Consider the following 287,691-nt stretch of genomic DNA (forward strand, 5'->3'; position numbering starts at 1 on the left):
TCTTATTTAACACTCCCCTTCTTAAAGAAGAAGAATCAAGATACTTTATATTAGGAAGCAACTAGAATCCAGTGAGAGGCTTGGGTAGAAGCCTCTTGACCAAACCAGATGGCAGGAAGGCAGGTTACAGAGATTATTACAACACATTCAGAGTTGGTGGAAAAACTGCAGCGAGAGGAGATATTTGAATGATTCCCAGTGCATCTCCATTACAGCAAAAAAATAAGAAAGAGCCCTGAATACAAATCCTCTCATAGTCTCAATTTGGCGGCCACATGTAGGAGAACCCTATCTTCAGGAGAGTACAGATAGCATCCCAGCACATCTGGAGAGTTTGCAAGATGCAAACTCATATCCTAATAGCATTAGGCAAATGAACAGAACTGATCGCTTTAATTAGCTCTTCAAACATCAGTATTTACCAACAGTGACTGCACAGCCAATCCGAAATCCTAGTTTTCCCCTTACTTATAATCAGAAAAAACCTGGCACACACTCTAAACTACCTCTGAATTTGGGATTACCTGAGAATAATATCAATTAATTCTTACATAGCATTTTATATCTTCAATGCAGCATCCAAACATTCATTCTTCTGTACCAGTCTCTGGTCAGGTAGGTATGTAAGTAGCATGAATCCTATTTACCAGGTGCAGGAACTGTGATGGGATATAAGCTTGTGATTTGCCCAAGACCATATAGTAAAGCAGTAGCAGAACTGAGATTATTATTCAGGAGTCCTTGGCTCCAAGTCCTAACTCATAGTGCTTCCTTCCATAAGGCTAGAATGTTTTCTTCTGCTTGGTAGAAACAGCCCAGTGATCACAATTATGTCCCATGTTAACCTAGATTTTTACATTTCTATTTTATTCACCATCTACAAAGGTATTTACTGAGGCAAGTTCAATTGCTGAGCTAAGGCATTCACCTACTCTCATCTGTATCTGTAGAACTTCACACTGTGATGGTAGCAGTCAGCTACTGCCAAGAGCCCATGCTTGGTCACCGAAAGCCCACGAGGGCCCTCTAGATCTTGAGTTACTACTAAAGCAATCAGTGATGCATCGGGGTTAAACATCACTATACAGTTCTGTCCTTCATCTGCAACAAACAAGTTCTCATTTGAATCTACACAGACTCCAGAGGGATTCACAAAGGTGAATTTGTTGCCATAGTCTGGTCCAATTGCTTTCTTCAGAATTCTTTCACTGTCCATAATCTTGAGGCAGCAGCCTTGGTATTTTCCAAAGAGCTGCCCTTCAGTAACCAGTATCTCTTCACTCTGCCAGGGGGAAAAAAAGTGATAGTACCCTATTTAGAGCTGCTAGAATTCCAACGGGCTTGGCTTTACTGCTGGTACTAAATAACCCAGAAATCTATTCCAGACTTTGGATGCTAAAGGCGTATCAGAGTCACAAAGAAAATTTATTAACAACAAAAAGAACATTCTTTGAATTCTACTACTACTTAGCTTGTCTACAGCCTGGTGGGTTTGTGAAGAAACTGTGAATGGATCTTACCCTGATCTCGCAAGAAAACCAGTGTCTCTCATTCAACAGAATCATCAGGACTCTACAGAACAAAACCACTCATCATACACTTTGCTCAAACATTCTTCTTACTCTGTGCACTGTTTCAGCCAATCAGTACAAGAGAGGAAGGATCGTTTGCGGTTAAGGCAATGGACAGAGACCAAGAGATCTGGGGTCAATTTTTGGCTTTGCTATAGTAATTCTGGCTGATCAGGGAGGCATGTTAGCCTGGCAGTAGGGGGGATTGTTACAGGGCTGTGACACAGAGGGAAATAGCAGAGCCTCAGCATGGAGTACTAGCCTTACAGAATGTTGAATAAAGCTCTGTTTCTTACAATTCTGCCACCTTGTTCCGTAACTTATGGCTAACGAAAGAGTCATCATTAAAATTATTGCTCATCCTAAATTGCAAGCTCATGGGGGCAGAGACTGTGTTTAGAAAGCACTTTGTGGCAGTTCCCAAAATGCACTATGTAAATAATTGTGTTAGTAGTTTGTGCTATACTGTACCTTATTGACTGTGATGTGCTCTGGTCTATGAAAGCCATCTATCACGTTCATCTTCAGGATGGCATTCATTCTCCAGTCCACCTCAATGATGTGAACTTTTCCCCCATCTGTCCAGTCTGTCACTGCAATATCATTGCACTTCAGGACTGCCATCCTGTAGGAATGATTCCAGTCCATTTTGGGAGACTTCAGCTGGTGGATCATCTCACCATCTTTAGAGAAGACCTTGATGGCTTTGGATCCATCAGTGACAAGCAACAAGCCATCCTGGGTGCATGCTACATCTCCCAGACCTTTTCTTGGTTCAGATCCATAGGAAAACCTATGCTTATAGCAACCATCAGGGCTGAAGAGCTGGATCTTTTTGTTTCCACTATCTTTCACAACCAGATCTCCATCCAGAGTCATGGTCACACTGGTTGGCCAGATGAACTTGCCAGGCTCTGTCCCAAACCCTCCCAGTTCTTTGACCAGATTGTTGTAAAATATCCTTTGGATTCCAGAGAACTTCCAGTCTTTATTACATTCAAACATGTCTTTCTAAAAGAAAGAGGGGAATGAGCTTTTAACACTCATTTTCCAGGGTTTCCACACTAGATAAAGCACAGCAGTTCTTGTTGTGGGTTTAAATCATATATGATCAAAGCAACTTCTCTGCAAAATAGCTTTATTTGTTGATGGTATTTCTTTTTAATTTTCTCTGTGTGAGATGGGGTATTCTTTTGAAGGGGTTAAGGTGGCCAGGTAGGCCAATTAACTCCACAGGCTGCACTTGGAGGGAGAGCCAGGGAGCAGGGTTGATTGTGAATAGGCTCAGCTGTGCAGGAGAGGCCAGATAGGCAGCTGGCAATAGACAGGGGGCTTCCGGGAAAGGCTGCACTGCAGAAAGGTAGCAGGCTGTAGTCATTCCCTGGGAAGAGAAGGGAGTCGGTTTGGTGCTGGTACTCCTAGGGGAGGACTAGGAAGGAGCATTGAGTGCTGAGTGGCTAGAGCACAGAACTGCTGAGCCGAGGGTCACTGGACTGAAACCTGGAGTAGAGGATGGTTCCTATGCTAGGAAGGGGCACCATCAGGGCAGCACAGGTGAAGACTGCCTGGGAATCTTTGCACAGAAGGACTTTGGGTAACCTCAGAAGGGGGAGACATGGATCGTGGCCCAGCCAGAGGGCCGAGTCATGAAGAGGATACCGGGATTCCTGTAGTGAGGTGGGTCTGCAGGGTGAGAAGACAATGGGAGAGGCACCATCTAGCAGTGCTAATCCCCAGGGTGGCCAGCAGGAGGTGCCACTGTGGTGAGTGGACCCCTTGACAATGTGAATGCAGTGCTCTTGGAACTGACACTTATAACAGCACAACAGTAACCTACATCAAGCATCACAGTGGACAGGTGTGTAAATTTCACCCTAAGGCATAGATCAGCCCATGTACATAAATCCTGACTTGTGACATCCATGTTACCGATTTCTTGGGTCCCTCTTGAACAGAGGCTGCCATTCACACATCATAATATGGTGGTTTTGTGTTGTGGACACATGGGATGAGACTGCTGTTCTCATTTTCAATTAGGATCAAAGTTGTCCATTGAACAATTTCTATTTGTGAAAGTCTGGGCTCAGATCTTCCAAAGAGCTCAACAGCAACCAGAGTTCCCAGCAAGGACAGAGTGTGGGGAATCTCCCTTGTTCGCAGTGGAAAGCTGCAGCATTCTAGTGTGAAGTAGCCAGATTTATTCAGATGTTTCTAGGGGAGCTGCTGGACACTGAGCATTTTTGAAAATGTGGCCATTTAGGTTTATTTGTTCTCAAACTCTGAGTAGCAGACAGGGGCGGCTCTAGGCACCAGCAAAACAAGCTGGTGCCTAGGGCGGCAACATCTAGGGGGCGTCCCCTGCTGCCGGGGGGGGGCGGCAGGCTGGGCCGGCGGACCTGCCGCAGACACGACTGCGGTGGAGGTGCTCGTCCCGCGGCTCAGCTGGACCTCCCGCAGGCATGACTGCGGCAGCTCAAGCGGTGCCGCCGGAGACCCGCGAGCCGTCCGCAGCCACAGGTCCAGCCAAGCCACGCGGGACCAGCGGTCCCTCTGCAGTCGTGCCCGCGGGAGGTCCGCTGCTCCCGCGGCTCCGGGGCGCCTCCCGCGCATGACTGCTTGGGGCGGCCAAAAAGCTAGAGCCGCCCCTGGTAGCAGAGCATTAGCCCAGGGCATTGTAGCGCTGCCAGAAATACAGTATTGGCAGGGAACTTAAAAAAAGAAAAAAACTTTGAAAGCAAAATCAAATATCACTCAAATTATAGATATGAATGATCCATGACTTTCCAAGTCATGAGGTTTATTAGTGTGAAGCTGCCTGACCAGAAAAGCAGCTAACCATTCAAACGGAAAAAAATGATTTGACTGCTTGATATTCATAACTCTGCCCATTCTCCAGCTCATGCCAGGCTGCCCATGCCAATTTGGACCCTGTTGGAGGCCCCAATTCAGCAGAACCCATGCCCAACATTAAATACTTATATAGCCCAATCAATTTTAGTGGGATTATGCATGTGGTTAAAGTTAAGCTCCTGCTTACGTACTTTGTTGGACCAGGGCCTGAAAATGCATTGCATGTTTAATCTGACCTAAGAGCTAGAAGTTCTGTGGAATCTGAAGGATAATTCACAGTTATGTATGCAAGGCATTTGAGCTTCAGTTCAACAAAGTATTTAAGCATGTGCGTAACTTTAAGCACATGAGTAGTCCTGGCAGCTTGTGCTTAAATCCCATTGAAGTTATGCTTTGTTGAATCAGGGCTTAGAGGTGCCAAGGAGAAAGAGATCTTGCCCTAGTGCTGAGATACAGAGTAGGTACCAGGAACTTTTGCACTGTAATCCTGCTTTGACACTGAACTGCCTCTGTGGCCTTGATCCAGTCACTTTACCTCTCTGCTGCAATGTCCTCATCTTTTCAAATGAGAACGATAGTGTTTACCTGACTGGTGCTGTGAGGGGGTTTCAGTAGTGCTTGTACAGCACTTTGCAGAAGGAAAGAACTATTGAAGTACTAAGCAGTCTCCTATTGAAGTACTAAGCAGCTTGAAAATCCCTACACATTTACAGAAGGGCCTGATCCTGAGAAATGCTGACTTAGAACATAAGAACATAAGAAAGACCGTACCGGGTCAGACCAAAGGTCCATCTAGCCCAGTATCTGTCTACCGACAGTGGCCAATGCCAGGTGCCCCTGAGGGAGTGAACCTAACAGGCAATGATCAAGTGATCTCTCTCCTGCCATCCATCTCCATCCTCTGACGAATAGAGGCTAGGGACACCATTCTTACCCATCCTGGCTAATAGCCATTTATGGACTTAGCCACCATGAATTTATCCAGTCCCTTTTAAACATTGTTATAGTCCTAGCCTTCACAACCTCCTCAGGTAAGGAGTTCCACAAGTTGACTGTGCGCTGCGTGAAGAAGAACTTCCTTATTTGTTTTAAACCTGCTGCCTATTAATTTCATTTGGTGACCCCTAGTTCTTGTATTATGGGAATAAGTAAATAACTTTTCCTTATCCACTTTCTCAACATCACTCATGATTTTATATACCTCTATCATGTCCCCCCTTAGTCTTCTCTTTTCCAAGCTGAAGAGTCCTAGGCTCTTTAATCCTTCCTCGTATGGGACCCTCTCTAAACCCCTAATCATTTTAGTTGCTTTTTTCTGAACCTTTTCTAGTGCTAGAATATCTTTTTTGAGGTGAGGAGACCACATCTGTACACAGTATTCGAGATGTGGGCGTACCATGGATTTATATAAGGGCAATAATATATTCTCAGTCTTATTCTCTATCCCCTTTTAATGATTCCTAACATCCTGTTTGCTTTTTGACCGCCTCTGCACACTGCGTGACATCTTCAGAGAACTATCCACGATAACTCCAAGATCTTTTTCCTGACTCGTTGTAGCTAAATTAGCCCCCATCATGTTGTATGTATAGTTGGGGTTATTTTTTCCAATGTGCATTACTTTACATTTATCCACATTAAATTTCATTTGCCATTTTGTTGCCCAATCACTTAGTTTTGTGAGATCTTTTTGAAGTTCTTCACAATCTGCTTTGGTCTTAACTATCTTGAGTAGTTTAGTATCATCTGCAAACTTAGCCACCTCACTGTTTACCTCTTGCTCCAGATCATTTATGAATAAATTGAATAGGATTGGTCCCAGGACTGACCCTTGGGGAACACCACTAGTTACCCTCTCCATTCTGAGAATTTACCATTAATTCCTACCCTTTGTTCCCTGTCCTTTAACCAGTTCTCAATCCATGAAAGGACCTTTCCTTTTATCCCATGACAGCTTAATTTACGTAAGAGCCTTTGGTGAGGACCTTGTCAAAGGCTTTCTGGAAATCTAAGTACACTATATCCACGGATCCCCTGTCCACATGTTTGTTGACCCTTCAAAGAACTCTAATAGATTAGTAAGACACGATTTCCCTTTACAGAAACCATGTTGACTATTGCTCAAGAGTTTATGTTTTTCTATGTGTCTGACAATTTTATTCTTTACTATTGTTTCAACTAATTTGCCCGGTACCGACCGACGTTAGACTTACCGGTCTGTAATTGCCAGGATCACCCCTAGAGCCCTTTTTAAATATTGGCGTTACATTAGCTAACTTCCAGTCATTGGGTACGGCCGATTTAAAGGACAGATTACAAACCTTAGTTAATAGTTCCGCAACTTCACATTTGAGTTCTTTCAGAACTCTTGGGTGAATGCCATCTGGTCCCGGTGACTTGTTAATGTTGAGTTTATCAATTAATTCCAAAACCTCCTCTAGTGACACTTCAATCTGTGACAGTTCCTCAGATTTGTCACCTACAAAAGCCAGCTCAGGTTTGGGAATCTCCCTAATATCCTCAGCCGTGAAGACTGAAGCAAAGAATCCATTTAGTTTCTCCGCAATGACTTTATCATCTTTAAGCGCTCCTTTTGTATTTTCATCGTCAAGGGGCCCCACTGGTTGTTTAGCAGGCTTCCTGCTTCTGATGTACTTAAAAAACATTTTATTACCACCTTTGGAGTTTTTGGCTGGCCATTCTTCAAACTCCTCTTTGGCTTTTCTTATTACACTCTTGCACTTAAGTTGGCAGTGTTTGTGCTCCTTTCTATTTGCCTCACTGGGATTTGACTTCCACTTTTTAAAGGAAGTCTTTTTATCCCTCACTGCTTCTTTTACATGGTTGTTAAGCCACGGTGGCTCTTTTTTAGTTCTTTTACTGTTTTTCTTAATTTGGGGTATACATTGAAGTTGGGCCTCTATTATGGTGTCTTTAAAAAGGGCCCACGCAACTTGCAGGGATTTCACTTTAGTCACTGTACCTTTTAACTTTTGTCTAACTAACCCCCTCATTTTTGTATAGTTCCCCCTTTTGAAATTAAAGGCCACAGTGTTGGGCAGTTGAGATGTTCTTCCCACCACAGGGATGTTGAATGCTATTGTATTATGGTCACTATTTCCAAGCGGTTCTGCTATCTGCAACTGCCACTGAAATCACTGGGGATTCTGGGTGCTCAGCAGCTTGTAAGGCCAGGCCCTTAATTTAATGTCACAGGATGCAATGTGGATGCAAAATTTGAAAGGGGAACTGTCTAGAGCCCAAGGCAGGCTCCAGAGCCCAATGAAGTCTATGGGAGTGTAACGGGTCGACTCACCACTGCGGCGCCTCCTACTGGTTGCTCTCTGAAGTTAGCTCAGTCCAGCCCTGGAGCACCCCCTGCAGGCTGGTGATCCACCTGTTCTTAGGCCCCCCGTGGCCCTCCCTGAACCCAGTGCCCTTTTACATGGGGGTGCTGCCCCCTAGCAGTAACCCCTTTCTCTCTGGGTCTCCCCTTCTGTCTCAGGGAACCCCCACCCTCTATCCCTACCTTGCCTCAGTATATGGCTACTGCCAGTCATTGTCTAGCCCCACCCTCTGGGGCAGACTGCAGTATCAGCCTACTCATCACAGGCAAAGTTGGGTTTGGACCTGCTGCCTTAGCCTACCCCTAGGTTGCCCTCTGCAACCCACAGTACCTGTTGGCCCACTGCTAGGCTGCAGCCTGGGGCTTTCAAGGTGGAGCTCCTCAGCCTTCCCCAGCCCTGCTGTACTCAGGTATCCAGTCTCAAGCTCCTAAGCAACCAGGCTCATCTCTCTCTATAGCCAGAGAGAGGCTGCCTGGGCTCCTGGCTCATAGCCTTTTATAGGGGCCAGCTGTGGCCTGATTGGGGTGTGGCCCAGCTGCAGCTACTTCCCCAATCAGCCCAGCTTCAGAGTAGCAGCTCTCAAGCCCTGCCAAGCCGCTTTCAAACGCCTTAAAACCCCGGAGCAGGGAATCCACCCTGCTACAGGGAGTTTTTCCATTGACTTTGGTGGGCTTTGATTCAGGCAATAAATTCCCCCATCCCAGTCTCAGATACGTCACCTGTTTGTCATCTAGCTCCTTCAGAAAATATGAATCTAATGTGCTCTTCATGCAAACTGATGTCCCTGTGGAGAGCCTAATATAGGAGGAAAAACAGTGTGTTAAACTCACACCAGTTATCAAGGATATGCTGCATTGTTTGTGATTTTTTTCCAACAGAAAAGACTCCTGAGGGGACCTGTCACAGTGAGGCTAGCCCTTTAAAGGGAGACAGGGCTCAGCCCCAGCTGTGACACAGTCAATTCCTCTCCCCAGATGGGGAATATGAAGGTAATTTGACCCACTCAGACAGTGGGGGTAGAAAAGGGAGAGACTTTACGAGCTGTAGCAAACAGCAGAGGGTACCTGTAGGAGGTACTGAATTAGGATAAAACGCTCTCTGCCCGCACATGGAGGGGTACTAGAGAGGGACTGTTTGTCAGTGGACTGGCAATCTTGGGAGGGAAAGGGGTGATCTGAAGTCCCCTCCCCAGGCTGTGGAAGAGGGATGGAAACCCTGAGAAAAAGTGGGAGGAAGGACATTTACCCTCAAGGTTTTGTGTTTGAGGTAACAGGGCCTGCTGAGAGAGAGAGAGTGGCTCAGGGTGGTGAACCTGCCATAAGTATATTGTCCTCTGGTAGATGCTCTTTATTTCAGATTGAAAATGCCTTGTGTAGGTATCCTGCCATGCTATATATCTGTAAAGTGCCATGCGCACCACAGCTGGCTCTAGGTTTTTTGCCACCCCAAGCGAAAAAAACTTTGGCTGCCCCCCACCCCAGCCCTGGCCTCTCACCCTCCCTACCAGTGCCCTCCCCCACCTGCACCCCCTGCTGCCCCAGCCCTGGGCTCCCCCGCACCAATGCTGACTCTGCCCGCTCCCCCCTCACCTCCAGCCAGTATGGGCTGGCCGGGACGGGGTAAGCAGCAGGGCTCCCAGGCCGCGCCTCAGCCCAGGGTCCCTCCAGCTGGGGCTCCCGCCTCCAGGACCAGCTGGGACCCAGGAGGGCAGAGCCGGGGGACCGCCCTGGCAGGAGGCTGAGGAGCCAGGGCAGGGTAGCCCCAGAGGGAGTGGAGCACCGGAGAGTGAGATGCAGGCCCCACACGGCAGTGCTCTGCCCTCTATGGCCCCGCTGCTGCTGCTGCTTCTGGCCGCCCTGCCGCAGTCCCTGAGTGACTCGGGCCACTTTGCCCAGCCCCGGCTGCGGAGCTGGGGAGCGGCTGCCCTGTGGCATCTGCAGGTGGCCGCCAGCCCGAGTGTCCCCCGCTCGATGCCTGCCCGGCCCTGCTACAAGGTGCGGGCGCTGCTCCCCCACAGCGTGACCACAGTGGCCCCAAGGTGCCCCGCGCCCACCACACTCTGCTGCTGCCAGGGCCAGCTCTAAGCTTTTCCTGCCTGAAGCAATAAATAAATTAATAATAATTTAACAAAAAAAAAGATGGCCGGAATGCCGTCCTTGAAAATGTGCTGCCCCAAGCACATGGTTGGTTTGCTGGTGCCTAAAGCCAGCCCTGATGCGCGCACATGATACTATGCAAAGTACAGATCCAGGAAGGCACGCCAGTGTTTAGAATTTAGAGTGCGTAAGGGAGGTTGGAGCATGAGTCCCATTGTGCTTTTGAAAAGCAACTCTTTGTTTTCTTTTGAAAATCTCATCCCTGAGCAACAAGGCCCATTGCGTTGAATTGGACTGTTCATGTGCTTAAAGTTAAGCATGTTCTTTGCTGGAGCTGAGCCTGAAGAATTCGTCTCCACAGTTTTGCACAACATGATCTTGCATCTTTTCCATAACTTGGAGAAAGCTGTAAATTGGCTTTGAAAACATTCAGTCTTCTGAATGAAACTGTGCATGACTTGCAGTGTAACCCGATGCGCTCAAACATAGGCTCATCTTCATAGAGCCCAGAGTGCATATTTTTCACAAAGTGGGCACATTTTGAATTTGTGGCAAAATGCACAAATGTGCTTGTAATCCGAGCCATGAAAATCTAGGTAATCATAGCATTTAAGGGCAGAAGGGACCACCAGAGAGACTGCCCTCTTGTATAGCACAGGCCCTGAGGTATGTCTACACTCTAATTAAAAACCTTCAGCTAGCCCATGCCAGCTAGGGTTGCCAGGTGTCTGGCTTTTTATTGGAATGCCTGGCGAAAAGGGATCCTGGTGGCTCTGGTCAGCACTGCTGACCGGCCCATTAAAAGTCTGGTTGGCTGCACAGTGGGGCTGGCTGCACAGTGGGGCTGCCTGCTGCAGCTCTGCGTGGCTGCTGGAAGCAGCGATATGTCCCTCCCCTGGCTCCTATGCGTAGAGGCAGACAGGGGGCTCCATGCAGTGCCCCCGCCCCAAATGCCGATTCCGCAGCTTCCATTGGCTGGGAACTGCGGCCAATGGGAGCTGCAGGATGGGGCAGTGTGCAGAACTGCCTGGCCACACCTCTGCTTAGGAGCCAGAGGGGGAATATGCCACTGCTTCCGGGTGCTGCTTGAGATAAGTGCCGCCTGGAGCCTGTACCCCACCCCCATGCCTCAACCTCTTTCCCCAGCCCTGATTCCCCACCGAACCTCTCGGTCCCAGCCCAGAGCACCCTCCTGCATCCCAAACCCCCAGTCCCACCCTAGAGCCCACCCCCCCAGCTGGAGCCCCCACCCCCTCACTCCCAGCCTGGAGCCCCCTCCTGCACCCCAAACCCCTCATCCCCAGCCCCACCCCAGAGCCCTCACGCCCCCATGCCCAACCCCCTGCCCAACCTGGATCCCCCTCATGCACCCCATCCCCAGAGCCCACACCCCTAGCAGGAGCCCTCAGCCCCTCCGACACCCCAATCCCCTGAGCCAGCCCAGTGAATATGAGTGAGGGTGGGGAGAGCGAACGACAGAGGGAGGGGGAATGGAGTGAGAAGGGGTGGGGCCTCGGAGAAGGCACTGGGGAGGAGTGGGGCAGAGGTGTTCGGTTTTGTGTGAGTAGAAAGTTGGCAGCCCTAATGCCAGCTGACTCAGGCTCACAGGGCTCGGGCTAAGGGGCTGTTTAAATTGTGTAGATGTTGGGCCTTGGGTGGAAGCTAGGGTGCTAGGACCCTGTAAGGTTGGAGGGTCCCAGAGCTCAGGCTGCTACCTGAGCCTGAAACTCTATCTCAGCAATTAGACAGCTCCTGAGTCCCAGGGGGGCAGCCATGGGTGTCTGACTGCAGTGTAGACACACCCGCACACCAAGCCAACAGCCTGAAGTAAATCCAAGTATTACAGCCCCCAGAGATGAACCTACAGTGTGCCACAGGCAGACAATAGGAGGGACTGAGAGGTCCCCCCTGCCAAGGCAGCTGCAATGGCAGGGAGTTGGTAATTCAGTTATTTTGGTTATATATTGAACATTCATCCACCACTCTTATTAGTGAATGACAATACCTGTAGCTGGGAGAACTTGTTGAATGTTCTGTTGAGGTTTCTTGGCTAGCAATGCTACATTATTTATATTATTGTAATGCATAGAAGCCACAGTGATAGGTGTCTTACAAATGCACAAATACTTATTTAATTTTAATGGGAAGAAATATAAAATGATGGAAAATGAACTGCTTTGCAGGACATTTGCTTCTAGAGCAAGAATACTGGCCAGTCAGGCTTATGCTCTAGGTTTTCCCTGTCACTTGTCATCACTGTAACAGATGATTTAAAGCGCACACAAGCCGCTAGTAGTTTCCTGATTCTGTAACAAGCCCCCAATCTTGCAGAGCAAAAGGAAAGGATCTCTATAGAAAGCTCAATAAAGGAGAAAACTGCTGTACTCACCAGCATCTGGATGCAATATGCTCTTATCTGTAAACCAGCAGCAGTTACCATGGTATTATACCTGAGAGACTGAGCAGTCTCAAGTGCTGCTCCACAACAGGAGACCTAATCTGCTCAGCTCAGATCTTTTTGTTAGTTTGTTTGTTTGTTTTCTGTAACCCTTCTGTCCATCTGAGTTGGCAGCAACAAGGACCGGGTTCAGTATCTAAGAGTTCCATTTCAATAACACAAGGCAAAACTGGCTCGAGCCCCCACCCAGGGACCTGGGACAATTACATACCACCCCCCAGGGACCTCTAGGAGGCAATACTTCCCCTCTTGCAAGCACAAAGTCTGAGTGAAGCAAAATCCTTTTAATAAAGGAGGAGAAACAATGTGGCATTATGTTGGGGAAACACCACAAACAGGATTCATAACACAAACCATGAGCAAAAGACCCACCCTCGGGGTCTTAAGTCCAGCAACCCAAAAGATCACCCAATGTCCCAAAAGTCTAACACCCCCAAAGTCTCTTGAGTCCAGCAACCCAAAAGTCCCTCAAAAGTCCAACAACCCAAAAGTCTCTGTCCCTGGTCAGTGCAGCCCCAGAGTTCAAAAGTTTATCTGCAGAGTTCTACCTCCCAGCTGGGGGAGAGTAGGCACAGTGGTGTTAAGGGGCACCTTACATAGTTCAAGTCTGACTGCCCTGCCTCTCCATGGGGTTCTGCTGCAGCCTTTGCCATGAGCCACTCCAGCCATTCCACAAACTGATCCACTCTACCAGCTATCCCACAAACTGATCCACTCTACTAGCTGCTCAGCAACTTCAGGCCCCCCCTACAGCCCTCACTGATTTTAGCTCTTCATATAGAAGCCTCAGTGCCAGTGCACCATTGGCCCAACATGAATTCAGCTCAGCAGCCTGTAACTAGACTTCCAATAGAATTAAAATTAGTTCTGATATTGCACAGTAGAGATAGAAGAAGGTACAATTGGCATGACAGGCCCATACCATCAGGAGGACAGACAGACATCCCTCTCAATTCACAAAGTTTGGAACCCATGTCCCTTGTCTAGCAAGTGCTACTTAGTTGATGGCGAGTCTCTCTGTCATCAAACAGTTTCATTGTCCTTGATTCATATAATCAGGGTAACAACACTTTATTCTTCCTGCCCCAATAACAGAGAAACTGGGGTTCCCACAGCAGCCAAAGTGACCATTTGGGCTGCTGTGGGTTCATGCTAGGCGGGGTGGGTGTGCCTGTGCAAACAAAATCAGCCCCTGAAGTTCTTTTCCACAACTCGCCACAATTCACCACCAGATGTCGGGACAGAGCTCATCCTGACTGCTTACATTTCATCAACTTCAGCTCCTGTTTTCTGCAGAGGATCCTTTATCATATTGAAGGGCCTACAGAAACCTAGCAGTATTCACTGCCTCTAAACTCCATATTGATTCACATGTCTGTCCTCCTCACAGTGCCCAATTGGAGGTGAAATGTACTTAATCAGTGTGCCTCACTTGTCCCTGACTTGGGCCCACTCTTCCAAGAGATGAGTCAGAAGTGAAAGAGGCTGGAGGGCTGTGGAGGGATAGACCAGTATCTATCAGTGGGAGTGGAGAGTAGGAGTGGACTGTGAACCTTGGGAAGGCCAGGGGAGCTTTGGAAAGGACCCAGAGAGCCATAACAATCATCAACACTTGGGCTGGGCTTTTCCAATGTTCTCAACATTGGCTAAATTCTGTTCCCAGTTAGCACAATGGACAGTTAACAGAGTTAGAACAACACTGAGCACCCTTTAAATTCCCACTCCTTAAGACACCCCCCCCCAGCCTCAACTTAGACCTGAAAGCTGTGAAATGGATGTGGGGCTCTTCCCTTCTGGAAGGCTTATAGGTAGTCATTTCAGGGCGGTGGATAGCTCAGGGGTGTGAGCATTGACCTGCTTAAACCCAGGGTTGTGAGTTCAATCCTTGAGAGAGCCATTTAGGGATCTGGGGCAAAAATCTGTCTGGGGATTGGTCCTGCTTTGAGCAATAACCTCCTGAGGTCTCTTCCAACCCTGATATTCTATGACACACTAAGTATCAAGACAGTTGTTATATGCCAGAGAGAAGGCACAGACATGAAGAGAATACACATATGTATTGCTGTCTTTGACAGGGACATGGATTTAAAAACCCAACATCCAGTCAGATATACACACACAACCATCTTTTTCTGGGTGAGAATCAAAATCCAGGGTTTGTTGGGCACCCTTCTTAGCAAAGAGGAATCCACCTAAATTCTCATATAGGTATACGTAGAATAAGAAGGTGGAATCTAGCCCTCAGCTTTCAGCATAATGTATCAATTACAGTACAAATAGAGTGCAATGCAAGCTGGTTTGGAAGCCTTTGTCCTTCTAATTCAGTCCTTTCTGTAATGTCTCTTTGTAACTCCTCACTGTTCTAAATGGACGGTCTGGGCTGCCTGCTGACTAGCTGTTCCATTGTAACAATCTCTAGCACAGGGGTGGGCAAACTACAGCCCACGGGCCACATCTGTCCCATCAGACCATTTAATTTGGCCCTCAGCTCCCACTAGGGAGCTAGGTCAGGCACTTGCCCCACTCTGCACAGCTCCCAGGAAGCAGCCGGCATGACGTCCCCTCTGGCTCGCCCGCCCCCCCAGCTCCTATGTAGTATACAGAGGCACAGCCAGGCAGCTCTGCATGCTGCCCCAGTCTCAGGGTACGTCTACACTACGGGACTATTCCGAATTTGCATAAACCGGTTTTGTAAAACAGATTTTATAAAATCGAGTGCGCGCGGCCACACTAAACACATTAAATCGGTGGTGTGCGTCCATGGTCCGAGGATAGCGTCGATTTCTGGAGCGTTGCACTGTGGGTAGCTATCCCGTAGCTATCCCATAGTTCCCGCAGCCTCCCCCTTGGCATTTCCGGGTTGAGATCCCAGTGCCTGATGGGGCAATAATCATTGTCGCGGGTGGTTCTGGGTAAATGTCGTCAGTCACTCCTTCCTCTGGGAAAGCAACGGCAGACAAGCATTTCGTGGCTTTTTTCCCTGGATTGCCCTGGCAGATGCCATAGCATGGCAATCATGGAGCCTGTTTTGCTTTTTGTGACTGTCACCGTATGTGTACTAGATGCCGCTGACAGAGGCGATTCAGCAGCGCTACACAGCAGCATGCTTTTGCATGACAGCAGAGATGGTTACCAGCCATACTGCACCATCTACCATACCATAAATTGATAATAAGATGGGCATGGCTACCAGTCCTTTTGTACTGTTCCATTTGCTGCTGTCATAAGTGCCCCTGGCTGCTCTTAGCCAGGGGTGCAAAAGCCAAAATTAGGAATGACTCCCTGAGTCAATCCCTCCTTTTTGGTATCTAAAAATAGAATCAGTCCTGCCAAGAATATGGGCAAGTGTACTAGAGAACCGCTGTATCAGAGAACCAGAGAGCACAGCTGCTCTGTGTCAGATCCTGCAGAAATTATGAGCTGTATGCTATTCACAGGGGGTGCTCCTGCAACAACCCCACCTGTTGATTCTGTTCTTCCCTCAGCCTTCCTGGGCTACCGTAGCATTGTCCCCCCACTTGTGTGATGAAGTAATAAAGAATGCAGGAATAGACACAGTGACTTGTTAGTGAGATATGAGTGGAAGGCAGCCTCCAGCTGCTATGATAGTCCAGACAGGACAGTAAGGAGTGTGTAGGAGAGGAGCCCAGCATCTCTCTGCTAGTTCAGGGGCACTTGAATCTTTTCTTTACACATGAAGGGTGGGGGCTGATGGAGTTCAGCCCCCTGTTGCTATGACAACAATGGTTATCAGCCATACTGTACCATCTACCAGGAAAAATTAGGACCAGGCGACCTTGATTGACCAGTCCCAAGCAAGTTGGTATGGTTACCAGTCCTTTTGCACTGCCCCATGTGCCAACAGGCTGATGATGAGGATTGGTATCAGTCGTATTGTACCATCAGCCAGCCATAGCGTGGGGAGAGCAAGGATGTTGGTGTTGAGTGCTGCACCATCACATCTATCTGCAGCATTCAGTAAAGATAGGGTGACATGTAAAAGAGTCAGAGGATTGTTTTCCCTTTCGCTTCTGGGGGTGTGTGGGGGGGGTGAGTAGATTGCCAAGCTATGCCCTGACCCACCGCAGACACTGTGTTTGACCCTAGAAGCATTTGGAGCTCAGCCAAGAATGCAAATACTTTTCGGAGGCTGCAGGAACTGTGGGATAGCTTCAGTCCTCCAGTCCATGAGCGTCCATTTGATTCTTTGGCTTTCCGTTACGCTTGTCACGCTGCAGTGCGCTGAGTCCCTGCTATGGCGTCTGTCTGGAGATTTTTAAAAAAGGATTCTGAATTTCATCTTCTGTAACGGAGCGCTGATAGAACGGATTTGCCTGCCCTTACAGCGATCACATCTGCATGGTCCGTGCTGGAGCTCTTTTTTTATTTTGATTTCGGACTGCATCGCCACCCGTGCTGATCGGAGCTCCACGCTGGGCAAACAGGAAATATTCAAAAGTTCGCGGGGCTTTTCCTGTCTACCTGACCACTGCATCCGAGTTCAGATTGCGGTCCAGAGCGGTCACTGGTGCACTGTGGGATAGCTCCCGGAGACCAATGCCGTCGATCAGCGTCCACACTAACCCTAATCTGATATGTTAATACCGATACTAGCGTTACTCCTCTCGTTAGGGAGGAGTACAGAAACCGGTTTAAAGAGCCATTAAAATCGATATAAGGTGCCTCCTAGTGTGGACGGTTGTGGCGTTAAATCGGTTTTACGCTCCTAAAACCGGTTTAAACGCCTAGTGTAGACCAGGCTTCAGACGTCGGCCCAGCAGCTCCCATTGGCCATGGTTTCTGGCCACTGGGAGCTGCAGGGATGGTGCCTGTGGATGGGGCAGCACGCAGTCGCCTGGCCACACCTCGGAGCCAGAGTGGGGATATGCTTCTAGGAGCTGCTTGTGGTAAGCACCAAGCGGAGCCTGTACCGCTGAGCCCTGCCCATGCCCCAATCCCCTGCCATAGCCCTGATCCCTCCCCGCCCTCTGAACCCCTCAATTGCAGCTTGGAGCACCCTCCTGCACCCCAAACCCCTCATCCCCAGCCCCACCCTGAGCCTGTACCCCCAGCCAGAGCCCTCACACCCCTCCCCTGTACTCCAACCCCCTGCCCTAGACCTGATCCCCCTCCTGCCCTCTGAACCCGTGGGTCCCAGCCTGGAGCCCCCTCCTACACCCCAAATCCCTCATCCCCCCTGCATCCCAACCCAGAGCCTCCTCCCACACCCTGAACTCCTCATTTCTGGCCCCACCCCAGAGCCCACACCCCAAGCTGGAGCCCTCACCTCCTCCCGCATCCCTACCCCCAATTTCGTGAGCATTCATGACCCACCATACAATTTCCATACCCCGATGTGGCCCTCAGGCCAAAAAGTTTGCCCACCCCTGCTCTAGTGGTGTCTGTATAGCAGTTACTGTATAAGTATCTGGCAGCAACATGTCCCACTGGCTCCCTAACTGCCCTTCGCAGTGAAGAATGGAAGGTGCCCAAATGTGCTGAAATCTGTGTGAGAAGCTGCATCGCAGCACGCCATCAGATACAGAGATTTGATTGTTCTCCCTTGTTCTCTCCAGCCAGTTTCTTGAAAAGGCACTGGGGAAATGAGGGACTATCGTAAGGGAAAACGCATAGTGCTTGGCGGGTCTAATACAGGATGATTCATTGTTGTACTGTGTAATTTCAGTACAATAAAGGATACGTCTGCACTACAGGATTATTCCGATTTTACAGAAATCGGTTTTTTAAAACAGATTGTATAAAGTCGAGTGCACGCGGCCACACAACGCACATTAATTCGGCGGTGTGTGTACATGTACCGAGGCTAGCGTCGATTTCCGGAGCGTTGCACTGTGGGTAGCTATCCCATAGCTATCCCATAGTTCCCGCAGTCTCCCCCGCCCATTGGAATTCTGGGTTGAGATCCCAGTGCCTGATGGGGCAAAAAACATTGTTGCGGGTGGTTCTGGGTACAGCCTCACCCCTCCCTCCATGAAAGCAGCAGCAGCCAACCGTTTCGCGCCTTTTTTCCTGGGTGAACTGTGCAGACGCCATAGCACAGCAAGCATGGAGCCTGCTCAGCTCAAGACAGCAATCATGGACGTTTTAAAAACCTCACGCATTCTCGTGCACTCAATGCTGAACCGGGACCTGCAAAGCCAGGCGAGGAGGTGGCGGCTACGGCAGCGCGGCGACGAGAGTGATGAGGACATGGACACAGAATTCTGTCAAACTGTGGACCCCTGTGCTTTGGAGATCCTGCTGGTAATGGGGCAGGTTCTAGCCACTGAACGCCGATTTTGGGCCCGGGAAACATGCACAGACTGGTGGGACCGCATAGTGTTGCAGGTGTGGGACGATTCGCAGTGGCTGCGAAACTTTCGCATGTGGAAAGGCACTTTCATGGAACATTGTGACTTGCTTTCCCCTGCCCTGAAGCACCAGAATACAAAGATGAGAGCAGCCCTCACAGTTGAGAAGCGAGTGGCAATAGCCCTCTGGAAGCTTGCAATGCCAGACAGCTACCGGTCAGTCGGGAATCAATTTGGAGTGGGCAAATCTACTGTGGGGGCTGCTGTGATGCAAGTAGCCAAAGCAATCACTAAGCAGCTGCTGCTACGAAAGGTAGTGACTCTGGGAAATGTGCAGGTCATAGTGGATGGCTTTGCTGCAATGGGATTCCCTAACTGTGGTGGGGCGATAGATGGAACCCATATCCCTATCTTGGCACCAGAGCACCAGGGCACCCACTACGTAAACCGCAAGGGGTACTTTTCAATGGTGCTGCAAGCACTGGTGGATCACAAGGGATGTTTCACCGACATCCACGTGGGATGGCCAGGAAGGGTTCATGATGCTCGCGTCTTCAGGAACACTACTCTGTTTAAACGGCTGCAGCAAGGGAATTACTTCCCAAACCAGAAAATAACAGTTGGGGATGTTGAAATGCCTGTTGTTATCCTGGGGGCCCCAGCCTACCCCTTGATGCCATGGCTCATGAAGCCATACACAGGCAGCCTGGACAGTAGTCAGGAGCTGTTCAACTACATGCTGAGCAAGTGCAGAATGGTGGTAGAATGTGCATTTGGATGTTTAAAGGCTCGCTGGCGCACATTACTGACTCGCTCAGACCTCAGCCAAACCAATATCCCCATTGTTATTGCTGCTTGCTATGTGCTCCACAATCTCTGTGAGAGTAAGGGGGAGACCTTTATGGCGGGGTGGGAGGTTGAGGCAAATCATCTGGCCGCTGATTACGCACAGCCAGACACCAGGGCGATTAGAAGAGCACACCAGGAAGCGGTGCGCATCAGAGAAGCTTTGAAAACCAGTTCCATCACTGGCCAGGGTACAGTCTGACTGTTGTGTTTCTTTCTCCTTGATGAAACCCTCCCCTCCTTGATTGACTCATTCACTGTAAGCCACCCACCCCTCCTTCGATCACAGCTTGCTTTCTAAGGAAATAAAGTCACTCTCGTTTAAAAATCATGTATTCTTTATTACTTAATTATAAAAAGAGGGAGAGAACTGACAAGGTAGCCTGGGTGGGGTTTCGGAGGAGAATAGTAGGGAAGTAAAAGGACACTATAAAAATTTCATAATTTCATAATAATGAGAGCCTTTTGGTTGGGCTGTCCACTGGGGTGGAGTGGGCGGGTGCACGGAGCCTACCCCCACGAGTTCTTACTCGTCTGGCGGGTGAGGAGGCTAAGGAACATGGTGAGGGGGGAGGGTGGTTATACAGGGGCTGCAGCGGCACTCTGTGACCCTGCTGCCATTCCTGAAGCTCCACAAGACGCCGGAGCATGTCAGTTTGATCACGCAGCAGCCCCAGAGTTGCATCCCGCCACCGCTGATCTTCCTGCCGCCACCTCTCATCTTGAGCATCTCTCCTCTCATCTTGAGCGTCTCTCCTGTCCTCACGTTCATCCCTCCTATCCTCACCTTGGTCCCTCCTGTCCTCACGGTCACTGGCATCTTTCCTGTACTTTGCTACCATGTCCTTCCACTCATTCAGATGAGCTCTTTCATTGCGGGTCACTTCCATGATTTCCAAAAACATTTCTTCTCGCATCTTTTTTTCCGCCGCCTTATCTGAGATAGCCTTCGGGACGAAGGAGGGATGCTTGAAAAATTTGCAGCTGCATGAGGGAAGGAAAAAAGGGAGAGAAGTATTTAAAAAAATACATTTTAGAGAACAATGGTTATACTCTTTCACGGTGAACAACATTATTCACCACATAGCACATGTGTTTTCACTACAAGGTCGCATTTTGCTTCTTAATATTGAGTGCCTGCGGCTTTGGTGTTACAGATCACAGACGCAGGTCCAGGCATCAGAATTCTGCTTGCATGCGGCCATGGTAAGCCATTGTCTTTCGTCTTCTGCAGCCTTCATCTATCCAGCGCCCTCCTTTCCCAAATAGCGAGCAAAGCCCATCGAGTGCTGCTTCTTTCCTGTTAACGTGCAGCAGCAGAAACCACCCTGTGGCTGGTATCATGGAGGATCACTGCTATCCAAACACGGAAAAAAGCAGCGCCAATCGCACCCCTCCCCTTCCCCCCGCTTGGCTACCTGCAGGGAAGGATTTCTTTTAAGCAACAGACAATCAGCCCAGTAGGAATGGCCATCTCTGTCCCCTTACTTAAATTCCTGAATTTCAACCAGGTTACCATGAACAACATCACTCTCCTGAGGATAACACTGCGAGATAAAGAACGGATGTTGCTTGAATGCCAGCAATCACCGGGACCATACGCAGCTAGGCTTTGTCATGCAATGATACCAGATTACTTGCTACATGCATGGCATGGTCAAGTGTCCTACCATGGAGGACGGAATAAAGCAGCGCTGCCCAGTGTCAAAGTTAGACTCAGGACTCACAGTTTGTCAGACCACTCTGTTTTATTAGCACAGCGCTCTGCTAATAACACCCAGATAATGTGAGCCCCATGCAAGACACAAACTATCTTATTTATACAGATAAAAGGATGAGAACTTAACAAGATAACAAAGGGAGCAGAATCAGATAAGTTTACCTGGGCTAGGCATGCATATCTTATTTCCTTACTAACTACTACCCATCTTCTGTTAATGTTTTGCCATTAGCACCATTGTTTATGCCTAATGTTTCTTTTCCTGGCACCTGTATTTCAACATTTCTTATTTCTGCTTAAAGGTACATACAACATTTCTTTAATCCATTCTTATTTTTACAATATAATTCATTCTACTTTCACAATCCCTCCTTTTGGTCAAGCTTACGCCATGACCAAAATTTTACTGGGTTCCACATATTAACCGTTCTTTATCTCTTTGTTCATCAGCAATATTCAAAATCATCATATTAGCACTCTGTTCTGGGGCAGTCACCTGAGTAGCATGCCTTACACAATTTTGGGTACAACAGGAGACTAACTGAAAACATACAAAAATTATTAGGATTCCAAACAGGATAGTCAGGGCTCCCTGAAACAACCAGTTTCCTATACCACAGAATACTTAGCCACTTCCATAAAGAACTTGGCTCTTCATGGGGAATATATGCGATTTGTTCTAAGTGGCTAGCGTGATCTATTACCTCATTGGTATCGTCAGGTATAAACACACAACATTGTTTTCCAATGAGAGCACAGGTCCCTCCTTTGGCCACCAGCACTATGTACAATGCCTGACGTTTTTGGAGGGCCACCTGTCGGACCGCCCCTGTTTCTTTGGCCAGGGCTCTTAAAACTTTCTCCAGTTTTATTTGCCATTATTTTAACTACTTCTTTTAACCTCAGGAGCCTTTTTGCCCGGTGTATTACTCCCCCAAGTGGGTTAAAGGAACTGCCAATAGTCTCTTCCCAGGTGTCATTACTGTTCCATATTGTATTAAACGGACAAGGTCCTCCAGTGGGTCTGGGGAATTGAGTGGAATAGCCAGGACAGGAACATCAGTTTGACAGTGGGCTGGGATGTGGCTGCAGACCCAGCATTTAGAAATATTAAGGGTCTGAGCTATCCACACTTGCTGCTGGATAAAAGAATTGTCATTGTGGACTCCCCAGACCTTCAGACACCAACAGCCGAGGAACAGGCACCACATGTTGGAGGCAGGGCCCTTCTGGTTCTGACAACCTCAACTGAGGGAACTGTAGTCACAGTTTTATGTCCACCAGGCAGCAGGCGCTAGGCTCACTACTGCTTTTTCTTGGGCCTTGCTTTAGGTAGTCGTCTGCTTCTGGCAACCCTTTCGAGAACGTAGATTGTAAGGTATTGCAGGCTGTTCCTCTACGTCATCTTCTGGAGTCAAAATTGACTCTGCGTGGTCCTGAGGTGATGATTGGTTCGCTGGGGTGGTGCATTCTTACACGGCAAAGCATGTATTCATGCTGCGAATGCCAGACAGTTTAACAGCCATCTGGGTAGTAAGCAGTGCCTGATGATTCTTTGATACTCTTTAAGTCTTTTTGCTTCTTTCCTTGACTCTGGCTATAACAATGGCCTTCACACCTTATCTTTTCCTGATGCATTCATTCCTCATTCACACAAACAGATTGAGAATACAAACAGTAGTATTTTATATCGAGCAAAAAGGCATGGCAAATTAAACCTTGCTAAGTTTTACAATGAATAACCAAGACAATTTACATTGAGACACAGGCCTTCAATGTTTCTCTAATTTACTTAACATAGACACAATAGAGAATCCTGTAAATTTGTAAGTGTAGCCAAGCCCTTAGAGAGGGCCCAATTTGTAATGCATATGGGAAAACAGAATCTTATAGTCCCAGAGGGTCATTTCTTTCTGCTATTCAAAAAGGGTGGCTAGCAGGATGAACTCAAATTATACATTATAAAGTCCAGCTCCTACATATCCCCCTTTTGACACTAAGATTATCAATCGCCAGTGTCACTTCTTATGTAGTAAAATACTGGGAGGTGATTTGGGCCTGTGGCTCTAGCTTTGCATACATTTGTTTTATCCACCAGCATATTTTAAACATTTCAATTAAACACATACAATTTAAAACCAAAAACAATTAGGGGTAGTAACATTAGTATGCCAATAGTTGTGGGAGACCATCCAGATAATATGAATGGTTCTGTTTCCCACATTGTTTTGTTTGTTTGTTTTTAGGAACTATGTTACCTTTTTAAACAGATAATGGGTAACTGTTTGCCATTCAATGCCAAGACTGATAGAGAACTCAGCTAAATCAGTGCTTACAGTAAGCTGAGACTTTTTGGTTGTGGCAAATAGTAAATGTGATTATTGGTAAACACAGTACTTACATTACATGTACATTTGTCTACTGGTGGGTTGCTAACACTTTTATCCTTTTAAAACACTTCTTTCCAAGAATTAACACACACATTGCCCGTTATACAATACTTTGGTCTAATTATTAATTTTATCCCACATACAGGATCCTAGTGAGATGTCTTTACAACAGGCATGGATAAGCATACCCACTTTTGAGGAGTCCACTTGGTACAACCTCTAGTGTCCAATAGTTTTCCTTCCTCCCAGCCCACTTGCTTGAGGTCTGAGGTAGCCAGAAGGATCCCAGGTGCAATCTGTGGAGTGGGCTAACTTTCCATATCTTTGCTTCCAGAGCCTGTTGGTGTGCAATTTTAACAACAATTTCTTCACTTAACAAATTTTGTCTTACCGTACTGGAGACATACTGCATCCAGTTATATTGATAGGTATTAAACAATAATCTTTTCCTTTGATTTAACAGATGCATTAAAACCTTAATATTTTCTGATATTACCCAAAACATCTTATGTTCTAAATATCTGCATTTCAGTACATTCCATAGCTATCACAGGATGTTTTTTTTTTCTTTCCCTTGTTCTGTAGCTGGTATTAGCTTTTTATGATTTTCTGAAAGACAAAAATAACATTTTTCTACCCCTTTTGGGGTGGCATTGATTATTGCTTAAAGATCCCGTTCTTTTACAAATACCCTTGCTGATTGCCGGCAAAACAGAGGAATTACCCCCATATTTTCCTGTGTTTTTTTGTTCTATAGGCAGGCCAGGTTTTAATGGGTTCTACTTTTTAAGAGTTATGGGAAAAGTATTCCACTGTTTAGTTATTAAATCCATGAGGTGGTGGACCTCAAGTTTTTCCTCTTATATAGCAGACCAAGTTTGTAATGTTTTTCCTGCTGTGTTAAGTTTTAAGTTTATTCACAGGTAATAGCTGAGAAGCATCATTACCATATTACCTTAAAGGATTTTTCCAAAAATCATACATACTATACGTTGTTACAGGGGTACTTACTAATATTACATTTATTTCAATGTTTAATATTAAACAATAACATTAGCATCAAATCTATTAAAGATATCTTGTTATACCATGTTTTTTTGTTGTTGTTGTTGTTTTTGGATTCAAAGCCATCAGCAGAGCTCAGACACTCTGCCTTAAAAGGGACACAATCAACTTTCACCAGAGTTTTGATTTCTTTCCACTTTCAACTCCTGCTTACAAAACACACAGAGATCTGAAAAAGAAAACAGTCTATTGCGCTCTTTTTGGAGCCCTAATAGGATTTAAATTCAGTAGCATATTTCATCTGTATTTCTTTTACCCCTTTTTACAATATACACTGCACATGTCCTAGGGAAAAAGCACATTCCTTCTATATTACAACTTTTTTTTTTAAACATTAGCCATATCAATTTTTACATACGATGTAACTGTTTCTTTTTTCTTACAGAGTTTTCATGTACCCTTATCAAAAGTGACAGCCTGATTACACAGAGCCATTTTAAGGCTCAGTGTTTTTAACATTGCTTCTTTTTGTTTTGTGCACCTCACTTCTGCTGTTGCTTCAGAGGGGCACTGTTAAAATATTTTTTTTTTATTCTTTCACTACAGCTCTTATCTGCTATTGTTACCAAAAAAAAAAAACAACCAACCAAACAAAAAGACTCCAGAATCTCTCCCTATTCTCCTGATTTTGACTGCCCTATTGCAGCCATGACGTGGTTTTTATTTAAAAAAACATTTTAAATTTTATAAAGAATCAAGTTACCCCTTAAGGGTTAAATGCTAAATCCCAAAGCCAAACAACACTAATTACCTGTGTCTTGCAAAAAGGTCTGTCAGTTTTGCAACTTTGAATTAAGAGTCAAATGAATTTTTAGTGGCATTAAAAACAAAAACAAAACTAATTTATCTTACACCTACAAAACAGGAGTTTTACAAACCAGATGTGCTGGTTTAGATTCTTAGAACTTTACATATTTTCACAGACAAATAGATACATACACATTTTCACAAAATTTAACTGCTTAATTCTCTCCAGCCTTTGTAGAGTTAACTTTTCACTCTCTTTCCTTAAATCACTTGTTTTTCTCCCAAAATAACACCTTTATCACCTCAGATTTCACCATTTTAAGTATTGTTCCAGGGGTTCATGCCTGCACTTACTGCTTTTCTTACTCCTTACACTATGCCCTTAGGGCTTCCAACCTGTTTTTCAGTTTCTTTATCTGTTGCTTGCCTGCTTTTCTGGGCCCGATCCTGCTTTTTGTCCTTTTTACAATGAGATGGGAGTATTAAGGGGGTTGGATCGATCCGGGGTGGGTTTTTGAGAATGGGGTAAAGGGGAGCACTCGGTCTGGTGGTGGGAGAGGAGGCTTTTAATAAAGCTTTTAACTTATTATTTGAATATTTGAGAGAGGCGAGTTTTTGATTTTGTCCAGCTACGATTTGCCTCTTCCCACCACTGAATGAAACAATTAACCTCTTCTTTAGCCAATTTAGTTTTAGGTTGGCCGAGTTTGTCCTTTAAGATGTCCACTCGGTCTTTGTTCCAAGATTTTAACAGTGGCCACTGAGTTTTGGGATCCCCCTGAGTTAGCCTAGACCATTTTTCCAGAAATTTACAGGAGTCCGGACCCATCCTAAATACATAAAATGAGCCGGCGTTCGTTTAGGGAACTGTTCCGACTTAGACGTCTGGTTACCAGTACAGGAGGACTTCACACACCAATCGCACAAGAAGGAAATTCGGGTTCGTCAGAGCAACACACAAAAGGAGCCCACAGGCTACTGCCTCAATTGCCCTTGCTTTCACACTAGGGGTTTTACCCAAAGTGTGGTGCGGCTGCAATTGTGCAGATTCCACTCACTCAGACCGCAGGGACAGGAACCCCTTGGTCGGCCGATCCCTGGACAGAGATGGCACCCAGACTCAAACACTCCACAGTTAGACAGATAGACACAGAGACAGGACAGTCCTCAGTCCGGACAAAACACAGAAATAATTACCTGACCAGATTCCTGATGTCAGATCCCGGGATCCCTACCAGAACAGAGTGGGAACCAACAGGTTCAATGGCGTAGACTTCACTGTGGTCGTGCACCTTTCCGTTCTGGTGGAGGACCGCTCGGGCCAAATGACCAGGTGCCGGCTTCCACGGTCGTCCTACAAAAACAGTCAGGAATCACACAGCCCCAGTGAAGACGGTTGCCATCTCAGTGGAACCTCCAAATTGTCAAAGTTAGACTCAGGACTCACAGTTTGTCAGACCACTCTGTTTTATTAGCACAGCGCTCTGCTAATAACACCCAGATAATGTGAGCCCCATGCAAGACACAAACTATCTTATTTATACAGATAAAAGGATGAGAACTTAACAAGATAACAAAGGGAGCAGAATCAGATAAGTTTACCTGGGCTAGGCATGCATATCTTATTTCCTTACTAACTACTACCCATCTTCTGTTAATGTTTTGCCATTAGCACCATTGTTTATGCCTAATGTTTCTTTTCCTGGCACCTGTATTTCAACATTTCTTATTTCTGCTTAAAGGTACATACAACATTTCTTTAATCCATTCTTATTTTTACAATATAATTCATTCTACTTTCACACCAGAAACCTTCTGCAAAGGCTTTTGGAGTACCTCCAGGAGAGCTTCATGGAGATGTCCCTGGAGGATTTCCGCTCCATTCCCAGACATGTTAACAGACCTTTCCAGTAACTGTACTGGCCGCGAATGCATCCCAAGTCCTCAGGCCAAATTAATCATTAAAAAACGCTTGCTTTTAAACCATGTCTTATATTTACAAGGTACACTCACCAGAGGTCCCTTCCATGGCTTCATTGTCTGGGATAGTGGCTTGGGAGGGCTGGGAGGGTAATTCCGTCAGGGTGAGAAAAAGCTCCTGGCTGTTGGGGAGAACGGAGTGCTGTGTGGTCTCTGCAAGCTCGTCCTCCTATTCCTCCTAAACTTCCCCATCCGCAGAATCCTCAGCCATGGCTGCGATTACCACCCCCACCTCGGAATCCACGGACAGGGGTGGGATAGTGGTGGCGGATCCCCCTAGAATTGCATGCAGCTCAGTGTAGAAGCGGCATGTTTTCGGCCCCACCCCAGACCTTCCGTTTGCTTCTTTGGTTTTCTGGTAGGCTTGTCTGAGCTCCTTAACTTTCACACGGCACTGTACTGAGTCCCTGGTGTGGCCTCTCTGCATCATGGCCTCGGAAATTTTTTCAAATGTTTTTTCATTTCGTCTTTTGGAACGGAGTTCTGTTAGCATGGAATCCTCTCCCCATACAGCGATCAGATCCAGTACCTCCCGTGCGGTCCATGCTGGAGCTCTTTTTCGATTCTCAGGAGACTGCATTGTTACCTGTGCTGATGAGCTCTGCGTGGTCACCTGTGCTGATGAGCTCTCCACGCTGGCCAAACAGGAAATGAAATTCAAAAGTTCGCGGGGCTTTTCCTGTCTATCTGGCCAGTGCATCTGAGTTCAGATGGCTTTCCAGAGCGGTCACAATGGTGCACTGTGGGATAGCTCCCGGAGGCCAATACCGTCGATTTGCGGCCACACTAACCCTAATCCGACATGGCAATACCGATTTCAGCGCTACTCCTCTCGTCGGGGAGGAGTACAGAAACTGGTTTAAAGAGCCCTTTATATCGATATAAAGGGCCTCATTGTGTGGATGGATGCAGGGTTAAATCGGTTTAACGCTGCTAAATTAGGTTTAAAAGTGTAGTGTAGACCAGGTCAGAGAAACAGCACAGGACAATTCTACCGTACCTGCTGCCCAAAGCGAGTGCTAGCTAGATCCATGCATATTAATCAACGATGCTCTTACCAGATCATCAAGAATTCCTGCCTTAAGTGGGAGATTCTGCTACAGCCAAAGCCCTCAGAGCCACAGCCACATTTGCCAGTTGTAGATTCATGGAGTTTAAGTGTGGAAGGGACAATGATGATCATCTTGTCTGACCTCCTGCATCTCACAGGCCAGAGAATCTCACCCAGTGGCCCTGCATCAAGCCCATTAACTTCTGGGTGCAGCCCCTGTTTCTCTCATGCACCTGGTATCACCAGAGGGTTTGGTGGTGTGGATACAGTGGGAAGGACCGACCGTGCTGGCAAAGTAACTGTGTGTGATCCAGCGAGCGGATTGGAAGTTAGTACTTGAGAGAGGAGCCCTGACTTGCATTGGACATTTGCACAGCAGGACCATCTGTTTGCAACCTCTTTATACATTGATCACTTCCTATCGGGTGCCTTGTTCTGCTTTTGGGCATACGAAACTACCCCCTCTCCCACTATGGGGCTGGGACCCCTATTGTGCCAAATGGGCATGGATATTCATTTGAAACCTCCTAGCAAGTAGCCTGTGGCTCCTGCAGCAGACATTTGCAGAGCTTGCACAGCCTAAAGTATGTGCTGTCACTGGAGCTATTTGACATTCATTTATCCTGCTGTATGCTAGACAACTTGAACTTACAGGTGGTTTCTTATTTAGTACTGCTTATGATAGAATGCATCTAACAGGCTCTCGGACAGTGTAACATTTAAACATAATAAGGGCTGTTGATTAATCGCAGTTAACTCACGTGATTAACTCAAAAAATTAATCGCAATTAATGGGCAGTTTTAATCACACTATTAAACAATAGAATACCATTGAAATGTATTAAATATTTTGGATGCCTTTCTACATTTTCATATGTGTGTTGTTATTGAAATCAAAGTATATATTATTTTTATTACAAATATTTGCACAGTAAAAAAGATAAACAAAATAAATAGTATTTTTAAATTCATCTCATACAAGTTCTGTAGTGCAATATCTTTATTATGAAAGTGTAACTTACAAATGTAGATTATTTTTTAATTACATAACTGCACTCAAAACCAAAACAATGTAAAGCTTCAGCGCCTACAAGTCCACTCAGTCCTACTTCTTGTTCAGCCAATTGCTAAGACAAACAAGCTAGTTTACATTTACGGGAGATAATGCTGCCTGCTTCTTATTTACAACGTCTCCTGAAAGTGAGAACAGGCGTTTGCATGGCACTTTTGTAGCTGGCATTGCAAGGTATTTACGTGCCAGATATGCTAAATATTCATATGCCCCTTCATGCTTTGGCCACCATTCCAGAGGACATGCTTCCATGCTGATGATGCTAGTTAAAAAAATAGTGCATTAATTAAATTTCTCTCCTTGGGGGAGAACTGTATGTCTCTGCTCTGTTTTACTCGCATTCTGCCATATATTTCATGTTATAGCAGTCTCAGATGCAGGGCCAGTGCAACCATTTAGGCAACCTAGGCAGTCGCCTAGGGTGCTGGGATTTGGAGGGTGCCATTTTCTTGGTCAGCGACCACGGTGGCCGGATCTTCGGCCACCCTGGTCACCGCCAGCATTTAGGCAGAGGGAGCTGGGGGAGGGGAGCGCAGGGAGGGCTGCCTGCAGCAAGTGGGGGGTGGGGGTTGCATGCAGGGGAACATCCAAAATATTTAAATAAATGGTATTCTATTATTATTTAACAGCGTAATTAATTGTGATTATATTTTTTAATCACATGATTAATCGGGATTAATTTTTTTAATCGCTTGACAGCGCTATGCATAATGTACCTAAGAAAGGTAAAGAAACCTCACTCGAGATGCATAGATTTTGCAAAGTTAATGTCTGTATCCAGTGTCTCCTCACTTATTTATAATGTTCTGACAAAGGAATAGAGCTGGCAAAGGAGCGGGGACCCAAAGCTGTATTCATATGTCCCCTGTAGAGCAACATGTGTGAAGATCAGTCCTGTAAGCCCTTACATAGTTAAGGCAATCCTAATCAGGAAAGTAATTCCAAGAAACTACTTGTCAGAGTTCAGACTAGCTGCAAAAATTAGGATGTGAAGGATCAGGCTCCTAATCTGGAGACACATCACCAAGTACCTTTTCTCTCAGTTATTTTTGTTTATTTCCTGGGTCAGGTGCTCAGGCTCTTTGTCAAGAAGTGCACAGAAATCCGGGGGCTAAGCAAGGGTCTTTCCTCAATGCCTTAGTTTAGATGAAAAATGTGAGATTAAATGATGCATTATTAATTTTCTTATTACAGCTATTAGATTTATAATAATAATAATACCTAGCTCTTATTTAGTTCTTTTCATAAGTTGATCTCAAAGTGCTTTACAAAAGATGCAAGTTATCATTACCCCCATTTTATAGATGGGGAAACTGAGGCACAGAGAAGGGAAGCAACTTGTCCAAGGTCACCCAGCAGGCCAGTGGCAGAGCTGGGAATAAAATCCAGGTCTCCTGCATCCCAGTCCAGTGCACTATCAATTTATACACAAAGTAAAAAAAGGCTATTAGTTTTTCTACTAATAGTTTAACTTCAAACCAGTGATCCATGGGGCCTGACAAGTTAGCAAAACTCCCATTGATTTCAGGCTCTGCAGTTCAGGCTCTGCAGTTCTCAAATGTTATGCATGGAGCAGCTTCAGATTTGATTTTATGGCCAGGATTCAGCAAATTGACTTTAAGCATGTGTTTAAGCACCCTTGACTTCAATGGGATTTAAAGCAAAGCACTTTCCTAAGTGCTCTGCAGAACCAGGGCCTATGTAAATTATTTGAATGCTTACTTAAAGGGAGATACAACTAGTGATCTTTTTTTTAAATTATTTTGGATCATTCATAGCATCGTTCTCCTGCTGATTATGATGGTGGCTTTTCTCTTGGGTAGCTGGAATAGGCACCTACCCCACATAGGAGAGGAGGCAGACCTTGTCAGCATGGCGGCATTCTCAGCTCTGACATAAAGACTGCACGCACATAGCAAAGTGAATCACACAAGGCTCACAACCTCTTCCATTCTGCTATTCAGTAAAACACAGGGGCTTACTGGCTAATAGCTATCACAGCAACTAGCAGTAAATATTCTTCATGCCCAAGCATGTTTTTAATATAGCTCTAATCCTTTGCCAACAGAGACTCAGTTGGGGGATAGCTTAAAATACTGGAACAGATCACAGTATCTACAAACCCTGACCGAATCATTGTGTCCCTCCAGGATTGTCATTGCATCTAGCACCATCCTGCCCAACTACCTGACAGCCAACTAATTATAGTTGTAACTGGAGACAGGGCCATGAAGTTTTGTAACTGACATCTCTGCAGTAAACTGTGTTGTTGTAGCCACTAATCTTTTATTGGAGCAACTTCTCTTGATGAGAGAGACAAGCTTTCGAGCTTACACAGAGCTCTGCTTCAGGTCTGGGTGTCACAGCTAAATACAAGGTGTAACAGATTGTTTAGTATAAGTACTTAACACATATTTCAAGGGACCATTCAAGGTGAAGCAGAACATTAACACCCCTCCAGTCACAGGGAGGAAGGAGGGGAGAAGCAGCTGGGGGCAGGAGGGGGTTGTTAATGGGTTATAGATTGTTGTAATAAGCCATAAATCCAGTGTTTCTGTTCAGTCCCTGATTTTTAGTGTCTAGCAGAGTAATGAATTTAAGCTCTCAGGCTTGTCTTTCGAAAGTGTTGTGCAGGTTTACTTTGAGGATGAGGACTGAGAGGTCAGATATAGAGTGATCACTTTGTAAGAAGTGTTTCCCCACAGGTGATGTGGTGGTTTTGTCTTTTATAATTTTCCTGTGTGAGTTCATTCGAGAGCGTAATGATTGTCTGGTTTCACTCACATAGTTGTTGTTTGGGGCATTTAGTGAACTGGATGAGGTACCCCGCATGTTGTGATAGGCATGTGTAGAACCCATGGATTTCGAAAGGTGTGTTGAGGTGTGAGTGGGGAGTTCTGATCATTGTAGTGGTGGAGGTGTCTGCAGGTTTTGCATCTGTTGTTCTGGCAGGGTCTGGTGCTGCTTTGAGTTGGTGTGTTCTGCTCTGTGAGGAGTTTGCTTCTGTTGATGAGGTTGGGGTGTTGTCTGAATGCCAGAAGAGGGGGTTCAGGAAAGATTTATTTCAGGATGGGATCCCATCAAGTATGAGTTGTAGTTGTTTGATGATACCCTATATCATACAGATTCCAGTGTGGGGTGGTAGGTGACAACTAGGGGTGTGTGGTCAGAGGGGATTATAATTCTGTATTGAAGCAGGTTCTCTCAGGGAATTTGGGTGGCCCATTCCATGATGCGATTTACTTCTCTGGTGGAGTGTCCTTGTTTGAAAGTGGTTTTGAATGTGTTAAGGTGCATCCTGGACTTCCTCCTCGGAGCATATTCTGTTGTATCTGAGTGCCTGTGTGTAGATAACAGATTTCTTGATGTGTTTGGCATGGTTACTGGATCTGTGAAAGTGGGCGTTGCGATCTGTGGATTTCTTGTGTATAGCTGTCTGCTGGGTTCCATTGTTGAAGCTGATCCTGGTGTCCTGGAAGTTGATGCTGGTGTGTGAGTGTTCCAGGGAGTTTATTGGACAAGTGGTGGTGGTTGAAGTTGTGGTGGAAATCTGTGAGTCATCTGGCCAAAGGATGAAAATATCATCAATGTATCTCAGATGTATCATTGCTTTCATGGTGCATTTATCTCTGCAGTAGGGATGTAAATATATATTTTTAAAAGTTAACCATTTAAATGATGGGAGTGTGATGAGTTGGGTCACAGAGACCCCCTTGGGACTGTCACCTGATGTGCTGAGACTACCTCTGAGCCCATTTTCTCTGCCAGTTTGGGACTTCAGAACCCTGCCTTGTTGAGCCAGACCTGCTAATCTGCTGCAACACAGACCCAGGGTCTGACCCACCCCCCAAAACTGCAGACTTAACTGAAAATGGCTTAGAAAGTGCTCCTGTCTCTAGTACCCAGATACCCAATTCCCAATGGAATCCAAACCCCAAATAAATCTGTTTTACTCTGTATAAAGCTTATACAGGGTAAACTCATACATTGTCCACCCTCTATAACACCGATAGAGAGATATGCACAGCTGTTTTCTCCCCCAGGTATTAATTACTTACTCTGGGTCAATTAATAAGCAAAAATCATAGAATCATAGAATCTCAGGGTTGGAAAGGACCTCAGGAGGTCATCTAGTCCAACCCCCTGCTCAAAGCAGGACCAAACCCAACTAAATCATCCCAGCCAGGGCTTTGTCAAGCCTGACCTTAAAAACCTCTAAGGAAGGAGATTCCACCACCTCCCTAGGTAACCCATTCCAGTTCTTCACCACCCTACTAGTGAAAAAGGTTTTCCTAATATCCAACCTAAACCTCCCCCTCTGCAACTTGAGACCATTACTCCTTGTTCTGTCATCTACCATTGAGAACAGTCTAGATCCATCCTCTTTGGAACCCCCTTTCAGGTAGTTGAAAGCAGCTATCAAATCCCCCCTCATTCTTCTATTCTGCAGGCTAAACAATCCCAGTTCCCTCAGCCTCTCCTCATAAGTCATGTGTTCCAGCCCCCTAATCATTTTTGTTGCCCTCCGCTGGACTCTCTCCAATTTATCCACATCCTTCTTGTAGTGTGGGGCCCAAAACTGGACACAGTACTCCAGATGAGGCCTCACCAGTGCTGAATAGAGGGGAATGATCACATCCCTCGATCTGCTGGAAATGCCCCTACTTATACAACCCAAAATGCCATTAGCCTTCTTGGCAACAAGGGCACACTGTTGACTCATATCCAACTTTTCATCCACCATAACCCCTAGGTCCTTTTCTGCAGAACTGCTGCCCAGCCATTCGGTCCCTAGTCTGCAACAGTGCATGGGATTCTTCCGTCCCAAGTGCAGGACTCTGCACTTGTCCTTGTTGAACCTCATCAGGTTTCTTTTGGCCCAATCCTCTAATTTGTCTAGGTCCCTCTGTATCCTATCCCTACCCTCCAGCGTATCAACCACTCCTCCCAGTTTAGTGTCATCTGCAAACTTGCTAAGGGTGCAGTCCACACCATCCTCCAGATTGTTAATGAAGATATTGAATAAAACCGGCCCCAGCACCAACCCTTGGGGCACTCCACTTGATACCGGCTGCCAACTAGACATGGAACCATTGATCACTACCCGTTGAGCCCGACCATCTAGCCAGTTTTCTATCCACCTTACCGTCCATTCATCCAACCCATACTTCTTTAACTTGCTGGCAAGAATACTGTGGGAGACTGTATCAAAAGCTTTGCTAAAGTCCAGAAATAGCACATCCACTGCTTTCCCCTCATCCACAGAGCCGGTTATCTCATCATAGAAGGCAATTAGGTTAGTCAGGCATGACTTGCCCTTGGTGAATCCATGCTGACTGTTCCTGATCACTTTCCCCTCCTTTAAGTGGTTCAGAATTGATTCCTTGAGGACCTGTTCCATGATTTTTCCAGGGACTGAGGTGAGACTGACTGGCCTGTAGTTCCCTGGATCTTCCTTCTTCCCTTTTTTAAAGATGGGCACTACATTAGCGTTTTTCCAGTCATCCGGAACCTTCCCCGATCGCCATGATTTTTCAAAGATAATGGCCAATGGCTCTGCAATCTCATCGGCCAACTCCTTTAGCACCCTCGGATGCAGCGCATCCGGCCCCATGGACTTGTGCTCGTCCAGCTTTTCTAAATAGTCCTGAACTACTTCTTTCCGCACAGAGAGCTGGTCACCTTCTCCCCATACCGTGCTGCAGAGTGCAACTGTCTGGGAGCTGACCTTGTCTGTGAAGACAGAGGCAAAAAAAGCATTGAGTACACTAGCTTTCTCCACATCCTCTGAGCTTTCTCCACATCCTCTGATAATGATTTTATTAAGTATAAAAAGTAGGATTTAAGTGGGCCCAAGTAATAACAGACAGAACAAAGTAAATTACCAAGCAAAATAAAACAAAAACATGCAAGTCTAAGCCTAATACATTAAGAAACTGATTACAGATAATATCTCACCCTCAGAGATGTTCCAATGAGCTTCTTTCACACACTAGACTCCTTTCTAGTCTGGGCCCAATCCTTTCCCCGGGTACGGTCCTTATTCCAGCTCAGGTGGTAACTAGGGGATTTCTCATGACTGCTGCCTCCTTTGTTCTATTCCACCCCCTTATATACCTTTGGCACAAGGTGGGAATCTTTTGTCTCTCTGGGTCCCCACCCCTCCTTCTAAATGGAAAAGCACCAGGTTTAAGATGGATTCCAGTACCAGGTGACATGGTGTCATGTCCTGTGAGATCCCAGCCTCCATTCCTCCCAGGCCAGCCTGACTCACAGGAAGGCCTGCAAGCAAACAGAGCCATCTACAGCCAATTGTCCTAGTTGATGGGCGCCATCAAGATTCTAAACCACCATAAATATCCCACACTTTGCGTAACTACAATAGGACCTCAGAGTTATATTTTATATTCCTAGTTTCAGATACAAGAATGATACATTCATACAAATTGGATGACCACACTCAGTAGATTATAAGATTTGTAATGATACCTTATAAGAGACCTTTTACATGAAGCATATTCCAGTTACATTATATTCACACTCATTGGAATATTTTCATAAAAATCATATGGAGTGCAACGTCACACATACTACCTATCTTCAAATCATTAGAAGTAGCATTCTCTTTGGGATTTTGTTTAGTATGAAATTTGTTCTCCCAGTGCTGTCTGTACTCCACCTCCGTGTGGGGAATAACGTACAGCGCTGGGAGCCGTGCTCCCAGCGCTGGAGCTTTGACCACACTGGCGCTTTGCAGCATCGCAATTTGCAGCGCTGGAGAGGGTGTGTTTTCACACCCTGCTGCAGCGCTGCAAATTTGTAAGTGTAGCCAAGCCCTTAGTTTGATAGCATCCTGTCTGGCAAGAACTCACTTATCAATAGCTGGGATGTGAAACCCTCATTTCTGTATTGTTCTATCACTGTAGTCTCCACTTCCCTATTGTTTGTCTGTATAATCTCTGTCTGGTTCTGTGATTGTTTCTGTCTGCTGTATAATTAATTTTGTTGGGTGTAAACCAATTAAGGTGGTGGGATATAATTGGTTAAATAACCATGTTACAATATGTTAGGATTGGTTAGTTAAATTTCAGTAAAATGATTGGTTGAGGTATAGCTAAGCAGAACTCAAGTTTTACTACATAGGCTGCAGTCAATCAGGAAGTAAGGGGGGGAATGGGAACAGGAAATGGGGGTGGGGGAATTGGAATCATGTTTCACTAAAGACGGGGAATGGGAACAGGGAATGGGAACAGGGACACAGGCAAGGCTCTGTGGTGTCAGAGCTGGGAAGGGAGACACTGGGGAAGGAAACTGGAATCATGCTTGCTGGAAGTTCACCCTAATAAATATCAAATTGTTTGCACCTTCGGACTTTGGGTATTGTTGCTCTCTGTTCATGTGAGAAGGACCAGGGAAGTGAGAGGGTGAAGGAATAAGCCCCCTAACAAGGGGGGAGGGATAGTTCAGTGGTTTGAGCATTGGCCTGCTAAACTCAGGGTTGTGAGTTCAATCCTTGAGGGGGCCATTTGGGGATTGGTCCTGCTTTGAGCAGGGGGTTAGACTAGATGACCTCCTGAGGTCCCTTCTAACCCTGATATTCTATTATTCAAATGGGCTTCCTTCCTTAGCATTCAATCCAACGTAAAGTCTTTCCATTGACTTCAGTGGTTGTGGGTTGTCCCTGAAATGGAAAGCTACTGAATGCTGTTATGAGCTGGGGAAACCTTGTTGGGGGTTGAGTTAATGCCTCCTGGAGATTGATAGATATGAACTCACCCTTCAATTAACCTGTCTTTAAGAATAAGCCCCACCTAAGACAAAAGGTATATGTGGCCAAGGAGCATGGGCAGCATGTGACCTGCCAGCTGGGGGAGGCTAGCCCCCAGCCCCACCCCTTCCGCCAGAGCGCCAGGAAGGAAGGCAGCATACAGCCCCAGCCTGCCGAGCTCTGGAGAACCAGAAAGGCGAGCAGCGCACAGCCACATCTCCGGAGCACTGGGGGGCTGCTGGACTTGGAGTCGGGAGGACTGGAGCCACAGCCACACGCAGGGAGCATCATGGCAGAGGGTGGGGTCACACCTGCCTGTCAACAACTCCTTTTGCCTATGCAACCTGCCGCTCATGCCCAGGAACTTTTGGCTGTGTTGTTTTGGGTGTGGGGAGAGATCTTACAGAAACGGAAGTCAGACCAGAACAGACAGCCTGAAGGAGCACCTGAAAGCAAGGTGGCTGACCCTAGAAGAAACCTGAGAAGAGGTTTTGAGGTCAGGGGTGAAGGCTAAGAGTGTGCTTGCTTCTGTGAGCAAAAGAAACTGTTTCCTTCTTCTTGATTCCTTCTGTGTTCAGAAACAGAAACTTTGTAAATAAACAAAACTGTATCAAAGAACATACCAGACTCCATCAATTTCTACTCCTGCCTACACCCCGAGGGCCCCAAACTTTGACTGGCTGCTCAGGTTGAAAAGGGCCAACAATACCATTCTGGCCATGCCTGCGGTAAAAAAAGGGCCAGGGAATCTTCAGTAGGATGCCTTTTCTATCATTTGCATTGGCAATCACATTTAGTCTGTAAATGGGATTACCCATTAATAGGTGTGCAGTGATCACTTGATTGGGTCGTCAGTATAGATTGACCTTGGGACCATAGCTCTGAAATCCAGGCAGGGCTGTACCATTTGAGCTAAAGGATGGAATTTGCAAAAGAACCTACAGACTTAGGAGCACTGTTGAAAGCCAATGGAACTTGTGCTCCTAACTTCCTACGGCTCTTTTGAAAATCCCCCTTGCGGCCCCTTACATTGGGAATAGTAGCAGGTGCCTATCCCCCGGCTCAGCCTCAAAGCAGGAAACCTAACACACTCTGCAGTTGTGCTACAGAGCTATTCATATTTTCCTTTCAAACCTTCGGGGGGGGGCTTTCTTTAACAGCACCTGGCCCAGGTGTTTTCATCATGGTCGCCCCCAGCACCACCAGCTGTTGATGTGAACTCCTTTGAGTGAACGGCAGACCACTAAAGCCAGCTGAGCTCTGCCATGCTTCCTCAGCAATGTACCTCAAGCTTGTGCCAGGTAACAGCCCTGGCTTAGAAAGTGGTTTAGCATCCTCATCAATTCATCCTGTGGGGAGTATATTATTATTAATTGTGTTAGTCACAAAAGCATGAAACTAGGAGGACTGGCTGGAACCAGGCATAGCCTAACATGCACTGTGCAAGCTTCCTCTGTGTACCTCATTCCTCACCTGCAGCCCCCTGACTATTACTGTTCCAGCTCTGGGTTGCTGAGATGTATTAGTCTGATATGGAAAATGGAACAAAGGTGTGATTATCCCAGCAAAGTTGTGTGGGTTATTTATTGAGCCATCTACAGCTGATTGTTGAGACACAAACAAAAGCTCTAGACCAACAAACATTTTCTTTGTCAAAAGATACTTTGTGCCATATCCTGCCAGCTTTGGACTTGAGATGCAATCTTAGTCCCTCTTGGATAACTTGAAACCGCCCATTCCAGGTAAAAAGCAAAATCACACCCAGACTCTTTGCAATAGAATATCACCATGCCAATACCCCAGCACAGGGCATATAGCAGAAAGAGGGGCTATTTGTGGTACACAATGCAACAACATATGAGCCCCTTTAGATCAGTGGTTCTCAACCAGGGGTCTGGGGCCCCCTGGGGGGGCCATGAGCAGGTGTCGGGGGGGCCACCAAGCAGGTCAAGCAGAGTAGAAAGCCAAAGCTCCATTGCATGGGGCTGAAGCCCAGGGCCCTGAGCCTTGCCACCCAAGGCTGAGGCTGAAGCCTGAACAATGTAGCTGTGGCTTCAAGAAAAGCCCCTGGTGACCGCATTTAAGCAATGCTGCTCTAGAGACATCTGTTTTGCCCAGTTTGCTTAACACCCTGCTATTGTTGCTTTTGTGGCCTTTCCTGTAACCTATAGCCCATTGCAACAGGCTAACATTCTTTGCCTGAAACACACACCGTAGCAGGTGTTGATCCTGCAGGGAAAGGTTCAGTGGCTTTACCCTCACTGGTGCACCTGGTTAGTTACGTCCCTCAGATATAAGAGAGGCACAGGAAGGCCTTAGAATATATGCCCTGGGATAGACAGGTCCAGAGGGAAAGAATCGCCAAGCCTGAGGAGAAGGCTCCGGCACTGTTTTCTTGGAAGATTACAGTAACTCCTCACTTAAAGTCATCCTGGTTAATGTTGTTACCGTTGCTGATCAATTAGGGAACGTGCTCGTTTAAAGTTGTGCAATGCTCCCTTATAACGTTGTTTGGCAGCCACCTGCTTTGTCCACTGCTTGCAGGAAGAGCAGCCCATTAGAGCTAGCTGGTGGGGGCTTGGAACCAGGATGGTCCGGCAGCCCCCCATCAGTTCCCCTAAGTTCTCTGTGCCACAGCTGCCCAGCAGGCTACCAATTGTCGGCAGTTCAGCTGTCCCTCCCACCACTGCCATGTGCTGCTTCTGTCCTCTGCCTTGGAGCTGCTCCAGGGAGCCTCCTGCTTGCTGTGAAAGGGGACGAAGAGGTATGCTAATGTCAGGGTGTCCCCCTCACCCCCGGTTCTGCCCCCCTCTCACTCCTTTACCCCATTGGGCCATCTCCACAGAACAGTGGGGGACACGACAGGGCTCAGGACGGAGGGAGCTTGCTGGCAGCAGCTGCTGTCTCAACTTGCAGATCAACTTAAAAAGGCAATGTATTTACAGTGGAGTCAGCGTTCTTAAAGGGGCAATGCGCATCTCTCTCACACAGGGTGTGTGTCTCTGTTTGCCATGCTGTCTCCCCTCCCTGCATTCGTGCTGCCTTGTAGAGTGTGAGGTTACATTAACAACGTGTTACCCCTTGAGGGCTCAGCTGAGTGCTAGTTCATCATTTAGCACTAAGGCATTCCCTGGGAAATATCCCACCCTCTTCCAGCCTCTGATTCCACCACCTCAACCAAGCTTCACAATCATTGAAGGACATAAATCCATACTGTGTAGAGGTCAAGCATAGGAGTTTATTACAGACAGCACTGGCGGAGTGTTACCTTGCTTATTAGGCTCAGAGACACTCTTAATTAATTGATTACAATAAAATATATAGATTTTCCCTGGGCGAGGGAAAGTGACGGGGTAGGCAGTTCCACACCCCAGGATAGGTTTTGCAGCAAGACAAGATAGCACAGTAGCCAATGGTTAACAGGTTATATAATGTCTCCGCCCATGGTTTTAAGTTAGCAAGTTTAACATTTAATTAATACTTTGATAAAATGTTATTAGTATAAAATATATAAGTTGAATTCTGATTTGGGGTCCATAGGAATGGAGTAGCTCCTCTGATTGTCCAACAGGCACATTCCAAGGGGTTAAAGCAAAGAAACGGTGAAAGTATATGGTAATAAAGATTGTTTTTTGGAAAGGGAGGTGAGAGGATGCCATATTTTATATTAACGTGCTAACTTTTTATAAACTCAAGGTTGGATCTGTGGGAAGAACATCTCCCTACAGAAGAAACTAACACAATAGGGATAGGGATTCTTTGTTTAGTTTGCAATTTTGAATAAGACACAATTATTTAGTTCTTCGCCCCACACCTCGCAATTTGCTGACTAGTCTTATTTTAGCAAAATACGATTATTTGTTTACCTTAGCTTTTTTACAGTTGATTACTATTTGCTAGGCCTCTGGTCTCTTGCCAGGGGTGAGCTGGAGCCGGTTCGCACCAGTTCGCAGGAACTGGTTGTTAAATTTAGAAGCGGTTTTAGAACCGCTTGTTAACTGGCTTCCCTGCGAGGGAAGCTTTGATGGGCTCTGGCTGGGAAGGGTGTAATTCCTCCTCCCGGCCACCAGGGGGCACGGCACTGTGGGAGGCATGTGAGCTGCCTCCTGGCCCTGTTGCTGCTGCTCCTTGGACCGCTGGCCCTGGGGCTCCTGCTGCTGCCTGGTGGGTCCCCGGCTGCGTCCTGCTGCTCGGGCTGCTCCCAGCCGCTCCCCCCGTGGGAGTGTCTGCACCCCTCCCCCGCTCCCCATGTCTGCACCTCTGCCCCCAGCCAGCTCCTGCCTGCACCCCCCCTGCCGCAGCCAGCCCGTCACCCTGCCCCAGCCCCCCGTCTGCACCCCCTGCCACAGCCACCCCCATTGCACCCCCTACCCACAGCCAGCCCCTGTCTGCACCCCCTGCCTGCTCCCCCTGCCCTGCCACCCCCATTGCACCCCTGCCCTGCCACACCCCATTGCACCCCTGCCTGCAGCCAGCCCCTGTCTGCACCCCTGCCCTGCCACACCCCATTGCACCCCTGCCCGCAGCCAGCCCCTGTCTGCACCCCTGCCTGCTCCCCTGCCCTGCCACCCCATTGCACCCCTGCCCACAGCCAGCCCCTGTCTGCACCCCCTGCCACAGCCACCCCCCATTGCACCCCCTGCCTGCAGCCAGCCCCTGTCTGCACCCCCTGCCACAGCCACCCCCCCATTGCACCCCTGCCCGCAGCCAGCCCATCACCCTGCCCCAGCCCCGTCTGCACCCCTGCCACAGCCACCCCCATTGCACCCCTGCCTGCAGCCAACCCGTCTGCACCCCTGCCTGTTCCCCTGCCCTGCCACCCCCATTGCACCCCTGCCTGCAGCCAGCCCCTGTCACCCAGCCCCTGTCTGCACCTCTGCCACAGCCACCCCCATTGCACCCCTGCCTGCAGCCAGCCCCGTCTGCACCCCTGCCACAGCCACCCCCATTGCACCCCTGCCTGCAGCCAGCCCCTGCTGCACCTCCTGCCCTGCCACCCCCCATTGCACCCCCCACCTGCAGCCAGCCCTGCCGCACCTCCTGCCCCTGCCCACAGCCAGCCCCTGCCCCAGCCCCTGCCCCCGCCACAGCCCCTGCCACCCCTGCCACAGCCCCTGCCATCCCCTGTCCCCTGCTCACAGCCTCTGCTACCCCCCTGCCACAGCCCCTGCCATCCGTCCTGCCCCCTGCCACCCCCCTGCCCACAGCCAACAGCCCCTGCCACCTCCCTGCCCACAGCCCCTGACCACAGCCAGCCCCTGCCCACAGCCCCTGCCACCCCCCCCGACCCCTGCCACAGCCCTTTCCCCGCCACAGCCTGTCTGCACCACCTGCCCACAGCCAGCTCCTGTTGCAGCCAGCCCATGTCACACTCCCTGCCTCCAGCTAGCCCTGCCCCACGCCCCTGTCTGCAGCCAGCCCCATGTCCACTGATGCCCTGCACACCTGCTACAATGAGGGGGGCAGGGAGCAGCTGGGACCCACACATGTGCACACCCTAGGGTGACCAGACAGCAAGTGTGAAAAATCAGGACGGGGGGGTGGGGGGGTAATAGGATCCTATATAAGAAAAAGACCCAAAAATTGAGACTGTCCCTATAAAATTGGGACATCTGGTCACCCTAGCACACCCCAAGGGAGTGGGGGGACCCACACATGTGAAATGGAGCTCATTTCTAGTTCAGGCCCAGCTTTTTAAAAAAGAACTTTAGGTAGGGTTAACATACATCTGTATTTTCCCAGAGATGTCAGGCTTTTAGGTTCTTAAATCACTGTCTGGGTGGTAAATTTTAAAAATTCCTCCCGGGAAAATACGGACGTATGGTAACCCTACTGGTACAAAAAATACATACTGTGGCACATCCCTTAAATCAGAACTTTTTATAGGGAACCGGTTGTTAAGATTTTAGCAGCTCATCACTGACTCTCGACTTTGGGTGTGGGAAAGAGCTGGCACAATCCAGTTGTTATATAAAATGCACATGGATTTTAACCCTTTAATCATCATCGCTGTGTAGTTTTAAATTGTTAGTTTAAAACTCTGTATGTCTGGCGAAAAAAATTTCCCTGGAACCTAACCCCCCCTCCCCATTTACATTAATTTTTATGGGGAAATTGGATTCACTTAACATGGTTTCATTTAAAGTAGCGTTTTTCAGGACGATAACTACAGTGTTAAGCGAGGAGATACTGTATTTTGAAATTGGCTTTTGTTTAACAAACTAGCCACTAGAAGGCAGAGGCCTGTATGTGGCTGTGCATTGCACTAGCACTTTCAGTTAGACTCTCTTTCTGCAGAAACCAAGCTAGTCGCAGAGTGACATTTCTAGCTCTTATGGTTGCAGAGAAAAAAATGCCTCTCCCAGTGCCAGAGCCTTCAGCACATGTCAGAGGAATCACACTTCAGTTTAAGTCTGCAATTTAAGTATCGCTGGTAAAAAGACTCTTTCGATCATTGTAAAGCAGGCACCAACTGCTCTGAGCAGAGCATTCCTACTTCCTGAAATATGAGGCCAGAGCCTCAGCTGGTGGAAACTTATATAGTTACATGAACGTCAATAGTGCTAAGCTGATTTACATCAGCTGAGGATCTGTCCCACGGCTCCCAAGACTGCTGCCTGGAATTGGTCTACTGATGCAGTTAATTTCAGAAGTCCTTGTACTGTTCAGATGGTGACAGTAAGGCCATTTAAGATGCCATGAGCCCCAGGGACATCAGCCCCAGGAGGCAAGTTAACCATCAAGGTTTTTGAAGCTGTTGACATTTCATATGCGCGGGGGAGGTGCGGGGTGGGGAAGTCATGTTTTAATACCAGTTCAGAGTCAAATCAGAGTGACTAAGTCAATGGAATCTGTCTGTTCTGCATCTGGAGTGTTGGTCAGGGATGGCAAACTTGAGAATTACTAGCTCAATGGCTCTTTAGCTCAGTTATTTGGCAGCTTACTTTGCCTGTCCATGGGTCTTTCTGGAGTTCCAGTCCCTTGGGAGACACCATCATATTCCGCTAGGTGGCAAGACTGGTTGGCCAGTCCATTAATTCCACTTGGCAGCATCAGCCTCTTTAGCAAGAGATGCCTTGCATGATAGCTGCAGCAGAAATAATACAATAATATACTGTAATAATACTCTCAGCTAGTGGCCAAAAAAACAGAACTCCAGCACAGTTCTTAGGCCAGTTCCCTCCAGTGGCTTGGAGCAGGACGCAGAGGTGTCTTGGCTTCCCAGACTTGGCCAGGACTTGGGGACTTCCACAGCTGACAAAGCCCCCTGCCAGCTGGCCCTGTCTCTTGCCTGGGGAAGATTTAAAGGGCACTCTAAAGAACTCAGACATGTTAGCATTGGCCTCCCTAGAGCAACAAGGATGGAAATGAGGAGAGTGCAGGAGTCCATGGAGAAGGGGACCAGGATGGGGCTCCCCAAAAATAAAAGGGAATGGGGCTGATGGGATCCTGGCTTCAGGCAGGTGGCCTGCAACCCTGTCAGCAGAGGACACATTTTTCTGGGATACCCTCTGGGTTATTTGCGCTGTAGATTCCTCTCCTAAGGCAGGAGGCAAGGATTTTGGCATAACTGTACCCAGGAGAGTGTAGGGTTGAGGTTTCATTAGTGGTGGCCACTAGAGGGCTCTGGTTCAGGCTGGAACAAACCCAGACTGCATCCACTAGCCTAGCTGCTGAGGCAGAGGCCTTGTGCAGAGTCAATTCTCTCCCCAAATGGCACCAGACCTTCTCACCTGCTGTGAATGCTTCCGCAGCATGGCACTGAGCCAGGCACTGAATGCAGCATGGCTGCAGTGGGATCTGCACCAGGAACCAGCCACATGGGGAAGCAGGTTGGGAGGGGTTGCTGTGACTGACCAGGGATGAGCCCCAGAGGGGTGTAGTCAGGAAAGGAAGACGAGTGTTTTCTGCTAATCTTGCCTGCTAATTCCTTATTGAGATCACATATAGAGGGATGCTCCTTAATGCTCAGCATGACTTTGCTGGAATGTTTGTGCTTCCCAGAAGTCTTTACAAAAAATCAGCAACTTGAGCCTGCTTTTCAGAGGTGCAGCACTCCCCTCACCCTCAGCTGCAGTTGTGAGTACCCAGCCCTTTTCAGATGCAGGTGCGGCAAATCAGGCACCCAAACCCAGCTGTCATTCAGGACAACTTGGCCAGCTATGCTTAGTGAGCGGCTAGAGGAGCCTATTTCATAGCAACACCAAAACCTTAACTCTGAGCCAGTGTGAACATCTGTCTAATGATCTTGCTCCATATTTAATAGGCATCAAATCCAGGAGCTAACCCCTCCTTGTACATAGAATTTAAGACCAGAAGAGACCACTATGATCATACCTTGTTTGGCCTCCTGTATAACACAGGCCAAAGAACTTCAGTGATTCCTGCAATGCAGGGAATTCTTCCCTGCTATGTAAGTGGACAACACTGTGCCCAGCAACCTGTGGTTGAACTAGAGCATCTCTCTTAGAAAGACATCCGATCCAGTCTCGACTGACAGACCCCATGTGCTGGAGGATCCACCTCAGGCCGTGGTAAGATTAGCCAGTTGTTCATTACCCTCCATGTAAAAAAGTTGCATCTTATTTAAAAATACATTTTGTTCTAATTTCAATTGCCAGCCATTCCATTTGCTGGCTAGATTAAAAAGCTGCTTCTATAATTTATCTCCTCCTCACATAGACATTTGCAGACCACCATCAAGTCACGGCTTAACCTTCTCTGTTATAATGATTCTCTCATAATAAACAATGTTTTCCAGATCTGGAATAATGTTTGTAGTTCTTTTCTGAATCCATTCCAGTTTCTCATTATCCTTTGAAGTGTGGACACCCAAAGTGAACCCAGCATTCCAAGAATGGTCTCATCAAAGCCATGCGCTGCGGGAACACCATCTTCCCATGCCTACTTGACATTCCCCTGCTTCTACACCGAGGATCACATTATTCCTTTCTGCCATAGCAGCTCACTGGTGACTCGTGTGCAGTTGCTTATCTACCATAGCACTTAAGTCCTTTTACAGAGTCATTGCTTTTCAGAATACAGCCCTCCCACCCCGTAAAAGCACCCTACATTCTTCATTTCCTTTTGGGGATAAAGGTAACTGCTAATCGGATAGCCCCTAACTGACTGACTTACACCCCAGACTGGGCAGGTGAGGATGTCACTCCCATGAAGGGGACTGGTGGGTCTCTGCTATACCCTCCCTGATAGTACTTGGGGTGACTGCAAAGTCTTACAAACTCCTTGGTTAACAGGTGCTATGAGGTGCTGAGCTCTTCTGAATATCTGGACTCAGCTATGTGTGCTGAGAAAGGAGACATCAGCAGGTGACTGTGACAGACTGGCGTGTTATGCTCAGTGGTTTGGTATTTTTGTGGTGTTTATAAGGTGAAACTTAAGTCCCACTTTTTCTTCCCAGACATACATATTGGTATTTTTTAAGGGTTTTAAGAGTTGGCTAGTATTTTTATTATATTATTTTATGAGGATTAGTGAATTATGATTGGTTGGCGGGGAGTGAATTATTCCTTAAATATTGGCTTGTAAGGAGGGCTATATATTTTTTTTTTTATGATCGCTTTAATTCTCTGGGCACTAAAAGTTCCCAGAAGCAGGTAAAGCCAGACCTTACATTGGAGTTTCGTTTTCTGTGGATTAAGATTGTGGTAGTTAAGCAGCACCTTGTGCTTAGGTTTTGGGATGGCCTTTTCTGTCTCCCTTTTTCTCTTTTGGTTTGACTTTTTTGTGCTGCCATTTATGGACAGGTTTGGGTTTTTTTGTTTGTTTTTTTTTTAATTAGTTAGGTAATTTGCATTAACAGATGCTTTCTGGCTTGCTTTTGGATCCAAAGCCATTAGCAGCTTAGAGACTTTGTCTTAAAAGGGATACAATCAACTTTCACCAGAGTTTTGATTACTTTTCACTTTTGCTTCCAAAACACACAGCTGAGCTGAAAAAGAAAACACAATCTATTGTGGCTACATTTGGAGCCCTGATAGGATTTTAATTAAGTAGTATGGTATGTTTTGGAACTTTTACCTCTTCTACAACATACACTGCACATATTCTGGGGAAAATGCACATTTCTTCTATACTTTAACTTTTATAACATTAGCCATATTAATTTTTACATAAGGTGTAACTGTTTTTATGTACCCTTGTTTTGTATGTTTTGTGTTTTTATGTACCCTTATTAAAGTGACAGTTTGATAACACAGAGCCACCTTAATGCTCAGTGTGGGGCACTGTCTTTTTTTGTCATTGTTTACTACAGCTTTTATTTGCTGTTTTGTTACCAAAAAACAAATCCAGAATTTGTTCCCATTTTTTTTTTTTTTTGGTTTTAATTGCTTTGCTGAAGCTATGACTTTGGTCTTTTAAAAAGATATTGAACTTATAGAGCATTAAGGTACCTTAAGAGTTAAATGCTAAATACCAAAGCCAAACAACACTAGTTATTTGTGTCTGGCAAAAAGTGTTTTTTGGTTTTGCAACTTTGAATGGAAGATTCAAATGGATTTTAGTGGTATTATTTAAAAATAAAACCAATTTATTTTAAACCTACAAAACAAGAGTGTTACAAACCATGAGTGTTGGTTTAGGTCCTAATCACTCCACATATTTACACAATATATTTATACACACATTTTTTTTTAATATCCCTTACACTGCTTAAATTTTTACACAGTTGTACATAGATTATATGTGTATAGATTTGGGGGCAGTTAAGTTTCAATAGAAACCCTATATGTTCTTTTAGCAAATTTGACTAAATTGTTCATAGTGAAATGATTTAAATCAGATTTTTTTTTGCCTGGCTTATTTACAGACTTTTTTTGGAAAAGGGCCCGTTTTCCCTTCAGAATGGCTGCAAAGAAACCAAGAATTTTTTTTATAACACAACACTTTTACAACTTTTAACTGCTTAATTTTTTTAGCTTTTGCAGTTAACTTTTTTTTTAATTATTTGCTTATTTTTTAAAATGACACCTTTATTAATTTAGATTTTACCATTTTAAGTATTGTTCCAGGGATTTGAAATCCCCATGCCTGTACTTACTTTTTTTTTATTTTTGCCACTATGCCCTCAGGGCTTCCAATCTGTTCTTTAATTTTTTTATTTGTTGCCTGCCTGCTTGTCTGGTACCAATTTTGCTTTTTTTGCTGAACCGTATCTTTTTATGGCTTTGTTTCACTACCAATTTAGCAAGGAGGGTGGGCTTTTTAACTAGCCCCCACCCATTTTGGTCCCTTTTCTTAAACATTTCTTTTAAAATTGTAAAATCACCACAATATTACTTACAAAAAATACTACACTGCCCAAACACCTATGTCCTTCAGAGTTTGGTTTAACAGAGCAAGATCTGTTTAAAAGGAGGAATCGCTTGAACAAAGTATCCTCTTTGGAGTGCTTCCTTTTAAACATTTCCTACAAAGGTGCCACCACTATTTGCCCACACTCCTCTATCCTTCAGAGTTGGGTTTTACATAGAAAAATACCACCTGAACATATTTCTTTATGAATTTTTTTTACCTTTACATCTTTTCTGTGCCCACACTTGTGCTGGGACTTATGCAACACAAAAGTCTATACCCACTAAAAAACTTTGCCTGACAGAGCAAGAAGGGGAAACTCTAAGCCCCCAACCTTTTGGGCTCGATTTTGCTATGACCGAGGGTATATTGACCTATGCAGTTTTCCCCCTACAGACGGGTAGGAGCGAGGACTCTAACCCTCCCCATTATGGCTCGGCACCTCTACGACCGGGAGTGTATATACCTGGACAATTTGTATATATCTTATTTGTATAATTTTCCACGACAGACGGGTTGGAGCAAGGACTCTAATACTCCCACTATTGCCCAGCAGTTCTACGACTGGGGGTGTGCACACCTGACTGATAGATCATATTATATGGATGGTATATATACCTTTTAGCAATAGTTAGCAGTATTTTTAACAATCACAGTGCAAGTCTTCCCCCTTTCACAATTCTCCATCAAAAATGTTATACTTATAAGAAGCATGTGGGATCTTTTACAGGGGAAAAGGCAATATGCCGCATTTTTTTGAAGATACAACAATTAGTATATGTATTCAATCTCACACACACTCTCTCTCTCTCTCCCGCCAGTCGATGTTATAGTTTCCAATCCAGAGTCCGGATCAACCTAGTGGCCAGCTAGGTTATTCACCGGTAGGCAGTTGCCGGGTTCCATCGGTTGCGATGCGATGTGATGCTCTGGGGAAGTCTTGGCAGGATGAACCCAAAGTTTCCTGGCAAGGTCCCCTATTTATATAGTAATCTTCCTTTATTGGGACTAATGAGTTTTGCACCGTTATGCTGTAATCAATTGTTGTTTGATGAGTGCTTGTTTTTTTTAAATTGTCCTTATTTTTTATCACAGCTATTTTATCTCCATTGATAGGTGCCTGTTTTATATTTAGAGTTGTTAATCTGCCCTCCTCTGACATTTCAATAGGGTCATGTTGCAGCCTTCTGGCGCCCTGTGTCTGTTTCTGGTTCCTCCCTCGTACATCTAGCTCAGCAATGGCCTTCACACTTCTCTCTTTACACACACATTCCTTAGTCACACACAACAGAATTAATTTACACAGAACATTTTGAACAGGAATATCAAATTGCAATGCACAAGAAAAAGCAATCATGGCATTCTTTTACTTATTTTAAAATGCTAAACCTACAACAAAATAGTGACCTTAAAACATCTGTTACTGCCTTGAAATCAGCCCAGACACAGATTCTGGCTGATGCATCTTTACCAAATGGCCCATTAACCCATTCCTTTCTGCTATTCAAAAAGGGTGGCTGGCAGGATATGATCAAATCATACACCAATACATGCTACATTATTATCTCATTTTTTATTCTTTATTCTAAATCATACAAAATACAAACATAAAATCCTACTACTACAAGGGTTCAGTCCAGACTAATGAGCAGTTATGTCACCCCTCCCCTGCCTTGGGTGCCTTACAATGCCTTGCTGAAGTAGCTCCCACCTGACCTGCTCACAAACAGCCTTCCAGCATGCAAGCCACACCCTGAGTGACGGTGTGTAACTGCAGCCTCCCAGTCACATTGAGCTCTCACCAGCATGGGTTATACCATAGGGTGACCCCAACCCACCCCAAGTCTTAGCTATTCCCCCAGAAATGTACATCCTGTACTGCCCAGCCCTCTCCTGGACAACACAAGTTTATAAAGTCCATTCTTTCTTTAATAGAAATAATATGCACACAACTTGCCACCCCAAATGGAGTTTCCCAGACACTTCAGTTTAAACACACTGGATTAGATAAAACAAGTTTATTAACTACAAAGATAGATTTTAAGGGAGTACAAGTAATGAGCCAAAAACAGTCAGCAAATAGGTACGAGAAAAATAAAGATAAAACACTAGTGGAGCCTAACTTAGCAAACTATGTCAAATGCAAAACAGTTTTCTCACCACATACTTTCAGCAGTCTTACTGTGCAAGCCTTTGAGGTCCGGACCCTTTCCGCCAGAGTCCAACAAAGGCTTCCTTTGTTGCTTCATTTTCAGCTGGGTACCAGGTGACAAAAAGTCTGTGTGATGCAGGCAGCAGAAAACGGAGAATCCCCCGTGAGTCCTTTTCATAGTCACTGGATTTCAGGATTCTGTAAATATGGCCAACATTCTTTGTTCCTAGTGTATGATCTTGCATTTGGCTGTGTTAAAACACATCATTTGAATGAGTCCAAAGTACCAAGTGATTCAGAGTGCTCTGGAAAAGCAACCTGTCCTCACCATTACTTATCACCCTACTCATATTTGTCATCAGCAGCTATTAGCAACAAAGATTTTATATTTTCTTCTAGATCTTTGATATAAATATTGAATAGCTTTGGATGGAGAACCAATCCTCAGGGAATCTTGCTAGAAACATCCCCATGAACTCATGATGACCCACTCACAACTATGTTTTGAGATCTATGTTTCAGTGGAATCAATCCAAGGTCTCCATGGGACAGGGAGGGTGATGATCTTTCATGTAACCAGATCCCCAAACATTTAGGTCTTTGCAGGTTACAAACATCACCTCAGATTCTGTAAGGACTGTCCTGGCAATCAGTGCTGATCCTGAAGCACTAGGAGTCACATTCTCATGGCTTGACACTCCACAAGCAGATAGCCCCATACTTTAGTAACCTCTGTTCCTGAATGGCCTCAGATGTAGCCTCCTTGCAGAGCACATTCCAGTAATTTAAACCTGAAGGAGCAAAGGCCTGACTAGCTGAGGCAAGGTCTGCACCGCAGAAGGGAAAGGTCCCGCTCTTCTTAGTGGGTGTAGATCCACAACTGCTCCCTGGCCACCAAGGGCCTACTACCATGCCTAAGCTGTGCACCTGTGTTACAAATGGCAGCTGCCTGCAGGGAGCAAAATCACTTATGGGAACTCTTCCAGTTACTTCCTACCACCCACCAGGCTATTTTGGTCCAATCTGGGCCAGGTGCCTTTCTCTAAGCCCAGTGTCCTGGGTTATTTGTTCCACTGCCCTAGCTGGGTCAGACAGGGGAAGAAGGTGGAGCCGGGTGCCATCCGCACAGTGAATACCTCCCAGCATGTGTGCACTCACTAACCCCGGGTCTTCTTACACAGGAATGGAGCTACTCAAGCAAATCTGTCCCTTGTCTTTGGGATTAATGGTGTGCATCGATTCCGGACAGACGGTAAGGGGGCAGGTTCCTCGACTGCTGACCCTGGCACACCAATGGGTACAATTTATGCAACAAGGCTGAGAAAAGAATATAGGTACAAGGTGATGCTTCCTCTGCCAGGGTGTGTTGGCTCTTTAAGGGCAGGTGCAGCCCAACACTCCTCTTCCTGGGTCTCAGCCTGTTTAAAGCCAGGCATTCTGGAGGCTGTGATGCAAAGGAAGCAAGGGAGGGGAGCAGGTTAAACAGCAGGTCCCGTGGCTTTGTGAGAAGGGAGATGTGGAAAGATCTGTAGAGAAGCAGAGTGGCTGCAGAAGTTGCAGGGGAAGTAGTCTGAGATGGGGTAGGATCCCTGAAAAAGAGGTAACTTGCTCACAGCCTGGCCCAGGAGATGGAAGACCTGGGTTGAAGCCTGTGCAGGGTCCTGGTAGGTGTTCTAAGAGGCTGTGAACAGCTTGGGGGGAAAGAAGAGAGAGAGATTGGTTCTGGGGCTGGAAGAATTGCCTCCCCAAGGAAACCTGCCCAAGATAGATGATCCCATACACCAAAAATCACAACAATATTCAGGTTACTCCCAGTCCCACAGGACCAGTCACTTACCCCAGGTCAGTTTTATGCAGATCTCAAACCAAAGACAATGCTAGCAGCCAACCCTGTAACAAAGAATCGAAAGGTTTATTAACTAGGAAAAAGAAATGAGGGTTATTTACAAGGTTAAAGCAAGTACCGGTAAACACACACAAATGAGGTACAATCTTCAGTTCAAAAGGTAACGGAAGCTTCTATAAGAAGCAAAGTTTTATGTCCTTTGGGGCTAACCCAAGCCAAGCAGCTGGGGGATCTCCTTCTTGGGTTTAGGAATCTTTGCCCCTCAGAGTCCAGGCAGCACAAAGATCCCAAGTTCACCTTAACAGGCACTTTTATTCTCGTCCCCCAGTGTTCAAGCTGTCATGGGACATGAGCTTGTGCATGCAGCCTCTTCGGGGTGGGGTGGAGGGGGGAGAAGCAATCAACAATGTCTTTTGCCCACAATGGTTTATCTGATGGCTGCAGACCTTCTTTTGTTGGAGAGAACATAACACCTCTCGTGGTGAACTAGCATTTCACACTTGGCAATGCTTCTCCCCTGACTGGGGGGGATTTACACTCTTAGCCAATGTTTTTAGAGTTACCAAGGAAATGTTACCTTACAACATGGGATACAGATATTTATAAGTAGGATTAATACATGCAGCATCCTACAAGCATTCCATAAAGTCTAAAGCTGTTCTTATGACTCTAGTATCTATTTTAATAATACTTACGCACAGGTGTGCCAGCCTGGTTTCCAGCTAGGCATCTGTCACTGTTCAGCGCTGCCTTGGCATGAGCTGGCACCTGGTCTGCATCACTGCGCCTTCTCAGACATAAACCTGATCAAGCTCAAACTATAAACCGGTGCTGACTCAACCCTGAAGTAAACTTTCTTGCTAGAACCTATGGTACTGCCAACTTCAAAAACTGGTACCACTGAAACACACTGCTGATAACTGTTTAAGTTTCATGAACTGAAAATCAAGTGAAATATCACAAAAATACAAGGGAGAAAATATTGAGTAAGTTAACTGAAAACAACTTAATTCACTAGCCTATCATCACTATTAGTCACAGCATGAGCCCCAGCAGTGAACTTTTTGAGTCCCATGAAAAGAGGGGTTCTCAGGACAAACTTTTTGGTGGCCTCAGAGTGCGGCCACCAACTCTTGCTGGTGGCTGTGCTCACACTTTTCCCTAAGATACTTATCACGGAGTATAGGGGAGTCAGGCCCTGCACCCCCGGGCTCCCTGCTGATTCACCAGGACTCTCAGCCAGCCAGTAAAGCAGAAGGTTTATTTAGACGACAGGAATACAGTCCAACACAGGTCTTGCAGGCACAGATAACCGGATCCCCCCTGTTAGGTCCTCTCTGCTCAGCTTCTTTCCCAGGCTATGAGGTCACCTGACCCCTTTGTCTCCAACACCTTTAGCCAGCACCTTTGCAGGGAGGGGCCCGGCCATCAGTTGCTAGGAGACAGAACTTCAGGCATTTGGCTGCATGGACTTTTGCTGCTAGATACTTAGGATCTGTACCCAGCCTCCAGTACGAACAGTCCCACTTCATCACAATACTTAATTAGCTTTAGAAAAAACAAATAAATATGCACATCCAAATTATTGTAATTTATTTATTGCTAGCTAGTAAGTTCCTTGTGAAAAGTGATATTAACAAACATACAAATACCACTTTTCACAGCAGATTTAATCAGCACTGGAAAGCAGGGGGGAAAATTAAGCCCTGGATGGTGGGGCCAAGGGAGGCAGTGGGGCGCTAGAGCCTGAAGCCCTGAGGCCGGAGCCCAGGGCCTGCTGCTGAGCAGCTGGAGCCTGGGACTGGAGCCCAAAGCCCTGTGGCCAGAGCCTGCCACCCCACCACCCCAGGCTGAAACCCAAAGCCTGAGCCTCACCACCCCTGGGAAGGTGAACTCATTGGGTGCCTGCTCTTCCAGCGTTGGGCCTCAGGTGTCTCCCGAGGGGGGCAGGGCGCAAACACTGCTGGCAGCCCCAGTAATCAACACCAAGGTGGGGCATCCAGGAGCAACAGGGAGAGGGAGGACTGACGGGTTCAGTAACAGAGACCCCATTGGGACTGATGCCTCATGTGCTGAAATTACCTCCGAGTCCGTTTTCCTTGCCAGCTTGGGACTCCAGAACCCTGCCTTGTTGAGCCAGACACACTAGCCTGCTGCAACACAGACCCAGGTCTGGTCCACACCCCCAAAGCTGCAGACTTTAACTAAAAACAGCTCAGCAGGTTACCTATCTCCAGCACCCAGCACCCAAACCCCAAATAAATCTGTTTTACTCTGTATATAGCTTATACAGGGTAACTTTGTAAATTGTCTGCCCTCTATAACACTGATAGAGAGATATGCACAGCTGTTTTCTACCCCAGGTATTAAGTATTATTAAGTATAAAAGTAGGGGGATTTAAGTGGTTTTAAGTAATAACAAACAGAACAAAGTCCCAAAGCAAAATAAAACAAAACACACAAGTCTAAGCCTAATACATTAAGAAACTGATTACAGGTAATATCTCACCCTCAGAGATGTTCCAATAAGCTTCTTTCACAGACTAGACTCTTTCCTAGTCTGGGCATAATCCTTTCCCCTGGTACAGTCTTTGTTAAATCCAGCAGACATCTTAGGTGGTAAGCAGGGTGTTTTTCATGACTGGCTGCCCTCTGTCCTGCTCCACCCCCTTTTATAGCTTTGGCACAAGGCGGGAATCTTTTGTCTCTCTGTATCTCCACCCCTCCTTTTAAATGGAAAAGTATCAGATTTAAGATGGATTTCATTATCCGGTGACATGGTCACATGTCACTGTAAGACCCCATGGGCTGGCCCACACGTACACAGGGAGGCTTTCAAGTAACTAAGGCTATTTACAACTGATTGTTTCTGGAGCACCCTTTATGGCCTCCACATAATATGTTTACATCAGTGATACAAGTTTATATCTTATTCTCCTAACTCCAGATATAGAAATAATACATGGAAACAAATAGGATGAACACACTTACTAGATTACGAGCTGCCTAATGACACCATACACAGGGTATTTAGTGTAAAGCATATTCCAGTTATGTCATATTCATAAGCATATTTCCATAAAGCATATAAAGTGCAACACCACAGAAGGGGCCAGTACTTTGCCCCCATCCCAGGAGGCTGTGGCCACAAGAAAAGTCCCTGGTAGCCACATTTGAGAAACACTGCATTAAAACAATATGTACTTGAGTGCACGGAAATAATGGACAAATGCAATCAAATTAATGCCCTGCTTAATCTGGATTGGCAACTACAGCCATTGTAGCCACCTCCTGTGAGACTCATGATACTTGTTTTTCTCAAAGCTCCAGCTCCTGGAAGCCCATGATTATATAAGAATCTCAACTTTCATTTAAAAACAAGTTTCTGCACCTCATGGTTACAGAGAAATCGTGACATTTTAAGCATGTATTATTTTGGGTGGAGTTTTAAAAAAAAACACCTAAGGGGTTTAGGGGCATAAATCAGTGGCACTTGTACTCCTAAACCCCTTAGATGCATGTGAAAAGCCTCTCACTTTAAATGCCATATGCTACAGGCACACACCCAATCCCTGTATTTTTAATCCTGGTGCTTCCTGTAATCCTCAAATTCCTTATTGCACAGCAGGGGGTATATGTGCTTCTTCCTCCTGGGTTGCTGCTGCTTTATCTACTTCTGGAAGATTGCACAGCTCGCTCTTGGGAGCCCCGGCTGCAGGCGGCCTCAGTACAGCCACGGGACAGAGCATCCGTCTCCCGGCAGCTGAGGAGCCCGGGCCTGCGGCTCGGACTGTGCGCAAACCCCACAGCGGGACGCACCGACGGGCGGCTCAGCCCTGCTCCAGCAGCGCTCGGCCTGGCCCCGCGCGAGCCCTGCAGCGGGTGGCCCCACGCGCCCGCCACCCCCTGCCCGGCAGCCAGGAGCAGCTCCGTCGGCGCATGCGCGCAGGGGGGCCGCGGCGGCAGGCTCGCACATGCCCAGAGGCCGGGGGACGGCTCCGTTCCTGGCTCCGAGCCGGCTCGCGGGGAAGTTCGGCGGCCGCCGGCGGCAGCAGCAGCAGCCCCGCTGGGCGGGGGGAGGCGCGGCCGCGGCCGCTCCTGGGGCTGGCGATGGGCGATGGAGGCGGGCGATGGCGCGGTAAGGGAGCGCGGCGCGGCGCGGCTCGGCGCGCCCCCAGCCCCGGCCGGGCTGCCCGGAGCGCGGCCCGCGGGCGAGTCCCCTGCCCGGGCTCGGCGGCAGCAGCAGCAGCAGCCCCAGGGCGGGGCCCCGCCCGGGGGGAGGCTCGGGCAGGGGCCCGCGAAGCGGGGCGGGTGTGTAAGGCGGCGCGCCGAGCTGCGCGGGGGAGCCCGGGCCCGCACCCCGCCGGAGTTCGCATTCACCCAGTCCCCGGCAGTTCCGCGGGACTTGCCGGGTTTGCCGCCCCCGCCCCCGCCGGGACCCTTGTCTCTCGGGGCTGCCAGGGATGCACACCAGGCGTCAGCTGCTCTCTGGAAAGTGGTGTGCACAAAATGAAGTTGATCTCTGCAGAAGGTTTCTTCAGCCTGTAATCGCGCTCTCTTTTGAGTATTGCAAACGAAAATATCTGTTATGCTGCGCGTGAAGATCAGGTTTTAAGGGCAGGTATTGCCACCAGTACCATCTTCTAGAGTCTTTTACTTTCAGATGCAATGCTGGTAATGAAACAATAACACGCCAGAGACCCTGTCTTGTTGTTAGTGCCCAGGCAACATTCCCCGGAGTTCCAGGGGTTTTAGATGAGGCAGGAAAGTGGGATCAGGCTCACGGTACCAATCTGTGTTCCGCATGTCAGTGTCTTGCCAAAAGAAAAGAAACAACCTCCCTATTTTCATTTGATCATCTTGAGTTTAGCTAGCAGGGAAGTTAGTGTGTGCTAGACGTTGAAACTTCCCGGACTTCCTCTGTGTTGTGCTGCTACTGTCACGTCAGGTGTCTTCATCTACCACTCTGACTACATAGCAGGCGGTGTACTCTGCTGCATTGACAGGTTTTATTTGTTCATAATTCCACTGTCTAGCATTACGTCTATTGTTGGGGGCAAGGCAGAGACTTGGGCTGAATCAACAACTTGTTCCTCCGTGTCTCCTAGCCGCAAAAGGATGCATGTCACTGTAAACAGTTAGCATAACCCCACAGGATGCCCCTGGACAGGGGGGGCTTTATCTGAGATAAAACCTCACTGAAACGGTGTGGGAGAGCAACTGATAACTGGAAATGTTATTGCTCTTGGGCCATAGCCTAATGGTCCTTTATGCAAAGTAGATAACAATGGAATCCCTATTTTATTAACTAATTGGGGATTAAGGGTTTCATAAAATCAAAAAGTTCATAAAAGTGACCACTTCAAAATGACAGTAGGTACGGTGCATACGTTGCAGTATGGTGCACTGCATTGCTTGTTTTTCTTCTTGTCCTTCAGACTGCTGAAAAGTGATTTCCAGTGCACTGAAGGCATCAGAATGTGCAGGGATGTCAACTTGTTCTTCATCAACATCACTTCCATTATGTGACTTTTTTCCCTGTCAAGGAAACATGGTCCATATAACTAGTTGTTTATAAGGTTGGTGTTTGTAAAATTAAGATTCTACTGCAAAATGTAGAGAAAAATGTAAAACGGTGTATTAACAAAGTTGTCATTCACAAACCTGTACAAATCACCTCTTTCTCAGTAGCTGATTATGATCACTTCAGTCATTTGAGCTATATTTGTTTAGCTAGTGTTGTGGAAAGAAACTGCTTCCTTGAAATGCTATTTCATCAGTTAGTGAAACTATGGGGCAGATCCTGAGATGGTGTATTTCAGTGGAGCTGTGCTAGTTTGCACCAGCTAAGAACCTGTCCTAGTTTCACTGAAATACACCATTGATTAACAGCATCTGACGATCTGGCTACATATAGGCAGTAGCACTTTGTTGGGGCTTCTTTCTTTCTGGCATCACTTGGCTTCTGAATCTATATGAAAAGGTATGTCTCCTGCATTATTCATATGGCCCAAATCCTTTCCCCTATGCAGTGCTTGAGGAAATGGGCTCTATTAGTATTTCTAATGGGTCTGTCACCATAAGGTTAAGGGCTTGGTGCTAGGTAGTCCCATGAAAATTGGGAAAGAGGGAATCGAAATCCTATGGAGTGGCTTGCTACTGCAGTCGATGGCTCTGCAGTGGCTGGGCCATCTCTGTGTATGTCTGGTGGATTTGCATGACAGGACTTCAATTTCCAGTCTTGATATAAGAATTTTTTTGATAGATTTGTGGGAATTAGCATCACACGACTTCAGTAACTGTAGCTAAGGGACCCAGTTGTTCCATTTGCATGTGCGTAAACTGGGTTGTTACCAGGCACTTACCACTAATATCTGGGTGCCTGCAAATTGGAGACAATAGAGCAAGGAGTCCAGCAAGTAAACTAGATTTCTCCTTCCTTTCCAAGAGGTTGCTGGGCGAGGGAAGAGTGCAAGCTTTTCTTCTGTTGCTCTTGTGGCTAAAAAAGTGGGTTTGCACCTAAGAATGACCACACACCTCAGCACTCAGAGCTATCTCCTCTGGAAAGGAGTGCTATACTTTTGGGGTAGTTGCTAGGAAAGCAGCTCTTGAGGAATAAGGATGCAATACCTGAGTAAGAGGGGCTCTTTTACATAGCCTGGGCCAGTGCAATGTAGGGTCTTCAAGATGAGTGCTCTTGATAGCCCATATTATGAAAAGTGCAATGGAGTGATGTGCTGTTGGCAGCTAGGGTTGTTGCTTCCATGGTCTAGAGCTTTAAGGTCAATGTGCTTATTCCCAAGCACGGGGAGTTGCAGTGATCAGCCTGGAAGCCACAAACGTGTGAATCACAGTGGCCAAGCCAGGTCTGATGGTGCAAGATGCAGCTGCCCTTTCACCAAGGAAGGGAAGGCACTTTGGCAGCCATGGCTGATAAGGTGAGATCAGCACAGGTTACTGTTTGAATGCGGAAAAGCTTCAAGCTCTGTAAAAGGGTACAGGACCGGAGAGCCAGTGATGGGTTTTAAGCTGAATGTGCGTGGTTGTGGAGTAGTGTTGATGGTAGAGGGAGTTAAAGGCCATCCCATACATAACTGACTATATGTTAGGGCCCTGACTGGAGGGGTACCTGAGTGGCTTCCAGCTCTGGAGGCTGCGTGCTGCTAGTTTGCTGAACCGAGGATCAGTGGGAGGTAGTGGAGTGGTATCTAGCTGTTCTCTAAAAGCTCAAAAGACCCAACCCTTAGTCTGAAAAGAGACTATCCAGGTCTTGAGTTGACATTGCCTCACGAGTCCATCAGCAGCAGATTTATACAAGTTAAGAGCGAAGATGCTATTTGTACTCTGCTAATATGTGGCTACAAAACCAAGTAATCAGAATGTATAAACAACATCTGATTAGAGGATTAAATGATCAGGTATGCATATCCGGTCTCTGGGACATTTGACCTGGTTTCTCTGGAAAGTTACATTGATTAATCAGATATCTAACAGAAAATCTAATCTGATCTGGTAATGAACATGGTTCTCTACTTCCTTTTTTACTATCAAATGCACAGCTGAAGTGTTGACTTATCTTCAAATAACAGCAGCTCATACAGTTATTACCTCAATGACACATTTATCTCTACACACTGAGCAACAAATGTCAGGATTAATAGCAAGAGTCTCTTAGGCTCAGGATATGGCTTTATTCTAGTTAACAGGAAGAACCTTCAGGTTTTTATACTCCAGTGACTTCTTCCAAAACCAACCAGGACACTGCTGTGGAAACTCTTTTTTAGAGTCACAAAATATCATGTTAGTTTCAGATCTGTTTTCCACTAGCCCCTGTTGATTGGCATTGATTAGATTACCAAGTTGCATGGTCTTTCACTGGCTGCCATGAACCTGGCCTTCCCAAGCTGCACAGAGGCCCCTGGGGAGTGAGGATTATCAGAGCCATGGAGACAGGTGGACTCTAGCTGAAAGGGACTGCGCTACTGTGATCTTTCCAAATGTTACACTGTGATGCTGGCTGTTCCACCACTGACCACAATAACTTCTCTTGGGGTGCTGGAAACTCTCTTGTATCTGACCGGTCTGTTGTGCACAGGGTTATACTAGTCTCCGGGGCTCTGCTTTTGCTCCTTACATGGGCAGTCCACATAGAGGAAGACTCAACTGCTCTGCTACCTCCTCAGATGCTAGTGGTTGCTGAGGCCCAAGCTCTGCCCTGGGGTATTATGCTCATGACCCTTCTGCGTTCTCTGTTTGTCTGGAATTCACTTGCTGGCCCCTGCCCCCAAGAAGAAAAGGAAGATGTTCAAAAAGGACAAAAAATACCTTCTTCCTTCATGGGGGAAGCGGCATTCTCAAGGGGGAAGACTTCCTCCCCAGGGTCAGATTAACACCTAGGCAGCCTAGGCACATGCCGAGGGCCCAGGGTTTTTTTGGTTTTTGTTTTGGGCGGGGGGACCGAGCAGGGATGCAACACCCGTACACTAGGTTGCAATGCCACTCACTGAAATTTGGCCTCGTCCCGATCGTGAAGGAGGGGTGGCAGGGCCCAAACTGAGTGGGCAGTGGGGTGGCCAGTGCTGCTTCTCCACTCTGCTGCTGTGGGGCCAGCTCCTGCACCAGACCACCAGCCAGAGCTTCGCCGCCCCAGGCACAGAATGGGGAGCTGCAATTGTGCCTGCACAGGGAAGCTGGCCAGGAGAGCCCTGAGGATGGGCATGAGGGGGGCAGTATACGTGCAGTGGGAGCCAGTTGCTGACTGATCTGGGGAGGTGGGAGGGTTAACTAAGCAACAACTGTGTATGTGTGCTTAGGGCCCAGTGATGGGCTGATCTGGCCCTGTTCCTTACCCTTGGATAGCTCTCTGTGTGAATCTGGCTGGAATAGTCTGATTTAATGGCTGAGTCTGATTTAAACAAGCCCCTTATTACAGTTAAACATGCCCCTCCAGAAATCAGTATGCGCCAGAAGGGACACTGTCTAATGTTCAATAACTCAGCATCAGTCTGATTAACGTCCTTTTGAAGGTGGTTGCACACAGGTGGCTTTCATTGCGAATACTAGACCAGTGTGTTCTGGCCAAGGTAGTCAAATGTGGGGCTTTAAGTCTGTGGGTTGATGTCTAAATAAGTGGCCTGACTCTTAAAAGTGCACACACAGGAGCTTCCACTGGGGGACCTGGTGAGGGTTTGGCACTCTGGGAAATCAGGCTATCATCCACTTAGATACCTAAAGACTGATTCAGCAACCTAGCTTCAGATTTAAACAAAATAAATAAATCTTGGCCTTAGACACCTTAAAGGCCTCTGTGTCTTTTAAAAATGTACTGCTCTGCCATTAAGGGTAAACATCAGGGTAAACCACATACAGGTGCACTGCACTAGAGTATCACTAAGGACCAACTGTAAGGGCCTAATGCACCACTGAAGCCTTAGTGAGAATGCTTTGCGTTGGAGTAAATTTTAATGGACATGAACTGCATACACAAATGCCTAGGGAACTTTCATGTGAAACTTCACTGAGAGACATATAATTTGCTACTTTTTTTTTTTGTTACTTCATGCAGCCCTCAAGCTGCTAAATGAGAATAGCGGGTCTGTGTGACATGGGAGAGAGCCATGTGTGCTGTGCAGTTTCAAATAGCTTTATGTATTTAGCAAGCCCAAGCATGACATGCCGCAGAAATGGAGTTGTTGAGTAGGGTGGAACCTCGCTGCCACAAGGCTTAATATGATTTAAAGAGTGTTATAACTTGCTTGTGAGGCATGTTTCTTCCTAACCTCCAGCTGAGGGAGTTGGCTTATGCCCTGAAGTATGAGGGTTTATATCACTTCCAAACTTACATTTTATTTTTTAATCCTTACTAATGCAGCTCGGAATGTTCCCTGTAAATGTCCAGGCTTTTTCTGAATGCTGCTAAGCTCTTGGCTTCTGAGATCTTGTGACTTCAATGGGCTTTGGATCAGCCCCAAAGTTAGTGGCAAAATTGGGAACAGAAATCAGGAATCATAACTCCCAGCATTGTGCTTGATCCAACAATTCCAGCCGGGCCCTTTACTGCAGCACAGTCTTCAGAGACAGACTTAATGGCGTATGTCTCTCCATGATGTTAAAACTGCACGACTTCTGGCCAAGATCTTTAAAAATGGGTGCCTAAAGTTAAAGTCCTAAGGGTCTGAACCTCATTTACAGTAAGGCGCCTTTATAATGCCAAAGCAGTATAAAAGAGGTCTGAAAGTCAGAATATATTCCAGTGTAAATAATAGGTCTGTCAAGCAATTAAAAAAATGAAGCGCAATGAAATAACAATAGAATACCATTTATTTAAATATCTTTGGATGTTTTCTACATTTTCAAATATATTGATTTCAGTTACAACACAGAATACAAACTGTACAGTGCTCACTTTATATTTATTTTTTATTACAAATATTTTCACAGTAAAAAACAAAATAAATAGTATTTTTCAATTCACCTAATACAAGTACTGTAGTGCAATCTCTTTATCATGAAAGTTGAACTTAAAAATGTAGAATTATATACAAAAAAACCTGCATTCAGAAATAAAACAATGTAAAACTTTAGAGCCTACAAGTCCACTCAATCCTACTTCAGCCAATCTCTCAGACAAACAAGGTTGGTTACAATTTGCAGGAGATAGTGCTACCTGCTTCTTGTTTACAGTGTCACCTGAAAGTGAGAACAGGAGTTCGCATGGCACTGATGTAGCCAACGTCACAAGATATTTACGTGCCAGATGTGCTAAAGATTCATATGTCCCTTCATGTTTCAACCACTATTTCAGAGGACATGCCTCCATGCTGATAATGGATTTTGTCCGATAACGATCCAAAGCCGAATGGACCAACGTTTGTTCATTTTCATCATCTGAGTCAGATGCCACCAGCAGGTTGATTTTCTTTTTTTGATGGTTTGGGTTCTGTAGTTTCTGTATCTGAGTGTTGCTCTTTTAGGACTTCTGTAAGCATGCCCCACACCCCGTTTTGATCAGATTTTTGGACGGCACTTCAGATTCTTAAACCTTGGGTCGAGTGCTGTAGCTATTTTTAGAAATCTCACATTGGTACCTTCTTTGCCTTTCTTCAGATCTGTTGTGAAAGTGTTCTTAAAATGAACAACATATGCAGGGTGATCATCCAAAACTGCTATCACATGAAACATATGGCAGAATGCGGGTAAAACAGAGCAGAGACATACAATTCTCCCCCAAGGAGAGAAATTTAATTAATGCACCATTTTTTTAACGAGCATCATCAGCATGGAAGGATGTCCTCTGGAATGGTGGCCAAAGCATGAAGGGGCATATGAATGTTTAGCATATCTGGCATGTAAATACCTTGCAAAGCCAGCTACAAAAGTGCCATGCAAACGCCTGTTCTCACTTTCAGGTGACGTTGTAAATAAGAAGTAGGCAGCAGTATCTCCCATAAATGTAAGCTAGCTTGTTTGTCGTAGCGATTGGCTGAACAAGAAGTAGGACTGAGTGGACTTGTAGGCTCTGAAGTTTACATTGTTTTGTTTTTGAGTGCAGTTACGTAATAAAAAAAATTTACATTTGTAAGTTACACTTCCATAATAAAGATATTGCACTACAGTAGCTGTATGAGGTGAATTGAAAAATACTATTTCTTTTATCATTTTTATAGTGCAAATATTTGTAATAAAAATAATACTATAAAGTGAGCACTATACACTTTGTGTTCTGTGTTGTAACAGAAATCAATATATTTGAAATTGTAGAAAAACATCCACAAATATTTAATACATTTTAATTGGTATTCTATTGTTTAACATTGCGATTAATTGTGATTTTTTTTGAGTTAATTGCGTGAGTTAACTGTGACTAATCGACAGCCCTAGCAAATAAGATTTTTTTTTCTAATTGGAGATATACCAATCTCCTAGAAGTGGAAGGGACCTTGAAAGGTCATTGAGTCCAGCCCCCTGCCTTCACTAGCAGGACCAATTTTTGCCCCAGATCCCTAAGTGGCCCACTCAAGGATTGAACTCTCAACCCTGGGTTTAGCAGGCCAATGCTCAAACCACTGAGCTATCCCTCCCCCCAACTCTATACTTAGACACCTGAATATGTGGCCATATTGTTTCCAAGAATGTTGAGCACTCTGCTGTTTTTTTTTTAGGTATCTGAAGGAAGATCTTAGTCTAATTTTAGGCACCTATTTTTATAAATCTTAGCCTATGAATTAAAATGACAGGAATTTCTGGCTCTTGTTGGATGATGCTGTAGTGAACTGGAACAAGAATTTCTTTCCTGAGACTATGGCACAATTTGATACTGGTCCTGTATGGGTAGGATCCCATCTAACTCCTTAGGGTAGTGAAGAGCGAATATGCTGGTTTAAAGACTTTGACTTTCATCACCTATTGATCTACTGGCACCTGTTGCACTTTTAGAAAGTCAAACCAGGTACATGCAGTTTTTCTCTACACATAAAGAGGCCTCATTTGTGTGCATGCCACAACTGTACAGTGAGAAGCATGTCTAATCCAAGTAGCTTCCTTATGAAGAATGCATAGCTTGTTTAATCATTTGGACAAATCTTTTGTTATACATTTTTGTAGCTGGGTGTAGTATGCAGCTGACTTGATCGGGCACCTTCAGGAGGTTCACTGTTAATAACTATTCTGATGGATCAGGTCTCCTAAAATGCTTCCCTCTTGAGACTCTTGTTCTTTTTACTGTCCAAATACTCATGACTCTGTGTAGAATTTTATACACCAATCATCAAAATGCTGAGCCAAATTCAGCAAAGCTGTCTCAGAAAAAGAAAGTTAGGGGTGGGGGAGGAGAGGAGGGGCCAGAAAAGACTGCAGCAGCTGTTTTGGAATGTGGGGTGAGGTGCTCATCTGCCCATCTATCCATTGCAGAAAACATAATGGGTGAAATCCTGAACCTGCTGAAGTCAGCTGCAAAACTTCCATTGACTTCAGCAGGGCCAGGATTCCATTTGAAAGGTCATCCCCATCTCTAGATTCTGTGATTAAATAGCCCCATCAATATAGATCCTTATAATGAAGTTTGTGTTTCTAAGGCCTGGTCTACACTACGAGTTTAGGTCGAATTTAGCAGTGTAGTGCTGGGGAGGAGCTGGTGGTCGTGGTACATGTAGGTACCAATGACATAGGGAAGGGTAGGAGAGATGTCCTGGAAGCCAAATTTAGGCTGCTAGGGAAGAGACTGAAATCCAGGACCTCTATGGTGGCATTCTCAGAAATGCTCCCAGTTCCACGCGCAGGGCCAGGTAGGCAGGCAGAGCTTCAGAGTCTCAATGCGTGGATGAGACGATGGTGTAGAGAGGAGGGGTTCACGTTCATTAGGAACTGGGGAAACTTCTGGGATGGGAGGAGCCTATACAGGAGAGATGGGCTCCACCTAAACCAAAGTAGAACCAGACTGCTGGCACTAAACATTAAAAAGGTTGTAGAGCAGTTTTTAAACTAGGAGATGGGGGAAAGCCGACTGCTGCAGAGATGCGTGTGGATCGGACACAGACTTCTCTTAGGGGAGAGTCTGATGATAGAGAATCTCCAGGTTATAGTCAGGAGCAGAGGACTGAAGAGTATAATGTAAGGGCCGGATCAGATGATAAACAGTCATATAAAAAAGAATCTGGCACATCAGAAAAAGGCAGGCTAATAAACAGGGACAAGTTTTTAAAGTGCTTGTACACAAATGCCAGAAGTCTAAATAATAAGATGGGTGAACTAGAGTGCCTTGTGATAAAGGAGGATATTGATATAATAGGCATCACAGAAACCTGGTGGACTGAGATCAATCAATGGGACACAATCATTCCGGGGTACAAAATATATCGGAAGGACAGAACAGGCCGTGCAGGGGGAGGAGTGGCACTATATGTGAAAGAAAGTGTAGATTCAAATGAAGTAAAAATCTTAAGCGAATCCACATGTTCCATAGAATCTCTATAGATATATTTTTACTAGAGCATGAAATTTCTAACATTAGGGATCTATTATCGACCGCCTGACCAGGACAGTAATAGTGATGATGAAATGCTAAGGGAAATTAGAGAGGCTATCAAAATTAAGAACCCAATAATAGTGGGGGATTTCAATTATCCCCATATTGACTGGGAACATTTCACTTCAGGACGAAATGCAGAGATAAAATTTCTCGATACTTTAAATGACTGCTTCATGAAGCAGCTGGTACGGGAACCCACAAGGGGAGAGGCAACTCTAGATTTAATCCTGAGTGGAGCGCAGGAGCTGGTCCAAGAGGTAACTATAGCAGGACCGCTTGGGAATAGTGACCATAATACAATAGCATTCAACATCCCTGTGGTGGGAAGAACACCTCAACTCCCCAACACTGTGGCATTTAATTTCAAAAGGGGGAACTATACAAAAATGAGGGGGTTAGTTAGACAAAAGTTACAAGGTACAGTGACTAAAGTGAAATCCCTGCAAGTTGCATGGGCCCTTTTTAAAGACACCATAATAGAGGCCCAACTTCAATGTATACCCCAAATTAAGAAAAACAGTAAAAGAACTAAAAAAGAGCCACCGTGGCTTACCAACCATGTAAAAGAAGCAGTGAGAGATAAAAAGACTTCCTTTAAAAAGTGGAAGTCAAATCCTAGTGAGGCAAATAGAAAGGAGCACAAACACTGCCAACTTAAGAGCAAGAGTGTAATAAGAAAAGCCAAAGAGGAGTTTGAAGAACGGCTAGCCAAAAACTCTAAAGGTAATAACAAAATGTTTTTTAAGTACATCAGAAGCAGGAAGCCTGCTAAACAACCAGTGGGGCCCCTGGATGACCGAAATACAAAAGGAGCGCTTAAAGACGATAAAGTCATTGCGGAGAAACTAAATGGATTCTTTGCTTCAGTCTTCACGGCTGAGGATGTTAGGGAGATTCCCAAACCTGAGCTGGCTTTTGTAGGTGACAGATCTGAGGAACTGTCACAGATTGAAGTGTCACTAGAGGAGGTTTTGGAATTAATTGATAAACTCAACATTAACAAGTCACCGGGACCAGATGGCATTCACCCAAGAGTTCTGAAAGAACTCAAATGTGAAGTTATGAACTATTAACTAAGGTTTGTAACCTGTCCTTTAAATCGGCTTTGGTACCCAATGACTGGAAGTTAGCTAATGTAACGCCAATATTTAAAAAGGGCTCTAGGGGTGATCCCGGCAGTTACAGACCGGTAAGTCTAACGTCGGTACCGGGCAAATTAGTTGAAACAATAGTTAAGAATAAAATTGTCAGACACATAGAAAAACATAAACTGTTGAGCAATAGTCAACATGGTTTCTGTAAAGGGAAATCGTGTCTTACTAATCTATTATAGTTCTTTGAAGGGGTCAACAAACATGTGGACAAGGGGGATCCGGTGGACATAGTGTACTTAGATTTCCAGAAAGCCTTTGACAAGGTCCCTCACCAAAGGCTCTTACGTAAATTAAGCTGTCATGGGATAAAAGGGAAGGTCCTTTCATGGATTGAGAACTGGGTAAAGGACAGGGAACAAAGGGTAGGAATTAATGGTAAATTCTCAGAATGGAGAGGGGTAACTAGTGGTGTTCCCCAAGGGTCAGTCCTCGGACCAATCCTATTCAATTTATTCATAAATGATCTGGAGAAAGGGGTAAACAGTGAGGTGGCAAAGTTTGCAGATGATACTAAACTACTCAAGATAGTTAAGACCAAAGCAGATTATGAAGAACTTCAAAAAGATCTCACAAAACTAAGTGATTGGGCAACAAAATGGCAAATGAAATTTAATGTGGATAAATGTAAAGTAACGCACATTGGAAAAAATAACCCCAACTATACATACAACATGATGGGGGCTAATTTAGCTACAACGAGTCAGGAAAAAGATCTTGGAGTCATCATGGATAGTTCTCTGAAGATGTCCACGCAGTGTGCAGAGGCGGTCAAAAAAGCAAACAGGATGTTAGGAATCATTAAAAAGGGGATAGAAAATAAGACTGAGAATATATTATTGCCCTTATATAAATCCATGGGATGCCCACATCTCGAATACTGTGTACAGATGTGGTCTCCTCACCTCAAAAAAGATATTCTAGCACTAGAAAAGGTTCAGAAAAGGGCAACTAAAATGATTAGGGGTTTGGAGAGGGTTCCATATGAGGAAAGATTAAAGAGGCTAGGACTCTTCAGCTTAGAAAAGAGGAGACTAAGGGGGGATATGATAGAGGTATATAAAATCATGAGTGATGTTGAGAAAGTGGATAAGGAAAAGTTATTTACTTATTCCCATAATACAAGAACTAGGGGTCACCAAATGAAATTAATAGGCAGCAGGTTTAAAACAAATAAAAGGAAGTTCTTCTTCACGCAGCGCACAGTCAACTTGTGGAACTCCTTACCTGAGGAGGTTGTGAAGGCTAGGACTATAGCAATGTTTAAAAGGGGATTGGATAAATTCATGGTGGCTAAGTCCATAAATGGCAATTAGCTAGGATGGGTAAGAATGGTGTCCCTAGCCTCTGTTCGTCAGAGGATGGAGATGGATGGCAGGAGGGAGATCACTTGATCATTGCCTGTTAGGTTCACTCCCTCTGGGGCACCTGGTATTGGCCACTGTCGGTAGACAGATACTGGGCTAGATGGACCTTTGGTCTGACCCGGTACGGCCATTCTTATGTTCTTATGTTCTTAACCCTGCACCTGTCCACACAACGAAGCCATTTACTTCGACATAAAGGGCTTTTAAAATTGATTTCTGTACTCCTCCCCGACAAGTGGAGTAGTGCTGAAGTCGACATTGCTGGTTTGAATTAGGGTTAGTGTGGACGCAATTCAACGGTATTGGCCTCCGGGAGCTATCCCACAGTGCACCATTCTGACCGCTCTGGACAGCAATCTGAACTCGGATGCACTGGCCAGGTAGACAGAAAAAGCCCCGCAAACTTTTGAATTTCATTTCCTGTTTGCCCAGCGTGGAGAGCTGATCAGCACAGGTGACCATGCAGAGCTCATCAGCATAGGTAACTGTTAAGTTCTATGGAGGCCGTAGGCCCTCCCAAGGTGCTCTGCAAGAACGAGGCCCACACACACTGTGAGTTATTGGCTTTAATGAAGGTAAAGTAACACACCTGCAACGGGGACTCCAAGCGTTGCTGTCACGGAGGCGGGGAACCCAGCGCCCCAGAGCTCGGCCTGGTACGGCGTCCAAAAGCAAGCACAGATCATGCTCATATTTATATAAACAGCAGCAAAGCAGCTCATGCATAATGCAATAGGGACTTTCCACCCTCCAGGGCCGCCCCCTTGGCCAACAGCCTAGGGGCTTTCCATACAGCGGTTCCGACCGGTTATGGCAGGTTGGAACTAGCATGCTGTGCCCTACAATAACCGGGCGCTGAGAAAGCGGAACTGCCTAAGCTAGGCCGTAACAAAATCTTCCGTGAGTCCCTGTCCTCCTACAGTAACCATGCGGTCTGAGAAACGAACAAGTATCTCCTGTACAGTCTATGCTGGAGCTCTTTATCTGATCGCTGTATGGGGAGAGGATTCCATGCTAGCAGAACTATGTTCCAAAAGACTGAATGCCAAAACATTTGAAAAAGTCTCCAAGGGCATGATGGAGAGAGGACACAATAGGGACTCACTACAGTGCCGTGTGAAAGTTAAGGAGCTCAGACAAGCCTACCAGAAAACCAGAAGCAAATGGACGGTCTGGTGCAGAGCCACAGACATGCCACTTCTACGCTGAGCTGCATGCAATTCTAGGGGGGGCTGCCACCACTGCCCCACCCCTGACCATGGATTCCGAGGAGGGGGTACTCTCAGCCATGTCTAAGGATTTTGCGGACGGGGAAGATGATGAGGAGGAGGACGAGCTTGCGGAGAGCACACAGCACACTGTTCTCCCCAACAGCCAGGATCTTTTTCTCAGCCTGACTGAAGTAGCCTCCCAAGGCAGTATCCTGTACCATGAAGGGACCTCTGGTGAGTGTACCTTTGTTAATATAAAACATGGTTTAAAAGCAAATGTTTTTTAATGATTAATTTGCCCTGAGGACTTGGGATGCATTCGCAGCCAGTACAGCAACTGGAAAAGTCTGTTAATGTGTCTGGGGATGGAGCAGAAATCCTCCAGGGAAATCTCCATGAAGCTCTCCTGGAGGTACTCCAAAAACCTTTGCAGAAGGTTTCTGGGCAGCGCAGCCTTATTCCGTCCTCCATGGTAGGACACTTTACCATGCCATGCATGTAGCAAGTAATCTGGTATCATTGCATGACAAAGCGTGGCAGCGTATGGTCCCGGTGTTTCCTGGCATTCAAGCAACATCCGTTCTTTATCTCGCTGTGTTATCCTCAGGAAAGTGATATTGTTCATGGTAACCTGGTTGAAATACGGGAATTTAATTAAGGGGATAGAGGTGGCCGTTCCTATGGGGCTGTTTGCCTGTGGCTGAAAAGAAATCCTTCCCTGCAGTTAGCCAAGCCAAGCCAGGGGCGGGCATTGGCACTGAGCTGTTTGCGTTTGGCTAGCAGGGATCTTCCCTGATACCAGCCATGCGGTGGGGGGAAGGGTAAAGTGATCATCCCAGAGAATTGGATGGGGGAGGGGGTTAATTTGGTTTCTACTGCTGCATGTTAACACACAAACCGCAGCACTCAACTGGCTTTACTTGGTATGGGAAAGGAGGGCGCTGCTTTTATGAAGGTTGCAGAAACCGAAAGACAATAGCTTACCATGGCCGCATCGCATGCAAGCCGAATTCTGTTGCCTGGCCCTGCATCTGTGATCTCTAACACCAAAGCCACAGGCAGTCAATATTAAGATGCAAAATGTGACCTTGTGCTATGTGATGTGAATAGTGTTGTTCACCGTGAAAGAGTATACTCATTGTTCTGTAAACTGTATCTTTTTAAATAGCTCTCTCCCTTTTTTCCTTCCCTCCCACAGCTGCAAATTTTTCAAGCATACCTCCTCCGTCCTGAAGGCTATCTCAGATAAGGCGACGAAAAAAACACATGCAAGATGAAATATTCTGTGAGATCATGCAGTCGACCCACAGTGAAAGAGCTCATTTGAATGAGTGGAAGAACACAGTATCGCAATACAGGAAAGCGGCCAATGAACGTGAGGACAGGAAGGACGAATGTGAGGACAGGAGAGATGCTCGAGATGAGAGGTGGCAGCAGGAAGATCAGAGGAGGCAGGATGCAACGCTGGAGCTACTGCGGGATCAAACGGACATGCTCTGGCATCTGGTGGAGCTTCAGGAATGGCAGCAGGATCACAGAGTGCCGCTGCAGCCCCTGTTTAACCGCCCTCCCCATGTTCCATAGCCTCCGCACCCAGATGCCCAAGAACGCAGAGGGGGAGGCTCCATGCACGCTGCCACTCCACTCCAGTGGACAGCCCAAGCAAAAGGCTGTCATTCAACAAGTTTTGAAGTGGCCTTTTCCTTCCTTCCCTCCTCTCCTCCTCCCACACCCCACCTGGGCTACCTTGTCAGTTCTCTCCCTATTTTTATAATCAATTAATAAAGAATACATGGTTTTTAAGCAATAGTGACTTTATTTCCTTTGAAAGCAAACTGTGATCGAAGGGGGGAGGGTGGGTTGCTTACAAGGAATGAGTCAATCAAAGAGGCAGGTTTTCATCAAGGAGAAACAAACACAACAGTCACACCGTACCCTGGCCAGTCATGAAATTGGTTTTCAAAGCTTCTCTGATGCGCACCGCTTCCTGGTGTGCTCCTCTAATCGCCCTGGTGTCTGGCTGCATGTAATCAGCGGCCAGGCGATTTGCCTCAGCCTCCCACCCCGCCGTAAATGTGTCCCCCTTACTCTCACAGAGATTGTGGAGCACACAGCAAGCAGCAATAACAATGGGGACATTGGTTTGGCTGAGGTCTGAGTGAGTCAGTAATGTGCGCCAGCGCGCCTTTAAACGTCCAAATGCACATTCTACCACCATTCTGCACTTGCTCAGCCTGTAGTTGAACAGCTCCTGACTACTGTCCAGGCTGCCTGTGTATGGCTTCATGAGACAGGGCATTAAGGGGTAGGCTGGGTCCCCCAAGATAACTACAGGCATTTCAACATCCCCAACAGTTATTTTCTGGTCTGGGAAGTAAATCCTTTCCTGCAGCCGTTTAAACAGACCAGAGTTCCTGAAGACGCGAGCGTCATGAACCCTTCCTGGCCATCCCACGTTGATGTTGGTGAAACGTCCCTTGTGATCCACCAGTGCTTGCAGCACCATTGAAAAGTACCCCTTGGGGTTTACGTACTGGGTGGCCTGGTGCTCCGGTGCCAAGATAGGGATATGGGTTCCATCTATCGCCCCACCACAGTTAGGGAATCCCATTGCAGCAAAGCCATCCACTATGATCTGCACATGTCCCAGAGTCACAACGTTTCGTAGCAGCAGCTCAGTGATTGCTTTGGCTACTTGCATCACAGCAGCCCCCACAGTAGATTTGTCCACTCCAAATTGATTCCTGACTGACCAGTAGCTGTCTGGCGTTGCAAGCTTCCACAGGGCTATTGCCACTCGCTTCTCAACTGTGAGGGCTGCTCTCATCTTTGTATTCTGGCACTTCAGGGCAGGGGAAAGCAAGTCACAAAGTTCCATAAAAGTGGCCCTATGCATACGAAAGTTTTGCAGCCACTGAGAATCGTCCCACACCTGCAACACTATGCGGTCCTACCAGTCTGTGGTTGTTTCCCAGGCCCAGGATCAGCGTTCCACGGCATGAACCTGCCCCATTAACACCATGATCTCCTAAGTACCGGGGCCTGCGGTTTGAGAGAATTCTGTGTCCATGTCCTCATCACTATTGTCGCCGCGCTGCTGCTGCTGCCTCTTCACCTGGTTTTGCAGGTTCTGGTTCAGCATAAACTGCATGATAATGCACGGGGTGTTTACAATGTTCATGACTGCTGCGTTGAGCTGAGCGGGCTCCATGCTTGCCGTGGTATGGTGTCTGCACAGGTAACCTAGGAAAAAAGGCACGAAACAGTTGTCTGCCATTGCTTTCAGGGAGGGAGAGAGGGAGGGAGGGGGGGACTGATGACATGTACCCAGAACCACCTGCGACAATGTTTTTGCCCCATCAGGCATTGGGATCTCAACCCAGAATTCCAATGGGCGGGGGAGACTGCAAGAACTATGGGATAGCTACCCACAGTGCAACGCTCCGGAAGTCGACGCTAGTCTCGGTACTATGGACGCACACCGTCGAATTAATGTGCTTAGTGTGGCTGCATGCACTCGACTTTATACAGTCTGTTTCCAAAATTCGAATTCTGTAAAATCAATGTAATCCCGTAGTGTAGACATACCCTATGTCTTTCATGAGCCTTAGTGGGTACCCACATTTAGCAAGCTGTAATCCTGCATATTCAGTAGATTGCAACACTAATTTCTCCACAGAACAAGGCCTTATTTAATATGGAGTAAATTTTGAACTCTCTTAGTCATACCTTTTCTTAGTGTGCACCTTTTATGCCCAAGTCTTCCAGGCTGTAATGCTCCCAAAGTGGAAAGATGAATTGGGAGCAAAACTCACTAATCAGTAATCTTTATAGTTGATCATTTCTCTCTTCCCCCATTGCTTATAATTCTGTTACATGCACAGTCACACATGACAGAAGAAATCCAGTGCCCAAAACTTACTACAAAGAAATATCACCTGGTACAGAAGGTACTATTTATTCAGTGTTGCAGAATTCATCTTGAAAAACGTATGCGTCCTCCTCAATTGGGAGAATGGTAATTTTTAAAGAAGATTTTAATGTCCCTTTCAATATTTGTTCCTACAGTGACTTGGGGTCCAGTTTTCAAACCTGGGTGCCTAAAGCTATATGCATAGGCCAAGGTCCTTTGAAAGTGGTCACTGACTTTGAGTACCCACCCTCTGTTAACTAAGCCCCTTTAAGGTGCTGTAAGTTGGGGCCCCATAATCACTGCTCACTGCTGAAAATCTTGGCTGTAAGACTTAGAGATGGACTTCTCAAAAGTCCCTTGGCTTGACTCTCCTCCCGTTGACTTCCGAGGCGGAAGGGTTTGCTTCGTGCGAAGTGATTTTGAAAATCCCTAGTCTGATGACATGCGGAATGATTCCGTATTAACATTCCATGTTTTAAGTGAAAGACTAACCCTGTTTTTGTTTTGACTCTACAGGCAGAAGCGTTTGTTTGGGTTAATGATGCATTGGCTCATTCCCAGAGTGTTGCCAAGGCCAAATATGAATTTCAGTTTGGTGGGTCAGAAACACAGAAACCTTCAGAAACAGGTAAGTGCTTTTTCCACTGCTCGAAGGACATACAGAGCGCGATTCTCAGTTACATTAAAGCTAGCTTACAGTGTACTGGTGTAAAGGCGCTTAAAAGTGCATGTTGATGTAATTTGCAGTGTAAAGGAGCCTTGCTCTAAATGAGAATTGGACCCCTTGTGTCAGCACTGATGTGACTGCAGCCCTGTAGCATGTAGCACTGCCTTCCTCTCTGTTTAAATGGGGACACTGTCATGTGACTGTAAAAGTTGTGTGCCAGACACGTTCAGTATTTCTCCAGGAGTCTGTACAGTAAGTCTCTCAGCTGCTATTTCTGCCAGCTGCACAATGTGAGTAATTTTAACCACACTTTCTAACACTGTATGAATCAAATCATTGCCAATTCTTTCGATATTCACTGCATGTACACTTAAAGTGTTTCTGGATGATTCTATATCTGTAGCTACAGTTACCTAAGATTTAATTTAGATATTCTAGGCTAAACACTCAAGCTAAACTTTCTTGTCTGTTTGTATTGGAAAAACTCCACTCACCATTTTATTTTCTGGATGCAGCAGCAAGAAGTAATATCTAGGGGTCAGCCTCCAGTTCGGTAGTAAGGACATTCGAGTCCTCCCCCAGCTAGTCCTTGGTTAAGCGGAGTAAAGAACTGCAGTGGAGATGCTCATTCCTCTCAGTTCTTGTTTGGGGTACTACAAATCCTTGCCTTTATTTCAGATCCTTCCAGATCATGGGCTGTCTTTAGGATGCCATTTTTAGTTAAAAGGAGGAGTCTTTTATCACCAAAATTGTGCAAGAATCTGTTCAGAAGCAGATTCTGAAGTGGGCAGAAAACCTAAATGAACAGAATTCAAGTCCAGATGATGAGCAATTTCTCCAAGGCTCTTGCTGAGTTTTATCTTTGTTTTTATCAGGAAATCCAACACGCCTAATTTTTTAACTTGTTTCTTTAGGAAATGTAAACAACTTTACAGATCATCACCAAACATGTTACCAAAGTACAACATGATTCATTATGAACTCATCTCTTGTTTAGAGTGTCATTAGGCAACAACACAGTTGTCATGCATGTTCAGTGTTTCTGGGAACATCTTAAAACTGAGAATTGTCTTTACTAACTAACAAACCAAAGCAAGTCCTCATACGTGCTGCCATTCAGAGAAATTTGTCAAATGCAATGGCTTTTGTGGGCAAACGTTTTGAATAAATACTTACTACCTACCTACCTATCTATTAGTCCTCTGTCTGCTGGGCTGTGTACATAACATCACCATTTCCAGTATTTCTCAGAGCTATTCCTCATCCCTGCTAACCCTGTTACCAGTGAGAAATTACCAATAGTCTAGGAGCTATTAATAAATGAAAGATTTGTTCTTGGTAATCTGCTTAAGGGCTCCCTAGAGGGAGTGGTTTAAAAGGAATATGTGGTAATAAATGTTCAACAATTGTAATACTTGGTTTCAATTGCACCCTAATACTATTTAATAATTGAACATGTCCACCATATAGGCCAGTGGTCCCCAACGTGGTGCCCGCGGGCGCCATGGCGCCCGCCGGGGCATTTATGTGTGCCTGCCTAGTGCTCAGCAGGGGACCTGCCGGGGACAGAGAATTCAGGCTGCGGGCACGGTGTTCTCTGTTCCCGGCAGGTGCGGGGCTCGCCTGGTGCCCAGCAGGGGAGAGAAGCCGCGGCCCCACGCCTGCCAGGGACAGAGAACTCCGGGGCTGCAGGCTGCGGGTGCAGGTGTTCCCGGTCCCTGGCATGTGCGGGGCCACGGGTTAAGCCGGAGAGAAGCTGCGGCCCCACGCCTGCCAGGGACAGAGAACTCCGGGGCTGCAGGCTGCGGGTGCCGGTGTTCCCGGTCCCTGGCAGGTGCGGGGCCACGGGTTAAGCCGGAGAGAAGCCGCGGCCCCACGCCTGCCAGGGACAGAGAACTCCGGGGCTGCAGGCTGCGGGTGCCGGTGTTCCCGGTCCCTGGCAGGTGCGGGGCCACGGGTTAAGCCGGAGAGAAGCCGCGGCCCCACGCCTGCTAGGGACAGAGAACTCCGGGGCTGCAGGCTGCGGGTGCCGGTGTTCCCGGTCCCTGGCAGGTGTGGGGCCACGGGTTAAGCCGGAGAAGCCGCGCCCCACGCCTGCTAGGGACAGAGAACTCCGGGCTGCAGGCTGCGGGTGCCGGTGTTCCCGGTCCCTGGCAGGTGTGGGGCCACGGGTTAAGCCGAGAGAAGCCGCGCCCCACGCCTGCTAGGGACAGAGAACTCCGGGGCTGCAGGCTGCGGGTGCCGGTGTTCCCGGTCCCTGGCAGGTGTGGGGCCACGGGTTAAGCCGAGAGAAGCCGCGCCCCACGCCTGCCAGGGACAGAGAACTCCGGGGCTGCAGGCTGCGGGTGCCGGTGTTCCCGGTCCCTGGCAGGTGTGGGGCCACGGGTTAAGCCGGAGAGAAGCCGCGGCCCCACGCCTGCTAGGGACAGAGAACTCCGGGGCTGCAGGCTGCGGGTGCCGGTGTTCCCGGTCCCTGGCAGGTTTGGGGCCACGGGTTAAGCCGGAGAGAAGCGGCGGCCCCACGCCTGCGCGGGACAGAGAACTCCGGGGCTGCAGGCTGCGGGTGCCGGTGTTCCCGGTCCCTGGCAGGTGTGGGGCCACGGGTTAAGCCGGAGAGAAGCCGCGGCCCCACGCCTGCCAGGGACAGAGAACTCCGGGGCTGCAGGCTGCGGGTGCCGGTGTTCCCGGTCCCTGGCAGGTGTGGGGCCACGGGTTAAGCCGGAGAGAAGCTGCGGCCCCACGCCTGCCAGGGACAGAGAACTCCGGGGCTGCAGGCTGCGGGTGACGGTGTTCCCGGTCCCTGGCAGGTTTGGGGCCACGGGTTAAGCTGGAGAGAAGCCGCGGCCCCACGCCTGCCAGGGACAGAGAACTCCGGGGCTGCAGGCGCTGGTGTTCTCTGTCCCCGGCAGGTGCGGGGCCCGTCTAGTGCCCAGCAGAGAAAAGAATCTGGGCCCCCGCGCCTGCTTGGGACAGAGCACTCCAGGGCTGTGGGCAGCAGTGTTCTCTGTCCTCGTGGCGTTTCTCCGGCTCCTCTCTTCTCTCTGGATTCATATATTATGTAATATTAAATATGTTTTTTGTATTATTTAATGTACAAATACAAAATAAGCCTTGTAAAATTGTTGGCGCCCGCCACGCTCTTCTGAAAACATGAATGTGCTTCTGGTCACAAAAAGGTTGGGGACCACTGATATAGGCACTACCCCCCCCCCCCCCATAATTTTACCCACCCTGTGTGTATGTCTGTATTTTAACCTTTCTGGTTTAAGGTACCATTCAAACAGTAGCTCAAATAAACTCTTATTTTAGTACAAATTGGGGTTGCCTGTCCACACCTCAGTCCAAAGCCCAAACCCACTCCTCTGGAGGAAAGAATACCCAAATCTGTTCCCTCTTGTTATACATGGACTCATTCTTCTTAGCAAAGTTGTTTGCAAAAGCCAAGTATAAACTAGTTAATTCTTTGTTTCCTTTTAGTCCAGAAGCCATCTCTCCTATTCAGTTTTACTGCCTTTCTTATAAATCAAATTCTCTAAAAATGTTGCAAGACCACACTGTCTGACCTGAAGGTACTAGTACTGTGGGAAAGTGGACCAGCTGTGTTAAGAAAAAGATGCCAGTAAACAATTGGCTAATTTCATGTATTCTATGGCTCTCCCAATCTTTATCCTGGGAGAAAAATGGACCAGAGTGCTCCTTAGTTGAAGTGTGTGTGTGGGGGGTGTGTGTGACGGATGGAAAATAATTTTCTTTAGCTCTCTCAGTCTCAAATACAGCCTTGCCAAAGCATGGATATGAACTTACAGAGGCCACTGACTAACTGGGAAGGCAGCATTTGTCTGGCATTTCTGTTTAACCAAGCACCACTTTTGGGGTTGGTTGGGAAGAGGCTGTGAGCCTGGAAGATCCTCTCCGCTACCATATTGAAAGCCTTTTAAAAATCACAGGATAAACTTGCATGCCGTTTCTTCAGCTTTTGAAAATGTGGACATGCCAGACTACTATGAAATTACACACAAGCAAGGGTTGATGTACTAAGAAAGGGGGGGAAAAAAGCAGATGTTATTAAAGTAAACTAAGACAGCTTCTTAGCTATATGCTGCTAATAACTTTCAGAAACAAAGCCAAACTTAGTTTGACTTGAGATGGGCATTCCATTCGTTCATCTTTTGCTTGTCTTGTTAAAATGTGGGAAAATGTTTGTGTTGCTGTATGGCTCAATCACTTCAGCACCCAATTCCAGGTTGTCTCCCCCAGGGACTTCACAGAATACATGTGAAGTCTCTCAACCACTCCAAGTCTGTTTTTTTGTTGGGTGGTAAAAAGCAGCCCCTTATTCCTGAGCCAATCAGAAAAGGGCGATTGCCCTGAAAAGGAGGGAGGGGTTGAGGTGATTAGCTGTGAGAAAGAGGTGCGTTTGTCCAGAAGGTTAACAAAATGGTGAATTCTGTTTAAAGAAATTGACAGTAAGTGGAATAAGTTTCAGCATGTTTTGCCACAACTGTGAAAATGGGCACTAGTTGAAGGCCAGAAGGATAAAGCAGATTGCAGGCAAATGGTATCTTCCCCAGTCCTGTTGAAGCACGCAAACGTGCACTTATAAAGTTGTCAGGGAAAAAACCAAAATTTCTCCTCCTTGTCTTGTTTAAAGCTAATAAAGTCTGAGTCTTGTCAGAGGGCTCTTTCCAAGAGGCTTTAAAAACAGACGTTGAAAAAAAGGTCACCAGAGCTCAATACCTGCCCAAGGCTGTCCCCTCCCCCTCACCCCCCATGTATTTCGCAGAGCAGGAAGCTGTCTGGGAACTAGGGAGTGAGCAGATAGACCTGCTGTAGGGAGCAGAAAGGAGTTCCCCCCCAGGATATCCTGCAGGAGGCAATTCCACGTCTCCTCCTGCTACCTTAGTGCTTTCCTTAGCCAAATCCCATCCCTTCAGCTTCTCAAAACTTTTCAAAAGCAAAACTAGACATGACACGACACTTCCTGAGTCTACTCGCTAATTGACAAGTCACTTATTCAGGCGGATTTGGAAACCTGGAGTATGTAAGTATTTATGGAAATCAGATAGCTATTGGTTAAATATTCTTCTCTCTTACATTTAGGCACACCCCTTTGTAGTTTCAATGTATTTTTTTAAAAGAAAATTAAAAAAAGAAAAAAAATCCAGATAACTCCATGTGAAGGTAGAAGGTTACATCTCAGCAACTTGAGGGTAAAAAAAAAAATCCCTACAAAATGTTTGTTTTTAAAAGAAATGAGAAAGCCAGGAAATTCATCATTACAGTGAATTTGGAAAAGAAACCAAAATGTTTGGTATGGAAATACAGTTAGGGCACCTGAATAACCTTTATTCGGACCCTGTATTAATTCTTTGAGGGCGGTAACTGACATCTGTATCCCAATGAACAGTCTAATCTTACCAGTCATCAAACATCTTAGAATGCTTTCCTCTTAACTGTACAGTTGTCATGCAAATTCTGGCTGCCTTTACAGCCACAGGAAAAGACTTGCTTTACAAATTCCTGATGAGCCAGTTCACAGTTCAAAGGGCCATTATCCTCTGGGCTACATTAAGATGCCTTGTGTTACCAATTACCTATGAATCAGAGCCTGTATTTCTACATCTACAAATCTCCCGAGCCTCAATCATGGCAATGATCGCGCTTATGTTCACTTATGCTCATGTTATGTGACAGAGCACCGCACTACAGCTATTGTTTGTACAAGCTCAGTCCCTTCTGTCGCCTGAGACTGTCAACTGGAAGCGAAAGATTCTGGTCGCCTTATGTAAAGAAAATATCAGAATACTTTTCTCTCACACTTGACTAAGCACTGTGCTTGTTTCACTAATCTTTTTGCCTCCCTCTGCTCTCTTCCTCTCCCCCACTTGCCTCACTGCCCTTCTCCACATCATTTCCTCATTGCCTCCACTCCTCTCAACAGATAAACCTCCCCTTCCCATCCCCACCTTCTGCATCCTCCTTCCATCAGGTAATGTTTCCCTGAACCTTTGTTCTCCCTATATCCCTTCCTTATCGCCAGATTCCCTGCCATTCTGTCCCTTAGGCCTTGGCTACCCTTGAGAGTTGCAGCGCTGGTGGTGGCTTTATAGCGCTGTAACTCACTCCCCGTCCACAGTGGCAAGGCACATACAGCGCTGTATCTCCCAGGCTACAGCGCTGCTTGTACTCCACCTTCACGAGAGGAATAAAGAGTATAGCGCTGCTGCTGCTGCAGCGCTGGGGTGCCAGTGTAAACAGGGAATAATCTTACTACGCTGTAACTGACCTCCGGAAGCTTCCCATAATGCTTTTAAGTAAAGATAACTCTCTTTGTTTTGTTGTGATGCCTCTGTTTGTTTTGTTGTGAACTCGGGGCTCCCGGAGCTGCTTATCAAAAAAACAAACACAGCTCCTGTTTGCTGTGAATGAGCCCCCTTTGGAACACCCACAGCTAGTGTTTGCTTGAAGGGGGGGGGGTCCGTTTCGGGGAGGCTGCTTATCTGGTCTGTGAGGAAAAAAACAAAGAGGGCTATTTGCTTTCAGTGAGCGAGAGAGGGGTGGGGGAGGGGGTCGGAACTTGCAAGGCAGCTGCTGACAGAGTGTTGGCTCCAAAAATCCACTCTCTCTTTCCCCCACGCTCCCTGTCACACTCCACCCCACCCCCCCTTTTGAAAAGCACATTGCAGCCACTTGAACACTGGGATAGCTGCCTATAATGCACCGCTCCCAATGCCGCTGCAGATGCTGCAAATGTGGCCACGACAGTGCGCTGGTAGCTGTCAGTGTGGCCTCACTGCAGCGCTTTCCCTACTCAGCTGTACGAAGACAGGTTTAACTCCCAACGCTGTACAGCTGCAAGTGTAGCCATACCCTTAGGTTCCACATGTTCCCTCACGTACATTCCTACCCTGGCTCCTCTCTCCCTACCTTTCTCCTTTTTCCTCTGGAGTGCCCCCCTCATCTAAAAACCCAATCAGCCATGACCTCTTCATCTCTCACTCTTTCCACTCCCAAGGCAATTCCGAACACCTGGATTTCTTTCTCTGAGGTTTCCCTCTGCAGCTGTGCTCTCTTGGTGAGCCCCCAAACTACTACTTCTAAGAGGCCAAAGCAGAGATTATTCTTTATGTATAAGTGGTTATTTGGAATGGACAGAAAACACAAGGAGAAATATATGGAATGTGGAATTAGGATTACAGACCTGCACAAATTAAATGGGATTCAAATGCAAAATTTTTAAAATGGTGAAATTCAAGCCTCCATCTGTAAATTCATCACTTTGTTAGATGTATTTGAATCCACAGGTTGTGAATGGATTTTCAGCTAGTTATCACACTGCAATACCAGATATATTAAAGAGTAGCAAGAGTTCTGAAACGTTAGTGTGGGACTGTGTTGTTACATTGTCTCATGGTTAACCCATGGAACTCATTGTCACAAGATGCAGTGTGGCAAAGAGCTTAGTAAGGAAGAGGATCTTCATCGCTACATTTGACAGGATTAAACTTTTTTTTATTAAATGAAGGATATAAACACCATAATGGTTCAGGCCATTAGACAGTGCCTAACTGATGGGGATTTAGGAAGAACCATCCTTTGAGGCAGATTATTTAATGCTTTTTCACTATGCAGTCACTTGCACCTTCCTCTGAAACATCTGGTACTGGCCACAGTCAGATGAACCATGGGTCTGATCAAGTGTGGCAGCTCCCATTTTGTTGTTCCTCCCTTTGGCATGCTCCATGGCCAGTCAAGGATTGAATGCTGCAGATGTGAGGCTAGCCCCAGAATCAGCACTGACGGACTAGAACTCCAGACTTCAATAATGATCTGAGGAAACAAAATAAAAGGCTCTGAGGCATTATACTAACAACTATATTGTTTTGTAAGAGGGCTCTGGAAACAACCTGACCTAAAAATGAAAACAGGGTGGTTAAAGTTGTTATAATAACCGGCAGCTGCTTTCTGTGAAGGAGATAACCACATCTTAGACTCAATAAACACTGCAGCTCAGGGTCAAGGATATCACAGCAAACCAGTTAAAGAAAAGAAGTTGAAAGTATATTATTAAGGTTATAGAATCAAGTGCTCGGGAGTCAGGAAGCGCCAGTATTAAGGTAGCAGTATCTTCATACTACAGACTGGGAACTGAGACACAGAGATCAAGGGCAAAATTTGCAAAAGAGTCCATTCATTTTGGATACCTGTTTTGAGCCACTTGGGGCCTGACTTTTTCAAAGGCACTGAGCATCCGTGATTCCCCATGTGAGCACTCAGCGCTTCTGAAATTCAGGCCCCAGGTGCCTTGCATTGGACACCCAGAAAATGAGGAACCGTAATTAGTGACCACCTGTGAAAAGTTTGCTTTAAGTAACTTGCCCAGCCTCACAAGGGAACTCTGGCAGAGGCAGGATAGAATCTGATTCCCCCAGGACAGCATTCAGCTGCCTTAACCACAAAACTGTCCTTCATCATCCTGTAATCCCCTTCCTCCTTCACTGTACACCTGGCAGCTTTGCAACAAATAAGGTAGGGGCACAACAATCTTCTTCACTGCACAACCCTGACTGAGCCCCAGAGTATGCCGTGGAAAAAAATAGTACGTGCTCATACTATTAAACAGTGTCTTATAATGGATGTGCACAGTGGGGGGTTGACATAACATGGACATTTGTGGCATAGCCAGGAATAGAACAAACATTTCCTGGGTCACAAGCCAATGCCTTAACCACAAGGCTATCTTTCCCCTGCTGTAACTCTCTTCTTTTTACATTGTCCAACCTCCTATGGGGAAACTCCTTGTTCACTGTAGAACCCTGCTGAAAAGTGTCTGCTTAATATCCGGCTCCACCTTTACCAGCAACATCTCCTCTTGGTTTAAGTCCCAAAAATATAGGTAGCCTTTGTGCCTGTCTGCCTCAATAGTCAGTGTCTGTAATGTTTTGTGGGGTGGCTGATTGATCCCAAGTCTGAAAATAAAATACATCTGAACATTTTTGTGTGTGAATTCTTTTGGGGTGGCTGCAAAGATCCATAGTTTGTCACTAGATGCCGATATGGGGACTATGATCATTTCCTTTAGACCCTCATTGCCAATAAAAACCCTCCTTGGAAGTCTGCAGATTCTCTGTGTGTAAGTTTGGTCTCCTTCAAGCATTTAAAAAAAACATGAGTATCTCAAGTAGTGGTGCATTAAGAAATGCAGTACAGTCCTTATTCCTGACACTCACTCGCCCCTCAGATGCCCTGAGAACCTCAGCAATTAGGGCTGTTGATTAATTGCAGTTAGCTCATGCGATTAACTAAAAAAATTAATCGCGATTAAAAATTAATTGTGATTAATCACAGTTTTAATTGCACTGTGAAACAATGAAATGCAACTGAAATTTATTAAATATTTTTGGATTTTTTCTATATTTTCAAATATATTAATTTCAATTGCAACACAGAATACAAAGTGTACACTGCTCACTTTTTTTCCACTACAGATATTTGCACTGTAAAAATGATAAAAGATAGTATTTTTCAATTTGCCTCATATAGGCTCTGTAGTGCAATCTCTTTATCATGAAAGTGCAACTTACAAATGTAGATTTTTTTTGCTGTTGTTACATAACTGCACTCAAAACCAAAACAATGTAAAACTTTAGAGCCTACAGGTCCGCTCAGTCCTACTTGTTCAGCCAATCCCTATGACAAACAAGCTAGTTTACGTTTTGGGAGATGCTGTCTGCTTCTTATTTACAGTGTCACCTGAAAGTGAGAACAGGAGTTACGTGCCAGATGTGCTAAACATTCATATGCCCCTTCATGTTTTGGCCACCATTCTAGAGGACATGCTTCCATGCTGATGACACTCGTTAAAAAAATGTGTTAATTAAATTTGTGACTGAACTCTTTGGGGAGTCCTGCTCTTTTTTACCCACATTCTGCCATATACTTTATGTTATAGCAGTCTCGGATGATGACTCAGCAAGTTTGTTTTAAGGACACTTTAATTGCAGATTTGACAAAACGCAAAGAAGGTACCAATGTGAGATTTCTAAAGATAGCTACAGCACTGTACCCAAGAATCTGAAGTGCTTTCCAAAATCTGAGAGGAACGAGGTGTGGAGCATGCGTTCAGAAGTCTTAAAAGAGCAGCACTCCAATGTGGAAACTACAGAACCCGAACCGCCAAAAAAGAAAATCAGTATTTGATTGGTGGCATCTGACTCAGATGATAAAAATTAATATGCATCAGTCCGCACTGCTTTGGATTGTTATCGAGCAGAACCTGTCATCAGTATGGACTCATGTAGTCTGAAATAGTGGTTGAAACATGAAGGGACGTATGAATCTTTAGCGTATCTGGCACGTAAATATCTTGCAGCACTGGCTACATCAGTGCCATGCGAATGCCTGTTCTCACTTTCAGGTGACGTAAACAAGAAGCAGGCAGCATTATCTCCTGCAAATGTAAACAACCCTGTTTGTCTGAGCGATTGGCTGAACAAGAAGTAGGACTGAGTGATCTTGTAGGCTCTAAAGTTTTACATTGTTTTATTTTTGAATGCAGTTAATTTTTCGTACATAATTCTACATTTGTAAGGTCAACTTTCATGATAAAGAGATTGCACTACAGTACTTGTATTAGGTAAATTGAAAAATACTATTCCTTTTTTTTTACAGTGCAAATATTTGTAATAAAAATAAATATAAAGCGAGCACTTTGTATTCTCTGTTGTAATTGAAATCAATATATTTGAAAATGTAGAAAATATCAAAAATATTTAAATAAATGGTATTCTACTATTGTTTAACAGCATGATTAATTGCATGATTAAGCATGATTAACTTTTTTAATCGCTTGACAGCCCTATCAGCAATTACATGTTGTTGGTTTTCCAAAAATTCAATATTATAGCTAAAGACTGGGTTTTTAAAAAACTTTTCCCAAGCCCAACTATTTTAAAAAGCATAAGTCAGATCCCACGCAAATAATGAGATTTAAAAATAATTACTTTGGGGTTTTTTAATGTGCTTTGTGTTTTTTGAGCTGTTGGGGGTCACATTTTTACTGCAACCATGAGGCTATTAACTCTTTTAAAAAAAAAAAGGGTGGGGGTGGGGGAAAGCTGAGAGTCTCGTTTAATTACTTGAATCCAGGAGCTGGGGCTTTACTAAGTATGAAAGTAGAATGAATTAGATTATCCTGATTGGAATCTTAATAATTTTTGTATGTTTTCAGTTAATCTCCTGTTGTATCCAAAATTGTGTAAAACATGCCACGCAAATAGCTGCCCCAAACCAGAGTGCTAATATAATAATTTTAAATATCGGTAATAAACAAAAAAACAAAAAACGGTTAATATGTGAAACCCAGTAATTGTTGGTCATTGCGTAGCTTGACCAAAAGGAGGGATTGTGAAAGTAGAATGAATTAGATTGTAAAAGTAGAATGGATTAAAGGGTATGGCTACACTTACGGTTTGCAGCGCTGGTCATCCAGCTGTGTAGGAGCAGCGCTGGTGTGTGGCCACACTCACAGCTACCAGCGCTGGTGTGTGGCCACATTTGCAGCATTAGCAGCGCTGCTGGGAGTGATGCATTATGGGCAGCTATCCCAGCATTCAAGTGGCCGCAACGTGCTTTTCAAAAGAGGGGGGTGGAGAGGGGTCTAGTGTGACAGGGAGCGGGGGGAGAGAGAGAGGGGATTTTTGGAGCCAACACTGTGTGTTTAGCTTCCTGCCTTGAAAAATCAGAACATGTTTCCAAACCCTTAGTCTTAACTCTTAATTGCAAACAGCCTGCAGCCAACACGACTCCCCGCTGTTTCACTCCCTCCCTGCCTGCCTCTCATTTGATTGTTTACAGCCAGGTACAGATGATCACAGCAAACAGGAGCTCTGTTTGTTTTTTAGATAAGCAGCAGCGGCAACGGCAACGGAGCTCGTTCACAACAAAACAAAGAGAGGCTGCATAACAAAACAAAGAGAGTAATTTATAAAAGCATTCTGGGATACATCCTTATACCCTGGAGGCCAATCACAGCGCTGGTGTGTGGCCACACTTGATGACCAGTGCTGCAGCCCCAGCGCTGGAATCCTTATTCCCCATGCTGAGTGAGGTGTACGGCCAGCGCTGCAGCCAGGGAGTTGCAGCGCTGGAAGTGCCCTGCAGGTGTGGCCACTTACTAATTGCAGCGCTGGTGGAGGCTTTCCAGCGCTGCAACTCGCCAGTGTAGCCATACCCAAAGAAATGCTGTATGTTCCTTTAAGCAGGAATGAGAAATGTTAAAATAAAGTTGTCAGAAATAGAAACATTAAGGTATGGAACAATGGGTCCACTTAAGCTAATGGTGGGACATTAGCAGGAGATCGGTAAGAGTTAATAAGGAAATAAGATGTGTGTCTAGGCCCAGGTAAACTTATCAGTTCTGTTCCCTTTGTTATCTTGTTAAGTTTCCGCCCTTTTTATCTGTATAAATAAAGTAGTTTAAGCCTTGCATGGCACTCACACATTATCTGGATGTATTAGCAGAGCGCTTTGCTAATAAAACAGAGTGGTCTGACAAATTGTGAGTCCTGAATCTAACTTTGACAGAAGAAACACCAAATATTATGAGACTGGCAATACATTGTGAGAATTGGTAATGCTGGTTGTTTTTTTCAGTTGTTTTTCCATCCATCCTTGTTCATTTCAGCCTGTGTTAGCAGCTGCTCTGTTCTTCTATTGTAACTTTCAAGGTAATGACCCTAGGGATTGAGCCATCTCATTGGCCATCTGTGGCCACTACAGCAGTTTGTAATTAATAATCCTTTGTGCTGAATTCTCCCAGGACATGCTAGATGTTATTCTCAAACTTTGTCTTGTTCCAAGGGTATTGTTACGTGCAGGCCTCTTGAGTTGGTGCAGAATGATGGCGTCTTCTCTCCAGCCTGCTACCACTGGATTTTTAGTTTTTATGCATTTTCAGTTGCACTGTAGACTTCACAACACTCCTAACCATTTGGAGGAGTTGGCAGTGTTTTGAAAAGATGACATTTAGGGTTGAGTTACACAGTATTGCCAACCCGAAGTATTGAAGGAAGGACCCAAAATATCATGAGACTTAAAGAATAAATCTTGTGTTCTTTTCAGTTGCTGTCTGATCTTTGGGCGCTTGTTAGAGTTTACATTTTTTTTTTTAAAGGGAGGTTGGGATTCTGACATAACCACAGGACTCCAGGCGCTGGGAGTTCAAAAAGAATACTGTTGGGAGTTCGTGATAACACTGTAATACTTGGTCACAATGGAGATAGCAGGAACTTCTGACCCCCACTTCTTTCCTTTTGGCTGTCTCTCTCCACCTCCTCATGTAAAACAATTTCCCTTTCATAGGTCTTCCAGCCCTTTCTCCCCTTTCTTTCATGTACATTCTGGAGGTTTCCTGGTTTCAGCTAAAGGGCATGTGAAGCTCAGGCAATATCTTTGTTGCTAGCAGACAGCTTGAAAATCCTGAGGAGAGGTGCCAGGCAGAGCAGGAAGATCAATGTAGCCAATCAAAACACAGAGATTTGGATATTTGCTGTACCATTATAGAAGAGTTGTACTATGATTGTGCAAATCCTTCTCTTTTGGCTAATACAGTCCATCCACCAATCAGAACCAATCAAGGCACAGGGAGTTGCATCATTTAGAAACTAAAGAACTGCAGAAAAAAAACTATTTGTAAGTGTACAGTATCCGTGCTGTCTGATTGGCTGAGCCAGTTCCATTTCTGTATGATACGATATACTCTTGATAAAACCAAATAGTTTGTTCCAGTATTGTTAGAGGGGCTTTAAGATGACACTTTAGGGGGTTCTGTGCCTTTGAGATGGTTAAGTTAGTAAGAAAATTCCATGACTCCTGCAATTTGTTGTTCAGTGACATACACTAATATTCTGTATCACCAATGGTACTTTCCCCCCCTGAAACAGATTTTGTTTTTGCTTAAATTTGAAAAAGAAAAAAGAAAAAAAAGGAAAGCATAATTAGTATAAATTCGTCAATCTTTTACATTTAAAATATAGCTTATGACCAGTGCACGGGCTTGGAGGCAATTAAAATATAAGAAGCCTGTCTGTGTGTGTGTGTGCAGTCATTCTTGCATCAGAGAAGATGCGCCATTGTGCCTCTGTTACTACAAGGCCAGTATTATACTCTCAGAAGTGCCTTTGTACACTTGAGTCTTTTTGTGTGGATGAATCTGATTATAATAAAACAAACTTCTGTTAATCATAAATATCTCTCCAGAAATAATCTTCTCAACTACAGAAAATCCCGACTGGAGCTATTTTCTATAAGCTGCCAAGTTGGACTCCTTAGCTTCTGTGGTAGAGTGAATGAGACTGCAGTTCCCTCATCAGTTTCATAATGCTCAGAATGCTTCCATTTACATCTCCGTGTGCAATGCAGGGCAGCGGGCTGCCAGGAAATTTGAAACTATTTTGATTCCAGTTGACTAGAACAGCAGCAATTGAATTAGCTTGTATCATTATAGATAAACTGGTGATCTATGCATATTCATTGACCAATGGGTAACTGCTGGAGCTACAGTAACCTCTGTGAGTAGGAGACTTTGTTCAAATAAATATATATTTAGCTAGCTAGCTAACAGAGAGAGAGAGCAAGAGAGACATTTTTGTAAAATGTTTCTGTGAAAATGTCTTTCTATATTTGTAATGTTTGATTTTTTTTTTGCTTCCTAGCCTTTCCTGTATTATGCCATGACCAAGCTCCTGTGTTAGACTGAAATTTGATGGTTGATTATTTACATATGAAATATCATATTTATGCCAGAGCAGATTAAGTAATGGATTCTTTAAATCTCTAGGCATCAAAAAAGTGCCAGCTGCTCTCAGGCTATGTTTTTCCCGTGTCTCAGCTTTCCTTCCGTACACCTCTCTTGCTATTTTAGCTTAGAGCCTTTTTATTGTTTATTTTACTTTATCGAAAGAAGCAACCTTAAATGGAAAGTAGAAATTGGTGTTACCTGAAAGAGTGTATCCTCTCATCATTTATTGTTCTGCTTATCTTCAGCGGAGCACCTGATTTTGCTGTTCCTTTTCTAGCCTTGTTTGTAATGCAGTCATGTTGGGGGATGGGGGCTAGATAGGATATGCTGGGAGCTGCATCAAGACATGATGCTGTGGTGGTGGATGGGAAGAGGGGAGGGGTTTCCCTTAAAGAACTCGAGCTCCTTTAAACACTGCTACCTGAAATAAGGCATGTGCTCCACTACCATTGTAGTGAGCCTTTTTTAAGAACAGGTGGTTGCTGGTTGACCTTCCAGAATGTGTTCCTGCAAAGAATAGAGACCATGGTAAAGTTGACCATGGAAGTTAGTCCTGTATGTCATATCAGAAAAGGTTATTGCTTTGATTGCTTATTTCACGTTTTCTTTAGGAGCATTTTAGATTGAAACTAGTTTGAGATAATCAATTTGCTGTTTCTCCCTGGGACTCCAATAAAGGGCCAGATTCTTATTTACAGTAGGGCTCTTTCACAACACTGGCAGTGTAAAGAGACCTTGAAGTGGGCTTTATTGGAAGATCAGTATAATGGGGGAATGTAGTGTAAATGAGAATAAGACTCTAAACCTCTACTGCAAACTCATAGTTTTTGCTTTAGCCCAGTGAGTTTTTTAAATAGCACTCCTCTATTCTTTGGATGCACCGTAGAGCTTTGGCCATGGGTTTGCTAGGGATTAGGTTACTTATGGAGTTAATGAAAAAAATGAAAACATCAGAAACTTGCTGTGAGTTGTTTACTGCTTTACCAAGCAGCTGCCTTGTCACATAGGGTGTGTGGGGAAGCTCACAGCTGTGCCCTATAGTCATTGCCTGAAAACTAAGCTCTGCACTGTTTGTCTTGGATTGCTTCAGAAGCAAAGATGGCCTTTAAGACTGACAAATCCCTTGCAAGGGTTTTAGGTTTAAAACATGGTCACTGATTGTCCTTGTAGCTTACCTGCTACATTCAGCATGCAGCTGGCTTGTGAAAGTCACGTAGGCAAAGCTGAATGCATGTTGGAAGCATTCTGGCTGCTTCTAGAAATGCATTTTCTAAGCAGTTCTTCAGCATATGAGAGGAAGTCATGGCCGTTTAGATGTGTTTAGGCAAAAATATTTAAGCAAGGGACTTCTTATAAGTAGAGCCCTGCAAACCTGTGGATATCTGCTTTATATCAGATGCGGATATCCGCCGACCATTTTTGCGAATTGGATGCAGATACAAATACAAATAATTCAGCCTATCTGTGTGCTTAGGTAGTGGTTAATAACTATTACTGCTTAGAAACTGTTCAGCCACTGCTTAATGGGGAATTGGGCCTTCTTTCACGCGCCTATACATTTGAAAACCTTTGCTGAAGAACTAGTAGGTTAAAAAACTGGTTCAGCATCTGCCTATTCCTCTTTTAAAAACTCCATTTGATCTATCTTTGGAGATAGGGCCACAAACTGTATTGCCACAATGCACTGCTAAGGACATGGTAGGACTATCTGAAAGAGTTGGGTGCCATTAATAACTTCCCTATGAATTTTTATCTCGGAGAGATGAACTAAACAGAATCTAGCTATTCACAGTTATCGGAGAGCCTTTGACTTCATTACTTTGGGGCTACATGGCGATTAGGCATGGGCTGTGAAATGGGATCTAAATCCAAAACCCTCAAGTTTATGAAATGTAGGTCCATGTCCAATTCCCGATATATTCCCCAGGCCCACGTCAGAGTAGCGGTGGGGTATGAAGCCAGGAGATGGTTTCGATTTGGATCTCAGCCCACCTCGGTATTGTAATAATAATAATTGATACAACTGAGATCTAAAACATGCTTTTAGTTTTCTTCTGAATGACAAAGTAAGTATTCGAGGCCAGATTTTTCCAAAAGTGCTCAGCCTAACTGGCACCTAACTGAAGTGGCCAGAGATTCATAAGTGTAGCCTCCAGCAGCTCCCATTGAGAATAGTTGAATTAGTGTTGACAGAGAACAATGGGAGCTGCTGGGTGCTTAGCTCCTTTGAAAATCTGGCCATCAGTTTTCTCAGTTGCTTTATTTTCATCATCTTGAAATACAAGACTGAAAACCCCCAGCCTTCATGTGTGACACTGGATTTAATCTTTTGCTAGAAAGTTGTAAAATGTGCTGATGAATGTCCATGCGTCACTGCAGTTTGGTCTTCACTTATACAAGTTCTGAAAAGACGAGGGTGTAGTTCTAGAGAGTGTCATAGTTTATTAATTACCTTATAATCAGCTAATTGGAATCTTGCTAGCATTTCCCGTTTTGTTTGTCTGTACTCGTGGGATATGTGGGATCTGACCAGTTGCTTTCCATACCATTGCTCTTTAGAACAGCTAAAAAGAGAAAATGATAACATTAATGTATAAAACACAAGGTAATGCACACATCGTGGAGGGATGTTAAACCTCCAGATACCTGCTTTCTTCAGTTCTCTCATCTGGCATGCGTCCCATGCTATTCACAGGCCACTGGGACCCTGTGAAGCTCAGCAAATATTTTTGGCATTCTTAACTTGGCAGTGCTAACTTCCAAAAATACGCTCCCCCAAAAGTCAAATGTAAAAAGCCCAATTTTGAATAAATACAGTACAGTAGCATTCAAAAAGAGCTAAATTCAATAGCATTTCTCTGCAGTGGGCTTGCAGAAACAATGCAGCTAATCTGTTAGCAGAACACTGGGAATGGAGCTAATACCCTTAACAAGTAGATGGATGTACTCAATAGACAAATACACTCTCTTTCTTTTGTGTAGGTGGACAAGGAGATAGCACTCTGCTCCCACATAACGTCTCCAATGAATTTTCAGAATATGGCACAATGGAGCAAGGTGCAGAAGCACTGAAGAGTTCATCTGAGTTTCTAGCAGAGGCTATAACATGCAGTCCAGAAAGGAGGGAGGATGACCAGTTGCCTACTCTTCTTGCAAGTGGCACTTACGCAGATGAGCCAATATCTTGCATTGAGGCATCACTGCTACCATCGAAAGAAGAAACTTTGCCAAGTGCTGATAGACAGACCGAGATTATGAAAATTTCTCAAGAGCTAGAAGCTGCAAAAGTACAGAAGGGAGCAAATGCTTCTCTTTGTTCAGAGCTGCAAATGGAAAAAGAAAGGAATATTGGCAGCCAAGGCATACAGGCAGCCAGAGAATTGTTTCCAGCAGGCCAAGAAAAACCCTCAGACGAGCCTCTTCCATCTGAAATAAGAGCTGAGGAGAAATTGTATTTGATCATAGAAAAAGATCTGGCTGCAATAGTAACTGGAGAAATGCAGTTAGAGTCCTTGCAAGCCATCAATAATAAAACTGAGGAGGTCCCCAAAGTGAAGGAGACAAGCTGTCACAGACCATCTGTACCAGCCCTGGAGGCAGACAGCGAAGTTGGGGGCGTTATCAGTATTCGGGGGGAGGGATGGTCAGATTTTGAGAAGGAATTTTCAGTGTACAATCCAGGCGAGATGCAAACGGGTCCTGGGAGGAGGATATCGAAAGAGGCAGCTGTGAGCAAACATGTAGAATTTCAAGGAGTGGAGATTTTATGGATACAGAAAGCAGAGGAGCAGAAAGGAGTGAAGCATTCAGTGCTAGAGGCCAATGCACACTTACAAAGGGCCGTGTCTGTAGAAAAGAAGTTCTCCAAAGCATCAAGCCACCCCATTCCAGCCTCCGTCTCCTCAGGGTTAGTCACTTTGTCTGAGAGTGTTTGGAACGAAGCCCAGGCAGATTTCAAACCAGGAGTTGGCTCGGAGTCCTTTTCTCTAGCTTTGCTAGCTGAAGGTGGGGAGGATGAAGTCTTTGTGAAAGATAAACTTGCAGAAGAAAAGAACCACGTGCTAAACACAGACAGTGAAAGGTAAGAACATTCTTTGGGGCAGGGACTGAATTCCCATGTGTGAGCGAATCCTAACATACTGTGGGAGTTGCTGCTATGCAAATGACTGATTATATTATTTGCCTCCTGTATAGAATGTTATGGAGATGTCTGTAGTGATGGCAAAGTTAATGTGGAGTTGAGGGTTGTGCTGAAGCAGGATTAAAATCCCTCTGTTCCACACTTCTAATGTTTGAATTTAGTCTCCAAATTGGGCACAATAACTCTGAAGAGGAATTCTGTGGTTTGCTCTTTACACAACAAAGACAACATGAAAGCTCCAAATCCCAGAGCCACGTGAATATGTGAGAATTTCAGCGGTTATTTTAAAACAAAAAGTTTTGAGCCCTCCTGGTTGTGGAGAAAAGCTTAAAAATGTGATCCGAGTGCACCCTGAAGGCTCAGAAACCAGAAGACAAAAAACCCTCAAATGTATTGTATTATGTTTTTAAAATCTCATGATTTTTAAGCCATCTCATGATTTTGGGGGCCCTGGCTTTTGATTTTTCAGTACTTGGAGTTGGTTCCCTGATGAGAGGCAAAATACCAGTGGGGAAAAAGGAACACTTGAAAGATGTTCAAACCTTTCTTTTTGTTAAAGTTTCCTGAGCTCAGGGTTGTAGGCTCAGGGTTGTAGGCAGGCTGCACAGCATGGAATGTGAGGGTGGGCACTGGGGCAGGGATGTGGCTTGAGGGATTATGTAGGGCTTTGGCAAAATGGGGGGGAGCTGTGTAGTGCTGGAGCCCAGAATTTGAGGGGAACAGGGTTGTATAAAGCGAGGGTTGGTATGGTGGAGGGCAGGTCTGTGTCTCTATGCAGAGGCATTGGCTTTAGAAAGGCTCTGCTAGTTGCTCCATCAGCTCTCTGGCACACCAGGCCACAGCTCCAGGGGAGCCATTATTTCTGTACAGCATGATCAGTGTGTCAGGGCTGATTCCCCACTCTGGAACTTTGAGTGCAGAAGGTGAGGGCCCGCAAGGATTCTAAAAATTAATACAGGCCACTCCAGGCTGGTATTAAAATCCTAAGGTCACAGCTTCTACCTATCCAAGGTCAGAGAGATGCTGCCATCACCCAAGTGCAAAAAACACCCCCCTTTTGGGAACCCAGGAAGGCACACTTGGGAATTCTTTCCTGTGGGGTACCCTTAAGCCCTTTCACCCTCCTCCGGGGAAGGGCTAAGAAAGAAAACAAAGGAAATCAGCTGTTGCCACTAGCTAATTAAACAACATATGTACAAACCTCTTAGGACACCAGAAATCCAATCCTGTTCTTAAAAAAGGTAAATATTATTAAAAACAAAAAGAAAGAAAATACATCTGGAACTTAGGCTTTTGCTAGATTTTAAAAACCCACTTACAAAAATTAAACATCAAGAATAACCTTTTTGAGGTCCAGATTAAAGTTTACAAGCAAATCAAAAGCATTTGGGGTTAGCATAGAGGAGTCCACAAGCCATAAGAAATAAACACAATAAACCCAACTGCATCTTCCTACACATTTTCTGATCTACTTACGTAACTAGGTTTCCAAATAAGCAATTTCTAGGTATGGTTCTGATGATTTTCATACCTGGACTTCAGCTTCTCAGAGCATAACTGCTGCCCTGTTCCTCTCTTTCCCAGAGAACTGGGGGAGGGATAGCTCAGGGTTGTGAGTTCAGTCCCTGAGGGGGCCACTTAGGGATCTGGGGCAAAAATCTGTCTGGGGATTGGTCCTGCTTTGAGCAGCAGGTGGGACTAGATGACCTCCTGAGGTCCCTTCCAACCCTGATATTATATGAACCACAGACAAAGGGAAGTTTTCCCCCAAGTTTAAAAAGTTCTAGCCCTCCCGTTGACTCTTTTGGTCAGGTGCCCACTCACTTCCCTTTACCTATGCATAGCAGTCCGACTTTTTAACCCTTTAGAGGTAAAGCAAGTAGAGAACAGCTATCAAGAGGGATTCTGTAGCTAACTGGCTGGCTGTATGTGCACAAAAGCGAGCTGCCCCCCCTCTCCTTTATCACACAGTGCATCAAGAGCACCCCATCGTGCTGCTGTCTCCGTGCACCAGGGAGTATAGGTGGCAGCTTCAAGCAAGCCTTCCAAGTGCTGATTTGGTGCTGAGGCACCAATCTCCGTCTCCTCCTTCCAGAGTGTCCACATAGCATTGTTCCCTGTCTGCCACCAACCAAACCCACTTTATCAATTGCCTGGTTCCTCTGACTTCCCCGATACCAGGAGAGCCATTTCAGGAGCTACTTGGACACCTGAAAACTCTAGGTTTTTGCAGATGATAACTTAGAAATTATCAGAGGGGTAGTCATGTTAGTCTGTAGCCACAAAAACAACGAGGAGTCCGGTGGCACCTTAAATACTAACATTTATTTGGGCATAAGCTTTCGTGGGGTATGTATTTGGGCATAAGCATCTGAAGAAGTCGGATTTTTTACCCACGAAAGCTTATGCCCAATTTAGAAATTAGCTGACAACAGCACTATATTTATAAAGAAAGAAAAAAATATATATATACAAACATCAAATAAAGACATGTGATGGGGTGTACCTACCTCGCACTAGCCCCAAAAGGGCTAACTCTACTTTGCAGGCTGAGGAAGCTCCACCCGTGCTGGGCATGCTCACCCTGGAGGCAGCATATAAAAGGTAGCAGCCCAGCTCCGTCTGGGGAGGCTGCTGATGGAGAAGGATACAGGCTGCAAGATCATTGCAGGGAGTTGCTAGAAACCGCAACTATGGGACTATGGTTCACAGAGTTCCTGACTGGAGACGCCAGGCTACCCGATGAGCCCAGAGAAAGGACAGTACCAGTGGGAGCCTGGCCATTTGGGGACCCGGGGAGTTTCGACAAGGGGGAAAGGGTAAGCAGCAGCCCAAGGGTCTTGAACTCTTTGCCGGTGAGTAAATCGGGGATTGGTCAGCATGTTTTGGGAGAATCCCTGCTGACTCGGTGGTGAGCACCCCCACCACCACCAGGGCCCTGGGCTGGGGCTTGGAGGAGCAGGGAGAGCATGAGTCCCCTTACCCAGAGTGCCACACCCACCCCGAGTGGCACCCCACTCTCCCAACGGGCCAACCGGTCGCGCAGTCTCACAGAGGAAGGCTACTTCACTGACTCTGGCCATTGGGCCACACTGCCCGGATGGGAAGAGCTGCTCACTGACTCTGGTTGCTAAGTAATACTACCCCATGTTACAGTAAGGATCATTGGTGTAGGACCTGACCGGCTGCAAAATTGCCTCCGCCCTTCCAGCTAACCCTACGTGACATGGCACCCCCTGATGAGGTGTACCTACCCCTCTACAACATATTTTAAATGTATATGTAAATTTAGAACAATCGGGAGTTAATACAGCAGGATGTTCCCAATGCCAAGCCTTGAGGTACCAGTTTTGGAGCCTTAACACAGATATCAGAAACACAAGTTACTCATTCTCAGATTAAATTTGATCAATTACCCAGTAACTAGGAAGATTTTTTTAATTCCTGACCTGGCTTAACCTTGAAAGCCAAATTAGGTTATTTCGGCTTCTTTCATCTTCACCAGTAATGCAGTTCACAATTCTGTTGATGTATGAGGCCAAACAGAAGACAGCTGCTTTCCTTGACTGATATTGGTTCCTGCACCATTAAGAGTAAAAACATGTTTGTAGCCATAAAATAAAGGGATTTGACTTGAAATAGAAAGTAGAAGTATTTGATTGTGGTGACGTTTTTACAGGGCCACTTTTCTGACCACAACTGGACTTTAAAGAAGAAAACAACATTTATTATTGTCAGGCTGGACATACAAGATGTGCCAATGAACAACCTTATGTGCCAATGAACATCATCTAAGTCATTAGCTAGGAGAGTGTGCGGTTTTGAGGGTAGAGTAGCAGAATGGGGATCAGGGCTGAGATACATTTCCAGCTCTTGTCCTGTCTACGTTACACTTACTTCAGTATAACGTATATCGCTCAGGGTGTGAATAAGCCACCCCCCTGAGCGACGTAAGTTACACTGACCTAAGTGCCGGTGTGGACAGTGCTATGTTGGCGGAAGAGCTTCTCCTAATGACATAGCTACCACCGCTCGTGGAGTGGAGTTGTTATGCCGAGGGGAGAAAGGCATAAAGCGTCTTCACCAGATGTGCTACAGTGGCGCAACTGATGTAGTGCTTCTAGTGTAGACTAGCCCTAACATCTTCCAACATTTTGTGGCAAGTCAGGTAAGGGACACTGGTTAGGTTTAAAATTTTAATGTATATTCCTACTTTGTTACAGTTGAAATAATTGTAGAAAAATCTAATTTAATATGGAAAAATCATTAAAATTTTAATATATATTCCTACTTTGTTACAATTGAAATAATTGTAGAAAAATCTAGACTACTTTCTATCAGATAGGCTATTTACTTTTTGCAGTTCACCAAACTTCAAATAGATTATTTAACTTTTGGAAACATCCTACTAGGGCAAGACCCTATGAGTTTATACTGCACCTGCCTGGGGCTCTGGGGGTGTTACCCTAGTACAAATAATAATAGACTAGAAACTGACTTTAAACAGGAGCGAAACTGATACTTTAAAGTCGCTTTCACTTCTGGCTAAAGGCTAGTTGCTTTCCAGAATGCTCTTAAACACAACACTATGGTGATTGAGCTGCAGTTCTCCCTGGAGAATATCTAAAACCAAGCACCAAGAAAATTCCACATTTTAAAGTTGAGAAAAAATTGAGTCTTGTTAATTATTTAGTGTGTGTGTGTGTGTGTGTGTGTGTGTGTGTGTATATATAGCATACCATTCTGTTTGGACACTGTGCCTTAGTTCCCATTGCTGTAAAATGGGAATAACAATACATGTCTGCCTGCCATATGGAATTAAAAGGGTTAGGTTGAGATCTGTGAGGCAGGAACTGGGCCTTCTTAATGGTTTGTATGGTGCTTAGCACAATGGGAGACTTCTACTGATTAAGGTCTTTGGGCGCTACTGTAACATTAGTCAGCTGTTGAGATGCCCGCTGGTGGTAGCTGAAGGGGACTTACCTGGTGGGTGGGATGTCGGTGGAATACAGGTCGATCTCTGTATTGGCCAGCAGCACGGCCTTCATCCCCCGCCAGCTCAGCATCTGCTGGCACAATTTGCAGCACAGTCTGGGGGGACACCTGTCCTTGAAGCGGCAACCACTAGTGGACATGAGGGCTCTGAAGCAGAAGGGCCTGTGCCCGGTCTCTTAGGGAGTGGAGAGGTTGCTTCCTGCTTCTCTGAGGGCAAACGGACCTCCACACCCACTTAACTGCTCTTAGCCCCCCCTTCTTCACCTCCCCCTCCCTCAGGATCCTTGCCCCAGGGACTGCTCCCCCTCAGCTGCCCCTCCCACACTTCCTGCTCCCTATGCCCTCATCTCTTTCTTCCCCTGGATGTTGATTTCCCTTTCCTACTCCACTGGACCTCTCCCCCCCAGGCTTCAACACCCCCCGACACTGTGGGCCCTGTGCTCCCCCTCTCCTTCCCACTACCACCACATCTGGGGACTGTCTCCTTCTCTCCCCGCCCCCCCCATCACCACTCAGGACCCTGTGCTCCCCTCTGACCCCGACTGACCCCTTCCTTGCCTGCCCCACCCTCAGAGGCAGACGATTGGTGGAGGCAGACGAGGGGACGGGTGGGAGAGCTAGCACAGCGGGAGACGTAGTGGAGAACTCTTTCTCCTGGAGGAGGAGACCTGGCTGTGCGACGCTGCAGGTCAGAGCTCCACCTGGGGCTAGGGCGAGCACTGCGAGATATGAAATGGGGGGGATGGGACAGGTGCCTCCCCCTGCTCTCCCTAAATGGGGAGGCACTTGCCCGATACCACCACCTGGCCCACCAAGCAACAGCGCCTTGGGGGCTGAGGAGAGGTGCGCAGCTAATTTGAGAGGGAATGGGAATGGCAGGGATGAGGGAGAGCAGGATTCTGTGAGGGGAGCACGAGGGAGCATGTGGCTTGAGTTTGGCGGGGCCTGGAGTCGGAGAAGCAGAGAGGAGAGGCGCTGTGCGCTGACAAACCACCTGTGATTTGTTGTCAGAGCTCCCCTTGCCACTCCTCCCAGCTCCATCTTTACTCTGTTCCTGGGCCCCTCACATGCTCTCACAGCCCAGCTCTGCAGCCCCAGGCGCTCCCCTGGATTCCCCCCAATTTATACATCAGGGACCATGTCCAAAAGCTGCATGTGATAGGGAATGAGTGGGTGAGGAGCACATTTTGGGGTGTGGTGTGTCTGGGAGTGTAGTAGGGCTGTAGGGTCAGGAAGATGGTGGCAATCTAAGCATTGTGATGGGGAATAGGACTTCATAGGGGATGGGTGGCTGGGAATTCAGTTCTGCAGGGAGCTGGAGCACTGCATGGGTCCTGCTACGTGATGGACAGCTCTCAGTGCCAGTACCTACTTACTAAAATAGCTGGGGGATTTCCCCACAAACCTGGCAGACTGAGCAATAGAGCCCATAAAAAAAACCAAGGAAATAAGTAGTTATGTCTTTCAGTACTTCATCTACATCCACTCATCAGTTCCTCTTATTAACCACAACAAATCTCTCTTCCTCCCCCCTCCACACACATTTCTCTTCCCTCACCCTGCGCAGTTGAAACACAGCCTAAACTCCACTACAAACAATGCACTGGTTTCAGTGCTGTCATTTCTGCATGAAAACCACTGTCCAGTTTAGCAAAGTTGCTAACATCCCATTCTGTAAACAGTGCAGAAAGTCACAGCTCTCAGCTGCCACCCTTCCCGCGCTTCCATTAGAAACCCAGCTACAGAAGAATGGATCAAGTCCTTTCTGAGTGCCAAACCCAACTCATGTTAATCCTCAGAACGCATTAGCATGTAAGTTATAAACAAGCTTGGTCATGGGCTTTGGGAAGAAGGACTGGGACACAGTAATGACAAGGAGTGCTCTGGTGCAGCTGCAAATCTGCATCTGAGGCTGCTGTTTCAGAGGGTGAAGTTGCAGAAGAAGATGATCCCTGCCTAGATTTGGGTTGCCTCCTGGAGGACCAAGGGTAACATTTTCATTAGCACCTAAGTTCCATTTTCAAAAGTGACTTACCCTAAGCCCTATTGACTTTCAATGAGATGCAGGCTCCTAAATCACAAAGGCCAGTTTGAAAACATTAACCTAGAACTGCTGAGGGTATGCCCCTAACCAGAGCATGTCTGAGGACCAGGGAAGGAAGACTGCTTGTTAGAAGTCTGACAAAGACCAAACAACCTCACTTGGTTGTCTTCAGTTTCTCGAGTATCTCATCCTTCTTTGACTTAAAGAGATCAGAGTTCTCCAAGGGGAGGTTTAGAATCTGCAGAAAGGCCGAACAGTGCTGCACATTCCACTTAAGTTTTGATACTACCTATGCTGGGTGTTTACGTTGCATTAGTGAATTAGGTTGCATTTAATAGAGGTTTGTATTTTTCCTCTGAGGCCCTGACACCTCACTGGGATTGTGTGAGGCTGAGTTGCTCCCTCCCTCCCCCACCCCCCCACTGGACTGGGACCTAAGCTCCTGGTAAAACATCTTATCTACTGTAATTCCTTTTGTGTTGCAATCAGTAGAGGTGCTGTGAGAGGGGGGAGCTAGATGTCTGTATTTGTGACTAGTACTCTTGCTCAGAAAAGCAGACTGTATCTTTCACTGAACACAGCAAGCTGATGTTGTTTCTTAGTAAACATCATGTTTTTTTTTCTCCTGAACATTATTTCCTCCCTTCTCAGAACTGTAGCACACCAGGGAGGAAGACTGTGTCAGTTCTGTACTTCAGCACGACACTGGAACCAAAGTATCAGTTCTGCGTTGTATTTGAATAACTAGAACTCAGGACTGTTGAGTTCCTTTTTATATGTGTGACTCACAGGAAAAATAAGCAGATTTACTCAACAGTTCTAATCGAACAAAAGTTAAACTGACTCTTTTTGGTTTATTCCTAGGATCATGGAGGAGGAAGAAGCAGCCACGGGAGGATATGAAGATGTCCTTGGACAAAGGCACGCAGAAGTCTCCATTGATGTGTATAGCTCACAGTTTGAAAACATTCTAGACAATGCTTCTTTATATTATAGTGCGGAATCCCTGGAGACTTTATACTCGGAACCCGATAGCTACTTTAGTTTTGAAATGCCACTCACCCCGATGATCCAGCAACGTATCAAGGAAGGTAGTCAGTTCTTAGAAAGGACTTCTGCTTCAGGACAGCAAGATGTCTGTAAGCTTCCCACAAATGGTGAGATCAAGAGTCAATGCGGAGAGATCTCCAGTGGACTAAGGGATGTAAGTGACACCCTCTTCAGAAGAGACGTCACAGAGGTTACTCATTTGGACAGGTAAATTTTATTTATTTATTTATTTATTTTACGGGCATTTGCTTCTGCAGCATATCTCAGAATTCATTTTGGAATTCTTAATGATGAACATTTTTAATCAGGGTGTATAACTGTGTCCAGTGAAACAAATGTCACAGGGAAAGAGAGAAGCCAGACAGACTTGCTTTTTTGCAGAAATGGACAGATTTCACACTACCAACTACTTGTGGACTTAGCTGTGATATCTGTGTAACTACCAGTAGATGGACCGTAATGGTCCCCAAGAAGGTGGGGTTTGCCAGAAGGCTGTCAGTGTGCCAACAACCCAGGCATCTCAGATCATCCCCAGTTGTGCCTGATTTCGGAAGCAGTAATTTTATGAAAGACTTATAAAACCCCCTTGATCTGAATGGTAAAGGCATGTGTGGACAATTAAATATCTGGCACGAAATCCTGGCCTCCTTGAAGTCAATGGGAGGTTTGCCATTGTGTTCAGACGAGTCAGGATTTCATTCCCTTGTACCCATGGATTCAGAAGTACTCAATTTCCCACAGGTTGTCCAATGCTATTTACTTCTATATGTTAGAAGCTGTACAAGAGAGAGTTAGAGGAGTATTTAATAATTTATTACAAAGTACAAAAATACTACACGCTGCCGGCTATGCAAGGAGAATGACAAGGAAGACAAACTAGAGAAGAGTGATAGGGAAAATGCAAGAGGATGCAGTATATTTGTAGGCAGTTTCTTGTTTTTTGGAACACTTGTCTGGTCAGCTAGACATCACGCTCTGCGCTGGGTTGGAGGCTGAAGAGTGCAAGGTGGGGATGGAGAGAGGAAAGAGAGGCAAGTCAGACACAGAAGCAATAAAGTCAAATTGTTTTCAATCTGCCAGCCTATCAATAGCAGTAGGAAGCCCTAGTGCTTAGAGTGGTGCACCTAATGCTACAGTCATACAAATTACAACAGCCCCGGTTTACAGATGACGCGACAAATGACTCTTGATGGGGGGAGGGGCTCAGATTGCTGAATGAGCCCCTCAAGAAGGGTTTTAAAGGCTTTGCTGCACAAAGAGGAGAGATGGAACCAAAAGTAGACTGATGCCAACTGGGCTGAGTAGGGCGGGGTGTTGTCACAAAGGTAGGCTCGAGAAAGCAGTACACACATTGTGCATTTTGTTCCTTGGGGAATAGAGAGACCAGGAAGGACTGGACTGGTATGATCTTGCCAGGCTGCATATGCTAGGATACAGCGTGTGCATTGACTTCACTTCTTTTTTTCCTTTTGTGCTAGGCTCGCAAAGTTAACCCTTAGAAATAGAATAGAAATACTGTCTGCTAATGAATAAAAGTTATTAAAAGGTCAAGCTACCTGTACAGGGACACTCTCAGTAGTTTAGACCCATCATTTAGTTATTTCTCCCCCCCCTTTCCCATTTTTTTTTAACAAGCCTTGGACCATGTTGTACTATTTGAAGTAAACAGGCACAAAGCAATTGCAGACATGCTGCAAACAGCATGAGTCCAGAAACCTGTATAGATCCCAACACTGGCAGCCCTGAATTCCACAGAAATGCTGCTCAGTGGAATTGCCCCTAGACATGACAGCAGAAAGGCAAGGTAAATGGGCAAATCCCCATGAGCAGTTGTTACATTACTGCAGCTCCTAACAGCCAATGAATAGAAAGGATCTGTCTGGAAAGTGTCCAAACTGGCCCTTCAGGATATGTTTACACTGCAAGGAAAGACCAGGATTAGTAGAACTCAGGTTAGCAAACCCTGGGTATTATTGCCTGGGGCTTGAGCATCTACCCTCGTGTGTAACCTAGGCAATTATTGAACCTTGGGTCCCAACCTAAGTTCCGTCTAAGCTGCACGGCCACGCAGCTGTCGATTAAGCTCTGCACAGGGGCTCAGGGCTGTGGCAGGAAGAGATGCCTCTCCCCCAGCATGGAGCTGGCACTGCGGGGAGAGGCACTCCTCCTCGCTGGCCCCAGCTTGGACCTGCCGTGGACTTGCTGCGGCCAGGGGAGAGGAGCCCCTCCTTCGGCCTAGCCCCGCCAGAGCTACTGCAGGCGCCTGTCCCCCAGCCGCGAGCTGCTGAGGCGAGAGAGGGCTGGGGGGAGTCCTCTCTCTCCCCACTGCAGCCCCTGGGCAGCCTGCACCCCAAGCCCCTCATCCCTGGCCCTACCCCAGAGCCCGCACTCTCCCGCACCCCAATCCTCTTCCCCAGTCCTGAGCCCCCTCCCACACCCCCACCCCAGAGCCTTCATCCCTAGCTGGAGCCCTCACCCTCTGCATCCTACCCACTGCCCCAGCCCTGAGCCCCTCATCCCCAGCCCCACCCTAGAGCCCTCACACCCAGCCAGAGCCCTCACCCCTGCACCCTACCTTCTGCCCCAGGCCTGAGCCCCGGCCCACGCTCCGAACTCCTTGGCCCCACCCCCACCACATGAATTTTGTTATGTGCACCAATAAGAAGGTCATGTGTCACACATCTCATATTGGTGCACATAACAAAATTCATTCTGAACATGGATGTAAAAAACTAGAGGGAATACTGGTCCCAACCTGGGGCTCCAGCATCTATGCTACGTTATGTGGGCCTGAGTCTAGCCACCCATATCCTAGACTTCCTGGAAGCGTCTCCTATAGATAAGGTTGCCCAACACTTCCCATTATAAGACCTTGTTTGGGGTTACTGATTACTTCATCAATTTCCCATGCCGGGTGTCTACCTCAGGTTGAATTTTATGGGAAATTTTCAGTTAAAATGGTTTGACCATGAGGTTATGAAAAAATACATCATTTTCGCCAGGGTTTGAGTTTCCCTAACTGGGTTCCCTGGCCATCTCCTCTCCTGAGATTTTTCACTAGTCTGTGTGTTCCCTGCTTTAAACCAGTGTTCTCAGCCTGGGGTACTTGGACCCCTGGGGGTATGCAGAGGTCTTCCAGGGGGTACACCAACTCATCTTGATATTTGCCTAATTTTACAACAGACTATATAAAAAGCACTAGTGAAGTTAGTACAAACTTTCATACAGACAATGACTTGTTTATATTGCTGTATATACTGTACACTGAAATGTAAGTACAACATTTATATTCCAGTTGATTTATTTTATAAGTACATGGTAAAAATTAGAAAGTCAGCCATTTGTCATAGCATGCTGTGACACTTTTTTTTTTATGTCTGATTTTGTAAGCAAAGTAGTTTTTAAGTGAGGTGAAACTTGGGGGTACACAAGACAAATCAGACTCCTGAAAGGGGTACAGTTGTCTAGAAAGGTTGAGAGCCATGGCTTTAAATGCTAGGTAGGCATTGTAATGAGAAATTTGCATGCAGTATAGCATGCAGTCACTAGAGGCCATTGTGTGCTGTATATTGTTCCAGATAAAGGGTGAAATCCAGGCCCAGTTGAATTTAATGGGATCGTTACCATTGACTTCAGTGGGCCCAGGACTGCTGTCATGGTGTGATCCCCAGGTGGCTCCAGTGGGGCTCTCCGCAGCCTGAGGGGTTGGTTGCTGGATGGAGGGTACACCCAGCTGTTCTGGTCCAGTCAGAGAGCTGGCTGAGGCCCAATCCTGTGAAGATTTACACATGGGCTTTGGTGTTCAGCATGTGAGCAGTTCCACTGCATTCAATCCCATGCTTAAAGCCACATATTCCTGTTGCATCCGAAGAAGTGGGTATTCACCCACGAAAGCTCATGCTGCAAAACGTCTGTTAGTCTATAAGGTGCCACAGGATTCTTTGCTGCTTTTACAGATCCAGACTAACACGGCTACCCCTCTGATACATATTCCTGTTTGAATTTTCAGGGCTGATGCATAAAAATTGAAATTCGGGGATCAAATTCTGACTGAAATGGGGTCGAGGGCAGGCATTCTCACCCTTTTTCTTTCTGAGGCCCCCCTCAGCATGCTATAAAAACGCTGGGGCCCAGCTGTGGGGGAGGAGGGACCCTGGGGCGTAGGCGTAGTTTGACTTCTATTGGGGTTGGGGGCCCAAGGGCCGGCAGGACTCAGGCCAACTCTGCACAGCAGGGTCCAGGAAGGGAGTGCCATCTCTAGCCCCTGACTGCCTGGGGCTGTGTGCCAGGGTAGGGCCTGAGGGTGGCTGAGGGAGAAGAGGAGGTGGGAGGAGGGGGGAGCTGCCCCCAGGACTACCCCACTCTGGGTAAGGTGCTGCAGTTTGGGGGGCAAGACCCTCGTGCCCCCTCAACTTTGCCCATGGGCTCAAGGCTTCTGCCCGTGGTGGTGGTGCTTCAGCCCCGCCACTCCTGGCTTCAGGGGGACAGAGGGGGCTCAGGATTTTAGCCCCGCACGGCTCCCGGCTGCAGGGGGGTTGGGGGCTCAGGGTTTTAGCCCCGCACGGCTCCCGGCTGCAGGGGGGTTGGGGGCTCGGGGTTTTAGCCCCGCACGGCTCCCGGCTGCAGGGGGGTTGGGGGCTCGGGGTTTTAGCCCCGCACGGCTCCCGGCTGCAGGGGGGTTGGGGGGCTCAGGGTTTTAGCCCCGCACGGCTCCCGGCTGCAGGGGGGTTGGGGGCTCAGGGTTTTAGCCCCGCACGGCTGCAGGGGGGTTGGGGGCTCGGGGTTTTAGCCCCGCACGGCTCCCGGCTGCAGGGGGGTTGGGGGCTCAGGGTTTTAGCCCCGCACGGCTCCCGGCTGCAGGGGGGTTGGGGGCTCAGGGTTTTAGCCCCGCACGGCTCCCGGCTGCAGGGGGTGTGGGCTCGGGGTTTTAGCCCCGCACGGCTCCCGGCTGCAGGGGGTTGTGGGGCTCGGGGTTTTAGCCCCGCACAGCTCCTGGCTGCAGGGGGGGTTGGGGGGCTCAGGATTTTAGCCCCGCACGGCTCCCGGCTGCAGGGGGGTTGGGGGCTCAGGGTTTTAGCCCCGCAGGGCTTCAGGCTGCAGGGGGGTTGGGGGCTCAGGGTTTTAGCCCCGCACGGCTCCTGGCTGCAGGGGGGTTGGGGGCTCGGGGTTTTAGCCCGCCACGCTCCTGGCTGCAGGGGTTGGGGGCTCAGGGTTTTAGCCCCCTTGCGGCTCCGGCTGCAGGGGGGTGGGGGGCTCGGGGTTTTAGCCCCGCAGGGCTCCTGGCTGCAGGGGTTGGGGCTCAGGGTTTTTCCCCCCCACGCACCCCTTCAGGCTGCAGCCTGCGGGGGGGGGGCTCAGGCAGCCTCCCCCCTCCCTCCCAGCCCCAGCCAGGGCCCCCTGCTTCAGCCCTGCAGGGGTTGGGCCTGACTGGCGGTTTCAGCCAAACCACACCACCCAGGACAGTTTACTGTCTCCTCAGATTCAGTGACACACAATTTGGGGGGGGGAAAGTGCAAGAAAAACCTGCCCAGCTGCTGATTCTGGTTTCTGGAGTGACATATGACGAAAGACAGCTGGTTCTTTAAATCCAATATCTATGCAAAAGATACAGGCTTGACAGGGAAGGGTTAATGACTTCCATGTTAAAATCAAAAATAGCTTTTTTTTTTTTTTTTTAAAGAAAGGAGAAGCAGCCACTTGACATTCCCTCAGTCCTCACGAACTCGGAATGAAATCATCCCAAGTGCTTAGACAGACGCGAAAGGCCTGGTTTCATGTACTCCTAGATTCCCTTTTATGCAGTGCTGGCTGAATAAAGGGGCCATAGTGCGGCTGAGAATCAGGCCCTAGATGTTGATCAGTCTGGGTGTAATGCAAGGCAATAATGCAACTCAATCTTTTAGTGAATGTGCAGAAGAGCAGCATCCCTGTCTGCAGTACAGCTCTTAGGAGCGCTCTCTCTCGGGGAGAAACACTGCTCTGTGAAGGCCAGTCACATGGCTCTGAAATAAATAAATAAATACAAAATCATTAGAGACTTCCAGGCTACAAGGTCCTATGGGCTCCTTTGTGTCTGGGTGTTTCTCCCCTGCCAGCCTATCAGCTGCTGACCTTGACTACATTCCGTAAGTCCTAACACAAACTATGCATGACAAAAAAACAGGATCACTATGACAATGGCCTGCAGAATCCTGAATGGGGGCAGGGAGAGGGGCACTGCCTTCCTTTGCTGAAATCAGCCAGCTTGCAGGTTCTTAGGCGGGAGCTTTGCTGAGTCTCTCTGAAGTACAGGTTTGCTTGTTTTTAAAAGGAATCATCTCCTCGTATGTACAGTTCAGTTATCCAGCTATTTTTGCTGATGGTGCTTAGAGCTTAACGGAGGAGGGGAGAAATGGGGATGAATGAGACCTGGGTGCTGCTTATATTCCTGGGGAAAGATTTTCAATCTTCTATTTCCTGTGGGATTTACTAGCTGGAGATCTCTCTCTTTCTCTCCTTCTAGAGCCGGTCTGTCTGTGTAACTGTCATTTCCCTGCGACGTGCAGGTTTTCTATAGTCAAGATGGAGGGTTTCATTTAGTCAGAACATCAGAGAATTGGGAGGTTGTACTTTGTCTTCCTGTCATTCCCTTGTGGCAGGGTGTACAACCTTTAAGACCGGTTAGCTTAGAAGGGGTGTGTCCCTTTACAACTACACTGCAGCACCCAGAAATTAGGCCTCCATCCCCATTGCCCTGCCATTGTGTAGTGATTTATACCAGTGCAAAGTGGGGGCAAAATGCAATCATTCTGATTTGGTAGCATTTTGCATCCACTTTGCATTCATTGGGTATAAATGCTTACCCAGAATGCAGGACAACTGAGCACCAGTATGCCCAGCTAGTGCATTTGCAAACTTCTCTGCTCAGTTCTTGTGATTCCGCTATACTTCTTGTATCTGGGGCCACTGGTTTTCTCTTAGATACTGTTTCTTTAATTGTCCTGTCTTTGTTCTCACTAGCTTTACCCTTGGGGTGAGAAGGAAAACATGACAGGTTTCAGAGTAGCAGCCGTGTTAGTCTGTATCTGCAAAAAAAACAGGAGTACTTGTGGCACCTTAGAGACTAACAAATTTATTTTAGCATGAGCTTTCGTGAGCTAAAGCTCACTTCTTCGGATGCATAGAATGGAACACACAGACAGGAGATATTTATACATACAGAGAACATGAAAAGGTGGAAGTATGCATACCAAAAACATGGTATTTCCTCTGCCTGGGTCTTCTCAAAGTTTTCAAAGGGGGCAGGCTGATCTCAGAACGTGAAGATTTGGGCCACGATTTCCTGACGTTAGGCTCTTAAATCCATATTTAGGCACCTAAATAAGAGACCTGATTTTTGAAAGTGCTGAGCAACCAGCAGCTGCCATTGTCTTCAAGGGATTCAGGTGCTCAGGCTTGCAGAAAATCAGGCCACTTTTATCTAGGTGCCCTGAATTTAGACAACACAGATTTAAAAATATTGGTATCACCCCATTTTATAAAAAAGCAACCCTGAAGGTTCTCAGCAACAATCCACAACAAAACTTCCAGCGTGCTGCAGGGTTCTCCTTAGCATGACTTCGGTTATGTGATTTTTTTGGGGGGCCTAGAGTTTCACAGTAATGGTTGTAGGTCTTAAACTGAAAGGGGAAATGCGTCTTAACAGTTTTGAAGACTCCACCAAATGTAACTTCTTTGCTTGTTTGCTTGCTTTTTAAAATAGCTGTTTATTTAGGAAGCATGAACAGTTTTTCGAATCTTTACTGTAAAATCACCAACGGTGCACTATCAGCAATTAAGAAATGAGCTCATCATATTTTGTTTAGAGAAGCATCATGCAACAGTACAATTAATGGGCCAGAATCTTGGCCTCAATCCACTTCCTTTGCAATGCTCAGGTGGCAGAAAGGGAGCAGAAATCACCCATAAGTCACCATAAGTCACCCTCCACTTGAATGGGAGAGCCCCCAGAAGGTGTGGAGTTGGGCTCCTAACTCAGGTAGTGCTCCTTTGAAAATTTAATGTAGGTGCTAGGCTGCTGGTAGCAAAAGAAAAAAATTGCCCAGAATGGTTCCAAGAAATACATGAAGTTACGGTTATGGAAAATTAATGCATCAAATGCCTGTACAGCCAAATAGAGAGGACAAATAGATATTAAGGGCAAGTCTACGCTACAGAATTAAGTCGACCTCAGGTACATCCACGTACACCCACTGCAGTAATGGAATCGGTTTTATATGTCCACACTATGCTCCTTGTGTTGGCGGTGCACATCCTCACCAGGAGCACTTGCACCGATTTAACTGTCAGCGTGGGTTGTTGTGGGATGGTTTCTGAGAGGCAGCAACAGTTGATGCAAGCAATGTCTACACTCACGCTGCTCGACCTAAGCGCTATGTCTCTCACGTAGGTGGAGTTATTAAGTCGGTATAGTGAGCGAGTTACATCAGTGGGAGCAACATTTCAGTGTACACGCTTACAGACTTAGGTTGATGTAAGCTGCCTCATGTAGACCTAACTTTAGTGTACACCAGGCCTTAGAGAGACAAGGTGGGTGAGGTAATATCTTTTATTGGAACAACTTCTGTTGGTGAGAGAGACATTTCTTTTGAGTTAAGAAAACATGCTTGGGTTGTGTCAGAAGCTTCATCCTCTAACTTCATAGATTATAAGGCCAGGAGGAACCATTATGAACATCTTGGAAATACTTTGCTTAGCAGAAAAACTTGACAATGGTATCATTGCATATAATGTTTCTCTAAACAAAAAAGGGCTGAGTTGACTTTTGTACTGGTTAATACTGTATTTCTCACGCATGTTTGTTGAGGATTTGTAAAACTGCGTATACTTCCCAAATAAGCAGTTATTGGAAAAAAACAAACAAACAAAAAAGAAACAGGCTGCTGATACCACTTCTGTTCCCAGCCCCCTCCCAAAGCAAAACAAAAAAATCCAGGAGCTGACCAACCCCCACCCAACACACCAGCAGCTGATCAGAAAACTGCACACACCTATTCAGTACAAAGCATCAGTGGTCAGGTGCTCAGCTGGCATGTGTTGACATAGCCCCGTTAAAGTCAATGCTTTTTGGGTAAGTAACCTACACTTTTCATACATCCATTCACTGAGATCCATGGAATTATAGCGTTTTATGCCCTGCTGATGGCCTGGCCCAAAGTGCAATCTGTCCTCTTCTCCATTGGTCATGTCTGTCTGTCAGTCAAGAGCCCTTCTGCATTCTTGCTGGTGAACTCTGCTTTTCTCAGCTGCCTGCTTGAAGAAGAGGCAGAAGCAAACAATTGTAGGGAGCTGTGTGTGAATGGTGACTTGTTTTTGCTACAAGGAGAACTATGGATAGCCAAAACAATGCAATTAACATTGAAACTACTTGGCAAAGCAGTTGGCTGTTCTATCAGTTGTGAAAAGGAGGAAAGTTTGTTTCACTGCAGAATTATGAAATAAAACTCCTGTGGAAAATGAGTGGCCTGCTACACACCATCTGTATGTTTGTTCTTTAAAAAGAACAGACTCTAAAGAAAGGAACAAACGCTGTATTTTTGAGCATCAGTTTTCCAAGTTGCCTGCAAAAGAATTAAGCTGCAACAGCTGCACATTTCACATGAGCTTTCTGGGCCAGTCTCCAAACAGTTAAACTTTAATGCTAGTGTGAGATCATGTGTGACTTCATTGTATTGTGGGCATTTGAAGCAGGTCTGGTGGAGGGAAGTTGTTGTGGGGAACCAGGAAGAGCAGAGGAAGTATTTCAATGTCTTTCAAGTTTTCATTCTTGCTCCTGAGGAAGCTATATTAAAGTGTTGCGGGGAAATACCAGGCAGAGCCAGTGCACTGTATTTGTACTGCCCTCAAAAGCTGCAACGCATGCAAGAAACTCCAAGGGAGAGGAATGTTTGCTGAACAGATGGGATAGAAAACTATCCCATGCATGGAACAGTTACTGACTGAGCATGTTCTAACAGAGGTAACTGGGATTTAATGTTTTTTTTGTTTTGGTTTTTGGGTTTGTTTGGTCTGTTTCTGATCTCAATGAAAGGCAGACTGGCCAGATCCCACTGAAGACCCTGGAGCTATGCCAGTTTACATCAGAAGAGTATCTGGCCCTCTGTGGGTACAAATCCAGTTTGTATAAATATGTGAGTTTTTAAAAAAAAATCTTATTAATATTTGAAAACGACTTCAGAAGAGTACTACCACAGAGCAACCGAATCAGAAAGGGTCTGATTTTCATGTACAATAAATTCCCCTTATGCTGCCCTAGCAGTTCAAAGGGGCCTTAAAGTGGGCATACATTTACACCCACTTTCAGGTCTCTTTACATTGCCACAGCAGTGTGAAAGGGTCTTGGGTTACATTTAAGAATCAGGTCCACAGTATTTTCAGCAAAACGTTTGATTGCTGCTTGTACTTGAGACTACAGTCAGCCGTAATATCAGTGTAATGTTGGGGCATGCTGGCTGTTGGGAGACTCTAGGTGCATGGTCTTGATGTTGTAATACTACGATCCTATCAGGAGAGGGTTTGTACTTGCTCCATTACATGCCTCCTAGAAATGGAATTTTCTGACATTTTAGATGTTTACTCGTATTTACGATTAGTGAGTTTTTTGTTAATGGAAGCAAAAGGAGAGCGATGAGGATAATTACATACAGTTGGTGGTTTTGTTAAGCAGCTGGGCCTGTTCTAATTCCTAAAAACTACTTTGAATATGAAATCTTCTTAGTAAAGAATGAGAAGTGATAGATCATAGTGGATATGTAGATACATATTACTTTGTTCCTTTCTTTGGAGTGTGACACGTCTGAGCACTTGGTATTTTTTAATGGCTTCTTGGCAGCTGGTCACAGAGACATTGATCCTCCATTCATATACTGCATTCATATACTCATTGATACTGTACTAAGGAGCCACAAGGTAAGCTTGAGTTGCAAGCGAGGGCCGCTGTGCGGCTCAGAGAAGACTGATCCACTTTAAAGCATGTCTTTGAAGAGAGTTCATCTGTGAGACTTCAAAGCATATTAAACCATTTAAAGCAAAATAGCACTGTGAATCACCTACCAAGAAAGGGAAATTTTCCTTGGGAGAGCCTGTAATAGAAGCTAATTGACAAGACCAATCATTGTTTGACATGAGTTTCTAATGAGCTGCAGGACTGGCAGAACAACCTAATAATCAGTCTTGAGATCTATTAGAATTGGTTTGGAAGCCCTCTGGCTCTCTCTGCTGCCAGTCATTTATCGCAAACAGTGACTTGTCATGTTCTAAAGCTGGCTAGAAGCCTTCATCCCCAGGGGATGTTTCTTCCACAGTGATTCCCCTCTCGCACCCCTGATTTCAGCTTGCTTAAAGCAATGGAAGAAAGAAATTCTTGTAGCACAACAAAATGTCTGGAGGGTTCCAGGTATCTGTCCCCAGTTTAATATTAACTTTCCTTAAATTATACACTTGTTAAGGCAGGGATTGCCTCTTTCAATAAGTGATTATATGTACAGGGTGGGAGTTTCTCAGCAGCCAGCAGTGTTAGCCTAATTCTGCTCCCATGGAGGTCAGCGCTGACTTCAGTGAGAGCAGAGTTCAGTGCTCAGCATTGGAAGATCCTGCCCGCAATGCCTAGTAGAACAGGTCGCCAGTCCCTGCTTGCAGCCTTTAGGTGCTGTTACAGGACAGATAAATTAACGATGGATAGGACTGTTTACAGTCAGAGATGCTGTATATTGGTTTGGGAAACTGTTCTTCGTAAAAAATGTAAAAAAGACTGAAACTGAAGGCATGTTAAAAAAAAACCCTTTAGTTTCATAACATCAGATCGACACATGTTAGGCACCTGGGAGCAATCCTGCTCTGATTGAATTTGATGGAAGTTTTGCCATTGACTTCATTGGGTCAGGATGTTCACCCTTTTATTTCTATTCATCACGCTCTTTGCTGGAATGGGCTTTCCTGACAGATGCTGCCTTATCTTGGCTTTAAATAAAGCTGCTATCACAGTAACGTATAGCTCTTTAAGAAAAGAGAAAACAGCTGTAATTACCCCCCACCCCCACCCCCAACCACCACATAACTCTTATAAAAACCTCAGCCCCATCTTCCCCCAAGTCTCCCTGAATTCTGTGCACTCTCTCTTCTGGATGCAACATTCCTGGGGGAAGGGCTCCAGGTGTAGCTCAAAGGCATCTGCCTTAATGCACATATTAAACTGATCACGGCTAGGCAAGTGACAGGTGGTGGTTACTGTTACTGCTTGGTAAAGAAATGCGCACATAGGGTATGGCTACACTTACAAGTTGCAGCGCTGGGAGTTACAGCGCTGGTCATGCAGCTGTGTAGGGGCCAGCGCTGGAGTGTGGCCACACTGACAGCTACCAGCGCTGCAGTGTGGCCACACTTGCAGCACTTTCCAGCGCTGTATTGAGAGGTGCATTGTGGGCAGCTATCCCACAGAACACCTCGTCCCGTTTTGGCGCCGTTTTGGCGCTGAGTATTGTGGGAAGGGGAAGGAAGTGTGTGGGTCATTCCGCTTCCTGTTCCAACGCCCCGTGGTGCATCGCTTCACATCCCAGCATTCTGTCTTTCCGGCAACGTTTGGCGCCATTGTGAGTGTCTTTCTGTTTTACTCTGTGGGAAATGGAGCCCGAGCTGCTGAGGACTGTGCTGATGAGTGTCGCCAGCACAACACGTTTGGCAGTCGAGCTATTCCTTCAGCTCCAAAGTGACAGCGAGGAGTCTGACGATGATATCGATATCGATTCTCCTGCCACGTGTGACACCAAAGTGCTTGTGGCATTCACAGAAATGCTCAGCACCGTTGAACGCCGCTTTTGGGCTCGGGAAACAAGCACTGAGTGGTGGGATCACATCGTCATGGAAGTCTGGGATGACGAGCAGTGGCTGCAGAACTTTCGTATGAGAAAAGCCACTTTCATGGGACTGTGTGCTGAGCTCGCCCCCACTCTGCGGCGCAAGGACACAAGATTGAGAGCTGCCCTGACGGTGGAAAAGCGGGTGGCTATTGCAATCTGGAAGCTGGCAAATCCAGACAGCTACCGGTCGGTCGGGAACCAATTTGGAGTGGGAAAGTCGACCGTTGGAATCGTTTTGATGCAAGTTTGCAAGGCAATTAATCGCATCCTGCTAAGAAAGACTGTGACTCTGGGCTGCGTGCAGGACATGGTGGATGGCTTTGCACAAATGGGTTTCCCTAACTGTGGAGGGGCAATAGATGGGACGCATATTCCTATTCTGGCCCCCCCCACCTGGCATCAGAGTACGTTAATCGAAAGGGGTATTTCTCTATGGTTCTCCAGGCGCTTGTGGATCACCGCGGGCGTTTCATTGACATTTACACAGGCTGGCCTGGAAAGGTGCATGATGCACGCATCTTTCAGAACAGTGGCCTGTTCAGGAAGATGCAGGCAGGGACTTTTTTCCCAGACAGGAAGATCACAGTAGGGGACGTCGAAATGCCCATTGTGATCCTTGGAGACCCCGCTTACCCGTTACTGCCTTGGCTCATGAAACCCTATACAGGGAAGCTTGACAGGAGCAAGGACCGGTTCAACTACAGGCTGAGCCGGTGCCGAATGACTGTGGAGTGTGCTTTTGGCCGTTTAAAGGCACGCTGGCGTTGCTTGTATGGGAAGCTAGACTTGGGGAAAGCAGCATCCCGCGGTTATATCCGCTTGCTGTACCCTCCATAATATTTGTGAAGGGAAGGGTGAAACATTCAGTGAGGCATGGACCACCGAGGTTCAAGTCCTGGAGGCTGAATATGCACAGCCAGAGAGCAGGGCTAATAGAGAGGCCCAGCACAGGGCTTCAAGGATTAGGGATGCCTTGAGGGAAGAATTTGAGGCTGAAAGCCAACAGTAATGTTTGCTGACTTGCATGGGAGTGAATTGCACTGTTTACACTGTTATTCTATTATCCCTAAAATGATTTGCAGTGCCTCTTTCTTTACTGGGCTAAGGTATCTTTCACTATCTGCTATAATAAAGACTGTTTTCAAAGCCAAGAATTGTTTTATTGTAAAGAAAAAAAATTCCTTGACAGACAGACAGACACACAACATTTCATGAACACAAGAGGGAAGGGGTGTGGGTTGGTGAACTGTACAGTCACAAGTTTGCATGTGTCCTGTCTGGAGTGCTGTTTAACGATTCCTGCACTTCAGGGTGCATATACTGCATGGTTATGGGGGTTGAGTGCAGAGGGTAAGGGTGGTAGGTATCAGGGCTGGTTGGTGAAAGAACAGGTGTTGGAGGCAGCTGGTGGTGGTAAGAAACTGAATGCTGGGGAAAGGCGGTTTGAGCTGACATTGGGGCACAAGGAAAAAAGCTTTGGGACAGGGGGGGGCTGTGGGGCAGCACGGGACTGCTCTGCCTGCATGGCTAAGATTGCCTTGAGAGAGTCCGCTTGGCTCGACAGGATCTCTAGCAGCTGGTTTGTGCTTTTCTTCTTTGCCACAGCGTTTCTACGCCAATGTCTCTGGCGGATCATGCTTTCCTTCTCTGGCCACTCCTTCAGTTCCTTTCTCTCTGCAGCAGAGTGCTGAAGAACAGTCTTCAGCATGTCCTCTTTGCTCTTTCGGGGATTTCTTCTCAAATTTTGTAGCCTCTGTGCTGTGGAACATCTGCCCACTCCAGGAGTCAAGGTCACTGTAGAAATGAAACATTTAACAGGGGCAGCATTGTATCCACTATCTCCAGACATGAATTGTTACACTGAGGGAGTTTGCACTTTAACATTCTTTTCCCACACGCATAACACGACAGAAGCCACGAAATGGTGAGTGAGGGTGCTTATAGAAGGAGAAGTGGGGCTTGATTGATAGAGGGGGCTGGTTGCTTGGGTAATCTGGAGTGATAGAGGTTGAGTGAAGATGCAGCTGCAGGGTGATCTTCACTATCTACCTATCTCTTCACTAAAGAGTCTCCCAACATTTTTCACAGGAGTTAATCCTGCAAGATATCTCCCTGCTGCGAGTCACTAGGGGACAGCGGGAGGCTCTTTTACAGCAATGTGGATTCCGCCCGGGACCCTACGCGGCTTCCCTGTGTTCAGAAATGATCCCCCCCCCACTCGCGGAACAGTGGCGCGGACGCGTCAGCGTGACTGGGACAAGAAACACAGTGGCTCACACTATAAACCTGCCAAGGCCTATTGCCCACGATCTGGCTGAAACTTTTGCTGAGATAACTGAAGCAGATTACCGCGACGTGATAGACCACATCAACGGGCTATTCCACATCTAGAGGCTGGCATGCATGCAGCCATTACCCCCCTTCCTCTCCAGAAACATTTCCACCCAGAAAATAAAAGCCGCTTACCGTTAACCCGCTCCTCTGCTTGTCCTTCTGCAACTGCTGGCTGCTGCGATTGGGTACTTTCCTCCTGGCTTGAGAAGAGATCCTGGCTGCATGCCCACTCTGGGGTGTCTTCCCCCATCCCAGTAGCTTCACTCGTGGTTTCCTCCCCCCCCCGCCTCCTCCTCCGCCGCCGCCGCCTCCGCCTCCTCCTCCTGTCCCCCAGCCTGCTCAGAAGTGTCCATCGTTATCCTGGGATTGGCAGTGGGGTCACCCCCAAGTATCTCGTCCATCTCCCTGTAAAAACGGCAGGTCGTGGGGGCAGCTCCGGATCGGCGATTACCCTCGCGGGCTTTGTAATAGGCACTCCGCAGCTCCTTAACTTTCACCCTGCATTGCAGTGCGTCCCGATCATGGCCCCTATCCAGCAAGGACCTTGATATCTGTTCAAAGATATCGTAATTCCTACGGCCGGAGCGCAGCTGTGCCTGCACTGATTCCTCCCCCCAAACACTGATGAGGTCCAACAGCTCGCCATTGCTCCATGCTGGGGCTCGTTTGCCACGTGGAGGCATGGTCACCTGGAAAGATTAACTGATTGCACTCCACACCTGGCTGCAGCAAACAGGAAGGAGATTTTTAAAATTCCCGGGGCATTTAAAGGGCTGGTCACCTGAGGCAAGAGCAGTAGAGTGCAAACTGATGAGCAGAGTGGCTGAACAGGAATTCTGGGATAGCTCCTTATTCCCTGGAGGACAGGTAAAGCGCTGGTGAGTGTCCACACCTGCTGAGCAGCGCTGGATCCACCAGCGCTGCACTCCTTATACCCCTGCCGGGATGGGTTTTCAGCCAGCGCTGCAACCAGGGAGTTGCAGCGCTGGTTGTGCCCTGCAAGTGTGGACGGGGTGTAATTGCAGCGCTGGAAAGCCTCCACCAGCGCTGCAACTTGTAAGTGTAGCCAAGCCCATAGCTAAACTGTGCTAAAACACCCTCTGACGTTTGTCCCTCCACCCTCCTCTTGCCTCCTCCTCCTGCTTGTGTGTCTCACCCACTTTGTGTGTTGTCTTTTAGACTGTAAACCAGGGGTTGGCAACCTCTGGCACGCGGCGCGCCAGAGTAAGCACCCTGGCGGGCCGGGCCAGTTTGTTTACCTGCTGCGTCGGCAGGTTTGGCCAATCACGGCTCCTACTGGCCGCAGTTCGCCATCCCAGGCCAATGGGGGTGGCGGGAAGCAGCGCGGGCCAAGGGATGTGCTGGCTGCTGCTTCCCGCCACCCCCATTGGCCTGGGATGGTGAACCGCGGCCAGTGGGAGCTGCGGTCCGCCGAACCTGCCGACGCGGCAGGTAAACAAACTGGCCCGGCCCGCCAGGGTGCTTACCCTGACGAGCCGCATGCCAGAGGTTGCCAACCCCTGCTATAAACTGTTTAGGCCCAGGAATGTCGATTACTATATGTGTGTGTAGGATTTAGCACAATGACTTGTTTGGTCTCTAGGTGCTAGCACAATGTGTGATTAATAATAATAAAAGTGGGATAACCATTATAGATTGTTTTAGGACTCCTGCCCAGTTATGTCCCATCGTGGTGATATTTTAAATCTGTATTTATTGGTGGAGAGACCATCAGGGATCTGGTCACTGTTGGTGCCATGCACTGAATTTAAGGCTGCAGCTATTTATCATATTATTTTAATTTTTGATTGGATACTATGAAACACCGCGTTAGAGTTTTCAGATAAGAATATGAGAATGCTGGGACAGAAAGGGCAGAAGAGGCTGTAAAAATTCACCAGGAGATAGAAATAGTTAGCTCAAACTCCACTGGTAGCACTGGGAGTGTTGTGCTGGTCTGCGACCCCAATGACCAGGAGTTCAAGTTCCCTCCTTGCTTGATCCCTGTGATTATTTTAGCCAGAATCACTGGATCAAATTCTGTGGCCTGTTATACACAGGAGGTCACATTAGATTATCATTATGGTCCCTCCTGGCCTTAAACTCTAGGCATTGATTAAATAAACTCCATTATACACCCATCTAGCTTATCCCATATGGCAGGTTTTCATTTTTATCACATAAACACCGGAGTTGGCGGGCACAGGAGCTTTCACATCTATGTAATAGATCTGAATCCCTACCCGAGGTCATCTTGGTCTATTTCTTAATGAATAGGTGTCCACATAAACCACCATCACAGTTGGCCCTAATTGGCTACTAGCATCATTGTCAACAGAGATCTAGGAACTAATTAAATAAACCTCATTACACATCTAGAGAACAAGTTTTGCAAAAGATGTTGTATATGTTGGGGCTTCATATTTTCAAACTGCTTAAGTGATTTGGACATGCATTAATTTCTAATGAGAACTGAGCCTTAAAATCTCACCCTCAATCTCTAGTATTGTCAAGCTGGCCTCTTCCATATGAATGCTAAATTTAGGTGTTGAATAAGTCCAAACACCACTTTTACCCCATTCCTACTAGTAGGCTATTGCTTAGTTGTAAGAAAAACTCAAACATGGAATCAAATAGTCAGCTGCTTTGAGATGACGCTTTTGTGAGTGAAACACCTGACTTGGACTGCATTTTATATCTGGGAAGTTAGACTTGTGAATTCCCTCTAAGACCATTCCTTTGGCAAGCTGCCAACAGCAAAAGAAACAAGCTCTCTTCGCCTTTTCTATTCCCACTTCATTTATAAAGTGCTGTGCCGGAAGTTGCTGTGGAATATAGGTCACTGTATGGTAGTTGCTGGCATTTCCATATAACCAATCGGTCATAGTTTGCGGTCGTGTTCATTCTTGTATTTGACTTCAGGATGCAGATGTTTTCTGTCAGTGCTGGCCACCTTCCAGGGTTATAAATATTGCCTGTAATAAGGAGTAGAGGGGGAAACAGGGCTGTGTTTTATTGATGGTAGTTAAGGCTATGATTTTGGCACAGAAATATTTAGTAAACTTCACGGTGGAGATGCAGGAAGAAGATAAGTCACGAAAGTTCACCCAATAATGTAGTTTGCATTACATCAACATAAGAGTATAGTGGGGGTGCTGAAAGATGGGGCCTAGGAAGGGGGTTTTGGAGAGCAAGTCCATCCTGCACTCACCCACAGCAGCGGCTCTTGGTGTTGTGATCTAGCTAGAGTGACCAGACAGCAAGTGTGAAGAATCAGGACACGGAGTGCGGGGTAATAGGAGCCTATATAAGAAAAAGACCCCAAAATGGGGACTGTCCCTATAAAATCAGGACATCTGGTCACCCTAGATCTAGCTCACAAGGTCACAGCGCCACTCCCATTTGGCTTATTCACCCCTCTCCATCAGCGGAGGGGTGAATAGGCCAAACTTGAGTGGCGTTGCGACCTAGTGCACAGGTGCACTATGCCACTCATTGTGGTGGACTAATCAAATGCGTTTTTACAAAACATTTCCAATGTTTCTCAGACTTTATTAAAATTAACAATTTCTGTGACCACCGTGATCTCTCTGACAAAATCAGAGGTTGTGCGTAGGTTGACATGACATGGCTTTTGAAGGCTGTGTGTGTGTGTGTGGCACTGTAAGCATATTGGGTGTATAGCAGTAGTTTGCATTGTAGCTGTTTACCCTTTGTATTGTTCAGCATTAAAGCTGAGATTTTTAAAATATGTCTAAGGGAGTCAGATGTCCAGTATGAAGAGAGAGGAGGCTGCTGGCAGGGTATTTTCTGTGGGAGCTATGGGGCTCTAGCAGGGTGGATTTCATTTAAATCAAATTGATTTAAATCACTAGTCAGAAGACTGGATTTAATCATGGATTTCTACATAAAAGTGCATTCTGGTTGGTTGTTATAACCTTAATACATATTCTTCACAACTCAGAGATGGATGTAGGTTTCATTTTTAGAAGGTACACACTATACATTTTTAAAGTGATTTATTTTAAAAACTTTTCAGATTAGTTTTACAGCTATATCAGAAAATGAATGATTGGTTATTTCATTTACCAAAGGTAATTGAAGCAGATTTTTATGAAGTCATTGGGAGGTGAACTATCTCCAATTCAACAGGTTAATCATTAATATTTGGAGGATTTTCTTGCCATGCTATATTAGGAGGAGAACATCACCAGACAGACATTTAAATTGTTTTATTTAACTAAAACAACATTATTATGTATTCTGAATTTTTTTGCCAACAGCAAACATATAATATTTTAACAAAACAAGGATATGAATGTTTGAATTTAGTTAAACATTCAGGTTTTATAAAATCAGGTTTGTTTTTGTTAAAATAGTTTTTAACTAAAATAGTTAAATGAAATATTTAAAAAACAAAAATTAAATCGACTATGTCAGCCAGGTCAACATGACAAACTTAAAATAATGGCTTCTGCAGCTAACTCAGTCATCTTCACTTTCATTTTTCTGTTTGTTCATAATCTGGAAAAGAAAAACAAGCTTTCCTGCTTTTTCAGGTCCAAAACGATTTTTCAGTTTGGAATGAATTAGTCCAAAGGAAGAAAATATTCTCTCTACACGGGCAGAAAAGGCTACTGCTATTAAAAGCTCTGAAGTTTATTATAGTTGGCATTATGGGGGGATGGTTGCTGGATGTCGATGTCATAGCCAACTTCACTTCTTCAGCAGTTAAGGTTTGACCCTGGCACCAAGTATTGAGAATATTTGCAAGAAAATGAGCTGGAGATAGTGCTTGTCCCATTCATTTTTCTAATGCTTATAATTTAACTCTGTCATTGCATATTTCTCTTTTTAAGATCTCACTCAGTTCCTTCCAAATTTCAACAGCGTCAGCAATAAAACAGCTATTTCCCTGCTTTTTGTTCAAGGCTACAGAAACAGGTTTCGGGGTACTTAAGCCCAATGTTGAGAACTTTGGCTGTGACAGTGCCATCTATTTTTTCACCATTTTGTTGACAAACTGTCATCAGATTAGGCCAGTTGTTGATGTAGTGCTCAAAATAGTCCACTACTGAGTTCCATTGCACGTCTTGTGGGAGCGTTAGCTTGGTTCCTTCCACTTTTTTCAGAGCAGCTGCTGCAAAGTGGTTGTTACGGAATTATTTTGCAATTTCAACAGCCTTAGCCTTTATTACTGGAACACTGAAGTCTTTGGCTAGGAGGTGCATCAAATAAGCACTGCAACCATGTGTTAGCTTGGGACTCTCTTCTAGATAATTTCTTCTCATCTTGGATACATTTGCAGCATTGTCTGTGACCAAGCTGCATACTAGACATTTTAATTTGTTTTTTTCAGTTTGTTATAGCTTTTACTGCTACTTCTTGTAAGTGTTCTGCTGTGTGTGCATTTCCTGATATATCAGTTGTTTCGGTAAGGAAGACATTCCCTTCTTCAGTTGTCACACAAGCACATACAACAGGATCATTGTGGATATTGCTCCACCTATCAAGACTCAGGTTAACAATTTTAACCTCTAGACCTTTTGCACACTGTTCAATTTCTCTTTCATACACTTTATCCAGCATTTTGCCTGTGACATCTGTTCTGTTGGGTGGACTGTATCCTGGTCTTAATGACTGGACCCTGTTAATGAAGTGTGGGTTCTCAGTCTTACGGAAAGGAGAGCTTGTTGCATAAAGAAACCAGGCAATTTTTTCATCTTTTTGTAATCTGCTGGTTCTTAGCACAAACTTATCTATGGTTGTTTCTGGATGATGATTTTTTTTCTCTTTTTGCTACAGGTGATATACTGTGGTCATGTGACATACATGATGCGACTGAAACACTATCATTGGCAGATAACTCTGAAACTATAGAAAATGATGGTGTTGTTCTTCGAGTGATTGCTCCTATCCATTCCAGTTAGGTGTGCGCGTGCCGCGTGCACGCTCGTCAGAAGATTTTTACCCTAGCAACACTCGGTGGGTCGGCTGGGCGCCCCCTGGACTGGCGCAGCTATAGCGCTAGATATATACCCCAGCCGACCCGTCCGCTCCTCAGTTCCTTCTTACCGCCCGTGACGGTCGTTGGAACAGTGGAGTGCTTAGTTGACCACCACAGCCCTAGCTTCTCACTGCTTTTCTTCTCATACTTGTTGTATATAGTTAGTTAGATTAGTTTAAATAGTTTGTTGTACTTAGTGTTAGTTAGTTAGGGGAAATCGGGGGGCCTAGCCCTTCTTTTTCCCAACCCGGTGCGGGCTCATGCCCAAGGCACCGGGATTTAAGCCGTGCTCGGCCTGCCAGCAGCCCATGCCGATTGGAGACCCTCACGACTCCTGCCTGTGGTGCTTAGGAGAGTCTCATCTTACAGATAAGTGCCGCATTTGCAAGTCCTTTAAGCCAAGGACAAAGAAGGAGCGGGACTTTCACTTGAAGCAGCTCCTGATGGAATCGGCACTTAGCCCTGCGGTGCCGACACCAGCCGCTCCACAGACCTCTTCGGTGCGGAGCGCTCCAGCGGTGCCTGGCCGTTCCGGTACCGAGGCCATGAAGAAGAAGCAGCCGGCACCTGGCACTGTTCCCTCTCTCCCTCGAGGAAACGTAAGCCAGCGCAAGGTCTCTGCACCAGGACCTCTCGCCCAACCACCGGCGCCGGCGCCCCCGGCACTGACTCCAACAGCGCATAAACCGTGCGCTGTACCGTTGACTCCGGCACCGCAAGGGCCGTCGAGTCCGGTACCTCCTTGCTCCCCGGTGCATACCGCGGTCGAGCTCGCTCTCCCGTCGACACCTGAAACCTTTTCGACGGCAAGAGAACTCATTGCGTTGACAGAGCCAATGCATACTCAACCCCCGGCACCGCCGGTGCGGGTTGTTAAGTCAGCGGGCAAGCCGGCTATCATGCGGCCTCCTTCCCCTGACAGACAGGAGAGACGGTACTCCAGGTCCCGGTCCTGATCCAGGAGACGTTCACGTTCATGCCGCTCCAGATCTCGGCACCGCTCGCAGTCCCGGTACCGCTCTCCATCGTGATACCGGTCGTACTCGCGGAGAAGATCCCGGTCCCGCTCTCCTGACCGGCGCTATTGGCACCGATCCGGCTCTCGGTACCGTTCCCGGTACCGGTCCTCCCGCAGCCGCTCCCACCGTCGGGACTCGAGATCCTGATTGACCTCCCGGCACTGGCACGGTAGATGGTCCCGGTCTCATTCCCGGCACCGTCCAGGGACAGACCGGCGGCGTCGACGGCGCAGTCACACAGTCTCTCCGCCCTGCCGTGGCCTTCGAGACAGCCGTCCGTCTCCTCTCAGGCAGACAGCGCAGTTGATCAGCGCACCGAGCCTCAAGGACAAGACCAGGGTCCTCCTCAGTGGGGCTTCTGGACTCCATGGGCCTACCATGAGACTCAAGGAGTGCCCTTTTCCACTAAGCGCTCCAGGACATCCGACCACAGGGCGCCTGAGGCTACGGTCAGCAGACCTCCTCCCACAGCCGTGGTAGAGGAGCCGCTGACATCCACGGATGCGGAGCATCCCCCTGTCGCTGAGGCCCCGCAGCAGCTTGATGAACCCCCGCCGGACACGCTGCTCCCGGGCCTGTCAGCCTCTTCCTCACCGGATGAGGCCGTGGCTGGGGCATCCTCCTCGGGCCCTCCTCCGATCGACCTTCGGGCCCATCAGGACTTGTTACGACGGATGGCCCAAAACATAAACCTGCCAGTTGAGGAGGTGGCAGAGGACGATGACCCCGTCATCAGCATAATTGGAGCAGATGCGCCTCTTTGCGTGGCCCTGCCCTTTATCCGCACAATCCAGCGGAATGCGGACACTGTCTGGCAGTCACCAGCTTCCATCCCTCCCACCGCTGGGGGGGTGGAAAGAAAATACTCGGTCCCATCTAAGGGATACGAGTATCTGTACACGCACCCAGCTCCATGCTCATTGGTGGTCCAGTCGGTTAATGACCGTGAGCGACATGGCCAGCCGGCGCCAGCGCCCAAATCCAAAGAAGCGAGGCATATGGACCTTTTGGGCTGTAAGGTCTATTCGGCCGGTGGCCTCCAGTTGAGAGTCGCCAACCAGCTGGCTCTCCTCAGCAGGTACACCTATAACACCTTGGTGTCCCTCTCGAAGTTCTCTGAGCTTGTGCCATCCGACTCCCGGCCTGAGTTCACAGCCCTTGTTGAGGAGGGTAAGAAGGCATCCCGGTCGGCCCTCCAAGCCTCTCTGGACTCTGCAGATTCGGGAGCCAGGACTTTGGCCTCTGGAGTGACCATGAGGAGAATTTCATGGCTTCAGGCCTCCACGCTGCCGCCGGAGGTCCAGCACACCATCCAGGACTTGCCGTTTGATGGCCAGGGTCTCTTTTCTGAAAAGACAGACTCACGGCTGCAGACCCTCAAGGATGGTCGAATCACGATACGCTCCCTGGGCATGCACACTCCCACTACCCAGCGGAGATCCTTCCGGCCACAGCCATACCGCCCGTTCAACCAGCCCAGACCGCGCCCCGATAATAGGCGCAGGGGCAGAGTGAACCGGCGCAGGCAATTGGGCAATCAGGGAGACCAGTCCCAACCGCCCTCGAAGCCTTCCTCAGGACCCAAGCAAAACTTTTGATGGGACGCCCGAGGACGGCCCACCAGTTTCTTTACCGGATCCTTCCCCGTTGTTTTTCAACCGTCTTTCCCACTTCCTACTGGTGTGGTCCCAGATAACAACAGACAACTGGGTACTTCGCACGGTGGAGTCTGGTTACCGCCTTCAGTTTGTTTTGCCCCCTCCCTCCCACCCACCCTACCTGTCCCTCTTCAGGGACCCCTCTCACGAGCAATTCCTCTTGCAAGAGGTCGAGACTGTGTTGAGTTTGGGTGCCATAGAAGAGGTGCCGGAAGGAATGTGAGGCAGGGGATTTTATTCCCGATATTTCCTAATCCCCAAGGCGAAGGGAGGTCTGCGACCAATCCTCGACCTCCGAGAGCTCAACAGATTTCTGGTCAAGCTCAAGTTTCGCATGGTAACCCTGGGGACCATTATTCCCTCCCTGGATCCGGGAGACTGGTTTGCCGCCCTCGACATGAAGGACGCGTATTTCCATATTACGATTTACCCTCCTCATCGACGCTACCTGCGCTTTGTCGTCAACCACCAGCACTACCAGTTTACGGTGCTCCCCTTCGGCCTCTCCACGGCACCGAGGGTCTTCACCAAGTGCATGGCGGTGGTCGCCGCGGCCCTTCGCCTTCGCCGGATACATGTTTACCCGTATCTCGACGACTGGCTGGTCCGCGGAACGTCCCAGCAGCTCGTAGCACAGCAAATGGCCGAGATCCTAGGCCTGTTTCAACACCTAGGCCTTATGATCAACGCCAAGAAGTCTACCTTGACTCCAACGCAGAGGATAGAATTCATCGGCGCGGTCCTGGACTCCAATCTAGCCAGAGCCTGCCTCCCTCTGCCTCGACACCAGGCCATGGCTTCCATCACCCGAAGCCTGCAGTCCTTCCCAACGTCAACGGTGCGCACCTGTCTCAGCCTCCTAGGCCACATGGCAGCGTGCACTTTTGTGACCCCATACGTGAAGCTCCACCTTCGCACCTTTCAAATGTGGTTGGCGTCCGTTTACCGCCCGCACAGGGACTCCATAGACACGGTGGTCACGATCCCGCCGTCAGTCCTCGTCTCGCTCAACTGGTGGTTGGACCCAGGGGTGGTGTGTGCCGAGGTTCCGTTCCAACCCCCTCACCCCTCCATCACTTTAACTACGGACGCCTCGGCCATGGGGTGGGGTGCGCACCTCGGCAGCCTACACACCCAGGGCCTTTGGTCACCCCGCGAGCTGACCCTCCATATCAACGTCAGGGAACTGTGAGCAGTTCGCTTGGCATGCCAGACTTTTCGCTCCCAACTCCAAGGTCGCTGCGTGTCTGTCCTCACCGACAACACGACAGCGATGTTCTACATCAACAAGCAGGGCGGAGCACATTCCTCCCGGCTTTGCACGGAAGCGATGCAGCTGTGGGACTTTTGCATAGCCCACTCCATTCATATGGTGGCGTCGTTTCTCCCGGGAGTGCAGAACACACTGGCAGACCGCCTCAGCAGGTCTTTCCTCTCCCACGAGTGGTCGCTTCGTCCCGATGTGGTGCACACAATTTTCCAGAGGTGGGGTTTTCCCCGGATAGACCTTTTTGCCTCCAGAGAGAACAGGAAATGCCATCTGTTCTGCTCTTACCAGGGCGGCTCCCAGGGCTCCCTCTCGGATGCATTCCTCCTCCCCTGGAAGGATCGCCTACTGTATGCCTTCCCTCCGTTCCCCCTCGTACACCGGGTGCTGCTCAAGCTCCGGAGGGACAGGGCCCGCCTCATTCTCATTGCTCCGGCGTGGCCGAGACAGCACTGGTACACCCTGCTGTTCGACCTCTCAGTAGCGGATCCTATTCCCCTCCCGCTATGGCCGGACCTCATAACGCAGGACTTTGGCAGGCTTCGCCACCCGGACCTGCAGTCCCTCCACCTGACGGCTTGGCTCCTGCATGGCTAACCCGAGCAGAGCGGGACTGTTCTGCTGCAGTGCAGCAGGTGCTGCTAGAGAGCAGAAAGCCTTCCACTCGGTCGACCTACCTTGCTAAGTGGAAGCGTTTCGCGCTCTGGTGCAATCAGAAAGGTCTCAACCCTCTCCTGATACCTATTCCCAAGATCCTGGACTATCTCTGGTCCCTCAAGGAGCAAGGCCTCGCTATCTCCTCCTTGAAGGTGCACCTGGCGGCAATTTCTGCCTTTAGGCCCAGCATAGGGGAACGTTCCATCTTCTCCAATCACATGGTTTCCCGTTTTCTAAAGGGGCTAGAACGATTATACCCTCCGGTATGACGCCCAACTCCTACCTGGGATTTGAACTTGGTCTTAGCCAAGCTTATGGGAGCCCCCTTTGAGCCCTTGGCCACATGTTCCCTTCTCTACTTGTCCTGGAAAACGGCCTTCCTCGTTGCAATTACTTCGGCGCGACGGGTCTCTGAGCTTCGTGCCCTAACGGCTGACCCGCCGTACACTATCTTCCATAAGGACAAGATGCAGCTTCGGCCACACCCCGCCTTCCTACCTAAGGTGGTGTCGGCTTTCCATGTGAACCAGGACATCTTCCTCCCGGTCTTCTTCCCGAAGCCGCACGCATCTCGTAGGGAGCAGCAGCTTCATAGCCTCGACGTGCGTAAGGCCCTCGCTTTTTACATAGAGCGAACGAAGCATTTCCGCCGTTCGCCTCAGCTCTTTGTGGCGGTAGCAGATCGCATGAAGGGCATGCCAGTCTCTTCCCAGCGGATTTCGGCCTGGGTGACGTCATGTATCAAGACATGCTACGAGCTCGCTCAGGTTCCAGCTGGTCATCTCTCCGCTCACTCTACAAGAGCACAAGCCTCTTCTGCCGCCTTCCTGGCCCATGTCCCCATTCAGGACATCTGTCGAGCGGCGACCTGGTCGTCAATTCACACCTTTGCTTCCTGCTACGCACTGGTGCAACAGTCCAGAGATGATGCAGCCTTTGGCTCAGCAGTCTTACACTCTGCCACATCTCACTCCGACCCCACCGCCTAGGTAAGGCTTGGGAATCACCTAACTGGAATGCATAGGAGCAATCACTCGAAGAAGAAAAGACGGTTACTCACCGTTGTAACTGTTGTTCTTCGAGATGTGTTGCTCCTATCCATTCCAGACCCGCCCTCCTTCCCCACTGTCGGAGTAGCCGGCAAGAAGGAACTGAGGAGCGGACGGGTCGGCTGGGGTATATATCTAGCGCTATAGCGACGCCACTCCAGGGGGCGCCCAGCCGACCCACCGAGTGTTGCTAGGGTAAAAATCTTCCGACGAGCATGCACGCAGCGCGCGCACACCTAACTGGAATGGATAGGAGCAACACATCTCGAAGAACAACAGTTACAACGGTGAGTAACCGTCTTATCTTGAAGGTGGATAGTCTTCAGAATCCTGTATGTTGAGGTTGAAGTCTTCTAAACAAAATAAGTCAATGCAGTTATTTAATTATTATTACCGTACTGCTCATTTAGTATTACTCATTGCATTCACTGACAGTACTACTTTAAAGGTGAAATTGTAAAAGGAAGATCTACCTGTTTCAGCTATTTATTTTTTATCACAACTGCATATAAAATGCTAGTACCATAGAGTAACAACTATATTTTTTGCTCAAACGTGAAAATTCAAGAATAGTCCAGAAGGAAGACAGGCAGTCCTTAAGAAAAAAGTATGAAATAAAAAAGTTTACCGACTTGAAGATCCTGCATGTTCAGACATGTTCCTTTCATCATCTTCAGCGCAGCTTCCTCCTGAGAAGGAACACTTCTCATGATATTGTTTCATATCGGCAACCAGGCCTTGCATTCCTTTATTGCACTGTTTGCATTTTGCACGCATGCCTGTCTTACCCACAGGTAGAGGGACTTCATTAAAATATTCCCAAACTGGGTCTCTTTTATGGCCTTCTGCCATTATAGGTTTTCCCTTCTAGTGAGAGAATGGTATGGTAGATCTCAAATCAATGAAGGCTACACTCAGAAAGACCTCAAGACTTCTGGAATATGCTGCTCAAACAGTTTCACTTTTGTTTCTACTGCCTGTCCCTCCCTTCTCACATTTATCTCCAGACTTCTTCTCCTTGTCCAGATCTATTCCGCCCCAACAATCTTCTATTCCAGGGGTCAGCAACCTTTCAGAAGTGGTGTGCTGAGTCTTCATTTATTCACTCTAATTTAAGGTTTTGCGTGCCAGTAATGCATGTTAATGTTTTTAGAAGGTCTCTTTCTACAAGTCTATAATGTATAACTAAACTATTGTTGTATGTAAGGAAATAAGCTTTTAAAAAATGTTTAAGAAGCTTCATTTAAAATTAAATTAAAATGCAGAGCCCCCGGACTGGTGGCCAGGACCTGGACAGTGTGAGTGCTGCTGAAAATCAGCTTGCGTACCGCCTTCGGTTGCCTACCCCTGTTCTATTCACTGAACTTTTTGAAACTTTGCACTTTTAGAGAAAGATAAGGGATCAACTCTGAGTACACATTTGCAGAGGCAAATAGGGTTGAGGTCTGTTATTTCTCACCTCTGTACGTTATTTATTTATTTTAAAACATTTTTGCGTTAATAAGCATGTAATGAGATAACTAGCACTGCAATGGACAATACAGAGTCTGTTTGGGCAATGGTCACATTGGGGAAGAAAACTACCAGAGCCTCACCCGGGATAGTGATTGGGGTGTGCTATAGACCGCCGGATCTTAGCGAGACGGATAGAGAGCTCTTTAATGTTTTTTTTAGGAAAACAAACACTAATAGGAACTGCTTGATCATGGGACTTTAACCCGATATATATATATAAAAACATGCTAGTAATAATATAATAATAAGCTTTTTTTTCCTAGATGATAGCTATGAATTTCCTCCATCAAGTGGGTTTTGCTGAACCGATGGGGGGATTTTTTTTTTGATTTGATTTTGGTGATTGAGTTGTGTTGTGGACATTGTGTTGTGAGGACAACCTTGGCTCGATGAGCTATGAGCTATATTAAAAAAAAATAAAATGAGGATAAATCAATAGTGCATCTAGACTAGGGGGTTATTTCAAAAAAAAGCTAATTTTTAAAAATTAGGAGACTAGTAGTTAGGGACTGGGACTGGGCTAATAGGGATCTATAGGGCAGGGCAGATTGGGGGGGGAGGTTGAAGTTGTTTGAGGTTGAGGTAGGCATGTATAGTAGAAAGGGGGGGGAAGCTAGCTTTTAGAGGCAGCAGAGGAGAGCAAGCTGGATGAGGAGAGGGAGGGAAAAAACAAAAAAAAGAAAGCGAAAAAAGGAGGGAAAAGGGAGAGGGGAGGGATCAGAAGGCCAGGGAAAGGAGGGAGGAGAGCAGGTGAGGGAGAGGAAGAAAGGAGCGAGTAAAGGAGGAGGTGGGAAATTAAAAGCAATAAAAAACAAACCAATAAATTTTTTAGCCATAAAGAAAAAAAAGAAAAGAAGAAAGAGAGAAGAAAGATTAAAGAAATAATATTAATGGCACAACGATAATAGATATATTTGGGCTTTGGTAATATCTGAGATACTTGAAATGCTTGAAAAGGAAATAGGGAGGAGGGAGGAAGAAGGAGATAGAATAGAGAAGGGATGGGAGAAGGAAGATGGAACAAGAAGGTAACATTAAAACAAGAAAGAAAATCTTAACGGATAATAATCGGGGCCGGATAATCTTCATCCTAGATATATTAGGGAATATTAAGGTTATTGATAATCTTTAATAAATAATCAATTATTTAGCTATTGTAATTCGACTGTTCATTAAGATTAGAAAATTATGTAGGAAAAAAGTGATAAAAGAAAAAGAAAAAAAAGGTCTGTGAAAAAAAAAAGTCAAGTCTCTAAAAAAAAAAAAAAAATGAAAAAAGAGTAAAAAAAGTGGAAAAAAGGGAGGCATGGGAACAGGGATAGATGGATTGGGATGGAGATTGGAATCAGATTGATTACAGATGAGTGAGCCACTTTGAGAGAGTATCTAAATTTTTTTTAGGAATTTTTTTTAATACAAAGGAATTTGGATCTAATATATAATATCTAAAGTCTAAGAATTAAAAAAAAAATTGTTAAATCTGGTGGATAAGGAAAAAAAAAAAAGATGGAGATCGAAATGAATGGGAACTGGGGGAAGGGGAGGGGGGAGTGGGAGGGAGACTGGGGGGGTAGAGTTGTGGGTTTATCGTGTTTTTGTTTTTTGTGGTTGTTTTTTTCCAAAAGTTTTGGTTTGGGTTTGATTTTTTCTGTTTCTTTATTGGGGAGAGGGGAATAAAAGTTGTGGATGACACTGAGTTGTGGTGAGGACCACAAGGATATTCTCATATGCAATTTTGAGATGATGATGATATATTATTTATTAAGAGTAGTAGATGAAAAACTGGAGTAGTAGTAACAGGATGAAATTGATAAGTGATAAAGGATGTTAGACAAGAGTGATAAGGGAAAGCTGGAGGAAGTTAGTTGGAGGAGAGAGGGAGAGGGAGGAGAGTAAAGGAGGAGAGAGGATGAGATAAGGCAGGGATGAGTGTGTGGATGAGTAAAAAAGGGTATGCGTCTGGTAGTTGCAAAAGCTAATTAGAGGTATTTAAGGAGGTAGGAGAGGCTTTGTCTAGTGATAGTAGCATTTGGGAGATGTGTGTGCATGGTTGGTTGTGTTTAAGAAGGTTTATGAAGTGAAGAAGAAAGGGGAGAAGAGGAGAGGGAAGAAGGGAAGAAGGAATGGAAAGGAAGAAGGAAGAAGGAAAGGAGGAAGATATGAAAGAGGAGCTTTTAGAGTTTATTTAAGAAAGAAAGATAAGATAGGAGGAGATAAAATATATTAAAGAGAAGATATTAGGAAGGATAAGGATTATAGAGAAGGAATTCATCAGCTCAGTAATGTGGACAGGAGAAATTTAGGCAAGAAACAATAACCAGACAGGAAGAGAGAAAAGGATACAGAAAGGGGTAGCAAATCAGGAAGACAGGACGAGTGCAAAGTTGGAAGGAGGGAACAGTGACTGAGGAGGAGCCTGATGGGGGAGATTATGAGTTAGAATAAAAGGGAGGGAAGTGGATGGATCAATGAGTATGATAGAATAACGGTGAGGATCAATTTGGTGCGGGTGGGGTTTATGTAATAATGGTCATGGGTATGATTCCACTGGTGTCATATTTGGGGTCAGAGTCTTGCCCGCATGCTCGTTGAATCCATATGGAGTGTTGTGAAAGATTTTGGGAGTTTTCAGGGGTTTTTGGGCCAGAGAGCCTTGGGGGCCTCAGAGGTGGGCTTCGCATGGGGCAGAAGTCTGGGAGTGTCAGAGCATGGGGATGGGTCACTGTGGCCTGATCTTGATGGATCTGATTCTGAGATGATCATCTTGATCTGATCTGATCTTCTATTCTATGATTCTATGATCTCTGGAGAGACAAATCCTCAGTTTGAAAACTGCAAAACTAAGCATCTCTGATGGTATCTTCTAGACCAGGGGAGGGCAAACTTTTTGGCCTGAGGGCTGCATCGTGTTTCGGAAATTGTACGGAGGGCTGCCCCCCCCCGAAGCCCCCCCCCCGGAGACTCTTGTCCCATCCAACCCACCCTGTCCCCTGACCACCCCCAGAACCCTTGCCCCTGACTGGCCCCCGCCGCCCCATCCAACCCTCCCTCTCCTTCCTGACTGCCCCCCCGGGACCCGGGACCCCATTCAACCCCCCTGTTCCCCGCCCTCTGACCTCCCCCGCCCCCAGACCACCACCCCAAACTCCCCTGCCCTCTATCCAACCCCCCCTGCTCCCTGCTCCCTGCCCCCTTACCACGCTGCCTGAAGCACTGGTGGCTGGCGGTGCTACAGCCACGCTGTGCAGCACAGAGCACCAGGTCAGGCCGGACTCTGCAGCTGCACTGTCCCAGGAGCTTGCAGCCCCGATGCCCAGAGCATTGCGCTGGCGGCAGGGCGAGCTGAGGCTGCAGGGGAGGGGGAACAGCAGGGTAGGGGCCGGGGGCAGCCTCCTGGGGCAGGAGCTCAGGCAGGAGGGTCCCGCGGGCCTGATGTGGCCCACAGGACGTAGTTTGCCCACCTCTGTTCTAGACTGAGCACTGAGTCCCATTGGGTAGATAGAAAGATTAACCTAAATAATCTATACAGAAGCTCCTGGATCCCCATAAAATTGGGTCCCTAATCCATGAACTATTGGAACTCATTTACAAAACTTTTCTTAAACATTACATGAATACACTGTTTCATTCTATAGAATTAGAATTTATAATCCCTATTCCATGATGAGATATCTTTGAGCTATAATGTATCTTAATTAAAACTATCTTTAGATAGGTTTTTTCCTCAAAAAGCATTTTATCAAAAAAATCCAATTTAAATTAAAAAAAAAGTTTTTTTTTTAATTAAAAAAAAATCATTGATTTTTATCCACTCTGGGCTCTAGAATTTACTCCCTGCACTTAGTCTGAAATAGCCCAGGTTTGATAACCTGAAAGGCACGCTGCAGAAGATGGATAAGGCTTTTGGGGAGAGCTGAGGGTCTACTTCCCACAATAATGAAGGAGTAGAAAGGAGTGTTTTTGTTGCATGTGGCTGTCAGGTGGAGTTCCTGCAGGAGCCATTGTTTCAGTGCCGCTGGGGCTACGTTGCACTATTAATTGTGCAGTGAGGCATCTGGAGCCTTTTATAGGTGTCTTTTTATTATTTAAATCAAAATAAATAAATTCCCAGTAACTGCAATGGCAATTGGGTGTTCAATTCCCTTAGATGCTTTGAAAATCTCAGTTTGAGAGGATTACTGAAAATGTCACTCTCAAAATATGTGTTTAAGTGATTCTTCTGTAACAGAGCTGGAAGGAAGTGAGTACAGATGGAGTTGATAAAAAATACCCCTGAGGAGCACCATTGCCCTTTTTTGCTTTGAGTGCAATGGATACTGTAACATGGGACGAAAGCTGCAGTTCTCACCCCTTCTTCTGATGTGCGTGTTTCCACGGCAGAAAGCCGGTGGTGATTTGTGTGGTGGGGAACTCCAGCTTAGCAAAGTTTTTTGGGTCACACTTTATATTAAGGATCCATTTATAAAGAGTTAATGAATGATTATCAGACATTTTAATAAACAGCTGCTGTGTTGTTATAGAGTCCAACAGATCAGTTAGTGGTTTATAACTATGTGTTCTAGGCTGCTATAACACCTTCTGCTATAGCAGGGGTCGGCAACCTTTCAGAAGTGGTGTGCTGAGTCTTCATTTATTCATTCTAATTTAAGATTTCGCATGCCGATAATACATTTTAATGTTTTTAGAAGGTCTCTCTATAAGTCTAAACTATTGTATGTAAAGTAAAAATTTTTTTTTAAATGTTGAAGAAGCTTCATTTAAAATTAAATTAAAATGCAGATCTTATCAGTTTAGTGCAGTGGTTCTTAATCTGGAGTGCACGCAAGGATATTTTGTCACCTAGGCGAAACTTCCACCTTGCCCATCGGTTCATTGAGGAGCAAATCCCCAATGAGCCTTTTATAGACCCCAGGGGCCAGCCGTGCCCAGGGGCTGCTTCCCAGACCAGGCTCTCCCCTCCCTGCCCCCTGAACTCCCCTGGAGGGTGCACAGCCCCCCTGCGAGCCCTCCCAACCCCACCCAGGTGGCCCCCGCCCCGAGTCCACTCACTGACTTTGCTGGGCTTGGACCGCTGAAGCAGCTCGGCAGGGAGGAGCCGCCTTCCTGAGGCACCAGAGAGCCAAAGCGTCCCGCTTGCGGCAGCAGCGAGCCCCAGCCATGGAGGAGCGGTTGCGGTGCAGGGGGCAGCAGCCTTGCAAAGGCGGTGGGGGCACTGCTAGCGGGGAGCAGCTGCGCCCCCCTGCCCCTCTTGCCCAGGCTGCGGCCTGGCGCCCCCTGGGGGCGCCTGTAGGCTGCAGTGGATGTATGTGGGCACCAGCCCCCATGCGCCCCCTGGCTCCCCCCTCGCCTAGGGTTACCATATTTCAACAATCCAAAAAGAGGGGAGAGCCCTGCCCTAGCCCCCATCCACTCCCTCCCACTTCCCACCCCGATTGCCCCGGTCAGAACCCCCAACCCCACTCCTTGCTCCTTGTCCCCTGACTGCCCCCTCCTGGGACTCCTGCCCCCAACCGCCCCCCAGAACCCCCCCCCCCACCCAACCCTCCCTGCTCCTTGTCTCCTGACTGCCCCCTCCTGGAACCCCTGCCCCTAACTGCCCCCCAGAACCCCACCCCCTACCTAAGCCTCCCTGCTCCTTGTCCCCTGACTGTCCCCTCCTGAAACCCTCCCACCCTAACTGCCCCCCTAGGACTCTACCCCCTACCTGTCCCCTGACTGCCCCAAGCCTTATGAACACCCCTGCCCCCAGACAGACCCCCGGGGACTCCCATGCCCCATTCAACCACTCCCCACCCCCTGACCGGACCCCCAGAACTCCCGACCCATCCAACCCTCCCCCTGCTCCCTGACTGCCCCCTGGGACTCCCCTTACCAGGCCCATGCTGGTGAGACGCTGGCTCCACGTGGAGGCAAAACTCCACTGGAGTGCTGAGGCAGTAGGAGTGGGGAGCTGTGGGAGGGGCAGTGGCGGCGGCGGCTCACACTTCCGGGAGCCGCAGAACCCGAGTGTGGTGAGGGGGGAGCCTGCCCGGGCTGCGGCCTGGTGCCCCCACCCCCCTCTCCACGCTCGGGCTCTGCAGCTCCCAGGAGTGTGGGCTGCCGCTGCCACCCCTCCTGCAGCTGGCTCAGGGCCCCGCGCCCCAGCGGCTCACGCTCCCGGGAGCCGCAGAACCCGAGCGCGATGAGGGGGGAGCCAGGGGGTGCGCCTGCCCGGGCTGTGGCCCGGTGCCCCCCCCAAGGGGGCTCCTGAAGTGGATACATGCTGGCGGCGGGCCTCATGCACCCCCCGGCTCCCCCCTTGCCATGCTCGGGCTCTGCAGCTCCCGGGAGTGTGAGCTGCCGCTGCCGCTCCTCCCGCAGCAGGCTCAGGGCCCGTGCCCCGTTGGCTCACACTCCCAGGAGCCGCAGAACGAGCGTGGTGGTGGGGGGGCATGCCTGCCGCCAGTCTGGGGTCCCAGCCGCCGGCCCCGCTTCAGTTGTATGGAGGTGTCAAGAGATCATGGTGAGGCATCAGAGTACAGACTCTCAGCTCCCCACCAACCCTGTCTAGTCTTCCATATGTCAGCTCCCTTGTACACACCTGCTTCCATCGTGCATTTCAGTGCGCCCCTGGTACTGAGGCAGGGCACAGCTGTGTAAGGGCCCTGTTATAGCGTAGAGGTGCCAGTCCCGTTTTGCTCAGGAGCTCTAGCATGCAGGGACTCCTGCCAGGGTGGGCTCCCACCCCGTGCATAGGGGATGGCAGTGTAGGCAGCTGCATGGCCCCTGGTTCCCCCCAGGTTCCCATTTTTTCTCCCTCCTCCTTCCTGTGTTCTCTCATATAGCACACCCTGCCCTCCATTTCTCCAGCCTCCTTCTGCAGATCTGTTGTCCCCATCCTGCAGTTACCCTGCCTCCCCTTCCCCATACTCTTACCTCCACAGCTCATCTTGCCTGCTTCTATATGCCCCCCCCCACCCAGGCATTCTCCCCCATTTCTCCACTAAAGGAGTCCCCAGTCACACTCAAGCTTGGAATCTCCTGGGGGTGGCCAGCTGGCCTGCCCCCCCGCCATCTTCACGGGGTCCCTATGGCCCCCAATCCAAGGACAGGAAATGTTGTGGGAAGGACTGCTGCCTTCTCCCCCCAGGTGGTACCTGAGCCTGGCAGGTACATCCCCTGGCTGAGCTCTGGCCTATACTGATCAGGGTTCTCTGGCGCTGAGGATTCCAAGCCATCAATGGGCCTGGATTGTCCATAGAACCCGCCAGCCCGATGCTGGTCCAGAGCCCAGGGTTTCGATGGGGAAGAAGGCCATGGAGGAGATTTTGGTTCCAGGCCTTGAGACAGAGACGAACAGCGAGCCCCCTCCTCTTGATTCCCCAAAGAGCAAAATTTGGGGGAGGCGTACCTGCCAGCCCTCCACAGGACAGTGGGAGGGAAGGATGAACAATGGCCGCCTGGTCCTCCCCCAGGAGACGTCAAGGGTCCGTTCTCCTCATGTTGTTTGGGTGGCCCCTGGGATTGTGGGGCAGAGTGAAAGGAGCTGTGGGTATTGGTGAAGGGGGGTGGGACCTCTGGCGGGGGGGAAGGACTGCATGGAGGGGCAATGCTGGGGGTGTAGCTGCTGGGGAGGAAGGGGTAAAATTAGTGGGAAGGATGTCTGAGGTTAATGGAGCTGTGCCGTGGTGGGAGGAGCCGGATCTCTGTAGGGACTTATGCACATGGGGAGCTTGGGAGCGCTATCTGGAGCCATGCAGGTGCCAGGGGAGCCGTGGGGGCAACTGGAGTTGTGCTAACGATGGTTGGAATGTTGGGGCAGGCTCGGCGGGTATTGGGGAGCAGTGGGAAGAATCCCAGTTGTGGGGGAAGTGGAGCACTGTTGGGGGAGGGGAGCTGGAGGGTTCAGAGCAGGTGGAAAGGGGTCTTTTGAGGGCAGGGTTGCTGTGGAGAATCACAGCTGAGGCTGTCTGGCTGAGCTGAGGCTGGCTCCCTTGAGTTGGGAGTGTCTCTGAGCTGTGTGTGAGTGTCAGAGCTAAGGGGGAACTGGAGCTTTGTGGGGGTTGGAAATAGAGAGGGAGGAGAACGGTGAGGGGAGTCAGCTGTGAGGGATGTGGGGAGGATGAGAGCTAGTTTGAGGGGGAAGAATTCAGATGTCTGGGGGACTATAGGGTGAGGCAAGGGGGCAGTGGAGGGCTCATCTGTGAGAATTGCAGGCTCTTTCAGGGGCATGATGGGGAAAGTGGGACTTTGGGGGTGAGGTGTGGGGAGCTAGGCCTGTATCCAGCACCTACCATCCTGCATCCAGGCTACCGGCAACAGACCCACTGGCTGGGTAGGCTGTTTGTACAGACACCCAGCCCCATGCACTTGGTCTCCACATGGATCTGATCAGATTTCCCACTGGCTGTCCCAGTGTGACAAGCCTGTGGTGGCCAGTCGCATTGGGGCTCTCTCTGCTAAAGCACAGGAGTTTTGACACAAGGGAAAAGCCATCTCTGAGTTCTGAGTTTGTTGACTGAAAAGTGCAGCTAATTGTTTGACTACAATCATGGTTCGGTCTTAAAAAATGTTCAAGAGACCAAATAACTGAATGTAGCCAAATTGATTGTCTAAAGACAAAGCAGTACGATATGAAAAGGGGACATACGAACCGTTCTTCCAAGAAGCAATTCTTGTCTCGCAGCGTGTTCCCCTTACACCAAAGGTATGCTTCAAAGATCTGCATTTCAGCTATGTAGTATGACTTTACAAGTTACACAGCTCTTTATATGTCACTGCATCCAGCCCACTGGTTGTAACAGTTCCTTAACTTCTTGTTCTGGGCTGTACTTTTCTTAGCTCTGTTTTGCATACTACATTCCAAACCAATTGGGTGGAATGGTACCTGTACTAGGACCCAGAACAAATGTACTTTGATTTTGACAGATTTTGAATTTGCTAGTGCCAAAGTTGACTTCAGCTTTGCAAAGCATTATGGGATACTTAGCATGCGTGAACAAGAGTAAGCATAATACCATTCAACTTTAAAGCTTTGTGCTAACATTTAGATAGACTATAACACGCATTACATATTAGTATGGTGTGCAGTATGTATAAGTATAATTAGCTAACGGGCTGTTGGCTGCATGTCTGAGGGGAGATTCAGGAAAGGCAGGGGCAGCATAAGCAGTGGATCCCCTAAACTTCACAAGGTGCTTGGACCCACTGGTGCAGAGCCCTGGAGCCACAAAGTATCAAGAGCAGGGAAAGCTGTAGAATGTAGATGCTCCACATGGTCCCTGCTTCTTGCAGTCTCCAGGCAGCCTTTGTGAGTCAGCCCCCCACTTCAGTGCAGCTTCCTCTGCACCTCAGACCCCTTATCTTGATTCCTGCTCCCCTTCCCACTTTTACCTCCCTCTGCACCTTCTAAAATTCACAGGAACTGCTGTAGCACTTGCTAGCACAGCAGGGGCTATGGAGCCTGTATGAACAGTGCTGAGATCTGCAGCAGCTCCTGGGCACTGGGAGGCCAGTCTGGGTCTGGGAGCAGAACCAAGGTCTGGTACATAGGGCAGCCTGGGAAGGATGGAGTAGATAACTTGAGTGAGCCATTGTAAATCCCAATTTGCTCACTGTAGGATTGCAGATGAGTTACTGTGAGATAATGGTCCACAATTTACAAGTAGCTCATTTTGGCAGCTCTTTTTGATGCATCAGTTCAATCACAATGTCAAGCACCTGCTATGCACAGTTACATGTGTTATGAAAAGTCAGTACAAACAAGAAAACACGGGATTTTACTAAACAAATATGTCAATTCTCAACAGTTCTTTAGTTGAGTAGAGTTTATCGTATCTTGCAGTCTTGCCAATTAATCACCTCCCTGCCAGTTGGAAAGTAAATCTTTCTTGAAAATGTTCATGAGGTCTTTATTCTTTTTTCTCCCCTTTACATTCCTTTTATCACATAGCAATGCTGGACTGAAAAACTCGCTGTTCGACTCCGCAGCTGCCATGGGTAGCAATGAGCTCCTGGAGAAAGATAGCACTGAAAACCATAGTAAGGATCTCAGCAATGGCACCGACAGCAATTTGGAAGCAGCCAGGAGGCTGGCTAAGCGCCTCTACCAACTGGACCGATTCAAGCGTTCTGATGTGGCAAAGCACCTGGGTAAAAAGTATGTGTTGACACAGGGCTTTTCATGAATAGTCATTCATATGGTCGATTCTGTACAATAATAAGAGCAGCTTGAAGTTTGCTTTTTAATAATAAACTTTTTGGGTTTTGTTTTTTTTAAGCAATGAGTTCAGCAAACTTGTGGCTGAAGAATACCTGAAGTTTTTTGATTTCACGGGTATGACGCTGGATCACTCCCTCAGGTATGTGCTCATGTCCAAACCTCGTGTTCTTTTCACATTGTCTCAATAGATATAATTATCCCTAGAGAATCTAAGGAATTGAAGATGGAGTCCAAGGGGAGGTTAGCTCCTGTTCTTTCAGTTTGCAGTTCGAGTGTATAAAAACATAAGAACAACCATCCCAGGTCAGACCAATGGTCCATCTAGCCCGGTATCCTGTTTCCGACAGTACCAGACAAGTAGCAGACAAGTCTTGTCTCCTTCACTACCAGAGCTTCAGAGGCAGTGTACAGAACATGGCAGTTGGAGTGATCCACCTCTGTCTTCCTCTCCTGGCTTCTGGCAGTCAGAGGTTTAGGAACAGTTGCAGCTGGAGTTGCATCTCTGACTATCTTGGCTAACAGCCATAAACTTACCTAGTTCTTTTTTGGACCCATTTATACTTTTGGCCATCACAACATCCCATGGCAATGAGTTCCGCAGGTTAATTGTGTGCGGTGTGAAAAAGTACTTCCTCTTGTTTGTATTAAACCTGCTGTCTAATAATTTCATTGGATGACCCTAGTTTTTGGGTTATATGAAGGGGTAATTATTATTATCCAGGGCTGTCAATTAATCTCAGTTAACTCACGTGATTAACGCAAAAAAATTAATTGTGATTTAAAAAATTAATCGTGATTAAACGCACTTATAACAATAGAATACCAATTAAAATTTAGTAAATCTTTTTGGATGATTTTCTACATTTTCAATATTGATTTCAATTACAACACAGAATACAAAGTGCACAATGCTCACTTTATATTATTATTTTTTATTACAAATATAGGCACTGTAAAATGATAAAAGAAATAGTATCTTTCAATTCACCTCATACAAGTACTGAAGAACAGTCTCTTTATCGGGAAAGTGTAACTTCCAAATGCAGATTTTTTTTGGTTACATAACTACACTCAAAAACAAAACAGTGTAAAACTTTAGAGCCTACATGTTCACTCAGTCCTACTTATTCTGCCAATCGCTAAGACACAAAGTTTGTTTACCTTGACGAGAGATACTGCTGCCTGTTTCTTATTTACAATGTCACCTGAAAGTGAGAATAGGCGTTCACATGGCACTTTTGTAGCTGGCGTTGCAAGGTATTTACATGCCAGATATGCTAAACATTTGTATGCCCCTTCATGCTTCGACCACCATTCCAGAGGACATGCTTCCATACTGATGATGCACATTAAAAAAATAATGAGTCAATTAAATCTGTGACTTACTCCTTGGGGGAAGAATTGTATGTCTCCTGCTCTGTTTTACCCATATCTGCATATATTTCATGTTGTTATAGCAGTCTTGGATGATGACCCAGCACATGTTCGTTTTAAGAACACGTTCACAGCAGATTTGACAAAACGCAAAGAAGGTACCGATGTGAGATTTCTAAAAATAACTACAGCACTTGACCCAAGGTTTAAGAATCTGACGTGCCATCCAAAATCTGATAGGGACGAGATGTGGAGCATGCTTTCAGAAGTCTTAAAGAGCAACACTCTGATGTGGAAACTACAGAACCCAAAACACCAAAAAAGAAAATCAACCTTCTGTTGGTGGCATCTGACTCAGATGATGAAGATGAACATGCATCGGTCCGCACTGCTTTGGAGCATTGAAACCATCAGCATGGAGGCATGTCGTCTGGAATGGTGTTTGAAGCATGAAGGGACATATGAATCTTTACTGCATCTGGCACGTAAAAATCTTGTGACGCTGGCTACAACCGGGCCATGCGAATGCCTGTTCTCACTTTCAGGTGACATTGCAAACAAGAAGCAAGCAGCATTATCTCCTGCAAATTGTAACTAACCTTGTTTGTCTGAGTGATTGTCTGACCAAGGAGTAGGACTGAGTGGACTTTGTTTTATTTTTGAACGCAGTTTTTTTTATACATAATTCTACATTTGTAAGTCCCCTTTCATGATAAAGAGATTGCACTTCAGTACTTGCATAAGATGAATTGAAAAATAATTTTTTTTGTTTTTTACAGTGCAAATATTTGTACTAAAAATAAATATAAAGTGAGCACTGTACACTTAGTATTCTGTGTTGTAATTGAAATTAATATATTTGAAAATACACCTCTACCCTGATATAACTTGACCCGATATAACACGAATTCGATAGAACGCAGTAAAGCAGTGCTCCGGGGGGGTGGGGCTGCGCACTCCAGTGGATCAAAGCAAGTTCGATATAATGTGGTTTCACCTATAACACAGTAAGATTTTTTGGCTCCCGAGGACAGCATTATATCGAGGTAGAGGTGTATAGTAAACATCCAAAATATTTAAAATAAATGGTATTCTATTGTTGTTTAACAGCGCGATTAATTACTGTAATCACTTGACAGCCCTAATATTATCATAACATTACTAAAGAAACTAAAAATTGGTAACATTCCCTAGAGGGAAACCCTTTTTTTGAATTGTTAAAATTCTTGATGTGACATTACCCAGGGTGCAGTCTGGACTGCTGAACAGCTGTGTCCCATCCATTCTCCAACTTGGGGTGCTTTTTACACTGCTTCGCTGTGAAAGCAACCATTCCTGATCTGCTGTCACCCACCCTCCAGCATGTACATTAGTCCCAGCTATACCGTATGAGTGGTACTGGCAGCCACTCTTGAATTACACTGAACGGCAACACCAGGCAATTCCCAGTCCCAGACTTTCCCTCAGAAATGTGCGTCTTGTACTGCCCAGCTCCCTCCTGGGCAACACAAGCTCATATAAAGGCCGTCATTTTATTAATAGAACATAAAATGCACAAATCCTGTTATCTCACATGGAGTTTCCCAAACACTTCAGTCCAAGCACACACTGGCTGAGATAAAACAATAAAACAAGTTTATTAACTACAAGAAGATAAATTTTAAATGGTTACAAGTAATGAGGCATAAAAGTCGGAGTTGGTTACAAGAAAATAAAAATAAACGCTACTAATACCTAACTTAACGAGTTAGAGTGAATTCAAAGCAAAGGTCTCTCTCACCGTGTTTTAGCAGTCTTACCGCCTGAATTCCATTCTGCCAGGATCCCTCCCCAATCCAGTGATGCTTCCTTTGTCCTTCAAGTGTTGTCAATGCCGTGAGTAGAGATGAAAGGAGAAATTTGGGGCCTTTGTTCCCCATTCTTGCACGTTTTCCTTTTCTTTGAGAATCATCTCCAGCTGGGGGTCAGGAGACAGAAAGTCTGTGGGGATGGGAACCTCCAGCTGTTTCTTTGCCAAGATGTAAATTTCTTGTTCATACCCTTTTCCTGCCAAAAGAACGGCCACTTAACCAGGTGCAGGTCCATTTGATTTAGTTAACACCTAGTTGACACCAGTTTGCCTTTTGTCTCTGAGGAACTGGTTTGTTTCTGCTTTTCTAAACTTAGAACATCTCAGGAATGTTATACAGTAGACCAGGGGTAGGCAACCTATGGCACGTGTACTGAAGGCAGCACGCGAGCTGATTTTCAGTGGCACTCACAGTGCCCGGGTCCTGGCCACTGGTCCAGGGGGCTCTGCATTTTAATTTAATTTTAAATGAAGCTTCTTAAAATATTTTAAAACCCTTATTTACTTTACATACAACAATAGTTTAGTTATATATTAAAGACTTATAGAAAGAGACCTTCTAAAAAGGTTAAAATGTATTATTGACACACGAAACCTTAAATTAGAGTGAATAAATGAAGATGCGGCACACAACTTCTGAAAGGTTGCCGACCCCTGCAGTAGACATTTATGACTTTGCATACAATGCTACCACACATATTTCACCAGGACAATAACGATCAGCAAATTATGAGTTTTCAAATGATCCCTCACAGAGCATACTTTGTACAAAATGTAATATAGTCTTGTAAAAGGGCTGAACATAGTGGTATATACTGTCACACTTGGTGATCTTCTTGCCTGTTCTGGTGATAGAGGGGAACAAATAGTAACACTGTGGCCTAGCTGTGGCGCATTAAAAGTTAATAGGAAAGACATGATTGAGCCAGTGCAGAAGTGCTCTAAATCAGAAGAATGAGGGAATGTGACAGCAGAATCATGATATGCGCCCAGCTTTTTTGACTAGCCAGCTTTGGAATTCAGGCTCTCCAGTTGCACTGCACACTCGAGTTGCTCAGCTGTTCTGAAATCTTGTAAGCACCGAAGAACATCTAGAACAATGGGAGCTGCTGGGTGCAGAACCCTTTTGAATATGGGTGCTCAGTACCCTTCTGAAACTCTGGCCCTAGCATTTTAACTTCCTAGTTTTTTAAAAAAAATCAGAATTGGGCCTCTCCCTTTAATATTTGTTCGTTGTTTTTAGGAGTGGAAATATCATCTATCCCTTACTGTGAAATATGCTATATTATAAGGGCAATGCCAAGCCAGTAGAGATCTGTGTTTTTAATTTCAGTTTTCTTTAAACTTCTTTTAGGAGTTTCTTTAAAGCCTTTTCACTTATTGGAGAAACTCAGGAAAGAGAGAGAGTATTAATCCACTTCTCCAACAGATACTATCAGTGTAACCCAAACACCATTTCTACTCAAGGTAATTTTGCTTCTGATTTCTACGTCATGGGCATTCCTCTTTGTTCTTTCACTTTTGGCTATAGCCTGTATATTTCCTGCTAGAAATATTCTCCTGCCTGAGACAAAACAAGTATATGCATGAAAATGGACTGTTTGTGGCAGGCGAGAGATTGACAACAGTGAGAATGGTAGTCCTCTAATTTATCCTTGCCAGAAGAACGGTATGGACAGAGGCAGGGCAACCTTATTTATATTGGCCTCAGTTCAACACGGTATTTAAACATGCCTAAGTACTTGAGTAGTTCCTCAGCATGGCTATGTACATACTTAAAATTGGGCATGTCCTCCCTGGCCTCGTTTCATGTAGGCCAGCTAACATCAATTAGTAGGCAACTTCCTCTTCAGCACACTCAGTCATTTTTAAAATTTGGAAAGAAAAAAACAAAGCCAAGAAAAAAAACATTCCTGAATAAGAGAACAAACTATCTGCTGACATAACTCCATTGAATTTGATAGAGTTACACCAACAGAGAATTTGACCTAAAAATTCCAACTACGTCACATCATACACAAGTCTAAAATCAAGATAGCAGGAAAAGAAAGAAAGAGGAAAACTGTATTTCAGGCCCCCCTTAATCCCAGCTACCTAGATGATTTTAGCTACTAATACATTAAAATTGAGGTAGAAGAAGATGAATAACCAACTGTGCACAACACAGATGAAATAAGACATTGTTTGGAGTCAGAGTCCAGAACTGGGTATAGAGGGAGTTAGAATTAAATCTACTGTAGCTGACTCCATACTAAATTGATATGTTCCTCCGTGACACTCCTGGGAAATGAATTGTTGAATCTAAAATAAATGTTTAGCTTCACCCAGATCCAAGGGGTTGATTGTGTCTTTTGGCTCAGCCCTCTATGGGGAAGTGTGGTTAGCTGCTGCATCCCAGGAGGGGACCACCGAAGGGTGCATGATGCCTGTTCCGGAACACCACAAATCGAAACCCCGGGTGAATGGGAGTTGCCATTGCTGGTGATGGTGGCTGCTGTTGTTTTATTTAATACTACTGTAGTACCCAGATATACCACTCTGGATTGTACTCTGCAGTACAAACACCTAGGGAAATATGGTTCCTGCCTCAAAGAACTTACTCTCTTAAGGTGTGTCTACACAGCAGGATTCTTTCAGCTACAGGTAGTTTACGTACATGCATAGCCCCCCAGCATGGGTATAAACAGCAGTGTGGACGTGATGCACAGATTAAGCCGGTAGGGTGAAGGTGCACAAGAAGGGTGTGGTTGTGTACTAAGTATGTATCATACACGACATATATTGGCCCAAGCTATGAGCTAAGATCAAGTGTAGTATCCTGCTGCCTCCCTCTGCTGGAGCCTTTCCTTGCTGCAGTGAAAGGCTCTGGCAGTGGGGAGCAGCTGAACCCTTTCCGGATCGCCTCCACTCTGCCAGAGCCTTTTACCGACACCCGTAGCTACCCACATCAGTGTGGACTCAGCCTGCTTCTCATCGGGGTACATAACTACAGGTACACTACACCCCACTGAAAGACCTAGGGCCTGATCCTGCAACGAGCTCAGCACATACATAGTCCCACTGGTTTCAAGATTCGATCACATACTATTTATTTCTGTTCAGTACACAGGATGGACAGTGCATACGGCCCAATGCCTTACTCACTGCACATCATGCAGATCTCCCACTGAACAGGAAATGGTTAATTTCCTCACTTTTTCTTTTTTTGGTGCTCATCAGTGTAATAGTTGAATGCTTCATAGAGAGGGATGAATGTGTCTTCACCCATCCCCGGTGAGGTGATACTATGACCCTCACTTTACAGATGAGGGTACTGAGGCGCAGAGAGCTGAAGATCGATATTTTCAAGTGTTCGCTAGTTTGGGGTGACCAATGCGAGATGCCTAGGGCTTGATTTTCACAGATGGTCAGCTCCCATCAATTTCAGCTGGATTAGTGGGCCATCAGCACTTTGGAAAGCTGGCTCCAGATGTCTCAAAATGAGGCCTCAGGAAAATGAGGAACACACAGTCAGTGGCTGCTTCTGCAAATGTTGGCCTACATGACTTTCCCAATGCCACATAATCAGCCAATGGCAAAGCCTGAAAGAGAACCCATTTCTTCCAGCTTCTAATCCAGTGCTGTCACCTCAAGAGCCTCGTCCTATGGATCCCTGCCACACTGACAACACAACAGGCAGCTTCTGCTGCATATGAGGCTGGGGTCCTGTGAGCACCAGCAGCCTCTTTCATTGTACAGCCCTGCCTCGTTCAGAGTCTAAGACAAGCAGTGCAGGAGTCAGGGCCCTGTGGGGAGAAATAGTATGTGCTCATGTTTTCCAGGGCTATGTTTCTGGAAGACCAGACATACCGACTGAGAGAGGCTATAACATCTCCTTGCTGGAAGGTCAGTGGTGTCCCAGGCAAGGAGACAGGGAGTTTATTCTTTCTGTTCTGGCCCTAACGAGCAAAAAAAGAAAAAAAAACTGATTCCATTTGGTGTACTGATACCAGCAGAGTAGCCGTGAGAGTGTGGTTTCATATCTACTTTATCTTATCAGTCGATGCTGCAAGACAGTTTTGTCAAGTGACAAAAGACGAAAGAAAGTATGAGATGAACTGATTGTCGTTAAATGACATTAGATTGATTTTCCTGCATTTTTCTGTGTGCTACTTGATGACCAGATTCCCCTTAAAAGCAGAGGCAGACTCAGTTGGTGAGCAAGGTCCTAGTGCAATCTGAGCTGATCTTAAATACATTGTCCTGGGTAGTGTGAGTTTATGTGTAGTATGACCAGACATCTCAATGTTATTGGGACCTTCCTGATATAAGGGGCTTTGTCTTATATATGTAACTATATCCCCACTCCAAAAAAAAAAAAAAATGTCCCAATTTTTCACACTGCTATCTGGTCACCCTATTTGTGTGTGATATTTGCTCTGTTTCTTTTCCCAGATGGAGTCCATTGTCTTACCTGTGCAGTGATGCTGCTGAACACTGACCTACATGGCCATGTGAGTACACGTGCTAAGAACATGCTCTGCCCTTGTTTTCAGGAAGCGCTTCCCTGTCAAAGTTGAGCTTTCAGGAAGTGGTGCTGGTTGCAGATCAGCCCTCTCAGGCACTCCTTGTTTTGCATGGTGCTCCTCCTTGGGAGCAGGACTGCAACTGGCCACTCTGCTAGAGGCACAAGGCGCATAGGCATCCTCGCCACCCGTGTGTTTGGATACAGTTGCAGTCCTTATGCTCCCCAGAGCACAGATACTGCTTCCTCCATGGGGTATTTTAAAGGCGGTCATCTGACAACTAGCCAACAGATCCTGTTGGGGGGAAAGCTGCACCCCCAGAAGGGGCGTGAGAGTGGGTGTGGTTCCCTGCAAGCCCCTCCTGACCTCCAGGAGGGTTGTGCCCACTACCCCAGTTGCAGCATTGCCCATCCCTTGGATGGGGGAACTGAACGCACTCCTCCTCCTGATGCTCATCCTCCTTTGTGTTGCTCTTCCTGGGGACAGCAGCCTGTTCTGGCCTGGCAGCAGCAGTGTCTGTTGGCTTCTACCTTCCCTGGGGCTTTGCTATCCTGGGGAGGAGGAGAAAGAACCTTGGGGGAAATGGGGATGTTTGGGCAGCCAGTTATGAACTGAGAGCCTCTTGGATGAAGTGACCACAGTTAACGTCCATTCAGTATCTTCTGCAGCTGATGTGAAAACACACATGAGCCAAATAAGGCAAAGGGTGTGTCCAGTGCACTTGATGCAGTAGGAGACCACATAACGTATATTTCAGTGCTCTAAGCACCCTGTTGTATGTGCTCATGGTGAGATATGACTGCTCTGAATTTTAACCTTTTGCTGCACATTTTTGGGGGGGTCTCCACTACACATCTAGAGTCTAATTCTGCACCCCTTAAGTTACGTGGAATAGCACTTACCCTCAGGAGTATTGGCGTCAGCCGGCTGGCTTGCATGAATAAGAACTACTCAGCATATGATGTTTCCAGAAAACACTTGCATTTCCACAAAAAGCAAATGCTACCCAACAACAGCTTGACCTTGTAGTCTGTCATGCAGGTGAAACCCCACTGAAGTTAGTAGGAGCTTTGCCTGTGTGAATGACTACAGCATCAGGCCCAGAGTAATTTACTCTCCAAGATAATGGTATTGGCAATGCAGAGAGTAGAGTGAGATTCTTATGGAAATCTGGATTCCATGCCAATTTCCATTGGGAAGTGGAGTTTCTTCTTGTTGGACAGAGCCGGAAAAGGTTTAACGCAGTGACGCTTTAACTGGAGACGTAATACAGGGCTCTACTGTGCCTGCTAGACATGCTTGTTGGGTGCAGTGCAGAACTCCCTCTCCTGAATGAGTGTCAGGAGGGATTCTGCCCTCAGGGAAGCAAGAAGCCCCCAGGGGGAGAAACATCCCTACAATGGGTGCAGCGAACTCCCTCCCTAACTTAGCCCTGGTCTACACTAAGGTCGGGGGTCGAACTAGGGTACGCGAATTCAGCTACGTGAATAACGTAGCTGAATTCGAACTACCCTAGTTCGACTCACTTACCCGTCCAGACGCCGCGGAAGCGAACTCCGCGGCTCCAAGGTCGACTCCGGCAACTCCTCCTGCCGCGGTGGAGTACCGGAGTTCGAACTAGCGCTTCCGGAGTTCGAACTATCGCGTCTAGATCAGACGCGATAGTTCGAACTCCGAGCAGTCGAACTTGCCGCGTCGACCCAGCAGGTAAGTGTAAACGTGGCCTTAGTGGTCTCACTTTGTGGCCACACACCCTCCCTGCCTCTTGGGGGCGTATGTCTTCTTGTGTCCCATTGGCGCACAGAAGGAACTAGGGTGACCAGATGTCCCAATTTTATAGGGACAGTCCTGATTTTGGGGGCTTTGTCTTATATAGGCGCCTATATAAGGGGGAGTTGCGTTGTATGTAGGAGAACAGTATGACTGCTCAGAGCTCCAGTATGAAACTGCAGAAAAACCTGAGTGTCTCTGGATTAAATTTAGAAGTATGAACAACAAGGGTAATGTCGTGGTGGGAGTCTGCTACAGACCACCGGACCAGGGGGATGAGGTGGACGAGGCTTTTTTCCAGCAACTAACAGAAGTTGCTAGATCACAGGCCCTGGTTCTCATGGGTGACTTTAATCACCCCGATATCTGCTGGGAGAGCAATACAGCAGTGCACAGACAATCTAGGAAGTTTCTGGAAAGTGTAGGGGACAATTTCCTGGTGCAAGTGCTGGAGGAACCAACTAGGGGAAAAGCTCTTCTTGACCTGCTGCTCACAAACAGGGAAGAAATAGTAGAGGAAGCAATAGTGGATGGGAACCTGGGAGGCAGTGACCATGAGATGGTCGAGTTCAGGATCCTGACACAAGGAAGAAAGGCGAGCAGTAGAACAGAGACCCTGGACTTCAGAAAAGCAGACTTTGACTCCCTCAGGGAACTGATGGGCAAGGTCCCCTGGGAGAATAACATGACGGGGAAAGGAGTCGAGGAAAGCTGGCTGTATTTTAAAGAATCCTTATTGAGGTTGCAGGAACAAACCATCCCGATGTGTAGGAAGAAAAGTAAATATGGCAGGCGACCAGCTTGGCTCAACAGTGAAATCCTTGCTCGTCTTAAACACAAAAACACAGCTTATAAGAAGTGGAAGATTGGACAAATAACCAGGGAGGAGTATAAAAGTATTGCTCAGGCATGCAGGAGTGAAATTAGGAAGGCCAAATCACACTTGGAGTTGCAGCTAGCCGGAGATGTTAGGAGTAACAAGAAGGGTTTCTTCAGGTATGTTAGCAACAAGAAGAAAGTCAAGGAAAGTGTGGACCCCTTGCTGAATGAGGGAGGGAACCTAGTGACAGAGGATGTGGAGAAAGCTAGTGTACTCAATGCTTTTTTTGCCTCTGTCTTCACAGACAAGGTCAGCTCCCAGACAGCTGCACTCTGCAGCACGGTATGGGGAGGAGGTGACCAGCTCTCTGTGGGGAAAGAAGTAGTTCGGGACTATTTAGAAAAGCTGGACGAGCACAAGTCCATGGGGCCGGATGCGCTGCATCCGAGGGTGCTAAAGGAGTTGGCAGATGTGGTTGCAGAGGCATTGGCCATTATCTTTGAAAAATCATGGTGATCGGGGGAGGTCCCGGATGACTGGAAAAAGGCTAATGTAGTGCCCATCTTTAAAAAAGGGAAGAAGGAAGATCCAGGGAACTACAGGCCAGTCAGTCTCACCTCAGTCCCTGGAAAAATCATGGAACAGGTCCTCAAGGAATCAATTCTGAACCACTTAAAGGAGGGGAAAGTGATCAGGAACAGTCAGCATGGATTCACCAAGGGCAAGTCATGCCTGACTAATCTAATTGCCTTCTATGATGTGATAACCGGCTCTGTGGATGAGGGGAAAGCAGTGGATGTGCTATTTCTGGACTTCAGCAAAGCTTTTGATACAGTCTCCCACAGTATTCTTGCCAGCAAGTTAAAGAATTCTGGGCTGGATGAATGGACGGTAAGGTGGATAGAAAACTGGCTAGATGGTCGGGCTCAACGGGTAGTGATCAATGGTTCCATGTCTAGTTGGCAGCCGGTATCAAGTGGAGTGCCCCAAGGGTCGGTGCTGGGGCTGGTTTTATTCAATATCTTCATTAACGATCTGGAGGATGGTGTGGACTCCACCCTTAGCAAGTTTGCAGATGACACTAAACTGGGAGGAGTGGTTGATACGCTGGAGGGTAGGGATAGGATACAGAGGGACCTAGACAAATTAGAGGATTGGGCCAAAAGAAATATGATGCGGTTCAACAAGGACAAGTGCAGAGTCCTGCACTTAGGATGGAAGAATCCCATGCACTGCTACAGACTAGGGACCGAATGGCTGGGCAGCAGTTCTGCAGAAAGGGACCTAGGGGTTACGGTGGACGAAAAGCTGAATATGAGTCAACAGTGTGCCCTTGTTGCCAAGAAGGCTAATGGCATTTTGGGTTGTATAAGTAGGGGCATTTCCAGCAGATCGAGGGATGTGATCATTCCCCTCTACTCAGCACTGGTGAGGCCTCATTTGGAGTACTGTGTCCAGTTTTGGGCCCCACACTACAAGAAGGATGTGGATAAATTGGAGAGAGTCCAGCGGAGGGCAACAAAAATGATTAGGGGGCTGGAACACATGACTTATGAGGAGAGGCTGAGGGAACTGGGATTGTTTAGTCTGCAGAAGAGAAGAATGAAGGGGGATTTGATAGCTGCTTTCAACTACCTGAAAGGGGGTTCCAAAGAGGATGGATCTAGACTGTTCTCAGTGGTAGAAGATGACAGAACAAGGAGTAATGATCTCAAGTTGCAGAGGGGGAGGTTTAGGTTGGACATTAGGAAAACCTTTTTCACTAGTAGGGTGGTGAAGAACTGGAATGGGTTACCTAGGGAGGTTGTGGAATCTCCTTCCTTAGAGGTTTTTAAAGTCAGGCTTGACAAAGCCCCGGCTGGGATGATTTAGTTGGGTTTGGTCCTGCTTTGAGCAGGGGGTTGGACTATATGACCTTCTGAGGTCCCTTCCAACCCTGAGATTCTATGATTCTATGATACCCCCCATCCCCTGTCCCAATTTTTCACACTTACTGTCTGGTCACCCTAAAAGGAACAAGTCTGACAGGCACTTCTTCAAGGGAGGGCAAGACTCCTTGACACAGTGTATGAGCCTGGGAGAATCTAACCACAATTTCTAGCCACAATTTCATTCAGTGCCATTTTACTCATAACCACTAGGTGGCAGAGAAGGACTGGCATTTGCCTGAGACCATTCCAGATGGCCTCTCTGTGCCCTGCAGGTTAAAATTAATGCAAGGACACAAACTGTATCTCAGCCGCCCTATTGCCATCCGAGGAGAGGGGAGGGGAACGGAGCTATGTGATCGGATGCTGAGATGTGGGGGTAGGGTGGGACAAATACAAACTTAAATTGGTTTGATGTGTCTGTTTAATTTGTATTTCAGAAAATTTATTTACAATGCATGGAGACCTGCCTTAAAGCACCCCAGGGACCGACACAGACTGGGTTCTTAATGGGGAGGGGTATTCTAACCGAAGCAAGGCAGAGCTGTCCTTGCTGTCCTTCAAACATTTGGGAACTTTGGGGGTGGCTCTTACAAGAAAGGAGGTTGCCCCTTGTACAGACTTCAGAGCAACTCCAAGGAACTTATAAAAGTTACAACTAAGACTTTCAAAGTTGTCTAAGGGACTTAAACATCTGTTTCCCATTAGTTTGAATGGGGAGTGGGAGTCCAAAGCCCCTAAGTGGCTTTGCAGATCTCAGCCTCCAGGTTTTATAAGGGAAAAGAAGTTACAAGCAAACTCTACTCCCAGAAAGGCACAATCCGCTACCCTCTCATGTTGAGCACAGTGCCTTTCTCCTCCGGGAGTCCCATTGAAATCGATGGCACATCTCATGAGTAAAAATAAAGATACAGGAATGTGCCCCAGAGATTGCTCCGTTGTTTAGCTGGAGACTATCCCTTTACACTGCTGCTGAGGCTAAGCTGATTCTGTTTGTCGTAAGACCGTGTAACCCTGCAGATTTCTGTGACTGGTGGTTATTACCATGTTGTCTTAAGTATGGAGAACGCAGAGCAGCTGCCATAACAAGTAACAGAATCCTGCATGTATTTCTCTTGTCCTTTTCTTCCTTGGATCACCTATAATCTTTTTATTCTTTTGCTTTTCTCTTATAGGTGGTAAGTTGGGTGTTTATAACTTTGAATGCAGCCTCTTCTGCACATATCGTAACTCCTGTTTTCTAACTCCAGTATAGTGCTCCAGGCTGTTAGCATGTCTCTGTTATGCAGTGAAGCCTACCAAAGTAGTAAATGAACGGATCTAATGAACCCCCTTTATTCCTCCCTGTCTTGCTGCAGTTCATCCTCTTTCCATGTACTGGAGTAAGCCACTTCAGTTACCATGTGCTGGAAAAGAAGATCTAAGAAGGAACCTATTAATAATGGTAGCAACCCACTTCAGGTGGGGAAATGAATTGTAATTTTAGGGTCTGACTGTAGCAGCAAAAGCCTAAATCTGAAATTAAAACCTCACTCGTTCAGAGCTGTTTCTTGAAGCTTAATAAAAGCAGGAGTTAGGGCCAGGTTGGGGGCTGGTGTGTACTGCTCCAGGAGAGAGTGTAGGTCAGACACCCTTCTGACGGCACAGTTCCTTCCTGGTTGCTCTGTGAGAAGGGGGAGTGATTTATTGCTGGCTTATACAGTAGCAAAGTGCAGCATCTCCTTGATGAATCAGCATTGCTGGGTGATGTGGTGGGGGTGGAATCCTGGCTCCTCACCTCTCCCTGCCGTGTGCTCTGGTGAGGAGTAGCAGGCACAAAGAACAAGGGATGATGTAGCCCTAAAAGCCCATAACTTGTATAACAGATGGAGCTCCTTCAGCCTGTCAGGGCCTGTCTGCACAGCAGAGTGAACCCAGGCTCTTCCTCACGTGTTGTCCCTAAGCCAGCTCCTGTCGCACATGGAGCCTTCTCATCAGAGTTTTGTGGTGCTTTCAACCCAGCTAGGGCATAAGCTAGCGCTGCTTTAACTCAGGGTGGTAACCTGCCCACTTTGTAGTGAGTGATTCACTGTCTTCCCACAATTCCCCCATGTGCCCAGATGGACAGACAAGTTCTCCCAAAGTTCACTGGGAAAGAATCATAAAGTGGCTCAGCTTATTGCAGTGCTAAGACCCATGGGATATGCCCCCCGGAAGTCCTAGTGACACACACGGGGGAGCGCAGCACCAGTGAGGTCACAGTGACTTGGGTAGGCCTTTGCAGTGTGGCTGCTCACAGCCAGGCCAGGGTAACCTGGGTGCTCTGACCCTGCTGCTGATCACCTGAGTGCAAGTGAGACTATAAACCAGGGGTGGGCAAACTACGGCCTGCAGGCCGGATCCGGCCTCTCAGGGCTTTGGATCTGGCCCGCGGGATTGCCCCCCATGGCACTGTGGGCCCCGCACTGACCTCAGAAGCGACTGGCACCACGTCTCTGCGGCCCGTGGGCGGGGGAGAGGGCAGAGGGCTCCATGCGTTACCCTTGCCTCCAGGCACTGCTCCCTCCCCACCCCCTGCAGCTCCCATTGGCCAGGAACAGGGAACCGCAGCTAATGGGAGCTTTGGGGGAGGTACCTGGAGGCATGGCAAGGGCAGCACACGTGGAGCTCTCTGCCCCCTCTCCCCCAGGGGCTGCAGCGCTTCCGGGAGCGGCGCGGGGCCAGGGACAGGGCAGGCAGGCAGGGAGCCTGTCCCAGCCCCGGTGTGCGCCGCTGCCACCCTGGAGCCGCTTTAGGTAAGCGGCGCCAGGCTGGAGTCCGAACCCCTCCTGCACCCCGCCCCCCAACTCCCTGCCCTAAGCCCCCTGCCTGCACCTCGCACCCCTCCTACACTCCAACTCCCTGCCGCACCCTGTACCGCTGTGCACTCCAACCCCCTGCCCTGAGCCCCCTCTTCAGTCCACACCCCTCCTGCACCGCTGCCCTGAGCCCCCTCCTGTACTCCGCACTCCTCCTGCATCCCAACCCCCTGCCCTGAGCCCCCTCATACAGCTCGCACCCCTCCTCTGCCCCAATCCCTTGCCCTGAGCCCCTTCCTGCACCCCTTCCGCAGTCCCTGCCACACCCCAACCCTCTGCCCCAGCCCTGCATACAATTTCCCCACTCAGATGTGCCCCTCAGCCCAAAAAGTTTGCCCACTCCAGCTATACACTAAAAAAGGCCCTTTGGATTGGAAATGCCAGTGCAGCCCCAACCTCAGGGAGTCACTGAAAGTTAGGGTTAGAAATACGGAGTTTAATTCAGAGCTTTATTTTCCAGTTCAAGTTTCAGTTTGTAACCCTGGTGAAAGAAGTTCTTTCTAGCTTCTGGACAGCAGCTTTGGCAACATGGCTCCAGCTTTCTGTGAATTCAGACCTTAAAGTTCTATGAACATAACTCCACCCTTTGTTAAGTGCTTGGAGATCTGTGGATGAAAAGCACAGGGCAAGTGCTAGGAAACACCACCACCACCTCCATCCTCATTATGATGTTTGTGTACTACTTAACATCCATTGTTTGAACGGGAGGCTGGGTTATTAACACACACTGCTTGTGCGTTTTCCTGCTGGGTTCCTGAAGACGTGTGTGCACCGATGTCTGTATAATTCTGAGAATGCTTCTCTGCACGGCCTGCCTTGGGCTTAGACTAAAGCAAGGAGATGCCATCCATCCAGACGTGGTTTTCTTAGGCCTAACTGTTGTTGGACAACAGCACCAATCTGACTATGTTTCTGTAATGTATCTTTTGGTGACTTCCAGAACATTGGGAAAAAGATGACCTGCCACGAATTCATTGCCAACCTTCAGGGGATGAACGAAGGCAAAGATTTCCCTAGGGGGTTGCTGAAGGTAAGGGATGAATTTAACGGCTGGTTTTAAAATAAGAGATTTGGTTGTGCCTTCACTGACTGGTTCCTGAGTCACAGTTAAAATAGACCATGCAGTTTATTGAATTCCTGTTTGTCAGTCACGATGGTGAATGGGCTTTTCTCTGCTCCCAAAGTACATAAAAAAATTCACTCCTACAAAGTCAATTAGTAGTCCCAATGCGGGTACTTGCAGTGCATAAAGGTAAGTCTGTGCATTAGTCTTTGCAGGTTTGAGGCCAGAGTTTTTAATAAAAGGAAACAAAGGTGTGGCACAATCTACGAGTGCTATGTAATGATAAGAGCAGGAACAAAGCCAGCCAGTTATTGCAACTGAATATTTAAGAGGGGCCCTTGAATTGTGTATTCTATAAGTTTTATATAGAGCTTGGGAAGAGGCGCATAGGGGCTTTCACATCAAAATGAGAGAGATAATTTCAGATTAGAATGCATTGTACTGCTTTTCTTCAGGGTTTGTTTGTATAATTTTTGTGAGTCTTCAGATGTGAATAACTGCAGAGAGCCTGAGCGGGCTTAATCTCGTTTTAGTAGCAATAATAGGGGAAATATTTATTTTCCTTTGTTTGGTTGTTGGCATGAAACATCAGGCTGTTTGAAGGGAGACAAGAGTTTACACTAGAGTTCATGAATTGTTCAGTAATGGGAAAATACGAAATATTGTTACACCTGGCACCTGACCCAAAATCTACTGAAGTCAGTGGAAAGATTCCCATTGCCTTCAATGGGCTTTGGATCAGGCCCCTAATGAAATGCAAGACACAGTATATAGATCAGGGTCGTTTTTTAATTTTTAAAAGCAGCAAAGAGTCCTGTGGCACCTTATAGACTAACAGACATATTGGAGCATGAGCTTTCGTGGGTGAATACCCACTTCGTCGGCATCCGACGAAGTGGGCATTCACCCACGAAAGCTCATGCTCCAATACGTCTGTTAGTCTAATAGATGCCACAGGACTCTTTGCTGCTTTTACAGATCCAGACTAACACGGCTACTTCTCTGATTTTTAATTTTTGTGGTTTCTCCTGGGCTCTGTTTCCTAAATTTAAGCCCCTATTTGGAAAAAAATAAAAGCCTTGGCCGGGATGGTTAATAATCAAAGTGTCACTGAAAGGACACTCACAGGTAAACTCATTTCTACCATTGCCTTGGAGAGGCATAGTGGGATTACTTGGCAGACTAATTAAAGGCTCTTATTGACTAGCTAGATCTCCAATACTGTCTTTAAATAGCCCGTGTAGTGTACAAAAGGAAGATTTCCATTGGGCTGACCTGCTGTTTATTTTTCCACTGTTGGAAGAATAATGATCATTATCCTGGCCTGTGCTATTAAGGACCTTTAGCACTGACCTTAAAGCTATCCTAAATGGGTAGCTATAAACCTGGGATAGCTGGCTCTGTGCTAGCCCATCCCATCCCAGCATAGGGAGTGGGATGGGACTTGGAGGGGTTGTTTTGGGGGCTAAAGAGGGTCTGGCAGGAACGCAGTACTCTCCATCAGTCCCTGCCCTTGTCCTGCAGATACTCTCATCTGTGTGGGAGGCTGATTTGACCCCCGTCCAGCCCCAGGATCAGAGGGGGAGGAGGCAGAAACATGGCTTTTAGAGCCACTGTTGCCTGTCCCCCGATTCTGCTGAGATGTGCTCTGGCACAACTGAGGGTTTGCCTCTCATTGTTTTTTCTTAGTAAATCAGAATGTACTGAAAAGCAGTAGCCTTGTTTTTCAATAGCTCTTACTGGCAGTCTGCAGCGGATATCTTAGCAGCCGATACAGGCTTTATGTTTAGAAATAAAAATCAGTCACATAGGCCTTTATTCAGCAAGGTGCTTCAGCAAAATGCTTTTAATTTAACTGTTCCATTAGGAACACTATGGATGAAAGCAAATTCAGTGTCTGACTCAGAACCCCTAAAAACAGTGCCTCTCTAGTGTCCTTGCTCTTGACTTCGCAATTCCTGTTAGATCTATGCAGAGTCCACAAGGTGGCATGATGTCACAGCTGAAAACGTAACAGCGAACAAGAGTTTGAGAATACCAGACGCCCACCTCTCATCAATACAGCAGGGGTCAGGGAGAGAACTGGACCTCTGCGAGTCACAATTCTTTCTCCATTCTCCTCTCACTGGCAAGCTAGGCATTTACCATTATATGGAGCTGGGCTTAAAGGTATATTTTCCAAATTTAGTGGATGCAGGGAAAATTAATTTTTATTTTTGTAGGCTCAGGGCTAAGCAGCAGTTCTGCAGAAAAGGACCTGGGGATTACAGTGGACGAGAAGCTGGATATGTGTCAGCAGTGTGCCCTTGTTGCCAAGAAGGCCAACAGCATATTGGGCTGTATTAGGAGGAGCATTGCCACCAGATTGAGCGGAGTGATTATTCCCCTGTATTTGGCACTGGTGAGGCCACACCTGTAGTATTGCGTCCAGTTTTGGGCCCCCCACTACAGAAGGGATGAGGACAAATTGGAGAGAGTCCAGCAGAGGGCAACAAAAATGATTAGGGGCTGGGGCACATGAGTTACGAGAAGAGGCTGAGGGAACTGGGATTGTTTAGTCTGCAGAAGAGAAGAATGAGGGGGGATTTGATAGCAGCCTTCAACTACCTGAAGGGGGGTTCCAAAGAGGATGGAGCTTGGCTGTTCTCAGTGGTGGCAGATGACAGAACAAGGAGTAATGGTCTCAAGTTGCAGTGGGGGAGATCTAGGTTGGATATTAGGAAAATCTATTTCACTAGGAGGGTGGTGAAGCACTGGAATGGGTTACCTAGGGAGGTGGTGGAATCTCCTTCCTTAGAGATTTTTAAGGTCAGGCTTGACAAAGCCCTGGCTGGGATGATTTAGTGGGTGTTGGTCCTGCTTTGAGCGGGGGGTTGGACTAGATGACCTCCTGAGGTCTCTTCCAACCCAGATTTTCTATGATTCTAAGGGAAAAGAAAATAACTGAAAGCCTCAGGAACCATCTAGCTAATTCTCCAGGAAGCTGGCCCTGGTGTATGCCACAAGTGGAGTCTGAATTGCCATGGCAAGGAAGAGCCATATTTAGCTAAAAGCTGCAGATATTGCTCTCCTGCATGGTATCTAAAACAACCAAAGATCAAGTAAAAATTAACTCTTGCCTCTAATTATACTCAGTCAGTCCCATTAACCTTCAGTGCCACTGAGAGCAGAATCTGGCTCAGTGTGTTTATTTTGTTTTTCATCTGCAAATTTGACACCATCAGCTCAGGATTAAACAAAGACTGTGAATGGCTTGCCAATTACAGAACCAGTTTCTCCTCCCTTGGTTTTCACACCTCAACTGCTAGAATAGGGCCTCATCCTCCCTGATTGAACTAAAACCTCTCATCTTAGCTTGCTTCTTGCTATATATTATAAACCTGCCCCTGGAAATTTCTGCCACTTGCATCCAAGAGTAAGGTATTCACCCACAGCTAAAAAAAAAAACATCTGTTAGTCTACTTATAAGCAGGATGTTTTTATTTTGTATGCCTTTGAAATAGCAACATTTTGGTTTGCTGACATCAAGCTTGCTGCGTCCTGTGAAGTAGAATGATGAGACTGCTGGGAGCTAGGTAATACTCTCTTCATTATCAGCTTGAGAAGCTCTCTGATGTGAGATCTGATTCCCCCTCTCCCCCAAGAGAGGTCTCTTTGTTTTACTAAGGTTTCTTGTACAATATCAACATTTGGATATACAGCACAGAGCTTTAGAGTTAGGCTGCAGAGTCTTTGATATTGCTTCAGGAGCTAAGATTTGATTCTTGCTGGAATTTTAAATGAGAAATCCAGATCCAATCTTCAGCACCTTGTGTCTTCCTGCAGATCTGCTCATTAACACTGAATAGAGCTTTACTCTGATATCTCAGTCTGTGATCCATTCCCCCCCCCCCCCCGCCCTTTGTCAGATCTGAGGTTAGTTTTTTTTTAATGTTGAAAACCGTAGAGGCATAGAAGCATAAGTAACTGAGATTAAAAGCTTGGTTCCCCTGAGATCTGATTGCAGTATTTATCCAATCAATACTTTACCAGGCAGGGAGAGATGTTTGGCTTGCATTTCATTCCACCCTAGCTGCAGTAAAACTGTCTGTCACTGCCATCAGTTATTAATGGACAATATAAATGGAGATATTGGACCTGAGTCTTGTTTACACTAAGGCCCCTTTATGGTGCTCTGGCAGTGCAGGAGTCTCTAAGTGGGTGCCAGTTGTTACTACACTCACTCAGAGGCCTCTCCATGTCATCAGACTGATGTAAAGAGTCTTGGGGTAAATGAGAATCAGGCCCCCAGGCTGTGATTCTCCCCTCCCTTGCACAGGTGTAAATCAGGAAGAACTTCATTGACATCTATGGTGTTAACTGGCGTAAGAGAGGGAGAATCAGGCCCGTTAAATCTAGGCAGAGTTAGATTTTTGGGCGAAATGTTTCAAAGGCACTGAGGCTTTTTTTAAAATCCCACCCTTTGATTCTGAGTTTACATATGCCAGCCACACCAGGGATTTTGCATCATATCGGCCTGTGATCTGTCAGAGAAGTTGACCCTGACTTCATAGTAGTGTTTCCCTTTCAGCCCATTGAAATAGTACACTTTTCTAGTAACAATTCCTTGATCTTTGGAAGTCTAATAAAACCCTGCAAGGAATATGAAATGTCAGTGATGACGGTATCTATATAGCCTTATGTAGTTGTGTTGCTCACTCCTAAAGCAAATCTGGAATCACACAGCTACATACATTTACAACTGGGGACCAGCGGCAGATTTGCAATAAATGGAAGAACCCAGGGTAGCAAGCTGAACTCAAAGCTCTTCAGAGCAAACATACCTGAAATTCTGGTTAGTTACTGTAAAGTCGGGGAGGGGGGGGATCTAATAATAAAACTTAGAAATTGGGCAACACAGAGGCAGATGAAATTCACCAGAGGCCAGTGAAAATGAATGAGCAGTGTCGTGAGAAAGGTCATGGCTACATCCTGGCTAAATGTGATGGGGGCAGGGTGGTCTCAGTGTGGAAAAGGTTGAGAACTCCTGGACTAGATAATAGATGGACTTTATCTAGGGGTCCTTTTCTCCTCTAGCCCATAACACCTCTACTCTGGTATAACTCCATTGACTTTGCTGGAGTTCTTGTGGATTTACACTGGCATGAGTGAGGCCCTTGGAAGGGTGCAGGGTGTTCACAAAGTTAATAAGATATCCAGTTGTACGCAGTGAGATGAGATCAGGAGAATAACCCAGCAAATACTTCAGTCTTCACTAAATCAGTGATACTCTGCATCCTCACCTTGGATACAACATTCAGCTTGGTCACCAGCACTCCAGAAAGGCATACCAGGTCTGTCAAAGGGTTCCTGAAGGCCCATGAGGGTGATCTGTGGTGTGGAATGAGGGGGTTTTAGCCTGAGAGCCAAACAATTAGCGCCCTTTTAGTTTAGAAAGGAGATGAGTAAGAGGAAATGGAATCAAAGGGCATGAATTAACCCTTTCTCATCCTGGCAAATAGCTCTAATTTCAAAAGGGCACAATCCAGAGCAGAGCTGATCTGTCAAATTCAAGGGCAATAAACCAATAACATTTTAAAAGGAAAAGTTGCATGTGTAAGATATTGGGCTTGATATGGGACCTGCTGGGTGGAAGTCACTGGCTTGTTGCTCAGGAGTTCTGGCCTGACGGCTGTGAAGAACAGTATCTGCAGATTCAACTCGTGTACAATTATGGCAGCACATAAGCTAGTCAACAGTCCTGGGGCCATGTAGAAATTTCACCCATGGCATAATCATGGGTGAAATAAGGGAAATGGGGGAATTTTGCAATTTCCTTTGAAGCATCTTTGAAGAATTACACCTTCCAGCTGCTGCGTAGACACCCTCAAAGGCAATGTTTAGGCTATGGGAGGGTCTCTATAGTTTTAGGGAAGAACGCTGTGTTATTGAGCTCTGAGCCAAGGTGATCCCTGCCTGTAGGGCCCAAGGCGGTACTTGGTTTTCTTTGGACTCAGAGTGATTGGTATAGTGTCCCTAGAGAACCAAGATCATTTGTTGTGAGTTACCCCCTTGGACTGATGATGGAGGAAGCTGGAATGAGACAAGGTTTTATTCCATAGCTATAGCTGTCTGTCTCATGTGAGTCCTGTAGCTGGCTGGTCCCCAGCAGGATGTCTGTGGCTGCCCCATTTCCCCATAACACGTGAAATGGAAATGGGCCAGTTATGTAATTGCTACCTGCTTGCTGTGTTGATGGAAGGTGTTGGCTATTCATAAAGCTGACGGGAGGTTAGAGAGCTGTGCACTAGGGTAACTGTACCAAAAGGAGAAGAGACAGGAGTACAGTGTACAATAATACAGACTAGCTGGTTATAACTGTTGTCAGGAAATGTCTGATGGGGGTAGGATTCAAATCCAGCTTGAAGACTTGGACATTTAAGGCCCGATTTTTCAAAGCCATTTTGAGCGCCAGCTCATCTCCCATAGAGGCACCTCAATGCAGTGGCCACATTTTTAAGTGGGAGCTACTAGGTGCTGAGCTCTTGAAAAATCTGGCCAGTAGTTTCTGAAATCATATGAATACTTGATCTGTTTCCTGGGCTGTGCAATTTCCTATGGAAGCTGCGAGGCAGTGTGTCTCTCAATTTGCTGTCAGTTTCTTGCACTTAAGGTTTTGTTTCAGTTTGTCTCTTGCCTTTCTGTCTAGCATGAGTTTTTTTCCCCCTTAAACCCTCCAAAGGAAACACTTGATTAGAAAAGGATTCCTGGCATTCTATTTGGTCCAGTCCAGTCATTTCAGATGCCTAATGGAGAAAAGGGGCAAGCTTAAAGTAGCTTAGTTGTTCCTCTCATATTTACCCGGAGAAAATCATAGTGATCACGCTGCTGTATGCACATTAATTGCTTTCCTTTGTATCCTCTGCACGCCTTTACATTTGTGTACATCATGGGTTCTGCACTAAGGGGTCGTAACCCCCTGCTGCTGCAAAATGCAAAGGGGAGGCCAGCTACTTCACAGCTAGAAGAGAAGAGAGTCCTGGGGAAGTGTCAGCAGGGAAAGGCTGAGGACCACTGGTTGACAGCATTAATTCCTAGAGTGTTTTTATTGGTATAGTATTGCAAATGAGGACAGCAAGAAGTATAGACAGCAAAAAAAAAAATAGAATTCTATTCAATATGGGATCAAGAATTTAGAGAACATTTCACCAAAAGAACTCAAAACAACACACACACCCCCCCAAAAAATGAAGGCATTTGATCTTCTTCAGTCTGTTTTAGTTTTTACCCCAGAAAGGACAAAATTTACAGGCTGTTTTCTGTAGCCCATTGTAATACATTTAAATATGAAAAATCACTTGTCCAAAAACCATTCGGGTTGCTAAGAAGTAATAATGCCATCCTGAAAAACACAAAGCTGAGAAAATGCAGAGTAAAACCATCTGCTTACATGCAGATATCATCCTAAACAGACATGTACTGCCCATTCCCCTAACAAATTAACACTGCTCAACCCGTCATCAAGGTCACACCCACATCACCTTAATCCTGCCCACTGTTTGCTGCCAGTGCTCCTGTGGGCTTAATCTTTCTTTCCTGTAGCTAGTGGTTTCGAGTGTTGTGGATTATAACTTGTTAGGTACCTTAGCCAGTTAAAGCAAACCCGTTTGTTTATCATGCAGAACTGTGAACTATGATATGTTGCAGATAGTTGTTATAATTAGCATCTATTGCTAATTAGCTTCTCTAACCAGTGAGATTCTGATACCCTTACATTGAATAGTACCTTACTCTATGAATAGCCTTATTGGAATACAGATGTGAGAAGGGGTATTGGAATCTGTCCCTAAGAGGTATATTAGCATGATAAGTGTTGTGTTGTTGTTAAGGCAGATGATTGCTAGATAATGAAAAGTTACTACAATACTTTATTTCCAGATTCCAGGATTTTGAGTCAAACCACGTAAGCAGAAAAATCTAATATCTGTATTCTTCTCTAAAGGCAGATAAGCCCTAGTGTTTTGTCTGGGAAATCAACACAAGCTAGCAGCAAAAAATTCTGTATGCCAGCTTTGTGCCTCTGAATAGAGGAAGATAAAACTTTTTGAACAGTGACGAACAGCTCAAGAGACAAAAGCTTTAATAGCTGTTTAGAAATACATATTCTCTTCTTATAGACTTCAGGGATTGCCCGGTGAACAGAGCATTGGGCTGGGAGTTGGAACACCTGGGTTGTGTTCCTGATTGTGCCACTGATGGATTGAGTGACCTTCACCTCTCTGTGCTGCTCTTACTCTTTAGCTATTTGCGCTGTAAACTCTTTGGGGAAGAAACTCTCTCTCCCTATACGTTTATAGGGCAGCTAGCACAATGGGGCTCGACTCTTTGTGCAGACCTGTAGGGGGCAGGGAATGAGGGAGAGTCAGCTCAGAGTCGCCAGTGTTAGCAGCAGCAACTATGTAGTTTAGTACCAGTTTCTGAGTGATTGTTTGAGGGGTTTGTTTTCATCCAAGAAGGCAAAGTCTCACTGATGTATTGTCTGTGGATGGATCATTTAAAAATGGACTCTTCCAGGTGGGAACAATCAGTTTCTTCATCCTGTTAAATAATAAAAGCTGTCAGTTACAGTCTGACTTGTTAACTGAAATGTTTAGCAGTTCTAGAAGATGACATGCAAATTCTGAGCTTTCTATCTAGCCCTCTAAATTGTCAAGATTGTCAGTTCAGAAAATACATACAGTACTATTCAGAAATGACTGTCCCTTTAAAATCAGAAGCCTTGGATCCTTCTGAGTTGGGAAATCTCTAATATAATGTCACGCACACATTTTGGTCCTTCTGACATATTACTCCCACCTCCATGTGGGTAGAAAACAAATTCTGAAAAACATTCTTTGATCTTCCACCCACTGATCTGCTAGAAATTTAAGTTCTGTACTGCAACTCGGGGGAAGGGGAAGTAGAAATACAATTTATACCATTTTTTTAAATGCCATTTCCATTGGTTTTGGTATGACTGCTGTATAAACCCTCTGTGTTCTTGCATTCTGTTAGTCATCACACCTTGAGAATGACATTGGGCTACTCTCCGTGACCTACTTCAACTATTATCCCTTCAAACAAGAACATTGGGTTGCAGCTTGAATGTTGATGTTTTTCTTTGATGCCTGGTGTTAAATAGAGCACTTAGTTTTCTTTCAAGGTCATGTTACCTGATGATGACCTGTGTAAGGTATTAATAAGATCATAGTAAACGCTAAGGGTACGTCTACACTGCATTGTAAGCCCAAGTCTGTGGGACTGGGCTTGTGGACTCAGGGTTCCCCAACTCGCACTCGAGTGTCTGCGCTGTATTGCAATTGCTGGACCCAGGTCTCAGCTGTGGTCACGTGTACATGCTGCACTATGCCGACCTGCTGACTTGAGTGTGTAGCTTGAACTGAGTCCACACTGCAAAATGACAGGCTCTGGCTCTGGCTCTGACGCCCCCCAAAGTAGGGTCCTAGGACTTGGGTCGTGAATGCTGGCTGACCCGAGTCAAACTGATCCGTGTGTGGATGGAAGTGGAGCTTGGGCTCAAGCTGAGTCAGAGAGTGGGCTTAGCATGCAGTACAGTCAGACCCTAAGGGGCTGGTTCTGGTCTCGCTGGTGTGTAGGAGCCACACAGGAGCTACAGGGGCTGGGGCAGAGTTCTCCTGGCACGGGAGCAGCATAGACCTGACTTCATTGCCCCTGTGCTATTCCCTTCCACAGGCCCAGGCCTTGGGGGCATGCTGGAGGTGGGGCTAGGAACAGGAAGGAGCATGTCAGAGGGCTGTGTCCATAGCAAGGAGCTCCACAGGGAGTGCTGTGCAGCCTGTAGGCAGCCCAGGAGAGCAACCTCTAATTTAAACCACAGGCCAGCTTTGCCCCCTGGCCTTTGCCTTCCATGCTCCATCTCTTAGAAGGCATTGCACCAAATGCCAGACAGGACACCTGTGTAAAGCCCCCGCCGTTGTTAAAGTAGCCTTCATTTTGTGGATTGTGCTCGGCTGTATGAATCAGGGGATGGCATGAGCGTTCGTACGTACGGTTCTGAGAGAAGGCCGTATGAAGAGCATCTAAGCTGGGCAATTTAGGCTTCAGCACTGTTGGGAGTGTTTATTGCAGGGGCAGAGTCGAGGCTGTCAATGAACTAGCCAGAGATTTTTTTTCTGTGTTTACGCATATGTGTGATTCAGCAGTTGCTTCTGAAACCAGCCCTTCTTTAACCTCAGTTGTGATGTCTAGGTTTTTACTAGATGGGCTTTTTTTTTTTTTTATGGCTGTATTCAATGGTACATCTTCTGTTGCGACTTTAACTTAATGACTTTTTTATATTAACTAATATGCTGATAATTTTTAAATGGAAGTCTCAATTAACGTATTATCCTATTTGTCTTTGCAAGCAGAGGACGTAATTAGAATATAGTTATTAAAACAAGTAATGTAATAACAGGACCTGATTCCCTTGCAGGTTATTCCTGTTTTGATATAAATAAAAAATAGTATGGCCTACAATATTGTGTTATTGTGGGCTGAGGGAAGGGTCTAGCTGGGGAGTGAAGTTTCTTCATTCTCCTGCTATATTTCTAGCAGTTGTAAAGGGAATGTTCAGAGTGATTTTTGCAGCATTTGTGTGGTATCCGTTAAATCCCAATTGTTGCAGAGGAGTTTGTTTTCATTATCATAGCAGTCCCCATGGTTAGTAACATGACACTTTATTTCAGCAACGAAAGAGTTAGGAGAGTTTCCCCTTCTCCTACTTCTTCCCCTACCCCCACCACCAGCAAAAAAGGGAAAAAAAAGGAAATTGAAGGGTGAGGCCTGATTCTGATCTCACACCAATACTGTGTTGGTGTTACTCTGCTGACTTGAATCAATTTACTGATGCAAAGCATAGGGTGAGATCAGAATCAGCTCCATGGACATATGGGACTCTTCATTGTGTTCAAACACAGAATACATACATGTACATAGTACATTTTACCTCAGAAGAACACAGCAGGCTTGATCCTCCTGTGTGGAAGTCAATGGAAGTTTTGCTCTAGACTTCCATGGGGGCAGGATCAGACCCAGCATTTCTGTAAAGGTCTTGTCTTGTATAGTGTATTGCGGTCAGCGAGGATAGATGGCTAGCATGAAGGCAGCATAGCTAGATAACATCAGAAAGCTACATCGATATCCATCCTCCTCCGACCATGCATGAAACATGCTGTTATCCTATTACAGCATCTCCTCATTTTTGCCTTTACCTGACTACTTGTGCGTGTAGAAGACAAAAGTAGTTGTGGTCAGGTATCAGTGACTGCTGTATACACGGTCAATTGAGGCATTAAGATTTAATTTGTGTTGTCAACCTATGGTCAACAGACCTCAGAAATCATATTAAATATCATCTCCCCAGAGACAGCTGACTGCCGATCACCTTTTGGTGGCTATGTTTAAGAAGATCTATATTCTATACGCTTCACTCATGCAACGGAACCTATTTGCATTGTGTGTGTGGGGTTGGCTTTTTTAAACAGAGGGAAATCTTCCTCTGGCGAATACACAGATTCACTTAATATTGTTGTCTTTCCTGTGTCCTAATAACTATGCTGCACAAATATGTCATTTGGTCTCAGGAGTGGGTTGGGATTTTTTTAAACGAATATTTATTTTTTGTCATTAGGCTCAGGCTTGAGTGGTACTAATGGATTCTTGTCTCTTTGTAGATAGCAAAGCTCTTCTTTCAGTACAATAGTGGGAGTTACTTTGGGCAAGTCTACATTCTAAAATGAAGTTGACTTAAGTTACATTGACATACAGCCACTGCAGTAAATAAATCGTTTTGGCATGTCCACACTAGCTCCTTCTGTCAGGGTACATGCCCTCACCAGGAGAACTTGCACCGATTTAACTGTCAGTATGGGGCCTTGTTGGGTGCTGACAGCCAGAGCCCCGCCACGGCTCCAGGTATCAGCTGCTTTAAGTCAACCTAACTGTCGTGTAGACCAGGCCTTTGATTGTGCTCCACAAAGCCCATATCGAATTTCTCTTCCCATATCACAATGTAGGTCTTTCGCATTCATATCACCGTCTAATATTTTGAACTAAAATAAATTCCATCAACTGAATCTCTCCAAACTGTCCAGCCAAATATTCGCTAATTTCTTCCTGCTGCTGTTTATTATTTATACAGCAGTAGCACCTGGCAGCACCAATCAGGAATCAGGGCCCAGTTGTGCAAGGTGCTGTACAGATGTGCAGGGAGATGATACTCCCTCCCCCTAGGAGCTCACAGTCTAGGTCAGGGGTCGGCAACCTTTCAGAAGTGGTGTGCCAAGTTCACTGTAATTTAAGGTTTCACATGCCAGTAATACATTTTAACGTTTGTAGAAGGGCTCTCTCTATTTCTATATTATATAACTAAACTATTGTTGTATGTAAAGTAAATAAGGTTTTTTAAATATTTAAGAAGCTTCATTTAAAATAAAATTAAAATGCAGCTCTTATCGATTTAGTGTGACCCTTCCCTGGGATCCTTGTCTGGGGTTCCATTCACTCAGCCGGCAGCGGGCTGAGCAAGTCGGTGGCAGGCTGAGCGGGGCCAGCTGGGGGCCGAGTGGCTCAGTCTGCTGCCAGTCTGGGGTTCCGGCAGCACTCAGTCTGCTGCCGGTCTGGGGTTCCAGCTGCCAGCCCCTTGCCAGTTGGGGTCCCAGCTGCTGGCCCCACTCAGCTCCTGCCGGTCTGGTGAGCAGAACCCCAGGCTGGTAGCGGCTGAGGGGGGCCGGCGGCCAGGATCCCAGCTGGCAGGAGCTGGCGGACAGAGCCCCAGACCGGCAGCAGGCTGAGCCGCTCAGCCCGCTGTCAGTCTGGGGTCCTGGCCACCGGTCCCGCTCAGCCTGCTGCCATCTGAGTGAATGAAACCCCAGACAAGGAGCCCAGGCCCTGCTCAGCCCGCTGCCGGTCTGGGCTGAGCGGGGCCGGTGGCCGGGACCCCAGACCGGCAGCGGGCTGAGCCGCTCAGTCCACCGCTGCATGCCATCAAAAATCACCTTTGCATGTGTGCCGTAGGTTGCCGACCCCTGATCTAGGTGATGATAAAAGCGAGAGGAGAAAGTAGCAGTAAAGGAAGCAAATCCCTGTACAATAAGCCAATAACTCAGTTTGCCCACTGCCTAGGCTTTGCAGCAAGCCGGAGCTCTGTAGGCATCATGGCAGAGGCAACACCTTCCCCCCCCCCAGCTAGAGACAGCAAGGGCCTGATTTTTAGAGGTGCTGATTTATAGCTTCCAGAAATAGGATCGGAGCCTTTGTGTAGCTCCACTGACCCCAGGGGAGTGCTGCTGATTTTATACCAGGATCTGGCCCACTGACTTTTATTTCCTTGAAGTATCTTTTTATTGACCCAAGTTCCATTTTTCTGACCTGCTTGGAGCAGTTCTAGGGCAAGTTCAGTATGGTTTCTTGCTGCATTACACACATGGATCTTCCATGACAGAGACTTTTATGCAATCAATCCACGATGGAGTCAGATGACAATAAATAATCTGAAATGCTATTTTAATCCCTAAATTACTAGGCTGTTGCTAGTGGTGGTGGTGTGGGGGGAAGGCCATTGTCCTCATGGCCTGATACAATGGGTATGCCTGTGGAGAGTCTAAGGAAAGTTACATGCTCTTCCTGCTGTGAGCCAGGGGATGCAGAATACAATGGATGTGACTTACTCACTTTCCAGGGACACAACAGCAAATAGAAGAGATGCCTTTCAGAAAGGAAAATGTGTTTATGACCAACCCTTAACTCTTCATGAAAAACACAGGTGCTAACAAATAAGAAAGGTTTAGAGGTGTCCCCAGTAGTGGTGATTTCCACCTCTTCCAGCCAGTGCATGTGGGAGTTAACAGACATGGCTGCTGAGTGGGTCAGGGTCCGGGAGATTCTGAGAACTAGCAGAATGGATCTGCGGCAGATGTAGCAGAAACCTTCTGCTCCTGTCACACTGCTGCCGCGCTCACGATACACATTCTGTCTCTAGGAACCCGAGTGTCTGGCGGTGAGGCATGCTGATTGCGGTTCAGATGTATGTAAACAAGTGTGGGATGGGGGGGACTGCATCCAGTCCCAGTTCATTTGTTTCCTGTAACAAATGTGTCTCTGCACTAACCTACAGCGGCTAGCAGCACTTCCTGAGAACCCTTAGGCCAGCTGGAACTGCAGTGCTCTGGCCACCCCACAGACTTGCCCCCCAGCTGAGGGAGGGACTCATAGAATCATAGAATCTCAGGGTTGGAAGGGACCTCAGGAGGTCATCTAGTCCCACCCCCTGCTCAAAGCAGGACCAATCCCCAACTAAATCATCCCAGCCAGGGCTTTGTCAAGCCAGGCCTTAAAAACCTCTAAGGAAGAAGATTCCACCATCTCCCTAGGTAACCCATTCCAGTGCTTCACCACCCTCCTAGTGAAAAAGTTTTTCCTAATATCCAACCTAGATCTCCCCCACTGCAACTTGAGACCATTGCTCCTTGTTCTGTCATCTGCTACCTCTGAGAATAGCCAAGCTCCATCCTCTTTGGAACCTTCTTCGGGTAGTTGAAGGCTGCTATCAAATCCCCCCTCACTCTTCTCTTCTGCAGATTAAATAACCCCAGTTCCCTCAGCCTCTTCTCGTACGTCATTGCCCCAGCCCCCTGATCATTTTAGTTGCCCTCTCTTCATTGCCTACAGAGGAGAGAGAGAGTGGCACACAGCCAGCTAACCCAGCTCTCTACCACCTGAGGATTTTCCTGTCACTGAGGGAATGTGACTGGTGAGGTTGTCTGGCCTGTGTTGTGCAGGGAGTCAGACTACATGATTTAATAGTCCTGCTGGCCCTTGGATGTTCTGGATCTCCAGCTGCCTGGTGAGAGCCACTTGTCAGACATCGTGTATATCACAGCAGTGCAAAGGCCATTGCGGAGGGCAGTAACGTGAATGGCACACGCTGGAACGTTTTCATGTTCAGCTCAGGGACAGCTGAGCACTGCATCCCAGACAGTGCTTCACCTGTGATTCACCTCCATTTGTATGGGTACCATCTCTCCTGGGTTCGGGGCTATGTTCCCATCATCCGCTCATCTTCCCCGCTTGTACTGGCTGGCTACCTGCTCCATCCTGTGTCGGCAGCTGCCACTACCTCTGAGCCTTGCATAGGAGAGAGCTCTCGCCTCTGAGCTGGTTGCTATGGTTACGTGCAATCTGCTATGTCTGGGTCTCCAGGAGCCAGAAATGATGGCGCTTTTGCAGCGTTTAGGTAACCAGCTCCTCTCCCTTACTGGGAGCATCCACCCTCTCCGAAACTGTGCATGCTGATTGGATGACATTTGCTCCTGCACAGGCACCAGCATAGGGGCCATATATCACTTAAGCCCTCAAAGTGGGGTTTGAGTGGGCTTTAGGTGGTGCCTAGGGCTTGCATGGGGCTGCAAATTGCCCTCAGTTTGTTAACCTGTGTGGATGTGCTGGCAGGACAGGGTACAGGATATGGGCTGCATTCCTGTTTTGGAATGCTTTTTGAAGCATCTATTTCCTTTGCCCGTATTTTCACTGCAAAGGGGAGCTTCTATTCCCAATTCTGCAACTGATTGACCGGGTGACCTTGGACAATCACTTGCCCTCCCCTGCACCTCAATTACCCCATCTTAAAATGGGCACTGCAGTGTCCCCTTCATGCCTCTTTTTAGGGCACTTGGAGGTATCTGGATAACAATGCAGCCAGAGGTGCTAAGCATTGTTACTATTCATTAAGGGCAGACAGTGATGGGGTGTCTTTATTTTTCTAACCCACTTTTCAGAGCCCCGGGATTGGTTTTGTAGTGTCCTGGAATCCATCTGCATTTTTCACTTGCAAGGGCCAGTGCCTGACAGGTTACTGAAGGCTTTTATTCATGGTGTCTTTATTTTACTGGAGACCTTAATGAAGGAGGCATGACATCACAGGAATAAAAGGGTTGCTCTCTGAATTGAGAATGAATTACTTTGCTTGGCCTGTTGCCATTTGTTCCAGTATCTGGGATATGTGTCTTTGTGTTTGTGCCTGTGTTAGTGTGTGTCCAGGGACGGGGAGCGTATGCTGAAGAAGGGAGGGGAGCAGGGGTGGAGTTTGTCTCTTTTTTTTCAGGGCCAGTGACGTGAGCAATGCCTGGAACAATCAGACTGGCTCAAAACAGTGTAGTTGAAGATGCTGGAGCAAACAGCCTGGTGCATTTTAAGCAAACACTGATAGCTCCAGCCTAGGTTCCACAGACAGTCCTTACAGATTTGTCTCCAGCTTTACTACACTGCACTGGTCTAGGGTGGGCCACCGTTTCTCCTCTCCCCCACCCTCACTCTTGGAAATGATTGGAGTTAATAGTGTGCAGAGCACCAGCAAGGTCCGAGTGAGAGCCACAGGTTCCGTGAAATACTCCCGAGACGACTCTCTTTGGCGACAGTCCCACCGGTCAAAGTCTATGAAAATCTCCAACTCCTCTGAGTTTTCTGCTAAAGAAAGCAAGGTAAAAAATAAATGCACAATATTTCTGTCTGCTGTGAATAGGGATAACATGATAGAAAATCTTGTACTGATGGTCTGGTGAGAAATGAAGGCATTTCATATGGCTCTGGGTAATCTCTAATGATCCCTGAATTGCTGTGAAGCCAGGAAAGATCCATCAGTTTGAGAAGAGACTGAAGGCAAAGAGGATTGGTGTTGTATAGATCGGATTTTAGAGGGATGCCCTGTCTCGAAGCTTGATGCAACAGTAAACACTGAAAACTTGCTAGGTGGAATGCTAATTGGAGCTCTGCTCCTAGGCAAGCTGCCTGTATTTGCAAATTCTCTCTTGGAATTTTTTTATTTTTGGAAAATTATGTATACAGACTTCTTTAAAATCCTTTTTCCTTCCCTCTTTAAATGGCTCTGCTTTTGTCTATGAGGGAGTTAGATAAAAATATCATCTCACTTGTACTGCATGATTAAATATTACCATAAAATATTTATTGTCAAGGCTCCACTGTATGCTGGTAGGGATGTATTTATGGTTGTTTGCTTAACATGGATATAACCAGCTGCTCTAGGAACTGGGTTTAGTGTGCTTTGAAGCAGCAGAGCAATGTAGGCAAACACACACACATTGTATGCAGGGTTGACGCCTGCCTCATTCCACCACTCTCTGTGTACCCATTCCCAGAAGTGCTGATCACCTCCAGTGGGAGTGGGGTACTCAGCATCAGCCCAACACCTCACAGCATCTGGACGTATGTGAACAAGATGCTTTAAACGGTGAACAAATTTCCCTCTACCTTCCTTTCCACTGCACACAGATTATAACACAGGTTAGAATGCTAGTAGCTGCTCACTAGGGAGTGTTAAAACAAGATAAGGCCGGAGTGGTTTTGAAGAACATCTAAAGGCGTCTAGCCATGATTTGTGTGTGTGCATGTGCTCATGTATCATGTTTACACCCACACACACGCATTTCATTTATGCTGGAGACCTATTGTGTCTGTCTGTTCCAAATACCACATACATCAGTGCAGAAGTTACATTCCAGCAGACTCTTCTGAAGGAATGGCACAACGAAAAAATCCCTTCTCTCCACAGGTATTCTTTGCTTTGTCCGGGTTACGCACTCATATGTGCAATGTTCAGTGGAGACCTAGCACTCTTAGTCTTGGGGCAGTGCAAACTTTTTCAAAGGTTTTACTTCACAGTTGCAGTAAAATTGCTTTTGAGAAGGACTTTTATTCAATATAAGTAACACAACATGGACATGGTTGTTTCAGTGAAATAACTTGATAGGGCTTCCTGAAGATTGCTGGTGCATTGTCACTGAATCATAGAAATGAAGAGACTTCACGATGTCAGCTAGTCCAGTCCGCACAGTGAGGCAGAATTAAGTACATGGCAGCTGTTTCTCTCACTCTCCTGTCTCCCATTGTGACAAGCTACCGAGTAAGGGATAGATCTTCAAGCACTTCATGCCCCTGATTTCACAAACATTCTGTATGTAATTAACTTTAGGGATGTGAATGATTTCACTGAATTGACGGGGACAATTCATTTTCATAAAGCTGCTCCATGCACATGCGTGGCGAGGTCTTGTGGTATGCTGGGTGGGTCACTGGACTGGGAATCAGGAGACCTGCCTTCTAGTCCTGTCTCTGCCACTGACCTGCTGTGTGACCTTGACCGCCCCTTTGTGCCTCAGTTTCCCCTCCCTTCCCTTTGTCTCTCCTGTTTGTTTAGATCGTAGGCTGTCAGGGAAGGGGCCATCTCTTACTATGTGTATGAACAGCTCCTAGCACAGTGGGCCTTTCATTTCAGTTGGTGCCTGTAGGTATTACTGTAATATAAATAATCATCATAATGTGTGGAATTCCTGTTGAAGCTAATAGAATTCTGCCTCCGCAGTGCTTGCATCTGATGGCTGAAATGGAAAACATACTGTTTGTTTTTCTCTAGACTATTCAGCTCCTCTTCCCAGTTTGTTGATGCATTTTTATTTTTACTGTATTATTTTTTGCTCAAAATTCATCTGTATTTCTCTATTCTTATTATTATTTATCTGGCATCCAAACGTGTGCTGGGTGCTTTACAGACATGTAGGAAGACCTGTGTCGGCCCACAAAAGCTTACAGTCAAAACAGGAGAGACAGAGCCAAACAAAACGGAGCAGAAGGACGCATGCACTATAAAGATTTTTCTTTTATCTTTTCCTTTTTTAGCTGGTGACTGTTTGCCTTTTTTAGAGGAGGCTCACTGGATTGGGAGCCACTGTTCTGTTCCCGGCTCTGCTACTGACCTGCTATGTAACCTTGGGCAAATCATGTCACCTCTCTCTGCTTGTTTCCCCTCCCACTCTTAGTCTGGCTGGTCATTTGTTAGGTCTCTGGGGTAAGGACAGTCTCACTCTATGGACTTGATTCACATTTACATGAAAGCCCCTTCAAGGCCTTTCCGTGCTGCCAGCACAGTGTAAATGTAATTGTTCAAGAGATGTAAAGAGGCCCTAGGGGAAGTGAAAATCAGGTCATGTGTGTTTGTACAGTGCCTAGCACAATGGGATCCCAGTCCTGGTTGTATATAAATTCTCTTTTTGTCTTCAGCCTGAGCCTATAGCCTGTTTCCCCTGTGTCACCTGTGGCTATTTGCCTAAGTTCCCTTCTCCACCTACACCTGCTTGCATCCCTGGTACATCACACATTCTGGAATAAAACCCCAAGGGCCTGTCACATGACTGCCAGTGGACACCGGGCTGGAAGGTGTTTCTAGTCCATTGGCTGGGGGAGCGGGGTCTGGTCTGTTAGTCCCTCCTTGCCCCTCCAGCAACAAACTCCCTCTCTGGTACCTTGCGCTTGCACACCCCTTTCAGGACCTTCAAGGAGTTAGCAAAGGGGACTAGCATGAGCCTTATTTTATAGCTGGAAGAAATGAGTGGAGAGAGGTCATGTGACCTGCCCCGTGGCACAGAGGGAACAGACCCCAGCTGTCCTGAGTCGCATTAATCTACTGCCAGACAACAACTGAGAGGCACACATCCCTTGGGCTTAGCCAGGTCCATATTTCAGTAGCTAATGCTAACTGCATCTGCCGCTTTCAAAGCTGCTGGCCAGCAGGTTGGCATGTGTAGATGGCGCAGCAGGTTAACGTATCTTGGTCACCTCTGGAGACTTGGGTTCAAATGTGGGTCACATGAAATGCACTTGATGCCCTCAGAACCTACTGCGTGATCTAGCCTGGCTGACAGCTTTTTCTCCAGGCAGACATACCTAGATATATTGCAATCCAGTATCGAGCTGCAAAAAGCTTAAGCCTGTTCCACAGAGGCACATGAATGGTAAAATGCCCCAACTAGATTTTTGAAATATGCTCTGCCAGTGCTACCATATTCTGGAGCACATCTCTAATCTGTCCTCACTGGGCTTTGTGCAGCTATCCAAACAGTTTTGTCCGCAGTCATGCAATAGGCTCTCTCTAACCATAATGTTGATGAAAAGCTCAGGCAAGTGCAGGACTGATCTTTCTAGCTAGGCTGATGTGTTGAGATTACAGAGTACAGGTAGCCTGTGCAGTGTTTCACCCTCAGCTCTCGGGAGCTTGGCTAACCTTCCGTCTCCATTTTCTGCTGCTGGTGTGGATGGCAGTTTTTTATTCTGAGGACAATGTATTTTAAAATAGGAGGCTCCCTCAAAAATATTCTGCCTCAGTTGGTGATACTCTCAAAATTCCACTCTCCCAAAATCCTTATCAAGCCCCTACTCTTTCCCTCCACCCCACCAAAACCATCCATCCCGTACACTTCCCCCTTTCAGATCCATCATTCCTTCCACCTCTCACCCAGTCCCCTCCAGCTGGTGTGGGGTGGGTACCGGAGAATGGATTTCCCCAGGCTAGTGAGCGGGGAGCAAGTCTTCTCTTGTTGGGTGAGTGGACAGTGCTGTAGGTTGGCTTGTAACACAACCTGGGAGGGCATCATTGGCAGGGCGATAGGCAGGCTGCAGTAGCCAAAGGACTTCCACACCATCCATCAGCTGTGGTGTGGCCCCTCTCTTTCTTGAACATTGCTGGAAGGTCTGATGACGACTGTGAGGGCTAACTGGTGCGTCTTCCAGGTGCACCTGGAAGCTGGGGGAGAGGCAGGGGAACACGCAAGGGGGGAGTTCCCTTTGCTGTAGCTGCTGAGATCATGGAAGCAGTGAGTGTGTGCAGGCAGACTGGTGAATGTTACCCAGCAGAGCCAGTCTTAGCACTCTGTCTGTTCCTTTTAGTCCTGGCAATCAGTTCCTATTGTCCATCCTGGACAAGGGACAGCATCATCTACTTACTTCTTAAAGAAAGTCAGGATTCTTCTTCAAGTGCTTGTTCACATCCATTCCACATTAGGTGTGCATGAGCGTCGGAAACTTTTTCCCTTAGCGGCTCCCAGCGGGGCCCCCGCCAGAATGGCGCCACTGCGCCGTGTATATATACCCCTGCTGGCCCACCCCCTCCAATTCCTGGCATTGGAACAACCTCTTGCTCTGGTAGGAGAAGCAGTCCCTTAGCCTGAGAAGTACATAGCTGGTATCAGTTAGTTATCGGTTCATTAGCATTTCATTGTTGTTGGACACCAATAGATGAAGTGCTTGGAGGATTCCAGCACCCGCCCCCGGCCGCAGGGCATGCCTCAGACCCAAGGATTTAAGGCTTGTGCCATGTGCCGCAAGCCTTTGCCAGTTAGTGACCCCCACGACGCCTGTCTACGTTGTCTGGGGGAAGCTCACCAAACAGAGAAGTGCAAGATCTGCAAGGCCTTTAAGCTGAGAACAAAGAAAGAGACTTTCGCTTAAAGCAGCTGCTGATAGAGGCCGCGCTGCAGCCATCAGGCCTGGAACCCCCGACACCATCCCCAGCCTCCTCAGTGCAGAGCGCCCCAGAGTCGTTAAGAGACCAAGCACCACAAGCCGTCGGCCTCGGGACACCATAGTAGGCCCCGGCACCGCTCATCTTCCCCGGTGCGGCCCAAGGCAAAACCAAAGGACGGGCGCGGATGCTCCCCGCAAAGGAGACTGGCGCCATATCAGGCCCCGGGTACCGGGAAGAGCGGGATGGACACTGCACCGACTTTGGCACCACAAGTCCCACCAAGTCCAGCCAGAAGTGAACTCAGTGCGGACGAAGGGCTCGAGGACGTAATAGATCAGCCCTCCACGCCTGACACCTTTGGGGCTGTAAAAGACCTCATTGGATTGTCAACAGTGAGCCCCCTCCCAGCCAGGGAGAAGCCTCCGGCACCCAGACCGAAGGTGCCATTGAAGGGAAAGCCGGCAAGGGTACACCCTTCGAGGTCACCATCCCCGCACCCAGGGCCGGCTTTAGGAATTGCGGGGCCCAATTTAAACAGTTTTGACAGGGCCCTGGCAGGGATGACTAAAAAAAAAAACAACCGCATGTAAAAAAAACACATGAGGCTTGTACTCACCGGGCAGCACTCTGAGTCTTCGGCGGCACTTCGGCGGCAGGTCCTTCACTCGCTCCAGGTCTTCGGTAGCACTGAAGGACCCGCCGCCGAAGTGCCGCTGAAGACCCAGAGCGAGCGAAGGACCTGCAGCCGAAGTGCTGCTGAAGACCCAATGCACTGCCAGGTGAGTAAAAATTAAAAAGGTGCCTCTAGCCAGGGAAGGGATTCTCACTGGGTGCGGGGCCCTCTTAGGCGCAGGGCCCGATTCAGGGGAATTGGTGGAATAGGCCTAAAGCTGGCCCTGCCCGCACCGCTCCTGGCGTTGGTCCCGGTCAAGCTCAGAGTCGGTAGACTCCCAGTTACCTTTGACTCTGAGGGAAGTCTCGGTACCAGAGGCAAGTCAACGCGTGGGGTTAGTGCAGGACACACGGCGCTCCCCGGCACCCCCCCCCCCAGGACCAGCAGGAGACGGGGCGGGAGTCGCTGAGGGCTCCCAGAAGGGCCCGGTCTTGGGATCATCGGTACCGGTACTGGTCCAGAGAGCAGCAGTACCGGTACCGGTCCCGCTCCCGATCAGCAAGAAGCCGATTGTCAGCTTCCTGCCAACTCGGGCCGATACAGCTACCCGCAATGGGCTCTGGACAGCAGGGATCAACAAACTGGGTGGCAACCACAATGGAGACTGCCAGGGCCCTTCTGGACCCCTTGGGCCTACCACCAGCATCAAGGTGCTCCCTCCAGGGCCAGCTACTCGGTACAGCGGTCCCGGTCCCCACACCAACGCTCTTCCATAAGGGAAGCTACAGTGGCCAAGCCACCTGCAGCCTTGCCGAGCGAGAGACCGGAGAGCCCAGCACCGTACCTGGTGCTGCCCCATGGCCACCAGCCCCAGCCCGAGCCAGAACCCCTTCTCTTGAGGGAGGGGGACCAGGGTGACCAGCCGGAGGAAGCTGAGCAACTGTTAACTTCCTCATCATCCCTGGATGAAGCGGTAGCAGGCACGGCAGTAACAGGACCTCCGCCAATAGACCATAAAGCCCACCAAGAGCTGCTACATAAGGTAGCCCATAACTTGGGGTTGCAAGCCGAGGAGACGGTGGAGCAGGAAGACCCCATGGTGGATATTCTGAGCCCAGAAGGTCCATCCAGAATAGTGCGCTCGCTCATTAAGACCATTCAGTCTAATTACACAACTATATGGCAGACCCCAGCATCCAGTGCACCAACAGCCAAAGGTGTACTTCGCCCCATCAAAAGGATACAACTTCTTGTTCTGTCACCCAAGCCCATGTTCCCTGGTAGTCTCGGCAGTAAACGAGAGTGAGTGCCATGGGCGACAGGCCCCAGCCCCCATGGCCAAGGAAGCAAAACACCTAGACCTGTTTGGCAGGAAGGTGTATTTGTCAGGGGGCCTTCAGTTGAGCATTGCTAACCAGCAGGCAATCCTCAACAGGCATAACTTCAACTCCTGGGCGGCAGTGGGGAAGTTTAGGGACAATCTCCCACAGGGCTCCCAGCAGGAGTTCACGGCCTTGGTGGAGGAAGGCAACGCCATAGCGAAAACGTCCCTCCAAGCGTCCTTGGACTCAGCGGACACGGCAGCCAGGACAGTCGCATTGGGCGTGGTCATGCAGAGCTCAGTGTGGCTTCAGGAGTCAGGTCTCCCGCCGAAGATCCAGAATTCGCTCCAGGACCTTCCCTTCAAAGGGTCCGGACTCTTCTCGGACCAGACGAATGCAAAGCTGCATAGCCTCAAGGACTCTAGAGCCACACTCAAGTCACTGGGTATGCATACCCCGGCGGCTCAGAGGAAGCCATTTAAGCCACAACCTCCTCCCCAGCGCCAGTACCTGCCTTATCCTGGACAGGAGCTGTACCGCAGGCAAGGCGGAGACAACAGGAGGTGGCGCAATAATAACAATAACTCCAATAGGCCAGGCCAGAGCCAAGGCCAACATAAATCTTGGCCGGGCCCTAAGCCAGGCTTCTGAAGGTGTGCTCGAGGACAGCATATCAGATCAACTACCGGATCCATCCCCTTGTTTCCTCAACCGCCTGTCCCGCTTCTCCCATGCATGGTTCAGCATTATGTCGGACCGTTGGGTGTTACGCACGGTGCAAAGCGGGTACATGCTACAGTTTTCCTCCCTGCCTACCCCTGCCCCCCTTCCCCATCCCTCTTCAGATAGTACCCTTAGACCTAAGGGGGAAAAGGGTTCTACTCCCGCTATTTCCTCATCCCCAAGGCCAAGGGGGGTCTTCATCCCATCCTAGACCTGCGCGGGCTCAACAAGTTCCTAGTCAAGGCCCGGTTCCGCATGGTGTCTCTGGGTACCATCATCCCCTCCCTGGATCCGGGAGACTGGTACGCTGCCCTCGACATGAAGGACGCGTACTTTCATATCGCCATCCACCCAGCGCATCGCCGAATTCTGCGCTTCACCGTGAACCAAGAACGTTACCAGTTTGCAGTTCTACCGTTTGGCCTTGCTGCGGCCGCACGGGTATTCACAAAATGCACGGCGGTGGTGGCAGCATGCTTGCGGAGACAGAGGATTCGAGTTTACCCGTACCTCCATGACTGGCTCCTGGCGGGTCAGTCCAAAGAAGAGGTTCAGTCCCACGTGCAGATGGCATTGAGTCTATTCCGCAGGGTGGGGCTCCTGGTCAGCGTTCCCAAGTCCACTGTCGTCCCAACACAGAGAGTGGAGTTCATAGGGGCGGTGCTAGATGTGGTACAGGCAAAGGCGAGCCTTCCGGAATCACAATTCCGGGCCATCCAGCAAGCAGTGAACTCGCTGTGTCAGTTCCCCACTACAACGGCCAGATGCTGCCTGCGGCTGCTAGGCTACATGGCAGCTTGCACACGTGTGGTCAGGCATGCCAGACTGAGACTCAAAACTCTGCAGGCTTGGCTCGCCCGTGTATACCGCCCTGGCAGGGACCCCCTGGACTTGATAGTAACAGCCCCGGGGGATGTGCTGGACTCATTGAGGTGGTGGCAGTCCCAGACCGAAGTTTGCAAGGGCCTCCCCTTTGCTGCACAACAGCCGGACTTGACGCTGGTAACAGACGCGTCAGACCTTGGATGGGGGGCTCACCTGGGGAATCTCAGAAGTCAGGGCTTGTGGTCGGGGAGGAGCTATCGCTCCATATCAACGTGAAGGAGCTCAGGGCAGTTCGTTTAGCATGCCAGACCTTTCACGCCACTCTGAGTGGTCACAGCGTGACAGTTCTGACAGACAACACGACCGCCATGTTTTATATAAACAAGCAGGACAGAGCCCGTTCCTCCCCACTCTGGCATGAGGCTTTCCTCCTCTGGAACTTTTGCATTCCCTTACTCGTGCCCTCCAGTCCCTCCATGAAATCTCAACTTAGTCCTTTCTAAGCTCCTGGGGCCCCCATTCGAGCCCCTGGTTACCTGCTCCCTCCTCCACCTTCCCTGGAAGGTGGCATTCCTAGTGGCCATCACCTCGGCCAGAAGGGTATCTGAGCTGAGGGCTCTCATCTCGGAGCCACCATACGCTGTGTTTCACAAAGACAAGGTGCAGCTCCACCCACACCCTAAGTTCCTCCCAAAGGTGGTCTCACAGTTCCATCTGGGCCAGGACATTTGTCTGCCGGGGTTTTTTCCCAAACCCCATGCGGACCCGAGTCACCGCAGCTTGCACACCCTAGATGTCCGCTGAGTGTTGGCATTCTACTTGGAGTGCACCAAGCCCTTTCGTAAATCCACACGGCTGTTCGTGGCCATAGCTGAGCAGATGCGAGGCCTTCTGATGTCTGCGCAGCGAATCTCGACGTGGATTATGGACTGCATTCGGGCATGTTACGACCTCGCTCGGTGTCCCGGCTCCGGCGGTCACGGCCCACTCGACCAGAGTGCAGGCAGCTTCTGCAGCCTTCCTGGCATAGGAGATCTGCAGGGCGGCCACCTGGTCATCAGTGCACACCTTTACGACCCACTACACCAGGGGTCGGCAACCTTTCAGAAGTGGTGTGCCGAGTCTTCATTTATTCACTCTAATTTAAGGTTTTGCGTGCCAGTAATACATTTTAACGTTTTTAGAAGCTCTCTTTCTATAAGTCTATATTATATAACCAAACTATTGTATGTAAAGTAAACAAGGTTTTCAAAATGTTTAAGAAGCTTCATTTAAAATGAAATTAAAATGCTGATCTTACGCCGCCAGCCTGCTCAGCTCGCTGCCAGCCTGGGGTTCTGTTCACCTAGGCCGGCAGTGGGCTGAGCAGGGTCTGCAGCTGGGACCCCAGACCTGGGGAGGCGGCGGGAGGGTTTCAGGGGTCAGGGCAGAGGGCTGGGGGAGAGGGTTCAGGGCAGAAGGCTGGGGTGGGGGCGGTTCAAGGATCAGGGCAGAGGGCTGGGGTGTGTGGGGATGCAGGGCAGAAGGCTGAGTGTGTGGGGGGGGTCAGGGCAGAAGGCTGGGTGTGTGTTGGGGTGGGGGGGTTCAGGGCAGAGGGCTGGGGTGCTTGGCCCGTGGGGGTGCTCCCACCGTCTGCCCTGAGCTGCTCACCTGGGGAACCATTGATCACTACCCGTTGAGCCCGACCATCTAGCCAGTTTTCTATCCACCTTACCGTCCATTCATCCAGCCCATACTTCTTTAACTTGCTGGCAAGAATACTGTGGGAGACTGTATCAAAAGCTTTGCTAAAGTCCAGAAATAGCACATCCACTGCTTTCCCCTCATCCACAGAGCCGGTTATCTCATCATAGAAGGCAATTAGGTTAGTCAGGCATGACTTGAATCCATGCTGACTGTTCCTGATCACTTTCCCCTCCTTTAAGTGGTTCAGAATTGATTCCTTGAGGACCTGTTCCATGATTTTTCCAGGGACTGAGGTGAGACTGACTGGCCTGTAGTTCCCTGGATCTTCCTTCTTCCCTTTTTTAAAGATGGGCACTACATTAGCTTTTTTCCAGTCATCCGGGACCTCCCCCGATCGCCATGATTTTTCAAAGATAATGGCCAATGGCTCTGCAATCTCATCGGCCAACTCCTTTAGCACCCTCGGATGCAGTGCATCCGGCCCCATGGACTTGTGCTCGTCCAGCTTTTCTAAATAGTCCTGAACTACTTCTTTCCGCACAGAGAGCTGGTCACCTCCCCATACCGTGCTGCAGAGTGCAGCTGTCTGGGAGCTGACCTTGTCTGTGAAGACAGAGGCAAAAAAAGCATTGAGTACACTAGCTTTCTCCACATCCTCTGTCACTAGGTTCCCTCCCTCATTCAGCAAGGGGCCCACACTTTCCTTGACTTTCTTCTTGTTGCTAACATACCTGAAGAAACCCTTCTTGTTACTCCTAACATCTCCGGCTAGCTGCAACTCCAAGTGTGATTTGGCCTTCCTAATTTCACACCTGCATGCCTGAGCAATACTTTTATACTCCTCCCTGGTTATTTGTCCAATCTTCCACTTCTTGTAAGCTGTTCTTTTGTGTTTAAGACGAGCAAGGATTTCACTGTTAAGCCAAGCTGGTCGCCTGCCATATTTACTTTTCTTCCTACACATCGGGATGGTTTGTTCCTGCAACCTCAATAAGGATTCTTTAAAATACAGCCAGCTTTCCTCAGCTCCTTTCCCCGTCATGTTATTCTCCCAGGGGACCTTGCCCATCAGTTCCCTGAGGGAGTCGAAGTCTGCTTTTCTGAAGTCCAGGGTCTCTGTTCTACAGGGAAGGAGATGGGGCAGAGCAGGAAAGCACCACGCTGGGGGAAGAAGCGGGAGAGGGGGAAAGCTTGGCTGCCGCAGAACCAAGCTTCTGCCTCCTGCCCCCGCAGGGGAGAGCGGTGGGTGGGGGGACTGAGTGGGGCTGGGGGCCGGGACCACGGCAGGCAGCTGCGTGCCACTCAAAATCGGGTTGCGTGCCGTAGGTTGCTGACCCCTGCACTACCAGCAGTTGCCAACCTCACTTGGCAGGGCGGTCCTCCGATCGATTGTCTCGTGACTCCTACCCTCTTCCAAAGGTAAGCTTGTAATTCACCTAATGTGGAATGGACGTTAACAAGCACTCGAAGAAGAAAGAACGGTTACTTACCTTTTTGTAACTGTTGTTCTTCAAGATCTGTTGTTCACGTCCATTCCACCACCCACCCTCCTACCCCTCTGTTGGAGTCGCCGGCAAGAAGGAACTGGAGGGGGTCGGGCCAGCGGGGTATATATACACGGTGCAATGGCGCCACTCTGGTGGGGGTCCCACCGGGAGCCGCTAAGGGAAAAAGTTTCCAACGCTCGTGCACGCACACCTAATGTGGAATGGACGTGAACAAGCACTTAAAGAACAAGTTACAAAAAGGTAAGTAACCGTTCTTTCTCCTTTAGCAGGCCTCATGGCTGACTTTTTAAAGAAGGGGATCATGCAGCATCCCCCTGCAGCTCATCGGCATGATGAACCCTGCTGACCTGGCTTTCATCTGCACTGGAAGGTTTTGCATCACCTGACTTTCTTATTAGCTAAATGATTTACCTCTCAGCAATAACCAACTGGGATAGTTAGTTGCAGCTTCATCTCTGCATTCACACTCGGTTGTGTGTTACGTGACTGTCTCGTAGGGTCATCCAAGATTTGCCAATGTTGTAGACTTTGTTTGGAGTACATGGCTCTGGTGACTCAGTGACTCTTACACACGAGCACTTGGGGGAAGGAGAGTTAATCATCCAATGGGTGGTAACTTATATTTTAATGCATTCAGGAGTTTCGTGGCAGTTGTCATAATAATGTGACTTAGCTCATTAAAATACTGTATATACATACTTTATATACAGGGAGGAGTTGTCAGTCTCTCAGTGTTCTGCTTCTGACTTCAATAGGAGCAAAACGAGGCCAATGCCAAGTGTCTTTGAAAATATACAGACTCGTTTAGTTCCATTCCTCCAGGTGGGCTTCAGCTTTAAAGTGAGATGGAGTAAAACACCGTTTCCTAGGTCTTTAAAGATTCACCCGTCCACTCACCAGGGGGAAGTTTTCCCTGGCAGTCATGGAGGGGGGAAGAGGAGGGGAACTAAGCTACCAATTTCTGCAGAATTTAGGCTTCCAATTAAAAAAAAAGAAAAGTTTCTTGCCAAAATAGGAACTACATATAAATGGATAGTGCTACGTTCCTGAATTTGCAGACAGTCAGCCTCAGTATATTGGCAGCTGCATAGAGCTTTGTCAAATAATGGCCGCGACATTATTAGGAGGTTAGTGGTTTCAGTAGGGTTCACGGCTGTTATCCGAATGTGCAGGCCATTATGAAACTATCAACCTCAGACCTCAGCTGCTGCTTGGGAAAGCACTGAGCAGCAGCAGAGACAGGGACACAGGAAACAGAGGCTCTGGGATGGGCAGAGTAATGTTTGGTTGGCGTAGGGGAGTAGCCATATGATGGCAGTGCAGGCCCTCAGGCTGTATGTGTTGATCTGCCACTGGCTTTCAAATATTCGGAGGGGTTTTATGATAATAAGGAATCTCACAGGGCCTGATTCAGTGACATGGTACATCTTAAGCTGGGTTTACAGCTGCTTTGCATCCCTGGACTGATGCAGAGCAGCTGCCCAGAGAGTGAGAATGGGAAGGATGACCCCTGTGACTAACAGAGATTGAAGGAATCTGTCTAGCTACCTTGATGTAGTATGTGAGCACTTCACATTCATTAATGGATGTTTTGCCTCTTAGTACCCCTGTGAGGAAGGCGAGGGATATGCCCATTGGGCAGAGCACAGCATACACCTGCTCGGGGTCATGCAGTGTGTCTGTAGCCCAGCTGAGAATAGAAGCCTGCTCTCCCGTGTCCTAGCCCAAAGACCTGTCCACTGGAGTGGCCTTCCCTCTCTGAATGAACGTTGACTCTTCCTGCGTTTTTGCGGTAATACATTGGGGGTTTGTGTGATTTGTTTGTACCGGGCCCCGCATTAGATCTGGTGAATGTTGTCACGTGGGGAGCATGAGCATCACCAGACCTCTGCTGTGCACTAGGGTGACTTGGGAGAAGGAGAGGCCATCGGCGCACTGCTCTGCAGATGCAGGGAGCAGAGTCAGAAATTATCTGCTGCCCCTTTAAGCAGCACTGCAGCTCTCCCTACCCTCTATTTTATTATTTGAATTGAAGTAGCACTTAGAGACACAACACAAGATTGGGGCACCATTGTGCTAGTCCCTGGACAAACCCCGAATGAGAGACCATCATAGAGCTACCATCTAAATGGGAAAGACAAACTGTATAGTGCCTACCACTGGTTCAAGCCTTTGGAGTAACACGCACAGAGTAGGGTTGCCAGTTTTGGTTGGATATATTCCTGGAGGTTTCATCACATGACATAATCTTTAATTAAAGATGAACCTTTAATTCCTGGAGACTCCAGGATAATCCTGGAGGATTGGCAACCCTAGCACACAGAGGTGAAGCATGTTGCCCAAGGTCCAGAATAGGTCAGTAGCAGAGCTAGGAATAGAACCCAGTTCTGCTGACTCCCAGCCCAGCCCTGCCCCCTACCCACTGGGAAACACTGCCTCTCTTCCCCACTGCATGCCTTCCAGCATGGCTGCAGAAGTTACCCCTGTGCTAGATCTGTGTGCATCCCAGTCTTTAATGTATCTGTCTTCACAGCACGGCTGTGAGGCAGGGCAGTGCTGTTATCCCTGTTTTACGCATGGGGAACTGAGGCACAGAAAGACACTGTAACTTGTCCAGGCTCTCACAGGATGCTTGAACCCGGATCTCCCAGAGCCCAAGCGAGGGCTGTCACTACAAGACAATCTATCCTCTCTCTGGAATACCCGCTGTAGCAATGAAAGGAGAAAGGGGCTAGGGATGTGTTCCTGTCCATTGTGTAAATAATAAAATAATAATATCAATCTATCTTGTGGAGAGAATATATTGTTTTTCTGGGGGGCTCTCGATTCCTCCCCATACGCCCACCATATGACTGGGTGGATGATGCCCACTACCCTTTTAAAGTAGAAATGTCAGGCCTTGTTCCGTAATAAAGCACATAATTAATGTCAGTTAGTGGAAGAGCTGAGACGAGAACCCATTGTCTCCTGCTGGTCCCAACCCCAAGTACCTTCCTGTAGGCAAAATTAGGGGGGTAGTCGCTGCTGCCTTCCCCAGCTGGAGCTCTGGTTTTGTGTCCACTGTGTAGGAAGCCCCGTTGGGCTGGAGTGTACTCGGTGCAGATGGATCCTTGGAGATTTTTAGCAGCAAACCTGTAATCAGTAATACTGTGTGTGTGCAAATAACCATTTTAACTCCTCGACCAGATCTGGCTCGACTTTCAAAATGACAACAAAAGGCACCTCCTAGATTCCAGGACCATCCTGCCAAATTTCCAATACCTGCTACAAAGTCTGGGGGTGCTAGAGCTCTTCAAAGAAACTACTGGCCAAAAAGTTAACGTTGGCAAAACTATTTGTTTTCCCCAACCTCATTCTTGGAAACAGCTGAACGGTTTTAACTCAAACTCCTCCCTTTACACACTCTGTCCCCTGCAAGCCTGAGCCAGAGAACAAACATGGAAATACCAGTCTGAACAATTGAAGTTTAGCAAAGTTATAACAAACTGAAAACAGGGGCTCATAATGGAGAGTATTGCGCATCTCTGCCAGCTCATGCTATACTGATAAAAGGAACCTGGATCTAATTCATTTATAGCTGCACCATTGGAGTTAACCTGGTTCTCTTTCTCCTTCTCCCACCTATGTTTGGTTAAACCCACTTGTGATGTCTTGTCTTGGAATTAGGTAAATATTCCCCTTTCCCTGACCGCTGTCTAATTGTTTGTCCTTGGTTCATGAGCTCCGTGGCCAGGAAAAGCTGTTAGTATGCAGTGGGAACTACTGCAGATCAATAGAAATAGACAGTGCAAACAATTCAGAGCAGGGTCTGCATTATCCTACATGTCTGTCCAGCGCCCACTGCAATGGGGCCCTACATGTCACTTGGGAGCCATGTGCTCTGGTGTAACACAGATAATACTAGTACATGCGATGCTTCATTGCAACACTAGCCATTCCTGTTTTAATCTAAAGAATGTAATTTTATGATCTTGCTTAAGGGATAAAATAAAGATACAGTGGCCCTGTGCCACTCAGGCCTGGCTCTGCTCCCGCAGTATAGTAGTATGCCAGAGCATGTCGGGCAGGAAAGGCTGCACGCTGACAAATCTGGGTTTGCAGAATGGCCATGAAGGCTTGCTCTAGTCACTTCACATGAGAGAGACCATGAAGCTAAGTTGTGCCCCACAAACAGGTACCTCTCAGGGGTAATGAATATAGCTCAGATACACCTCTGTATCTGGCCCAGTATGTGATATTTGTCAAGCTCTGGGTGCAAGGAATTATTTTGCACAGTGGCTGGAAGGTGCTTGTAACCGCTATACAGTTGTGTCTGGCATTGGAGGAGATTTGGATTGGAGGTCTTCGTTTGACCTGGTTGCAGGTGGTGGAATTAAAGGCCAGAGTTTTCCCAACTTTTGTATGAATAAGAGTGAAGCATTAAGGCCCTGATCCTGCATTGGGAACCATGTGGGGCTTCATGGGACTTCTGAGGCTTGCCCGGGAGGCTCTTGTTGCTGGGTCAGGGCTGCCCAGTTGTGAGTTGTGTGATGGGTGGAGAAGACTGGATTAGACTTTATAGTCCTAGGGATAGCTCATCTACTTTTTTTTTTTCCCCGTAAAAAGCAGATTTGATGAGATAGAAACATTTTGGGAATTTGTGTCAATTTTGCAAAATTGTTTTCATCGCAGGAAAATTAATCCAGAATCATTGAAATGTTCCATTTCAACACTGCCAAAAGGAAACCTTGGATTTTTCAGTTTGAAATGATGTTTTGTTTTGAAACATCTTTTAATCTTATTTTAAACATTTAAAAAAACTAAAAGTTCAAAATGAAATTTCATCTTGGGTTGAATAAAATGTTTTGTTTGATCGGAATTTATTTATTTATTTATTTATTTATTTATTTATTTTTTAAAACTTTTCAGTTCACTTAAAAAAAATAAATTGGATTGACCAAATTTTGTTTTGGTGGTTTTGGATTTGCCAGTGAACCAAAAAATCCACTATTCACACATCTCTAATTGTGAGTTTTGTTTTGGGGCAGAGTTAAGGATGTCTGGGTGCTGGTCAGTAGGAATTTATTGTTTATTGGTGTGCATACTTGAATTGGTTTCAAGGGTACCATGGTTACATACCTTTAGCTGATGATTTCTATATTTGCTCAAAGGTGGTGTGCTGTATTTTGGTAACCATGTGTATAATGGTCTGTCTTGTTTCAAGTTCTACTTCTAGATGCTAACAGAGTTGTGGGGTGGGTGTTTAGGAGTAAGCTGATAGCTGGAGTAAATCTACTTGTGTGCATAAAGTACCCCCCAAGTGTGGGGTATACGCTGCACTAGAACCTGGGGCATTTCACAAACAAAAGTACAGGCCTTGGCCACTTAAATTAAAAGAGTTACTCCATTAGCTGTTAGCAGTAGTAGGCTCTTATCCATGATATGGGTCAGCCACGTGCGGGAGACCTGATCAAACTCACTTAGCCAAGGTGGTATGAACTGTCCCGCTCAGAGGAAACTCATTCCAGCTATCTGATGTCCACAGGAGTTCAAATTCCCCTACAGGCCACACTTTGTAAAGACCTGTCACAACAGGCCATTGACACCAAAAGAATTGGGACTTTCAGTGCCAAAGACACTGGCCCTTAGTACTACAGCAACGTACAAGATATTTACAGTTTATTTAATGCAAGTTAATTGCACATAGAAACCAAGTATTTTTATGGGTGCTTTTGTGTATGCATATCTGATGGAAGTATGAAAGTGTGTTTCAGGTTGAATGATTTCGATGTGTTTCACAGGTAAGCTATTCTGGTACAGATCTCTATAAAAGCCAAGGGTGAAATTGACTTAATTGAAGTCAATGGCAAAACTCCCAGTGATTTCTATAGGGCCAGGGTTTGACCCCAGATGCAGTCCTGTGGTCTTACAATGTCTTGCATTTCAGTAGCTTATGTGATATTTCAAAACCAAAATTTTGTACAAAAATGTATCTGATGTTTCTGCCTCTGGAGAATTACTGAAATCTCAGACCCTATATTCTAACATTTTTGTCTGATCTTGACCAGTATTCTTGCTCCTGCTCAAGTCTAAGAGTTGCTGTGCATGGCTAATGCTCTTTCTTGTTCAGAGGCAACTCATTTGCTAGTGGTAGATATACATTTTCCATTGGCATCTTGAAATATATATGACAGAGTCCAAACAGTAATTCCCTCTTGTTTCTTTCTCTTTGCAGGCTCTCTACAATTCGATCAAGAATGAGAAGCTTGACTGGGCAGTGTAAGTATACTGTGCAGAATTCATGATCTTTAAATCAGTCCCTGGTATGGTAATCCATTTCCTACATACGTTGCACTGGGATTAGACTCTGGAACCTGTAGTCTTGGTTCCATGAGACTCAAACGCTGGATTCGCTCTTCCATTAGCAAAATTCCATGTTCTACTCCCCTTCTCCTCCAGTAAGGAAAGTTGTTAATTATGCAAATCAGCATGTCTGCAAGGAAGAAAGACCTTTCATTCAGTAGGAAACTTCAACTTCAAAAGGCAGAAATATAAATCCTCTGTTTGTTCTCTGACTACATAAATAAAACAGATGTTGAGTTTCCTCCTTTATCTTCCAGTGTATTGTGTTGGAATCACTGAATAGAAATGCAAGTCTTGGATTGAGTTTCCTGTTCTTGGCTTGTTGTCTAGTATTGTCTTTGGATTAAGTATGGAGAATTTGACAACAAACTAATATTAAAGAGACTTAATTCAGAAGAGGCCGATCTACCCTCGCACCCCCATCTGCTTTTTGACAAGCTAATACTCCATCAGCACTCCGTGCTAAACACAAGAGAAAACTTCTGCTTCTAACCATATTAATTGGCATTTCCTCTTATTCATTTTCTTTGTGGCATGAATACACCAACAGGAAAGGGATGCAGCAGCCCTAGATTGATGTCCGTGCTGAGTAGTGGATTTTGGTGTTAAAGAAAAGGGTTACACCCCAGAGTAGCTGTCTCTTTGAGATGTTTGCCTGCATGGCTCCACACCCTTGGTGATATGTGCACCCTCAGTACGCAAGCTCAGCTTGTACAATCCATTGGGGCTGCTTGCATCCTGTCTACACCCTTGTGTCCCCACCTGAGGGATCATAAAAGGGAGCAGCTCCAGCCACCACTCAGCTCCCTCTGCTCAACCAAGAATCTGTTTTATTACTTGGAATATTAGGGAAGGTGGAGAGGTAATAAGAATCCATACAGGCAATCGTCTGGAAGTATGCAGCTATTATGGTGAGCAACCGGTCTTCTTTCTGTGAGCATTACCTGCATAGAGCCCCACTCTTGGTAATCAACAGAGAACTGCAAGACTCAAAGGGGGTGGATCTGAGGAGTCTCTCCTGAGTAAACGTCGCAGGACTGCTCTCTCAAACTGAGGCTCTGATCTAGAATAACGCAGCATGAATATATGTATGGAGCTCCATGTCATATCTTATATACCCCAGCAACAGACGTTTTGTGGCGAGCCCTTGCAGCTGCCTTAGGCCTGGTGGAATGTGCCAGAATTTCATCTCGTTCTTGGCAAGAGCGTGCACAGAGACTAGTCCACGTGGACAGCCTAGCTGGGAATTGATTGACTCCTAGCATTATTCCCACGCTTTTCCATCAAGGTGATTTATGGGGTGGTGTAGTCCTATTCAAATAGTAGCTTAACGCCCTCTTAACATTTAGCCATTGCAGCCCAGTCTCCCCTGATGGGTTTGGGGGGAAATACAGGCAGGTTCGCAGAGGTGGAAATTGGAGACCCCCCCCTTGGACAGGAATTTGGGATATGGGTGAAGGGCCACCTTATCCTCATGGAATGCTGCATGTGGCTGGTCAGCCATTAGTGCCTGGGTCTCAGGGGCAATCCAAGCTCATGAGCAAGCTGCCTCAAACCCCAGAGGATGCAGGGCACACTCTGAGAACAGCTCCAATGGCGATCCTGTGAATTTAGGCGGGACTGCGAGCAGTGGCTGTGAAGGGCTGAGCCTGAAGCCACCTTCTTCATTGTGCAGTTGCTGTTCACAATAGCAGTGCTTGGGCTCTGGGCAGTGCAGGGACTACTTATCCTGAAAAGAGAAGGACCATGACTCCTCCCCGCCCCTGTAGATTGGCCTGCAAAGGATGGTGGACACATGAGAACAGTCGGCTCCATCATAGTGGATGGAGCAGCACTTTATTACCACTGGTGAAGCTGCTGTATTGCTTGGCCAGCAGTGAGAAAAATGCTGGAGGGTCCCGTTGTAGATGCACCCAGGATATAGAAGTATGAAGAAATGCTCTTAATCTGGTCAGAGTCTCTTTGATAGCCAAAGATTCTGTTTGTTCCTGTAAGCTAAACAAGGGTTTCAGAGCTTTGACAGCAATTGTTACATAGTGGATTAAAGACCTGGGGCAGAGCAGAGTAAGATGACGATAAATTATATACACGATCCTCATCTCATTCTTCATCGCTTGTTACTGGCTAGACCTGTCGTCATTCTAAAAGACTTGCTGTCCGTGCTGCTGTTTACAGTGCAGCCACAGGACTGGATCCAGAGCCCACTGAAGTTCATGAAAGGCTCCCATAAATTTCATTATCAAACCTGTAGACAGAAAAGCATCACCATATTCAACACATCCACTCCCTGGTGTGTTCAAAGTCACAGACACTTCAGTTAGGAGCAAAAGCTTTTTGTTATTCTTCTATCAGCAGGGCAGAGTAAGTGCAGCTCTGGGAGGGTGAGCTGCAGTCCATTCCTTCTCACGTACCATCAAAGACAAGGGCTAACTTAGTTCCCATTGCAAAGCCGTCGGCTATTAAAATGAACCATGTTCTGTGATTTGTAATGTGTGCAGCTCTGATCTGGAAGCGGCGGAGAGCCAGTAAATTTCCTTCTTACAGTCGCTGTTCTGAGAAGAACACGGTCAGGAAAGATTCCTTATTTTCGCTGCTCCCCAATTCCTCTTGCATGAAATACCGTTTAGTAGGATTGAACAACGAGGGAAATGGAGATCCCAGGAAATATGATTGTTGTTGTTCTTTCTCTTTTCCCCTCTTCCTTCCACTCTTCCATAATCTGTGCTTGTTTACATACATGTGCAGATCTCCTCTAGCTTTGTTAAATGTTCAGTCTGTGGTTTAAAGAGTGAGGGACATGGAGGAGAGTCGAACTACATAGAGATTGCAGTATTTTTGCCCCATGCTCCCTGGAAAGTGGAGCTATAATTGTACTGGGGCTATATGAAGCCTTGTTTTTTAGGGTGGGGGAAGCGACAGAAACGTGGCAAAGACAATGACTGAAATCCTGATATCACTGACGTCAGTAGCAAATCTCCCATTGTCTTGAGTGGAGCTGGAATTTCACACTATTAATCCCTGAGGTAACTCCAGTGATGTCAGTAGAGTTACACCTTGGATGAATTTAGCTCAATAACTGGTATGTAACTTTCCATCCTTCTACTGAATTAAACTCCCCTCAGGGTCTCCAGTATCCCCATGAGGTTCTTGTGTGTGTACATTTGTATTAGGAAGTTAAAGTCTTACCATCCTCTCCTAATATCAACCCTAAGTTGTTGAGCGAGATGGGTATGATTTCCATGTCTGGTGCTATGCTGGAGGTCAGACTAGATGGTCAGAATGGACCCTTCTGCCCTTAGAATCCGATGCATCCTTGCCGGCTCCATAGTGGAGAAGGATAGTGAGTTTGACTTGCTCCATTTTAGGCGTGGAATAATCTAAAGTGAAATATGTTTTATTTGCCTGATATTTAGACGGAGCACAGAGATCAGCATTTTCCTTATTGTTTATAAGAAGTATGTTTGCTCCACTATGCAGGAAATAGAAGTAAGAATTAGAGTGTAGAATAGAGTGAATGGAGACACAATATATAATATACATGCTTGAAGAATTGTTCACTGAAGAAGACACTTGCAAATCCACGGTCTGCATTCAAATTATCAGTATCTGTAAGGCCTTTTTCAAAGCAGGGCTGTGTAGATTACAGAAAAACATAGGTGTCTTTTAGTCTGCTGGTGAAATAAACTTTACCTTTAATAAAATGGAGGTATTGGGATTCCGTTTTTAGTCTGAAGTCTACAGAAAAATGACCCCACTAGGGGAAAAAAATAATGAAATTTGATGAAGAATTTTACTACTTTTAGGAAAAGGAAAATCCACAAATTAAATGTGTTGTTGAGAATTGTAACAGTGCCTGGTACAGTGGGGTCCTCGTCTGCCACTAGGGCCTCTAGGCACTATGGTATTACCAATTATTATTAATAATGCTAAAATTCAGGGTATTGTAAACTAGTGTTGCAGTTCTGTTCTGAAATCGGCCTTGTAACTGCACTTGTGTGATCCTCCTGCACATGCAGTCTGGAGATCCCCTCCTCCATGGGAACTGCCTCCTTTAAACTCCAGTTCTCAGATGCATCCTGTTTGCCACTATTCCATCGTGGGTCTGGGGTCCTGGGAGAGTATGACGGTTTGTCAAGTGAGAGGCTGGAACTCATGGAGGCAAATATTAGCAGAGGTACAGATCTCCATAACTGGACCTCACAAATATAAAGATGTCAAGCATTCGTATCTTCTTGTCATTGCTAAACCAATTCATTTGCCATGGGATTGCTTTTTCCATATCTCCTCCCTGGCGAGGAAGGGAGAAGCAGTCTCTTCAAAAGCCAGGGCTTGATCCTGCAGTTCTCAACCAATGACTTCCGTAAGAGTTTGCCAGGGGTGGGTGGTAGAGTTAGGCACCCAAGCCATGGAGAAACGGTTAGTTACAAATAGTGCTGGCTGAAAATATTTCCCATAAAAGTTTTGTCAATAGAAAATGGCTTTTTTGTGTCAAAATGTTTAAAGTTAGGGTTGTGCTTAAATACTTCGTTGATCCAAAACTTATGGAAGCCAATGGGAGCCGTCCCACTGTCTTCAGTGGGTTTAGATCAAGCCCATAGTAAAAAAAATGCTGATAAGAATAACCTAAAGAGAGGAAAAATTCTGAAAAATAAAGCATGTGAAGAAATTAAGGAGATTAAACCTTGCAAGATAATAGCGCTGGGCAATGGGTTTTTCCCCTAAACTTTGTTGTGTTCATCTGTTTTTAGAGACGAAGAGGAGAAAAAAAAATCTCACTCTGATGGTACTGATGAGAAGGATAATGGACCCCATTCAAAGGCCATTACTCGGATCGGTCATTCCAATAACCCCTTCCTGGACATTCCTCATGACCCCAATGCTGCTGTGTATAAAACTGGATTTCTGGCTCGGAAAATCCATGCAGATATGGATGGAAAGAGGAGTGAGCATCTTTTATGTTTATTGTTTTATCTCTTAGGTACCTCTCTTCACCCTCCAGTGGCTTATGGCCTTCTGCCCATAAACAAGAACAAGCCTGCTACATCCAGGTTATTGAAGGCATAAGAAACAAAGGGTATGTCTACATTACCTGCCGGATCGGCGTGTAGCGATCGGTTTATCGGGGATTGATATATCGCGTCTCATCTAGACGTGATATATTGATCCCCGAACGCGCTCCCGTCGACTCCGGAACTCCACCAGAGCGAGCAGCGGTAGCGGAGTCGACAGGGGGAGCCGCGGCCGTTGATCCCGCGCCGTGAGGATGGGAGGTAAGTCGAAATAAGATACTTCGACTTCAGCTATGGTATTCACGTAGCTGAAGTTGCGTGTCTTACATCGACCCCACCCCGTAGTGTAGACCAGGCCAAAATAGCCATTTGATTATCACAGCAGAAAAGAACACTACTGGGCCATTTTGGGGACTATTCCACGCCCAGTTGCATAAAGTTAATGGTACCCATGTCCTTTGCTTTAGTGAATTTGTGTAATGAAAATGTAATATTGGAGAGCAATGTGTATCTTTTGTGCTTAAAGAAACTGAAGTGTTGTTCACAAAACTCAGACCAGTTTTATTGGAACTACTGTAGGTTCTGTTCATGGACTAGCCCAATATTTTTCAACTTTTGCCATCCATGATTCCAAGTTACAACAGAAATTTTTCATAAAGAAGGGAAGGATGATCCTGACTCCTTGAAACACCTGTTTGCAACCCCCCGGGGTGTGTCAGTCCCCAGCTGAGAATCCAAGGATTGGTCCATCCCTGTAGAAGTTCACTGGCCTTTCAGAATAACCCTGTAATCTAGCAGGGCATTCCTTGTTAGTGATGTATAACACTCTTCTTCAAATTAGACCTTGCATCCTTTCAGAAATAGGATGTTGTTTGGTACCTCCTGGCCCCTTATTGATAATAAATGTGCCAATACGTTTGGTTGCATTTCCGGCTTTTAATTTCATATTTCCTCATTGCTGTAACTCTGTAATGGAGGACTCATTATTGAGGGCTTTTTGGGGTTGGGGGTGTATTGGTGATAATGCAATTTTTATACTGTTGAAAACTGAAGCCTTGTTTCTTAGGGTGGGGGAAGCAACAGAAACTAGGCTTTGAGAGCAGTGACTACTGAGAACATCTTTGTTTTCCCTATTGTTGTTAATGTATATGTGGTGTAAACTCATATTACAATTGCTGGGATTAACACTGAAAACAAAATCTGATTTTATTATGAACTATGAATACCTGTTATTCTTTTTCAGCTGTGTACAAGTATCTTAAGGTTGTGCCATGTATCATGCTAGGATGTCTTAGAAACTTAAAGGTCAACATTTTCAGAGTTGGAGCCCTAAAGATAGACTCCTAAATCCATATTTAGGTACTTCTGAAATCAAAGTGGCCTAATTCTTCTTAATAAATAGGCCACCTCATTGGTTAAACATGTTATAAACAGGTTCTGAGCAGTGGCTTTGAATTATTTTACCAGCATCCCACTCCAGGTTTGCTAGTGGTGTCCACTCCCTTTACAAATCTTAATGAAGAATTGTGCTTCCTTTATTATGCTATTTGCTTAATCAGAACAATAAAAATTGCATACTATTTAATGGACTAAAGATTACACTTTCTGTGATAACCATACACATGATTAAGGCATTTAGGACATGATTTAGGAGCCAAAATCCCATTAAAAGTCAGTGGGACTTAGTCTCCTAAGTCACTTAAACACTTCTGAAAAATTTTCTCTTAGGTTTTGTGGTCCCAGGTAAGATTAAACCAATTTTTAAAGATAGATTTTTTCACGTTTATTTTTCTCATGGAGTCACTACAAGGCCAAGTTAAGGTTTTGTGGGAACCTTCAAGGGAAGAAAAGACCAGGTGCTAAAGAGCTGTTTATTCTAGTGGAGAAAGGCATAACAAGAACCAGTGGCTGGCAGCTGAAGTCAGACAAATTCCAATTAGAAATTACGCACACGTTTGTAACTGAGAGAGTGATTAACCTCTGGAACGAGCTCCCAATGGAAGGGGTGAAGTCTCCATCTCTTGATGTCTTCAGTTCAAGACCGGATGTCTTCCTGGAAGAGGTGCTTTAGCCAATCACAATTTATGCTTTAGTCAAATACAAATAGGCTTAGCAGAAAATAATGGGGTGAAATGTGTTATGCAGGAGGTCAGACTAGATGATCCAATGGTCCCTTGTAGCCTTTAGCTCTATGAATCTACGAACGGTGCATTTTTACACCTTAACATGTTCAAATGTCTTTGAAGTAAAAACAAGGAGGAGTCCTTGTGGCACCTTAGAGACTAACACATTTATCTGGGCTATACTTTGAAGTGTAGTTTAAACTCTGAATTCCCTGGCTTTGTAATACTTGTTTTGAGATAATTACAAGTTTATTGTGTTTTCACTGGTGTGGTCCTTCAACTTTAAGACCAGCTTAATATAGGAATTTGTCTGGGATTTTAGTTGTCTTCCATCATTTTTCTTCTGCTAGGAAGAGGGAACTGGGGAAGCAGCTGAAAACTTGATCCTGGTTTCCTTGTGGCTGCAGCAAGAGCGATGGATGCTTTGGTTTGCTACCCCCTACAGAATGGCACTGTAACAGTTATGAGTGGTGCCTGCCTGCAGTTAGAGAAGTTCCCTCTAATTCCACTATCTGGTGGTCTTCACTACTCTAATCCTCTGCCACCACACAGAGCTCAGATTGTGCTGCATAGCGTCTCCCACTCCTGCGGCTGGTGAAATTCATATGGTCGGGCTCGCAAAACTGGGACAGGTACCTGCACTGCAGCTGTTTTCTGGATAAGCTCTATTCGCCTGCTGACCCAAGCCTGGCCTGTAATCATAGCTGTTTTGTTTCCCCCGGCCCTAGCTACAGAGCAGGCAGTCTGGCGAGTTACGCTCCCCTTTGAAAAGCAGAATACAAGAGACGTTGAATGCAGAATTAATGTAGGTTCCCTGTTGCCTAGACAAAGGCTAAAATGGATTTGAGTTAAATGGGTTGCATTTCTTTTGTTTTCTCTTTAGCTCCCAGAGGGAAGCGTGGCTGGAAAACCTTCTACGCTGTGCTGAAGGGAACAGTGCTTTACTTGCAAAAGGTAAAAGAAATAGCTTTCTTTAAGGGGGATAAAGCAAGGGTTCCCAACCCTTTCCTGTTGGAGCCTCCCTTCAGTTGGGTACCCACTCTCGTTTCCCAAGACCCACATGGCACATCTACAGTCCGTACACAGATCCTCTCGCTGCCTGTCATTCTGACCACGTCTCACTCTCTCTTTCTTAACTCTGCCCATCCCTACTAGTCTGCTGCTGTCATTCACGGCTTCACACATTCTGCCCTACCAGTGAAAACAACATCATCTGCCTGTTTGTCACCACATATCTCTGTGCTGCCTATGTGTATGGACCTTCTTTCCTGAATGGATGCAGAAGGCCTCTACCTTCTCCTTCAGATCCCTTTTGGAGACCCCCATCTGCCATGATGCATGTCAGAAACTAGTCCATTAATCATGGCCTGAGAGGAGGCTAGGGGGAGGGTTTGCCTTCGAACTGGCCAGGAATAGGGTGGGGATTTTATTATTATTATTTTATTATGAAATGCTGAAATTTCCTGCAGTGAACAGAAATTCAGTTTGGAACCATCTAATTGTTTGACTTTACATAGTGTTGAAATATTAAATATAAAAGACCAAACTTAATGATCAACTGGAAACAAAATGGTTTTACCATATCAAAAGGAAACAAGACAGTCAAAACTTTGTTTCGACATTTTCCAGTCAAAGCTTTTGTCAAAGGTGACAGGTTTCTGCAAACTTTTGATTCCACGAAATCCACTTTAGGGAGAAACGAAGCATGGAAAATCTCAGCCCAGAAGTTCATTGTTTCTGGAAAAAACAGGGTTTTTGCAGAGTCTGGCATGCTTCATTGTAGTGAAAGCTACAGAACTGTGGTTTTCAGCACAAAGGCTGTGTTTACACTATGGACCTTAAAACAGCACAGCTGTGTACCACTGTACCTGCGCGGCTGTAAGATCTCCCGTGGAGCTGCGCTGTGGACAGTCCACGCCCGTGCTTTTGTCAGTGAAACTTATGTCGGTCAGGGGTGGGTTTTTTTCACACCCTTGACCAACAAAAGTTTTGCTAGTATAGTATACACAAAGCCTAAATGATACGCAAATTATCCTAACTTCCAGAAGAACTCTAGCTACCTTGGCTTCCATGGAAACTATTCTGAGAATTGCATTTACGCTGCCACTGAGCGACTGTATGATCTGGGACAAGTCACGTCCTTCTCTGTGCCTTTCTTTGTTCTCCCACATTTTGTCAGTCGAGATGGCGAGCTGTTCGCTGCAAGGGCACTCTGTCTCTGTACAGCACCTAGCACAATGGAGTCCCAATCTCAGCAGTGACCTGTAGATGCTACAGTAATAATAATTGGTAGATATATCATCTTCCAAAGGGCAGTATGGACCTGATTCTGCTCTCTCACAATTTTCTATCCTTGTTTCTTTTTAAAGACACCTATTACGGTGGTATCTATGGGACGGTAACTCCAAGTTTACACTTGTATAAGCATCAGCAGAATCAGAGCCTATGGCCACATATTCAGTGGAATGGGGCCAGTGCTAACTGCTGTGTTGCCCATTATTAAATGAGTGATTTGAGAAAGATGCTTTCTGAATCAATGAGCAGCCAGGCTGCCAGAGGGGCTTAGCTGAAACACTTGCAATTAGCCAACTAAATACCTCTGCCCAAGTTTATGTAAGATCAGAAATGTGACAAGCTTTAATGTCTGTGGTGTGCATGGAACCCCCCGGTTAATTTCCTGCCCAGTGTGGTTCTAATGTGACAGGAAATCAGCGGAACAGGAGACTGTCACAATGTCTCATCATTAGCCTGAGCTGAAATGGGATGTGTGTGTAGAAGACTGAGCTTGGGCCGACTTCCATGCAATAAAAAACGGTTTCTTGACAAATTGTGTAGTAAAGCAGCCATACCGGTTTGTTTAGATTGAGTTTTGTTTGCAGCGATACTAGTTTTGTGATATTACACTGTATCTTTATAATGCTATGGGCTTTAAGATATTCTGTGTGTAAATTTGCTCAGACCCTTTCCTTTGACTAGAGGGGGGGAGGGAATTGACACAAGATAAAAAATGACATAAGGACAGAGCTCATACCTAAGTATCAGCACCTGGACACGTACAGGATCCTCTGAAGAAAAGAATTGTATAGTGATCTTGCATAGTCAATGAAGGTGTCCACCCAATGTACAATAGTTGGTAACAAGCAAAATGTCACGCTGGGGTTCACTAAAAATGGATTAAGGAAGGCACAGCCTGTGAGTCAGCTGAAAATGGAAAAGGCAATTTTGGCTGGCTACCTGGAAATCCAAGGAAAGATGAGTTCAGTAGGATGCCGAGACTGAACACTGCATTAAAAGATGACTTCAGCTGATAGTGAGGCCAAAGCTTCTGCCAAATTCTTCTGTCATGCTGCCTCACTGTAACTGGGTTTGGGCTTGAGCCAGCCGACTTGGATTCAGACACTGGAACTGCAGGGGAATTGTGTTATGCATGTTTAAAGGAGATGTGTAGCCTGGTGTTCTCCAACTACTGGAGTCCTTCAGCCCAAGTCTCAGCATCCAGTATCAGCTCTACAGGACTGAGGGCCTTTGTGGGGGAAGTTTGACTGCCGATCACAAGCCTCTCTAGACTTTGTCTGAGAGTAACAAAGTAAAATTATTTTAAGAGATTCCACAGTTCCCTTCCCAGGGCTTTCAGGGAAGTTAACAGAGGCCCAAAATCAGTGGTATTGTAGGCTGCTAGTTGACCTAGTAGGGTTCGCGTGGATGTTTGACTTCGGTCTGTAGATAAAAAGGGATGCGTCTGTCTCCATGCCTGTCCAGGTGTGAAGGCTCATTGGAAGGGGGATACTGGACAGAGTCAGATACTGCTGGAGTTGACTTGCCATCATCATCTCCCCTCCCAAGAAGTGGGGGAAGTGTAAGACAGGGCAGTAGCTGGCCAGATCATTGACATCCGGTGACGGTTTTGGAGCCAGACCATTGCAGGCTTTAGGTTTATCCTAGCTTGCATCTCTCCATGAAGCACTGCCAATCTCCATCTTTCCTTCTTGCTGTGGGACCATGCACATGCCTTACGCCACATTTGATTAGATTCAGAAGGGTTCTTTTGCGCCAGTCTCCTACCCTCTTGTTTTCTCCATTGCAGGTCATAACAGAACCACAGTGACTCTTGCAAATGACAGGCAGGGAGAAGTCTACAGGCCAGTGTATTGGTTTTGGACAGCAAATGGTGATAATGACCTACCAGACCCACCAGTGCATGGGTCCTGTGTCTGAGAAAACCACCCAGATCAGCAGAGTCTCTGTGGACAAAGCAGCACAGTCACTCTATGACCCTGGTGGGGGGACGGAAAGCTCTGTCCTGCACTTGGGGGTCAGTGATGATCAGCCCATGAGAGTGGTGTGCTTACTGCACCTCCAGCGTGAAGATCGAGTGCAGGCTGTGTCCTGCTGTGTGAGCCACCTGGGGGAATCCTGATGGAAACCTTAACTCAGCAAGTCAACGGTTTAATTTGTGTGGACACTGAACTAGCCAAGGTGATGAGTCGAGGAAACCCTAATTCCAGGCTTGGCAGCAACTTTATTAATTAGCTCTGACTGCAGAGTGGCCTGTATATCCTTAGAATTCCCACGCAGGTTTACTCGTGCTCTGTTGGCCGACTCCATGGAATTACCCTGATTTACGCCAGCTAAGGATTTGATCTCGTGCGGGACACTCAGATGAGTCAGTTCCCTTAGTGGGGCCTCTGTTTAAAGCATTGCTGCCCCCTGCCTTGTTATTCCTAGAGCAGGTCTGCCTACTAGATCTCTGCCCAGTAGTGTTTGATAATCACGGAGACAGATCACCCATGGCCAGAGCTTATTCTTCCCCCTGAAACATTAGATCCCTATTATGTGGCAGCTACGCTCCACCCTGCTCAGCACCAGGAGTCCTAATGAGGCATATCTAACATCAAGATTGATCAACATCATGTGGTCATAGGTTAGGGATGGATAGAGGTTAAGTACTATTTGCAAATTCTCTTTAAGCAACTTTGTGTAAACTGACACCGCTGCAGCCAGGAGGTGACTTGTCCCTTGACGTGCCTCTGTAATGCCCTATTTTTGGCTGGCTGTGCCACCTTCACATGTTATTGCACACGTATGCACAACGCCTGGTTGACTAGTGTCTTTGCAGCTTCACTTTACAACACTGCTGGGTCTCAGATTGTATTTAGAATGGTGTTTTTTTAATTGATTCTGATCTTACACTGGTTCGACACCATGTGAGATCCAAAATCAGTTTCTGGGCTATGACTTAAGAACACTGAGGAATTTAGCCTTCTAGGATTTATTTAACTTCTTCATGACATTTACTGTTCTTCCCTCTTCTTGTCGGGAAGGTGGTAGAATTCCTTCACTTCCTTGCAGAGATATTAAAGAATCTTAAAAGGTAACATTTTAAGAACCAAAAATGGAAATGTTTATAGGACAGATTAGGTTAAATTGATATTTTTATAATCACTGTTGATGGCACTTAATGGAACATGACTGTATTGCCTTTGTTAGGTTAAAGGAAAAGATGAACAATCTGAAATAACTTCTGCCGTCTTTTCATTTTAATTACTGCAGGATGAATATAAACCAGAAAAGGCTTTGTCTGAGGAGGATCTGAAAAATGCAGTTAGCGTGCACCATGCATTGGCATCAAAGGCAACAGACTATGAGAAGAGGCCCAACGTCCTAAAGCTCAAAACAGCTGACTGGAGGGTCCTGCTTTTCCAAGCCCAGTATGTTCCGTTCACTCAGAGTTTTTCTAGGGCTGTTTTGTTTGTGGGCAGAAAAGGATTGGGAGGAGAGAGGGGTGATTGTACCCTCTGGGGTGCAGGAAGGTAGGAGTAAGTTCATGACTTGAAGGGTTAAGTGGGACTCTAACGGAGATCAGTCTGTTTAGTTTATCAAAAAGGTGATTAAGAGGTGACTTGATTAGGATGTGAGAGTATCTTCATGGGGAGAAAAGACCAAGTACTGAAGGGCTCTTTACTCTAGCTGAGAAAGACATGAGAAGCAATGGCTGGCAGTAGAAGCCAGATGAAGTTCAAATGCGAAATTAGCACAAATGTGTAGCAGCAAGGGTGAGTAACCATTGGAGCAAACTGCCAAGGGAAGGCAGTCATGGATTCTCCAACTGTTGAGCTCTGGAAGGTGTATGTTAGTCAAACCTAAGTTACGGGGCTCAGTTCAGGAGTAAATGGATGAAATTCTATGGCCTGTGTTAGACAGGAGGTCAGATTAGATTATTTTAGGGTCCATTCTGGCCTTAAAAAAAAAAAGTTCTGATTGAGCCCCGATCTTCCTGTGAGATCTGCGTGGGCAGACTGCTGCACCCCCACAGAGTCCCCAGCAGGCCAGCGAAGCTTCATGGGGGCCCAGGAGTCAGCCTGCAAGAATCAGCGTACACGCTCAGGGCCTTAGAATATGCAGCGAAATAGAACATCAGCCAGTCCATAGGTGGTCTAATGGATTTTATAGCCTAGAGCAGTGGTTTTCAGTACTGGGTCGCGGAATGGAAGGCACTGGGTCATGGCAGCTTTGGGTTGACACCACTGACCAGGCCGTTAAAAAGTCCCGTTGGTGGTGCTGCCTGGCTAAGGCAGGCTAGTCCCTACCTGTTCTGATACGTGCTGTGCCCGTAGGCGGGGGGGGGGGAGAGCACACGGGGCACCATATACTTCCCCCGCCCCAAGCACCATCTCGACACTCCCGTTGGCTGGTTTGCAGCCCAGGGCCCCCACACACACACCCTGAACCCCTCATTCCCAGCCCCACACCGCAGCCCTCACCCCTGCATCCCAACCGTCTGCCCCAGCCCTGAGCCTCTCCCACACCCCAGACCCCTCATCCCCAGTTCTGTTGGGTCGCAAACATCAACAATTTTCTTCAACTGGGTCGCCAGGAAAAAAGTTTGAAAACCACTGGCCTAGAGGACCTCAGCTGAATCACAAGTAAAGAAGGCAGGAAATACAGTAGAGCATTCTGGCTTTGAATTTGCATGCCCTTCTTAGCAATTTACCTGCCACTTGTAGCACTCAGCATTGAATATCCAAATGATTTTGATTTGATTTGTTTGTGTAGTCTCAGCCCTTTTGCAGCCGTCCACAGTATGTTCCTGCTGAACCACGATATGATATAGAAATTTAATCCCAGTAATGATCCCACAGTTTGCTGGAGAGTAAGCACATACTAAAGGCTTGACTATGTCGTGCTGCAGTCGAGCTAGGGGTGTGTGATATCTAAAGTACTCTACCATGTTGCGCTCTGCCTGCCACGTGTAGACTCTGCTGGCGCACTCTAAAAGTTCGTGCTGATGTAGTCCCATTTCAAACAGAACTACGTTAACATGCACTACGTGCCTTGTGGATCCTGCCAGCAGGGTCTACACGGGGCAGGTAGAGCGCCTTAGAAATCACGCAGCCCTCGTTTGCACTGCAGCACTATGCAGACGAGCCCCAAGAATGCACTTGAATTCAAGTTTGAAAGGGGCTGCTAGGTAGAAAAAGCAGCAAGGTGTGGCTGGAAGCACTAGATGCAGAGATGAGCTCTAGTCTATCTCTTTGTGTTGATTACTGTACCTGTAGGTTCCCACCAAGAGCCCTAGTTTGATAGGCTTATGTCCTTCTGAGGATGATTTTCATACCTTTCCATCTGTATCTGGCAAAGATTTAAGCTTGTCTTTATGCAGTGTGACTTCAATCATGGTGCCTAAAGTTAAGCATGCATGAAAGTCTTTGCAGGATCAGGGCGATAGTTGGAAGAGAGACACATTTGACTTGCATACACATTATTTTCTCCAACTCTGACTTTTTACCATTCAATATACTTTGCTTGGCCCCTCCCTACATTACCAGGGTCATCAATTCCTCAATCAGTGGCACTGCCCAGGCAATTTTTAATAGCATGCAATAGATTTAATTGAAGGTCTTGGAGTTCTTTGCTGTGGGGCCTGGCACAGCAGTAAACTCTGTGTTTTACAGAGGCTGGTTGGTTGAGAAGTGCAGAAAGAATTTGTGTTATTAATACCCTTCTGCAGTAAGAAGTAGGGGAGAGGGATTGGAAAAGTGAGGTCAAAGGCAGGATTTTGTGTCTTGGTTGGGCAAAGTAGACGCTTGGGCAAGGGCCATTCCCTTGGTTAAATTTAATGGGGAAGTACTCGCTGCTTGTGTATTCTGTGGCTCAGTAGTTGATTCTGGAAGGGAAGTTATTAGCAATCAAGCTAATGGTGTGGCTGTTTGTGGTTCAGTGAAGCCACTGAGGATGTAAAGAAGAAATGTGCAAATTAAGGGGTGAGAGCATTTTGGCTGCCATCAAAATGGATGTTTCCAGACATAAGCCAACCTCTAACTGAAGTGGTTAGGAAGAAACTTCCTCTGTATGCCACCCTCTGGGACTTCTGACACTAGTCATTACTGGAGGTAGGATACTGCACTAGATGGCAGTTCAGACGTCCCTATGATGATAAAGCTGACAGCAAGGAGGAAGAGGGAGGGACACTGAGTCCACCAATATCCTCCATCTTTCTTCCACAGGAGCCCAGAAGAAATGCAGGCATGGATCAACAAAATCAATTGTGTGGCAGCTATATTTTCTGCTCCACCGTTTCCAGCTGCTATTGGCTCTCAGAAGAAGTTCAGTCGTCCGCTTCTACCGGCCACCACAACAAAGTTATCTCAGGTGAGCTGTTATTATAATAAGCATATCTCCTGGGGTGGAGAGTCCTTTGACCAGAGATGAGCTTGGAAGGTTCTTCTTCAGCCTTGAAGCTATGTTATTTTGTTGCTATCAATAGTAAAGCTCCTGTGCAAACAGTTTTGCTAACACCTCCATCTAAAAGAGTTTATCTCTACTTGCTTCTTAGGACTAGAAATATTTGCAGAGTTAAAGGTGAGAGGAGATGGAGACTTGATGTAACGTGTTTGTGCTAATGAAGAAAGGGAGGTGTGACCTGTAGCCTTAGGCTCATTTACACGTCAGATAGAAAGTCCTTGCCTCCTGGGTGTGGCTAAGAATATAAGACATTTCAGGCACAGGAGCACAACATTATGCCTATACTCCTCAACCCTGTAAGATTTAATTTAATTGAGAGCCTTCAGTCTCCTCCTCCTGAAACAAACTGTAGGTGTTTCTTGAATTTAGGTATTTTCTTTGTGCCCACAGACTTCCCTGAAATCTTATCGCGTGCATTTATTACTCTTTGGGCTTAGTTGGGTGAGAAAAGTGGGCCATAAGCCACCTTCCTGGCTTATTGACCCTGGGGCCAGCCAGGGGCCGGTTCATCATCCAGTGTCACTTTAGAGCAGCTTCAGGACTGCTCTAAACTGTACACGCTGTAGCACAGCGTGCTCTGGGCCCCCTCCAAGTGCATCTGTGGAGGCTGTGAGGGTGATTGGCATGCAGCTAGCTAGGCTGGCTCTTGGCCCCCCGCAGATTCTCCACCAGTGGTGGAATGCCCTGTAGGAGGAGTGAGTCTCCTCTGTGTTCCCTTTGCACCACAGCAGCAGAGGGCAGAATCTAATCGTAGGAATGACGCAATCTTGAGTATTTTATCTACTGCTAGCATTGTGAAAGAAATCTCTCTGAACTTCATTACTCCTTTCCCTAAATTTGAAAGGCTTTATGCCATCATCACCATTTACTGACTAGCCTTCAGAACTTCTTAGCTCTCAGAGCCTTGCCTCATAACCTAGATTATTCAAAGCCACCTTCTGACACTATCACTCGTCCAGTGGCCTGGAGATTAGCACTTCAAACTGTGTTTTTGGTGGAAGTCTAACAAGTGCCTTAAACAGGAGTAATAGTACTTGTCTTGTTCTGGGTTTTCACCTTCTGTTAATACAAACTAGTGTCTTGTTTGCCATTTTTTCACTGCAGCTCCGCCACGGCTTGAGGTTTCAATATTTCACCCACAGCCATCAAAAAAATCCTTTCACCGATCACTGCACTGAGATATCATTCCATTTAGCACACAGTTTCCTAGCTTAATTGTTTCCATTTTATCAGGAATAACAAAAAAACAACAAACCCCTGTGGTTTGCGTACTGGTAAAAGAGTGACATGAGAAGCAGAATAAGGGAAGTTGTTTAGCTTAACGGCAAAAGATTGTTAAATTTTTCAAAGCAGATAAATTCAAAGACAAGCTAAAACCTGTCTGCTTTTATCTGCAAGCTGGAGAGGTTGTAAGCAGGCTGTTTCTCATTCTGCAGAGGATGAAATATGAATTATCAACTCTTTCTGGTCTCCATGTTAGTTTGTGAGCTGAATCAAGAAGACCACTACAGCACTTACTTCAAAGGACCTGCGCCTGCTCAGAGTAAAATCAATGTCGTCATTTTCATTGACATCAGTAGCAGCAGGGTCAGACCCTGACAGAAATAGGAGATGAGGAGACAAGACAAAATTAATTGTACTAAGTCATTTCACCAAGTTCACCTCCAGTGTCTACATCCGATAGTTGGCTGGTAACAGGGATGTAATAAATGTATATAATGAATGGTCTACAGAAGGTAGATGAAGAGCTTCTGTTCTCCCTGTCTCATAACACCTGAACAAGGGGATGTTCAGTGAAACTAAAAGGTGGCAGATTCAAATCAATAAAAGGCAGTGCTTTTTCCACATGTGTAGTTAGACTGAGGTCTGGTCCACACTAGGGGGCAGTGTCGAGGTAAGATACGCAACTTCAGCTACGGGAATACCGTAGCTGAAGTCGAAGTATCTTATCCCGACTTACCTCCCGTCCTCACCGCTCGGGATCGACGTCCGCGGCTCCCCTGTCGACTCCGCTACCGCCACTCGCTCCGGTGTAGTTCCGGAGTCGACGGGAGCGTGTTCGGGGATCGATATATCGCGTCTAGATGAGACATGATATATCGATCCCCGCAAAATCGATCGCTACCCGCCGATTCGGCGGGTAGTCTGGACGTACCCTGAGAAACTCACTGCCGCTGGAAGTTGTTGAGGCCAAGAATTTAGCTAGATCAAACAAAGGATTGGAGACTTATATAGATATCAAGACTATCCTAAGCTGTTATAATGAATGGTAAACATTTTTGGAAGGGATATCAAACCTCGTGCTTCAGGGCTTAGGCCAATCTGTTAGAGATCAGGATGAGATCTGATGTCTCCCTCTGCAGGGTCCTTGCACTTCCCTCTGGTGCATCTAGCGTTGGCCACTGTCAGAAACAGGCTGCAGGGGCTGCAGGACCTAAGGAGTGTATGCTTTGAAGGGGGTTGCAGAAGAGTGACATTCTCTGCCCAGATGGACTGGAGGGGGTGAGTGGGTTTGGGATGATTGTGGCAAAGGAAATGGCATAGAAAGAAAGAAAGAAAGAAAGAAAGAAAGAAAGAAAGAAAGAAAGAAAGAAAGACCTCCAACTGCACAGTGGAGTAAAGTTTAACAAAAGGAAATAAGCCTTCGGGAGAGGACAGAACATCCTCCTCCCAGAAGAGCCTGTGCCTTGCATAGCTCTAACCCACTGGCTGCTACAGACTGGAAAACACATACTGGCAGAATGACAGAGGGGAGGGGTCTGACAATTGTATCAATCCTGTCGCCACAAGAGTTGCTTCCAAATTGCGATGACCTTAAGTGTGGGGCCAAACTCTGTTCTTTCTTGTACACCGCACAACATCATTGACGTGGCTGAATTTGGCCCGGGGGTTAGTAAAGTGGAAGGGCCAGATTTTCAGCAGTGCTCCACAGCCGGCAACTCCCATTGTTCTCACCTGGGGGTAGGGTGACCAGACAGCAAATGTGAAAAATCGGGATGGGGGTGGGGGGTAATAGGAGCCTATATAAGAAAAAGACCCGAAAATCGGGACTGTCCCTATAAAATCAGGACATCTGGTCACCCTACTTGGGGGAAGAGTGGTAGATTCTCTCTTGGGGAGGTGCTGGGTTCTGCGTACCTTAAAAAATCTGGCCATTTCTTCTGGATGCCTACAAGGAAGCTGCTAGGAGCCAAGCTCTTGAAGATCTAGCCCTAACAATTTACCATATAAATAAAATGAAATGTTTAAAAAACGCCACTTGCCAGAAGTTGCTGTTTAGCGTACGAGCGGGTCTTTTTCTTCTTTTTACTTACTGAATCTTTGAGCATCTGATACTTACATGACTAATATGTTTCTGAAGGATGAACAGCTGAAATCACATGAAGCTAAGCTGAAGCAAATCTCTACCGAGCTAGCCGAGCATCGTTCCTACCCACCGGACAAGAAACTTAAAGGCAAGGAAGTAGATGACTACAAACTGAAAGACCACTATCTGGAGTTTGAGGTATGTATGGGATACAGCACTAAATACATTGGCTTGGCATCTGCCTTGGAGAAAAGCTCTGGAAATTACAGAACTCCTCATAGAACTAAGAGAAGGAATAACAATACTGTAGTATTTACTAAAGCAATAAAGATAGTATCAATGGTGCAAATGGGCGCTTTTTGTTTTTTACTAGTAAACATCTGCAAAACTCTCCCTACCTCATTACCTCTCCTTAACACTTAGGATAAGTCAAAGCTTAGACCTAGGCAGGCAGTCGGTATGTCAAATATGATGAAAACTGTGCAAGTTGGTCATTATACTCTCAGCTTCCCCTGCACCTGCAGATACAAATGACACACACATTTGACACAGTTTGAGAGTTTTGACTGCAGTCACCTGTTACCTCATCAGGCAGGAGGGTCTCAAGAGTTTGGAATTCAGTTCCTGCCTGACACAGACTTCCTGTGTGACCGTGGGCAAGTCACTTAGCCTCTCTGTACCTCAGTTCCCCCTCTGTAAAATGAGGAATAATAATGTTTCCTTCTCCCTTTGTCTTTCCTGTCTCTTTAGTTTATCATCCCCCATGGGCAGGCAGAGTGCCTAGTTCAGTGGGGCCCCAATCTTAGTTGGGACCTCTGGATGCTGCTGTAATATAAATAATGGTAATAATCAGTCATTTGTATATTCAGAGGAGAAACAGCCATTCTAAACTTAGTACTGGCCACTCAGTGCACATGGACCCACTGCACCATCAGAACTCTTGGCACTGTGCACAGGTGACTAACAGGTAAAGCAGAGAGGGAAGAGGATAAAATACAGGTAATGGAATATGGTGTTGAAAGTTAGACTGCAGCCATGAGAATCGTGCCCCTGTCTGTTTCTGGCTTGGGGAGTTTATATTGTTCTCTTTCTGTGCCTGTTTATATTTAGCAAGTTTTAGCAGTGAGGCGTGGAAAGAAATGGCCATGTGCATCGTACATGTCACCAGCAGCCCACCACATGTTTAGATAACTGTCACCAGGGCTGTCGCTTCTCTCGCCTCCAAACCATGCCTTGGGCTCTTCAAGGAGGTTTATTTGCACTACAGAGGCTATCAGAGAAGCAGAACCCAGTCTTAACTCAATCCTCAGTGACAGGCTTCAGGGCCACCCCTCCAAGGGGTCTCTGGCCCTCCAGCTCCTGCAAGCTTCCTAGCTTGGCCAGCTCTGCTCCCCTCCTGGAGCAGCAGTCGCAGGGCTGCTCCCCGAGCCCCTAGCCCTTTGCTCCTGGGACCCACCGCAGGCACTAGCTCCACTCCAGTGTGACCTCCCCTCTGGGGCTCTGCCTGTCTCATCCCTCCCTCTCCAGCTGCCTACGAGCAGCCCTTTATAAGCCCAGGTGTGGCCCAGCCCTCCTTTAATTGGCTGGATTGGGCTCCGGTCCAGGGAGCTGGGTTTAGTCTATCTACAGGGACCAGCTATCCTGTGATAATAACAAATAATGTCCTCTTTCTTAGAGAGAACCTCAAATGAAAATTGAATCCTGCAGAGTGAATAGATATGAAGAAAGCTGCTGAAGGTGCCTATGTAAATAGCTCTGAGGTTACACCTACTTTCACCACGTGGGAGAGAAGGTGTTTTTAACGTGCTAATATGTAAAGCGGGGCTATTTTCACGCTTGTCACAGATTTCACAGAATGCATAAAATTGGTGGTTGGCTGTAGAAAGCATACAATAGCTGTGAAAAACCAGCAATTGAAATCTTCCTCCGTTTTTTCCATCATTTGGAGCAAAGCCTGGAGGAGCGAATGTGATTGAGTGACTGACCTTGCTGAGGTAGGGCGAGAATGCAGGGGGTGCTCTCAAGCCAAGCCTGCAGACCAGGCCACTGAAAGCAGCAGGAGAAGGGAAAAGAAAACACAGAAACATAGTGAAAAAAGGCATGACTCACCCAAAGGAAATGGCATGGCTCCTAAAGGGAGGGAGAAGGCCAGAGTCCCCTTCTCATAAGCTCTCCTCATTTCTTTTCCTTCAGCTCCCTGGGCTTCCCCCGTTCTTGCTTTCTGCAGAAAACAGTACTGCTAACAAAGTGGTTTCTCCCTTCTGCTATGTACTGAACCATCTTTGGCTTTGAATGAGGCAGTGTATGTGCCTCAGAGGAGGCAGGGGCTGTGCTGTGTGGCTGCCTCACTGAAGACTGCCCTGTAATCCACATGCACCAGGGGCAGAGATAAGGTTGTGTGGGCATTTAAACTTTTAAATATTTTCCTTTGCAACTTTAACATTCTTATTTTCTTGATGAGGTTTCCTATGGTGCTTTTTAACAAGTCATGTTATTTCCATCAGCTGAGGGTCTGGCCCCATGTGGCCTCTCATTGTTGTAAAAGAGAGCACGTTTACAGTTTAACTTTAAAGAAAGCCTTTATTTGTACGTTGCTTAAATTGAGGCTGAGGACAGACAGCAGCAGTGGAATTCTGGCCCCATTGAAGTCAATGGCAAAACTCCCATTGACTTCAGTTGAGGCAGGAATCCAGGCCAGGGTTTTATTTCTGTTGCCAACCTGTCCATTCATTATGCAGTGAAGCACGGCACATCATCAGAATTCTGCTCATTGGTTCTCCTCATTTGAGTGACAGGTGATACCTCTTTCTTTTATTTGTCTCTGCAGCGCTGTGCTGGACCTCTCGATATGGAACTGATCCGACTGTTTTTTTCCTCATTTCATTTTTAAGCAGATTTCTCCTGTGATCATTCTCAGTAAGATTTTGTTTCTCAAAGGACTTTTTGGAAACCTGGTCATGTTCTCTCATCTTCTTTTGTCCTCTTCAAAGCAGTTCCCAATGCTTTTTACTATTTTGCATTCAAATAATTATTATTATTGCTTGAATTTTATTATTTTATTATAAATGGAGAGAATTCTCTGTAAACATTTTTGCTCAGTCAGGAACATAATAATTTAGAGACTGTTTTATTACTTTGAAAAAAAGGATTAATAATCAGTAGAAGCGTGGGGTTCCTTCCCTTCCTTCTCCCCCCCCCCTCCCCCATCCACTGTGATCACCTTAATTCCAATTCTTGCACCGACATTAATGGCTGCTGAGGGATGGATTGCCTCTTTCCCATCACCAGCCGTACTGGCTAACTTCGCTGAATTCCTGCAGGCAAATTCCTGTGACTGACTATTCATGCCTGTTGATTGCTGTGGCATTGTGTGAGGTGCTGTATGGTTGTGACTTGCAATGCAACAATTGCTCTGTAATAAAGGGAAACACCCTAGTCCAGATACAGAACAAATTAGGATTGTGTGCTTTTGCTGTACATAAAAACATTGGTGCCTGAACAGGGAGCACAGTCCGGTAGACCTCAGGCGATCCGGATGAGCTTCCCCATCCTGTTCTCCGAACACTGGACTTGCAAAATATCCTCTTGGAGGCAAAGCGGGGTAGAGCTGTCCTGGAGAAGGCAGATGTTCGGCCCACCCACCCGCTCTCTGTGGGAGAGCCACGCATAGAGAATACCTGTGTGATTCTGTCCACACTGTGTGATCCAGGGTTTTAATATCTAGGGTCACACAGGCTGGGATGGGGAGCAGAACCTCCAGTGGCCAGGCTGGTTGTGGCCACAGAAGTTTGGGGTGTTCTGAGGACAGTGGCAAATCTTAGCAGAAGGATTTTTGCAGTCCCTTTGGACCAGTGGTTTTCAGCCTATGGTCCGCAGCCCCCTGGGGGTCCACAGATATGTCTAAGATTCCCAAAGAGGTCCGCAGCTCCAGTGAAAATCATTTTAGGGGTCTGCAAATGAAGAAAGGTTGAAAACCGCTTTGGACCGTCACGCCATGCGTACGCATGCTGAGTAATACCCTGCTGCGTGAGTAGCCCTGTTTGCTTTAATTAGGGCTACTTGTGCAGCGGGTTTTACTCTTCTTCAGGAAGGTACAGCTCAGCATGCCCTGCATGGCTATTCAGAAACTGCCACGCATCAGTTATGTAAATCTCCCTGCACTCTTATTGGCTGAGGGCCATTAGGTACAGAGCAAACATTTGCCTGGTTGAGGAATAAACGTTGGCAATTGTACAACATCCCTGGGCTCTGGCTGGCTCAGACGATTTCTGTGTGGTGTAATTTATATTAGCCACCATTGTTCACATACATATTAGACTCCTAGATTTCAAGGGGCCAGTCTGATGATCCAAGCAGACCTCCTGCCTATCACAGCCCAGAGAAGTTCACCCACGCTGATCCATTCCTTTGTTCCTTTTCCAGAAAATCCGCTATGAGATTTATGTTGCCCTACTGAAAGAAGGGGGGAAGGAGCTGCTGAGCAGTGGAGAAAATGATGGGCCAGGACTGAAGAAATCCCATTCGAGTCCCTCATTAAATCAGGAGTCTCCAGTTAGTGCCAAGGTGAAGCGAAACATCTCCGAGAGGAAGGACTACAGACCAGAAACACCCAGCATCAAGCAGAAGGTCACTTAGACTGCATGAGACCGCTGTAGAAACAGCCATGCAGCAAAATACCATTGGTCAAAAATTTCCTTTGCTAACCTGTCTTTGATAAAAACAAACCAATGCATCTGCCTGAATGGGGTGGTAGTCACATTTTCTATTGTATATTTTGTTGTTTCTGTACAGATTGTGGGAGATGTCTTGGCTCCTGATTTGCTTTGCCTTGTTAATTTATCATCTAGCCATTGAAGCACCTCTTTTTTTTAAAAGGGGTGGGAGTGGGACTCCCTGATTTATTGCACGTCTCCTCCCTTTTTCTCATTGGCACGAGACTTTCATCTCAAGTCACCTGTGACCTTTCTCACTGCAGTGGGAAAAGTAACTGGACAAGCACTGCAGCATAGTGAGTGCTAGCTGCAATGACGAGAAACGAATTGTTGCTCAGTTGCAGAGATGGAGCTGACTGCTCCCTGCAGGTTAGTTAAATTCTGATGCTGCGACTGGAGATCTCCCAATGATGTGAAATATACAGTGATAGGAGCCGTATAGACAGATAGGGTACTGGATTGTATGAACTCTGGACCCACACAGACCAAGGGACTAAAAAATGAAAATCACTGGGAATGCTGGGCATACAGAATTAGAACAGGTTTTTCAAAGTGAAGACTCTGGGGGAGCAGAGGGGGGTGCCCAAAGCCATGTCTCTCTTGATGATTGATCCAGCCAGAATTAATTTTATTTTTCCATTTCACTATTCAATGGGTTGTTGTAGATGACAACTGCTGGCTGTGTGTTTTAGTAGAAAAGGGAATCCCATGTGTTTCTCAACAATACACTCTCATGCTGCTGCCATACAGAGTCTCAATATGCATTGTTCATCTGCAGTTTCCCCCCAGAATTTTGATTTCCTTTTTAGTAAGCACAGGTATTCTGCAGTCTCTCTGATATCAATGGAGGTGTTCTCCTGTTCTCTTCTGAAAGGAATTCTGTTAAACTATCCCTTGAATTTTTCACAAGTATTTAGAAAGAACATGTTGGAACAGAAGTCCTGGTGACTCAGGGACTTAATGGAATAGACTCTTTGGTCTTAGAGCCAGAATCTGACCCCATTCCAGTTGCTCTGTCCCTGGCAGTCACACCGACGCAGCCATAGGGATAGCAAAACCTGCTCTCTGTGGAGTCTTTCTTTAATAGCAACTCCTGACCTCTATATAAGGACATGGCCTGTGGGGGGAAAGGGACTTGGCCAAGGTGTCTGTATACCTCAGCCTTCCCCAGCTGCTAGAATGGCCCTTTTGGGCTGCGGGCAGCCAGATGTAACTTAAAGCAGCCCTGAGGTTGCCTTAACTTATGCCAAGCATGACTAAGAGACACCTTTGCTTCCTCCCAGTGCTCGCCCATCTTGTGCTTACTGCAGCTCAGCTCGTCTGGAGGATCTAATCCTTAATGTGCAAAGACAGTCCCGGTCAATATAAACTGCAGTAGGTGGCCTCGAAGAAACATCTAGATAGCTCAGGTCCAGTTCTTGCAGGGGCAGGTGTTTACATCACAGAGCTCCTCACTACAGAGGGTATATTTGTGGGCAGGCTCAGCCGAGAGGCCAACAACGGATTGGTCATGGACGTTAAACCATTCTGGACCACTAAACTACCAGACTAGCAGGCAGTAGAGGGAGCAATCAAGTAAGATAAGGATCTTGCAGAGAAGCTAAATGATTTCTCTATACCAGCCTCCATCACAAAGGACAACCATGAGATATACACCCCAGAGCTCTAGACTATAATACCCATGCTGTGCTGTCAGAGATCGTAGCATTGAAAGAGGAGGTGGTGCACCAAATGGATCATTTAGGATGCAGTCACTAACCAGGACCAGATGGTATTGCATCCAAGAGTTCCAGTGTGACTTATGAATGGAGTGGCTGAGCTGCTCACAAAAATTTGCAATCTGTCGTCGTACTAGAAGTCTAGAGGATAGCCAGTGCCTGACCTCATTTTAAAAATGACTCGGAGTGATTGTGATTCACAGAGCTGTGAGGAGGGCTGGTCAACATTTTCCAACGTTTGGATTTGTTTTTTAAAAATTATGTTATGCTTAAAGTTAAGTACATTGTCTAAGTGATGCCCTGAAGAGAAACTTTCCTGAATTAGGGCCAAAGTTATGTGCTTGAGCAACATGCTGGGAAGTGTCATTCACTGTAGACAAGGGCCGGGGTAAGAAATAATTTGAACTACTCATTGAGGGGTAGTAGATTACCACTCAGGAGAAAGGCCTAGGCATCCTGCAGCTGTGCATTGTACAGCAGTAGTTTAAAAAAGGGGGGGGACAGTAAACGAGAGGTTGAGTTATACTGAGAGACAGAGAGAGCGCTAATACCGGGACTGCTAAATGTCATTACATAGGGACAAGTATCAGAGGGGTAGCTGTGTTAGTCTGGATCTGTAAAAGCGGCAAAGAGTCCTGTGGCACCTTATAGACTAACAAACGTATTGGAGCATGAGCTTTCGTGGGTGAATACCCACTTCGTCGGATGCATGTAGTGGATTTGCCGCTATTACATAGGGAGATGACCTTGAGTCCTGCAACCATTTCACATCAGTTCCTCACAGTAATAGTACAGCAGAAACAGAAATGGTCCAGAGAAGTCACAATTTGATCCCAGCTCCACTCCCAGGGCAGTGCAGCTCTACTCTGGCCCTTACTCAAGGTATCCAGGTACTTCTTGTGTTTACAAATAGAGTGCAGTGGTTTAAAAGGCAAAGAGGTGACAATTGCAAATGTTTGTGTTAGCTTTTAAGATATTCTGGCTGCCCATGGATTGTGTTTGAATTGTTGATCGCCCAGTCACAAGCTGAAGTTCTCCCATACAATATCTTTCTCAATCTACGCAGATACTGCATAATTCATGCTCACAACTACGGAACTCCTTGCAGATGAGTGAATTTCATGCAGTTTGAAAAGTCAGATACAGTGATTCACAAAATTCATTTTATTTATTTTGTCAAATGCAGTTTAGTTTTAATTATTTATTACACTACTCCAGAGTGCACTTGTACATGGATTGTGGTATATTTTGTAAAACTTACCGATCTTAGTAAAATGCAATTTCACTGCAGCTTTCAGCTGTTAAATATTCCCTGAGCTCCACCTGCTTCTTGTGAGAGTTGTGAAGCATGCAGATTAGTGACCTAAGAATTTGTGGGGTTTTAGTATCAGTTGGAATTCCCACGGTTGGCTGTGTCACTTTACAGTTGACCTGTGTCGCCGTCTCCTTTGATAGGTTTTACTGAAATAAGTCAAGAGAAAACACAAAAGCAGATCCTGCTGCCATTGAAGTAAGTGGCAAAACTCCACAGACCTCACTGAGCAGGATCAGAGTGCTGACCAGTATTGCAGCTTAGTTTGCTTTTAACATTACGGTGTAGCAGAGAGGGTGGGCCAGATTTTCAGAAGGTGTAAATCAGCACTGAAGAGACTGGAGCTTTGCCATTTGACCCCCTCCCTCTCCCCCTGAGAATCTAGCCTGTTATGTGTTGCACATTATTTTCAAAGTACCTTGCTTTCCAGCTCCTGGATATATGCTTTTAGCAGAGAAGATAAATATGTGATTATACTATATAGGTGCCCAGGCCCTTGGCTGCTCTCAAGAAGCATTGCAGCTCAAGAGGGACTTTGTAAAGCCACTTTTTAAAAACACTTTTGTGTTTCTTTTGTCTTGGGCCCACTGTGTGCCAGGCTGCTGTAAATTGTACTAGCTGCTCAGTACTTCCAAGGGAAAATATGGCAACCAGGAATCATCAGGAGGTAGGAAACCTCCAGACACACAACCTTTTCCCAGCCATTCCCCCGGTGCAGGCCACAGGGAGGGGATATGACATAGAAGCCACTGTGGTGCCTCCAGCTATATCACCCGAGGATTCTTCCACAGTGAGGTGATTGTGACATCCATGATTGGTTACCGTGGCTTTAGGGCACTGGCCCAGTGCAGGTCTAGATTGGATTTGAACAGGAGGTCCCCTTCTGATAACAAGTAGCTCAGAGTGGCTGAGAATGTCAGCATCCATGCAGGGTGCTTTGGATTGTCACATTCTCATGATTAACCCTTTGCATTCATCTCCAAGGAGCTACCCTGATCTGTACAGAGAGGTACCATGCTGTGCTCTTTGGGTTTACTCTCGCTCACTTGAAGAGCAACGCGTAGGGAACTCTCAAATCTTGGGTATTTCAGCATGTGCAGTTCCTGTTGCCCCATGAGGCCTCCACCTCCCTTTCTTTCATGTACACTTTTCCCAGGCTTTTCCCCTGCAGAGTCTGGCCCTGATGCCATATCTCAGGCCAGTTTCCCACGGAGGCATTGGGATCGCTGCGTGAGGGTGTTGGGATTGGGCCTGTGGCAGCTCTGCAGCATTACAGCTCATTGGGTGCACTCCAAGGGCTAGTTCTAAACTGGTGGGGAAGGGGGAGGCATCTGCTGAGTCCCGTCTGCCAGTGGACAGCTGCAAAAATCCCATGGTCATTAGGCCCCAGCAGGAGCCTGGGTCTCTCCCTTCTGCTGAGGCTCCTACCCCTTCTCTTCCTCTATACGTCCAACCTGAGAACAGCTCTTCCCACCCCACACACAGACAGCTGGCTAGGCTCCAGGGAAGGAGGGCTGCTCCACAGCCCCTTGGAGCAGAACTTCCCACTCTCCAGCATTGGCGGGGCGTGAGGGGAGAGATGGGGGAACAAGGACAGAGAAGCAAAACCAGCACCTGCCCTCGGCCTCCTCTCCAAGACCACAAGCCACCCTACCCCACCCCACCCCCACACCACAAACCTTTTCTAACCCACAACCACCAAAACAGGCAAAATATTATCCCAGAACCCAAATCCCCCAATCCTTTGCAAATGGCAAGGATTCTGGGGTTTGGTGCAAGGGATGATTCTGTAGGTCGTGGCTGAGAATTGCTTGTGTGTGTGTGTGTGTGTGTATAAAAAAGGCTGGAGCGTGGCCAATCTCCATCCAGGCCCACAGCCTTTTAGACCAGTTAGTACATTGTTACCTCAGTTGCTGTCAGTAGGTGGGTAGCTCAGTCAACTGAAAAATAATGTAGCTGAGCAGGTGGGACTTAGATTCAAACTGTTTTTCACTGATTCTTGATAGTCTTGGAAATTATTAAAATAATTTTCCAAAGTTAAAAGAATTTTCCAAAGTTAAAAGAATTTTCCACAAAGAAGTTTCCTCCTGCTGTGAACAGCTGCTCTCTCAGCTTGGCATCTACATCTCATGCTTGCTCTGGTAGGGCAGTTCTGAAGCCCGTGTGTAACTCTCTGAGCTCTGTATGGAACATGCCCTGGGCTCAACTAGAATTCTTCAGCCCATACTCCTGGACTTGTTCAGCTCTCTTGATGACCCGAAATGGGAATATGAAGAGGCCTAGAGAAGAAAAGGAGCTATTTCCATGGTTACTTGTAGTTCATGGTGAGCATTCACCTCTCCCTATTCACACTTCCTGCCTACCTTCCCTTTTGCCTTGGAGTTCTTGGGGTGTTTGAAAAGACGCTTAAGGAGCCAAAGCTGCTGTTACTATGCTAAATAGCCATTTATGGCCCAGTGGAAAGGGTACTGGATTGAGACTCAGGAGACCTGGGGTCCATCCCTAGCTCTGCTACTGGCATGCTGAGTTACCTTGGGCAAGTCACTTCACTGCTCGGTGCCTCCGTTTCCCCATCTGTAAAACAGGGATAATGATACTGACCCCCTTTGTAAAGCACTTTGAGATCTACAGGTGGAAAGAGCTGTTTAAGAGCTAGGTTTTAGAATTCCCTGACTCTTTTTTCTTTTTCCAGCACAATACAATGCTTCTTATTCCATACTGTGAGTTAATAAGAGCAAGGAAAAATGTGGTATGGGGAAACCATGCTTAATACAGGCAAATGATTCTAACGCCTATTGCAAATGACTGAATGTTGCCCATTAGCATGGGAACAAATAACGGAATAATGCTCATGCACCATCAAATGTAACTTGTTCATTTATTTTGTTGACGGCACTGAGGTTTAGCTTTGTTTATTTATTATAACACTCCATAGATTAGTAGAAGATGTGGGTTGGAGCTTTCGGAAGTGCTCAACGTTGTCCTTTCTCTGCTCCCACTGTCTATGGGAACAGGAATAGGCCAACACAGAGTGATTGGGAAAATCCCACCTGTAAAGTTAGTATATTTGGTAAAAATAGTAAATTATTAATAATCACACACACCCCATGGCATCTGCTATTCCATGTCTGCTGAGAGGTGGGTAGCTAGAGAACAACATTCTATTTGTACGGTGTATAAAGCCTGGGACTTAGCAACATGAGGATTAATTATGTTCTAAGGGTGTAATAAAAAGACCAAAAAAAGGGCAGCGTTTTCATCTTGCCTAAGCCATTGTTGTTAGTAGTAGCTCTCTGGAGATACACCAGATTTACTGATAACATAAGGGAGATCCAAACCAGGCCTTTTATTGGGCAAATTTCAAAAAAAGTAGGCAAGATTCTCAGTTCCGCAATGGGCCAAATGAATGCCTGGTGTAACTCCACAGCATTCAGCCAAGTTACAGCAAAGATTCATTTGACTCAGTGCCTTCATCTGCTCTGATGACACCACCTGCTGAAAAAGGATGATTCTTGAAATCTAGCCTGCATCACTTTAAAAATGAGGAAAGACTTTCAAAAGTTCCATTGACTTTCAGTCCTAAACCACATATACACGTTTGAAAATCCCACCCAGAGTCCAAAAAATTCCAAAAAACTATAGGCTGGAAATTTGACCGATTTGTATTTGTGTGTATTTCGTTGCAATTAGAACATCTCACTTAGGGTGGGCTGGTGGCACTGTGTAACTGGACTAAATCCAGCGTCATGGATTCAGAACAAGAATTTCTTGGCAGCTTTTAAATTTGGAAATTACTGCTCATCTCAAAGTTAAAGTGTCAACAGTACCTGTTGAGTGTGTTTAAGCAGTGAGCATGTGTGAATGTGTGTGTGTGGTTCTTATGCGATGTATGGCTTCTGTGATCAAACACTGCAAAGGTTATTCTTTTCCGATGCTTCATTTTTGTCCAGACAGTTTAACAGCTATAAACAGCGGGGCATTGGTTGTTTTAGCCAGTTAAACGGTTATTAAATGCTTTTGCAGGTTTAGCGTTTTTCTTAATCCAGCCTTGCCGTGGTGTGTTCTGCAGAAGCTGCTGGGTGCTCAGAGCAATTATGGGGTGGGAATTTAAAAAGCTCTCGACATTGGGCTAACTCTGTTCATGTTGGTGTCATCCATTGCCTTAAATGGGAGCATCACTGAGCACTTTTGCAAATACCTCCCTATAAGCCTAATTTAAGGCTCCCATTGTTTAAAGAAATCTTGGCTGAGTTCTCTGAATAATCCGCGTGGGGTAACATTTTCAAAAATGCCTTAGTCACTTGGGTGCCTAAATATCATTAGACTTCTAGGTTACTTAGGCGCTTTTGAATATGTTACCCCAGGCTATTGTGGATTTACTGTAACAATTGCAGAGAGATGTGTAAGAATCCATGTGGTTGATAAGTTACAAAGAGTGGCAGGGGGAAGTGTCAGCTGTGGGCATTTCAAGTGGTGCCCTCAGGTTTCCTTTGGAAAGTGTGAAACAGTCAAGGGATTTTTAGCCCAAATAAATATGTAATAAAATCCACTGGGTTTTCAGAATGATATCAGAGTCAGTGTTGCAGTTTGTATGACATTAGAACGACCCAGATTAAACCAGTAGAGGAGGAATGGGGATTTAGGGCTAGATCCTGCCCTGAATGGCAAAGCACTTAAGCATGCACTTAACTTTAAGCACATGAGCAGTCTCAATGAAGTCAGGCCTAAGTGCTTTGCTGGATCAGGGCCAGAGAGCTTACATCTTACAAGTCTGAAAACTTAGTGGAGAAGACTCCAAGCTAGGATGAAATGACGAGGGTAAATCCCATCAACTTGGGTCAGGCCAGCCAGGAGCCTGGGCTCCCTGTATCAGGGATCTGAGCTGTTTCTTTGGCGTCCACCCTGTGCAGGATAATGTAGTGAAACGTGGTGGCTCAGCAGTCTCCTGCAGCCTTTAAAGAGTGCTCATTTACTGCGAGCACACATTGCAGTGAAGGCCAGGAAATCAGCACTGAGCTCTCAGTCATCAGTCACTGTGGGGGGCTTGTGTGGAAATGTTCGTGTTCAATGGTAGCCGACTGCCCCAGCACTTCAGAGAACACTCCACACAGAAACTTGCACCTGCGCAGCAAAGCCAGCTCCTTGATTTAGATCAAAGCGTATTGGAATAATGCTGCACAGCATTCAGGAACAGGCAGGACAGGGCCAGAGAGAGCCCGTGGGTGGGGCCACGCAGTAAACCCTGCTGTTTACGTTGTCTCTGGATACAGCTCTGTGGTAGTATAAGAACCTCCCCTTTATAATCTCACTTGTTTTCCTTATACTGTTGAGACCCCAGTGATTTGTTTACATGGCATGCAGTTTAGTCCATCCTCACTGCCCTCTGGGGAGCCACTCTGTCTGTAATGGAGCAGTGCTGAAGTTCTCACCAGCCCTTCTCCACTGGAATAAATCCTGCTGCTTTGACCCTTGGGGAGGCCCTATGTAAGGTCTATGCTGGCTCTCCCCACCAAGGGTAAATTTCTCTATATAGAGGCCCTACTTCACATCCACGGTCAAAGAGCCAGAGGTATGCAGACCTGATCGAGGCCTCAAATCATGAAAGCATTTCAGCATGTGCTTAAATGCCACTGATGTCCATGGGACTTGATCACATGCTTTCCCAACTAGAGCTGCTGTCCTGAATCAGGGCCTTTGCTGTTTTCTAACGGTACCATAGGATGCCCTTGGATTTCCTATTCTAGTCTATGTGACAGGTACTAGAATGATCATTCCTGATAAATGAAGGCACTTACAGAATGTCCTGTCTCCCTGAGGGAGGGACTCTTGGATATTATTACATCGTTTAAATAATATTTTGAAATGAAGTTTACATTGCTTTGTTTTTCCTTCGAGGTGACTGTATATAAATATTTCCCTCTCTTTGAGCATTGCTGGAGTAAGCAGACAAATAATTTGCCTCTGATGTATTGAAACTGTGAGATATAGTTCTCTCTTGTGTACATGTTCATGATTATAACTCTTGTTCCTCTGTGTTTTATAAGGCAGGATAATGTTGCTTTAGAGTAACTACGAGTCTGCAGCCTTCTGAATGATTTTTATGTGATTGAAATTGAGCAAAGCAGTGAAGGATTTCACACATGTATATGATATATGTATATGTACAAACTTTAGAAAGAAATAAACCAAATGTATTTCATCTGCTGGATTTGAGTGCACCTTCATTTAAGCTGTTGCTCTTTAATATTTGTATTACACCAGAACTGAAAGGTCTCAGCCAGATCAGAGCCCCATTGTGGTAGGTGCTATACCAGGGGTGGGCAAACTTTTTGGCCCAAGGGCCACATTGGGGTTGCAAAACAGTATGGAGGGCCAGGTAGGGAAGACTGTGCCCCCTCCCAAACAGCCTGCCCCCCACCCCTTATCCACCCCCTCCCACTTCCTGCCCCCTGACTGCCCCCCTAAGAACCTCCAAACCCATCCAACCCCTCTGCTCCTTGTCCCCAACCGACCCCCCTCCATCCACCCCCCCCACCCCCTGACCACCCCCTTCCAGGACCCCCTGCCCCTGACCGCCCCCTTCCAGGACCCTACCCCTTATCCATCTTCCCCAGCCCCTTTCGAATGTGGCCCGCAAACCTGGGCGGAGGGGTCAACGGGTGCCGGGGCCGCCGCACAGCCAGAGAGAAGCGGCGGTTTCCCCTTCAAAGGACCGCTTCTCTCTGGCCGGCTGCGTGGCCTCCCAGTGCTCCCCGAGTCCTCCGCCTGCGTTCCCTGCGCTCCCGCCATCTGCACCGCCCACCTGCATATGATTTCAGTGCAGCCAGTGTTGAGTTGCCCGAGTGCCCGGCCCTGGGTCCCCCTGTTGTTGGGGGGCCTTTGCCAGGGCACCCTGTGTTCACTTGTAAATCTGCCCCTGCACCGCGCCGCCCAGCCCCGGAGCCAGCCAGGATGCCGCGCTGCCAGCACAGCAAGCTGAGGCTGCGGGGGAGGAAGGACAGCCGGGGAGGGGCCGGGGCCAGCTGGGAGCTCAGGGGCTGGGCAGGATGGCCCCGCAGGCCAGATGTGGCTCGCGGTCCGTAATTTGCCCACCTCTGCCCTATCCACACCCCCACCGTCTGACCACCACCCCGAACTCCTCTGCCCTCTATCCAACCCCCCCTGTCCCCTGCCCCCTTACCACACTGCCTGGAGCACCGCTGGCTGGCGGCGCTACAGCCACGCAGCCGCCGCCACTGTGCAGCACAGAGACTGGGTCAGGCCGGGCTCCGCAGCTCGCTGCCCCAGGAGCTCGCAGCCCCGCCGCCCAGAGCATTGCGCCAGCGGCGGAGCGAGCGAGCTGAGGCTGCGGGGGATGGGGGATAGCAAGGGAGGGGCCAAGGGTGAGCCTCCTGGGTCAGGAGCTCGGGGGCCGGGCAGGACAGTCCCGCGGGCCGGATGTGGCCCGCGGGCCGTAGTTTGCCCACCCCTGTGCTATACTGACACATAGCAAATGACCATCCTTGCCCCAAAGAGCTCCCAGTCCAAACTGAATGCTGTAGCAGGAGCATGAGATAATAAGGGGTCTGGAATGGAGCAGGATGCACCAGTTCTTAGCCAGCTAGGAGCAGTAACCGCAGTATTTACAACTCACCACCTTGCCTCTCGCTGATCAGGTGGCATTGTTCCATACGTACCGGGGTGAGGTGTGAGGAGTGATTTGGAGGAGGCTACGATGGTGGCTTTACAAACTTGGATGGGGAGCTTTTCCCGGGCACGAGGGGTGGCCTGGAAGAAGTGTGCACTCAAGGCTACTGTTATTGGCTCAGCAGAAAGACGTGGTTTCGGAATCATTGGTTGTTTTCTCTCTCAGAACACATTCAAATATCCAAAGTCATGTCAGCCAGTGGCTGGGCTCGTAATCCCTATCTGCCTCATCCTCGTGAAGTGACAGCTATAGTAAATTGCTCTGCTGCTGGCGGCATGCGTCTGCTGCTGCAGCTGTTGGGCAGAATTGGCATGGGCAGGGAGGGTAGGAGGAAAGGGGGCAAACACAGAGGGACAGAGGCCGGAGGGGGTAAGAAACTGGGAGGGGTATGGGCTGAGGTTAGGGAAGAAAAAGGGGAGGTCACATGGAGTGGGGGAGGAGAATGGGGGACATGTAGGAGGTGTACAAGGAGGACATAAAGAGCACACAGCATGCAGGGGGCCAGAAGGGGTGCGGCAGGCATGGAGAACTCTTTAAATTAGGGGTGTTTGAAATGTGCAGAGACAATAATAGCAAACACGCATGCCCTTTTTAAAAAAACCACACCACACACCACTGTACTAGCAAGATTTCTCTGCATGTTTGTCCGTGTTGAGGTTTTTGTCTGCAGGAATTCCCTCAAGCTAGAGCTGAGGCACTTTCAGTTAGACAAGTAAGACCAAGGTATTAATGACCTTGCACACACAAACAGCTAATGAAATGTGCTGATAATACAAAGTCGGGAGGTATTGTCAATACAGAGCAGGATTGGACTATCATACCGGAAGATCTGGATAACCGTGAAGACTACAATGACAGAAACGGCATAAAATTCAATACTATAAACTGCAAGTTCATGCACTTAGGGTCTAATAATAAGAATTTGTGCTGCAAGCAGGGGGATCATCAGCTGGAAGCAACAGAGGAGGAGAGAGACCTGGGTGTGTGGGTTGATCACAGGATGACTGTGAGCCACCAACGTAATGCAGCTGTGGAAAAGGGAAATGCAACATTAGGATGTATTAGGTGAGGTATTTCCAGTAGAGATAGGGAAGTATTAAAGCCATTGTCCAAGGCACTGGTAAGACCTCATCTGGAATAGTGTGTACAGTTCTGGTCACCCGTGTTAAAGATTAATTTAAACTGGAACAGGGGCAGAGAAGAGCTACTCAGAGGATGAGGGGAACAGAAGGCCTATTTTATGAGACTGAAAGAGCTTGGCTTGTTTAGTCTAGCAAAAATAAGGGGATCTGGTTGCACTCTATAAATAAATTAGGAAGGTAAATTCCCAGGAGGATGAAGAGCCTTTTAAAGTAAAGGAAAATGCTGATACAAGAACAAACAGATGACCCGGCCTTGAACAAATTCAGGCTGGAAATAAGGAGAAGGTTTCTAACCATCAGAGGGGTGAGGTTCTGGAACAGCCTCTGTGATGGGTTCAGTCACAGAGACCCCCTTAGGACTGTCACCTGATGTGCTGAGACTACCTCTGAGCTCATTATCTCTGCCAGTTTGGGCCTACAGAACCCTGCCTTGTTGAGCCAGACATGCCAGTCTGCTCCAACACAGACCCAGGATCTGAACCACATGCTCCAAAGCTGCAGACTTAACTGAAAACAGCTTAAGAAGTGTTCCTGTCTTCAGCACCCAGTATTGAGTCTTTCTGGGAGCCTAAACCCCAAATAAATCTGTTTTACTCTGTATAAAGCTTATACAGGGTAAAATCATAAATTGTCTGCCCTCTATAACACTGATAGAGAGAGATGCACAGCTGTTTGCTCCCCCAGGTATTAATTACTTACTCTGGGTCAATTAATAAGTAAAAGTGATTTTATTAAGTATAAAAAGTAGGATTTAAGTGTTTCCAAGTATTAACAGACAAATAAAGCAAAATAAAACAAAATGTGCAAGTCTAAGCCTAATACAGTAGGAAACCGAATATAGGTAAATCTCACCCTTAGAGATGTCCCAATAAGCTTCTTTCACAGACTAGACTCCTTCCTAGTCTGGGCCCAGCAATTACTCACCCCCCCGTAGTTACAGTCCTTTGTTCCAGTTTCTTTCAGGCATCTCTTGGGGGTGGAGAGGCCATCTCTTGAGACAGATGAAAACAAAATGGGTGTGTTTCCCGGGCCTTTTATATTCTTTCTCATGTGGGTGGAAACCCCTTTGTTCTCCTGTGAAAAATCACAGCAACAAGATGGAGTTTGTAGCCACCGGGATAAGTCACATGTCCATGAATGATTCAGCTTTTTGCAGGCTGACGCCATTGTTTACATGTTAGTTTGAATGTTCCCAGGAAAGCTCAGATGTGGATTGGTGTCTCCCAAAGTCCATTGTCAGTTAAGTGTTTCTTGATTGGGCACTTCCTGGGAATAGTCCTTTCTCAAGAAGCTGACCAAATGCTTCACCGAGGCTACTTAGAATCAAACACATTGAGATACAAGTACATAGCCAATATTCATAACTTCAAATACAAAAATGATATACACATACAGAAAGCATAATCCTAACCAGCAAACTACAACCTTTCCATAGACACCCCACTTGACCTACTCTGTACAAGACCTGGTGCAACAATGATCTATACAGTCACAGTTCATGTCAATAATGTCACAGCCTCCCAGTAGGAGTTGTGGGTGTGAACAACTTAATTCGTTGTAAGAGAGAGATGGGCAAATTTATGTGTGCAATTGCATGATGAGGTTGCTTGTGATGGTAGGAGGCAGGGCTCAGCAGGCCTGTGGCTCACTTCCAGTTTGTCTCAGCTCATGTTTCAGGGTTTCAGCCTGGCACTAGCAGGGATCAGGAAGGGATTTTCCTCCCTGCAGTGTATTCTGGGAGGGGTTTTTTACTTCTTTTCTCTGAAGCATCAGGGATGTCCACAGATGGAGATGAGACATGGGGGGAGAGCGGGCCAGGATTCTGAGGTGGCACCGAGCATTCTTTTAGGTGCTTTGCTGGCTGGTTCTTGCTCACATGCCCAGGGTCTAAGTGTCCTATGTGGGGTCGAGATGAGATTTCCCCCCAGGTCAGGCTGGCAGCGACCTGGGGGGGTGTCCTTCCTCTGCAGTGTGTGAGTGTGGGTCATTTACCAGGGTTATCTGGGTGTATATCACTTGATCATTTCCCTGCCATCGCAGGGGCCTCAGCCACTGGTGCACCTCGGTCCCTCCTATTCCCTGCCTGCGGCACATAATAGTCTAGTCTCCTTTGGGCTGTAATGGTTTGATCTCATTTTGGTTGTTGGGTTTAGTGCGCTAGTGCTGGGTGGTATTGGTCTGACATACAGGAGGTCAGACCAGATGATCTAGTGCCCCCTTCAGGCCTTAAAGTCTACGACTCTGTAAGTATTACAGTTCAAATACTTGGATGTTCACCTTCTCTTCGGATCATCGTTAGTGCTCAGGACTGTCACACTCTGTTACGACGTTCCCAATTCCCATTCAGGGAGGAGCTGCTGACTTGAAAATAAGCAGATTGTTAATTCTAGCATATGGTATGTTGATTTCTTCTAGTATAAAGGACCAAATACGGTGTGCCTGCAGAAGCCCATAGAGAACTTCTATTAAGTGTCTCACATAAGCACAGGTTAATGTTTTAACTGTGTCTGAAAATATTATCCTCGCTTATGAATGTTAGTGCTATTCACAGCTCCTTCCATTTTGTTTTCCCCGCTGATGCAGGCTACTCCGATAAGCATTTTCTGCTGATCCCTTTCTGCCTGTAATCAAAGCTCATGTTCACAATGCTTTAAACTATAACAAAATGTCAAAACAGCAGCTTCCACCTGAAAACTGGAAAACAGACGCATTTGCATTCCCTGGTATTGTCCTAAGACACACCACAGTAGGAGATGCTGGAGAGGGTTCGGTTGTGTATGCAGGTGGAAACCCAAAGGCCACTGCTGCATTGGGGCCCCAGTTACTCCAAATCTGTTCAGCCCGTATATAAAGAATCCAGTGAGGAGGTGGTGATTTAAGCAAGAGGTGAGCATATGCCTGCAGCTAAATACATGCTATTATTATGTGTATTGTGCTTTAGCACCCAGGAGCTTTAGCATCCATGAGATGTAGTTATGGACCATGTGACAGGGTGCTGGGCAAAGGGTTGCGAATTCCGGCCTCTGTCACACCAGCACCCATTTAGGGGGATAGATTAGAGCTGGCTGGAGCTAACCTGTCCCTAATTGTGGAGGCAGAGACAGCTGCTGCATAATTAGCCTGGGGCGGTATAAAAGCCTCAGGGGATGAGCAGAAAGAAAGGGGAAAGGCAGGGAGTGGAAGCAGGGCAGTAGCTCTTCCCTCCCTGCAGATGGTGAAGGGCCAAGTGTACATGGTGAGACAGTGGTGAGGACAAGCCTGTGAATAAACTGCACCAGTGGATACTAACCCCAGGGTCTCAGAGTGACTTTGTGGATTTAGTAGAGGCAGGAGCCAAGGGGGCCATGCCACACCCTGCTACAGACCACGACTCCATTGTGCTAGGCGCTTTACAAACACAGGACAAAAAGATGGCTCATGCCCCAAAGAGCTGAAATCTCTAATGAAATAAGGTTAGTAATCACATAGAGGCGCACAGACCAGCCTGGCATGGTGTTGTGTTAGTATGTCCTCATCTAGCAACTCAAAGGAGGAAACAGTTTGAGATACTATAAAGTTCTACATGCAGGATGGCTGCTGCTAAGATTCACTGTCATTGTCATGTTTCCTAGCAGTTATCGCATGAGCTACTCCCAACCTCATTTTGGACCTGATCCAAAGCACACTGCAGTTAATGGAGAAACTCCCATTGACTTTAATGGGCTTTGGTTCAGGTTCTTAACTGGGTCATAAGAAAAACTCCTTTTTGTGATGACCTCCAAAGCAGTCTTCCTCCTTACACTGAAATCATTGTTATTGCTGCTTCTCATGGAGAGAATGGCTCAATAGCAAGACAGCTTCCATCTCTCTCCAGAGAAACTTAAGCAACAGTAAGGTTAATGATGACCAGTAATGGAACATGCCTCAGGACAACCACTAAAGGAACTTATGGGAGAATGTGTCCATGTGCAGAAGCTGAGAACCACTGACCACAGGCTATAATAAAGGGATGAGTTTAGAGAATGCAAATATAACAGGAAAGGAGACACTCTAGAAAAACAAGTATTGTGGAGTTAGAACTCCAGGGGTAGTACTTTACAATGCACACGTGCAAAAGTGCTTGTGTATGCCCCTCACTAAGGGACAAAAATACCCAAGGTGGAACATGCAAGCTGGGGTCTGCAAACACATGTAGCTATTCATGTGCATTCACCAGCTTGAATGCTCATATCAGGGTATTTGGGCATCTAGGTCAGGCAGAGGTAAAAATGCCTGAGTACTTCAGCATGCATGGATTTGAAAAATGCAACCCTTCAGAGGATGTGTTAAAATCCACTGGTATAGAAAGCTGGGGGATGCTAAAAGAAATCAGAAATATGGCTCAATATACTAGATTTCCTCTGGGGAAAAAAAAGACTGTAAGAATCATAGAATCATAGAATATTAGGGTTGGAAGAGACCTCAGGAAGTCATCTAGTCCAACCCCCTTCTCAAAGCAGGACCAACACCAACTAAATCATCCCAGCCAGGGCTTTGTCAAGCTGGGCCTTAAAACCCTCTAAGGATGGAGATTCCACCACCTCCCTAGGGAACCCATTCCAGTGCTTCACCACCTTCCTAGTGAAAAGATTTTCCTAATATACAACATAGACCTCCCCCACTGCAACTTGAGACCATTGTTCCTTGTTCGGTCATCTGCCACCACTGAGAACAGCCAAGCTCCATCCTCTTTGGAACCCCTCTTCAGGTAGTTGAAGGCTGCTATCAAATCCCCCTCACTCTTCTCTTTTGCAGACTAAATAACCCCAGTTCCCTCAGCCTCTCCTCGTAAGTCATGTGCCCCAGCCCCCTAATCATTTTTGTTGCCCTCTGCTGGACTCTCTCCAATTTGTCCACATCCTTCTGTAGTGGGGGGACGAAAACTGGACACAATAAGGAACAAGACTCATTCCAATGTGTTCAATGAGTCTGGAGAAAAAACGCAACACAGCTGTACTGTAAATGACAAACATGGGAGACAACTAAACAAGTTACACAGTCAGTGAAGACTTGGAAAAACAGAATGAATTAATGCTAGCCCAGAGAAAATCAGAAGGGCTTTTCATGGGGGAGGGGGAGCAGCAGCCAGCCTTGTCTGAAAGTTGCCTAGCTCTTTCCATTATAAAAATTCTTCCAACCTCATTTTAAAGATGCCTCCATGTTTTGCTGCAGGGCTTTGAAAATTGGTAGGGCAGACCTTTGTTGGCCATTCAGATTGAGCCAAGTTAAAAGCAGTCCATTTTTTTCCTTATTTGTTTTACATCTGAGCAGTGTTGTCTGGAAGGGTGAGCTACTTGGAGCTGAGCATTGTCACCGTAACATGGAGCAGTTTGTTCGGAAGGAAGTCTGTGCATTCAGAAAGGCTACAGATATCATTGAAAAAACCTAAATCTCCATGTCTGAAGAAAATGTCTTCCCCAGAAAACATCTTTTCAATCTCCCCCTGAAGCTCAGAACTGCCATACTAGCTGCATTCAGTCACCTTGTCGTCTGATGTTTTTCAGACTTGGTCTCTGCTGGAAGCTGAATATTTTTAGAATGATTGAGCAAATTCCACTGTTCAGAGGTTTGGCAAAGGTGCAAAGAGCACCCATGTGCCTTTTACAACAATTCTAACTACTCTTTGTTAGAGAAAGCACAGCGAAGGCAGCTGACAGCTGTAACGGGAAGCACGGTGTAGATACAGCCCTTGGGGGAGCTGAGCGCCTCTGCTATTAGAAGCATTGGTTTTGGTTTCGGTAAGTTAGGAGAGTAGGAAAGCTGCTGTCTGAGTACGTATAGCAAATATTGCTATCAATCTGATAAGTGTGCAGATCACAAGCTATATGCTGTACAGGGCTCCTGGAATGGATTCCTTTTCTGTCTCATCTCAAAGGCTGATCTCTCTTGGGCAACTTGGGACTGTACTGCCCTGATGCTGGAGTAGATGGGGCCATCAGGTCTAGCTACTGCTCTCCCTCAGCCTCTTCCACATGGATTTTCATGAAGGGAGGAAGGAGTGTTGCAGGGGCACTGCCAGAGAGGATGGCTTGGGCTAACCTATTAGCTAGGGCAGGGGGTTGGACTGTTCCCTGAAGGCTTGAACTTTGAAACTAGCTGATAGGAGGAAGGGTGAAGAAGTGAATGCCAGTTACCACAGCAATGCCCACGTCACGTTTCTCAGGCAACTGAGATTCCTGAGGTGTGGGCGGCAGTTAGCAATTGTAATTGTTTCTGAAAAACAAAAAATGCTCTTTCTCTTGAGCTACCATTTGCAACGACACTTAAGACAAACTGGCAGAATCCAATTCCGGCTGGCAGGAAGCCAGGTGCTGTGGCAGGCTGATTAGGCTGTGTGGGCACAAAGAGGTTTGGGACTGAAATGCAGGTAGAATGAAACCGCTTGGGGGCTGGTTTTCTTTGCTGCTTTTCTATCATTTCTCTTTAGACTGAGTGGAATGAGGCCCAGGGTTGGGTCAACTGTGGAGACTGAACCCGTGACCTTTGGATTTAAACTCGAGTGGCTACTAACTGCTTGAACTAAATGACCCAGCGCTGAGGGAAAGGGAGGGGCACTGTAAGACAGCTGCTTGCTCGTCAATTTGATGTGGGAAGCATACAGAGACAAGGTGGGTAAGGTAATATATTTTACTGGACCAACTTCTGTTGGTGAGAGAGACAAGCTTTCGAGCTCCACAGAGCTCTTCTTCAGGGCTGGGAAAGGCACTGGGAGTGGCACAGCTAAATGCAAGGTGGAACAGATTGTTTAGCATAAATTGTTAACACATATTTCAAAAGGACTATTCAAGGTGAAGTGGCCCATTAAACCCTCTCCAGTCATATTTCAGTCAAATACCCCCTTTTTGGACAAACTGCCCAAGAAAACCTGCTTTGGTACAGAAATATGCCCCCGGCCCACCACGACCAACCGCACACCCCTAATTGTTACCTACTTCCCCACATCGGAACCCATATGGGGTATCATCAAACAACTACAACCTGTACTCGATGGGGACCCCATCCTGAAAGAAATTTTTCCTGAACCCCCTCTTCTGGCCTGCAAACAACCCCCCAGCCTCTCCAAACTCATCATCAGAAGCAAGCTCCCCACAGAGCAGGACACACCAACTCAAAGAGGCACCAGACCTTGCCAGAAACAACAGATGCAAAACCTGCAGACAGATCTCCACTGCTAAAATGATCAACACCCCCACAACACATCTTTCAGGATCCATGGGTCCTACACATGCCTATCACAATATGCGGTGTACCTCATTCAGTGCACTAAATGCTCCAACAAAAACTATGTGAGTGAAACGAGACATCATTACGCTCTCGAATGACCATACACAGGAAAATGATAAAAGACAAAAACACCCTATTACTGTGGGCAAACACTTCTCACAAAGTGATTGCTCTATATCTGACCTCTCAGTCCTCATCCTCAAAGGAAACCTGCACGACACTTTCAAAAGACAAGCCTGAGAGCTTAACTTCATAACTTTGCTAGACACAAAATCATGGACTGAACAGAGACTTTATAGCTTATTACAACCATTTATAACCCACAAACAATCCCCCAGTTTCTTCCCCTGCCACGTTCTCCCTATGACTGGAGCATGTTAATGGGCCTCTTCACCTTGAAGGGTCCTTTGAAATATGTGTTAACTACTTATGCTAAACAATCTGTTCTGTCTTGTATTTGGCGGACACGCTGGGGCCAGGTATACATTACCAATTTACATCGATATAACTGCTGCTCTGGGGCATGAACAATCCACATCCCTGAGCAATGTAGTTATACTGACCTAACCCCCAGTGTAGATTGTGCTATGTCAATTGTAGAGCTTCTCCTGTTGACATAGCTACCACCTCTTGCAAAGGTGGATTAACTACATTAAGGGGAGAAGCTCTCTCATTGGTGTAGTAGCATAAGTGTAGACCTGCCCTCTGTAAGCTTCCTACCCTGAAGAAGAGCTCTGTGTGGCTCGAAAGCTTGTCTCTCTCACCAACAGAAGTCGGTCCAATAAAAGATATTACCTACACACAATTGTAGTAATATTTGTACAAAATATGCCTTGTAAGGTATCATTTGAAAACTAATAACTCACTGGTCAATAATATCATGTTGAAATGTATGTAACAACATTATATGTAAAGTTATGAACGTAAGCTGACATCATGACTGAAGTGTGTTTACCAGACAAGTCTGGGAAGTGGGTAAATCTGTGTCTCAGATACAAAAAACAAGTGGATGCCCCAGACAGGTGTCATCAAAGCTGATGGGCCATCACCTATCAAGTGGCCGTTCTTTGGCATGGTATGGGGGAAAGCAAGAGACACGGCATACACAGGTGAAAAAAAAACAGCATGAAACTTCTCTCCTACCAGACGCCATGGAAAGGACTTTATCTAGGGGTCACTCTCAGGAAAATGCCTTTCAAAGGGTGACTGAACTATAAAAGTGAGGGTCAAAAACACCCCAAGTTCTCACTCTCTCTTTTAACCTAAAAGGACGAAAGAAACAGCCATTGGCCTTCGGGAGCAGATCCTGGACTGAGAGTTTGGGCAGCGGTGTTACTGGAAGCATGTGGAAAGGGACTTCACCTTGAACCAAGTCTGGTTTGTTAAGTTTAGAAAGTATTTTATATTTATTTTTCTTGTAACCATTTCTGACTTCTGACCTCATTACTTGTACTCACTTGAAACTTACCTCTTTAGAGTTAAATACACTTGTTTTATTCTTTAATCAAAACTAATCCAGTGCTGTGAACTGTGTGGGTAACTCCATTTAGGATGGCAAATTATTGCATCTTGATCCCCTTGGTGGGGCAATGGACCTAATATATCTGGACTGTCCAGGAGAGGGCTGTACAGTGCAGAACATGTTTTGGGGATAAGATCTAGGAGTGGGCTGGTGTCACCCTGCAAGTAGTAACCCAGGCTGGTGGAAGCCAGAGTGTGGCTAGCATGTTGCTGACAGGCTGCTGGCCCATAGGTGGGGCTATCCACAGACACTCGGGGTGACCTGCAGGCTGTTTGTGAGGGGCCCAGGTTGGGAGCTACAGCAGCAAACCATTATGAGGCAACCAAGGTTGCAGGGCAGGGGTGACCCAGCCCCTCACTGGTCTGGATTGCACCCCAGAATGTCATACTCACCCACCTTGTCTCTCTATTATCCTGGGTCCCACATGGCTACAAAAACACTGCATACAATTTGAAGCTTACAGCAATCCTTCTAGGGACGCTTTCCCTTCAGCCCCTATGAAGATGTAGGACAGTTGCTTCATTCTCAAGGCATCTACCTGCCCCTCAGTGTTGGCAACAGTTGCTCTATAATGACCTTGCATAGCTTGTTAATCTTTGCCCTCATTTTTCTTAGGGCTTGTCTACATAGGGTCGCTCAGGGAAGTTAAAACAAATTAACAAAAGGTGTAAAGTTACCCCTGTGTGAATGCTCTCATTCAGGAGCAAAGTGGCCTGACTTCACTTAAGCTTCCCTGTATGGGCTTGTCTTCACGTACAGCGCTACTATACCAATGGGAGAGTTTTTCCCATCAGCATAGTTAATCCTCCTCCCCAAGAGGAAGTAGCTATGTCGACAGGAGATCTTCTGTCAACATAGCACTGTCTACACCAGGGGTTAGATTGGTACAACTGCATCACTCAGGGATGTGGATTTTTCACGCTCCTGAGCAATGTCATTATACTGAAATACATCTGTAGTGTAGACCTGGCCTACATCAACAAGAGCTTAAGGCACAGCAACCTAAGGCTGCTCTACTTCTGAAGGAGAGTGTCCACACGGGTATTGTGTGCTTTAACTTGACACCTTTAGCTCATTCATCTTCACTTCCCTGAGTGTGCTGGTGTAGATGAGCCCTTAGAGGAACTGGCTGCTTTCAGCCTCCGCCCTGCCTGTGCTTCACTGGAGAGCTCGAGTGTCCCTAGTGTACCACGGGAAACAGCAGACCCCCTTTCCCACGGTCACCACACCATTGGAGCTGCTGATACTCGCTCCCCTGCCTAAGCCTAGCAGAAAGCTCTAGAAGTGGGATGCCGGATGGCCATGGCAGGGCATTGACCTCAAAAAGAGCCTGAGCACTTGGCCCAAAAAGGACATAGGTGCTTTAGAAGGACAAGGAGCTGTGCCCTGACACAGCACATGAGTGTTGGGTGAGAGGGCAGAATGGCACATGGAGAGTGGAGAATCGATTGATCAGTGCTGGGCAGGGGGAAGGAGCTCTGGCACTGGCGCCTGGCAGGCGGAGGTACTTCAGCACTGGCATTGGCATCCAGGGCTTGGGCCATTCACTGCCTCCACACTCTGCTGCCTCAGCAAGGTGTGAAGCCTAGCAGTGTGGTGAACTTGGCTTGGCACTTGGGTGATTTCTAAAGCTAGTCATCCCAGAGCACTGGGCCTGTCCCAGATGAAGGTCATTACAAGTTCCAGGTGGGCTTTCCAACATGGCCACAGCTGGCCTCTTTCTGTTCCCACTGAAGTCAGTGGGAGTTTTACTTTTGATTTTGTTGGGCTTGGAGGTAGGCCACCTTGAGTGTTTAGACTGTAAACTCTCCTGGAAAGGGACCTTGTCTATACATTCATCTGGGTCAATTAAATAGTAATCTGTGAGCTGCAGGGCTTTGGGGAACCAGTATCTTTTTCATGCAAACCATCAGGGCCTATTTTATGAGCCTGGGGATGGCTTTACTTGCATTTGTACTTAGCTTTGAATCACAACTATGATCAATTCAAGGAGTTGTGTCTGACTCATGAAAGCTGTCTAATGGCTTGAAACTGATGGGTTTAAATATCAGCTTGAATTTCCATCTCTTGATTCAAGTATTTAGAAGGCTAAAAAAAAACCCCTGAGACCAGGGTCTCAGCTGGTGTAAAAAGCCCTAGCTCCAGTGATCAGATGAAAGACATGAAAGTCAATGGAGCTATGCTAATTCATACCAGCTGAGAATCTGACTCTATTAATGATTAAGTACAGGCTCATTTATGTGCCAGGTCTGGAAACACTCCCCAATATTTTTGTGCTGCTCCCCTTCTTTTCTAGGTGGATTGTATTTTGCAAGAGCCCCCAGAAAGGATTGTTGTCCAATTGCTAACAGGTCTGATTTTTCTGTAGGATGAATCTAAATTAAATGATTCTTTCTCCTCTTTGTCCGTTTGGGTCCCTTCCAATTAAAGTGTAATCTCCCTTCGGTCTTTCCTCAGCAAGTACCCTTTGGCCCAAATGCATTTCTGCAATTCCAGACACATCACATCTCAATGCAGAAGGCTGGCATCATTGTTATCATTCTTGCCAAGGTCTATGATAGAGATGAAGAAATTGTAAAATTCTTTAGTTACTGGTATTTCTAGCTCATTGTTAGCAGGGTCATACTATCAGACTGTGGTGAGGTAGGAATCAGTTATCTCGTTTCACTTATCAGTGGTAATTGTGGCCATCACTACTGCTGTATCTGAATGCATAATACCCCTCAGTGCATCTAGCCTCCTAACGCCCTGTGCAGTAGGGAAGTGCTGTTATCCCCATAGTACAAAGGGGAAATTGAGGCACGGTTAGGCTAAGTGACTTGCCAATGGTAACATAGGAAGTCTGTGGCAGAGCAGAGAATTGACCCTCACACTACCAAACCTGACGTTCACAGCCTAATCACTGGACCCAGCCTTCCTCTCTAGCTGACGTTTTCAAAGCTACCTAACATAGCTGGGGGCCCACTTCTCACTGGTGGATTGGGTATTCAGAGTCTCTAGGCAGTTTTGAATATCTCCGACTAAAGTAACAACATTTGGTGTTTGAGCCATGGATTCCAGATTGATGCCTGAGGCTTGCTGAGTTCTGAATGGTTACGTGCTGACATCTGAGATATGTAGCTTGTCCATCTCAGTGTAAGAACGACAAATGCATTTCACTGCAAGCAGCACAACAGTATTGTTCCATGATTACTAGTGGTTTGTATTATGTGTTGGGATCCGAGCCCCATTGTGCTAGGTGCTGGGCAAACACACAGGGAGAGAAAGCCCAGGCCCCAAAAGGTTTCAGTCTGGACTCTGCTCAGTGAAGATTTAGGTTTGTTCTTAAATTTATCCACGTGTTTCATATCATCGGGTGAAATTCTGACCCCACTGACATCAATGGGCGTTTTCCATGGACTCCAGTTTCACCCATCGACTTCAGTGTGACTACTCACAGTGCATAAAGTTAAGCATATGCACAAATTTTTGCAAGATCCAGGACTAAATAGGCCGGACAGATAATGACGGGGAGGCAAAACAGAGGCACAGAGAATTAAAGTGATGTCCATGGCCTGAGCAGTATTATCTGTATTTCTTTAATCGCCTTTCTAACTGGACCAAGAGTGCTTCCCTCTAAATGCACTCCTGTATTGGGATGGGGAGTTGGGCTTAGCATGCCCAGCTTCTTACCCGGGCCAGCTGAGAACAGGGGAACATTGCTCAGGAAATGTGAGCACCAGCCCTGGTTTTTCCAGTGTAAGCGCTGCAGAAATAGTAGATTGACATTTGCCAATCCTCCCTATTAATTAATTAATTAAGCCCACATTAGATTTCAATATAAAATAGTGAAGTCATTCTATGATTAATTTTGAAACTTTTATATATAAGTTTAAAGATAAAAGTCATTAAGGCTAGAGATGCCCTGATTGTAAAATATCTAAAGGAAGGGGGTTTTAGTGACAGAAGGAAACAAGTAGTAGTTACAGATTCATAGATCTTTAAAGCCAAAAGGGAGCAGTTTGATCAACAATTGGAAGCAGCGTGGCCTACTGAATAGTGCTTGGGACTGGAAGATAGGAGCCCTGGGCTCTATTCCCACTGCTGCCACTGGCCTGCTGGGTGACTTTGTATAACTCATTTCACCTATCCGTGCCTCAGTTTCTCCATCTGCAAAATGGGAATTTTGATCCCGACCTCCTGGGTAAAGTGCTTGGAGGGCCTGACTGGAAAGTGCTGTGTAAGAGCTATGTAGGATTATCTAGTCTGACTTCCTCTTAGTGCAGGTTACAGAATTTTCACCTAGTGATTCCTGCATCCAGCCTAATAGCTTGTGCTTGACCTACAGGATCTTTCAGAAATGCCTGAGCAATCTTGATTGGAAAGCTTCAAGTGATGGAGAATCCACCACGCTTCTAAGTAAGTTGTTTCCATGGTTAATTATCCTCGCTGTTAAACATTCATGCTTTATTTCCAGCTATCTTACATCTGCCAGCAATGTTCCAGTGAAGAAACGCCCATGGTATAAATAAGCCATTAGTACTGTTACCAAAACTAGCATCAGAATTAAAAAACCAAACAGAAGTTTAGTGAAAGAGCCCGATGTCATAGCCCTGTAATTCATTTCGGGAAGAGCTGGGATGAACCTAGTGGTTCTCTACAAATATTTTGAGGCTGCTGCCTCTTAAATAACTAGAGGGGGGCATCTTCTGGGTTTAGGCCCTGATCCTGCAAGCAGAAGGGCATGCACATGTGAGTAGGCCTGTTGAGTACAAGAAGACAACCTTACATGAGTAAGCTGTGCATATACTTAAACGCTGCAGATTGGAGCCCTCCTGGATCTTCCTTCTGGCTGGACCCCACTATCTGCAGTACTTCTGCTATAGCAGCCGCCCATTTATGATCATTGTTATTGCTCCTCCAAGATCAAGAATCGCATTCCTAATACAAAGTGGCCACTATTTCTTAAATAGAAACCCTCTCAGGGAAGAAGGAATTAAGATTTTATGTGAAGCGGCTGATGTTAGTTTGGAGTTCCACATATACCCATCTTTCTTCTCTGCTGTGCCACATGGCAGAAATCGCTCCCTGTGCTCCTGAGCAGAGCCTGCTGTTAATTGGTGTGAAAGCCAATGCATAACTGGAGTTCTTGGCTCCCGCCACTGTCCCAGCTCCACTTGCAGATCTCAAATCCAAAGGAAGGAAGGATGGGCCAGTCTTTGGGAAGTGCTTGCTTCCCATTGGGAACAAAGGGAGCTGCTGGGTCTTATTTCTGTGCCTAAATGGGAGCTGAGCTCTTTGGAAATTGGGCTCAGACTGTGGTGCTGAGCATGTCTGAAGATCTGACCCTACAACACCTCCCGTAGGCTAATGACGGGTCAGACTCAAAAGCAGTGGCTGTATAGCAGCAAAAGCCACAATTTCCCCTAAAATAACATCAGGCTGCATTGGGCTGCTGCTTCTCCTCCTTAATACCCCACAATAAAACTAAAGCAATAATGTGGGAAACTTAGAATGCTGTGGGATTCATTTCCCCGTCATGAATGACCTTTCCCTGGACATCGGTTGTAGTGTTACTGATGCAGGTAATTTGCGAAGAGCTCAGAAAGGCGGGTTACAGACTTTTAACAGCTGGCAGGTGAGGGTCACAGGAGCCTTGTTTGTTCTCATTTGCACTCTCCTGCTGCCCTCCATTCCCCTGATTCTCGCCCAACTCTTCTCACTGTCACCCCATTCTGTCATCACTCCCCTGTATTCTCTCCCTCCACATTTAATCATTCAGGCCCAGCGCTTCACAGGTTATTTAGGGTGCCTAATTCCTATTGAAATCAATGTGAGTTAGGAGCCAAAATACTCTGGGGACCTGGGCCTCAGAGTCCTCTCACTCACTGTCCCAGGCCAGGCCCCCTGCCCATTTTCCCGCATTGAAGGCCATTCACTGTCTCCATTCTTCCCATTTCCCTCCCAACTTATTTCTCCCTCCTTCATCCCATCTTGTTCTGTCTTCTTCCCTCTCTTATGCTCACCTTCTCCTCCCTCTTACACTCCTCCCACCTCTCTGCCCTCCAGTCTCACCCTCCCTTCAGGCTTTGTCTACACGAGGCACTAGGGTGCTTTCCTACTCTGATGAAACTAGCCAACCCGGATTCAGTTTCTCACCATTCTCGAGCACTCTTTTGCAGTGTGACTTTGAGAAGTGTCGCTTCTGCTCATTTCCTGGAAATGTCAGAGCCTCAATTTTGCCTGGCCTGTTCCAAATTGTATGATCAATATCAGCAGAGTTTAGGCTCTCCAGCCATAAAGCAGGAGCTGATGTATTGATTGTCAGGGTGTGATTTTTCTCACTGCTGTTTCTGTCATCATGTGAGGCTGATTCTTCTTTATCGGTTCTCTCCTTTTCATGTGAGCCACATTCTTCTTTAGCATCACTCTCCTTTATGCTGCCAGGAAAGCTGGACGATTCTCCATCACTTTTCTTACCTTTCCGATCCTTATCTTCTGGTAAATCTGCTAATTCCTTAGTAATAGGCCTTCCATCATTTCCACTTTATGCCTCAATTTCTTCTGCACTGGAATGATTGTTACTGACTAAAGCCTGGTCTATATTGTTCTGTTTCAGATATTTTCCCATCAAATTTCCCCCTTACTGCAAACTAGATTGTAATTGAGCTTTTTGCTGCCTATACTGAGCTTCTGAAGGCTTCTTCAGGGACCTCTTTTATTTTCTATGGGGGGAAACAGTATTAGGGAGCACAGCTAAGGGTAGCATAAAATCCCTCCTTTACCTGTAAGGAGTTAAGAAGCTCAAATAACCTGGTTGACACCTGACCAAAAGGACCAATAAGGAAAGAAGATACTTTCAAATCTGGGGGGAGGTGGTTGGGGGGGAGTTTTGTTTGTGCGTTCTTCATTTGTTCTCTCTCTGGACGAGAGAGGGACCAGGCAGGAAAAAAAATCTCCTAAAAACCTACCTAAAATGAGCATCCAAGATTACAAAAATTATAAGTAAAGGCAAGGAAAGGCATTAGATTGTCTTTTGTTTTAGCTTGTGAATTTTCCCTATGCTAAGAGGGAGTTTTATTCCTGTTTTTTGTAACTTTGAAGCTAAGCCTACAGGGGAATCCTCTGTGTTTTAAATCTTTTTATTTACCCTGTAAATAGACCTTCCATCCTGATTTTGCAGGTGTGATTCTTTTACTTTTTTTAAAATAAAATTCTTCTTTTAAGAACCTGATTAATTTTCAGTGTCCTAAAAACCCAGGGATTTGGTCTGTGCTCACATTGTACCAAGCCTCCCCAGGAAAGGGGGTGAAGAGGCTTGGGGGGATATTTTCCTGAATCTTTGTCTAAATCACTTGGTGGTGGCAGCAATACCGCCCAAGGACAAGGAAAGGATTTGTGCCTTGGGAAAGTTTTAACCTAAGCTGGTAGAAATAAGCTTAGGGGGTCTTTCATGCGGGTCCCCACATCTGTACCCCAAAGTTCAGAGTGGGGAGGGAACCCTGAGAGGGGAAAAAAAGGTCTATGTTCCACAGGCTTAGAAAGTCATCAAACATTACGTGTTAAGCATGGAAAAAGAAGAAACAATGTTTCTTTCATATTGTTGCATAGATAGCGGTTCAATAAATATCTCTGGTGTCTCATTAAATATGTCCTTTATTAGTCATTACTTACACTCTTCAAGTCTTAAAACACAAGTGCACTTTCACAACTGCACAATAAAACAAAGTTCACAATATTGTAGCTGGGCTCTCACTTTGGTCTTATATCTCACTGACCAGCGACATCCCACCCCTTATCTACTCATGGCTGACAACATTCTAGGAGTTTCAAGGAAAATGTCATTCTCAGAAAGGTCCAGAACATTCTAGGTGGTTAGTAAAAAATGAATCCATATTCAGAATATCTGAAACTTCTCACTTCAGCTATTCTATTTTCCCTTTTGTCTCTAACAACAAAAACAGCATCCCCGAGCCCGGCGCCCGCAAACCCTAAAAGAAGCAAAGCAACTTTGCTGTCCCCAAGGCTGTCACACAGCAGATAAGCAGCAAAGCGAGGAATAGTACCCAGATCTCCTGACTCCCAGACCAGTGCTCTATCTACTAGGCTATATTAAGAGCTATAGAAGCCTGCTGAACATTTCCTTTTTTCGACTTATGCCAGCCTCTCACCAAATGCAGCCATGACTGTACCACCTGACGCTCCCTCTAGTCTGTTTTTGTACCATACAGTTTTCTCAGAAACATCACTCACTGCGGGTGTGTCCGTTGTAGCCGTTCTGGCAGCGTGGACTGAACAGCACAAGGTGATGTCAGATGCCTGGGCTGAATTCACTGTGATCTGTAGAGCAGAGCTGCAAAGGGTTGAGCAGCTCCAGGGGGGACATTTCTAGACAGTGAGAATTAGTCCCAAGCAGTGGGAGCAGGAGGGAGGGAATTCCCCATAGACCTCCTCAGAAGCAAGCGATTGGAAGGGATGCAGAGGCAGGTGTGTGATGAGCCGTAGGGAACTGGGAATCAGGAATGGGGTTTTGGAAGGAATCAAATGTGGAAGAGATACGTCCCTGAACAACCTGTACTCAAATGGAATAACCCAAAGGGCAGGACTGTGCTCTGGGCAGGAGCCAGAAGACTAGTGGAGAACCAGATGTATACCGTTGAATAGGTTAGGGGGCACCAGCTAAAGTGGGCAGGAGAAGCTGGATGTTGAGAGGCCAGGAAAAGGACCAAGGACAGGTTCTGCCTCCAGGACAGCTGAGACAAGAAGCAGGGGGTCCTGACTGGGAAACTAACACCCACAAAGCTGCTAGAAGGTTGTAGGCAGTAGGACCCTGCGTCTAGAATTCATGGGGGGGAGACCTGGAGTCAAATCACATATAGACCCCTGGGGCAAGACAGGTATTGTGTGGAGAGCTGGGAGGGCCACAGGAGGCAGACATCTGCAGAAGAGAGATCAAAAATTGAGAATTTAACATTCTTTTCAAGGAAATGAGTGGGGGGCATGAGGGGAACCACAATGCATTTTACACAGTTCTAATCCCGAGCTGCAGCTTTAAATTAAATACCTTGATTCATCGCTATTTATTTTGCTAAGCAGTGAGCAAGTATAAATCTAACAGCTGAACTGATGTGCCTGAAAGACTCCAGGCAGGCAATCCATCAAGCAAGTATTGATTAGTGCTGCTGTGGCAGCCATTTTGCACAGTAAGCCCTTTATTCTTTACTCGACAAATGCTCGCTCAGAGGTAAATTAGCGGAAGGTGTAAGGACCCACCCTTCATGTGGTGGGGCTGAATGAGACTCTGCTTCCCCAACAACAGAGGTGCAAAAAATGCATTAAAATTAAAGCTAGTGAGTGGAACCACAGCCAAAGCTTCTAGTGCTCCAGAAAAGGGGATGGGACCCAAGGAATAAAACCTACACAAATGCCTTGGCATTGTATGACAGAGCAATTCCCTGATGAGACTGAAAGCTCCTAAGGGGAATAGCCAAGGGATACATTGATGGAGGTGGTACTCTACCAAGCTCCACAGACAAACCAATCCCCTCCAACTTTCATAGCTTCCTAGGTTTTAAGGCCAGCATGAACAATTAGATCATGTAGTCTGACCTCCTGCATAACACGGGCCATTACATTTCAATTATCCCAGTGCTGAGCCCAATAACATGTTTGGCTAAAGAATATCTTCCCAAAAGATGTCTAGTGGAGGATACCTCTGCTGGATTCCTGGAGCTTGGCTCCTCCTTAGTGGGCATGGATGGTCTCTTAGGCTCAATAGAGTTGGCTTTTATCTCCCACTCACTACTCACACACACCCCTCCCGCCCCCACTCCTGGCACCAAAATGAGACATCACTTGCAGTAGATTGTGAAGATCTGCAAGCTGTGATACTTTCGCTCTTCCTTGCTTTTCTGAGCAGGGAACTAGGTAACATTTAAACTATCATCACTGGACATCTGACTTGTCACCTTGTCACTCACATCCTTGGACTACATTTTCAGGCTCTCCACCGACCTGCACAGTCACGAAGGCTCAGATTCTGGAGGCCATGGCAGCTGCATGGAAGAGATGCTAGAGTGTTTTATCACTACACATCCCCCAATTACAGCCTTGGGGACAGCTATGAGAAGGTGGATACAAAAGAATATTCTATTGTATTTTTATTAAAGTCCCCTGCAGATAGAGAAGAAGAAACCGACGTCAGGGCTGCTTTCTTCTTCTTGTGGCCCTTCAATTGCAAAAGAGACCTCAGGTGAATGGGATTGGGAACACTGCCAAATTAACAACACATGGTCACTTCCCAGTGTGAATGAGTGGGAGAGCTGAAAAATACCATCTCGCTTTATTGTTGTCAGGTTTTCCTGGTCACTGGGTTTGGAGTTCCCTTATTTCCTCCAGGACAGGGAGCCAAAGTGGGAAATTCTTTGTTGATGTTTTGATCATTAAAAACACAGAGTTACAGGGGGTGGGTGGGGGGAACTAGCAGGGAAACATGAAGGGGGTAGTTTCGGTGAAACAAAAAAGAGGTGGAAGCTAAGTACTCTACAATTAGTCTCCAGGGCCTAGGTGGAATAGCTCAGATGGGAGTCCAGCTCAAAGCCAAGCCCTGTAATAAATCTGGGCGGTTGAAAACTTGAAGACTCTAACTTGGTATTGTCAAACTTTTCATGGGTTGTTCAGGAGAAGCAGCACCATATGTCTGGATGCCTAAGATGACTTCTGAGTTATTTCTGCCTTGCTTCATTTCACTGAATGAAATGGGTTGATGGCTCTTATTTCCCATGCTGCAGTTGTAGCAGCGGGACATGACCCATTGCCTCAATGTCAACCCATGTCTAGTTACTTTTCTCAAGGTCCAGTTGCTTGCACCAGAATTAAACCTTTTTATGTCCCCTGGGGCACAAAATACCAAGCATGTGTGGGAAATGATCAATGGAGCTGATATTTGGTTATGTGCAATGGACAGCTGAGTTACCATCTAGTTGTATTACAATAACAGCCAGAGGCCCCAACCAACATCAGGTTATAATAGAAATATCTCTAGTGCAGCGGTTCTCAAATGGTGGGTTGGGACCCACATGGGGTCACCAGGGCTGGCTTAGACTTGCTGGGGCCCAGGGCTGAAGCTCGAGGACTTCAGCCCTGGGTGGTGGGGCTCAGGTTACAGGCTCCTTGCCTGGGGCTGAAGCCCTTGGGCTTAATCTTTGTGCCCCCCCCCCCCCAGCCAAAGTGGCGGGGCTCGGATTTTGGCCTCCGCACCCGGGTCAGCAGGGCTCAGGCTGGCTCAGGCTTTGGTCCCCCCGTCCTGGGGTCATATAGTAAAGTTTATCAGAAGGGGGCCATGATGCAATTAAGTTTGAGAGCCCCTGCTCTAGTGTAAGGTCTGACAGATAGAAGGAAGCAAGAATTGTTCATAGATTTAAGGCCAGAAGGGACAATTCTGATCCAGTCTGAGAGGCAGTGTGGTCTAGTAGCTACCTGGACAGAGACTCAGCAGACCTGGATTCTATTCCTAGCTCAGCCACTGGCCTGCTGGACAACCTTGTGCAAGTTCTTTCAATGCTCTGTGCCTCAGTTTCCCTATCTATAAGACAGGGGAAATTATATAGCCCTCCTCTATAAAGCACTTTGAGCTCTATGAAAGCAAAGTGCTGCTATAATTATTTATTACTGTATTGGACAATGTATATACACATAGTAAGAGACTGTCCCTGCCCCAGAGAAAGGGAGAAACTGTGGCATAGAGAGGTGAAGTGACCTGCCCAAAGTCACCCAGCATGTCAGCCGCAGAGCTCTGAGTCCCAGTCCAGTGCCCTATTCACTGTCCTAGGTAGTGCGCAAAATAGGTATTTCTGCCTAGAGCGAATTGTATGCAGGTAGCAAACAAGAGGTTTTTCTTGATATGTAGCAATTAATTCTCCTCCCCCACCCCCAACAAAAAAAAAACCAACCAAACCAGTAACACGTTGCTAAACTGGCAAGCTTATCAACGGTTTCTCCGTGTGCTGCATTTGGCTAGGTTGGAAGATGTAGTGATTCAACACACTAAGAGGCTACCAAACAAAGTGACACGCCAAAAAACTTTCCCTATGGACCAGGGCCAACTGTACTGTAGCCAATACTCATACTTTGAGCCAGTCGCTGGGACGAATCGCCAACAGATGGCTGGCAGGAGGCATTGTTTTAAAGCCACAGGAGAAGTTCTGCGCTTGAGCTAGACAGCAGCATGGTCTTGGGGGCTACAAATGGGTTGAATAAAGCAAACAGGTCCATAAATATACATGGCATATTGCAGAACACGGATAAGATTTATCCCCTGCCTTAAGGGAAATAAAGCCAAATAAATCAACACTGAGCTTGGTTATTTATTCTGAATATCAGGACCTATTGTAATTCAGACAAATAGCTTCATTATGTTCTGATTAAAACATGTCCAGTGAAAAGTTGGTTCCTCCCAGGCTGCAGAAAGAGCATGTGGAAACATAACTTTGAGCTCTATGAAAGCAAAGTGCTGCTATAATTATTTATTACTGTATTGGACAATGTATATACACATAGTAAGAGACTGTCCCTGCCCCAGAGAAAGGGAGAAACTGTGGCATAGAGAGGTGAAGTGACCTGCCCAAAGTCACCCAAATGGGGGCCAAAGTCTGGCCCCCATTACCAAGTCTTTCATGTCACAGCAGCCCTGGGAGATGGGGCAGTGTTGTTATCCCCCTTGTACAGGTGGGGAACTGAGACACATGACGGCACAGTGACTTGCCCAAGGAAGTCTGTGGCAAAGCAAGGAATTGAACCCAAATCTGCCAAGTCCTAGCCTCCCCCCCTCACAGCTGGGCCAGCCTGCCTCTCTCTAAGAGCCCCCTTAAGCATGTGCTTCAGTTCCAGTGATGTCAATAAAATAAGCGCCACTGGCTTCAGTGCTTCTTGAGCTTGTGTTTAAGGCCGAGATCTGCTGAGATATTTGGTGCCTAACTCACATTGCCTAAATGCCTTTTGAGAATCTGCCTCTAAGTGCTGTCCTGCATCAAGGCCAGACTGAAATATAGCTTCATGGTTAGAGACGTCCATGCTTTCTTTTTGTTGTTGTTGTTTCTTTTTCCACTGGTAATTAATTATCCCAGGAGCAGGGGATGGAGAGAGTGCAAATACACCTGTAAAGATGTTCCGAATCTCTGAGCCATTTAAACACCTGCTAACAGCAATCTCTCCTACCTTATTAATGTCTGCAGTGTCTGGGCTCACTAAATAGTAGCAGGCTTTAGACGGGGACTTCACCTCTCTACGTTAATTGACTTAAATGGTCAGTTTACTAACCTGCAATGAAGAATGCCTGAATTTAAAGACTCTGGACCAGAACCTCAGTTGATGTAAGTCAGTGTAGCCCAAAGGACTTTAATGCTGATTTACACCAGCTGCGGATCTGCCTCCTACTTCCTTATTCTCTTATAAATGCCAGGATTGGCTTCATCTTTATCCAGTGAAGCAACATTTTGAGTGCACACTCTGTGGGATACTTGCGCATTGAGACCTCTCAATAGGGTCAGATTAAGGAAATCCAGGACCTGGGACATACCTAAAGGGACCCCAGGGCTGTGAGCCCACCCTTGTGCTGTTGCCCTACCTCTTTTTGGGGTGCTAGTTGTCAGGAGCTACCTACACACCAGCTATTTTCTGGGCAGATTGAGGCCCACCACCACCACCCCCCCCCGTGGGCATGCTGGGGCCCATCCTTCCTGCACCGACACTCCCAGAGGAGGGAAGCTTCACCACCCATCCACTCATATAGAGAACTCTGCAAGGGTGTGTGTGAGGGGGACTCTGCTGACTGCACCTGTGCTAAATGAAGGGGGGGTACCTCCCTTTTATGGACACCCAGCCAACCTGTAGCTATAAAATCCCTCTTAGTACCTGTTCTCTAATTGCTCTACCTGTAAAGGGTTAAAAAGTTTCACTGCTATGCATAGGTAAAAGGAAATGAGTGTGCACCTGGCCAAAAGAGCCAATGGGAAGGCAAGAACTTTTTAAAATGGAGAAAAAACTCCCCTTTTGTCTGTCTGTTGTTGTTCTCCCAGGGAGAGGTGGACAGGGCAGAGCTATGCTGTAAGAAGCTTGGGCCAGGTATGAAAAATTCCAGGTTTATTGTAGAAGGAGGAGTCTTATACAAGGAAACTCTTTCTGGTGGGCACAAGGAGGACTGGCATCCTCAGAGACAGTTGGTAGTTCCAACTACCGTAAGTATAGGGAAAAGCTCTTCAGCTTTGCCCACAATCACCCTAGTGGCCATGCCTGGGGTGAATAGGCCCAAAGATCATTTGGGAAAGTCATTCCACTGGGAGAGAATGGGCAAGGACGTTTCTACCTATGTCCGGTCTTGTGAGGGGTGCCAGAAGGTGGGAAAGCCCCAAGACCAGGTCAAGGCCCCTCTCCAGCCACTCCCCACCCCAGGACGGACAGAACGGGCACACCACTCACAGGTGATGCTCACCCAATTAGAGCCCAGCCCTACCGGATGGCTCCTCAAGCCAAAACCACAATAGAAACGGAGATCAAGGACATGTTACAAATGGGTGTAATCCACCCCTCTGAGAGTGCATGGGCCTCTCCAGTGGTTCTGGTTCCCAAACCACATCAGGAAATCCACTTTTGCATGGATTACCATAACCTAAATGCGGTAACTCACCCAGAGAACTATCCAATGCCACTCACAGATGAGCTATTGGAGAAACTGGGACGTGCCCAATTCAACTCCACCTTAGACTTAACTAAGGGGTACTGGCAAGAGCTGCTACATGACCCAGCCTAGGAAAGGTCAGCTTTCATCACCCATGTAGGGCTGTACGAATTTAATATGCTCCCTTTCAGACTGTGAAATGCACCCGCCACCTTCCAGAGGCTTGTAGATAACTTTCTGGCTGGATGTGGGGAATTTGCAGTCACCTACCTTGATGATTTGGCCATATTCTCAGATTCATGGGCAGAACACCTGGAACACCTCCAAGCTGTCTTCCAGTGCATAAGGGAGGCAGGATTAACCGTTAAGGCCAAAAAAATGTCAAATAGGCCTAAACAGGGTATTGTACCCTGCACACCAGGTGGGTCAAGGAACTATCAACCTCCTACAGGCTAAAGTTAATGCTATCCAAAATTGGCCTGTCCCTAAGTCAAAGACGCAGGTCCAATCCTTCTTGGGCTTGGTTGGGTATTACAGATGATTTGTACCACACTACAGCCAAATTGTCAACCCACTGACTGACCTAACCAGGAAAAAACAGCCAAATGTCGTTCAGTGGTCTGAGAAGTGTCAGAAAGCCTTTAACCAGCTTAAGGTGGCCTGTACGTCTGACCCTGTACTAAGGGCCACTCTTCTAGGAAGGTTTTCCAGAGTCATCCTGGTAAAAATGTCTCTGTACTCTAAGTCATTGTAGTCCTTGAAATGTGAAAAATACTGTTTAGGTCTTCATGTACTTAGTAGTAAAATTAGAGGTGCATGTATCTTATTAACTCTGTTTCCTAAACCTCCAGGAAGAAATCCCAGCCAGTGTGGACCCGACCTGAACCAGGCTGGCCAACACTGCCTGTGTTTTGGGGGGCATGTGATGAATGAAGGGGCTGGAGTAGCTCCCTTTTATGGACACCCAGCCAGACAGTAGCTATAAAATCCCTCTTAGTAGCTGTTCTCTGATTGCTCTACCTGTAAAGGGTTAAAAAGTCTCACTGCTATACACAGGTAAAAGGAAGTGAGTGGACACCTGGCCAAAAGAGACAATGGGAAGGCTAGAACTTTTTAAAATGGAGAAAAAACTCCATTTTTGTCTGTTGTTGTTCTCCCGGGGAGAGCAGGACAGGGCAGAGCTATGCTGTAAGAAGCTTGGGCCAGGTATGAAAAATCACCAGTATCATATCTAGAAACTACTCATTTAAAACCCCAGATATGTAAGTAGATTAGGAAATGTCTAGGAAGACACAATTAGGTTTATCTCTTTACGTCTTGTGGACTCCTCTGTGCTAACTCCTGGTGCTTTTGTTTTGCTTGTAACCTTTAAGCTGAACCTCAAGAAAGCTATTCTGGGTGCTTAATCCTTATAGTTGCTCTTTTAAAATCTAACAATAGCCTGAGTTCCCAGATTTATTTTCTTTCTTTTTTAAAAAATAAAATGTACCCTTTTTTAAGACCAGAATTGGATTTTTGTGTCTTAAGAGATTTATGCACATATTGTTTAATTAGCTGGTGGCAATAGGTGATTTCTTTTTTTTCTTTCTCAGCTCTTCCCTGGGGGGGGGGAGGGGGTGTGTGAAACGGCTTGAGGGTACCCCACAGGAAGGAATTCCCAAGTGCTCCTTCCTGGGCTCTCTAAGGGGTTCGCACTTGGGTGGTGGCAGCAACCACCGATCCAAGGTCGGAGAGAAGCTTTAATACCAGCCTGGAGTGGCCAGTATTAATGTTTAGAATCCTTGCAGGCCCCCACCTTCTGCACTCAGAGTGCCAGAGGGGGACTCAACCTTGAGAGCACCCCAGCAGGGTCACAAAAGGCAGGTGGCAACAAACGCCCTGTTGTGCCAAGTCAGGCCGTGCAGTTAAAGTGGGTAAGAGGTGGCAAATGCTGAGGCAGCCTATGCTATGGAGCTGTTTACAAATTGGGTGATGAAAAGGCTGGCCCAGGCTGGGTTTTCCATGAGTAAAGGGGCTTGTTGCTATGAGCCCCCTCCCCAAGGACTCCTGTGAAGTCATAGGCTGGCACAATGGTGAGCACAAACATGGCCGTTCCCTGCCCCATCTAAAACTCTGCTGCCATTGTAGCCCACATATGAGTGTGTGTATGAGGCCCACTCTGGGAGCCTGAGCTCAGGCAATAACAACTCATGCTTTAAGCCCTCAGTCAGTTCCTGGTACATCAGCCAAGATGGCGGCCATCATCACACCATCCCCAGACTGGAGACACATTATTACGTGCACTGGAGAAAATCACCAGGTGGGTGGTAAGTACATTACCAGCAGACACGGGATACCAGCAGCATTCAGTGCACTCTCTCCATAAGTTTTCAAGGCTCATTGTGCCCAGGGTCTTTTCCTTTCTGAAGAGTCCATGGTCTCTTTAAGGAGGTAAGCCCCAGTCTGTGTGCCCAACGTCTCAAATCCAGCACCTTCTCCCCAGCATCCCTCCATACAGCCAGCATGCTCTGCCCAGGAGCTAGCACGCCTTGAGCGGCACAACTTTCCCTCACGCTGACTGCATTACAAGAGCCTGTGGCCTGGTCTACACTAGTCTGTTATTTTGGAATTAGCCGAGTTAATTAAAAAAAAAAAGATTCCGTCCACATGACCAAACTGTTTCTTTTATTTAAAGGGCTCTTTAATCTGATTACTGTACTTCACCTCGGCAAGTGGAGTAGTGCTTAAATCGAGATCGCAATCCTGTGTTAAAGGTATTGTAGATGCACTTCGACGTTATTGGCCTCCAGGAGCTATCCCAGAATGCTCCCTTGTGACCGCTCTGGACAACACTCTCAACTCTGATGCACTAGCCAGGTGGGCACGAAAAGCCCCAGGAACTTTTGAATTTCATTTCCTGTTTGGTCACCATCAGCACAGGTGACCATCAGCACAGTCCATCATCACAGGCAACCATGCAGAGTCCATCATCACAAGAGATCATGAAGTCCCAGATTCGCAGACGAGCTCCAGCATGGTCCTCCTGGATCGCATTGCATGTTGGGGAGATGAATCTGTTATGGCAGAACTACATTCCAAAAAGAACACAAATACGTACACTAAAGTTTTCAGGCCCATGACGGAAAGAGGCTACTTCAGGGACACAGAACAGTATTGTACAAAAATCAAGGAGCTCAGGCATGCATACCAAAAAGCCAGGGAGGTGAATGGGCTCTCTGGGTCACTGCCCCGTATATTCCGCTTCTACCGTGAGCTGCATGCAATGGGGGGGGGGGGTGATGCCACCACTACCCCACCACTGTCCATGGACACATGCAAGGGGGGAGTTGCACAGAGCGAGGCGGAAGAGTCATTGGAGGAGGAGGACAGTGCACGGGCTGCAAGGGCGGAATCAGTTTCCCCCACTAGCCAGGAACTATTCTTAATGCTGGAGCCAATAGCCTCCCCCCACTCCCAAGGCGGGCTACCGGACCATGACCCTGGAGAAGGTACTTCTGGTGAGTGAGAGCCTCATCGGGGCCAAGTGGTGGGTGGTGGGGGAGAAACCCAGCGGTGCTGGGCTGTTCACGTTTAGTTTAAAGGGCTCATCCCTACTCAGAGCCTCATCAGAGCCACGCGGTGGGTGTGGGGGGGAGCAGTAGCGTAGCTAGTGGGGTGCAAGGGAAGCAGCTGCTTCCCCTCAGCACATTTCCCCAAAAGCAGTGCCTTACTTAGGGGTTACCATGGCGCCAGCAGGCGGGGCCCACGCTCTGCTCTGAAGCGTGGCCTGCTGGGCCGGCAGACAGAGGGCAGTGGCAACAGCGAAGGTTACTGGGCATGCTCAGTTAGGGTGAGCATGCTCAGTACAGCCAAAATAGGGAATTGGGAGCAGGAGCTGTTTGTGTCGTTACACCAGCACTGGGATCCTGCAGGCAAGGGGGGGCGGTGCGGCTGGAGGAGTGAGGGGGGGCGCAGCATGGCAGCCCACAATGCGGCCGGAGGAGCCATAGGGAGGCGGCATGGCCGGAGGAGCCTGGGGGGGGGCGGCACGGCCAGAGGAGCGAGGGGGGGTGCAGCATGGCAGCCCACAGCGCGGCTGGAGGAGCCATGGGGGGGCGCAGCCTGGCAGTCCGCAGCGCAGTCAGAGGAGCCGTGGGGTGGGGCGGCGTGGACGGAGGAGCAGGGGAGGCGGTGCAGCGGAAAGAGCGAGGGCCAGGGGACTTGCCGCCCTCCGGCCTGGGGAGCGGGACCGCAGGGTTGCGGGGCTCTGGCTGAGAGAGTGGGACTGCAGGATTGTGGGGCTCCGGCCGGGAGAGCGGGACCGCGGGGATGTGGGGCTCCAGTCATCGTAGCGGGACCGCGGGGTTGCGGAGCTCTGGCCGAGAGAGTGGGGCTGCGGGATTGTGGGGCTCCGGCCAGGAGAGCGGGACCGCGGGGATGTGGGGCTCCAGTCATCGTAGCGGGACCGCGGGGTTGCGGAGCTCTGGCCGAGAGAGTGGGGCTGCGGGATTGTGGGGCTCCGGCCAGGAGAGCGGGACCGCGGGGATGCGGGGCTCCAGTCATCGTAGCAGGACCGCGGGGTTGCGGGGCTCTGGCCGAGAGAGTGGGGCTGCGGGATTGTGGGGCTCCGGCCGGGAGAGCGGGGCCTTGGGGCTCCAGCCGGGAGAGCGGGGTTGCAGGGCTCTGGCTGGGAGAGCAGGACCTGCGGGACGCACTCCACTGAATTCACGCACTTTAGTGGGGACACACAACACCGAATGTATAAAATTGCTTCCGAAAATTCGAATAGAATAAGTTCTAATTAATTTCGTACTGTAGACGTACCCTGTGTTTTATAAAGCTGCAGACTCCTCCCATTCCCAGCATGCTTTGCTAATGGATACTTACAGCCAGCACATCCCTCCCTGGCTGCCAGTGAGTGAGATCAGCAGGATTATGCTCTACCCTGAAGCAGACACACTTCTATGTGTCTATTTTCTGGTAAGTTCAGTTTCTCAAAGGGCTTGGGTTTTCCTTTCTTTTCCCCAGGATAGTTCACTCTGTTGCATCCTTTATTTTCTCCTCCTCAGACCCCTTGGGAGACATGGCCCTAGAAGGAGACCACAATGGTACCCCCATGAAGGGATGTGCTGGGCTGGTCCTTGCACACATTGCTCCCATGGGCAGGTGATGTGTGACTCGCTGAGTGCCTCTCTATCAACTCATTTCTCCAGATACTGCATTGAAGCAGGTGCACATGGCTGATTAGCATATGTTGATGGACGAGTGGGGGGTTGAATGGGATGGTGATTTGTCTCACCCAGAAGGAAAGCAGCATCCCCAGCATACTAGCTGCAGCCCTCTGAGTATGGGACCCCAGTGCGGAGGGAAGGTTGCAAGCCTCGACAGACTTGTTGCCGGCTCAAAGAGCCCGAGGCGGAGCAACAGCAGGTTCGTTGCCCGGTGTGCGTCGCACTAATTATCACACCAGGGTGGAGAAGCAAAACCAGGTTTATTTGAGCCCAAATAGGTGCCAGGGAGAATAGCATTCTCAAATCCTGCACACCCGCTCACAGGCGGGGTCCCAACATTTATACCCCCCTTGTTTGTGTAAGCCTTTTGTTCGGTTTTCCCCCTCACCCCTCCCTTCCCAACAGCAGTTACATTAGGCATTACATTTCAGCGTGTTAGAAAAAGTTCTCATCCACAAGCTTATCTCTGGCCTTCACAGAACAAACGCATACAGATTTTCCTCCCCCTCTCCCCCTCCTCCCCGCCGCTTTTGCTGTTTTAAACTCCTACATTTGCAAGCTGAGATTGCTGACAGTTACACATTTTGCTTGCAGTCTGTTAGCATCTTAGGCTGGTTAAAGTTCACAGCATGGAAGACCTCTGGTTCACTCAGGCACAGTCACAACTTTGGTTTACTCAGGTCTAGTGGCACCAACAGACTGACAAGCTCTCTGATTGGAAATTGTGCCAGAGAGGTGAGCTGCTGCTGCTGTGGTGACACAGCAAAACCTCTGTGAGGCTGCCTCTGGTTTCCATTGTTACCAGGTCATATCTGTGATCCAGCAACAACAGGCAGAGTGAGGTGAGTGTATCAGGATCCCTGTGACGAACCAAAGGATATAATTAGGATGAGGAACACTGGTGCTGTGTGGCAGTCACTGCTGAGCAGGTGACTCTGCCCGAGACTGGAAAGGGACAAATACGTGCAGCCTGTCTTTTTGGATGGGGAAATGCCCCCAAAGTGTCCTGCCACTCATATCACCCTTCTGTCTAGCTCTGTGTCTGGCACAGATAGGCCTCCCAGCAAGTAGGGGGAAAGCAGTGCTGGGCATCCAATGTCCAACCTGCCAGGATGTGACAATATACTCCTATATACACACTCTACATACTATTGTAATTATCTTTGTACAAAGTAGGCCTTGTAAAATATCATTTGAAAACTCGTAATTTGCTGATCATTATTGTCCTGGAAAAATATGTGTGGCAACAGTGTGACATTATACAGTAATAACCCTGTATGGTGGTGTTAAGATGTTTTAAACCCCACTGCCCTGCCCAAACAGAAGTTGGCAAATATATCTGTCCTAAACAAAGGAATGTGTGCTTTGCTTAGTTTGTATTTAAGCAGTAAACCGAGTCATCAATGAGGAAGGAAAGACAAAGGAAGTTCAAACAGGTGAAAAAAACAGCAGGGAGTATCCTTCCACACAGACACTCTGGCTCCTGGGTCTCAGCTGGAAATGGTTTTCAAGAAAAGGACTGAAACTATAAAAAGGAGGGACATCACCCCCTCCACCCCCCCGACACCTCCTCTCTCCACCTGTCTATTGCATTCACTGCACCTGAAGAGACAAAGGAAGCAACCATTGGACTCTGGGGGTGGGGTCCTGACCTCTGATTTGGTCAGTGATCTGCTGGAGCATGTGGTGAGAAACTTTGCTTGAATCTAATATAATTTGTTAAGTTAGGCATTAGTAAATGCTTTATCTTTATTTTCCTTTCATTTCTGACTTTTATGCCTCATTACTTGTACTCACTTAAAATTTCTCTTTCTAGGTAATAAACTTGTTTTACTGTTTTATCTAATCCAGTGTGTTTAAATTTGAGATAATAAACTGGCGTCTTTTTCCCTTAAAGGAATAATGGACTTAAAATATCTGTACTGTCCAGGAGAGGGCTGGGCAGTACAGGAGATACATTTCTTGGGGAAGTCCAGGACTGGGAGTGTGTTGGGATCACCCTGCAGTGCAATCCAGGCTGGTGAGAGCCAGAGTGTAACCTGTGTGTGGCTGGCAGGCTGCAGGTACACACAGACACTCAGGGTGTGGCTTGCATGCTGGAAGGCTGTTTGTGAGCAGGCCAAGTGGAAGCTACTTCAGCAAGGCATTGTAAGGCACTCAAAGGTGCAGGGCAGGGGTGACACAACCACCCACTAGTCTGGACTGTGCATCCCTGAACTTCCAGTCTGCCAGGGTATGTGCTCAAATCCATTAGCAGGAGTAAAACTACTGCACAGTGACACAGAACGCAGGAGGGCAAAGACAGAGGAGTGCGGCTTCACCTGGGAGCTGAGAGGTGGTTCTTCCGGCAGCGAATAAGCTATCTACCCAGGCCTGGTGTTGGAAGACGAAATTCATTTCCCACCTGATCTTCCTTGAATTTAAAATGGTTAAAAAGCTACATTTCCTCACACAGCCATGTCACCAGAGCTGATTTAATGAAAATTAGGAACATAGGAATTACCAGACTAGATCAAACCTCAGGTCCATTTAGTCCAGTATCTTGTCTCCAAACGTGATCAGCACCAGATGCACCAGATGAAGGTGTAAGGACCCTACCGTAGGCAGAGGTAAGATAGTTTGCCCCCAACATTAGAAATCAGGATGAGACTGAATAATTAGAGATTGACTTAAGCCATGAAGCACGAGCTTTAATATCCCTTCCAAAATTTTGGTGTCATTAATTATAACTCTGGATGGTTTTGTTATCCATATAAATGGCCAATCCCTTTCGTGACTCTTGCTGTTCTTGGCCTCAATGACTTCCTGTGGCAGTGAGTTCCACAGTCTAAATTACATGTTGTGTGAAAAAGTATTGCCCTTTATCAGTTTGGAATTTGCCCTCTTTTAATTAATTTAATTGACTGCCTCTTTGTTCTTGTGTTATGAGACAGGCCAAACAGAGGCTCCTGAGCTACCCTCTCTAGACCATTCATTATCTTATATACTTTTATCATATCCCTTCCTATTCTTCTCTTTTTTTAAATTAAAAAGTCCCAATCTTTTAATTCTCTCTTAATAGGAGAGTTTTCCCAGGCCATTGATCATTGTCATTGCTCTTTTCTGAGCCTCCCGTGGTTCTGTAGAAGCCTTTTTTACTTCCCCTCCCTCCAGAAAAGCTTCTGGGAGGGTAGAGGAGCCATTGATACCAACGGGTTTGGTATAACATCTACATGCCTGGTTTGGGGCTAATGAATAGTTCTGTTAACCAGTTGGATAATGTTGATTAAAATATACCCCACCCAAAAAAATAAAAAAAAATAACAGAAAATGTTGAAAAATGGGTTCTGCTTCAAACACTTTGAAATGAAAACATCAAAAATCAGCATTTTTCATGAAAATAGGTTTTCATTTTCTGACCAGCTGTATTCTGATCTAAATAGCAGATCCAGTACACTGGCATGTCTGTACCGCAGGCAACATGATGCCAGTCCAGGTGCAAGCCTGCCTCCAGAAGACACCAAGTAAAGACAGGACTGTGGCCTAGTGGCAAGGACAGAGGCCTACTGTGGAGAAGGAGCAAACAAAGCCTTCAAACTAGGCAAAACTCAGCTGGTTTCTGACCTGGTCAGAAACGCCTGTGGCTCAACAAAACATTGGCTTCAGTAACTTTCACTTAGCTCTGATATGGTCCCATAAATCCCTGCTCCAGCCAGTCCTGAAAAAATATCACACAGCCAGCATGCTGACCTGCTTCCTCGATAGTTAGGCTTGGCAGAATTCAATAATTATTTTATAATTTTGACAGATAATATCAATGTTTAGTTTTAAGCACTTTTAAAAAAAATCTATTTTAAATTTTCACAGTTGCACAAAATTATGGTGTTTAAGCATATTTTTCTATTTTTAATCTATTTAGATTTTCATAGTTGCAGGAAATTATGTGGGGGTCAGACAATTATTTAACACTGGTGGATGCTGAGCCTCAAAAAGTTAAAAGCTTTGTAAACTGTTAAACCACAAATTGTCAACATCACATATCAAAATATACAAAGGAAATATCCGCAAATCAACAAATGAGAGCCATTTTTACTAGTCCATTGGTAACAAGCCTGATTCAAAAATATAAATCACTGGATTTTGGTTCTAAGAAGTTTTCAGGCAGCATATGTCTTACTTTGCCTGTCTGTACATTTCAATTATTATCAATGGAAATAGTTTTCCATTGGTTTGTGTGTGTGTAGTGAAACTGACATTTACTGATAAAAACTTAATTCTTCTAAGCCTTTCTGTTGCTTGTGGATATATTGGTGTGGCTTCCAAGGTCTTCAGCAACAACCATCCTTAACATCGTCTTTATGTCCTTGATGTAGTACCATCTGCCACACTGAACTGGGCCAATGCTTTATCCAGTCTGGCATCCATTTGCACAGCCTGAACTGGACTGGAAACACGGGATAAAACAAACACAGGCAAACCTACAAGACACCTGGCACACTTTGCAGGTCTATACCAACAGGAGGAATCTCTTTCTAAGCCAGGACCACCCGGGGGGGGGGGCAATTTGCCCCAGGCCCTGGGCCCCCCAGGGGCCCCACGACCCCTGGCCAAGAATCCCTTTCCTTACCCAGTGGCGGTCCAGGTCTTCGGCAGCACTTGGGCGGCAGCGGGCCCTTCAGATGCTCCAGGTCTTCGGCAGCATTTCGGCAGCAGGTCCTTCAGTGCTGCCGAAGACACGGAGCGAGTGAAGGACCGACCGCCACTGCAGACTCGGAGTGCCGCCCGGTGAGTACAAGCACCACAGCAGGTGGCACCGTTTTTTATGTCCGCTCCCCCGCTTTGCCCCAGGCTCCCTGAATCCTCTGGGCAGCCCTGTTCTAAGCATAGCTCGTTGACACACTTGTGGCCTGAAGCATGAGAGCCCTTAGGAGTCAGAGTTTGAAAAGCATTCTGCACTAGTCTAGCTCTGCTCCCGTTGACGTCAGTGGTAAAAAACTCAGAGCTAGACTAATGCTGAGTACCTCTGAAATCCCACCTTTTATGTTTTGTCCTGCCTGGAGTTAGTGCAGGCACTGACCTCCTTTCACATAAATGTATCGTCTGTGGGGGGAAAATGTACCGCACTACTTGCCTCAATAATATCCTGTAACTGTGACTTCCTGGCTTAGTATACAGCTGATTAAAGTCTTCCTGGTATACATTTTTAGTTTAGTGCTTGCAAATTAGTTAATTTGTCCTGTCGTCTGTGAACAGGCTAATAGAGTTACTCAACTGTACATCTTCAGGCTGTTCGTTATTTTATAGATCCCATCAAATCTCCACTTCTGATTCCCCTTTCTAAAATAAAGGCCTGCTCCTGCAGTCACTTACTCGCATGAGGTGCTGGCTTTACTCATGCTAGTAGTGTTTCTGAAGCGTAGGGAGCTCCTGGCATGAGTCAGGTTTACACACATGGGTAACATTTGCAGGGTCAGGCCCTCAGCCATCCTAATCTTTTGGTGTCCCCCTCCTAAGGGGTTCTCATTACTGAATGCACTTTGGATGTCTGAGCTCTGAGTCTGTAGCTGATCATCTCTGTGTTCCTGCCATTCAGCATCCCTGGGGAAATGGGAAGGATGGTGCAGTGGCACTGGCTTAGGAGCTGGGCGACCCAGCTCTGCTGCATGCTTCCAGGGCAGCCGTGGGCAGGTCACTGGCATGGGTGCAGCAACACTGCAACGGGGAGGCCGCATCCCCAGAGCAGGTAGACAGATGTGCATTAGTGTGTGCTGCATTAACTAGCAGTGTGGCTGCAGCAGCATCCACAGTGGCTCAGGCCAGCTGCTGAGATCAAACCTGCCTGACCCCCCTGGCTACATATGCAGATGGCTAGCCCAAGACAACGTGGCCAGGCTATTTTTAGCGCATCTGTCTGTCCACTTTAAGGAAGCACCCTCCCAGCGACTGTGCAGAGATACCCTTAGTCTCGCTGGGCCTCAGTTCCCCATCTGTACAATGGGGATAATATCACTCCACCCCTCACAGGGGGTCGTGAGGATAGATACGTCAAAGATCATGCAGCACTCAGATACTACAGTAATGGTGGTTAGATATGTACCACTGCTAGAGTAAAGCCATGTCTACATTAGCACTTATGTCAGGGGTGTGAAAAAAACCACACATGCCCCTAAGCGACATAAGTTTTGCCAGCATAAGTGCTTGTGGGCACAGTGCTATGTTGGTGGGAGATCATCCCACCAACAGAGCTACTGCTGCTCATTGAGCGGGTTTTATGATGTTGACGGGAGAGCTCCCTCCCATCAGCCCAGTGAGGCTACCCGGGTGCTCTTACAGTAGCGGAGCCACATTGGCACAGCTGTGCTGCTGTAAGTGTAGACACGGCCTAAATCAATGCCAAGCCTTAACATGTTTCCAGTAAAGATAGCTTGAGCTGCTAATACTCACAAGGAGAGAGAGAATTTACTTCCAAGGTGTTTGCATTTCAAGTAAAACACACTAGCATCATCTAAGAGCATGCTGACAGCATTTCCTTTGGGACCTTTATTAGTAAGCATCTGTTCAATGGTTTGTTGCAGCAAGCTACTAAAACGTATAATCCTTCCCTTTGGTGCCAGCAGGTGGCATTGTTTACTCTTTTACTGCTGTGATGTTCTCTGTAGGAAGCTAGACCACTCTGTCTAGCAAAGATCATATTAAACGGTCTAACAAACTTCCCCAAGATTGCAGCTGTGCAGGGCCGGTGCAACCATTTAGGTGACCTAGGCGGTCGCCTAGGGCACTGGCATTTGGGGGGCGCCATTTTCTTCGGCAGCGACCGCAACGGCCGGATCTTCGGCTGCCCCGTTCGCCGCAGGCATTTAGGCGGAGGGAGCTGGGCAGGGGGGCGCGGGGAGGGCAAATAAGGGGGGGGGCGGCATGCAGGGGAACTCCCCGCCCCAGCTCACCCCTGCCCTGCCTCCTCCCCGAGCATGGCGTGGCCGCTTCACTTCTCCCGCCTCCCAGGCTTGCAGCGCCAATCAAGCGCCACAAGCCTGGGAGGCGGGAGAAGTGAAGCAGCCATGGCGTGCTCGGGGTGCTCGTGCGTGGAGCAAGGGTGAGCTGGGGCTGGGGGCGGGGGTGCCTCAGGGCGGAGGGTGGGAGGTGAGGAGCTGCTGCAAGGGGGGGGTGCCTCAGGGCAAGGGGGAGAGCTGCCGTGGGGGAGGGCGCCTCAGAGCAGGGGCGTGGGGGGGAGGGTGCAAGGTGGAAGTTTCGCTTAGGGCGCGAAACATCCTTGCACCGGCCCTGCAGCCATGTCCAGCTCACACACAGTATCTCAGCTTCTAGGATGAGAAGTGCAGTATAAGAACCTCTATGTAACAGAATAGAATAACTACGGTGGTTCACTTCCTCATAGAGTGATGTTGAGGATCTGCATCGGTCTGGCGCAGGAGGTTGCGGAAATATCCTGCCAAAGATGTTTACTGGACTAATCCTTCTTCGCAATTAACACTGTCTCCTCTCTGTGATATATTAAAAACAATGGGCATGTAAGACTGTCCCCAGCTATAAGACATAAGAACGGAAGAATGGCCATCCTGGGTCAGACCAATGGTCCATCTAGCCCAGTATTCTGTCTTCCAACAGTGGCCTATGTCAGGTGTTTCAGAGGGAATGGACAGAACAGGGCAATTATCATGTGATCTATCCCCTGTGGACTTCTCCCAGCTTCTGGCTAGGGACATCCAGAGCACGGGGTTATGTCCCTGATGATCTTAGCTAATAGCCATTGATGGACCTACCCTCCATTAACTTATCTAATTGTTTTTTGAACCCCATTATAGTCTTGGCCTTCACAACATCTCCTGGCAACGAGTGCCGCAGGGTGACTGTGTGTTGTGTGAAGAAATACTTCCTTTGTTCATTTTAAACTTGCAGCCTATTAACTTGATTGGGTGACTCCCCACCCGGTTCTTGTGTTATGTGAAGGGGTAAATAACACTTCCCTATATACTTTCTCCACATCAGTCATGATTTTATAGACCTCTATCAGATCCCCCATAAGTCATCTTCTTTCCAAGCTGAAAATGCCCAGTCTTATTAATCTCCCCTCATATGGAAGCTGTTTCATATCCTGAATCATATTTGTTGCCCTTTTCTGTACCTTTTCCAATTCTCATAGATCTTTTTTGAGCTGGGATGAGCAGAACTGCAAGCAGTATTCAAGGTGTGGGTGTACCATGGACTTATATAGTGGCATAATATTCTCTGTTTCATTAGCTAGCCCTTTCTGAATGGTTCCGGATATACTGTTAGCTTTTTTGACTGCTGCTGCACATTCAATGGATGTTTTCAGAAAACTATCCACAATGACTGTGAGATTTCTTTCTTCAGTCTTAACCATTAATTTAGATCCCATCATTTTATATGTATAATTGTGTTTATTTTTTCCAGTATGCATTACTTTGCATTTATCAACATTGAATTTCATCTGCCATTTTGTTGCCCAGTCACCCAGTTTTGAGAGATCCCTTTGTAGCTCTTCGCAGTCTACTTTGGATTTAAGGATCTTGAATAACTTTGTATTGTCTGCAAATTTTACCACCTCACTGTTTACCCCCTTTTCCTGATCATTTATAAATAGTTTGAACAGCACAGGTCCCAGTACAGATCCCTGGGGGACACCATTATGTACCTCTCTCCATTCCTATCTTTTGTTTCCTTTCTTTTAACCAGTTACTGATCCGTGAGAGGACCTTCTCTCTTATCCTGTGACTGCTTACTTTGCCTAAGAGGCTTTGGTGATGGACCTTGTCAAAAGCTTTCTGAAAGTCCAAGTACGCTTTAACCACTGGATCACCCTTGTTCACATGTTTGTTGACCCCCTCACAGAATTCTAATAGATTGGTGGGGTATGATTTCCCTTTACAAAAAACATGTTGCCTGTTCCCCAACAAATCGTGTTCATCTGTGTGTCTGAATGTTCTGTTCTTTACTATAGTTTCAACTAATTTTGCTGGTACTGAGGTCAGGCATACCAGCCTGTAATTGCCAGGATCACCTCTGGAGCCTTTTTTAAAAATTGCATCACATTAGCTACCCTGCAGTCATCTAGTACAGAAGCTGATTTAAGTGATAAGTTACATGCCACAGTTAGTAGTTCTGCAATTTCATATCTGAGTTCCTTCAAAACTCATGGCTGAATCTCATCTGGTCCTGGTGACTTATTACTGTTTAATTCATCAATTTGTTCCAAAACCTCCTCTACTGACACCTCAATCTGGCACAGTTCCTCAGATTTGTCACCTAAAAAGAATGGCTTGGGTGTGGTAATCTCCCTCATATCCTCTGCAATGAAGACTGATGCAAAGAATCCATTTAGCTTATCTGAAATGGAACTTGTCTTCTTTGAGTGCGCCTTTAGCACCTCGATCATCCAGTAGCCCCGCTGACTGTTTGGCAGGCTTCCTGCTTCTGATGTACTTAAAAAATGTATTGCAGTTAGTTTTTGACACTTTTGCTAGTTGCTCAAATTCATTTTTGGCCTGCCTAATTATACTTTTACACTTGACATGGAGAGATAGGAGACATTTCTCTAACAGACACTGAAAGCTTTTACTGTTGGCATCTCAAATATATCTACATTTATCGTGTTTACCTAGAATTAGTATGTCCAGAATCTGAACTTGGCATGCTATATGCAATTGCCTTTCCACTGCTAATAATAGATGTTACATTTTTATTGACCAGTAGCTGGGAGCAGAGGTAATCCTAAATAGGAGAGCAAAGGTAAGCAGCATAAAGGGAAACCACAAATAAATACCTAAAACCTTTTTGACTGAAGTCATCAAATTGTGCATAACAAATACAAATCAGAGCATTCTCAGGGAGACAGAAGGGAAAAATCTTCTCTAATAGTGCTGCTCCCAAGGGGAGTCTCTGAATATACTTGTATTGCCCACATTGTCATGCAGTCTGAGCTCTGAGCTAGAGAATACTGCCCCCATTTTACAGGTTTGACTTGGGAGGAAATCTGTGCTTGAGCCAGAAATTAAGCTCAGGTCTTCTGACTTCAAGTTCCCAGTGGCTTATTCACTAGACCATTCTTCGAACCCTAGATAGGTGCAAATTCAACCATATGTCTGAGCCAGTTATCTCTGCAACACCAAGGACACGTTATCTGTTTTGAGGCACAATTCAGTTTTTATAAACCTGTTATTTTCAAGGGCTGGGTCTCTTCAGATTGGCTAACATCATAGAATCATAGAAAATTAGGGTTGGAATATCAGGAGGCCTGAGGAGGTCATCTAGTCCAACCCCCTGCTCAAAGCAGGACCAACACCCACTAAATCATCCCAGCCAGGGCTTTGTCAAGCTGGGCCTTAAAACCCTCTAAGGATGGAGATTCCACCACCTTCCTAGGGAACCCATTCCAGTGCTTCACCACCTTCCTAGTGAAATAGTGTTTCTTAATATCCAAACTAGACCTCTCCCATTGCAACTTGAGACCTTTGCTTCTTGTTCTGTCATCTGCCACCACTGAGAACAGCTGAGCTCCATCCTCTTTGGAAGCCCCCTTCAGGTAGCTGAAGGCTGCTATCAAACCCCCCTCACTCTTCTCTTCTCCAGACTAAATAACCCCAGTTCCCTCAGCCTCTCCTCGTAAGTCATGTGCCCCAGGCCTCTAATCATTTTCTTTGCTCTCCGCTGGACTCTCTCCAATTTGTGCACATCCTTTCTGTAGTGGGGGGGCCCAAAACTGGGTGCAGTACTCCAGGTGTGGCCTCACCAGTGCTGAATAGAAAGGAATAATCACTTCCCTCGATCTGCTGGCAATGCCCCTACTAATGCAGCCCAAAATGCCGTTAGCCTTCTTGGCAACAAGGCCACACTGCTGACTCATATCCAGCTTCTCGTCCTCTGTAATCCCCAGGTCCTTTTACGCAGAACTGCTGCTTAGCCAGTCGGTCCCTAGTCTGTAGCAGTGCATGGGATTCTTCCATCCTAAGTGCAGGACTCTGCACTTGGCCTTGTTGAACCTCATCAGATTCCTTTTGGCCCAATCCTTTAATTTGAGTAGGTCACTCTGGACCCTATTCCTACCCTCCAGCGTATCTTCCTCTCCCTCCAGCTTAGTGTCATCTGCAAACTTGCTGAGGGTGCAATCCATCCCATCATCCAGATCATTAATAAAGATGATGAACAAAACCAGCCCCAGGACTGACCCCTGGGGCACTCCGCTTGATACCGGCTGCCAACTAGACATCAAGCCATTGATCACTACCTGTTGAGCCTGATGATCTAGCCAGCTTTCTATCCACCTTATAGTCCTTTCATCTAATCCATACTTTTTTAACTTGCTGGCAAGAATACTGTGGGAGACCATATCAAAAGCTTTGCTAAAGTCAAGATATATCACACCCACCGCTTTCCCCATATCCACAGAGCCAGTTATCTCATCATGGAAGGCAATCAGGTTGGTCAGGCATCACTTGCCCTTGGTGAATCCATGTTGACTGTTCCTGATCACCTTCCTCTCCTTCAAGTGCTTCAAAATGGTTTCCTTGAGGACCTGCTCCATGATTTTTCCAGGGACTGCGGTGAGTTTGATGATCCAGACTTTTTCGCGTGAGATGACCCCAGGTACAAATAGCTGCTTTTTGAAGAAGGCCGAGCAGCTAACTAAAATTCAGCCCAGGCAAACTAGAGGTGAAGCTGGAGGGAGGAAAGGAAGTTGATCTCAGGAGGATTTCATCCAATAGTAAGGATTATTTGTTATCTGTGGTTCTCTCTCAGTAACTACTTTTGGCTATAGGTTCCTGTACAGAGTATCAGGGACACATGCACTGCTAGAAAAATCCTCTCTCTTGTTTGTGGGGCATCTTAGGTATGGTTAGAGTTCAAGTTCTAAGAAGAATTGCAAGGATCCCTACAGCTCAGACTCTCTTTCCTTCTGCCTCCTCACAGTGTCTGCAGACAAACCAGTACGGCGGGCTGTAAAAATGAATGACGAGCCTGAAATTTACTTACTCACCTAGCCTGGTTACATGAAAGGCGCCAAGGACATAGTGAACTCACCGCACACCTCTGTGATGGGGTGTACCAAACCCACACTGGGCCAACGGGGATGGACCAATCACTGTGGGTCCAAGAGGTCCCCTTTGCCCCTGCTGTGCATGCTGCAAGTAGAAGGAGGAAGCCCAGCTCAGTCTTGACTGGCTGAGGACGAGGAAGGACATGTTTTGCAAGCTCCTGCAGAGATGCCTAAGACTCTCCAAGTGGTGGGAATCATTGACCCAGACTACACTGCAGACAACCAGATGACTGCAGAGATTGATGCCAGCCAGGGAGATGTCTGAGATGCACCTTGCAGTAGGAAGTGACCCAGGGAATGTAGTAGAAGTCAGAGCTTAAAACCTGAATGGAGAATCCCCTGGCTTCACAGGGCCTTGGGTCTAACCCGGTGGAGCTGGGTGGGCCTGGGTTCCCCTACTCACCCCACTTGCTACTAGGTGTGGCTACAGTTTGTTTGCCTGCCCCAGCCAGGAGGCTGAGGGGCTACAACCTGACCATTTGTTCTGCTCTGCCCAGAGGGTTAGAACCCCCCCAGTTATTGTTGCCTTCCCCAGCCAGGAGGCTTGGGGGCCATAGTCAGCTTGTTTACCCAGCTTGCCCAGGGGCTACAAACTGACTGTTGGTCCTGCCCTGCCCAGAGGGTCAGGACCCCCAACTGCTGTTGCTTGTTCCCAACCAGGAGGTTTGGAGGCTACAGACTGCTGGTTCTACCCTGCCTAGGGGCCACAGGTGAATTATTTGCTTGACCCCGCCAGGGAGTCCATATGACTGTGTGATGGAATGTACCAACCCTGCACTAGGCCCAGTCCCGTTCGACAAACAGGGCCCCCCGTCACAACCTCCTCATCCCTGCTTTTCTTTTGGGGCTCCGTTTTCTCGAGTTCGCCTCTCTGAACTCTCTCTCTGTTTTTGAGAGAGAGACATTCTGCTGCCATTTTACTGGTAGAAACAGAGCTAAGAGGCTTTAGGAAAAGTGTTTAGTGTTGGCCTAGCTGTTCCTATGAGAGCAGAGTTAGGCCAATGCTGCGTGCTTTTGAAAAATCTCACCCTTAATGGCACACAGCAGGAACAGAACCTGCACCTGCGGAGCCAAAAGCCTACGTACCACATTTAAGCTCAAGATACAAAGCTCTGATAAAATCTCTACCAAGACATGGCTACTAATACTATGCTGGGACATTCGCAGAGTCCAGGGAAAAGGTGCCATCTGCTGAATTATCAAGGCTGCTTTTGGAACAAGCTCCATTTTCCTTGGAAGTCTCTCAGTTAACTACTGAGTAAATCTAGCGCTGCCTAATCTATGAAATCTGACAAAATTGCAGTCCAGGCTCGTTTGGCTGCAGGTGAAATATAATTTCACAATCATGTAACGCCCACAGGCATCTTGACAAAGGAATTGTTTTGTTGCAGCATAAGCTGCCTTTTATTTAGGACTAAAACTCACTTGATTGCACTAGCAAAATGGGAGTTGACCTTCTTTAATCACTTTTGATGAAAGAGGGCAACAGACCAAATTTAGGGATAGCTTTTGGTCAAACACCATGTTTGCAAGAGCCAGGTTATGGTGCCATTCAGTGTAACAAAATATTGGGAACAAATTAATCTCTAGCTACAGTGGCATCCCCTCGTGCTTTCTGTGCCCAAGCATTCCAGGTGCTCAAGCCCAAAGGCTGGTTCTGTCTATAAAATAGCAAAACTATCTAATAGTTGAACAATTAATATACTAGTAGGCCAAATGTTAGGAAATGAAATCAGGGAGGGAAATTAGGCTGATTTAGGGGTCTGTTCTTTTCTTGATGCAAGGACATGTAACGAGCTGTCTCTGTAAACCTTTTGCTGGGGCTGGCCACTAGAAGGAGACTTGATCACATGCATTAAACCAGCATATTGCATACTTGTGAATGCAGCCAGGACTTGCAATGCATGTCATTCTCCGGTGAGAACAGATCCCAAAGTAACAACTAGGGGCTGCAGCTCTGCAGTAACTCAGAGATGAGTACAAATAAAAATAAGGCACCAGAGAATTAAGCTACAATGGAAGTGACACTCCAACGCTCACAATTAATGAATACTGATCGTTATCCGATGCCAATTATATTCTTCATCCAAACGTCCTCAGTGGAGGACAAAAGGATATTAGGATACAGGTATTTAGTAACTGTCACTTGATAAGGCATCATTCAGCCGGGGCTGTATATTCATGGGGCGATGCTACAAGATCCAGCACCTCCCCGGCCCATCTCAGCAGGGGCACACCACCGGGCCATGCTGCTGTTGTCCCAGCACGAAGGCGTGCCCTCAAGGGGCTATGGTCGGAGCCCATTCTGAGGGGATGATTTGCCCATACTGACGCCCTGCTGCCCAAAAGCCCCACTGCTGCTCCCTGGGAACCTTGCCCTGTGCTCTAGCTGCTGTAGAGCTCCCAGCTCTGTGAGACAGACAAGGCCTGGGCCATTGAGGGTTTTGTGCATTAATCCCACAATACAGCTGCTTTCCTCATCCTGCACAGGAAGCTACTGCAGCACCCGCAGCAGCAGAGCAGTGCATGCTGGTTAGCCTTTCCCGCTTAGAAGGTGGGCCACAGCGTGCTGTGCAAGGCATCAGTCCTTTGTAGCCCCAGGCACAGCATGGCTGTTTGCTTTGCTTTCTCCACCAAATAACATCCTACCAGAACAAAAAAAAAAGCCCTTTGCATACATTTATAAACACAGTAAAGAAGAGCTGGAGGAGGCAAGACTAATACAGCCTTTCCTGACAGAAAGACCGAGGCACAAATAATATCTCTTCTTCAGCACTAGGATTTCATTTCAATAAGGAAACATTTTTTAACAAGGTAGTTCAGGACTTGAAATGTTGTTTAATACCATACTGAGCTGTACTGGAGTTTTTCTGCTAACTGTACGCTAAGGATGAATGATACCGTTCTGCATCCTGTCTGGGTTCCTTAATTACATGATTAATACTGTTCCTTTCTGCATTTCCATAAAGCTTGATGCATCTTGCTAGCCCAGTGTCTACCTGCGGCATGGTTATTTTTTGTTTCTTCTTTTGTGATCTGCTGCGTTTCGCCAGCTCTCACACATCGGTGCTGAGCTGATGCTGCTTTTTAGACAGGAATAACCAAGTCATCTGCATCTTGTACCTTCACCATCTCTCTGCAATAGCTGCAAGAAATTTGCTCCTTACCATATCATAGAACCATTGGGTTAGAAAGGCCTGCAAGGGTCATCTAGTCTAATCCCCTGCCAAGATGCAGGATTTGTTGTGTCTAAACCATCCAAGACCGATGGCTATCCTGCCTTCGCTGTATCTCTGGTGATACATGGCTTTGTGCTGCAAAGACTTCTTTCCTTTGTCAGTATTTAGACCAGCCTCAGTCAAAGCAGCAGAGATGTCCTTGGGCTTCTTGCCTAGGGCATACAAAGCTAGCAACGGAATGTTCAAAACAGTGTGTCCTTTTAATGCCATGTATTTAGATCTTTCATAAGCTGGAGAATAAAAAACAACTTGTATTGTGGTTCTGCTGCAGGAGACTGCAGCCTGTCCATGCTGAACTGTATCTGCCATTCTGTCAGAGTGGCTCACGGCTGAGAGTGCCAACCTCAGGATAGCTGTCAAAAGCAGGGCAGACGCCCCAAACGGGGGGTATATTCTATAATTCAATTTCACCAGCCCAGCAACAAATGTGAACTCCTAGAACACTGTAACAGTCTTCCTGTGGAGTCACAGACAGTCCCCTTGGGCACGCCAGTCTAGCATGCCACCCAGGCAAGCTGGACTTAAATAGTCACTTACACCAAAAAAATCACAAAATATTCAGGTTGCTGCCAGTGCTGAGAGATCAATCACTTACCCTAGGTCAATTTGTATCTTAGATCACATATCAGGGACAACGTCAGTAGCCAGTCCTGTAATAAACTAACTCAGGGGTGGACCACAAGCTAAATATGAGTGAACAGTATGATGCTGTTGCAAAAAAAGCAAACATGATTCTGGGATGCATTAACAGGTGTGTTGTGAGCAAGGCACGAGAAGTCATTCTTCCGCTCTACTCTGTGCTGGTCAGGCCTCAGCTGGAGTATTGTGTCCAGTTCTGGCCACCGCATTTCAAGAAAGATGTGGAGAAATTGGAGAGGGTCCAGAGAAGAGCAACAAGAATGATTAAGGGTCTAGCAAACATGACCTATGAAGGAAGGCTGAAAGAACTGGGTCTGTTTAGTTTGGAAAAGAGAAGACTGAGAGGGGACATGATAGCAGTTTTCAGGTATCTAAAAGGGTGTCATCAGAAGGAGGGAGAAAACTTGTTCACCTTAGCCTCTAAGGATAGAACAAGAAGCAATGGGCTTAAACTGCAGCAAGGGATGTTTAGGTTGGACATTAGGAAAAAGTTCCTAACTGTCAGGGTGGTTAAACACTGGAATAAATTGCCTAGGGAGGTTGTGGAATCTCCATCTCTGGAGATATTTAAGAATAGGTTAGATACATGTCTATAGACAGTATTTGGTCCTGCCATGAGGGCAGGGGACTGGACTCGATGACCTCTCGAGGTCCCTTCCAGTCCTAGAATCTATTAATCTATGAATGTTCTTAATCATTTCCTCAGCTGCAGGATCCCAACATCTTAAAGTCCACAGACCCCCAAAACAAGTTTGCAGCCTATGCGCCAAGGGTATTGGAGACTTATCATGGCCATGTATCTATGTCACCAGAGGAAGGGTTGGTTTGGTTCTCTCCAGAGTGAACTTCTCCGGTACGAGGTGCGATTCAGAAATAATGTCCATAGTCTTTCAACGAACAAGCCACATGCATCCAAGTGTGAGCAGCAGAGCTGGCCCAGTGCTCAGTCAGTTTCAGGAGATGTGGCAGTGATTGCAAATGGTGCTGAGGTTCATGCACTAAACTCAGTCCAAATGGGAATGATCCATGTGGGAGCTGCATGTGTGTATGTCAGTGGCATTTATGTCCCTTGAATAGCTGCAGGATCCTTTGGCCCCCATCTGATGGGCTCTCAGCCCCACTGCTGCTAGCTAGAGGAGCCATCCGAGCCCTTTGGGAAAGGTCTGTGGAGATCCCAACCTGACACACAGGGAAGAATTGGCTGGGTACTTTCTTCATCTTCTTGATTCTGACTAAGCCAGCAGCTTGGTGTCCTTCAGGCCAGGCTGACAGATATAATTGCCCCCTCCCTCTAGGATGACCAGATGTCCCAATTTTATAGGGACAGTCCAGATTTTGGGGGCTTTTTCATATATAGGCACCTATTACCCCCACCCCCATCCTGAATTTTTACACTTGCTATCTGGTCAGCCTACCTTCCTCTCCCGCCCCCCACCTCAGCCCTATCCAACCTGGGGCCCACAGTAAGCAGATGCAAAACCATAGGGAGCCCCACTGGGCAAGCACCCCCACCCCAGCCAATGGGAGCCTGCCATGCCTGCACTCTGCAACAGCTGCCACTCAACCCCCAGCACAATCAGGGTCTGGGAGGCCAGATGCCCGTGCGCACCATGCCTCAGAGAAGATACACCCAATCCCCAAAGCCTCAGGGCCCAAACGCAGGGGTGGCTCTAGGGATTTTGCCACCCCAAGCACGGCAGGCAGGCTGCCTCTGGCAGTTTGCCTGCACAGGGTCTGCTGGTCCCGTGGACATGCTGGGGCCTGGAGCCGCCCCTGCCCAAACGTCCATCCCTGACGTGGCAGAACGCTTCTGCCCCTCCATGGGTCAGGATGGCAGATGCTGCTCTGGGACTGGCCCAGGTGCCCCAGCTCAGAGGGCTGCCTGGACAGAACTGGGAGCTGGTGGCAGGGCTTGGGGCATGAATCCCCCTCCTGGCTCTTATTCTGCTATGACGGGCTGGCTCACAGAAACCACCCTCGGAGCTGCCAACTGATGTTCCAAGACTACTTCTGCCCCTGCTTTCCCTGCCAGCCTGGGACTCCAGCACCCTGTCTTGCTGAGCCAGACACGCCCGTCTGCTCCAACACAGACCCAGGGTCTGAATTACTTGCCCCAAAACTGCAGACTTAACTGAAAGCAGCTAACAGAAGTGTTCCTGTCTCTAACATTCAGATGCCCAACTCCCAATGGGGTCTCAACCCAAATAAATCTGTTTCACCCTGTATAAAGCTTATACCAGGGTAAATTCATAAATTGTTCGCCCTTTATAACACCGATAGAGAGATATGCACAGCTGTTTGCTCCCCCAGGTATTAATACATACTCTGAGTTAATTAATAAATAAAAAGTGATTTTATTAAATACAGAAAGTAGGATTTAAGTGGTTTCAAGTAGTGACAGATAGAACAAAGTGAATTACCAAGTAAAATAAAATAAAACACGCCGGTCTATGTCTAATCCAACTGAATACAGATAAAATCCTCACCCTTAGAGATGCTTCACTACGTTTCTTCACAGACTTTCAAAAAGCCTTTGACAAGGTCCCTCACCAAAGGCTCTTAAACAAAATAAGGGATCTGTACTGGGACGAGTGCTGTTCAACATATTTATAAATGATCTGGAAAAAGGGGTAAACAGTGAGGTGGCAAAATTTGCAGATGACACCAAATCATTGAAGATAATTAAATCCAAAGCAGACTGCAAAGAGTTACTAATGGATCTCACAAAACTGAGTGACTGGGCAACAAAACGGCAGATGAAATTCAATGTTGATAAATGCAAAGTAATGCACATTGGAAAACATAATCCCAGCTATACATATAAAATGATGGAGTCTAAATTAGCTGTTACCACTCAAGAAAGAGATCTTGGAGTCATGGATAGTTCTCTGAAAACATCCACTCAATGTGCAGCAGCAGTCAAAAAAGCGAACAGAATGTTGGGAATCATTAGGAAATGGCTAGCTAATAAGATGGAAAATTTTATAATGCCACTATATAAATCCATGGTTTGCCCAAACCTTGAATACTATGTGCTCATCCCATCTCAAAAATGATCCACAATATTAGAATTGTAAAAGGTACAGAGAAGGGCAACAAAATTAATTCAGGGTATGGAAAAGCTTCAGTATGAGGAGAAATTAAAAACACTGGGACTTTTCAGTGAGGAAAAGAGATGACTAAGGGGTGATATGATTGAGGTCTATAAAATCATGACTGGTGTGGAGAAAGTGAATAAGGAAGTGTTATTTACCCATTCATATAACATAAGAAACAAGGGCTCATCCAATGAAGTTAATAGGCAGCAGGTTTAAAACAACATAAAGAAACACTTCTTCACATAACGCACAGTCAACCTGTGGAACTCATTGCCACAGGATGCTGCCAAAGCCAAAACTATAACAGGATTCATAAAAGGAACTAGATAAGTTGATGGAAGATAGGTCTATCAATGGCTATTAGCCAAGATGGTCAGGGATGCAACCTCATGCTCTGGGTGTCCCTAGCCTCTGACCGCCGGAAGCCGGGAGTGGATGATAGGGGATGGATCATTTGATGATTATCTGTTCTGTTCATTCTGAAGCACCTGGCATTGGCCACTGTCAGAAGACAGGATACTGGGCTAGATGGACCCAATGGTCTGGCCTACTATGGCCCTTCTTATGTTCTTACAGAACTGGAACAGAGCTAGTAGGCCCCATCCTGACACACTCCCAAGAGCCAATGCACAAGCCCTCCCCAAGGGACATTATCCCGGGTTTGTCCAGACTAGATTGAAATTTCCCAAGCGAAGGTGCTCTCATCTATCCCATGGAAGAGATGATTCACCAGATCGCACTGTCATCAGCCTCTATTTTCCCTTCTTTAACACTGTCCCTTCACAGTTGGTTATGTCCCCTCATTTCACCCTAAACAATTCCTCTTGTTTACAACTTTCCAAGGCCTGGGCTCTTATCCTGTCTCACATCGCCTGAGGCGCCCCTTGGTCAAGCTAGACGGGTTTCCTGGAGCTCTTTTCATCTCCCCTGATGACTCAGTCCCTCTATTTCTGTTCCCCTTCTCTGGCCAGCCTCCAGCTTGCCCTTGATCTTTCTCTTTGCCTAGCCCTGGGCTCAATAATTCAGGTGCTATAAACCCAGGCTCTTGTAGTCAAGGCCCTGCATATTTCAAAGCAAGCTGGATCTGATTTCCCCCCATTCCCAGGCACTCGAGTGCAGCAGATGGAAGTGCATTTTAATTAAAAAAGCAGCAGGTTGCGGAATTCAATCTGATAATGACTAATACAATCAGTACAGTAGCTCCCTTTGCAATTTGTTATGCAGTAAATTCCTCTCTGGGGAGGAAATTGAAATAGTTCAGCCAAAAACTGAACACTTTAGGGTTTCAGACATTTGGATTTTTGATGAAATATCAAAATTGGCTGCAAAATGCAGACACTTTTCTCACACACAAATAAACTGTTCCATCAAAAACTCAATTTTCCATCGAAAACCAACTTGGAGGAGAAATTTCTAACCTGCCCTAGTTTTCCCTTTGAGTTATCAGCTTGTATTTACAACCTGGACTCCATCTTAGAGCATTTGTTGTTTGGGGCTGGGAATTTCCTTAGTTCTTTGCTACAGACGTCAGGGAAAAAGCCTGGTTCCCACGCTGAGTCTGGCGCTCCTCTCTCCACTCCTCCGCTGATCTGTCATGCGGTGAGAGGGATAGAGCACTCCTGCTGCACACAGTAGCACTTGGGGGAATTGGCCTCTCTTGACCCCTCAGAGGTCTCAAAACTGGAGAGGAGTCAGATATTTTGGTTCTCCCCTGGCCTGGCGATGGGCAAGCCTCTCTGCCCCCTGTACTGCTTGCCATAGTGCTCATCCTGTTCTTTCCTCTTTTGAAGATGCTAACAGACATTTGCCTTTCTTAGGTTTGGCTCCTTCTGCAGCCAATTGACAACAATATTTCTTGCATTTCTTCCGTTTGCTCCTCTAATCTTTAACCCTTGCAGACCTGAAGATGCTGCTTCTGTGAGAACAGAAACGGATGGGTTTCTAACGCTGAAAAGGTAGATTTGGCATCCGTGCGTTGCCAGAAGGCAACACTACAATATTTGTTTGTTCTTTCTCTCACTCCCAATTCCGTCAATCGGCAGAGGGAACAATTTAATGGTTAGACTCATAGATTTTAAGGTCAGAAGGGACCATCGTGGTCACCTGGTCTGACCTAGTTCTTTTCCTGCTGGGAGATAGAACCCTCTGTTGTAAAAAAAATTTACCCTGATTGTAAGCTCAACTGTAAAAGTAAGTACAAGTTCATAAAATGTTACCATAACCCACAACAATAAATGTTAATGGAAAAAGGTACAAAAGGAAAACAAACAAACGAAAAAAGAGCTACTTATATAATTCAAGAACTGTGTTAAAATCATGCCTGGTGAACAAGGGACATATGAGAGCAGAAATCAATGGACCAAAATTGGTGTGGCAAAAATGAAGCCTAATTGGTAAACCAGATAATAAGGCGATTCCATCCATCACTCCCTTCTGGAGTCCTTAAAAGAAAAGATGTTGGGGGAAAAACAAGGAGGAAAGTGAACGCAACAATTGCTGACAGAAAGAAGGGAAGGAATGAGATTAGCCATTATGGCTGCCACCCGCCCCTGGGTCCTGGGTTCTACTGTAACACCACTGGGTCTTTAATCCCCCAAAATGTCCTGATGAGGCCAGGCCAAAAAAAGGGACCCAGATGACATCGCTACCTCCACCTGCTTTGAGTAAATCCCAACCATCACCTGGGACATAACATTTTGTCACCTACACCATCTCCTTTTTCCTTCTGTCTAATCAGAATCTGGCTTAGCCGGCCAAGACTGCGTCTCTGGTCACAGGCTTACAAGAGTGTTGCAAAATATGCAAAGAAAAGTAATGGCCAAATCAGCCTGCTGCTGGTACAAGGTTGCCAGGTCTTGGAATGGCTGATAAGAAGGCCTGCTATGCCTGTTTTTTTCCCAACACTGAGGTTGCAAGTAAAAATCAGCAAGAGACATAGAAGCTGCAGCTTCTATCTTTGCAGTTCTTTTCTCTCCTCTCTTGTGTATATATTGCTCTCCCTTCTAGAAAATGGGATCAGACTTTAACAGCAGCAGCAAGAACAACAACTCCAGTCCAGTTCAACCAAAAAAAAAAATCTTTTCCACAAAAAAACCCAGTTTTTCCCATTCCTAGTACCATCTAAAGACTGTCAAATAGGGAATAGGGGTTCCTTTTAAAATTTTTCTCTAGCTAAAGGGAAAGGGAACAAGAAATGTTGTTAAAACACTCAAATCTCACTTAATACTTTACATTTCAAATGCTTTAACTATTTTCCTTCATTTCTGTTTCTTTCATAAAAGTTTAAAAAACAATAATGTGTTTAGGGTGACCAGATGTCCTGATTTTATAGGGACAGTCCCGATTTTTGGGTCTTTTTCTATACAGAGATGGTTACTAGCCATATTGCACCATCCAAACCCTTCCATAAATTGGAACTGAGGATGATCATGGCTACCAGTCCTTTTGTACCATTTGCTGCTAGTGCCCCTGGCCGATCAGCCAGGGGCACAAAAGCCAAGATTGGTTACTAGCCATATTGCACCTTCCATCGTTTTGTACCATTAGCTGCTGTCATAAGTGCCCCTGGCCGATCAGCCAGGGGCGCAAAAGCAAAAATTGGGAATGACTCCCTGAGTCAATCCCTCCTTTTTGGTATCTAAAAATAGAATCAGTGCTGCCTAATATAGGCAAGTGTACTAGAGAACCACCGTATCATAGAGAGCACAGCTGCTCTGTGTCAGAGCCTGCAGAAATTATGATCTGTATGCTATTCACAGGGGGTGCTCCTGTAACAACCCCACCTGTTGATTCCGTTCTTCCCCCAGCCTTTCTTGGCTACCGTAGCATTGTCCCCCCACTTGTGTGATGAATTAATAAAGAATGCAGGAATAAGACACACTGACTTGTTAGTGAGAAATGAGTGGAAGGCAGCCTCCAGCTGCTATGATAGTCCAGACAGGACATTAAGCAGTGTGTAGGAGAGAAGCCCAGCATCCCACTGCTAGTCCAGGGGCAACTGAATCTTTTCTTTACACATGAAGGGTGGGGGCTGATGGAGCTCAGCCCCCTGTTGCTATGATGAGGATGGTTACCAGCCATATTGCACCATCCATCCACCAGAAAAAATTAGGGCCAATAGGCTGATGATGAGGATGGATTTCCATCATATTGTACCATCAGCCGCCCATGGCGGGGGGGGAGCAAGGATGTTGGTGTTGAGTGCTGCACTATCGCGTCTATCTGCAGCATTCAGTAAAGATAGGGTGACATGTAAAAGAGTCAGAGGATTGTTTTACCTTTCGCTTCTGGGGTGGGTGGGGTGGGTGAGTAGATTGCCAAGCTATGCCCTGACCCGTGGACACTGTGTTTGACCCTAGAAGCATTTGGAGCTCAGCCAAGAATGCAAATACTTTTCGGAGGCTGCAGGAACTGTGGGATAGCTTCAGTCCTCCAGTCCATGAGCGTCCATTTGATTCTTTGGCTTTCCGTTACGCTTGTCACGCTGCAGTGCGCTGAGTCCCTGCTATGGCGTCTGTCTGGAGATTTTTAAAAAAGGATTCTGAATTTCATCTTCTGTAACGGAGCGCTGATAGAACGGATTTGCCTGCCCTTACAGCGATCACATCCGCATGGTCCATGCGGAGCTCTTTATTTTGATTTCGGACTGCATCGCCACCCGTGCTGATTGGAGCTCCACGCTGGGCAAACAGGAAATATTCAAAAGTTCGCGGGGCTTTTCCTGTTTACCTGACCACTGCATCCGAGTTCAGATTGCGGTCCAGAGCGGTCACTGGTGCACTGTGGGATAGCTCCCGGAGGCCAATACCGTCGATCAGCGTCCACACTAACCCTAATCCGATATGTTAATACCGATACTAGTGTTACTCCTCTCGTTAGGGAGGAGTACAGAAACCGGTTTAAAGAGCCATTAAAATCGATATAAGGTGCCTCCTAGTGTGGACGGTTTTGGCGTTAAATCGGTTTTATGCTCCTAAAACCGATTTAAACGCCTAGTGTAGACCAGGCCTGAGGTTGCAAGTAAAAATCAGCAAGAGACATAGAAGCTGCAGCTTCTATCTTTGCAGTTCTTTTCTCTCCTCTCTTGTGTATATATTGCTCTCCCTTCTAGAAAATGGGATCAGACTTTAACAGCAGCAGCAAGAACAACAACTCCAGTCCAGTTCAACCAAAAAAAAAAATCTTTTCCACAAAAAAACCCAGTTTTTCCCATTCCTAGTACCATCTAAAAGACTGTCAAATAGGGAATAGGGGTTCCTTTTAAAATTTTTCTCTAGCTAAAGGGAAAGGGAACAAGAAATGTTGTTAAAACACTCAAATCTCACTTAATACTTTACATTTCAAATGCTTTAACTATTTTCCTTCATTTCTGTTTCTTTCATAAAAGGTTAAAAAACAATAATGTGTTTAGGGTGACCAGATGTCCTGATTTTATAGGGACAGTCCCGATTTTTGGGTCTTTTTCTTATATAGGCTCCTATTACCCCCCACCCCCATCCCGATTTTTCACATTTGCTGTCTGGTCACCCTAAATGTGTTTGCCATGCTGAGGTCTCTGAATCCCAAACCCTGAACCTTGCATAAATCTGTTTAATGTTGGACAGTTTCAGGGTCATTTTAACACTCTTGGGGCCCATTTATTCCATTTAAATTAAAACTCCACCACTCCCCCTTTCAAATTGTCTCACTGCAATTTTGGCATATCCTGCCCCTTGAAACAGTTCAAGAGCTAAAGGCTTTTTTCCCATTTTTCTCTGCTTTTATATCCCTAAGCTTTTTGGGTCAGAGACCATCTTTTTTGTTATATTTTTGTGCAGCCCATAGCACAATGGGGCGTTGGGACTCTAGGCGCCACTGTAATAAATATTAAAACTTCTCCATTGTCTTTATTAAAGATTATGATCCTGGAAATCTTTTGGGGAAATATTTTTTAAAAACAAAAACCTAGATTGCTTAAGCAGTAGCTTTCCCAGAATTCTTATGACATCAGAAAAACTAGAGTCAAACTCATGTGTCCCTGATTATCTAACTAGAATTCTTGAAATCCCCCCAGGAATAATAATTTGAAACAAACCAAACTATTTGCCTGTTTCCTCAGTCATATTTATGTCACAGTTTGGTTAGTTACAATGTTATCAGCCGCCACACAAACCAGACTACCCAAATACGACTATTATCTAACTCTCTCCCGGAGTTTGAGCTTCACAGAATTCTAAGCCTCTTAGTGAGTCTCTGAATGGGGTCTTTTTGAATACGAGGCCGATTATTACCTTAGCTGCACTGGATATTAAGTAAACAGGAAGATTTGCAAGAATAGCCATTTTCATTCATCAACCTTCCATCTACGCAGCTTCAGGTTCATGTATAAACACAAATGACGGATCCCTAGAGATGTGAGCACAATTCCCATGGACGTTAAGCATGCAATAGGAGCTGGATACATACAGGAGAAGGTAAAGTTGGGCACTATGAAATAAGCCTAAGACCACGGACACTTCTGTAAAATGACTGACAACCCTCAGTAGCAGAACTGAGCTCTCAGAGACTTAAAAATCAAGTGAAAGTTGCCAAAGATTTGGTGACTGCAGAGGGATTACAAAGATGCCTGAAATTGAACTCTCTACCAATAGAGTACAGAGCATACAGTCATACCTCTTACTTCAAATGCCCTTCCTGAACAGACTCATGACAAAAAACATTTTTTATACATTTCTTTTCCATCTTAAGGATGCATTTAATGAAACCTGTTTATTATACATGTAGCCCTCCTGGCACAGGCTGAAAAGAATCAGGTCAGTAGTTTGAAAGTTAGGAAAACATGAATTCGCCCATCTTGTGTGTATTTGAACTGGGATACCTTTAGTAAACTGTGCAGTCTTATTACTGAAATTCTTGTCCTTCCTCTCCCCTTCCCCTATGGTCTATGTATATACCTCATTTGCAGTCATCTCTGAGTTTGGACGGCAATCTCTTTGGGTAGGGTCTGTAACTTTAGGTGATCCCATTAAGTGATCAAAACTGACACCTAATAATAATATTCATAATAAAACTAGACAGAAAAAATTCTACCACACAAGTGCCAAACTTGCTATTTACATGATAATAGCTTTCAAACTGCTTGGCTGGTTTAATTCAATCTTTCCTTGAACCTTAGATCTTAATGAGAGCTACAAGACAAGGTGGACATGTCTGGCTTCATTCATGTTTGAGCTGTGGGCTCTAGTTCTAAATCCTGAGTAAGGGCTGGCATATCATCATGGCAAGCTGGGAGGAGTCCAGAAAAGGAATAGCATAATAATAGTACCCAGCTATTATCAAATGCTTTTCTATCAGCAGATCTCAAAGTGCTTCATTGTACAGATGGGGAAACTGATGTACAGAAGGAAAGTGACATGCCCAAGGACACCCAGAGGCAGAGCCAGAAACAGAATCCATGGCTCTTGTGCCCCAGCCAAGTGCTCTGTCCACTAGCCACATTCCTCCCAAGAGTCACTATGCTCTCCTTCTTGCAGCTTAATTCTCTCCCTCCACTAATGCTGCTGGCTCAGCTCTGCCAGCCAACACTTGGGGGTGGAGTAAGTTCTGCTCACAACCTACCCTTCTCTCTCTGGGTACGTCTACACTACGGGATTATTCCGAATTTACATAAACCGGTTTAACAAAACAGATTGTATAAAATCGAGTGTGCGCGGCCACACTAAACACATTAAATCGGTGGTGTGCGTCCATGGTCCGAGGCTAGCATCGATTTCTGGAGCATTGCACTGTGGGTAGTTATTCCGTAGCTATCCCATAGTTCCCGCAGCCTCCCCCCCCCTTTGAATTTCCGGGTTGAGATCCCAGTGCCTGATGCGGCAAAAATCATTGTCGCGGGTGGTTCTGGGTAAATGTCATCAGTCACTCCTTCCGCTGGGAAAGCAACGGCAGACAAGCATTTCATGCCTTTTTTTCCCTGGATTGCCCTGGAAGATGCCATAGCATGGCAATCATGGAGCCTGTTTCGCCTTTTGTGACTGTCACCGTATGTGTACTAGATGCCGCTCACAGAGGCGATTCAGCAGTGCTACACAGCTGCATGCTTTTGCTTTTGCATGATAGCAGAGATGGTTATCAGCCATATTATACCATCTACCATACCATAAATTGGTAATAAGATGGGCATGGCTACCAGTCCTTTTGCACTATTCCATTTGCTGCTGTCATAAGTGCCCCTGGCTGCTCTTAGCCAGGGCACAAAAACAAAATTGGGAATGACTCCTGAGTCAATCCCTCCTTTTGGTATCTAAAAATAGAATCAGTCCTGCCTAGAATATGGGCAAGTGTACTAGAGAACCACTGTATCAGAGAACCAGAGAGCACAGCTGCTCTGTGTCAGATCCTGCATAGATTATGAGCTGTATGCTATTCACAGGGAGTGCTCCTGCAACAACCCCACCTGTTCATTCCATTCTTCCCCAGCCTTCCTGGGCTACCATAGCATTGTCCCCCCACTTGTGTGATGAAGTAATAAAGAATGCAGGAATACTTGTTAGTGAGAAATGAGTGGAAGGCAGCCTCCAGTTGCTATGATAGTCCACATAGGACATTAAGGAGTGTGGAGGAGAGGAGCCCAGCATCCTGCTGCTAGTTCAGGGGCAATTGAATCTTTTCTTTACACATGAAGGGTGGGGGCTGATGGAGCTCAGCCCCCTGTTGCTATGATGACGATGGTTATCAGCCATATTGTACCATCTACCAGGAAAAATTAGGGCCAGGCGCCCTTGATCGACCTGACCGATGCTAGTACGCATGGTTACCAGTCCTTTTGCACTGCCCCATGTGCCAATAGGCTGATGATGATGATGGGTATCAGTCTTATTGTACCATCAGCCACCCATGGCGGTGGGGGAGCAAGGATGTTGGTGTTGAGTGCTGCACTATCGCGTCTATCTGCAGCATTCAGTAAAGATAGGGTGACATGTAAAAGAGTCAAGACAGGATTGTTTTCCCTTTCACTTCTGGGGGGGGGGGGTTCGTAAAGTGCCTAGCTATGCCCTGACCCACCGCGGACACTGTTTTTGACCCTAGAAGCATTTGGAGCTCAGCCAAGAATGCAAATGCTTTTCAGAGACTGCAGGAACTGTGGGATAGCTTGAGTCCTCCAGTCCATGAGCGTCCATTTGATTCTTTGGCTTTCTGTTACGCTTGCCACGCAGCAGTGCGCTGAGTCCCTGCTATGGCATCTGTCTGGAGATATTTAAAAAATGATTTTGAATTTCGTCTTCTGTAACGGAGCGCTGATAGAACAGATTTGCCTGCCCTTACAGCGATCACGTCCGCATCGTCCATGCTGGAACTCTTTCTTTATTTTGATTTTTAACTGCATCACCACCCGTGCTGATCGGAGCTCCACGCTGGGCAAACAGGAAATATTCAAAAGTTCGCAGGGCTTTTCCTGTCTACCTGGCCACTGCATCCGAGTTCAGATTGCTGTCCAGAGCGGTCAGTGGTGCACTGTGGGATACCGCCCGGAGGCCAATACCGTCGATCTGCGGCCACACTAACCCCAATCCGATATGTTAATACTGATATTAGCGCTACTCCTCTCGTTAGGGAGGAGTACAGAAACCGGTTTAAAGAGCCCTTTATACCGATATAAAGGGCCTCTTAGTGTGGACGGGTGTGGCGTTAAATCGGTTTTACGCTCCTAAAACCGGTTTAAACGCGTAGTGTAGACCAGGCCTCAGTCTCACCTTGCCCATCTGTTTGGTAAAGAAGTACTGCAGAGGCAGCTGTTGCTGTTCCCTTTGTATCTGACCCCTAACATGGACAGCTGCTTTAAGGCCAGTCCCTCTCTGGCTCTGTATGAGCACAAAATGTCCACTCAAAACATGGGGGGCGGAGGAGGCTTTATTTCTGCGTGAATAACTCCAAAATGGCTGTGCCAACTTGGCCCAAACTTTTTTAAAAACTCACCTTTGGGCTGAGTCTGAGTATAGAAAATGTCAGCCCAAGAGGTCACAGGCACCTGAAAGAAATATGTGGTGGGGGGGACACAATAGGAGTTGAAATTCAGCCTCAACTGCAGCATGTATCACTCACTATCTGTTAGAATTTCACTGGAAAATAAAAGGTAAGCAGAATGTGCATGATTTCTGGCCCCAGCTGAAGAGCCCAGAGATAAGGGAATGTGGCTCATCTTGGGGTGTTTCTTAATAAAGAAATGATAAATACATTTTCCCACACTCACAGCCACATGCACTGCTCCGGCTCATCCTATTACCTCTTTCCTTGGCAAGCAGGGATTCAGATTGGCAAGCAGGGCCCAGAGCAAAGAGGCTCTGTTCCCATTGCTAAAATAATGTGTTTAATAAATATAGGAAGCAGACAAAAGGGAGTGGGAACTGCCTCATTTCCCTAGCTCTGATCCTGCTGGCATGATGAAGAAACTTGAAGTTGGTTGTAACTGAGCCCAAGCACTGCTAGGATGAAATTCTATCACTTAGAAAAAGACCCCTCCTGCCTCTCTTTCTCTTGCATATTTTCCTAACCTTGCACAAGTTTCAAACAGTGGCATCTTTGACCTACTGCAGCAATAACTTAGGAATCTATCATCTGACTTCAACTTCAGTGGATCGGCGCCTGATCACCATACCAGCAAAACAACCAATGGGAGAAGCAATTTGGCCTCCACACCCTCTACCCACCCCCTCCAGAAGGGAGCCCTATCAGCAATGTCTGTGCTATTGCATTGTATTTTGAAAGCAGTGTCTGGCTGAAGGATTAGATAACTCTGGCAGGCAGTATCTGCAGCATGATTATTAATTAGAGCACAGTTACCAACACCGCAGTGTAAGCTATTTTAAACCCAAAGCCTGCAGTTTACTGGTGAAGGGGAGAGTTTCTCTCTATTGTCCAATTCTATTTGCTTGAATAAACAAGAGGATCCTGTTTAGCATTAAAAATAAGGGGAGGGGGAAGGCAGGGCAGAGTGAAGTGAAACAGTTGCAGGTATTTATTGGTGACAATCAGACAGGATGTGGGCTGCAATGAATGACTACAAAAGGAGAAACACAGCACTGTAGCACAGTAGTAATTTGAACACTATATAATTTGAGTTTTACAGCAGCTATTTACTAAGGGCCAGATCATGCATGCAGGGAAATAAGGGGACAAAAGGAGCCACATTACTCCTGTGAGATTGTTCCCCATACTGCCAGTAGCAGTATGAGTATAAGGGGGGAAATAGATTCCTGGGCTGCTACTGCCCTTATTGACAAGTGGGCAGGGAGTGGCTCTGCCCCACATTACATGCCAGTCATCCCAATTTAGCTAGAATTTAGGATAAGTAGTGTGTGCTACGAAGAGGGCTGGTGCAGATTACTTTCCCCATGGATCAAGGAGAGAGCTAAAGGACCACACGGATGGAATGATAATATAGTCCCTTCCTTTGCTCCTGGGGCAGGCAAACAATGTGTTGCTCCTTACTCAGGGCAGATCACAAGGTTACAGTCCCTCTTTCCTTGGCAAGCAGGACCCAGAGCCAGGAGACTCTGTTCTAAGAAACAGAATTTGTATGATGCTGCTGAAGTAAAACAAATTTGGTACAGAACTAGGGAATTAGCCAAAAAATGGGATTTCATTAAAAAAATGAAAAATTTCAGGAAAAAAATCAATTTCAATAAAAAATGTTTTTGAATGAATTTCAAAAGGAAGATTTTTGATTTTTTAATTGAAACGTTTGTCTTCAAACAGTGGGAAAAAATTCCACTGTGTCACCATTTTTTTAACTACTCCTCCCTCCCCCAGTGGACAAAAAGGAAAAAAGCTGGAGAAAGTGAAGAAAAACACATCTCGTTCATTTACTTTTTCTCATTAGAAAAAGTTGGGGAAAAGTTTTGTTAAAAAGTGAGAGAAAGTGTGTGTATGAATGGGTGGTGGGGGTAACACATTATGACACTTTCAAAATATTTCCCCTAGAAAAGTGTGAAAATATTAAAAAGTGAGAGTGTTACTTTTTCTCAATTTCTTAAACTTCACCTTGTTAGTGTCACTGCTATCTCAGAGTACAAATGAAATATTTGAATCTGATTCTCCCCTCAGTTGCAGAGGTGTAATAGGAGTACTGCCATTGGAGTTAATGCATTTATGCCAAAGTGAGGGGTGAATATAACCCTTTTGTCTTTGGGAACCATGACATTTCTGCAGGCTTATTTTGATGTTAACCTTCTACACTGTCTTTTGGTGCAATTAACAGCATCATTTTGCAACTCCAGTGTCTGATAAATTCCATTCCACTAGACCTTTCTTTTTCTTGTTAGCAATAACATTGTCTGTATTTTGGAGAACTTTATTACCTTCCACCCATTTCTACATTTGCCAGTACTATAAATCACTTTGTGTTTTATTAACTATGCTTTCCCCATAACATTATTTACTTTAAGAGGTTCCAAGATTCAAATCCGAATAATAGTTGGACTGGGTATATTTATATCTACATAGGAAGATTCTTCTCAATCTGATGACAATTATCTGCAGCCGAAAGGAAAACTTGGAAGTACTGGGAAATGCGCACATTCAGAACAGCACAACTGCAAACCATTTAGAGTTAAGGAATTCATTCTTCCTTTGTCACGTCCCACATCTCTCAGATTTTCTTGTAATTGGCGACTCATTTGTTCAAGTTACAAGAACCTGGTATTCTTCCCCCTTGAATTTCACAAGCAGGAGGGGATTTTGTATGGCATTTGAGGGTCTGCATCCTCCTAAAAAAGGGCCAGGGCAGCAGAAAAAGGGAGAAATTGATTCCAATGAACAATTTCTTGGTAACACACTTGATCATACTCAAGTTGGAGGGGTGACATCCTGCAGCTGGTATTTACAAGATGTGCAAGTGAGTGAGTGCACAGACCAGAGAGCCCCAGTATTAATTCTGTTCTGGAGATTGCTGCTTGTCTGTACAACATGTGTGGATGGTTTATGAAGAGTTGGCTCATTATACGGTCTGGCTCTGCCTCCTCATTTCTATTTGCTAAATCATATTAAAAGGCAGCTAAAATATATTAAACACCTTCCTTTACAACACAAGTAATTGCTGGAGTCATAGATGTAAGAAGAGGTAGGTGTCCATCAGACACGCTCTCTGTTCTAGATGGAGATGGTAGCACCACCACCTGTGATGGCTGCCTGACGTTTTCCATTAGGACACTAAATGGGAGGGCTCTGTTACTACAGAGAACTTTTT

General features: G+C 46.6%; 2 protein-coding genes across 9 annotated transcripts in view; one reads left to right on the top strand and one right to left on the bottom strand.

Moving 5' to 3' along the window:
- The window catches only part of LOC120408454 (E3 ubiquitin-protein ligase TRIM32-like), an 8,538-nt gene extending 391 nt beyond the window's left edge, over positions 1-8,147 (bottom strand). The window contains exons 1-3 of the mRNA XM_039545402.1: positions 8,099-8,147; positions 2,043-2,582; positions 1-1,282 (exon numbers count right to left, since the gene is read on the bottom strand). The exon at positions 1-1,282 is cut by the window's left edge and continues 391 nt beyond it. Coding sequence (XP_039401336.1) covers positions 935-1,282; positions 2,043-2,576 — 882 coding nt within the window. The 5' untranslated portion in view covers positions 2,577-2,582; positions 8,099-8,147 and the 3' untranslated portion in view covers positions 1-934. The remainder of the gene's footprint in view (positions 1,283-2,042; positions 2,583-8,098) is intronic.
- A 48,398-nt stretch (positions 8,148-56,545) lies between these two features.
- On the top strand, positions 56,546-224,168 carry PSD3 (pleckstrin and Sec7 domain containing 3). 8 transcript variants are annotated; one of them, XM_039543489.1, is made up of 17 exons: positions 56,546-56,724; positions 74,771-74,882; positions 92,704-93,802; positions 101,766-102,158; positions 140,282-140,488; positions 140,610-140,690; positions 145,129-145,241; positions 148,209-148,267; positions 156,575-156,664; positions 190,938-190,981; positions 195,814-196,007; positions 199,081-199,151; positions 203,748-203,905; positions 206,702-206,846; positions 210,301-210,444; positions 211,922-211,991; positions 214,669-214,806. In XM_039543489.1, the coding sequence occupies exons 1-16, from the start codon at positions 56,704-56,706 to the stop codon at positions 211,979-211,981; spliced, it is 2,991 nt and encodes a 996-aa protein (XP_039399423.1). In that variant the 5' UTR covers positions 56,546-56,703; the 3' UTR covers positions 211,982-211,991; positions 214,669-214,806. The 8 variants fall into 8 exon arrangements, with proteins under 8 accessions (XP_039399423.1, XP_039399422.1, XP_039399420.1 ...); XM_039543488.1 differs by having other exon boundaries at positions 211,922-211,983; positions 214,669-214,801; XM_039543490.1 differs by lacking the exon at positions 211,922-211,991 and adding an exon at positions 58,025-58,165 and having other exon boundaries at positions 56,560-56,724; positions 214,669-224,168.
- Positions 224,169-287,691: the final 63,523 nt, after the last annotated feature.

The sequence above is a fragment of the Mauremys reevesii genome, linkage group 6, assembly GCF_016161935.1.
Source record: "Mauremys reevesii isolate NIE-2019 linkage group 6, ASM1616193v1, whole genome shotgun sequence".
Classification (NCBI taxonomy): Eukaryota; Metazoa; Chordata; order Testudines; family Geoemydidae; genus Mauremys; species Mauremys reevesii.

What these genes read in the sequence shown, in the direction of transcription:
- PSD3 (XM_039543486.1), top strand. Translation starts at nt 56,704, where the DNA reads ATGGAGGCGGGCGATGGCGCG. An exon ending in GAGAAGCTTGACTGGGCAGT is followed by an intron (nt 190,982 to 195,813) that starts GTAAGTATACTG and finishes ATCTGTTTTTAG; the next exon opens with AGACGAAGAGGAGAAAAAAA. An exon ending in CCACAACAAAGTTATCTCAG is followed by an intron (nt 206,847 to 210,300) that starts GTGAGCTGTTAT and finishes ATGTTTCTGAAG; the next exon opens with GATGAACAGCTGAAATCACA.